This window comes from Lissotriton helveticus, chromosome 11 (genome assembly GCF_964261635.1).
Source record: "Lissotriton helveticus chromosome 11, aLisHel1.1, whole genome shotgun sequence".
Lineage (NCBI taxonomy): Eukaryota > Metazoa > Chordata > Amphibia > Caudata > Salamandridae > Lissotriton > Lissotriton helveticus.
The window spans coordinates 600869548-601157905 of NC_136072.1; the positions used below are offsets into that span (position 1 = coordinate 600869548).

A 288358-nucleotide genomic window follows, 5' to 3' on the forward strand; every position below is an offset into this window, starting at 1 on the left:
ATTCTATATCAATCAGTCTAGAAACTTCCTTCCCATTTTGCTTCAGCTCACACTTGGTAGTGAGGACTTGATACGATTCCTGGTCCACATCGATCTTTAACATTTTACAAATTTCCACCAATCTTTCCCTACTGACCTTTGCCCATTTTAGCTCACTTTTCTGTATTTCTTTCCGACACCAGTGTGCTACTTTTTGCCTTTCTGGATCTTCCAGTCTTTTCCAAAATCTGATTACAGCCATCTGAGTTTGTATCACCCAGGACTTTGTGCCTATTTCTGTTCTTATGGCTTGTATCATAGAAGATTGTGGAAGAGATAGGAGACTTTTTATGCATTTCCCCTCTACCGCGTCCCAGGATCCCTTACCGCTCAAATAAAGGATCTCTGCTCCGTACAGGACTTGGGAGGGGATCATTGCCTCAAAAGCTCTAAGCATTGGTGGATGTGACATCTCTCCATAATCCCTATTAAACCTTTTTAAACCACAAATGGAAGAGTATGCCTTTGCTTTTTGTGTTTCCATGTGGGTGTTCCAATTTAAAGCCCTATCGAACCATATACCTAGGTATCGATACTCATTAACTGTCTCCAGTTTGAGATCGCCTATGTACCAACTGAACCTGCTTATCTTTTTCCCAAAGCATAAGGTTTTTGTTTTGTCTAGATTGATTGTTAAAAATTTACTAGCACAGTATGCATTAAAGGCGTTGAGCTTTCTTTGGAGACCTCTCTCGGTCTGGTCTACTATTACCAGATCGTCTGCGTAAAGTAAGCAGGATACCTTATTCCCGTCCATTTTGGGGCTGGCACTACCCTCAACCTCTAGATGTGCCGGGAGGTCTGACAGAAATATAGAGAAAAGCTGAGGGGCCAACACACAGCCCTGTCTTAGTCCATTGGCAATGGGTATTTTTGGGGTCAAAGATCCCACAGTATCCTTAATGACTTGCCCCCAGTTTTCTCTGTGTAGTTCCTTTATTATGGTCAGGAGGTCTTTGGGAATCTTTATCCTCGTTAGGGTATCCCATAAGCAAGCCCGATCTACTGAATCAAAGGCTGCTCGGAAGTCGACGAAACAGCAGCATAGCTTGCCATTTGTTCCGCCGACTTCCTAGCCATAGCCCATAGAGCAAATCCATGATCTATTGTAGAGTGGCCCGCTCTAAATCCTCCCTGTTCTGTGGGTACTATTTGGAACTCTTTTACCCATGCGTTCAATTGGTTCAGTACAATTTTTGAGAATACTTTCTCTCCTATATCTAGGAGGTTGATCAGCCGGTAGTTTTGTGGCGCCTCCTTGCTCCCTTTCTTGTGGATTGGCCTAATTATGGCACCCTTCCAGGTAGGTGGCATTTCGCCTTCTTTTAATATTACATGGAACATCTTGGCCAAAAATCTTGCCCACCATTTTACCTCCGACTTCAGTATTATTGCAGGGAGATTATCTGGTCCTGCTGCACGGGTTAGCTTAAGTTCTCTTATTGTAAGCTCTACTTGTTCTTCATTAAATTTGGATATTAAGTCTTCTGAGATTTCTTGCCATATTTTGGCCTCTACATACTCTCTTGGAGCTCTTACCCCGTACAGTTCCCTTATGTACTCTTCCCATGCAGCCTCACTCACCACGCAATTTAATTCTCCATCTGCTGTTCCGGCTGCAGCCTTTACTAATTTCCAAAATTGCCTTACATTTTTTTCCTCTATGGCTTATAATAGGTCTAACCAGCATTTCTCTTTATATGCCCTTTTTGCGTTATTTACCATTGATTTAAATTCTTTTTTCTGCTTGATTATATGTTCCTGTCTCTCTTGTGTGAAGTTCTTTTTTTGCCTTCTTTGTGCTGCCCGTATCTCCTTTTTTTTGGTTTGACACTCCACAGAAAACCCTTTACCTCGGTTTGACTGTTTTACCCTAGTGAATTTCTCCCTTTTTAATTCTATTCTTAGGCACTGGACCACTTCTTCTAATTTCCCTATAAACCATTCCAGGTTTTTCTTCTCAAAATTTTCGGGTTCCATTTTTATTTGCATAGCCTTCAGTTTTTCCATATATTCTTCTGTTAATCGTGTCGTCACCCGTTTGGGGTACTCGACCTCCTGGTTAATCACGGTTTCTCTCTGCAATTTCCTTCCCCCCGATATTATTAGGTGGAGAAGTTTGTGATCACTCACCTCTTTTTGTTCTAACCTAAATCCCCTAATCTGGGGGAAGTTCCAGGCTTGCATAAACATATAGTCGATAGGGCAGTTCTGTAGACCTAGATTAAAGGTCTTCCCTGCTGGGCAGTCTGTCTCTATTCTACCATTTAAACAGTGGAGACCCCTACCTCCTAGGGCGTATACTAGTTCTGAGTCCTGTTTCGAGATCTCCCCAGCTGGGAAGCTAGCAGGGTTTATTCCGTACACCTCTAACTGTTCACTATTCCATTGGTCTGCCTTTTTAGGATTTAGTTTATGGTTAAAGTCCCCCATTATTATTATTATATCTGCGGCATAGTTTTCTAATGTACTGTCAACATCCTCTTTAAAGAACCTCATCTCCTTTTCATACTCCTCTCCATTATCCCACTGCATATATACATTCATTAAAGTCAACATTTTATGATTCGATTCCACCGCCAGAAGTTCTATTCTACTTGATTGAACCCATTTGCATTTTGTTTTCAACAGTTTTACTTCCCTCAGCACTTTTGTTGATACCAGTGTCAACAGACCCCCCGAGGGACGGCCAAAGTTTTTCTTCGTGGCGGGATTATGTAACTGTAAGTATCCATCAAAAGTTGGGGTTTCGTCGCATGTCCAGGTCTCTTGAAGGCAGGCAATGTCCACTTTATTTATTATTTCCTTTATATATTCCCGTTTTTGCTCATTGCCTAGCCCATTCACGTTCCAGGTTAGGAGACCTAGTTCTTGCGACCCCCCTCATCCTATTCTACATCACTCAGACCGCCTTCTTCTTCCTCATCCTCCGTATTGCTATCGTTGGAATCTCCCACGGGACTACTGTGTAAGAACCAATTGTCCCATGAGGTTTCATTACCTGTGTTATCTATCACTACATTCAGACAACTCCGGTCTCCTTCTGTTTCTCTATAGAGAATCACTTGTCTCTTCTGTAGCCCGGCGTGCTGTTTTAGAAAGGTATTGTCTTTAGAGGTTTTTATTTCTCTCTCAGGAATAATCCTTATTCCCTGTTGGTTTATCTCATTGGAGGCTTTCTGGATTGCCCTTTTTACCAGGTCTGAGTAAAGAGTGATTTTTGTTATTTCCTTTCCGTTCCTGTTCTCTACAAAGCCTACTTGCTGGAGGTCTTTTGTGCCGATCCCCCTCAAACTACTGCAATTTGCAAATGCAGTCAAAATCCGTGCCCTATTCAAGGGTTTGTTTTTCTTGCCAACTTTTCCTTCTTCCCAGCTGGTAACAGATCCAGAAATAACCATCTGTTGTTGTCTCTCTCTTGTAAATTCATCTTTGTTTCATGCACCTGTTGACTAGCAATTGTTCTCCCTGGTTGCCACCCTTTATTTCTCGTGCCGGGTGGTTCCTGTGCTTGGGGGCTTACTGACCTTTGGCCATTGGATCGTTCAGCCGTTATCCTTACTTTCTGCTTCGTAGTGCAGGTAGAAGTGGATTTCTTAATTGCCTCCTTACTTGTCTGATTTTTCCTTAATTCTCTCGGGGTCTTTGTTGGTTTAGCCTCTACTTGCGTGTGACTATTTGGTATATAGGTCGGTGCTGAGGCATTTAATCCTGACTGTACCCCCCCCCCCCACCGTTGTTTTCTTCCCTTTTCTCTTTCCTGATGGTTTTGGTTGACTGGACTTTTCAGCCCTGTTCCTGGCCACAGATGCTACATACCCCCCACGCCTTTTTATCAGCAAAGGTCTTTTCGAAATATAAACGTTATCTAAGACCTCGGCGGAATCCTTTGCGGTTTGCTCTGTGGGATGAGGAGAACTTTCAAGAATTACCATGATTTCTTCTTCTGGTTCTATCTTGGCACTTTCCTCGATGGGTGGAGCTGTGTCGGTTGGCCTTAACCTACTTGGCATTTGGCTCTTTATTTCCACTAATTCTTCTTCTATTTTTTTTAAATGTTGTTTCTGAGCTTTCATCACTCCGTTGTTTGAGAGTGTTACTTCAAGGATTCCTTGTAGAGCCTTCTGAAGCATCAATATTAGTTCCATCAGAGATGATGTGGGTGTTTCGGAGATCTCCAAATCCTGTGTATTATTTCTTTCTGGGTTTACCTGGTGACCAGTACTTATGCTATCTTGCTGTACAGGGGATTTTTGCATTGTGAGGTGCTGCAGGAATTGATCTGGTGCGCCTCCCCAGACAAAACTCTGGTTCTGACCTTCGTTTCCCCTATGTCCTTCATTCCCTAGACTTCAAACGACTAGAAAACAGCTAGACTGGGACAATGCAGGGTATTCAATACTTCGTCTTAAACATGCCTCCTATGTGGGGGACAACAAATGTGGGAGAATGCTCGTGAATAAGCTCAAAGGAATGCGGTTGAGGCCCTCATGTCTGACAAAGAGACCGCAATTGAAGGTGAAGAGGTGGTGGCAGCGCGATTTATGGCATTCTACAAAAATGTAGACTCTACGCAACATCTCCCTTTACAAGATATCTTGACATACCTGCAAGGGGCGAATGTCACTCGCTTGACAGGAGAGCAAGCAGCGAGCCTGGATGCCCGATTAGAATAGACGGAAATCATAACTGCTTTAGCCAGATTGAAACCTCATAAATCACCTGGTCCTGATGGCTTTCCGGCAGCATTTTACAATGTTTTTGTAACTCATTGGCACCATTCCTTACCAAAGTTCATACTTCAATCACGAGGCCAGCAACACTACCCCCTTCCATGACAGAGGCTTCAGTCTTGGTTATATCAAAGTCAGGAAAGGACATGTCGATTATGTGGAGCTTATCGACTCATCTTGCTCTTAAATATCAATGCAAAGTTGTTCACTGGGATCCTAGTGGCGTGCCTCGCTCCTTTTATGTCGGGTCTGGTGGACCCGGATCAGGTGGGCTTTATACCTAATAGGCAGTGCCCAAACAACACCAAACGGGTCTTACACCTTATTGACGGAGGCTCAAGGCTGCATATTTCAACACAAATCTATGCCATTCTCCATAGACCTGGAGAAAGCATTTGACCGCATACACTGGCCCTACTTAGCAGCAGTATTAGAACAGTTTGGCCTAGGGGAGCGGTTCAGTGCATGGCTTCTAAGTGGATATGGAGAGCCAAGGGCCTCTGTTCGGGTCAATGGCAGAAGCTCTCTCTGTTTTCCCATTCGACGCGGCACTTGGCAGGGGAGGCCACATTCCCCCCTACTGTTCGTGATATATACGGAGCCATTCGCCCAGGGGACTCGAGACAACCCTATGATTACAGGGATTTGCTTTAGGAGGGGAGGAGCACCTCATAACGCTGTATGTGGATGATGTCATTGCTTCTCTCGATGACCCTAGAGAGGCCCTCCCTAGCTTTTTGGAAGTGGTGAGATTGTTCAGGACAGTGTCAGGGTTCCAGATTAACTTAGCTAAATCACAGGCGTTGAGCCTCACAGTCTCCCAAGACACACAAGAATACCTTACCCGAATCCTTTCCATCCAATGGGCGCGAAGCTCCATTCCATTCCTGGGTATCCAACTAGCTATGACAATAACAGAGGTGGTTTCTCTAAATTATCAGAGCTTTGTCACACGAGTGCGGTCAGATCTCTCATGATGGCAGCAATACTCGCTTACGTGGATGGGCTGGATAGCTGCTCTCAAGATGACGGTCCTTCCCTGGATACTTTATGTTTTCCAGACACTGCCTCTGTGACCTCAGCGGGGACATCCCAGACCCTGAAGAGATCCGTCCAGAGCTTTGTCTGTGCAGGCTGGCATCCCTGGATGAAACAAGCCAGAAGCTGGCAGGCGCGAGAGAGGGCGGCTTAGGCATCCAATGCATGTTACGCTATTTCCAAGCTGCGCAACATAGATACATTGTGGAATGGGCTCGCTCGGAGTCCAAAAAGGGCTGGCTGTTCATGGACAGGGCCCTCGCTGGATCGGCCTTGTGGGAGATCCCATTCCTGGGTCAATCTCTACCTATCGGCGATTACTGAACCCACATTGAGGGTTTTGGATATGGTGGCAGCCCAAAGGGGCCTTTCCCCTCTCCAATCACTTCAGTGGTTTAGAACCGGTACTTCACACCGGGACCAGATTATGCCGCTTTCAGCGAGTGGCAAAGATTCGGATGTAGATCCCTAGGCCATTTAAAAAAAAAATTTTTTAATTATTTTTCAGTGTAACAAACATACACGTTGACATTTAATACAACCATATTGCTATGCATTATTAGAGATACAGGTGTGTACATACGGCGAATCTAGTAACCATCATGCGTGATACAGTACAGTTCACTCTATCTGTGTCATTAACCCCCTCGTTCTCATTTTATTCTCCATCCTCCTCTTCATCGGAGCTTGCACTATCATCCTCTGCCAATGGGTCACATATTTCGCTTTTATATACATTCCAAGCAGTCCATATTTTGTTCCATTTGCGAGGGCAAGCCCTAGTTACATACAGCGTCCTTTCTGTCAACATTAGTATATCCATGTTGCTGCTCCATTGTGTTAAGGTGGGTAGTTCTGATGCGCCCCATTTTTGTGCCATATCTCTCTTCGCCACCATGATAGCTAATGTGCCCCATATTTGGTCATATCTGGATAAGTCAGTCGGTTTCCAAATGTTCAAAATACATTTACGTGGCTCCGGTATCAGGGAGACCTTAAGTGTTTGTGAAATAGTGCGCATCACTTGTCGCCAGTAATCCGCTATGAATGGGCAATCCCAGAGCGTGTGGAGTAGTGTACCTTCTTCGCCACAGCCGCGAAGGCAATATTGATATGGTGCTCTTTGCAGTATGTGTAGCATGGGTCTAGTGTAATATATTCGATGTAGGATTTTAGGTTGTACTAGTCTGAATTTAGCCGAAATTCCCATCTCTCTCGGAGACGCCAATGCCTCATTCCATTCCGTGTCATCCATATCGCCCAGCTCTTCCACCCATCGCTCCCGTAATTTCAGTGTAGTGTCCGATAGGTTATTGATCAGCTTATGGTAGGTATGTGAAGTTGCACTGTGTTGCATGTAGTCAGTGAGTAAACTATCCTCCAACGGTGAGGATACCGGGACGTTGGTGTCTGCCGGTATTGTCTGTAGTAATACGTGTCTGATCTGCACGTATCTGTAAGTTTCGTTCGGCCCCAGGTCTTATTGTTGCTGGAGCAGGGCGAACAGGATCACGGTTCCCTTATCCCACAGATATCCCACCGTGGATATGCCAATGCTATCCCATTGTGCAAACCCCTTACTCTGTCTCAGTCGCCCCAGTGCCTTAGTGTCCCAGAGCGGGGTGAGTTTAGTGATCTTTCCCTTCCAACCCAGTTTTGCCTGGGCCGTATGCCATAGCGTGGCCGTATGCTTTGTGGGTCCTATCAATTTTCCCACCTGGTGTCTGTTATAGAGTACTGATAGCATGCTGTGTGTGCCCAACTGTGCCCTGTCGGCCCTGTAGGCCGGGTCATCCCGAGGTGCATGAATCCACTGGTTCACGATTTTGAGCTGTGAAGCCCAGTAGGACATTTGCAGGTTTGGCAGTGCAATCCCCCCCTCGTACCAATCTCTGTTTAGTTTGATATGGGCAATGCGCGCCAGACGGTTACTCCATAATAAATTGGAGACCAATGCTGTGACCTGCTGAAAGTACCGTGGCGAGACCGGATATGGGGTGTTTTCCAGGGCGTATAGAAACTTCGGGAGCACCATCATTTTGTAGAGCGCTGCTCTACCAAGTAGTGTTTGTGGCAATGACGCCCAGTGTTTCACGTCATTTCGCAGGCGTTCCAGGGGAGGCTTCAGAGTTTTTATCAAAGAATTCCATCGCGCTGTCGGTGATGTATACGCCAAGGTATTTAAAGGAGCCCGAAGCCAGCAGGAGCGGGCAGTCCGCAGCAAGTGAGGGCTCTGGCCCTTTCAGAACGTATAGTACGGATTTTGACCAATTTAGGGTGTATCCCGATATCTTCCCGTGGGCATCACAGAGTGCTAGGAGTGCTGGAATGCTCCTGTCCGGATCCATTAAAAACACCAACATCGGCGTAGAATGATATGCGATCCTCCCACCCCTCCTTCCAACTGATCCCTTTCAATAACGGCGTTGATCTAATCAACGTCGCCAGCGGTTCCAAAAACAGGGCAAATAGCAAGGGTAATAGGGGGCAGCCCTGAGGGGTCCCTCTTGCCAGCTGGAATGTGCGAGAGATGTGGCCTTTAGCAGTAACATGGGCGACCGGATTGGTGTATAGGAGGCGTATCCAGGCCATGTACTTAGGGCCGAATCCCATATGGGACAGAACTGCGAATAGGTACCCCCACTCTACCATGTCGAACGCCATTCTGGCATTCAAGGAAAGGATCACCGCCGATTCTGATAATGACGGAGCTCGTGCCAGGACCCCGTGTACACGCCTGAGATTGAGAGCAGTGCTCCTGTTAGGCATGAAGCCCGATTGATCTGGGTGTATCAACAGCGGGAGATGGGTCATTAATCTGTTGGCTAACAGTTTCGCAAGTATTTTCGCTTCTGCATTGAGAAGAGATATTGGGCGGTAAGATGAGTAGTCTACCGGTGGTCTACCGGGCTTAGGGATTGCTACGATCGTCGCGGTACGCTGATCCAGCGGGAGCTCTGCAGTTGCCAAACTCTCAGTGTACATCGCCAGCAGTGGCTGGCTAAGCTTGTCCGACATGAGCTTATACCATTCTATGGGGATCCCGTTCGGGCCCAGGGCTTTTCCGGATTGTATCGCTTGTATCGCTCGTTGTATTTCATCAACCGTAAGATCTGCCTCTAGGTCTTGGACTGCTTCCGGTGGAAGTGTCTGGACTACTATGTGCCTGAGGGAATCCAATGCTGCACTTTCTGTGACTTCTTTTTCTGGGGTATATACTGCTTGGAAGTGATCTGCCAGTGTGTGTACTACTTCTTCAGGACGCAACTGCAGCACTCCCTCTCGTGTGCAATTGTTGTATGCCTCTGCTGCTTCCCCCTTTCTTACCCAACCAGGCCAGCATTTCCCCGGCCTTGTCTCCTATATCGTAAACTCTATGGGCTGTAGCTGAGATACTGTCGATTACTTTCAGCCTGAGATGTTCCTTATATTGCTGCTGGCATAACTGTAGAGTGTGTGCAGATTCCGCCGTGGGAACCGCCATGTGGGCCACGTTCGCTGTGTGTAGTGATAGTTCCAGCTCAGAAAGTTCCCGTTGGTGCGCCTTTTTGTGCTCAGTAATGGAAGCTATTGCCTGTCCTCTAAGGACCGTCTTGCATGCTTCCCAGAGGATCGAGGGAGAGTTCACCGACGTTTCTTTCTCTTAAAAGTAGTATGTAGTTGCTTTCCTGAGATCTTTCCTAATTTTGGGGACCTTCAGATAGTTAGGGTATATGGGGTATATCCTTTTACGAGTTTTCTCCCAGCTGGAGAGAGTTAATACCATCGGAGAATGATCCGATATTCCCCTGGGTAGTATATCTATGGTGTCTATTTCGATCATGCCATTGCCAAGCATCAAGAAGTAGTCTATACGGGACAAACTGTTGTGTACTGGTGAGTGGTAGGTGTATTGTGTCGTGGTGGGGTGTTTGTGTCTCCAAATGTCTGCCAGGCCCATCGCTTCTAGAAAGATTCGGAAACTGGAAGGACCGGATGTGTGTGTCCGTGCCGGGAATTTATCTAAGACTGGGTCTACCACTGAGTTAAAGTCTCCCCCAATGATGGTATCTCCAGCTGGGAGATTCAGTAGAAATTCTCCCAGTGCCGGCAATGCAACCGTTTGAAGGGCTGGTGGTATGTAGACTGACACCACATTTAGAAGCCGGCCCTCCCATTGTCCATGAATCGCTGCAAAGCATCCTTGGTCATCCACCCTGTGCTGCAGAAGAATGAACGGTGAGGTCTTTTTTATCAGGATGCCTGTTATTGTAAGTAGATACACGCAGACAGGGTTGCTTGTCAGTCTTCTTCTTTATTAGATAGTATCAGGTAATACAGCAACATGAACATCGGACCTCCTCCGCCTCTCCCTCCAGCAACTGCCTCCCACCTGCATTCTACAATTGCTCTACCACGCACTCCACACTCACACTCCATGCACGCTCTACACTAGCATACCATACACGCGCCACACACACACACGCGCCACACATACAATACGTACACGAATACCACACACCCTCCTCCTTGAAAAGTTAAGGAACCGCCTTTAAGTTCACCCTAACTTGAAATCCAAAAACCTAGCTGGCATCTTCCTTACCCTATCGCCCCGGCGGAGACATTCACCAGTAATGTCGACATCAGAGCGAAATGGTACAACACCCTCAGCATCTATAACATTCCTAGCACTAGAAGGACCAACATCACGAGCGTCAACAACATCCCTAGGTTCACACAAACCTGCATTACCGGTCAGCCTCAAGTCCTTAGCCAAACCAAAATCATCACCTAACAAATAACCACTACAAGACCCATCATCGGAACGTATACCAACCACATCCCTCCTCTCATTACAAAAACTCAATTGACGAAAGTTCCACCTTTTGCCATCCTCCAACTCAACAGCACCACTAAAAACCTTAACTACCTTTAAAGGTTTGGACCAGATACTTTCACCCTTCAATACCTTCCTAGGGTTCTTTACCCTAACCATCTGACCTACCTTAACTAGAGGCCAGTTACATCTGTTCCCATGATACAGCTGATTGCGGTTTTGATACTTTTCAACTTCAGATCTGACTTCTTCATCAACATTCTTAGAGTCACATTGCATCTTATTATTCCTCTTTCTCAACCACCAGGGAACTAATCCCGCAAATGGCTTTCTGCCTCTTAGAATTTCAAAAGGGGTCTTCCCTGTAGCTGAGTGAGGAGTTACACGATAGGCAGTCAACCTCTCTTGCAAGGCTTTCCTCCAGGGTAACCCTGCACTTAATGCCAATTCAATCACTTCCTTGACCACCCTGTTGAAGCGCTCAACTTGGCCATTACCCTCTGGGTGGTACAGGGATGACCTAATATGCTTAATGCCCATTGCCAATAAGAACTCATCCATTTTCTGTGAAACAAATTGGGGCCCATTGTCGGAGACCAACATTTCAGGTACACCCTCTCTCGAAAATACATCCTCTAAAAACTCAATGACAACATCCGTTGTCATCCCGCTTACCATTCTTACCTCGGGCCATTTCGAATAGTAATCCACCAATACGATGGCATAACAGTCTGCAGAGGACAAGGCTGAAAATGGTCCCATAAAGTCGATAGCTACCTTCTGCCATGGATACTCAGGAAGCTCCACCATGGTCAATGGTACACTCAGAGGTTTAGCTACTTTATCACTGTTATTACAAATTTTGCAATCCCTAACTAGTTTGTCCACCATAGAGTCCACACCTGGCCACCAAAACCACTCCTTAACCCTTCTCTTTGAACTAGACATGCCCCCATGTCCCAAATGGCTTCTCTCAGCAATGTCCTTCCTTAACCCAACTGGAGGCACAATCCTGTCACCCCTTAAGATGAGATCATTAACGATACACAACTCATCCTTAATCTTGGAAAAGGCAATAAATTCACCGCGTAATTGTGACTCTCTAGGCCATCCTTTAACTATGAACTGTTTAACTTCTTTCAGGACCACATCCTTCTCCATCTCACTCACCCAAGATGCTTCAGAAACACTACTAACAGTATTCTCTGCGTCAATAAGGAATACGTCCTTAGCGGTAAACGCCACTTCGCAATCAGTGTTGGTCTTCAAATCTGACATACTTGCATTGGGTAGTCTAGACAAACCATCAGCCACAACATTGTCCTTGCCAGGAATATATTCAATGTCGAAACTAAACATTTGCAGCTTTGAAGCCAACCGAGCCAATCTTGGTGTTAAATTCTTCCCGCCCTCAGGCCTCAAAATGTTCACTAATGGTTTGTGGTCAGTACAGATTTTGAACTTCCTTCCCCATATATACATTCGAAACCTTTCAGCTGCCCATGAAGCAGCTAACAATTCCTTTTCTATAACGGAGTAGTTCCGTTCTGCTTTGGTTAGGGTACGTGAAGCATACGCTACTACCCACTTTTCAGACTTATACCGTTGGGAAAACACAGCACCAATGCCATACCCAGACGCATCCACAGATAGAACACATTCTGCCATTGGTAAAAAAGGTTTCAAACAAGGTGTGGAAACTATTTCCTTCTTCACTCCCTCAAAACACATTCTCTGTTGATCACCCCATGAAAATGTAACACCTCTCTTTAGTAAGGATCTTAGCGATTCAACTTTTGAAGCATAGTTCTCAATAAATCGTGAATAAAATTCTGTCAGTCCCAGGAATGACATTAATTGTTCTTTGCTTGTAGGTTCTGGGACGGCTAAAATGGCATCAACATGGCTAATCTTGGGTCGAATGCCATCCTTAGATATGACATGACCTAAGTATTCCACTTCAGGTTTCCCAAACACACATTTCTCATTCTTGATAGTCAGTCCACTCCTTCTTAATGCTTCCAACACTGCAAACAAGCCTTTGTCATGACATTCTTTGTTTTTCCCAAATATTAAGATATCATCCTGAAACACTTTTGCATTATCGATCCCCTGTAAAACTCTACACATTTCCCTTTGGAATACTGCAGATGCACTAGCGAGCCCAAAAGGCATGCGCTTATACCTAAACATCCCTTCTGTGGTAATAAAGGCAGTGCAATGTTTGGAATCATCCTCTAACACGATTTGATGGTACGCACTAGTTAGGTCTATCTTGGAAAACCAAGAAGAACCACCCACAGATGATGTCAATTCTTGCAAGTTTGGAAGAGGAAATGTGTCAACCCAAATAGCCTCGTTTAAACATCTTAGGTCTACACACAGGCGCAATTCGCCATTGGATTTAAGCGAAATAACTACTGGTGAAACCCAATCAGAGCTTTCAACCGGTTCAATAATACCATCACTACACAGTTTTTTAAGTATCTCGCCCAATTTTTCTCTGTAACTGATCGGAACGTTTCTAAGTTTTTGCCGAACAGGACATACGCCATCCCTTAGAATTATTCTGTGCTTAAATCCTACCATTTTACCAATTCCACTTGAGAATACATCAGAAAATTTTTCTGGAAGGCTTGAGTAATCATCTTTTTCAATATACTCATCTTGAATAGAATAAACTGGGAATTCTCGTCTAGGGTCAATTTTCATACCTAAATCGTAAATGTGTGGCCATCCCAAAATTGTTGCACCCTTATTGGCCACGTAAATTTTTCCCTGACAAGAATTACCTCCAAAACTTATTTTGGCTACTATAAACCCTTCTAACGGTATTCTGTGTCCAGTGTAACCTCCAGGATGTATATCAGGGCCTAATAATGGCCTGCTGGGCCATAAGGATTTAAATGAATCCATACCCATAATAGTATACCAGGCACAAGAATCCACCATGACCTTTACTTCTAGCCCATCAATATTAACAAAACAAGATGGTAACTTTTTAACTCTGCATGCCCCTTTAACAATTTCATCGTGAATGCTGCATATGTCACCCACAACATGGAAAACATCATCTTGATTCTCATCTTGGACGCAATTAATGTCATCCTGTTCAATATCTTGTAAGTAGTTAACTTTAGCCTTGAAATTCCGACATACTCTGGTAAAATGTCCTTTCTTTTTACAGTTGGTACAAATTTTGTCAAGAGCAGGACACCATTTGTAATTGGCTAAATGAGTAGAAGACCCACACCTAAAGCATGCAAATTTTTTCGGGTCATTATTTCTTTCAAAACTTTTTTCATTTCCTTTCTTACTAGGATAGGAAGAAACATTTGTTACTTTATTATCACTCTTGAATTTAGACATGTCACCCTTATTTACAGCATTAATGGAATTAGACTCAGAGTCATTCTTTTCATTCCTGACCTCACGAATGCACTGATCAGAAATTTCTACACCCCTAGCGACCTCAATAGCATTCTTTAAAGAAGTGCTTCCAGATGACCATAGTTTCTCTTGGATTTTCTTTGATTTTGTCTTCATGAGAATCTGATCACGCAACACTTGGTCATATGTCATGCTCTCAAATTCACATGTGACAGCCAACCCTCTTAGAGCTGATACATATTGGTCAATGGATTCATCACTTTTCTGAGCCCTTGAATAAAACTTGAACCTTTCCATCACTACGTTAATTTTCCTCCCAAATCTCTCTTGCATTTGTTTGACAGCACATTGGTAAACCCCCATATCACCAGCATTCTCAATTTTAGGAAGATTTTTAAATTCTCTTAATCCTACAGCACCTAATCTATGTTTAAGTAATGACACTTTCCTTTCTTGTGAAGACTCCTCTTCAGCTAAAACTTCTACATAAGCTTCAAACATGTCTAACCATAAGTCCCATGCAATGGGAGGTTCACCAGATTCTGCTAGAAAAAATGGTGGTGGGTGAATTGAAGACATTTCAATGAAGTATACGTTATAACCATACAAAAAAAACTTCTTTTGTAAGTACTTGCGCAAAAAGTTCACCAAAGTTCAAAATGGAATAATAACATTTGACTTCTTCTAATTATGTTGCTCACTCAACTGCTAATGCTTGCGTAAATAGTTCGCCAAAGTTCAAAATTAGAATGGTACTTAACCTCTGGTTGTGTTGCTTAACAGTTCGCCGGTTACACGGTGTTAAAACTGGTAATTTGCAGAGAAAAAAAACAACCGGCGTTAAAATTTACACTCACAATACTGTTAATTTGCTTCTTTCCCAAAGCGCGTTATTTCCTTAGCGCATCTCGTACTTGGTGTGTTGCTCCGTAAACGCGTTGCTATGCAACGAAAGCAACAGAGATGGCCGCTGTACGTAGCAATCAGCGTGAGCGTGTTGACGATACTACGTGGTGACACTCGACGTAGTACTGACGTTGTAGCATTACTTGCCTGGAAACAACCCGCGCGAGCTGCTGCCGGTTCAGAGAACAACTTGAAAGATGCACTATAAGAAATAGTGTATTTGAAGGTAAAAACAATTCCTTTTTTTTTTTTTTAAAAGAAAAGCATACCAATTCGTCGAGGAGATCGCCGCTTGGTTTAGTTGAATCGTATCGTTTTGAAGGTAGTTGAGCAACAGTTGAATGAACAATAAAGTTAAAATAGTAAAAAAATTTTGTGCTCAATGTTGCTGTCGCTGAATCCCGCTCGTCGCCATATATTGTAAGTAGATACACGCAGACAGGGTTGCTTGTCAGTCTTCTTCTTTATTAGATAGTATCAGGTAATACAGCAACATGAACATCGGACCTCCTCCGCCTCTCCCTCCAGCAACTGCCTCCCACCTGCATTCTACAATTGCTCTACCACGCACTCCACACTCACACTCCATGCACGCTCTACACTAGCATACCATACACGCGCCACACACACACACGCGCCACACATACAATACGTACACGAATACCACACCTGTCCCCCGTGACCCAGAGGTAAACTCTGAGTGCGCAGCCATTCTGTAGCCTCGTCTGTCTAGCGCTTGGCATGCTCTCCCTGTAAGGTGCGTTTCTTGTAGTAAAAACAATGTTGGGCTTTGGCGCTTGATAGCTTGCAGGACTAGCCCCCTCTTTATTTTGTCCCCTAGTCCTCTTACGTTCCAAGTGGGTACTCGTAGGGGTGGAACTGCTGTTTGTTGTATTACGCCATTATTGGCGGTAGATTGCGAGCGTGTGTCATAGTGAGGTGTTTTGAATGTGCCCAGCCATTTCTCCATCGTCAGTGTGATATATCTGCTGTCTCGTTGGATGGTGTGTGTGTTTTCATCGTCGTAACTAGTCGAAACATGTGTAACTCGAATAACACCAATTGAACTCCCTACCCCAACCGCCCTCCCTGCCTCCCTGCTCCACGGATATAAAACCGCCCGCCTCCCCAACTTAGCAGAGTGCTCTTCCCTAACCCAAACCAGTGTACTTTCTTGCGGGGGTAAGGAGTCTCATGTTAGCAGCATCCCCTTCCGCCTTCCTCAGCTTTTCCCGGTCTAGAGTCCAAGGGCAGCATGCCCGTTATAGTAGATGACCGTCGTCATATCTTCCAGTGTCGGACCCTCAGGAGTCCGGCTGCTGTCTGCCGTCTTCGGAACCCGCCTCCGATGGGTTTCCCAGATTGTCCCGTCCCGACGTCTGTGTCTCTGTGAGAACTTCGGCCTGCTGGTTCCGCTGGCCTCTGTTGGTGCGGCGAGGTGCTCCCACTTGTCGCCAACCCTCCAACCAGTCCTGTGCGGCGTCGGGCGTGTCGAAAAACCATGTCTTGTTGTTGGCAACTACTCTCAATCTCGCCGGAAACAGCATCGAGTAAGGCAGATCTTTCGCTGTTAATGCTTTCTTGACTTCTGAGAAAGTTTTCCAACGACGGGCTACTTCCGCCATGTAGTCTGGGAAAAAGGCAAGCGTCGAGTTCTGAATCTCGATTGGCGGCGAAACCCTCGCTGCTTGGAGTATTGCATCCCTATCTCTGAAATTGAACAATTTGGCCAGCACTGGTCGTGGCGCAGCACCCGGCTTCGGTGTTCCGCCGGGCACCGAATGTGCCCTTTCTACGGAGAAGAAATGCGACAGTCCTTTGGGCTGCAACTTGGTCTTGATTAATTCCTCAACATATAGGTCCATCGCTCATTTACCTTCCGATTCCGGCACTCCTAAAATTCGCACGTTGTTCCGTCTCGAGCGCCCCTCCTGATCATCCAGCTTCTCTTGAAGTTGTTTATTCACGGCTTCCATATGTTCCATTGCCGCCTGCAGCTCCGATGTGTCTTCCACTAAGGACTTCGTGACTACTTCCACTTGCGCGACCCGCTCTGACATTTTGTGAAAGTATGCTCGTAATAGGTTCACACCCGTGGAGATCTACCCCACCGTCGTCTGCACATCGGATAGTGTTTTCATTATGTCCTCTAACGTTACTTTCTTGGCCCCCTCTCCATCCTGGCCTTTTCCCGTGGAGGTGCGCCCTTCCGTCTGTGGTGGGTTGTGTTTATAATAGGCATATTTGTCCAGCCTGGCTTGCGTCATTGTATTCTTCGGCCCTCTACCCGTCATGGTTCGTGTCTTTTCAGAGTCGCAGGGTGTGGGCAACTCTGCACCAGGCCTGGTACTGTCCTCGGCACTCTTCGCTCTGACTCGCTGCGATTACCACTGCCAAACCCACAGGCTTTCCCACTCAAATCTGGAAGAGGCAGGCATATTGCATTAGCCCTGGGGCAGCACACCAATCCATTCTTGCATGTGGGGGCACTGCCAGGGTACCAACAGGATTGAACCGGCTATATCGTCTATGGCATTTGCTGGAGATGGAAAGGGTATTGCTGACACTTGCACAACAAGGCGACACGTATAGCGAGATCTGGCAGCCCTTCCTTGCATTATTGGCACTAGAGTTTACAGAGCTAATCTGTCCGAGATACCTAAAGCTACTAAGATTGACAACACCAACAGAGTAATCTACTCCCCACGAGAGACATGGGCGATTCGACCTTACTGGACATTGTAGCTGGCACTGGCACCCAAGGGAGGGTTAGGGGCGGGTGGGAGAGGGGGAACTTTTTCATTTTTAATTTCTAAAAGTTGCTAAGATTGCAGACCGGGGCGAATATTGATGCTTCTACGGCTGTTGCTTATCATATATCTTCTGCTTTGGTTGCAACAACAATAAAACAAATTTAAACATAAAACAGTGGCTCCAGTAATTTAGTTAAGCATTAACTCCTTATGTAAATGCTCAGGGATTTAACACTCTCGCCCACAACCCTGTTGAGCAGGGTAACCTCACCACTTTAAGGTCCTTAACTCGCAAACTGGGTTGGACTGGGACACAAAATAGGCAAATAAAATTGGCCCATATTTAAGAGCTTGTCTGTAAAAAAAAAAAGAAAAAAAAAAAACTACAAGCATTTTCAAAGCCAGTTGGTCTTACTTATGCAAGTGCTATTGGCTTTGCCAATGTGTTTTAGCCATGTTGTACAGCAGCGTGGCTAAATTTCAGTGCAATAGAAGAGAGTGACGTGCGGTGGAGTGGAGTAGAATGGAGTAACGTTTTGCATTAAGTACTATAGTCACAATATATACAAACAATAGATATCTTATTCATGCGACTACACAATGAAAATCCCTCAAAGGCAAAAATTAACAAGCATTGGCAAATCCAATAGATCTCGCACATGCAAGAGCTTTTGGCCTTGCCAATATGTTTAAGCCACGTTATGCACCAGCGTGGCTGCTGTTCAGCATGGCAAAAAGTAAGTGGCGTGAAGGAGAGTGGGGGCAGTGGAATGAAGTGTCGTAAAGTGGAGTGGCGTGGAATCATGGAGTGTTGTGGAATCGTGTAGAGAGTCGTGGAATGCTGTAGAGATGCATAGAGTAGAGCTGCGTGGAATGGATTGACATGGAGTGGCATAGAGCAGTGGTTCCCAAACTTTTGACTCCTGAGGACCCCCATTGAGTCACCACTGGAAGCCGGGGACCCCCAAGCAATTTGTATGAGTTAAATTTCAAATATTAAAACAGTAATAAAAAAAAAACCCACACATGTTCACACAAAACAAATAGTCAAAGTACTAAGGATTTTGGGGCCAGATGTACGACCATTTCAATTAGCGCATCGCAATTGGCGACACAATGCAAGTGGCAAATTGCGAGTCGCTGAATGAAATGTACAACAGTGTGTTTAACACTGTTTGGGATTCCCAATGGGGTCGCAAATTGTGGGGCTCATTAATATTAATGAGCCTCTCGCAATTTGCAAGCCCATTGGAAATGCCCGCCCTCCCAGAGATGGTGGCCTGCTGGGCTCAGCAGGCCACCATGTCTGGGACTGCTTTTAAATAAAGCAGTTGTTTTTAGAAATGCAGCCATTTACCATGCATTTAAAAAAAAAGAAAATGAAACGTTTTAGTTTCATTTTTTAAGGGCAGGCAGAGGTCTCTGGGACCTCTGCCTGCCCTTAAAAAATAATTTTGCATGCATTTGCAAAGGGGAAGTGGTCCCCTGGGGACCCCTTCCCAATTCAAATGCATTACTTGAAGTAGGTGGTAATTGCAAGTGTTTTGCGACCGAAAAGAATTTGTACATGGTTTCGAGACTCGCTATTTGGAAGGGAATGCCCCTTCCAAATAGCAAGTTGTAAAACCTATTTAGCGAGTCACAAACAATTTGCGATTCGCAAAATAGGCTATGTACATGGCCCAATAGGTTTTTGCATGCGCAAATGGGTTCAAGAACCCATTCGCGCATTTAAAAACGGATCGTACATCTTGCCCTTAGTATTTTATATTGAAGGAACAGCCCCTCTGTCACATGGATTTCCTTTGTTTTATAGCATCTCTCATACCATTGTAGGATGTCAGAGCACTTTACATCACACACATATATAGACATTGAATCATACATGTAAATCAGTGTGTATATAAATTGTTACGTAAAGTAAAGGGGACTACAAGGATTACATGTCATTCATACTGGTAGGCATTTTTAAAGAGTGCTTGATCTGGAAAAGCACAAACTCAGGATTCAGAACATAACACAGTGGCTACTAACATTAAAAATGTATTTCCGTCCAAATAAATCTTTTTAGCAGCATCAGGATAATGAATAACTGGGAAAAAACATAAGTTACTAACTGGTACCATGCAGTTTGCAAGCAGCTCTTTGACAGTTTATAGTTCCCTCTGCTAGATTACGATTGCCACTTATGAAGTGCACAGCAACAAAATAATCTCTGTGACAAAAGCAGTAACCACGAACCTATCCACATAAAATACTGCTTTTCTAAAATGCATGTTACACATTCTTTGCAGTAGGCACATTAACCCTCTGTGCTACATTAGTTAAGTCAAAGCTGCCACTGAGAAAACTCGCCTCGCTCTCCAGCAGGTACATTCATCACTGGCATTATCGTGACACTTTTATTGTTGCTGGAAAGCTGCTAATTATACAAGAAACTGTTCTGTGCTTTTAAAACTGCTGCCTGCGGACCCCCTGGGAATGTGTCACGGACCCCTGGGGGTCCGAGGACCACAGTTTGGGAAACACTGGCGTAGAGTGTCATGGAAGGAGATGAGTGTTGTAGAGTGGAAGGACGTAAAGTGGAGTAGAGTGTGGTAGAGTTGAGTGTCTAAGAGTGGAGTGGCATAGAGTGTCGTGGTGCTGCGTAGAGCAGAGTGGAGTGACGTAGAGGGTGTTGCGTGGGGTAGAGTGTTGTAGAGTAGTGTAGATCCTCATGGAGTGGCATAAAGGGGAGCAGTGTAGTAGCATGAAATGCGTGGAATAGTGTGTCACAGGACAGAGTGGAGTACAGTGGCATGGAGTGGCGTAGATAGAGAATTGAGTAGTGTCGTAGAGTGGCATAGCGTGGAGTAGAGTGTTGCAGAGCAGCGTGCTGGATGGAGCAAAGTTTCAAGAAGTAGAGCATCATAGAGTGTAGTGTCGTAGAGTGGCCTGGAGTAAGTGGTGTAGAGTGTAATCAAGCAGAGTAGATTGGCATAGAGTGCACTGGCATAGAGTGGAGTAGCATACGGTGGATTAGAGTGCTGCAGTGTGGAGTGGCGTAGAGTGGAGTGGTGCAGCATAGATTACAGTGACATAGGGTGGAGCGGCGCAGAGTTGACTATTTCTGAGTACTGTTAAGTAGCAGAGTCGAGTGGTGCTAGGTAGAGTGCAGAGGTGAAGCATAGAGTGGCTTAGAGTGCAGTACCATTGAGTGGAGTGGCGAAGAGTGTGGTGGCATAGAGTGCATTGATGTAGAGTGCAGTTGCGCAGAATAGAGTACCAGAGAGTTCAGTGGCGAAGGGTGCAGCCTTGCAGAGTAGAGTGTTGTAGAGTGCAGTGGTCTATGGTAGAGTGGTGTGGAGTGCACTGGCATAAAGTGAAAGTGCAATAGAGTAGAGTGGTGCAGAGTAGAATATAGTGGAGTGATGTAGAGCACAAAGGAGTAAAGTGGCATAGTTTGCAGAGGTAGGCGTAGAGTTTAGTAGTGTAGAATGCATTGGTTTTGAGAAAGTAGTATAGAGTGCAGTGGCGTAGAGTGCCGTGGTCTAGAGTAGAGTGGCGTTGACTGAATGGATGTAGAGTTCTGCAGCATAGATTGCAGTGGAGTAGAGTGCAGTCATGCAGAGAAGATTGTTTCAGAGCAGAGTGAAGTGACAGAGTGGAGTGGTGGAGGATAGAGTGATGCAGGCCGCTGTGCAGTGGTAAAGAGGGCAGTGGCATAGGGTGAAGTGATCAAGAGCATAGTGCTTTGGCATAGCGTGCAGTGTTACAGAATAGAGTAGAGTGGCATAGACTGGAGTGGCTTAAAGGGCAGTGGCTAAGAGAGCAATGGTGCATAGCAGAGTAGACTGGAGTAGGGTGCATTTGCATAGAGAAGAGTAGGGAGGCATACAGTGATGTAGTGTAGAGTGCAGTGTCAGAGTTCAAATGAAATGAACATTACATTTGCACAAAGGTTTACTGATACAAGTATCCAGGACAGTAAATTAACACCATATAAGGAACCATCTCTGTCAAGAGAAGCATACAATTGACTTCACGCCTCTATATAAATCAGAAAGCTCGCACAATATATTAAATCGTCAAAATGTATTGAAGCTATTAAATTCCTTTGAGGACTTGAAAGATCTAGACTCAAAATCACTCTTAAGTGTTCCATTCCTTGTGTGCCATAAAATAAACGTGAACCACAAGACCTCTAGAACAATATGGGCCTCGCAAAATGTGGCATTAAGAACACTGGCCATACCCTGTTCTGTCTCCATGGCCCTCCACCCGCTCTACCGAAAGAATTCACCATTGAGATAACCAAGGACGGCTTCAAATATCTCAGTATTTTTGTATCTCCGGATCCTAAACTCTTTTACGACCGGAATTTATGGGGCCCGCTTCAGCGGCTCCACAGCGGCATTTCCCACTGGCGTACGCTGCCCTTGTCCCTCCCGGGCAGGGCGGCACTCTTCAAAATGCTGGCACTCCCGCGTTTTTTGTATGTCCTTCAAAATTGCCCTTTCCCGATTGCTGACTCCTTCTTCCGTACACTGGAGGGCGATTTGCGACTCCTCCTATGGGATGGTAAGGCACCTCTAATTGCTCTGCCTCAAGGATGGTACGATGGGGTATCGCCTTGCCAAACATGCGACTCTATTACTGGGCCTCCCAACTAGTAGCCACTAACTCCTGGCTACATGGTTCGCCTACCAACCCGGCCTATCATTTGGAGCGCTACCAGACAGGACGTGAAGGATATCTAGGCGCCCTCTATGGCAAATTTCCCCGAAACCGCTACGTGGGACCCATGACACAAACCATTGCTATCAGGAACCGGGCTACTAAGAACCTCGGTTGGTCTGACGTGTTCACCCAAGCCACCCCGCTCTGGGCCTCCCACAAACTGGGTTCCCTCTGTCACCTGAAGAGGTTTGACAGATGGGACACGATAGGCATCTCCACCCTCGGAGACTTGATCCACAAGGGGAAATTGCTGACTTTTCACGAACTTCAACAGAAACATAATCTTGCTCATTCCGAGGCATTCAGATACCTCCAAATTACGCACGCTATCACTACCTCAGTGCAGAACCTCTCCTCCCTTCCGGAGGCCTCTCCCCTAGAGGACAGGCTGCTCTCAGAACCACTCCAGACGAAGGCAATATCCTGCTCATATCGCAAACTCTGCAACAATTTGCCCCAACTCATTCCAGGCCCTACGGGACAAGTGGGAGGGAGATGTGGGTGACTTAGACGATGACGCCTGGAGGTCAGCACTGATGTCCCCCAGGGAAACAGCCATAAACCACCGTTTCAGACTGATCCAACTAAAAATCCTACACAGAACATATATGTCTGCCCCCCTCCTGGCCAAGTTGGGTAGACGCCCAGATGAGTTGTCTCCGCGGATGCGGCCTCCCTGGCTCCTTTTACCATGTCCTATGGGAATGTCCAGTTATCCAACAGTTTTGGGACAAGGCGGTTCGCAAAATGACTGAGGCAATGGGAAAGCCCATCCCTCTCTCCCCTAAGGAAGGGATTCTTAATATATGGGGTCCTACCGACCTTGCGGGGGTGGAGCTACAGTGGGTAGCCCTTGGCTTCCTGTTGGTGAAACGCGCAATAGCAATGCACTGAGGTGCCTCCCAGGGGCCTCTCCTGGTGGGCTGGGTGGCCGAAATGGATAGATGCATGCTAGCCGAGAAATCTGTATTTAAGATCAGAGGATGCCCCAAGAAGTGGGATAAAAAGTGGGGACACTGGAACGTGTTTAGAGGGGAGATCTGTACCTCCCCCACTGTGGATATGGCAATAGATGAGGCAGGATAGAGACGATGTACTGACCCTTAAGGGATTGTTTCTTATACATGCCTGATATATCTGCTTCTGCTTTGTATTGATTGATCAACTGTGTGATGACTCTGCTGTTGTTTCTTTTTTCAATAAAATGTTAATAATAAAAAAAAGAATACTGGCTATAAGAGACCCTAGCAGACTGAGAAATTACAGTCACACAATCAGAAAAACCTAATTATCTGCATATGGTAAGAGCTTCTCACAGGCAACCAGAGTACCGAAAATCAACAAAAACAATCAGACCATCTAACAAAGGCCCCGAGACACTAATAAGATTTGAAAATCTACAAATCACTGCAAGGGAAATAGATCCTAGTGGGCGACCAGTGATAGGGCCAGTAAACCCACTAATAACACACCATCCACATTTACCTAAACTGTACTCCAAACGAACAGAAAGTAAGGGAAGCGTGGCATACTGAATTTTCCATTTTATCGTGAATTATTGTAGGATACGTGCGACAACTGAAAAAAGTAAAGACAAAATGTCTAGTTTCATCCAAGAACAGTGTGTAATTTGTCTTCCGGAGACTTGGCAATCTTGAAATTTAACAACCTCAAACTACACTACACATGAAATTAAAGCAAAAAGGAATGCTTTTGGAAGGCCGAGTGGGGGCTGACAATATCAATTAGTAATAAACTCTGTATGACACCTGAAAAAATAAATATATCCCTGGAGTATATATTGTCAGTCCTTCTTACAAACCAACTCGCAGCAAAGCTATTGATTTACAAATATTTATTCCCCCCCACCCCACCAGCTTATGAAAAACAACTATAGATACTGGAAAATACTAGAGGAACTGGAGCAAATAATGAATGCATATGGTCAACTATTTGTTATTGTGACGGGGGATTGCAATACAACACTATTGCCATTTGCGAACCAGCCCTCAAACATTGAGGAGCCAGACTTGAGCCATAATATTCCTCATCCAATAATCTCATTACAGGAAAAACTAAAAGTTACCAATGTTCAATCTCGGCTTATGTATGGCCTTTTGGTAGACTCCGGTTACATAGCGCTAAATGGAAGGTTGGCAGAAGACCAACCAGCTGCACCAACTTGCTGAGGACCCATGGCCTCCACCATCAGAGACTATACATTTGTACATTATTCATATTTCCATACATGTAAAAGATATGCTATCATTCAAAGACCCAAGAGTGATCATGACTCTCAAAGGATAGTCACCAACATCAAACATGATCGGTGGAAGGCCCAAGCAATGGTAAACAGTGATAGAATGATTGCAGTCAACAGTAAATAGCTCATCTCGAACAACATGCTAAAGAACAAGGCGTCTAACTTAGGTGGAGCCTTGCCATTATTCATTCATAAAGATTTTGCACAATTGGAAGCAGGTGATGATTGGATGAACATCTGGCAATCCATTTTAAAGTGCATACTATCGGACATGATGACAGAGCTACAAAAGCCGCAACTATATACTTTTACCTCAACCAATACTCAGCAACTAATTGAATCAAAGAGTATATATCATAAGATGGTGCAACATACATTATAACTTCCTGCGTCTAAGGATCATGATCTAAGGTTACAAAAATTAAAGAGGGGCTTTAAGAACAGAAACATACAAATAAAGCGGGTCAGTGAAGATGGCGAAGTTATTCCATGCCATCTCATCTCAAAATGAATGAGCTTATTGGACCTTGGAAGGATATGGCACAACCTCATATAAGCAGCCAGACGATCGGTTTATCCCAAGTGATAAATAGGAAACTCATATTAAGTCCCTGTACAAATCAGTAATCATCTGCCACTATGCACTGTTAAAAGATGTTGGAACATATCCTGATATCACGAAGGAAGAAATATCTGAGATAATAAAATATTCTCGCTCGTCCAAAGCAGACGGACCAAATGGTAATCCTTTAGATCTGGCCAAATTAAACAATCTTTTGGAGCTCATTGTTAGAACAGTTGTTCTCACATGTAATCAAGTCAGGAAAAGTTCCATCTTCCTAGATAGGGGCGATTGCGCATCCGATATACAAACAAGGTCTAAAATTAGACACAATTAGCTATAGATTAATAGCATTACTTCACTTTGAAGAGAAACTGTTCACTAAGCATCTCCAAAACAGACTAAGGCTTGGGGCAGAGGAAAAATCGTTAATTCCAACAACACAAACAGGATTCTGCTCAGGCTGTTCAACAATATTTAACATCACAACATTGGCTCTACTTGGAAAGAAAGCACTTATACAGAAAACAACATTAGATGTCTGTTTTGTGGACTATTCAACGGTATTCGATAAGGTTAACCAGCAAAGGCTATGGAAGAAGCTTATAGCAGGGGAAAAAGACCTCAAGCTTTTGAATTTTATCATTGAAATGCATTCCGAAACATGGCTACAGGTGAAGCTATCAACTGACAATACTTTAGCACCTTCCATTTTGCACTGAAAATGGCCTAAGGCAAGGATGTATCCTTGCTCCATTATTATTTTCCTTGTTTATTGCCGACCTGAACATGTTGTTAAAGTCTGACCAGGGTGTTCCTCCAAGGCCAGTAGTTTAAAAAATAACATATCTGGCATACGCGGATGACCTAGGATGACCTAGTGATCCTGTCTCAGATGCCAAAAGGGTTACAATATCAACTAAACTAATCTATAATATGGAGAATAGACTAATCGCCAATCTGTCTAAAACAAAAATTATGACCTTTGGACAGCAAACAAAAGCCATGGGGTGGGTACTAGGAGAATCATCTATCGAAGTAGTAAATTAATAGGACTACCTTAGAGTGACTTTTGATAATAAGCTTTTCTGGTCTATCCATCTGGCCGCTGAAAAATCGAAGTCAGCAGCGATTACCAGATCAGTATTAAGATTCTATGTCAGGACCCGGAAGCAAGTATTAGGCTGTAACTCTCTTCGCTTTATTAATTTATTTTTTCTCCAGCAGCCAACTTTCAAGGTAAATCAATCAACAAAAAAATACAGCTCTAATGAACACCAGGGAGAGGATCTAGAACAGTCCATCCAATCACAACGCCGGCTCCGAAACAATAGTCCCTGTAGCCTATGTTCCTCTTTCTTCGCTGCTCCAGCAGCGGTTCAGTTACCCATCTTCGTTCACTTTTATTTTTATTGTTTTCAGGTGATTTGTTTATGCGATGGTTTCTCACCAATATCTAAATTGCTCAGGTTACGTGGCCGCGGGGGCTTTAATTGTGCTCGCATGTGCAGTGCGGTCTTCTGACCACCAGAGGGCCCCGCGCATTCCTCTATTCGCGTTGCGCGTCTTTCATCACCCGGCAGCTGGAGTACGTCTGTTTCACTGTCAGGTTACAGTGAAGGGCTTCGGCTATGGCTCAGGGGGAGGTTTTTCACTTTCAATTACCGCTCGCATTTGACACGGAGCGATGGCTGTATAGGATCTCTGTTTCTAAAGAGGAAGGTTTGAGTGCCATAGCGAGCCACCGCCTGAAGGAAATAACATGCCCAAATTACTGCCCCATAAAGCTATACTTCTACTCATTTCTGTGAGCTTTTATAATTGAAATTTGAGGAAGGGGATTACATGGAGGAGGAGGTTACCTACCTCCCAGTGGATGACTACTTCTCGCTTAGTTCCCGAAGTCGAGGTGTGCCCAGATGGAGTACCATGCGATCACAGGAATGTCGCTCCAAGAACGTTTTTTCCATCTCCTTGGCGACTGGGACGTCCATTGCATAGCAGAAAAATTCAAATCAGGATACCCGCTACCAGTAGCAGGATTAGCAGAAGCCCTCCAAAAATGCTTCCGAATACGGAGTGTATGAAAGCTGGAATCACTCCGAAGACTGTCTGAAAGGTGCTTAACAGCCCAGAACCTATGGTCTTAAGTAAGTGTACTATACCCTTTGCATCGGACATGTTAAAGAAACGCTGTACCATTTCTCCGAAATGGAAAGGGCAGTTAGTTCATACCAGTGCCTGTATCTCAGCAGAGGACCTTGCAACCTGGAGATCAAAAGTCTCTCGGGCTGAGGTTAAGGGCACATCTTTCTGTAAAAGCATGGCTTTCATTCGGCTCAGCGTATCAAACCGTATAAAGGAAACATTCAATGAAGACCAAAACGGCGCCTCCCTTACTGTGCGGGTCGGTGGAAACAATACTTGCATACAACAAGTAACTCTGCAACTTGCATGACAAGATATGTGATGCCTGGAAGCATCCTGCAACAACATTGATCATTCCCATTCAAGAACAGACTGAACACTAGATTAATCACGGCAGCTGGGGAACCTTTCAGGTGACAGGATAAGTTTGCTACTGAACCATTAGAGGCCGTGTGAAGCATAATGTCCTGGGAAAGGAGAGATCCACTCAAAGAATGCTTGCAGTCTGTACCACTGGGAAATACTTCATTGTCCCTGTTCTGCATCTAAATCTATACAGTAATTCCCAAGATTCATGGATGAATTGCCTACTCATTACTTCGCATCTGCCTACCTGGTGGTGTTCTAGGCAATATTGAAACTTAAAAGTTGATACTGGCAATGTTATATGGCCATGAATTAACCATTCCGTGGATAATGACATTGCCATAGAAAAAGATAATTGGTCTAACTTTTCAATGTGCCGCATTGTATATTTTGCATCCCTTTGTGCCATTGTTATCTGCTTTTCAGTCAAATTATATGCAGAGAACAGAGCCGTACTGTTGATATATCTCCAGGGCACATGGCCAGAGCACAAGAATTGTAGCGTCCAGCTTACCAACATAATGGAACGTAATTGTGACTGTACGTGTTGTAAGATGGACAGATCCTGTTCCATTATATCTATAGCAGAAGATGCAATGTGAGTAAATTCTGGATGTAAGTGTGGTCATGCCATTGTCACAACCAAAGCCTTTTCCAAGTTAACTCTATCAATTTCATGCAATCTCTCCGCAGCTTCTCATTGAGATATTTTCCAAATGTCAATATATGTGGCATATTAGAAGCGTTTTTGACGCGGCTTTCGGGCACCTAGTAAAAAATCCCTGAGATCCATGTCATCTAGCAGTAGGGACAAGTGTTGTTTCACCTGGGACAGTGTTGAGGTTCTTAGCCAATCTAGGCATAACTTCCAAACACTGTATGATGTCACCACCCCCGGATGTTATCATTGTACATAGCGTAAGTCAGGCCTATGGATAGGATACTAAACCCTTCGGTGGTACCACTGAATCTTGACTGACACCGATTTGTGTTGATAGGCCAAACTAACCATCCCTTCCAATTGGGGTCTGTTGAATTGTATGAAATGCCCTGCATAATGTCATTTAGTGTACCTTAACCATTTTCTGTGTAATTTTGCCAATCCTCGAAGTGAGAATGCGAGGCGTGCTCAAGTTCTTAGTCTTGGCTAACCCAAGAGAGGAAGTTTGTTGCACAGTGTTGTTCAGGAAAATCATTTGTTGTGGTATGAGGCATGCTCTGAATAGTACCTCGGATTCCTGAACCTGCCATTCTTTAGTCCCCTAGATCGATTTAGTGTCTATAGTGTCCTCCTATAAACTGAAACCTTTTTCAGACAGTTGCAGAGTATATCTGTTTTGTGTTAGTGAGCATATTTTTCTTTGCAGATAAAGGTGCAAGCATATAATAATATGAGCGTGGATCAGATGTATTGAATCCAGAAAAATAAGCAAACTTTTGTGCAAACTTTTGTGAACTACCTTTCGGTTGAGTTGGGCAATGTTCCCATTGGTGGTATGCGAGTCCTCAAACATTTCATTTGTTGAAAATGCTGCAGACAGTACTAAATCAGACAACATATTATTAACAGTTTCAAAATCCCAATTGTCAGAATATGTACTTGGGGTGATATCATTTACAGAAACTTTAAATACATGTGGTACTTTTAAACATTCAGTGGGACCAAATACATCATATGAAACCGTATCCCAAACTATTCCGTCAGGAACTGGAACTGCTGTAATGTTCACATAGGACAGGTCTCTTTGTTCACAATGAGATGTCGTTTGAGGTTTCAGCACCAAGTTCACATTTGATACTGCAATGCTTCCAGGGAGAGAGTATCCATTCATGATCAAGGAAAAGACAGTCACTAACCCTATCCAGAATAGTAGGAACAGTATTCCAGTGATTATCCAGAGCTGTAGTCATGGTGAAACTAGGGATGTTTTTTCAGAAAAATGTAGAACTCATGACGTTGTTTTTGCGAGAAACTTGAGCTGGCGGTGACTCAGGTTCACTTGGATCCAGAGAAAAAGTGTTGAAATCGATAAAGTAGCCAGATGCAATTCGATCTATCTTTGGTAGCTCAGCAGGTTTTGATGAACTAGTAATTGTCTCCTTTAGAGGCATATTGATGTAGATGTCGGTGTTAGGCCAAATTGATATTTGTGTTTCACTTGATTTCTGTTGTCGTTCAATTTCAATAGGAACTAGTTTCATTTCATTGTTAGAAACTCCATTACTTCAAATTGTAGACTCTTTGAATGGTATAAGTCTTTCTATCTGAACTTCCTGTATGGTAGCGAGAGGAGAGAGGCGGCTACCCAGGAGCCCACATGGCCTGCTATTCAGGAAGTGCTGTTCTTGTTCCTTCCACAGCCAGGGCAGGTACAGGCTTTCTGTATGATGGTCTCAATTCTTTCAAGTCCACATTTTTTTCTCTGACCAGATACCAGACTTTTGGGATCCAGGCAGGTCGTGCTGTTACTGATTTTACTTCCCCAGTAGTGGTGCATTTTACTTGCACATTGCTTTGTAGTGCTCGGAATTAATTAAGATCCTGTAAAACAGCCAAATGTTTATCAATATCAAAAGGTTTTTCATCCACCACTGTGCTTTCATAATCGAGATCAGGTACCCACATTCCCATTCCAAATAGGATGTCGTAAGGGGTGATAATCGAGATCAGGTACCCACATTCCCATTCCAAATTGGATTTTGTAAGGGGTGACATCTCTTAGGGAACTTCTTGCCATATTATTCAGTGCCCTCTGGACCCTGTATAGGTGATTGACCCAACTACCACCCAAACCTAATACCCTTGCTTTAGGTCCCAGTTATTCCTATCCACAACCAAATTTTCCTCTGGATAGTATCCTGCGCATATGTTTGTTTTAAGTATATTGGAACTGTTAGAAATGGGGCTCTCTAGTTGGCAGGGGTAGGTACCACTGTCCAAGTAGGGACCCTTGATTCTAGTCAGGGCAAGGAGGAAACCCTCTGAGATAACCCCTTCTCACCCTCTAGGTAGCTTGGCACGAGCAGTCTAGGCTAACCAGAGGCAATGTGTAAAGTATTTGTACAAACACTCACAGTAACACAGTGAAAACATCACAAACTGACTCCACAACAGTTTAGAAAAATAAAGGTATTTAATCTAAACTACAAAAGACCAAAACTACAAAAATCCAACATACACAGTTCAAGAATATGGTTTCAAAAGAGTTCTTAAGGTTGCGATAAAATTCTTTAGGTTGCGATAAAATTCTTTAGGTTGCGATAAAATAATCCACAGTTACGTGAAAAGTTCACAGTTGTGTCTCGTTTAGCTCACAGTACCTTTAGTTGCGACAAAGTTCCAAAAGCAGAAGCTGGTGCGGTGGAAAACAAGTGATGCGTTGCTCTTGAGACCCTGGGGAGGCGATGCGACAGCCCCGCTGCAGCAGCGGGCGTGTTGCGATGAATTCGGTCTGTATGGGGAGGAAGGCCACTTGTATGGATTCCGTAGGTTCTGTAGGAAGTTTTCTCTCGCAAAGGCACGATGCGACGATCTTTGGAGTTGCGACGATCTCCGGGGCGACGATGCGCGGACCAGCGGTGATCTTCTCTCTCGCAGCTCCTCGATGCGATGGCTTCGGCGATGACTCTCGCAGCGACGTGATGCGGTCCTCAAGCAGGTGGTGCGGCGTCTCACCCAGCGAGGACAGGCTCTGCTACGACACTCGCAGCAATGTTAAGCTTCCCGCACCGATCGGGTGAGTCCCGCAAGCGAAGGATGCGACGGCTCTGACAGCGGCAACAGGCGCTGCGACGATCTAGACCTTCGTAGCGGCGGGAATTTCCTCGCACTGTCGGGGATGCGCTCCGCAGCGAGCGATGCAATAACTTTTCTGTAGCAAAGTCTCTCAAGCTCGGTTTCCAGCTTCCCAACACAGGTACAACTTCCAGAGGCATGACACAGGGGCCAAGCACTCCAGGAAGGACAGAACTCTCTCGGTAGAGCTCTGGGGAAGCTGGGGGTGAAGTCCTTTTGTTCCTGGGACTTCAGAACAGGGAGCCAGCTCTTCTCAGGCCCTTGGAGATTCCTTCAAGCAAGGGGACACAGCACAAAGCAAAGTCCTTCCCCTCTCCTTGGCAGCAAAGCAACAGCAGGGCAATCCAGCAGAGCAACAGCTGGACAATCTTCCTTCTTCAGTTTCAGCTTTCTCCTTGGCAGAGGTTCCTTCTTGATTCCAGGATGATCTAATTTTCTGTTGTCAGGGGTCCTGTACTTATACCCCTAAAAGTCTTTGTTCTCTTTGTGCAAGTGGGCCCTGAGCCCGGTCTGAACCTGTTCTGGGTGTTTCTTGAGCACTTTGTTTTCCTGGCTTCTCCTTTCCTTTCATAGTGAGGGGCAGGGTCGTCAGCTGCCCAGCAGGAGGTGGAGCCAGCATTGTGGAAGGCAGGCACAGCCCTATTCAGGCCCAGGTGCTATCTCCTCCCACCACTCAAGTTGCAAATGCAGTCATTCAGCCTAGGGCTGACTCAGCCAGCCTCCTGGGGAATCACCAGTACCTGTCACTCTCAAACCAGACAGTCAATACACAAACAGGCCAAGGCACACAGGAAGGTCAGACAAAAGAACAAACTTTCTAAAAGTGCTGTTCTCAAACACAGGATTCAAAAACAACCTTTCCTAAAAGATGTGTTATTAAATTCTGAGTTTAGGGATACTAGACTCTTATGTCCTATCTTGTTCCTATGGGAAGAAATGCTGTTAGCCACTGTAGCCAGCATCCCCCATGCTAACCTATGGAGCAAGATAGCGATAGCCTTACAATAGTGAAAAACTAAAATTGCTGTAATTCACTACCAGAGCATGTCACCTGCACCAGTACATGCTCTACCTTTCACATACATTGCACCCTGCCCAGGGGGGTACCGTGGGCCTTCCATAGGGGTGACCAATGTGCACAAAAAGGGAAGGGTTAGGCCTGGTCAGTGGGGACACTGACCAGGAGGACATGGCAGTTCACAGACTGCACACAGACACTGCGGTGGCAGGCCTGAGACACCATTTTGGGGCTACTCATGTGGGTGGCACAATCAGTGCTGCAGGCCCACTAGTAGCATTTGTCATCACCAGCCCTGGCACACTCAGTGCACTTTACTAGGGACTTTTTGGTGATACAAATATGCCAATCATGTATATCCAATCATCATAACAATTTACACAGGGAGCACTTACACTCTGACACTGATCAGCAGTGGCAGAGTGTCCAAAGCATCTAAACCAGCAAAAACGAAATCCAGCGCAGCATCAACAATACAGGAGGTAGAGGCAAAAAGATAGGGGGAAAGCACGCCAAAGATGCCAGGTCTAACACGAACGAGGTCAGAAAAAAACTTTAAAATGACTGTTTCTTCCTTTGGGCAATCCATAACAATCTGAGGCAGCCAATATTTTTCAGCCAAAAGGATGTCATAGCCATAAGTCAGGTTCTCCCAAAAGAAACCTTTAATTTTTCTGGGTTTGTCCGCCTCTATTTGGATGTTTTTTCATATAACGGGTGTGGAACACTTATCCTAGTATCAAGTGTCTCCACCGTGATATGTTAATTCAACGCCGCTGTCACCAGAAATTCCATCAGGTTCTGGCGAGCTATTGTTACTTCTGCTGCGCTGTCTAGCATCGTCAGAGCCCATTCCCCATTCAGAAGTTGAGTCCTCAGAATTCTAGGCATGTCTAACTTTAAGACTTGCTAATTTCTTTTTAAATTGAGGTTTTGAATTTGGGTCATCATCTTTTTTGATATTATAGTCCAAAGTACCGCTGTGTGTCTCTGGACTTTGTCCGTTCTTCTTGTCTGTGTTCTGATCGTCCTTCCCTCTAGGAGTTTTTTGATGAACCCTGAAAGGAACGAGAGAAACATGTATCAGTATCCTGATACCAGTCAGGTTTTTTAATGTTATCACGATTTCTACGGTAGTACCTCATTTCGGAGGGCTCCTGTTGAGGAGACCCACCCCTGGATTGTGACCTATTCTCTCTATTCTTTTGTTTTTTATTATCCCATTTCTTCTTGGAAGAATCAGGTGCTTGCTTGTTGTTATCCTTTTCAGGTCCACCCATGATTTGAGGTTTTGTTGCTGTAGCTCCCAAACTACCTCGCTCCTGCTGTAACAGAGTGAAATCCCTCAGGCATTGGCGTATTCCCACTGCTGCTGCCTCATCTTTTATGTTTGCTAATATAATATCTGGAGAGATATCCCCATTGGCAAGCAGATTGGTAGCATTCTGTGTTTTTCCTTGAGGGCTTGTGTGTAGAAACTTTGCCTCTAACTGTGTGATTATCTGAGCTATCCAGAATGGCATTTGCTCAAGTCTAGTGGGCATTTTACCCATAACGGCATGTATCGCTTGTGGAGTTATTTTAGTTGTAGATCCCTGAATCTGTCCAGCTGGTGTAGCCCTTGTTGGCTGAAGTGGGAGTGTTCTCATAACGAACTGTGTTTGGTTTCTGTAAAGTTTTATTATTTCTCTGTGTAGCAGACGCAATGTCTGGGTGTGGTGTGTAAGCCGCTAGGACCGGCCAAGTCGCTCCGTCTCTGCAGAGCGGACAGTCTTACTTTCTTCTTTTGTGTGTGGGAGGGTGCCTTTAACCCCTTCCAGGCTGATGACGAGCTCAGCTCGTCATCAGCGTTACCTACCGTGTGCTGATGACGAGCTGAGCTCGTCATGTAACGCGGTAATTACAAAAATGCCGCACACAGCGGGAAAAACGGCCGCACGCATGCGGTTAAACCAGTTTATGTACTCCTGGTAGGTGAGCGAATTTCAATGTCCTCATATAGACAGTATTCCTCCGGTGTTTCATCTTCAGTGTAAGAATGAAATGTATTCGTGCGTGCATTTGTTTGTTGGAATTTAACCTATGAATAGAATACCTCCGTTCTATATAATTTGTGTGCCTTAGTCGCAAATGTTACTGTCCCACCCCTATCTGTGACTCCATAGTCTTCTAGTTTTAGAGTAAGGGCAGTTCTGGCATTTTCTCAATTGTTTATTTCACCTTCTTGTTCCCCTTCCTCCACTGCATTTGCATGTAGTGCTGGTGCAGCGAGGTCTTCGTCAGCCATTGTTGAAAACGTTTCAAGGAAACCGAGATATGGTTTTATGCACAATAGGAACTATTTGTGCTTCAAGCTTGAATAGACCTACAGACAATACATAGGATATGCCTACTCAGCAGTGGCCGATTTTTCCCTTCCCTCTCCAGAAGTCTCTGGGTAAATGTGAGTAGGGGTCTCTGAAAGAAGCACAACTGAACTACTCAAATTTGACCTTTAAATAAGTACCAAACCAAAGTTGGCAGCACCATATCGTGTAGTTCCTGTAAACCTATATAGGATCTTCACGTTCAGACAACATAGACTGTGGGATTGGTGTCCAGACTGATTCTCGACACCCCCACCGGGTATGTTTGCCTGTTTACCAGCTAGCTCACAGTGCCACTATAAACTCCTCTTACCAAGGAGAGAATAGTGTCGCAATTCCAGGCCTAATCCTCTGGAGCGAAGAAGGACCTCGACTCTCCCTCAGGGTACCACCACATCTGCTTACTACCGGGTTGCTAGTAACAACCCCTAAGGGAAAGAAGAGACAGCTGAACACCACACAAATGAAGGACCAGCGTGTTTTGTTCAAACACTGCAGAAGTATTTGGTGTTATTGCTGAAGTCCTAATAGGATTTCAAAAGGGGGTGGTGATGGACAGAGTATCTGAGTTAATCAGAACACTCCTACCCAGTCAACAGATCAGGGCTTGATCCATCACTGTTTTTTAGCTCACTGCACCATCCCAGTTCAGAACCTGGCTATATGCAAATTAGTCTGTCCCTGGCCCAGTGCATCATGGGAACAGGGCAGACCAAACTACCAAGCCAATTCTTCACTGGAAAGGAAACAAGCTTCCGGGGACCGGTTTCTGGCATTACAGCCGTCTTCGGCTCGGCTTGCTTGAATCCTGATGGTGCAGTGAGCAAGGGACTCACGTCTGAGCATACCCTTCCACACTTGTGGTGGCCAAAATAATTTTCCCATGAGGCACAGGGTCAGAGCTGATTTGCATATAGCCAGTGTCTAACCCAGGGTGCTGTGGAGTGCAAATAACCGATGGATTTAGGCCCAGATCCTTGTACTGGGGTGAATGTATGACATTGTTCTACATTCTGTCCATCAACTGTGTTTTTTGCAATTTTCACCCCGAGTGGGCTGGGTATGCTCAGACGTGAGTCCCAGGCTCTCCACACCACTGGAGTCAAGCTATCCAGGCTGATGAAGGCTGATAGCCAGAAACCGGTCCTTGGATGCTTGATTCCGGTCTGGGAAAGTCATGGCTTGGTAGTTCGGACTGGACTGTTCCCATGAGGCACAGGGTCAGAGCTGATTTGCATATAGCCAGTGTCTAACCCAGGGTGGTGTGGAGTGCAAAAAAACGATTGATTTAGGCCCAGATCCTTGTACTGGGGTGAATGTATGACATTGTTCTACATTCTGTCCATCAACTGTGTTTTTTGCGAAGTCCTAATAGGAGGCAAACCAAAATTGAGCCAGGTTAATACTGACAATAAGTATCTCAATAACTATATGCCTACTTAGGTTGTGTAACCCCCTAGATTTACCATTATCAGCAAACAAGGATGCATAGAGATGAGGGCTATATCCACACTGGAATAAGCAAAATGATCTGTGCAGAATAGTCCCACAAGAATCCAAGCTTCAAACGTAACTGGCACAATCCTTCATGACAAAATGTCCACCCAATAAAGTAAGGCGGTCCTTATACCGGGGAACAAACAGGTTGGAAAGAAGAGAGCTGCTCAATAGATAAGGCGCGATACTGCAAGTTCCAAGTACCCAGGTTAATTAGAATGCAGCCGCGGGAGAAGCGGCAACACTGCCGCGAGGGAAACGTCAACGCCGACTATGAGGAAATGGCGATACCCCTAAAGAGACTTCTCATCACCGCGGAGGGAGCGCAAGATTAAAAAACAACAGCCGCAGCCGCGGAGCTAAGCAACAGGGTACAAACACAATAGCCGCCGCCGCTTGAGGGAGAAAAGCGGCAATGCAATCAAAAAGAAAACAAGCATTTACAATGCAATGGTTTTGCCTTTTTTAAAGTTAGAGCTATTGGCATTGCTCTTGACACTCTGAAGCTCCACTCTGAAGCTCCACTCTGCACTCTGAAGCTGCACTCTGAAGCTCCACTCTGCACTCTGAAGCTCCACTCTGAAGCTCCACTCTGAAGCTCCACTCTGAAGCTCCACTCTGAAGCTCCACTCTGCACTCTGAAGCTCCACTCTGCACTCTGAATCTGCACTCTGAAGCTCCACTCTGCACTCTGAAGCTCCACTCTGCACTCTGAAGCTCCACTCTGCACTCTGAATCTGCACTCTGAAGCTCCACTCTGCACTCTGAAGCTCCACTCTGCACTCTGAAGCTCCACTCTGCACTCTGAAGCTCCACTCTGCACTCTGAAGCTCCACTCTGAAGCTCCACTCTGCACTCTGAAGCTCCACTCTGAAGCTCCACTCTGCACTCTGAAGCTCCACTCTGAAGCTCCACTCTGCACTCTGAAGCTCCACTCTGAAGCTCCACTCTGAAGCTCCACTCTGCACTCTGAAGCTCCACTCTGAAGCTCCACTCTGAAGCTCCACTCTGAAGCTCCACTCTGCACTCTGAAGCTCCACTCTGCACTCTGAAGCTCCACTCTGCACTCTGAAGCTCCACTCTGCACTCTGAAGCTCCACTCTGAAGCTCCACTCTGCACTCTGAAGCTCCACTCTGAAGCTCCACTCTGCACTCTGAAGCTCCACTCTGAAGCTCCACTCTGCACTCTGAAGCTCCACTCTGAAGCTCCACTCTGCACTCTGAAGCTCCACTCTGAAGCTCCACTCTGCACTCTGAAGCTCCACTCTCCACTCTGAAGCTCCACTCTGAAGCTCCACTCTGAAGCGCCACTCTGAAGCGCCACTCTGAAGCGCCACTCTGAAGCGCCACTCTGCAGCTCCACTCTGCAGCTCCACTCTGAATCTGCAGCTCCACTCTGAATCTGCAGCTCCACTCTGCAGCTCCACTCTGAATCTGCAGCTCCACTCTGAATCTGCAGCTCCACTCTGCAGCTCCACTCTGAATCTGCAGCTCCACTCTGAATCTGCAGCTCCACTCTGAATCTGCAGCTCCACTCTGAATCTGCAGCTCCACTCTGAAGCTCCACTCTGAAGCTCCACTCTGAAGCTCCACTCTGAAGCTCCACTCTGAAGCTCCACTCTGAAGCTCCACTCTGAAGCTCCACTCTGCACTCTGAAGCTCCACTCTGCACTCTGAAGCTCCACTCTGCACTCTGAAGCTCCACTCTGCACTCTGAAGCTCCACTCTGCACTCTGAAGCTCCACTCTGAAGCTCCACTCTGAAGCTCCACTCTGAAGCTCCACTCTGCACTCTGAAGCTCCACTCTGCACTCTGAAGCTCCACTCTGCACTCTGAAGCTCCACTCTGCACTCTGAAGCTCCACTCTGAAGCTCCACTCTGCACTCTGAAGCTCCACTCTGAAGCTCCACTCTGCACTCTGAAGCTCCACTCTGAAGCTCCACTCTGCACTCTGAAGCTCCACTCTGAAGCTCCACTCTGCACTCTGAAGCTCCACTCTGAAGCTCCACTCTGCACTCTGAAGCTCCACTCTGAAGCTCCACTCTGCACTCTGAAGCTGCACTCTGCACTCTGAAGCTGCACTCTGAAGCTCCACTCTGCACTCTGAAGCTGCACTCTGAAGCTCCACTCTGCACTCTGAAGCTCCACTCTGCACTCTGAAGCTCCACTCTGCACTCTGAAGCTCCACTCTGAAGCTCCACTCTGCACTCTGAAGCTCCACTCTGAAGCTCCACTCTGCACTCTGAAGCTCCACTCTGAAGCTCCACTCTCCACTCTGAAGCTCCACTCTGAAGCTCCACTCTGAAGCGCCACTCTGAAGCGCCACTCTGAAGCGCCACTCTGCAGCTCCACTCTGCAGCTCCACTCTGAATCTGCAGCTCCACTCTGAAGCTCCACTCTGAAGCTCCACTCTGCACTCTGAAGCTCCACTCTGAAGCTCCACTCTGAAGCTCCACTCTGAAGCTCCACTCTGAAGCTCCACTCTGCACTCTGAAGCTCCACTCTGCACTCTGAAGCTCCACTCTGCACTCTGAAGCTCCACTCTGCACTCTGAAGCTCCACTCTGCACTCTGAAGCTCCACTCTGCACTCTGAAGCTCCACTCTGAAGCTCCACTCTGCACTCTGAAGCTCCACTCTGAAGCTCCACTCTGCACTCTGAAGCTGCACTCTGAAGCTCCACTCTGCACTCTGAAGCTGCACTCTGAAGCTCCACTCTGCACTCTGAAGCTGCACTCTGAAGCTCCACTCTGCACTCTGAAGCTGCACTCTGAAGCTCCACTCTGCACTCTGAAGCTCCACTCTGAAGCTCCACTCTGCACTCTGAAGCTCCACTCTGAAGCTCCACTCTGCACTCTGAAGCTCCACTCTGAAGCTCCACTCTGCACTCTGAAGCTCCACTCTGAAGCTCCACTCTGAAGCTCCACTCTGAAGCTCCACTCTGAAGCTCCACTCTGAATCTGCAGCTCCACTCTGAATCTGCAGCTCCACTCTGAATCTGCAGCTCCACTCTGCACTCTGAAGCTCCACTCTGCACTCTGAAGCTCCACTCTGAAGCTCCACTCTGCACTCTGAAGCTCCACTCTGCACTCTGAAGCTCCACTCTGCACTCTGAAGCTCCACTCTGAAGCTCCACTCTGCACTCTGAAGCTCCACTCTGAAGCTCCACTCTGCACTCTGAAGCTCCACTCTGAAGCTCCACTCTGCACTCTGAAGCTCCACTCTGAAGCTCCACTCTGCACTCTGAAGCTCCACTCTGAAGCTCCACTCTGCACTCTGAAGCTCCACTCTGCACTCTGAAGCTCCACTCTGCACTCTGAAGCTCCACTCTGCACTCTGAAGCTCCACTCTGCACTCTGAAGCTCCACTCTGCACTCTGAAGCTCCACTCTGCACTCTGAAGCTCCACTCTGCACTCTGAAGCTCCACTCTGAAGCTCCACTCTGCACTCTGAAGCTCCACTCTGAAGCTCCACTCTGCACTCTGAAGCTCCACTCTGCACTCTGAAGCTCCACTCTGAAGCTCCACTCTGCACTCTGAAGCTCCACTCTGAAGCTCCACTCTGCACTCTGAAGCTCCACTCTGCACTCTGAAGCTCCACTCTGCACTCTGAAGCTCCACTCTGCACTCTGAAGCTCCACTCTGCACTCTGAAGCTCCACTCTGCACTCTGAAGCTCCACTCTGCACTGTGCTCCTGAAAGGACAGTTCTGGGACACCATGACGCACCACTACCCTTCGGTGTCAGTGTGTGACCAAGAAACGCAGGGATCCGTGATACACATGTGGGGGTGCATGTGTGCATGCATACATGTGTATGTAACAGAAAGCGGTGTCGATCGTGTCGTGACAGAGTTGGTTCATGACAATCGTCTCGCGGTGGCTGTTCTAGTCTGACGGTGACCTTGGACGTGGTTTGTTTCTCTCGTCCGCTCATGCAATCCTGGGCCGGACAAGAGAACATTCAGACCTGTCACCGGTGGCTCTTGGGCGGCCGGGGACCCGTCTCTAGAGCTCAGGATGGGGGGCTGGGGACGGGAGGGGTGGGGGCCTGAGCGCTCTGCGCTCTCCGTCAGCCGCGGCCCACTCAGTACACGGGGCTCTGGCAATCTCCGTCACAGACTGCCTAGGACTGCCTAGGAGTGTACGGGGCTCTGGCAATCTCCGCCACAGAGTTCCCAGGAGTACACGGTGCTCCGGCGATCTATGCCACTGTGCATTAGAGCTGGTGTGTCTAGTAGTACATGGGGCTCTGGCGATCTCCGTCACGGACTGCCTATACGTGCACGGTACTCTGGCAATCTCCGCCACAGAATTAGGGAGGGGGAGCAAGGGAGGTGCCGGCAATGCCGGAACAGAATCGGGGGCGTTCCCGGCGTCGCGTGACGTCGGCAAAAGCCAAAGAATGTCGGGAACGCCCCCGTGTCTGGTCCGGCATTGACGGACAGGCCCCTCGTCCAATGGCAAGGCTCCATTTACGGAGCCAGCCAATGAATGAGGAGGGCCGACCCAAAGCACACTACAATTCTCATCAGGTTTTCGCCTGCGCGAAAAAGATGCGCAGAGCGCATCTTTTTGGCGAGGCAAAACCTAAAAAGGAATGCCGCGAAAGGAGTAATACGCCAAAATAGGCATAAATAAAATAGTGATGCGCGCGCGACACCAACAAAGCAAAAGATAAGTCGGGAAACAAAAAGATTCCCAAAAGAAAACTCGTCACCAGGTCATTACCAAAATTAAAGGGCAAAAAAGGTACGAATGTATAACAAAAAGAAAAATACAACCAAAACCATTCACCTCGGAGTGAGGCAGTCCGATCAGGATTTCAAAGATGCAAAGGAGGAGATCAATTGAAAAACGACGATCCAAACAGAATCCAAATCAAGATGTGAGAGGCGTGGTCCTCTAGGGAGTTAGTTGCCAAGCACTTGTACTTGGAAGCAGGCTTCTTTTATGTCTCATGTCATGTGACTGGTCGTGTGACAGGGTCTAGGAGAGTACACAACCATTTCTCTCCTAATGCTGCATTCTGGTTCTCATAGTATCTTTATACTTGAATCAGATGTAATGCTAATTCATAACAAATAGTTATTGCCAACTATTGAGCATGACAATTCTGTCCCATCAAGGATTGTGGAAACAGTATAGTACTCAGTCAGTCGTGCTCACTTTGTCTCGGAGAGATACGCAGATTAAACGGTGGGAACGTTTTTCAATAAGTATTTATTGAACCAGCATCATTCTAGTATAAAATGGGTGTGCTGAAACAACCATTAGACAGAAACAGATATAAATGAACATAAGCACCAACAGAGTAAAAGGATGGTAGATTCCTACCATAGTGCTAAAACAATGAATACAGGCAGGTATATAAATACATGACAGTAATAAAGTGTACTCCTACGACGCAATCCTAACTAGATGTACCAAAGTGTACCTAGCATGTATGTAGGTGTAGAGCCAAGAATCACCCTAGGCTGAAGCCAACCCCATCACCTGAAGTGAGAGACTGTGGGACCCCCTTGGTATCGAGATGGACACCCTGCGAGGGATGTCACACCACTGCGAGCTGGAGTGTCTGCGTGCAGGAACCTCAGCATCTCGCGTCAGTGTGTCAGCATGGAAGTCTTTCTCCTCTGCATGCCTGGGCAAAGATGTAGTGTATATATATACCCAAAAGGTACCCTCACAGGATACTACCTTGCTGTGTCATGTCAGTCGAGGATGACGGAAGGGATGACCCGTATACATAGTTTTTATGCAGAAGATGGTAATCTGCTGTAATTCTGAGAATCCTCATACATAATAATGAGGCTAGTTTTTGGGGAAAACCACACAATCTTTTATGCAGTGCATAGCTAGATAAAAGGTCAACACCAAAAACCTGTTACATAGTGTAATGGTACGGCAAATGTAGGAGAAAGGTTAGGAGGATACTCGGGCCTATATAGGGGTACCCCATGAAACATACAATGGAAAAAAGGGGGCCCCTACAATGTACTGAGTTAGCTACTCGTAGGGAATGTAATCTATGTAGAGAAGAAGTGTAGCAAACTCTGGGAGTGTATATAGACCCTAGACCAACATGTAACAATACATACTGTACAGCATCCAAATAAATATATACTGAAACAATAATATATCAAAAATTCTTGGATCTTTTTATTTCAGTTATAGTATATTTTCTTATTTTTTTCCTTTTTTCTTATTCATTTCATGTCTTCCATTAAAAACGTTTGTAAATTTTATAAATGGCATTCAAGTTTTGTAAATAAGGATTGTTACAAATAGAACAGTGCAAACACAATCAGTATAAACAAAAAAACTACATAAACACAATATCATAAACAAAGAGGGGGGTGATATACGATATAACCAGTCGTTGGAAGATTGGATGAAGGCAATGCGGTTGAATGGAACCCCATGAAACATAACAATGACTCCACCTTGAGAGCGGTTTTGCAAGTGGAAGCCCCCCTGGAGAGGAAAATATTGGCACTCCAAGCGCAATGCAATAAACCCCTTAAAGGACGGGAAGTCACCACGGTGCCACAAGCCCCCTTACCTCCAGGTCAGTTGGCTACCCCAACACTCACCCCTACCCAAAATGTAGAGAAGCGCAAGCGCTCGGAAGACCCGGGTTCGAATTAGATGCTTTTGCATGCCTTAAGAAGGCGTTCCTGGGTGCCCAAACCCAGCTAGATGCTCAAGTTCCTGATCCTTCAGGGCTAACCCCTTCCACACCTCCAACTGACCTAGGGGATGGAGATGAATCTCCTAACACCTCAGATGGGGACGAGGAAGGCTCTAGACCATGGCGTCCCTTGACTAACCCCTCGACCAACGTGGTGTCCCCCAATGACTGGGTGCAAGACCCGGCAACAGACCTACTGGATCCCAATGACCTGCTGCACCCATGTTCGGCGGACTGGTGCCCTGCACCCAAGGTGGCAGTCTACATGGCGGATCGCCTGAGGAAGCCCCTCGATAAATTAGTGAGGCGGGTGCCTTAAGGCGCAAAGTCCCAGACCATCCTTGGAGGGGAAGACGGCCGCTACTCCTGAGATAGATCCTAATATGGCCACCTTCTTTGCCAAGTTTGTACGGGACCCCAAAGAAGGGCATTGACAGGTCGTGGCGCTCATGCCATGATAAACTCCTGGATGTGGCTGGACCCTTGGAAAAAATAATGGATATGGCGGAGGATGCAAAAGCCTCCGGGTCCCTGATTTCTACCAACTGTTTATACGACTGGGCTCAGAGAGACATCATCTTCTTGGGAAATGCCAACTGCGCATTATCTATAGAGCGACGCAGGTCCCTATTGACCCGAAGTTAGGAGAACTTGCCACGTGGGAGACAGGTGCCATAGCTCCTGGAAACCGGTTTGGAGATCCTTTCATCTGTGAGTTGAGCAAATCTGTCAACACCTTTACTTCCTCAGTCAAAGCTCAGTTCTCTATTAAGAGGATATTCACCCCGTGTTTTTGCCGCAGCTGGTCGAGGTAGAGGGCGCTTGACTGGCCAAACCTTCCAGCTAGCCTCCAGAGGTGGTGACTCTCCCCGTGGCAAGACCCAAACAAGTTCGGGAATTTCTGCCAGACCAAGTGCTACCGGCAACGTCACGGGGGTTGAGGTAGAGCCGGAGGCGGCAACTTCAACAATGCACATGGTGAGTATTTAAGACCCTGAGGGTATCTAGATTGGGGGTCGCCTGGCCATTTTTTGATCGAAATGGTAAAAACATCTCCTCCAATGCTTGGGTTCTTCAGATGATAGAGGGCTTCCATATAGAGTTTTACGGAAGGCCATGCCTAACCCACTGCCCCAGCCCTTAGGCCTTTTCCAAGGATCAGCGAGCGCTTGTGGACCAAGAGATAACCAACCTACTTCGGAAAGGGGCAATCTTGAGGTCAACGATTCATCCCCGGGGCTTTGTCAGCAACCTTTTCCTGGTTGAGAAAAGGGGAGGCGGTGAACGCCCAGTGATAAATCTCAGGGAGTTCCACACTTGGCTCCTATATCATAACTTCAAGATGGAGGGCATCCATCTTTTGAGGGGCCTCCTTCAGAATTCGGATTGGATGGCTCGTCTGAACCTGAAGGATGCCTACTTGGTAGTCCTTATATTTCTCCCTCAAAGGTGTTTCCTAAAGTTCCGTTGGGACTCTCAGGTCTTCGAATTTACATCCCTTCCTTTTGGGCTATCATTGGCCCTTGGTGCTTCATCAAGCTGATGAAGCCGGCTGTTGAACATCTACGAGCTCATGGAGTGAGACTACTCGTATACCTGGAGGACATTCTGATCATGGACCAATGTCCATGCCGTCTCTTCCTTCATATACAAATGCCAATAGATCTTCTGGAATCTCTGGGTTTTGGGATCAACACGGAAAAGTCTGAGTTTACCCTATCCCAATCAGTGGAATTTCTGGGGTTCCTGGTAAACTCGATAGAGGCGACCCTGAGTCTTCAGAAACGGAAGTTGGCCAAAATCAGGCACAAACTCAGGAGAACTATCTCCAAACCCAAAATCTCCCTTCGACATTTGGCACAGATCGTGGGTCTCCTTTCGTCATCTATTCAAGTGATCTTCCCGGGCCCTCTCCACTTCGGGCAATGCAACAATTTAAAATAGTTGTGTAGCAAGGAAATGGGCCAGGTCCTGTGTCGTTTTTACGTCTTGAATTAGCGCTAGACCAAAATATTTATTTGATCTGGTACTTTATTCATACCTTTCTTCAACTGTTCAAAGTTGCAATAACACACCTGCTTCCTGGCCGCCCCGAAGCACACTCAAGGAGCTTTCACCTGCCAGGACTGCAGCTTCACAAGCATCCGCCCCACCATGCTGCCGACCAGGAAAAAACCCAACCACCTCAGATGCATCCTTCTCAACACCCGCTCCGCCCGCAAACACGCCGTTGAACTCTGGGACCTACTCGACTCAACCTCCCCAGACGTCGCCTTCCTGACGGAGACCTGGCTGAACCTCACCTCGGCACCCGACATAGCCATAGCCATCCCGGAAGGCTACAAGATCACCCGCAGGGACCGCATCAGGAGGAGAAATCGCCATCATCCACAGGAACACTCTCAGAGTCTCGACCAACACCGACGACACCCTCAGCACGCCAAACACCTGCATTTCCAGATCCACACCGACCCCAACACCACCCTCAGAGGAAACCTCAACTACAGACCCCCCGGACCCCGACCACAGTTCAGCGACTCCATCGCCGACTTAGTCAGCACACACGCCCTCGCCTCCACGGACTACACCCTCCTCGGGGACCTGAACTTCCATCTCGAGAACAACGACGACACCAACTCCACCACCCTGATCGACAACCTAGCCAACCTCAGACTCAGACAACTCGTCACAACACTCACCCACCCACTCTGCTGTCCAAACGCTTGACCCCATCTTCTCCGCAAGCCCCCACGTCTCTTTCAATCACACCACCAACCTCCACTGGACCGACCATCGCTGCATCCACTTCACCTTCAAGAAACCCACCACGCACCACCGCACCCAACAGATGCCTCGCCGCTGCTGGAGCAAAGTCACCGAAGATCAGCTAACCACCACCCTCACCCAGAGCCCACCCGCCGACCCCACCGATGCCCACAACCTCAGACAGTGGATCAACGACTGCAGCAATACCCTCGCCCGATCAAGAAACCCTCCAACAGTCACACCAACAAGAAAGCCAGCTGGTTCACTAAAGACCTTCGGGCCTCCAAGCAAACCTGCCAAAAGCTGGAGAAGATCTGGCTCTGTGATCGAACACCGGACAGCCACGCAGCCCACAAGAACGCCACCCGCAAACACCATCACCTCATCAGATCCGCCAAAAGGGCCTCCTTCAAAAACCGCCTAGACAACAATGCGCACAACAGCAAAGAGCTCTTCAACATCGTGAAGGAACTCTCCAACCCCAGCTCCAACACCAACGATGTCCCACCCTCGCAAGACCTGTGCGACTCGCTGGCCTCCTTCCACCGCAAGATCACAGACATCCACGACAGCTTCAACGCCACGACCGCCTGAGACCTCCGCCCCCACGACCACCATCCGCACCAACTGCCTGATCTCCTGGACCAACATCAATGACGATGACACCCTCAAGATCATGAACATCATCCACTCTGGATCTCCGTCAGACCCATGTCCACACCACATCTTCAACAAAGCCAGCACATCCATCGCACCCCATCTCCGGAAAGTCATCAACACCTCCTTCGAGACAGCAACCTTCCCGGAGAGCTGGAAGCACGTCGAGATCAACACCTTACTCAAGAAACCCAAGGAGGACCCCAAGGACCTCAAGAACTTCCAGCCATCTCCCGTTCCCGGCAAAGGTCATCAAGAAGACCGTCAACGCACAACTGACCCGCTACCTCGAGGAAAACAACATCCTGGACCCTTCCTAGTCCGGTTTCCGCAGCAACCACAGCACCAAAACTGCCCTCATCGCCGCCACCGATGACATCAAGTCCCTGCTGGACAACGGAGAAACGTCAGCCCTCATCTTCCTGGACCAGTCAGCCGCCTTCGACACGGTCTGCCAACACACACTACGAACACGCCTCCAGAACGCCGGGATCCAAGAGAAGGCCCTGGACTGGACCACCTCCTTCCTCTCTGGCAGAGCACAGAGCCTCCACCTTCCCCCTTTCTGCTCTGAAGCCACCGAGATCATCTGCGGTGTACCCCAGGGCTCATCCCTCAGCCCAACTCTGTTTAACATCTACATGGCACCGCTCGCCCACGTCGCCCGTCAGCACAACCTCAACATCATCTCCTACGCCAATGACACCCAGCTGATCCTCTCCCTCACCAAGGACCCCCACACCACCAAAACCAACCTTCACGAAGGAATGAAGGCCGTCGCTAAATGGATGAGGAACAGCCGACTGAAGCTGAACTCGGACAAGACGGAGGTCCTCATCCTCGGATCCACCCCTTCGGTCTGGGACGACTCCTGTTGGCCGACCGCACTGGGAACCGCTCCAACACCCACCGACCACGCACGCAACCTAGGGGTCATCCTCGACTTCACCCTCTCCATGACTAAACAGGTAATCGCCGTCTCCTCCTCCTGCTTCAACAACCTCCGCAGGATCTACAAGTGGATCCCCACTGAAACAAGAAGAACGGTCACCCAGGCCCTCGTCAGCAGCAGGTTGGACTACAGCAACGCACTCTACGGAGGAGCCTCGGCCAAACTCCTGAGACGGCTCCAATGCATCCAGAACGCCTCTGCGCGGCTGATCCTCGACATCCCTCGCCGCAGCCACATCACACCCCACCCCACCTGAGAGACCTGCACTGGCTCCCGGTCAACAAGAGGATAACCTTCAAGCACCTCACCCACACACACAAGGCACTCCATAGCACCGGACCAACATACCTCAACAGACGACTCCGCTTCTACACCCCCACCCGCCAGCTCCACTCCGCCGACCTCGCCCTCGCCACAGTCCCCCTCTTCCGAAGAGCGACCTGCGGTGGCAGATCGTTCTCCCACCTTGCCGCCAAGACCTGGAACACCCTCCCCATCCATCTACGGCAGACCCAAGACCAGCTGACCTTCAGAAAACTCAAGACCTGGCTTTTCGAGCAGTAGCAGCATTCCCCACCCCAGCGCCTTGAGACTCTCACGGGTGAGTAGTGCGCTTTACAAATGATATGATTGATTGATTGCATACCTTTAGATCGGCAATTTCCAGGGGACAGTCACCCAGTGGGAGAACATCCTTTGGTCTGTAAACTTATGAGGGGAATAAGAATCTCAGTTCCGCCTGAACCCTGGTATTCTACCATTTGGCACATTAATAAGGTCCTTTCTTTAATTAAGTCCTGGTCCTCGAATAAGTACCTATCCAGGAAGCAGCTATCTGCAAAGAGAGCTATGTTACTATGTTTGATCTCGTATCTCGGATGTGTGAGCCCTGGATATTACAGGTAAAGTCTTCACCCTGGATGGGGTAACTTTTCACATTACTCACGGGACAAAAAGTAATTCTAAGTTGATTTCCTATCCTGCCTTTCCCCAGGTTCTTAAGTTGTGTGGTGCGGGACATTAAAAGGTATGAGGTGATTATGGATGAGATTTGTCCACATGGTGAGAGACAGTTGCTGATTGCTCTCACAAAACCCCATAAAGTTGTTTCATCTCCAATGATTGCCAGGTGGGTCAGATGGGTCATGCAGGAAGCACATATTGATACTTCACTATTTGGAGCCCATCCAGTGAGAGGTGCAATGGCCTCTAAGGCATTTGGGCTGGGGGCTCGTCTTGAGGATATCCTTAATGCTGCAGACTTGTCTTCGGACCTTTTATTTTAAACCCATTCCTTCCCTAGCAAGCTTGGCGGTGAATGAGGTTTATACCAGCCGAATACTCGACTCCGTGTTCTGACATAGAATGAAAAATGTCCTAGCTAACGTAAAGAAAAGTTTCAATTTTATGGAGGACATGGAGGCGAGCATTAGCCCACCCTAACTGTTTCAGGTAGACTGACCTACTCCCCAACCCCCAATTGGATGGTCCACATACGTAGATTTATAATCATGGACAAGTTTGTTATTTAACTTGATGGAGATGTACGTTTTCTTGTCGTTCTCCGACTATATGGTTATGCTTTAAATATGTGCGGGTCCGTGATGACAGATATTTTGTGCTTTGATTTATTGAGGTTTGGAGGCTAACAAACAAGAGTGATCTGAATGGGAAGACGCTGCCGATGCAGGAAGAAAGAGGAGCATAGAGAGGCTACAAGGACTATTGTATCGGACCCGGCATTGTGATTGGATGGACGGTTCTAGATCCTCTCCCTAGTGTTCATGGGAATTGTAGTTTTTTGTTGATTGATTTACCTTGAAAAAATGGCTGCTGGAGAAAAAATATATTAATAACGCGAAGAGAGTTACAACCTAATCCTCGCCTCCATGTCCGTAATAGAATTGAAACTTTCCTTTGCGTTAGCTACGAAATTTTTCATTCACGAATATGTTCGGCGGAAAAGCGATTAGCCCATCACTCAAAGCACAAAACATGAAATTGGTTCCATTTCATGCATATGCATCCACTGTAATAAACAACAAGATCATCTCCAGTTTAGACAACATCTTTATGAAATGTGTACGTAATTTATTGTACTTCAGGTCTACAACTCCTCATTGCATTATGAGATTGGGATTGGGCCTAAAATCCTTAGTATCACTTACTGTGAACTACATTGTTGAATGTGCTAAAGCTGATTCATCTTCACTAAAACATCTGATATACGAATAATTGGGGGGAACTATATGTAATGGTACAGAATTGCACTTTTTATTGACAAGACTAGAATCCTACGACCAAACGGACCGACATGCACTGGGGCAAATGAACAGCTCTGCCTGGAAAAATGTAATCCGCAATACGTTTACTATTAAGCAGTGGGCCTTAGATCTGACACAAGCCACAAAATATAAGGACATGGACTTAGCGATTGACAGTTGCCCTGCACAGAGCCAAGAATATCTAGGGCTATACTTGCTGGGGCATGTAAAAAATATTTTTTTAAGATTCAGACTGTTATACATTCTGATCTGGGAGTTTGAACAGAAATGGAGCCCAGTTTTTAAAGGAAATACAGCCTGTCGTCACTGTGGCTCTGCAGTTGAATCCCTCATACTTATTAGATGTATCTGCCAAAAACTGTTGTCAATAAGGAAAATACCCTTAGGCTCCTTGTTTAAAAATGCTAAAATAAGAACTGTGGAAGCCATTAGATATTGTTTTGGAATCAGACAGTGCAATAATAATGCTGAGAATTTTTTTTGATCAGGCCTATAAAGCATTATCTACGTGAATCCTAACCTTTACCTGTGCACTTAAGGGGAAGCCATATAACTTTTATATAATTGAGCATTGGATTTTTCCTTTGGGACAAATGGCCGGTTGCACAAATTCAATGACCTGTATGCATATTGCACACTTTGGCACATTAGCACTTTATCATATTAGTAAAAGGCAATCGACTGAGCCAAAGATGGCTGTAAATGCAGTGGTCATTAGTAACCCCGGGCAGAGAACTCCGCTCCGCTAGCGGAGTTTATGAAGTTTTGCATACTCCGCACTCTGTTGAGAAAGCCGGGGTTCAGGCAAAACTCCAGAGCGGAGTTAGCCGACCCCTCCACCCTCAATTATAAGAAAGAAAAAGGCACTTAAGTGCTGTGGTGTCTCTGGGCTGCCTCCTCCTCGCCGTGGTCTCTTTCTCCTCCTTGTACTGGCCATCCTCGTAAACCCCTAAGTTGTACGTCATATGCGTGCAAGTCGTACAACGTAGGGGTTTGAGTGGATAGGAACGGCGAAGACGAGGAGAGACCACGGCGAGGAGGAGGCAGCCCGAAGATGCCACCGCAGGTAAGTGCCTTTTATTTCTTATAATAAATTAGGCAGGGTGGAGGGGAGTTCCACTGAGTTTTTTTCCAACTCCGTAGAACTCCACGTAGTGGCACTCTGCCAACTCCGCCCGGGCTTAGTTGATAGTTTGAACTATGTGACCAGTGCTGCCAATGGCTGCAATTGTGAAAGTTAACCTATGAAATATTAATGGATTAATAGAACTTATATTACCATTGGAGTCGTAATATAAATAGAATTTATGCTCAGGAGACTCATGTATGGAACCTGAATGTCGCTAGCTAGATTTGTACGTTTTAATAGTAGAATTTTATATATGATATGTATTTGCCGAACTGTTATCTATAAGGAGAAAACATTGGATTTGATTCCCCTTTTGTATAAATTATTAGTTGCATAAACTTTATGAACCACTGTGTCGTGCACGTTTTTGGCACATTAGTACCTTATTATATTGGTAAAATTAAGTAAGTCACTCAAGATTGAGAGAAGGTTGCAAATGTGGTGGTCAATGATTTTAACAACATTGTCAGTGCTGCTAACTGTGGAAATCGGGAGGTATACTTATGTATTCTTACAATAGTTAGAAGACTAAGGAAAATATATGGATTCATTTTATGTACACTACAGTTGAAGTCAGACCACAAAAATAATTTTTATACTTGGAGATGTATGCACTGAACTTGTTAATTGCAAGTCAGATTTGTACGTTTTAATTGCAGATTTATGTTATCCTTTAAAAAATCTATTATATTTGATTCATATTTTTTATTGTAATGATTGAATAATACAATAAACGTTATTACCAATACTACAAAGTGCACAAACGATAATGTGTGGAGATGTCATCAATTAGTATATTGATTTATTTTGATCGTATTCAAATATTTGTTTCCACTACATTTCATAATTACCAAAAATGTGCTTCATTTCTGCTTTCCTAATTCTGGTATATTCTCAAATATCTGCACAGTTCAATTACCGACATTTACATTATGTTGTGTGCTACAAAAAAATAACATTGTACAGCCTTCCTCCTGCACAGCCCTGGTAAAGAGCATGATTGTCACATGAATACTCTCACTTCCAAGTCCGAGAAAGAAAAGTAAACACCAAGGTCCCTCCAAACACAGATCCTGGCATCTAACCACTGTCTTTGAATGCACAGCAAATATGACAAGATAAGAACAAGATTTAAAGGTCTTTTTACAGAAAGCGTGTACTGGAGGAAGAATACAGTACAAAGGGTGTGAGCCACGGAAGGGACAAACTCAAGCTGGACAGCCTAAAACAAATCAAGCCAGCAAATAGAAAACAAGTAAATGTGAATTACAAAACACAAAGCCAATGGTCACCAATGGGAGAATGCATTACCCAGGGAAGCTTTTCGAATGTCCCCAAGATGTTGTTAGAGATACCCAAGAGACAGCTGCGCTGTCTGGTAGGCTTTGACTTAAAAACCAAGGTACAGAATACAATGACAAAATACTCAAAGTGACCCTCTCCCTTTGTCCTAAAACGGAATCAAACAATGGCTATGGAGTACGAAAACTAATCTCTAGATTCCATTTTACACAATTTCTAAAAACCACAGAGAAACATCAAACAATAATTTTACCTGTATACTGTATTTTCTACCATTTACATTTCTAATACATATATCATCTTATTCTGATCCATTACAGTGCTTTACTGCCTGTAAAATATTCACAATTTATATGCTTTAATCAATGGAAAGATTAATTTTGGTGCATCATGAAATATCTTTAGAAACAACACAGTGGACATGATTTAACAAAAAGAAAAACATAAAATTAGGACAAGCTGTGCACCAGAGGCTTCATTATGAATTCTCCCAGAATTGTGACACAACTATAACATGAATTTACCAATGAGGAATCAAGGACGATGTGTTACAATGGGAAAGCCATACATGAGGAATATGTTTCTCATGTCTGTAAATGCGTAGTGGAATTACATAATTGGTAAAGTACAGCCCCTGCAATTAGAATACAATAGACTGTACAAAGCTGTTTGAAATACATCACAGAGCTCTTTACTTACCCCATCACTATCACAAATGGTTTTCACATTAATAGATAATGCAATTAATACCGGAGTGATTTCTATGTTATATTAAGGCATATGGGATTATAGCGTGGATAAAGATCTGATCATTAGCGAGGTGAGAAAAGGTTGTGAGACAGCAAATCTTAGTAACGGGATAAAGGCCCTATTGAAGACGCAACAGATATTAATTAATGCAAGTTTTTGACTTAAATATTGACATTTATTTAAAAGGACGTACATAACAGCAGGCATGGGCGTAATTCGCGGATTTACAAACAAACTCTGCGAAGTTTCGCAAGTGGCGGAATGCAGTGTGAACTGCAGTTTGTGCTGGTATTCCTGCTACTCGGGTATACATTCTCTCAGAGCGGCAGCTCACGCTTGCTAACTTACGGTTCGAGATTGCGAACTCACCGTTCGCGAGTGGTGAAAAAACTCCGCCGCACATCGCGAAGCGGAGTTTTCTGCACTCCGCAAACTCAGCGAACGGAGCGAAGTTCACTGCCCAGGCCTACATAACAGCACAAACATTACGCAAAATGGATAGTTACCAATGTGCCCTAGTTGCAGTGTAGATGCAGTGACATTCTGCCACTTGACTTGGACCGGTCTAGAAAAAATAATCATTGAAGGAGGTTGTGGACGTTATGATAGATATGTTAAGATGCCACTGCAGATGACACACAAAGTTGGTCTATTATGGGTAACTCCATTTCACATGAAAAAGAAGCTAAGACAAAAAAGTAACACCATTTACGTTGCTATAGAATAGGAGTTGGATAGCAATGTATCAGTCACCTTGGATAGCACCCGAATTGAAAGAGTGGGTCAAAGATGTATTGGAGAGGTCAGAAGCAGATAAAATGCACATGAGTAAGATTGCCAAACGGGCTGACAAGCACACTTCTCTAAGTTAATGTTTGTCTTACACCTATTTGCACTGTATACTGAACAAGTTAATATTTTTGAAAAGCAAAGAAGTTGTAAGAGGAGTCTCCATAGGATCGTTTTCTCTACTCAGTGTAAGGCTGCACATAATCATGCTGGCTTGTTACTAAAATTTACATGTATTCTCTCACGTGCTCTCAATAAAAAAAAGCATTATTTGCTTGCATTTTCGAATATTAAAAAAAATCATATATGGAGATATTTGTTGAATTTCTGAATATCCACTGAATTCAAATAATTTTAAGAATTAATGTATAATTACATGCACAATCGTGTGAGTAGGCACTTCAATGAAACTGCTAGAGAATGGAAAAGAATAAACAAATACAAATGAATCACCACCAAATTATCAATTATTTAATTCAAGAACTTCTACTTAAGGAGTCTTAAATCATGGTTACATTTGTGTTATTTCTTTTTTACAAATGAGTTTGAAAATGCTAATCACCTGGTACAATATGCATTACTGTTACACAGTTATTCAGAAATGTCATACAATTAGGATTTTTCACAAAAATATATGGAGTATCTCCTTTTGATTATTGTGACAATGTTTGGCAATCACTCGTACATCACTTAGTCAAAGGTCAACCAAAAGTTTTAAAACAAACAACAAATATTAGAAATTACTTTTTTTTATTGTTCAAGGTTAGATTGGCCATACTGGCTGTAAACAAAATAGTTTGTACAGAATATGAACCACCAAGTCATTAAACTACTGAAATATATTCAATGAAGACTTCTACTGTGTTCCGACACATGCAACAACTGTGTTCTAGAAGTTGTATCCACTTAATTCTTTGTAGCATTAATAACTCTGAGGCATATTCAAATATTAGATATTAATGCCAAGGCAGTCTCTCTCCCTGGATCACATATTTCCTGTGGCCAGTTATTAAACATTTTCCAGCTTATCCAATGGAATTAATTATGCTCAAAACGCAATTTTTACTAGTTCTCTCACAATATCAAAGTTTATAAAAACGTTGACATGTATATCAACTATTAACATATTGCTTAGGGTAAACAGATGCAAAGTTAAGAACTGTAATTGTATATTTTCTTTTACATGCTTACCTTGGTTATATGTTTGTAGTCAATACAGTGGCATAAATATATGTGTAGGTCCATAATTTTGACCTTGATATTGTGACCTACATCTGTCCTTGACTAATAAAATTCCCCTTGCTACAGTAAAGGGTGCACAAAAAGACAACTCTCATCTGCTGAAGCACAAACATTAACAAAGAATATAGGCTAACTATGGGACCACATAATTACACTGCAACTTTAACTTTCAGATGGCCGGGCTCTACCTATTCACTTATTAGGCAGGAATCCCCTTCAAAAACTGAAGCCAACACTTTCTTGTGAAGAACAATCGTTTCTAGTGTTGGATTTTGGTGTAAACCTACGGGTTTTAGCGTACTTGAAGTCTATACAGCAGCATTGCTAATATACCCTGTAAACTAGGCTTCACTTAAGAGTCCTCCCAAATTCTCAACAAATATAAGCCAAAGAAGTCTACTGCAGCAATGTATGTGAAATAACCACCTGTTATACATTTTGTGATCCCTTCAAAAGTGGCCATACAGATTTCAGACATCATTAGACTAATAAAGCTTCAAGTTTTTGGATTCAATATGAATAAGACCTATCCGAGATGGATTAATGGCTCACATAATAATTTCTGCAAGTGAGGATCAAAAAGGGATACATCTGTTAAGTGAAGTAAGGTAGAATAATTAGACAATTACATGCTTCGTAATTTGTGATTCACAAACCTCTCTGAAAAGTATAAAGTAAAATAACGATGTGCTATTCCAGTTTCGTGGGTGACCAAGTGAGGAAGAAGGCAGTTATTGGAGGAAAATGGTAAACTCATCTCAGAAGAAATCATGGAATTGTGTTGTTCTGAACTGGGTGCAGTAAACTGGGATCAGCCTCCATTAAAGAAGACAAAAAGCTAAAACATATCTTAATTTACAATACCAAAGTAGTAAGACAGAAGCTATGTGGGTTCTAGAGTATTATGTTGGGTGGAAACAATAGAAGACTTGATACACAGAATGGTTCTTTAAGTTCATGAATTCTATGCTCCTTGTCAAATTCAGAAATTTAGAATCACACTTTGGAAAGCACAGACACATTTTCGTACCTCATTTTTGTTATATATGTCGAGCAATACAAAAATACCAACACACATATAAAACACATGCAAGATGAAAAGACAAGAGGAGAAAAGAAATGGACAATTCCGACTTACTTAATATTAAATTGTCAAGGACTCAGTATTGATATGTCACCGGTCACCTGCTAGATTAGCACCACTAATATCACAGTTGACCATTTGTTTTGTTATGTTTTAACCGATATTGTAATTTATGCCTATTTGCAGGTATCTGCGGGTCTGTCATTTTGCGTTGCCATATCTACACCATACAACATTATGGAGTGCCCTGTTGGTAAAGATCACTACCAATAACTAGACCCATGGTATGCAGAAATGATTTAGAGCAGTGGTTTTTAACCTGTAGCATGAGGACCACTGGGGGTCTGCGAGGCCTACTCTGGGGGTCCCCAACTATTTAGCAAAATTAAATATTAAAATTAATAAGTATATGCAAATAAAGAACAAATAGTGATTGTGAATTAAACATAATGTTTCAGTATTTGTTTTTTGGATGCTTGCTTCTATATTTTTGTGCAGTGTTTCGAGGTTCAAATCATAGAAATTGCTGAGGTTGGGGTCCCCGGCTTCCAATAATGACTTATTGGAGGCTCCCGCATTCCAGTAAGGATTCAGGGGGAGTCCAGAGAAGTCAAGAGGCCAAGAACTGCTGGTTTTGACAGATTAGTCCCATTCTCAGGTAACTTCCCAAATACATTTGAGCAAAATTACCCATGCTAAAATTGTTAAGAGAAAATGTACCATATTATAATAAAAAGAAAGCCCTGACCCCACAATCAAAAAAGCTTTGGATTTTCCACACTAGGCAAAGTACCATGCTTGAAAACCACCTGCATCCCTTGTATAGCACTAACAATGATGGATAAAATGTCCTTAGCAATACAAGGCTCATATAACATCTTCATAATAGCTTACAGGATAGTTGCTTAAATTTGCTACCTACCAATCTTCCAGGGCTCGACAAAGTCCTCTGTATATTTTATCCTAGTAGTACTCTAAACAGTCAACCATTCTGACATGTAGCTGGTGATCACTAATCTGTCCTCAAGATGGATCCACTTCTGGCGAACATACAGGTGTTACAGGCACCCTTAAACAAGCATTTTCAAAGCCAATAGGTCTTACACGTTAAACCTGGCTGTGTAAATGCTAGTCTTGTTTTTTTCTAGATGGCCACCAGACATGATCACCAGCAATTATCAGAATAATTTTCTTATACTTTAAGAAACTCCACTCAAAGATTGGCACTGCAGATCCGTGTGGAACTCAGAGCTCGGGTCGAAAGTGGGTACGGAGTTCCAATTAAGAGAAGAGGGTGAGGGCAACAGGGAGCCATAGCGAGGGAAAACAGACCCTCGGATGCACTGAAGTGTAAGGTTGGACCTCAGCAGTAGAAGGATTTATGCCATACAATCAAAACTCAGTTAACGTGAAATGCTCCTTCGGCAAGATAACCACAAGAATAGGATGGAAAGTTATCACATCAGTATCAGGGAAGCTAGACAGACAAGAAAGCCATCCAGTAATAAGGAAGTAGCTCACTCAAAGCCCACTCTATGAATTGCATTGCTCAAAATAGAGCTTCCAGAAGACACAGTTAGAGTTGTATGGGGGAAAACCTCAAAATGAAGGGATGCTTAAAGAAACATACATACATAAATAGATTGATGAAAGAAACAAGGAATATGTAAACATATTTTGTCAGTGTTTTCTTGCAGAAGTAAAAGAAAAACACAGTAGCAGAAGATCTTAGTTGAGCATATGAGAGTTAATGTAACAACCGGCTACCATCACATTCATACATTTTTCTTTGCTTTATGTAGAGTAGTGCGTGTGAGGGTTGCCAAATATATGGCACCTAGAATACATTTTTGCCATTTATTTGATTTTTATGCCACCTTTCTGTCCTATGGCTCTATAAAACGCGGTGTTCCTCCCATATCTATTTAGTTTAATGTTTTTGTTCGTATTCCATCAATGAGCAAATTCTACGCAGATCTACATTAAACTGTTTATCCCTGGGGAGATATTTAGAGGCTCCACCCATAAACCTCTCAAGTGTATAATGCTCGGACAGGAAAAATGATTCCTGGTGAGAAGACAGGTCAGATGTGGGTGTCACTGTTGTCTGATACAATGCAGAATTCTGATCTGGGCCACTAAATAAACTAAAGCGAATGTGCAAAGTTAATTCATTTTCATGTGCTCTCTAGTTCAGCTTTCTCAAAAATGTCTTTCCTTAAATGGTATTCAGACCTCTGAAAGTCAATGTTCAGGCAACAGTGAGCGGTGCGCTAGCTATCAGCAGTCACTTCCAGGTCTGACAGACAGGAACATTTCAGGATCTTGTAAGATTCCATGGAAAAGAGGGAGCTATGTTTGCAATTTAGATTAAGGAATTTAATGCACTTCAACAGTCAGGCAACGGCTATCATTAGCTTTTTTATTTTAGTTAGTTCTTCAACAGACCTGCAGACTGTGTCAGGTCTTGTTTTATTAAAATGGTCCCTCTTTTTAATGTATTCAAGAAGCAGTGTAGAGTCAAAGCCCCGACACTCCCTCCTGCACTTTCCAAAGTACATTTGAAGTAGCCTATTAAAACACTCATTAGAAAGCAATCCAAATGTATTTCTATATCAAGGCTTTTTAATGAAAATATTACAGATGTCTGGTGTCTTCCATTCCACAAGTCTAACACTATTCAAACAAAGTGTTCCCGACCTATAAAGCAAGGACCTTCTTGTATGTGTGAGAGAATGTAGATCAATCTAAGCATCCTTTGTTCTCTCTACCAAGAACCAAAATACACGGGCAAGTACACGTATATTGATTGGTATAGTGTCCACTAGGATCAATGCCAGATCATTTCACGCAAGTCACCTAATGAACAAAAGATCGTTAAACACTTCTAGACAAACTATACTATAGAGGCTCCATCTAATCCTCACCATCTAATCCCCACCTTGTTTTCCCTGGACTTATTTAAAACCACCTCATGGGAACTTCTCAAGAATGGTCCTTAATGTATTCTTGTCTTTTTAGATTTGTGTGTGAAATCTTACAGCAGGACCCTGGAAAGTTTTGCAAATTATTAGTCAACATTCAGGATGATTGCTACACAATTACAATCCAGTTTGATCATTGATATCCCCTTTCATACTCCAACCCAATGAAGGATGCAGATGGTAGAAACTCTTTGAACAGGTAGAAGGTAAATGAGACGTTACCCGAAAAGGCACACAGGTCTTGATTCAGGCATAAGTCTCAATATCAACATATATGTTACGATTATCTACACTATCTGAACAGGCTGTCCTTTCCCATAAGCTTTTCAATATATAGATTTGCTATTGCTTTTGATAAACACAATACAACATTTTTTATTTTCTATCCAAAAGATTAATTAGAAGCCTGAATTAAAGTGAACACGATTTGCTCAAATTCAGCCAGTTAGGTAAAAAGTGTTTGAAATCAGTATAAGGGGTTCTCCGTGAGACTGAGAAGGAGGACATTTTTCTGTTTAAAAGTGGATTACTAAAGAGAACATAATTTAAGTGCCACAAATAACATAATTCTTTATAGTTGTTTGGGTGAGGTTTGCCACCAGTACAACTGCAAAATTGATAGATAATTAAATTATGTATATATATATATATATATATATATATATATATATATATATATATATAAGAAAATGACTGCAGTATTTTCTGGAAGTGCTTCGTAAAAACTTACATATGAAAAGACACTTTGATACATTTGGCTCATGGTGTGAAATCACACATCCAAAATTAAAAATCTCTAATGGCAAATAAATCAGGACTAGCTAAAGTTGTCACACACAACAATAGAGTCTATTAGCAGCACTGGCACTCAATTTCCAATTTCTTATTACAGCGTAAACAATTTGTAGGTAATAAATCACAGCAGATAACATTAATAAAAAGGGTGAACCCTGTGCAATTTTTTGTTCCTAATACTCCATTGCTGAAGAACCTACCTGTACAGTTGAAAAGCAGATCAACTATGTTAAGTCATTGTATAAAAGTTAAGTTCCGTGCAGACAGTGGTCCCTCTCCGGCATAAACTCCTACGGCATATTTTTATTACAAAGTTCAGAGGTATTAGACTGGAGGAATTAAGGCAGCATTTTGGCAGAATTTGAAAAAACATTAGACGTAGCAATGGCGTGTTGCTCTGTCACCGTTGGGTGCTGTACCAGTTCATACAGCGCACAACAGCTTTTGTCCAGTTATCCATCGTAGGCTCATAAAACGTTCGCTTCTTTTGTGGCTTAAAAAGAACATCAGTCTGTCTCAGTTTCTTTAGTTCTTCTTTGCTGCTCCAGAATCCTAAAGGGAAATTACCAGAGTGTGTTGTTATTACCACATACCGTGACCTACATCTAACACAGCACAACAGATCACACATATGCTACCTCATCTTTCAATAAGAAAAACCTGCAACAGAGTTTAACACATTTGCAGCTGCTGTGGTCAGGTGGATGGACCTTTCTATCCCTTTCCTAAGTTTAACGTGAGTGACGTTTTTATACAGTATTGTTTTTTTCAGGTGTCATTGAATAACCTGTGGGAGGGTTGTTTGTTGTAGGTTTCTCTCTTTGGGTTTACAACACTTTTATCCTCATTTGGGTGTGCTGAAATTGGGAGTGTATATCATGCTGCATTATGTACATAGGTGCAGTGATAGTGTGCCATTGGTGACAACAGTTAGCGGTCTAGTGCTGCATATGAAAAGCTAGGCAGTCACATTGTTGTATGAATGTGATCGGATTGGTCAGTCAGTCATCTTAGATTCTTGAGGTTGACTTGACTGTCAGTAAAAGGACATCAAGTCAGTGGAAATTCCTCCTCGAAGTGAAATCTTTCCCCCGTGGTGTTGTATGGTGAGACTCCATTGGACCTTCTCCTTATTAAGTGTGGCGGAGGTACCGCTGCTCATTACATCAAATGCCCTTGATTAAGCTATCTTAGTATTACTGAGTCTGTGTGAGAGGTCGGTGACCACTCATATAGAGTTGGTAGACTCTAGGAACCCCAACGGCAGAGTTACCCTAAAAAGGGATGCTTGATAAGTTAACAGAATAAAGCTGACTCTTGTAAGGAACAAAAATGACGGTGACCAATGCATGTCCCCACTTTCCCACAGCAAGATCAGAGCTTGGGCTGATGGGGAGGGTACGAGGGGTAAAATAGAGGTCAGGAAGCCCAATAAGAGTGTGTCAACTTCCCCATCAAGCTGTCCATTAGGATGACATCCATGATAGGCTTCCTCACACTGTCCCCAACCTGGAGAGATTTTGTCTAGTGGCTACGTTGAGAACCACTTTCAAACTCAGCCTCGTCGCTGGAGTGAAAACTGTGTGATTCTGGGCAGGTCAAATAATCTCTGTGTACCTGAAAGGGCATATGTAAAATTCAAATGTAAGTATGTGTAATGTAAATATGTAAGATGTAAATTTCCATTTGATGTACATGATCTTGTTTAGTCTACCAGCACAGGCATAATGTTCAGTGTTCATTTGCTCCCCTAGCTGGTTAGTCTATATATATAAAAACGAATGTATGTCTGTCTGTCTTTTTGTCCTTTATGCATTACCACACCATTCATCCGATCGGCATGAAACTTTGGGAAGTTGTTGAGTACACTCCCGCAAAGGTTTCTGGCATACAATTTTTTTTTAAAGATCGGCCCCTCAGGGCACTCAATCTTTCGAATACTGAATTTGCAACCGCGAATTTGCAACGGTACAAGACTTTCGGTGAAAAAGATGATGAACAATGTCATCGAAGCTACAATTTTGAATGGGAAATTCAAGGGGGAAGATGTACTGTTGCCACGTATTCCAATGATCCCAAAAGATATGCCATTTGAATTCAAACGTTTACAGTTTCCGGTGCGACACGCTTTTGCAATGGCCATCAACAAAGCACAAGGACAATCACTGCAAGTGTGTGGACTAGATTTGGATAATCCGTGCTTCTCACATGGACAACTGTATGTGGCCAGCTCACGCGTCGGAAAACCTTCCGATTTATTCGTGTACGCACCAGACGGAAAAACAAAAAATATCGTGTATCCACAAGCACTCGAATAAATAAATAGAATGAAAACGACACTGAAATGTTTTCCATATAAAAATGAATACGTTTAAATAACTATAACACAATATAATTGAATGTTATCATAACGAGTTTACTTGAATTTTCTTTCTTCTGAGATCGCAGCAACGCGCGACGGGTAAGCTAGTAGTATATAAATATACACTAAAATTAAACTGGGCCTTCACTCAGAAACGGGATACAACCAAAATATCTAGGTCATTATTTGGAAGTCATGCAAAACTCCCTAACTCCACTGGGCATGTTGTTCTTTGTTGAGGTCTCGACAGAATGACAGGTATGAATGAGGCATACTTCCTGAGGGAGTAAATCATTTCAAAATGATTCATGAATGAATAACTAGTGAAGTAAAGGGCGTGTATGAAATGGCTCAGGTGTAAATGAGAAAGTCCCCGAGCTCAAGGGAAGCAAGTTGTACACTGCAAGTCAGAGTGAGATGTCTAAATGACAGAAGCCGGTCTCACTTTCAAAAGAGTTAAAGGACAGATAGGGAGCATCGAGTAGATGTAAAAGGAATATTAAAAGGATGGCATCTTAAAATTATTACCTTTATAAAAATTGATATAGTGCTCTCCTGATAGCGAAAAGGGATCACTGACAGGGTGAAAATGGGCTCTCTGACAAAACACGGATTCCAAGTAAACTCCCTGTCATGCCTCATCATTATTGCAAAGGGAATCAATTTCTGAAAGAGACATCTTAAAGTTTTTTTAAAGTTGTTACAAGTAAATCTAATTATGTTACGGAATGCAGTCACCTGACCCCCAATATGCTGGTCGATTCCTTCCTAAAGAGGAGTAAATGGCTGTAGAATTACACCCCGAAGGGCAAATATTCAGTGGAGTCAATATAGGGATAAAAGGACACCTTACTGTGAAGATCATTACATGATGTTTAGATTGAGGTCCGGTGTAGGTTAACAGAGCACCAGATCAAATCACTAAAAGCTTATAACAAAGGAACCATGGAGTCAGCAGCCCTTCCGTTATTACCTCACACTGTCACATAAACAGGTACACATATAAAGCGGTAAATCGTTAACTTCAGCTGAGCTAAGCAAGAAGGTCAGTTCCTGAAGGGAACTACGTCACACACAAAGTCAAGCAGATGGCACTGCAGCTAAGCTCTAATCTTAGTAGCAGAGACCTTTGTCCCTCTATTTCTAGGAGACAGTGCTGTAGTATTCTGCTCTCTGTACAAAAGAAATGTTAGGTGCGGTGGGACATGTAAGATTGTGTGGTGTTTGAACATCTGTAATGCAGTTGCTGGTCTGGGGTTGTTGGCGGCACATATATTACTTTGAGTCTTTGTAACTCTCCAGAGTTCAAGCAAGTGTATTGTGATGTTCTGAATGAGGACTTCAATATTGGCTGGGTGTAAGTGGTGAAAGACTTGTGAATGAAGGCACAAGACTTTAACCTTCTCTAACTTAAGGACAAATGTATGTCTTAGGCCATCAGTACTAGTGGCCGAATAATTTTAAAAGTGCATAACTCCAGTCACTGCACATCAGAATTATGAGCTTTGTGGTTTTTATCACACCTGGGGCACTATTATGTAAAGGGCGCACTTTCCCCGTTTGCGTACGGCGCACCTTAAAACAAGTGCGCCGGGCGCAAACAGGGAAAGTGCACCCGCTTACATGGAATACGCAGCTCCCAGGCCCGCAGCTAACTCATGCTGCCCTGGGAGCAGCGAATTCATGGGAAAAATGGAGTGGCTGCTTTGAAGCCCCTGCGTGTTTTCACAGTGCAGACGGCACCAGCCTGCAATTTTAAAGGTGATTAGAGATTCCCCTGCAGGAGGGTGCAGTCACTGACTGCACCCGCCTGCAGGGGATGTCTGGGGGTCCATGGGACCCCTTTTCCCTCCCTTCAGAGGGCCACTCTCAGGGGGCACACTGACAGTACAACTCCTGAGAGCTTCTTTGTCTCTCCACCAGCGTCAGTAATATGGCGCCAGAGCAGAGGCAAAGGGATTCCCTAATTTGCATGGTCACGCCCCAATGCAAATGAGGGAACACCCCCTACATTGGTGCTTTATGTGTGCCAGCGCTATCGGTATTAAAGAAGGGGCTGCATAAGCGTCTGCGGCCCCTTCTGTAAGACCAAAGTGCCTGTTGCGCCCCCGGCCACTTTGTGTAATACGGCCCCAGGTATGTTCTTGGTACAGTAAAAAACACAGATATGCTTAAATTCTGGCTGGTCAAACAGGCCAGAGTTTCCTGAGAGAAAAGGGCATAGAAAATACTTGGGTGATGTCTTCGATCTACGGGCGAGAGCTCACTGGTAAGAATAGGAGAGAGTAAAATGAGCCTCTGACTTGACCCATATTGTACTTTACCTTTGTTATTGCTGTGTAGGGTGATTACAATTGTTCTTTTCAAACATACTTTCTAGTGCTGCTAAGGAGGCACTGGGCAGTGTTGGATGTCACTCACAAACTTGTTTTGGTGAATTTGGAACAAATTTATTTTTAGGTCTTGCCTGAAGACAGTTGTTAGCCATCTAACGTTGAAGACATATTGTTAATAAAGCTAATACTAATAGAAGGCTTTTCTTCAGCCCACTGTTAACCATGGTTAGCCTTCTTGTCAATGTAATTTGCCTGCTCTGTATTTGATGGCTTTCTTCCAGCTTGTTGTGTTCATCCCACCCCTAGAACGTAGCTTCTTTGCCCGTTTTTTGATTGGATGGCTTATATCCTTCATGGCTCCACATCAAGGAAGTACTTTGTTCTTTTTCATGTAGCACTCTATGGGCGTGCTTGTGCTTTCTGTCTCCCTCCCCGGTGTGCTGCTTCTCCCTCACACTCCCAACGTCTCACACTCTCCATCTAGCTTCCCACAACTTGTCCATTGCTTCCTCTGCCCCTTCCCATCCTGCTCAACTTTTTTTTTAACAAAAAATAAACATCAAATGATTCTTCTCCACTCCTTCCTTTCCCTATTGCTCCTGCCACTCGGCAGCGTTTACTTGCAATGAAAAACCACATTGCCCTCTCCTCTGATGCTCTCCCAACGCTTCCCATTGCATTTTCTTTTAAATATTTATGTTTTATGCTTTTTTGGAGAGCTTGGTAGGAGAGCTTGGTAGATGCAATATGCTTCTGAGCCGTTTCTGTCCAAATAAGGCAGTTCATCATTTGGAATGGTAAAGAAAAATGTGACCATTGCAGCAAAATGATGCTTAAATGTGCATGCATGGAGGGTGATGTATCCACATGTAAACACCTTCACACTGGGGCCACCATAATGTCATGACCCCTGTATGTGTTATGCAGATTCTGTTCAGCAATGGCAATGACTATTTTATTTTGAGAATACTCAATGATATCGGCAGAGCAACAAGGTGAGACCTTAAGAGGCTTTTCTATTTACAATCCAGTATACACTTAAATGCTATTGTGCTGAACAGAAACATATATTAGATCATCATAGAAAAACGTGTATATCTACAATGTAAAGACATATGCAGAATGGACGTTCCTTCAAAAGATCCAACATAAATTTATGATTGAATTTTTGGATTGCATGGAGAAGCTGTGCCAAGGAAAGAGTCTTTGCCAGAAAAGAGCAGGAAATTAAGTAGAAGCCAGGATGGCAAAATAGATTAGCCAGAAGGGCAAGGGGTAGAGGTGATCAAGCAAGCAATACATTTAAACCACTCATAACATTCTAGTTGGGACATGTATACCAATTGAACCACATATCTTAAAGCCTCTCCATACTACTATCAACTCTGCAATAGGCCTGCCCTAGGTTTGTCAAATGTACCATATCTACGGTAGGTTTCCAACTGGAATTCCACTTCCTAGGAGTTCCCCATGTGCACATTTCTCTGCTCTCAGCACTCGTTTTTTCATCCAGTGCCAAGCTGAAGAATTTACTTGTAGATCCTAATAGAGCCAAACGTGTTAAACGTCACTTCCTTACTCAAAATCATTTCTGTTCTTTCACTCACTTCTTTCCAGATAGCATGGACTTTGGAGAGCATCCAAAACATATGTTTAAGTTAACTCTCCCATTTGCAAACCCAGAAAACCCCTGAGTCTAGAATTCAGAACTTGTTAATTTTGTTTAAGTCACCGGTATAAACTAAAAAGCTGTTGTGTTGCACCCAAAAGATCTTGAGATCCGTAGCACACCCATGGATAGCAAAAGCAATATTTAACCAGTTATTTAAGTGAGTTTTTTTTCGTAGTACTTCTACTGCACTTTTGCATTGGAATCTCAGTTTTGTTCTGCCCGTGCTCCTGATCTTTTCATACACCTTATTAGATAACTAAATGCACGATCTGCAAGGCATTATAATACTATGGAAGATGTTGCTAAAAGAAGCCAATGGACCCAAGCTCAAAGGGTAAGCAGTGCACTCTTGGTTGGTGGCTAGTTATGTGTGACCAGTTATGTGTTCGAGAAGAGGAGAACTCTAACCCCGCCTCCCCCTCCACCCCAATGAATGAGGCGCATAGGTATTTATTTATTTATATAATTTGTAGAGCGCTTGAATCACCCCGGTTGGGGATCTCCGCGTTAAGACTGCAATCGAGACAGTGAAGTAGATGGCTCAGAACAGTGACGTTTTTAGTTTTTTTCTGAAGGCCATGAAGTTGGTGCATTGACGAATGTCCAAAGGTAGTTGGTTCCAGGTTTGAGGTGCTAGGTAGGAAAAGGCTTTGCCTCCTAGTCTGGTTTATTTTATACGAGGTATAGAAAGGAGGTCCTTGCCTCCTGATCGGAGGGTTCCCGAAGGAGTGTATCTGACCAGTTTGTCTGCCAGATATCTTGGTCCCATTTTATTTAAGGCTTTAAACACCATACAGCGGATTTTAAATATTATCCTTTTGTGTATGGGCAACCAGTGTAGTTTGCGAAGAAGGGAGTGAGGGTGTTCCGGGGGGAGCACTGGTTACTAGGCGGGCAGCCGTATTCTGAGCCACCTGTACGCTGCTCAGGGAGGTTTCCTTTGCAGAGATCAGCAGGGCGTTGCTGTAGTCCAGGCGGCTTAGAACCAGAGCATGTACCAGGGTCTTGCGTGTGGAAGAGGGGAGGAAATGAAAGACTTTACGAAGCAGGCGGAGTGCATGGAAGCATGCCCGCTTGGTATGATGTTTAACCCTAATTTCTTGCAGATGCATTAGCTATTCCCGTCTTTACTTAGTATTCCCCTTAAGTTTACATCTGAGAGGGGCATGTGCTGTCATTATTTACTAAGGAGGCCATCCAGTCCCAGTCCCTGCTTTTCACCAGCTCTCATTTGGACATCTGTAAATCCAAAGCAGACACACTCGACTACAACACATCAAGATGTCAATTCCAGAAGTAACGGCCCTAGGGTCTACTTCACCTTGATATTCTTCATTGTGATCTGAACTCCTCCTCCTTCCAAAATCCCACAGAGATGATGATGAGAGAGGCTGCTTCTTCCTGACCAGCTTACCATTAGCCAGACAAAATACACAATGCACATTTATAATACTTAGGTAAAGCCTGGGACAAGCTTGGTGTATCAGGGAAACGGGTGGTGAAAAACTCGGAAATTGATCATCATAACATTAGTTAAGAAAGATATTGGATGACACCTGAACTGCTGATGGGTAAATACTCTGAAAACAAGCGATGGCAAAGCCAACAAGTCAGGTGTTGGCTCCCAGCTTTTTGGATATGTTAATGCTTATTTTGTTTTGTCATAGTTTTTGCAAAACCTAATTTTTGGGGAAGCTGCAAGGCCCTCCTCAATTTACAAAAAAACAGTGGCTAAAAACAAAACCATTTTTTGTCCCAAAATGTGCACATTACCATAGTAGTCTTTGACACTGAAGGGAACTACTTTGTGTGAGAAAGTGTTCCATGTGAAAGGGCCGAATGCCATTTTTCACAGTGAGGTTTGCCAATGGCTCAAGTGGGCTGACCCACTGTCTGATGCAGTATAGAAGGCGGAAGACACATGTAAATGACATAGTAACAGACTAATAGATGAAGTGGGCAGGCTGAAAGCCCATACAAGTGTGACACATGTCACATTTAGTAAAAGCAAAAGACCTTGGCTAACACTAGACCAAAAGAATATGAGGGGGAAAGGATAATCCAAGAGATGTAATTACAGCTATTTAATAAAAGAGTAGGCTAATTGTTCTATTACTTCAGAATTTGGCCTATAATGCAATTCTCTTCTAGTCCAGGAGTCTTCAACAATATAGTGGTACATTCATCACACTCCTCTGTGCTGCATGAAAACTAAGAAGCTAGCAGCAGTTAAGAAACTTCAAACTAGAACAGAAACATAATAAAGCATGCAACACAACAAAGCTCTTCATCTTTCCATGGGCAACGGACTCGCAGCAAAACCTTTGCTACACAAGGTGTAATCAGTCATGAAAATAAACATGCTTTTTTCATGTCATACATACCTACTGCAAGGCCTGCCATGAAAGCTGCGCCCAACGAAGACATGTCCGTGTGCTGCGGTCTGTCTATAGGCCGATTAAATAAATCTGCTGTCATCTGCATGACAAAACTGTTATTACAGACTCCTCCATCAGCCCTGAAAGATAAAGGAGATAAGAAACAAAGCAGTGATTGCTTTTCTCATTTTTTTTTAAAAATAATGCATTTAGTCAGTTGGCCTTAGCAATCAATCCCAAATATAAAAAACGTTTCATAATTTGATGACTAAAAAAACTAAAGAGGTAAACACGGGGGATCACAGTGAAAGCAGTTGCAAAGAGAAAGTGGAAATGGAAGGACAACTGGTAGACTCTTGCTGTCTATTTTGCCAACAGAGTGATGCCAATTTAGAACTTGCTTTCCATGCCTAATCAGAAAATTGAATTATCTCGGATATTACGTGGAGGGTCATGATTTGCCAAATGAAGTTGGTTGAAACAAAGGCATTCAATTAGAGATGTCCAGTCTAGGAGTTATTTCTGCAGTAAATTCTGAATTTGCGGCTACATAACGTGACCACAAATCGCCATGACAATCCCATTACGTTGCTTACTGTGGTGTTCAATAGAATGATGGCCAGAAAGTTTGTGGCAACTGGTTGTTGATAGTCAGTATACACAATCCAGTTTAATATCCAGTATATTCAAAAAGTATTGCGTTCTTCACACGCACCTAGCACAGCTGGTTGAAAAGCCTCAAAGAAACTCTAAGGTCAGGGAAGTGAAAAATAATTTAATGAAGTACATAGATTTAAGGGCATTCTAAATTGGTACTGATCTGGTGACCACTGAATTGGGGATTATATAATGACAGCACTAGAAACTACAAAGAAGTTCTAAATATAGTTGGCAAAGCCTTTATAGAGAACATATGCTCACTGGATGGCTGACCCCCCTCTCTCCTCCCAACATGAGGTTCGCATAATCCCAGTTCTCAAACCTGTAGCTTAAGGGAACATTCAAACCAATGAGCAGGTGGGTCATTGATATGACTATGCCAGAGCTCATCTGAGCATTGAATCTCGGTTTTAAATCTTTTTATGTACTCTTACTCCATGCCCTGGCATATTCCCCACTCTGCTCTAGATAAAGCATCTTTGGTGTAAAACTTGATAATGCCACTAGGAGCTGTCCAGTTAACAACCTTGTAAATGTCATGAATTGGGTATATGCTTGTGAAAAGTTATTTTTTTGTGCCACAGCCCTGTATTACTCCGTGTCATTTCCAGCAGAAGGAGAAGGCCACTTAATTCTTTAAATCACAAGGTAATCTCATCTAGCCCAAAAGCGAGTGAAACAGGAGAAAAGAATGAATGAGCAACAGTGACTTAGACAGGACAGTTGGAGAAAGATATCCCAAGACCCAAAAAACGACTAACAAAACGAAGGAACTCCATTTGGCTGTCTAGATGAATAAATGGTTTTGCAGAGTTGCCAAATAAATGGAGCAAGAGGTTTCTGGTTGTATTTGGACTTTGGAAACTAATTTTAAAAGAAAAGAATGTTGGGATTAACATGTCCTTATGAAAAAAGAGCGGAAAGAGAAAGGTACAACAGAGCCTCAAGAACACTTTAAATCAAGACAATTAAATAAAGTCACACAATTTGGACAACCGTGCGAGTGTGAAGTGCTGTGTACTCTAAGAGATTCTGTGTGAGATTATCCAGGAGCAGACTAAAATCTCACACAAGACCCAGGATTTCATAAACTGATTCAGATGCAATAAAACCAGTGAAATAGTCTTCTCGCAAAACAGCAGAAGAAAAACTCAAAATTGCAGTTTTGATTGGCACCAGATATGTCTATCCTATGAATATCAAGGGGCTGTTTTGAGAAAAATAAACATTTAAGATCAGCCTGAGGATGAGAGGGAAATGGAAAATGCATTTGGGATCGCTTCACCACAAGTCGACAAAAGTATCTGTTTTTGAGCACTAAACCTGGTGCATCCAGGACGGCAATGGTAGATGATTGGGCTAGTTCTTGGAGAGAAAGTGGTATGGAGAATACCACTTTACTTGAAGTTCGATTAAATGTTGCCAAATGCTGCTCTCATTATTGAAGGGCAGGATGTGGGCATCTGAGGATCACTCAAGAAAAGCAACAGCAGCAAGACTCTTCCCACGGATACATGGCCAGTCACCACCGGAGTAGGCGTCACGCAGACTCTTGATATAAAATAATGTGTGGTGTTATCCAACTGCATCGTTTGGATTCTAAAGTGATCGGTAGAAGAACGTGACATTAGTGAGTTAGTCTCTAAGATCACTTGATTAACGTTATTTGCTCCTCAGGCTGCTGCCTGCTGTGATAGATTTCATATGATGTTAGTTAATGTTGATAGGCTGAAGATTTTTAGATGCATAAGAACTTCAAAAAATGTGACGTTTTAAATCATTGCTAGGAAGTGTACTATTGCCTACACTGCACTCCAGTAAAGAAGAAAACTGCACACATGTTTACTACTATGGTGCCTTGTATGGAGAAAAGCATTAGATGGCAAAGGAAAAATGATTGCACTGGTACATGTTCTGAAGTAAGAGTTCGGCCAAAAGCTGCAAGAGTAGGCTCCTTCTAGGGGATAAAAGCTCAAGTAGTTGAGGTGATGGCAGCTTCCGCCATGGTTTGAAGTATTAATGACCATGCAGACAATGGCTTCAGATACCATCATCAGCCAGTGTGCCAACCAGAGTAGAGATCAGAAGACTATATATTGGCCTGCAGTGCCAGCAGTGGTGAAGGAGCGGGCAGAAGGGAAACCCAGTTCAATGCATTCTATTTCCAATGGGGAAATGGAATAAACTAAGACAAGCCCTCTGCTGGGAACTGTAGAATAAGCAGAGCAACACTAGGAGAACAGGCCAATTGTTTAAAGCTATAAAAACCTTAACAACTACTGCTACCTGATAGTTTAGGCTGTCTATATTCAGGGGGTTCCTAAGTGGGGATAAGAATGTCAACTCTCTGAGGCCCATGCATGAGGATATCAATAACTAAAAAAGCAATGATCAAAGTCAAAGAAATTAATACCGAACGTCAGTCAGCATGAAGACACTGATTATCCGTTTCTCATTTCATCATGGGCTAAGTGGACAAGAGGTTTATTTTAAAGAAATATACTTTATACTCTAGCACCACAGATGGTTCCTGGTTCACAGAAAACATCTAGGAGCTCTTCCCATCTCCCACTGACAATCTGAAGCAGAGTAGGGGACCCTTTGAGGGATGAATGAAAGACTTAGTCATATATTTACTGGCATTCAGTAGAAGGTTTAGTTGCAAACGCTTCAATGCCAATACGCAGAGTACTATCACTTTTTACAAGTCACCTTATGTGTCTTAAATGGGGGTTCTCGGTAGATCGGGATGCTTACAGATGGGAGATTTAATGCCCAAGAGCCTAGCGGAAAGGCTCCCTCAGGAGCTAGTGTTGCCAATGTTATTGGGGGTATACAACTGCAGTCTATATGATTTTGCCAGTGCCACTGAGGTCTTGATACAGAACCTCAACGGGGCTACATATATAGTGGTTCCTTAAGCAAGTGATTTGTGTTGACTGCCATAAAAAATCCATCTAAATGTCAAACATGACTTGAATCTGGACTGCTAAGGCATGGACTAATGAAAAGAGTAACAGAGCGAAAACAAAGGAGGGTCTGAGAGAAGGAGAGAAAACTCATGGTGCTAAAGCCACAGGCAGGAGAAGCAGTCTAAGAGCTTCAAAGCTTTTAGTAGGCACTGGTAGGCAGAATTCAAGACAATGGGGTGGTCGACTCAACATGTACAACAGAGGAGCCAGATCAGCAATACAGAAAGACGCACATCAGAGTACCAGGCCTGCTCAGCATTTGTTTTTGGACAAGTAAGAAGCAATTTCCAGTACTGTCTTTAGGTACTGGGAGATCACAACAGAACCTGAAAATATGACAGTACCAGGCTAAGAGTTATAATGATTTAAAAATCTCAATCAACGTACTGCATGCATGAATTCATAATTTATAAACTTTATATTCTAAAATATTAACCATGAGTGGCAAAACTTGGTAGTACAAATGATTGACCAAAACATCCATGTATTTGACTGGGATTAGACTCAATGATTATTCAACCTAATATCTTCTTTCAAATGTCTTTATTTGGACGACATAATGTTTCCCCTGATTGAATTTCTGTTTACTTTACCTTGCACAGTTAGTAGTAAAGCTGATCAATAAACACCCAATTGCCTCAAATTTTGGCGCACTAATCAGATAAGGTTGATAAATAAAGTGCTGTTCTTGTCGCATCAGCTTAGAGGGCCAGGTGGTATTAGAATGTTCTTGACACTACATAAAGCAGCTATCCTGGCAGCCTACGTATAATTAAAGGCTTTCGCTAGCGTAAAAAGCATGGTGCGAGTGCATCATTAATGGCAGTTCCCCGCGTCTGTAGTGCTCAGAAAATCATAAACAGTGCAGGGAACACAAAGCTAGAATGGAAAAGACATTCTAATTTTTGAGACAATCTGTGACTCAAACTGCTATGTCTGAGGCTTTTGTTAATACCACCTTAGTAGATGGTGGAAAAAGCTTTTACAGTTTAATTGTTGTTCAAATCAGTATACAAAGATCGGAAGTAAGAACCGGTATATTTTTGAGGCACACGGCTCCAAAAACAATGTCACAAAATGCATGTTAACCTTAAATCCTGAATGTCTGATCATCATGAAATATTGTGTGAGAATTACAACTGTGGTAATCGATTACAAGAACACATGGATGCCAGTGAGCACCATAGTTTCGTGAACTATAGAAAGTAACCCAACTGATAGCAGTAATAAAGCTTAATAATGTACACAGCATAGCCTTCTTATTCTTTCTGCTCTTTAAAACTCTTGAACACCAAACCGAAACAAACCTGTTTCCCTTTTGCCTTCACACCCTACTTCAAACCATTTATATTATTGTAACTCAAAAAGTAGGAACCGCTCATAAAGGACATTCTTACATCTTGCTTTTTTCTTTTTTTTTAGTAATTCCTCCAGGATCTGAATGGTTCCGTTGGAAGGAAAATCGATAAATTCTGGTTTAGGCCAAAATTCAAATTCAAAAGTTAAATAGCTTTGGCAGTAATGGATGTCAGTCAATCACAGGGTGAACAGATGACAACTTAAAAGGGAAAATTAAATAAATAATGTATTAAGTAAGCAGAGCATATAAAATATACTGTGAAATTTAACACACTTGCCTGATGTCCGTAATCGGAATGGCTGTCTCCCTCAACATTGTATCAAACAATTGCTTATTTCTAAAATCGAGAAAAAAAACAAGCATTTTAGAAGGTCCCAAATACTAGACTCCTGTTGGAAAAAACACCATACTGAGAATGATCTGAGATGTTATCATTACTGGATGTAATACCAAATGACCCGCTGCGTTTAAAGGGTTCTGGCTCCATTGTGAATGCAAACGACTTGTGCAATATGTTCTTAGTCACACGATGATAAAGCAGAATGAAGTTAGAAGGTGTCCCTGAATAGCAGGCTAGGTCCAAATAAAATGCATGCGAACTTAAGTGCAGAGACAACAGACAACATAGATAAGGAAGGTACCTCCAGAAGCTGTGCTGTAAGAGTGTGGGCCAATCTCCCAAAAGAGATCCATATGCCCCCTAGCTCACTGATGTCCATGAGGCTTTCAAGATGCATCTTCCATTATTCTACTCCCTAAATCTTAATCCTCCTCTCCTTCAAGAAGCATCTTCCATTATTCTACTCCCTAATTCTTAATCCTCCTCTCCTTCAAGAAGCATCTTCCATTATTCTACTCCCTAACTCTCACCCCTCCTCTCCTTCAAGAAGCATCTTCCATTATTCTACTCCCTAACTCTCACCCCTCCTCTCCTTCAAGAAGCATCTTCCATTATTCTACTCCTTAACTCTCACCCCTCCTCGCCTTCAAGAAGCATCTTCCATTATTCTACTCCCTAAATCTTAATCCTCCTCTCCTTCAAGAAGCATCTTCCATTATTCTACTCCCTAACTCTCGCCCCTCCTCTCCTTCAAGAAGCATCTTCCACTATTCTACTCCCTAAGTCTTAATCCTCCTCTCCTTCAAGAAGCATCTTCCATTATTCTACTCCCTAAGTCTTACTCCTCCTATCCTTCTAGAAGCATCTTCCATTATTCTACTCCCTAAGTCTTACTCCTCCTATCCTTCTAGAAGCATCTTCCATTATTCTACTCCCTAAGTCTTACTCCTCCTATCCTTCTAGAAGCATCTTCCATTATTCTACTCCCTAACTCTCACCCCTCCTCTCCTTCAAGAAGCATCTTCCATTATTCTACTCCCTAAGTCTTACTCCTCATCTCCTTTCCAACCCTTGCAGGAGAACTTCACCTCTCAACTGTTGAGGTCAATGATTTCGAGTGTAAGCGCTGAGCTATCTATGGGTTGAGGCCGGCGCTACACAAGTCCTATCATGAATACATGATTACCTGAAGGCTATAGACTCCAGTATGGCTCGAACAAGATGGTGTTTGGTGGTGGAAGGTTTCAGGCCCATGAAAGAGGCGCACGCACAAGGATCGTTCACTGGAGCCTAGAATACACACTTGACAGTAAGAAGCACAGAACTATCACCGAAGTGGTGGATGACTTGAAAGGAACTGAAGGATTAATACAGTAATAAAAAATAAAACATAAAAATAAACACTTACATATAACCAATAAGATGCCGCGTATTGAGAGGAAGAAAATTGAGAGAGTACATAAGCAGTGTAATGCGATCAGTTTATAACATCACAATGTGACAATACTCAACTTACAGACTGAATGTGAATATACACTAGAAGTTTACATCTTTAATTCCCTCTGCTCTCACTATAACGACTCTAAATCAATCTCCAATTTCCTATGTAAGCTAAGAGTGAGAATACAAGTCATACAATCATATACAAATGAGGTAAACCAAAAGGGAGTTTGTGCATAATCAGGATGCAGCAACCTCTAGAAGATTTCCACACCCCTAACACAGACATTAACTGAACTCAAGGCACTTTTGAAAAAGGCATCCAGGAAGGCCAGATCATGCAACATTTCAGAATAAGTGCAGACTATGTAAATGATTCCCAATTTGATTAATTGTATGCAAATTTACTTCAAGTAGTTATCATGAAAATCTTGCTTGGTTGCAGTTCTTATGTATATATAGTGCACATTAACTCATGATTAAGTTGGCGTATGTGCATTTTCTTTTCTTGTAGGAAGCTGGGTTTAATAGTTAGGGGGGAGCTATTTGAACAACAAACATATTTCTTACCATGTTGAAACGCAGGCAAACCGAAAATTAACCTGTGCTTAACTCTCTGGTAGCTTGGCACAAAAGTAGTCAGACTTAACTTAGAGGCTATGTATAAAGAAAATAGTAAAGTGAAAACAAACAACTCAAGAAAAATCCCACACCAATTTAGAAAAAAGAATACAATTATTAATAATAATCAATTATTTGACACCAAAATGACCCCAAAAAAATAACTAGAACTGGAACTATGACATTTTAAAGGTTTTGTCAAATCAAGCGCTAAGAAGCAAAAACTGCCATTCGCTGTTATCTGGTCGCAGCAGACCGTGTCCAAATCACACATTTAGGCCGACCACAATGGAGTGTGGGCTAGATACAGGACTGAATTCAGTTTGCTGACAAAGTACCTTGTGGCATGGGCGTCGCTATATGAAGTGCTTGCGTCGAGATGCACAGGCCGGCGTCGAGGAGCCATCGACTAGGAGCTATGATGCGAGGGCCAACATCGAGAGGATTCGCACAGCGTTGGAGTTGATGACCATCGACGAAGAGCTACGATACGAGGTCCTGTGCCATCGGTGAGTAAGCCGGTGGGGCTGACTGAGACTTGGGCTGTAATGCTCTGACAAAGGAGACCAGATGTGTCGCTCTGGGCCTGTGTCGACATCTGGCTGCATTGGCGTCAAAGAAGCCACTGGTGCTTTGGAGAACTTGCACTGAGATTTGTCGAGGAAGAGCTGCATTGCACTGTGCCAGAGTTGATGTCGGGCAGTGTCACGCTGCGTCTAGATGCATGGAGATGTGTCTTTGTCGAAGAAGCCTGCTATGTCTCTGTGGTTTTGAACAAGGGGCCAGCCAACTGGCCCTTGGAGGTTTCCTTTAGTTCTAGGTCCACTTAGGCGGGTTGGGTTCAGCAGGGCAGCTCACAGCAGCAAAAGAAACCTGGTGCTGCAACTGCAGGCTGTGGTCAGCAAAGCAGTCTTTTGGTAGGAGGCAGGTCAGCAGGGCAGACTTCACAGCTGGGCAGTCCTTTCTCCTGCCAGAGTTCACAGGTCCAGAAGAAATTTGAAGAGTTGGGTTTGAGGGTCCATTATTTATACCTAGTGCCCATTTTGAAGCGAGAGAAGCTTCTAGAGCCCTCCTCTTAGACAGGTGTCTGGAATTTCCTGCCTCCCTGTCCTGGCCCCAGCTTGTCTGAGGGGACAAAAGACTAGTGTGAAACACTTTGTGAAAGTGCTGAGGCAGAGCCTTTGTGATGTGCATGTGTGAGATGGCTTTTCCTGCCAAAATGTAGTCCCCCCTTTTTCTCGCTGTCAGGAACTAATACAGAAAGACCAACTGCCAACTATACCTAATCATGTGACCCATGATATAGACTGCAGCCACCAAATGGTTAAGACAGGAAAATGCCAATTTTCTAAAAGTGGCATTTTTAGATTTGCGACTTAAAAATTACATTTACCATTAAAGAGGGTTTTAAATTACAATTCTTTGGAGACCATACTCGACTTTCCCACATGCTCCCAATTGGAAGTCAGCACTTATAAAGGTAACCCAATGTTATCCTATGAAAGTAGCAGGCCTTGCAGTAGTGAAAGATAAATGTAAGAGTTTTTCACTACCAGGACATGTAAGAGTTTAAAGTCCAGCTTTTTAAATGCACTGCATCTTGAACTCTGGGCTGTTTAGGGTCTAATCTAGGGGTGACATATGTATTTTAAAAAAGTGGCAGGCCAGGGATATGTTTAAAAGGCTCCTTAAGTGGCTGGCACAATCGGTGCTGCAGGCCCAATGGTAGCATTTAATTTAAATCCCCTAGGTGTATGTAGTACCACTTTACAAAGGACTTACACATAACTTAAATGTGCCAATTGGGTGTAAGCCAGTTTCACCAAGTTTAAAGGAGAGAGCAGAAGACTTTAGCACTGGTTAACAGAGGTAAAGTGCGCAGGGTTCTAGGGCCAGCAAATCAACGTCAGCAAAAACAAGAGGATTGAAGGCAAAAAGTTCAGTAAAAACCACACCACGAATGTAAAGTCCAACACTTGCAATAAAAGTGATCTTATCCCTCTCAATCCAAGATGGATCAGATCCAGAACGCAAAACATACCTCTAATACAATAATCTAATACAATAAGCAGGTATGTTGTATTGTATTTAGCTTTCCTAAAAAACGAACTTGCTGCAAATTAATGCTAATGCACTTCAGATCAGACGGCCATTCCCTAGCCATAAAGAATTGCTCAGAAAGTATAGACATGATCTGCGGCTTTATAGGGGGCGTGGCTAGGCACGCAATGGAGAAAGCAGCACCCGGGTAGAGCTCTGAGCTGAGCTCCCCCTTCCTCGGACCAATTATCCGGAATTTCTCCTCGGAGCCGCCAGAAACTGCGGGCGGACCACCAGTCAATCGATCTCGGCATTCTGGCCGACTTTCACTTTTAAGAACCATCGCAGCAACACCGGCCTTTCTTAGGACCCCCTGGCGGACCTTGTCGTCACCTGGCCGGCGAGGAGGAATGGGAGAGGCCGTGGCTTGGGCCTTACATCTGGGCCCCACCGCGCAGCCTGCGACCCAAAATCGGCCGCTCCCGCGCACATCGGGACAAAGACCTCGGGGCCGCCTGGACAATCTGACCCCTGCGCTCCCCCCCCCCCATTGCTGGAGAACACTAGCGCACGCACACTTTGAGGGATACGGAGGCATCGCGGGTGAGCCGAGCGTGCTGTGCGGGCGGCGGACCGGGCCGGGGACGTAGTTGCCGAGCTGTCTGCTCGCACGCTGGACAGCGGTGCGGCCCGGGAGGGGCCTGTGACCACCCGGTCAGCGGGGGCGACTGCGGGGGTCCGAGGCTGGGGCCTACCGCCTGGGCCCTGTCGCGAGGCCCGCGATTTGACCGCCGAGCACCGGGACCTGGGCCTGAGGGCCAACAAGACTTACTGACTGCTGCCTCTCTCCCCCCGCAGCGGTGGGGTCGCGGGAGACCCGGACCGACAGTACCCGGCATGACGCTGCCATGTACCTGACGGCGCCCGGACCTGGGTTGCAGACGCCGGACCGTCTGCTCGCGCGCCCGAGGAGGCGCGGCGGGCGCCCACTGAGGAGACCGAAAGTCGAGGTGAGAGGGCCCCACCCGCCAGACATGGAGGGATAGCTGCGACCCCACTGGGACTCCCACTTCTGGTGAAAACGGCGGAACTGCGGGGGGCGGACGTTCACGGAAGACTGCGTACGGCGTCTGGGCCCATGTGCTGGCGGTGCGGAGATCCCACCGGCCCCGGCGCCCATTGCGAGGTGAGCTGCGTGGGGGAGGAGAGCTTCTGGATCCAGGCGCTGGGCCCTCACTTCCCCCCTGAGCCCCCTTGAAGCAGGCTGACCCGTGAGACATAGTGGCGGCTGGTGACCAGAGCACATGGCACGGCCCTAACCCTGAGGAAACGGAGGACTGCGCGGTGCGGACGTTGTGGGCCCGGGGTGGTGACGGAGCCGAATACTCCCTTGGAGACACTGAGACACAGCTGCACTACTCCGCGAAGTCACTTGGGTGTGAACAATGGCCGCAGACTGGTGACCCCGAGTTCTCTGGCACACGCAAGGTGACGACTGACCCTCCCCACTAGCCCAGGGATGGACTGAGACCCTTGCACCTGTGAGATCAATCCCGGCTGGGGGCTCGGCTGGCTGCTGAGATCGCAGACCACCTGAGGTTGGGATTAACGGCTTGCCACGACGCGCCACTGCACAGACCCACCACAAACACGGGAGGCGCACAGGGGGCCAGCTGCTCTGCCCCGCGACAACAGACACAGGTGACGACTCCCTGCGAACTGACGACACTGCCGGACCCGAGGGGCATCGATTGCCTTGTCCCCTGGACCCGCTGCATTGCACCGTTGGTTGAGTCACCATGCACATGTCCGGAGGGGTGAGGACCCGCACTGGAACCGGAGGGCCCCGCCGAAGGGAAAATCCGACAAGTCGCTGCACAAGATAGCGGCTGACCAAGTAACCTCGCGGTTGGATAATGTGCTCGCTGCCATGGAACGCTTGGAGCAGTCGCTCCAACAGACCAGAACATCTCTGGAATCCAAGATAGACAGTGTTGCCATAGACCTCACTCCCCTAAGGGAAGACCACAAGAAGCTGGCCGATCGGACCAAGACGCTGGAGGGAACAGTGAACGACCTTGGCCCCACAGTCTCACAAACTGACAAACAGGTACAAGATCTCCTGAACAGGGTGGAGTTCCTAGAGGACCGTGCTGAAGATGCGGAAGGGAGAGCGAGACGCAACAACATCAGACTCGTCGGAGTCCCGGAGAAATGGGAAGGCAACCGACCGACTCAACGAGTGGAGGACTGGCTCCGAGACCTGTTGCCGGAGTACACACTCTCGCCACAGTTTGTGGTGGAGCGGGCACATCGTGTGCCCACGAGACCACATACCACTGGCTCCAACCCGAGGCCACTGCTCTTCAGGGTCCTGAACTACCGTGACAGAGACACTATCCTGAGGGAAACCAGACGACTCGGGGAAGTCCGCATTGACAATACCACGGTGATGTTCTTCCCAGACTACACCATTCAGGTCCAACGCCAGCGCCACGATTTCCTGGAGGTGAAACGCCGACTACGTGAGGTAGGCCTCAAGTACTCCCTACTCTTCCCTGCAAAACTGACGGTGGTGGCGCGGGACAAGACCTACTTCTTTAATACCCCTGTGGAGGTGAGCGACTGGCTAGATAGCGGAACGGACACAGCGCCCAGACACGCACAGAATCCTGCGACAAGACTCCGAAGCCGTGGGCCACGGCGTCGACGTAGAAACAGAGACCACAGGACCGGCCGCCCGGAAGACGCGGCACACCACTCCCTACCGCTGGACCAAGTGATCCAGGAGCAACGGGACGCACTCCGGAGCGTCTCCCAACTAAGCGCTTCACCGACCTCAGACAATGTTCAAGTCACAAGCCTGCAGATGGTTCAAAGCGATGATGAGGCTATCTACGGGATACCAGACTCCCAACTGTCGGTGGAACTACCGGAAGTTACGCCACAAACAGCTGACATGCCCCATTGAAGTAAAGCACATGCAAATATCGGATATTACCAGGGCGGCGGGGATGGGACTAGAGGCCAGGCAATAACGGAGATGCCGCAGTCGGGGCCGTTGCCGACGATGTCCCTCGCCGCCTTGGGGGCAGACAGAGAGGCCCTTACGCAGTGAGTACTCACCCCGATGTATAGACGCTGTGGAGGTGATAAAGGGGTGGGATTGTCTACAGAGCTTCTCCCTTTTTCCCTCAACTCATGTCATCCGCCCATGTCGCCTGGAAGAATTTCTACACCGTGAAATTGGGGAGTGGGGTTTGCCTCTCTCACTTGTATGTGCATAGTTAACCCTGCGGCCACGCTACTGGCGATGACACTACCTATTTGAATGCCGCATTTGACTACATGGTGGGAGTGGCTCATGGTCCGGGGAAGGGCCGCTGATCACCCTCACTTGGTTAGACATTAGAGAACTGCCTAATTGATACCTAGCTCAAGTTACCCCCTAGACTTGAATACTGTTATTTCGCCCTCTTGGCGCGTTTGGACGGCGACATGTTGCGTTGCCGACCTTTTGGTATTTACTGCTATTTAGCCCTGTTAGCAAACCCTGTTACATTTCCCACCTCCCACCACGGAGAATTGCCTATGCTCTTGATAGATAAGTCGAAGTCTGTGTCTGCGGTGGGTGGGGGAGGGGGACTGGGAGCCTTGTGGGGGCGATCGCCTTGGGGGTGGATGACGGGTGAGGTGGGTGTCTCCTACCAAGACAGTGGATATGGCTGGGATTAGGATTTGCACGTGGAATGTGAGGGGCATGCACACACCGTCAAGGCGCCGCCATCAATTCCATGTAGTACTATTACAGGAAACACATTTAAACAAGGCGGAGGTACACGCGCTGCGCAGACGGTGGCGCGGACAGATCTATGCCACGGAGTACTCCTCCTATGCTCGAGGGGCACTCATATGGATTAGGCCGGGCACTCCTTGGGCGGTCATGGATACACAGATAGACCCGGGGGGTCGGTATGTAATAGTGCGAGGCAGGCTTGATGGGCACCCTGTGGTACTTGCCTCCTTATACTCCCCTAACACTAACCAGGGCGGCTTCCTTGAGTGCCTCTCCACGGCACTGGCACCCGGGCATGGGCTCCCGTGGATCCTTGGAGGCGACTACAATTGTGTCCTAGACGTCCACTTAGACAGGTCTACTGCGCCCCCTGCTAATGCTCAGACACACGTCACCACGAAAGCTCTCCTCAACTGGGCCCAGCAGTGGCACCTGCACGACGCATGGAGGACACGCAACCCCGCGACGCGCACGTATTCCTACTGGTCAGGCGCGCATGCGCTACATGTTCGCTTAGAAAGATACATGGTCTCCCCCGATCTCCTCCCGTTGATCCTAGACACACAATATATGGGCCGCACCCACTCAGATCATAATCCTCACACACTGGTCATCGCCTGGGACGTCCCACATCCTCCCATTCCCACCTGGCGCCTCCAACCAGACCTCTTACTTGACGCGACCTTTCGCGACTCCTTACTTACACAATCGGCCCAATATTTCGATCTCAATGCCGGCACGGCGTCCTCTCCCCAAACCGAATGGGATGCTTTGAAGGTAGTGACCCGGGGCCTCTGCCTGGGAACGCAGGGACACATGAGACGCCAAATTGAACAAGACCTGACGCGACTGGAATCAGAGCTACTGGACCTTGAGTGCACTGTGGGGGGGGATGCTACCGCCCGACTGACAGAAGCTAAGGCGAAACACGGCCGCCTACTAGACCGTTTGCGAAGCGTCAACTTCGCGGCACACTCCGCCCGGGTCCACAGACAAGGCGACAGACCAGGCAAACTGTTGACCTGGCTGATCGAACGGGAGGATCGATCTGCCCCAATATCGACCATACAGGCCGGAGACGGCGGATTGCTGTACTCCCAGTGCCAAATACACGAGGCGTTCACGAATCATTACACAGGCCTATATCACTCACGATTGCATGTCCCACTGACTGCCATCACGGAATATCTCTCTGACATACAGTTACCTACCCTAACGGCGACACAGCAGGATGACCTCGGAGCACCACTGGATCCTGAGGAACTCCGCGACACCATCTTTAACCTCTCGAATGGCAAGACTCCGGGACCGGATGGCTTGCCGGCCGAGTTCTATAAGGCTGCCTCGGACGCCCTGATCCCGCACCTGGTAAAGATGTACTCCACGGCTGTAGATGACTTCGCCTTGCCCCCGACTCTTAATGAGGCGACCCTCGTCTCCTTACTCAAGCCTGGCAGGGATGGCACACAGATGGGTTCTTACCGCCCTCTCGCACTCCTGAATACGGACTAGAAAATCCTTGCCTCCGCACTTGCTCGCAGGCTGGCCCCTATGGTTCCTGCGCTGGTGCATCAAGACCAAAATGGGTTCGTACCGACAAGACATACGTCTCACAACATCCGCCGCCTGTTCCGCTTGCAAGAATACGCCACAAGACAGTGGCCACGAGCAGGGTGCCTAGTGCTAGACCTGGAGAAGGCGTTTGACTCGGTGGAGAGGCCCTACCTGCGAGCGGTCATGGATAAATTCGAACTGGGGGACGACTATCTGACTATGGTCGGCCTCTTATACCGCAGGCCTACGGTCCGAGTCCGTACTGGAGCGTTACTCTCTGACCCCATTTGTGTGCGGAGAGGCACCAGACAGGGTTGCCCGCTGTCACCCCTGCTGTTCTCCTTAGCAGCAGAGCCCCTAGCTGTGACACTCCGGTCACAGGGAACAGATTGGGGCATACCGTTGGCGGACGGACTGCATGTAGTGTCGTTGTATGCTGATGACCTTCTCTTGTACGTCAGGGACCTGAGCAACGTCCCGGAGTCCCTCACTGCCATTTTCGGCACCTTCGAGGAAATGTCGGGATTGCGAGTAAACTGGGCCAAATCGGGGGCCTACTCCTTCAGCCCGGACGTTCCCGAGTGTGACATACACATCGGGGGTGAGAGGTTGCAGTGGTACCCCAACACGTTCAGATACCTTGGGAACAACATCTATCGTGACCCCATAGATATCTTGGAAGGAAACCTGATGAGGGCGATCGCCTCTACCCGAGCACAAGTTGGGTTCTGGAAGACATTACCGCTGAATGTCCCAAGTCGCATAGCCTTAACAAAAATGATAGTCCTACCGAGGCTGTTGTACTACTTTGCAAATATACCGACTTATGTACCTACCCGGGTGTTCCGAGACCTGGAGGTCCTGCTGCGAGACCTGATTTGGAACAAGGGTCATCCTCGGGTTGCATTGACGAAACTCTACATGCCCACTGAAGAGGGCGGACTAGCTGTTCCTAACATAGAGCTATACTATCTAGCAGCGCAAATGCAGTGGGTGTCAGGCTGGCTAGGTGGTAAGAACCTAGGAGACACGGCCACGGATGCCACGGTCTGGTCCCTATTCCAGATCCACGTGTTGTTTCATCCGCTGACACGGACTCCTCGGCCGCCACAACTGCTACTCGCAGTGGCGCGCAGATGCTTCCTCCGCTGCTTGCGTCTGACCCGAGTGACTGTACCATATGCGCCGATATTGCCGCTACTAGGTACCCAGACAACGGCGGGCGCCCTGACCACTGTAAGGTTGGATAGCTGGATTGCCGCGGAGGTGGAAACATTGGGCGACCTCTACTCAGGCGGTGCCCTCCTGCCCTTCGCAGCCCTCGTGAGAGATACATCCCTCCCGGCTGGGCAGTTCCTAACACACGCATCCCTCGTTCACGCGTTGGCTACCGCTTGGGGAGACCGGTCTGGTGAGCCACCGACACATCACTTCATACAATACCTTCATGTCATGAGCAACGGCACTCACATCATTCATTGGTTAACGCAAGCACTCCTCCTACATACGCACCCAACCACTGTGCACCTGAGGGAAAAATGGGGGACTGACAGGGGAAGGGACTGGACGGACAAAGAGTGGACTATGATCCTGGCTGGCCCAGTGAACATCCCCCGCAGCCCTCGCTTCAAAATCATACAGTTTTACATATTGCACCACGCATACCTCACCCCGGACAAGATAAATAAGTATTTTTCAGTCACAGACACTGCCTGCGGCCGCTGCTCCCTCCTAGGTGCGGATCTCCTCCACATGCTCTGGCTCTGTCCTGCCCTCCAACAGTACTGGGAAGGGGTGACCATGATGCTCCGACATTGCACCAAGAAACAGGTGCCACACACGTGGGAAGCCTGTGTACTAGGTTTGTACAAGCGTACGCGACTAAATAAGGTCCAGACCAGATACTGGGATCTTGGACTTATCACAGCCAGAAGACTACTTACCAAACGGTGGAAAGCCGCCACACCCCCACACCTCAGACACTGGTGTCTGTCGCTGACGAACTGGGCACGGGCCGAGAGCTCTGTCCTGAAGCGGGAGAAGACAGCGGGGCTCAGAAAGTTCCCCATCGCACAACGCTGGGAAGATATTCTACATTCTTTTCTGCAGAAATGTGTGGAACAGGGAATTACGTAAAGACCTGTGTGCTGCCTCCCCCTCCCCGACACTGGTTCCTGCGAACCACACACGGTACGGCATACGCCACCTATCTGACCACCGTGCTCTGCCCACCGTTTGACACGTGCTTAACTGTTACACACTGGCGAATGCTTGCCCCCCTCCCGGACGTGCGCCACCACACGCGTCACTACAACGAGGGCCCGGGCACTGTAGGGCTACACCGGAATGCAACACCCAACGAACACTTGGAGACCCCCCCCCCCCAATAGCTCTGCCACGCGGACAGCCTACACTTCTCCACCCCCCCACCCCCCCGGTCTCCCGCCTGCCTGCCCCATGAGACACGACTGACACGCTGATTCCGACCCCCCCCCCTCTCAACGACATGGCAAACTGTACCCATATTTACCCCTACCTACCTCTTACATAGCTCATGTTACTGTTCTATAGTTCATTAATAATTTGGTTTCATCTCCTTTTAGACCATGCCCATACACATACAACTCTGTGTTTCATACCACATGGCGCCCTCGGGCGTGACAACTAGGGCCTAGGCGCATCCCCTGAGTGCTGAGATAAAGAGAAGTCATTTTCGCCGGGGTGGGCGAACAAGGCGGTTATGCGCTCCAAAAATGCTTAGACACTGAGCTCCCTCATCACTCGTTCGTATAACACCATATCCGTCTGAATGTTGACCCACACAGCTGCCCTTCCCAGCGACACACAAAAGATATGGTGGGCTCGACTGACGCTGATGCTGTTGATGAGGGTTGACCCGACGTAGCTACTCTGGCCTACTGACTCTATAAGGAAAATCCATAGACCACACACTTACATAACACCGAATGATTGCATGATTGCAGAGTTATGAGACGTGTTGACATGCGCTGCCGAACCCCAGGGTTGTCGGCCTTGAAGCTGTGTTCACTTATCCCACCTAACTCAATGTTCATTAATTGCAGCTGGCCCGGCTGGGTTGTAAGCTAAAATGCTGTGTATACTGTATGTTGGACAATAAAGGTCTTTAAACAAAAAAAAAAATGATCTGCGGCTTTATAGATAGTAATGCAGCACGAAAATGAGATCTTATGAAATACAATATTACTGGGCTTTTCAGTTTTCAGAGCATCCATCATTGCCCCCTAGGCAAGAGGAGTGAGAAAGTGAAGGGCCTGACTTAAGAGTAATAAACAAGACATAGACACTTGATACTCATCACAAAAGGGGAGCAGAACTGGATGAAAATGCAGCTCTGTCCTGCACTTCTAAAGCAGTCACTAACAAACCACGAGACTTGCCCCAGGAATCAGAGGGTGTATCATGCTTAGGAAGGTTTGATTCATCCAGGTTTGGAGTGCGGTTTATGTGTGACAAGTGCCTTACTCAATCCTCCTCGCATCAAGTTAACCTCCGGCGAATTCAGAACCATACGGGGGCCTGCCTGCTAGAACGTCCTGCTCCTAGCCCTCGGCCTTACTACATTACACACCTTACTAACTTTAACTTACATAACCTCCTGTTTATCAACTAATTCTCATGAAAACCACCCAAATAGCAACAACTAGGGTCTACTAAATCTTATTACATCCAATCATGCCATCCACCAACAGGTTCCTCGCACCAAGTCACACTGCCTGCCATGTACTACTCATATTCAAGTGCCAAAACATGGTGGTGGCATCCATTAGTAATGCCAAACTGGACTATCAAATTATAACAAATATTTTAAATAGCGTTTTTCAAATTTCAACAGAGTAACTTTATTAAGATGGTGATTCCAAACACATTGAGTAACTGATTTAACAATGTATCTTGGATTAGTTTTACTTGCGTTCATCTTCTACTAACATGCCAAAGCCATTCACCCCAGACCCTAATTAATTCTGGCTTCCAACAAACTCCAGGCCCTAATAATATACTAGTCTCTAACGAACCCATATCTCTGACCAACCCCCAACAGCAGCCTACGGGCAACTCCACTACCAACCAAATAAAAACACACACTGCAGATTACCACCTTTTTCAATCTAACACTACAAACTCTAGTCTGACCACCTATTGCTCAGTTCCACGTCTGTCACCTACTAACACTTATCTTACACCAGCCTTCTCCTCTGCCTAACAGTTGCCTGACAAACTATCATCCTACCAGATACCACCACCAATTAACAACACTTTATAATCTTCCACCCCAATAACTCCCATCTTCTGTGACTTCCCTCACACCACTCCTACTCATTTGTACCACACCCAGTAACACGTGTCTAATAGGTCCTGCCACCCTAGTCTCATCCCTGCTGAATTCCCCTACTAAACCACGCCCACCCACAGCTACTCCATTCTTATAGCTTCCTCTTTCTACTAAATCCTTAACTCAATTCTTCTTATGACAGATTTAGACCTTGTCTTGATGCTTACCTCAAACCTACCCAGACTTCCTCCTCCTACAATCTCCCATCCCTGACTAACTATTACCTTCTACCAGCAACTACGTGTACAGTTCCTACTCTATAATACCTCCGATGTCCTACTGACTCATGGAGAGAGTCACTGCAACCCCAAAACGTTAATTCTTCGGAAGATAAGGTCTCAACCATGGCACAAGGTTTGCTTCACTAAGCATTCAACTCTATTTCTCACCACTGTTTTTATAAACATGTAAATTAATAAAACAAGCTTTAACACCCAATTACACCAGGCAGTTTAAGGAACTGGATAACATAGGTTTCAAAAAGCTGCATTACCTGTAATCCACTGAAAGAGGGAACAAAATAAACACCATCACAATCGGGCACACTTTTTGCCATTTTTGCGGTTTCTTCGGCACTGTCAAACAAATCTGCAAAGCATCAAGAAAAAACATACAACATGATTCACAATTCAACTTTAGGTCTACCATCTCTAAGAAAAATAAAAATAAATTATTAAATATATATCATCAAGGACATTATGCTAGCACCTTCCATTTTTAACAAATTCTCAGCTCAGCTAAACGTTTGGTGGCCATTTAAATTCACCTACAATATAAACAGTCAAATAGAATGCCATCTCCTAAACTGGTATGAAAGCTTATAATTCAGGATCATAGACAGGACTCCCAAGTGAAAATCTGAGCAGCCTCTAGCAAGCATTTCACAAAAATTACCACAAATATTCTATACTGAATGTTTCTGAGAAAAAGGTCTGAAACAAATAACATAATACGTAAAGCGCTTCTACCTAGGACTATGAACTAATTACTTTATCTATTAATTGAAAAGTACTTTTACCCATCTAAATACTGCCACACAAATTTTGCTTTAAACAGTAAAAAAAAAAAACAATACATACATTAAAATAAACACTGTAAGATAAATTAAAAAAATCTTTTCCAGGGCTAATAGGCAAAAACCTGCCTTCATTAAATCAGCTCATTCTCTCATAGCCACAGAGCACCTAATAGGTCAGGTATGATGCTATCACGGTGACATCAGAAAGAACCCCTCATGTCCTGTTGCTATCTGTCAGCTCTCAAGTTGATAGCAAGGCCACACAAAAAGGCACCCGCAAATGCATAAAGGAAAGTGCTCCAAAAACCTGAGCAAAAACACAATACATCACTGGATGAGCCTATCCAAAAAAAAACATAATCATAATTCCGCCACCATAAAGCATCTCAAATGTAGATTTATGCTTTGCTTTCCACAAAACAGATCATCATCAAATAGTTTATTTCGGGTTTTTACTGAACCCATAAAACATGCATGCCATAAATAGAAACATCATAAAACGGTGTGACCAAACAAAATAGAAAATTAGAAAGAAAAATACATCTACTGAGCAAACTATCAAAAAATATTGTTTTAGTGACATGACGTGCTTGTGCATCCACAATTCAATCTAAATAGAACATATCTATCAAACATGATTCCTGTCAATATCTATGAGCAACCACTTAACATACTAAACAAACAATGACCTACTGTATCTAAATAGTTCATGCAACCATGCCAAAGAAAGAACCTTGATAAAATCAATTGTTGTGCCACACTGCTGTGCATTCTTACGTCGTTCACCAGTATTGAGCGGTGTTGTGTGTGGATTTGGACCACATTTCTTAGGAGGAGAGGGATGAATGATGTTTGTGCCAGTATATGTGCTTACCATTCAAGAAGACTTTTGGAGAGGTCCCCAGCCTATATCTTCTAGAGTATGTAAAATGTGAAGGGATGACAGAGACTTAACTACCATTTACAATGCAATAGGTCTCGCAGCATTAAAGTTTGAGTTATTGGCATGGTGTATGACAATGCGTTGCATAACTTTTTTAGCAAACTTTGAATTGGTGAGCAGTCAGAGTGTGTGCAAGAGTATGCTGTTCTTGAAAGCAGTGTGGTACAGAATGAGCAATGTGGATGATGCACCTCACGCACGGGGCTGACGCAGTTATTATTCACACAGCTCTGATGATGCACCTCAGTAGCCCTGTTTATATCCTGCAACTTGTAGGGAATTGCTGTTTATGTTCATCAAAGTCTATAGGACCGGGGTATTTCATTATTGACTGAAGTGGGAAGGCCGAGTAAGCATGACGAGAGGGTATTGAATACACTGCTGCATTCCACATATTTCCCTGTTTTAAATCACTCTTTCCCTTTCTTTTTTTGCTCTTTGTAAACATGTGCCGTGTTTTCTTTTGAGCCAACTTTTAAATGATTTGGGTAGACAGTGCTTAGAAATCCTTACTAATTACAATGCTTATATGAGGCAGGCTTCTGGTAAAGCGCCAGCACGAAGGAACTATTTGTACATAAAATAAAGCTTACGATTAGCCTAGAAATAAATTTCCAAATTAGGACAATGTTTCACAACAGTTCTACTCTGAGAGCTAGGTGGTGGTTTGCTTAACAACAAAAAATGATGCGGGTGATTGAGCAACTGCTATGTGGGTATTGCCGCCTTCTTCGACACAGGTGAATCCACAAACCTATTGAATTGAGCAGCGAGCAAAACGCTAGTCTCTCGGGAAGCGTTTCCTGCTATGAACACCCGATGGTGGGAGTTTAACCTGTGCGATTGATGGTCTTTGCATAAAACATAAAGTAAACACTGCCAGCAGAAACCCATATGTACGCTGATATTGATGAAACATGAGGTCAGTAGTGTGCACTACAAATAGTTACTTTGAAGCGCCACACTGTCTGAGGTTGTGATACCCAGGAGGTGCATTGTAACATTTATCCTGGCATATGAGCCAGCAGAATTGAGACTTCTTGTATGGAAAAGGAAGAAATAAATGAACCTGGAAGCCTATGAGAATGGAGTGGACCTTTTGAGGTGCTGTCGGTTTGTGTTGGGGATCAGGCGAGATGACTGCAATATGAAACCTAGCGTGGGGGCGGGACTTCTGTCTTGTGCGCGAAGCCCGCGCCCACGGAGTTCCTGGTCCGAGGAGCAGTGGTAACGCGGGGCTCCCATGCCGGAGGGAGATCCCCGCGGAGGTGACAGAACACCGGATTGGCGGTAAGTGGGCCTTGGGGGGCCCTCGTGTGTGTGTGTGTGTGTGTGTGTGCGACGGCGGGGGTGTCTCTGTATGTGTGCGTGTATGTGCGCTCCTGTGTGTGTGTGTGTGTCTCTGTGTGCGACGGTGGGGGGTGGGGGGGGGGGAGTGTCTCTGTGCATGCGTGTATGTGCGCTCGTGTGTGTGTGCGCATGCGTGCAGGGGGAGGTGTGCCTGGGTATGTTTGCATTTCCCAGGAGACAGCCACGGTGAGCGCGGCGCGTGCCAGTTTCAAATCACCTCCAAGGCGATGCGCGCGGCCAGGATTGTCTCCTGGGAAGCAGACACGGCGACAATAGGTTCTCGGCGAGAACGCGCTTCCGCGCGCTTAGCCGAGACCTAAAAATGTGAGTCGGAGAAAATGAGTGTTCTTTGCAAGTAGATACGAGTTCAAGGAGCACCGTGAGGGAACTAGAAAAAGGCTGGAAGGAACTGGGACTGTTTTCTCAGGGACATCAGTGGACTGGCCAAAATGAGTAAACAGGTGGAAGGGGAGTCTGTCTTATTGTCTGCCTTGATTAACTGTAGACAGAAAGGTTCACAAGGCTCAAAATTCTCTGAAGCCAAGGTGTGATTGTGGGTCTGGTAAGCGTCAGTGGCATCCTGGATTGAACGTCCTTGAAGGAGGGAAGGCATTATTCTTGTTGGCATGGAGTAGACATGTCACTTGAGCTTCTCTTTTAGAAATTATAGTCTTAAATGAGAGTCTCAACAGGATACTCTTTGAAAGGGCTGTAGAGGGTAAACAGGTTAGCTGTAAACACTCAGACAGCAAAGAGATGCTGTCACCCTTATTGGAGAATACCCAAATACTTGCAATCAAACAAAAAAAATGTTTTTTTAATTAATGCCATGGTTTTACCACAAAGGCCTGAGACACCTTTGATTATGTTTCCATGGTATAATGTCTAAGTATTTATCTTTGAAGTATTCGGACACCCACCCCTGGTTGCACTGTTGCCAACACCTGCAACAAGTCCATTATTTATTAATTGCCATTACTCTTCAGGAGATTTCAAAAGCAGTCAAAAGATTACAAATTATTTTTTCTAACTATGAATAGCATTCCATTGTATCACTTATAGTAGGTCCCTGAAGTGTGGCTATGTTTTTAAAAAAAATTCCAACAGCCACACAATGTGATTAGCACATAAATTGGCACAAGTTGGCTGCTACATTTCAATCAATGCAAATGAAAACTGAAATATTTATTTGGTGTATAAAAGACATTTGTGCCCAGTTTACTAATAGCTGCAGATTCCTCACCTTTTAAATATGCCCCAAAAACAGAGTGGATCCGGAAACTTTTCAGCAGTACCTCAGTGGGCTGGAAAGTGGCACAGTGAGGCTCTGCAGGGATGCTGTTCCACTCAGGAAATGATGTGCAGAGCCTATATAGGTGCCACTCCCGCGTACGAGCGTAAGATGCTTTTGAGACTGTCTGCGCCCCGAGACGCAGAGTCCTAAATGGAAATCGTTAGACAGTGTGCAGATTCCTAGACTTGGGTTCTTAATAATGTATGGAGTTCAATCACAGTACATGGAGGAGGAAAGGGTAGGTTAGGAATCTGGGGGTAGATAGAGTCTCTACCAGAAAGAGTGCAACAGTAGGTGAGTAACTTGTTCTACTGATACAGACTTCTAGCTGCTAGTTCACTCACACCATTCGAGGTGATGGTGATAAGCTACAAAGTATTAATAATAAGGAGCTGCAAGGAAAAGCTAGAAAGTTGCTCGAAAGGAGTTCACATCAGATAAGCTAGGACCATATTAAGGCCCCATTGCGGCATTACAAAGGCAGGCCTTTAAAGAAATTGCATCACAAGTGGTGATTTAAACAGCAAGGGTTGATCTGCCAACTGTAACAAGGTCGAAAGGGCCCAAAGAAAATCCTTAACTGTGCCCAAAGCAAAGCCTTGCCTGGCAAATGACAAAACAAATATGAGAATGTCAGATAACGTTGCATGGATTGGGTCAATCTGGCATGTACTGTACCAAACCTTGGAAGTGATTTGGGAGTAGTTCGGGGTCGCAGCAGTGGCCTCTGGCTTGCTCTTGCTCCTGCTACAATGTTTTGCCCCCTCGGAGGCCAGGGGTCGCAAAGGAAGTGCCAGGAGTAACAGAGAGCATGCTAGAGGTCACAGCAGTGACCCCAACTACTCCCAAATGACATCTATGCACCAAACCACAAATTTGTCCCAGCGATAGACATATATACAGTTCTTGTCGAGGGATAGCTGGCTGCCAAGAGGACATCAACAACCTCTGAAGGAATTAAGGTGTTCAGTTGTCACCGCTAAATCTCTAAGCTTGACAGTGGAGATTGCGAAGGTCTGGATGAAGAACTTTGTCCTTCTGCTGCGACAGCCTCTGCAGCCTGATCTGACAACGGATGCTCAAGAATAGGAGTTCGGAAATACCTTACTCCATGGGCCCAGTCTGAAACCACTAGGATGACTTGGGTCCGGTTGGTTCTGCTCTTCTAGAGGACTATGGGAGGGCGTGGTATCAAGTGAAAGACATAGAGGAGTTCTGAATTTCACCTGATGTGGGCGCGTCTCCAAGCAGCAAATGCCTTGGAAACATGCATAAGTGCTGACATTGTGAGTTCTCAGCAGTGGTGAATAGATCGAGCCAGAGTTCTACAAAATTCGGGGAAGAGACCGTGAACCACCTCTGGGTGTACTTACACTTGTGGTCTGCTACATGCTGATAGCTAAGTTTGTCGGACCTGGCATTCAATGATCCTGCCAATTGGCTCACTACCAGGAAAATTCCTTGGCGGTCCGACCATTTCCAGAGGATCTGCAACCCTACCATGTTTGTTGTAGTACCACATGGCTGTGGTGTTGTCCGTGAGCAACAGTACCAGCATAACGTTGATGGATGGAAGGAAGGAAGGCTATCAATTAAAAATGGATGGCCTGTAGCTTCAGAAGGTTGATGTGATATCGGGACTTCACTCAAAACCAAAGACTTCTAATCTTCTCTTCCAGATGGCCACCCCAACCAAGAGGTGATGCATCGTTTACCACCGCCAGGTCTGGGTAGGGAAGGTAGAGGAATTTGCTGCCGTCCCAACAGCAGTCCAGCAATCATTGCTGCACATCTTTTGCAATTGCCTCTGAAATCTGGGTGTGTCCTCTGATGTTGTGCTCAGTGGGACTTTAGATCCCATTGCCAAGCCTGCATATGCCACCTGGTGTGCTCAACTAAAAGGATGCAGGAGGCTATCAGACCCAGCAGTCTTAGACTCAGAGAAACCCAGAACAGAGGCTGAAAGATTGGGATCATAGCCTGATTGTCCTTCACTCTCTTTTTCAGGAGAAAGGCATGAAACTGACCCATGTCCAAAATGGCTCCAATGAAAGGCAGCATCTGAAAAGTAGTCAGCTGTGACTTTGGCATGTTGATAGTGAACCCCAAGGAGGGAGAACCCCAAGGATGACCGTAGGTTCGCCATAGTCTGGGGGTGGTTACTGACTGCCTGGAGCGAGCTCGCCTTCAACAGCCAGTTGTCGATGTAGGGGAAGACTGGCACTCCAGACACCCAAAGGTGTGCTGCCATTCCCACCATCACTTACATGAACACCTGAGGGGCACTGGTGAGATCAAAGGTGAGCACAGGTAACTTAAAATGCTCTTTTCCTACCACGAACCACAGGTAGCGCTGATGGGCCTACAAGATAAGTATATTAAACGTGGGCCCCGATGTAGGTAAATCCAATTTACCGACTCATAAATACAGAATTTTACCGATTCGGTATTTATGAATCAGTAAATTGGAAGGAGGCAGATGTAGGTAATTTTTAGATTACAATTACCGAATCTGTAAGATTCGGTATTTACCGATTCGGTAATTACCGAATCGGTATTTCCCATTGATTCCTTTGGGCTTTGAAGCCCATAGGAATCAATGGGAAATACCGATTCGGTAATTATCGAATCGCGAAAATTACCGATTTTACAAGGGGGACAGGGTGTCACTTTGACACCCTGTTGCACCCCTGTTTCGGGCTTGTGTGCCATGTGACACACAGACATGTGTGCCACATGGCACAGGTGTACATGCACAGATGTGCATGTACACTGTAATTCGTTATTTACCATGGAATAGTATTCCATGGTAAATAACGATTCGGTAAGGGCCTGTGGCACTGATTACAGTGCCACCTACATATTGATTTACAGAATCGGTAATTTTACCGACTCTGTATATTTACCGACTCTGTATATTTACCGAATCGGTAAAATTACCGATTCTGTAAATCAATGGCCCCCTACATGTCAATTCCCAATTACCGGTCGGTAACGGCCGAAATCGGCCGTTACCGACCGGTAATTGGCGAGCTACATCTGGCCCTAGGTGTCTTGCAGGTCCAGTGCCGCTATCCAGTCTCCAGTGTCAAGGGCAGACAAGACCTGGGTCACAGTGAGCATTTTGAATTTCTGCTTCAGGAAGAAGGCGTTGCGAGAGAATAGATCCAGAAAAAATGGAAGACCTCTGTAGAGATAACGTCTAAGAGAGATACAAAAAGTGCTCCGGATCAGCGCCTGGAAACTAGAAAAGAAAGAAACAGACATCAGCATGTGGGAGTGATGCCTACATATGTCTTGCACATCATTTCCAGAGTGGACAACATCAGTGTGACACATGGCGTCGCCTGCTGGCATGCAGAGATACTGCTGAAAAGTTTCCAGATTCAGTGTTACACTTGGGGAATATTCAAAGGTGAGGAATCTGCAGTTAGAAGTCTCTATCAGAAAAGAGAAATAGTAATTTAAAAATATATTTATATAATTATATCACTTACTTAGTTTCTGAGCCCATTTAATGGCTGTGCCGGTGTCTGACGAATTACCTTCAGCTAAACAGACAAGTTCTTGACCAATCTTCCAGCCAATCAAAGGGTAGAGACCTTTACGAACACAAAAGAAGTTGTAATAGGCATCAAATGATATTTCCAAGATTACATTATACAAGACAAACAGGAAATGAATAGGCAATAAATGATAAAGACGAAAGGCCACCTGGTCCACAGCACGGGGAAGCTGTTCTGGACTATGGTTTTACGCTCATGTTCCGTACTTCATCCTTTGATGCTATGCTCCCCATTAAGGATTCCCTGTCACCCCCCTTGAATGTCCCATCATTCACACATGTCTCTAGAACTACGGAATGTCTCCCTGTCTCGGTTAGTCTTCTCCGCTGATCTGGCTGTACCACTCATCCAACATAACGCCCTGTGACACTTTCCTTCTCAGACCACTCCTTGGCATGTTTCCCTGTCTATCCCATCACGATTGCTTTTGACTTCCTTTTGCTTGTTCTATTTGTCATGGCATTTTTTGATGAGTCTCTTTTCTCTCCTGAATTTCTCAAACTAATGTCTACATTTTCTCTCCAAATAGTTTAAGCAACACAGTTAATGCTCTGATCAGGCACTTTAGCTCATGTCACAAAGATGGCTGCCAATTTCAGTTACCTCTATTGTAGTTCTTTGTATGCCCACATAATTTCTGTTACCACAAAAAAACACATGACAACTTATGGGAAACCAGGTCCACCACATTTCAGACTGCTGTGGGAGTCCTGGAAGCACTGTTCAATTTCTATTTATTTTATTGGATGTATTTATCGAGTGTGATGTACTAGTTACTTACCTTCGGTAATGAAGTACCTGGTAGACATGTTGTCTAGTCGCAGGTTCCTTAACTTAGAATATCCCCAGGCGGGAGACTGGATCTGGAAATGTTTTGCAGCAGCACCTCTGAGCTAGGGGACGTGCCACCTGACCATGCCCTGACGTCGTCCACGTACGTGGCGTCAGCAAGGTCATATAAGTCCTTCCCGGCGCGCTGACGTCAGTTTTCCTCAGAGAAACTTTTCTGTGGCACAACGCGGAGCCACCAACTAAAAACTGTGAAAGTATGAGAACAGTGTGCCAGGAATGAAAATTCAGTGAATAAAGAAGGGGGATGGTGGGAGACGCCATCCTAAAGACAGAATAGGCACCGCCTACACATATAATTATGAGAAAGAACCCCGCAGGTTCAGTGGGGCCCCTTCCCCGAGTACAACAAGAGAAGGACATACAACAGACAGAAATAGACTGATAGTGCCATGTGGAACTGTGCCGTCCAGAAAGAATGGAACACAAAAAGAACAGTCCACTACAGGAAAGAAAGAGAAGACCTGCCTGTTCCCTGTAAAAACAGACAGGGAACAGAGCACAACCAACCCTCAAAGAGGATGACCACGAGGAGACCAGGACCCCGAGGCAGTAGAGCAGACTGAAGGGAAGTGAACAAGAGAGGAAAACAAACCTTCCAGTAAATCAAAGGTACCATATAACAGAAAAGAAGTCTCTCAGCCGAGGTTAACTGTATATGAAAGCACCCAAGGGAGTGCAACACCCTGAACCCCTGAAGATAAACCTCAATGGGAGAACACCACCAGAAAGGTCCTCGCAGAACGGGGAGGCTGGGTGGGCGTTAAGGAATCTGCGGCTAGACAACTTCTCTAGCAGATACATCGTTACCGAAGGAAAGTAACTCGTACATCTGATAGAGACATCTAGCCGCAGAGTCCTCAACTTAGAATAGATACCATAGCCATCCCCCAAATGGGGGCGGGTCTGCGATAGGACAACAGAAAGTGCCAGACATGCGATCAGTCAACAAGGTGAAGAAGAAAGGGGAAAAACTACAGGAGACCAGTCCGACATCAACACGAGCAGCTCAAAGAGCAGAAATCACAGGATAAGATACCCGACAACATGCAAGAATGGCGCCATACCATACCAGTATAAAATGACAGGTAGAACGGTATGATCCCCAGAAGAGATAGAGAGAGACCGAGAGAGAGATCCTCTCCGCTAAATGGCACACAAAAGTGCATTATCCAAGCTTCGAATGAATTTGAAGAGATGCAACCAGCACCTAACAGACCAGTTATAAAAAGGGGCCCACAAGTGTGGGTGGCAAGAGCCAAAAGGCAAGCCAGAACCTACCTGACAATGCATATGAGATAGCCAGCAGGACAAGCAGCACGCCAAGCGTACACCCAACATTAAGGGTAAGAGGGCCAAAAGCATCAACCCCTAACCCGCTGAAGCAGGCAGAATATGCTGCCGGCAAATGGCAATAGAGACCTTAAGTTGTTTACACAGGAACAGAAGAGAGCCCGACCGGGCAGCACAAAGCCAGAAGGAGGAACAACCTCCATATAGACTTGTCGACAGTAATTAAGACTACTGCCATCAGAAGAACTGTCCCACGGGCATAGTTCTAACAAGAGTAGGCCACACCGAAGGGAGAGGCAAAAAACGCCAAATGAACTAATGGAGGAAGGATCCTTAAATCCAAGACCAACATTACGAAAGATACAGATAGTGTTGAACACCAAAGAAAGGGCATATGACAATGGTAAAATCACACCAGGAAGTGGAAGCGAGGAGGACCCTATGGGAACTTGTAATCACCTAAAAAGGGCTCCTAAACACATGGAGATATTGGTCAAAACTCCACAACCATGACAAGAAGTGGCAAGGTAGGAAGAGGAAACCAAGGCAACCGGCATGCAGACATAATGTATATGCCGGACCACACCCAGCACATTTTAGAGCAGGTAGGAGCCGCTTACGAATAGGAGACCATGAAACCTCTAAAGAGATGGATAACCATGGCAAAGGCAGATGACCTCCAGGAAAAACATTCAATCGGTGCCTGGAGCCCACAATATCACCAGGCCTGGGTGAGTGAAACAAGGCTATATAATAGCGTACAAGTACCCCACATGGAGTATGTATACCCCGGGCAATGGGCGATGCCTCTTAGGGCAAAAGCCAGGTCAAAAAGAATGCAGGAACAAACTGAACCCATGAACAGAGCTCCGGCCCGTAATGACGTTACCGAGCTGTACTACCGGCTGAAACCCACAAGCGAGGACACAGCAACCTGTGAAACACGGCCCCAAAGGCCAATAGGGAACTGAATTGAAAATGCATCCAAGAGATGCTAATAAAAGGGTAAACACCCTTGACCACATAAAAGGAGAACATAAAGTTCACTGCTCATGTGAAACACAGAGCACATGTAAAGCTCATTGACTATGTTAAACATAGAACACATCTAACGGATGCGAAAATGAAAAAGCATCACAGAAGACAGGCCTAAATGGACCTAAGTGGGAGGACGAAAGCCCGCCAGCAGCCGGTGAACCGACGACTCAGCGTGAGCATCAAAGAGCAAAACTCCATCAAAGGGTAAATCAACCAGACGTTCCCGGATATTTTCAGGGAATACACTGTCTCTCGACTAAGCGTTACGCCTTAAGGCAACAGAACTCGCTATGGCTTGGCCCAAAGAATCCGCAGTATCTAAGGCTGAACGGATTGTAAATTCGGCCATTCCGAATAGAATGAAGAAGATCAGCGCGAGCACCTTAAGAGGGGGCAGTTAGCAAAGACTGTACAGAGTCCCACCGGGCAACAGTTGACAGAGCCAAAACACAAACCCTATTTAAAGATGGATGCAAAGACGTTCCTACCCCAGGTTTCAAGCCACCTGGACACCAGAGAGGGAGGAAGCGTTAGAGGGCAGCACAAACCCTTGGGCATCAAGGTGCACAAAAAAGACAGACCGGATCATGTGGAGCTGGGCGATGACGGTGCAGAACTGAACGTGCCACCAGATCCCCTGAAGCAGCTCTGACCCAAGTACCCAAGAGGGCATCATAAAGGGATGCCTCAAAAGGCAAAAGCGGCTCCACATTGCCAGACCCACGGTGGAGGACCTCTAGAAAGAGATCCACCGACAAGGGGGTGGAGGGGGTTTGCATATTCAAAATGCAGGTGGCCGAAGAGACCACTCTCAAAAAAGTCGCACCAACCTCTGTAGCCCTCCGCGGAGGGGAAAACAGCTCATCAGTGGGGTAGGGTTGTAGGCTGACCCTCCCAAGACACTGAGGGTGCGCCCAATGCCCAACAGAAGGGAGCCCCATGGAAGAATGAGGATCCTGGGGAGGCGAACAGCCTTCCAGATCTGGGAGCTTCAGAGGAGGCTCCACAAATTCCAAGGGGGGCACTGGTAGCACTAGCTCCAGCGAGGCTGGATGGGAGAGTGGCGCCAAACCCTCTCCAGAGTCCTGTATAGAAGAATCTAGAACCAGACGTCAACACGGCGTCGAAACGACACGTGTCGGCGGCGATTGTGCTTTGTCAGATGCTGATTCGGTGGCCTTCGGCATCGAGTCGGCACCATCCGGCGTCGAAACTGTAATAAGTTCCCACTCTGAAGAAGAAAAGGTCACCGGCGAGGCAATCTTTCGGCGTTGGCACCGCCTCATCCGAAGCGGGCTCCGATTCTGGAGAAAGGAGCGGAGGCGGAGCCGAGGAGGTGAGCATCCGACGCCGGGACGGCACCGACCCCAGCTCCAGACAGGCAGCCGCCTGTCCAGAAGGCTGTGGTGTGCTCAAGTCAGGGCTATGAGCATGTGCAACCACCTGCGACGCCACAGGGAGCCCCGCGGGGCTATGCAGCGCAGCAGAGGCGCAGTGGGACAAAGAGGGGGACCCAGGAGGGCTGCGCCCGAACGACCCCACGTGGAGCGTAGAGGGGGACCAGGCTGGGCCATGCCCTAACGACACCACATCTCCGACGGTCCTGGGAGGCAAGGGCACAATAGGCGCCGGGCGCGAACCCGCCGGCGAGTCCATAGGAGACCCCACAAGAGGCGAAGGTTCCGAGGATGCCCCAGGAATGGGAGAGGACCCAAGGGAGGCCTGCAAAGCCGTAGCATAGGCCTCCATCTGGGCCCGAGTCGCCCCCACACCCGGAAAGGGTGGATAGAGGGAAGACGACCATCAGGAGCCCACGTTCAGGGACCAGAGCCCCGGACAAGAGAAGAAGGTGAGGTCGGTGACCTGAGCGACAAGCGCCTAGACTTACCAAGTGAAGAACGACAGCCCCGGAACCCAGAGGGTGATCGACGGTGGAACCAGACAGTAGAGGGACCTGCAGTCGACGACGAGGCCAGGGGACAAGACAACTCTGACCGGGACAGCCGTGCCGAGAGAAGCTTCATACAGCCTACCGCCGGGACTTCAGTTTCAGACGTTGGCAGGCTTCACAGTCCGTGGAGTCATGTTGCTCGTCCAGCCACCACATACAAATAAGATGTGGGTCCGTGGCGGACATCTGCAGCAAACAAGAATTACACGAATTACAAGATTTGAAGCCCGAAGGCATCACACACTGTTCCTGGCGCGAAGCATCGAAAAGGAGGCCTGAAAACAGGCCAGAGGAGCTCACTCCGGATCCGTGTTGCACGCAGAAAAGAAGGAAACTGACGTCAGCACGCCAGGAGTGACTTATATGACCTCGCTGACATCACGTACGAGGACGCCGTCAGGGCAGGGTCGTGTGGCGCCGTCCCTCGGCGCGCAGAGGTGGTGCTGCTAGAAATTTCCGGATCCAGTCTCACGCCTGGGGATATTCTAAGTTAAGGAATCTGCGACTAGATGTCTCTATCAGATCCTAGCTGCAAAGGATAGCAGAGCGCTGTACAGCTGGAACAGAAACCCACAAGGACAATCATGCAGACATCCAGGTAAGTTAACAAAGAGAACAATGAGCACATACATCTTCAAAAGACATCTGAAATGTGATATAGGAATAGGGTTTGCTAGGTGACTATTAGGGGTACAGGATAGGAGGTTAAAAAGATTAGGAAGACTTGGGTTTCTGCAGCTTTTCTATACTGCACCAGCGAAGGAGTAAGGATGAGGGGCAAAGGGGAATTCAAAGTCTGTGCCCGCATCCCAGTGAAAGCTAGGTGGTGTTTGCTTTCTCTCTAAGCTATTGATTTAAAGCCTGGTTACGGATGTGCTGACAGGAGGGCAGGCACACCAGGCAGGTTGTGTTTAGATACATGATAATAAAGTAGTCGCTGATGATACAGTGTGACTTTTTCATGTCTCTCTGCCAGTTTTCTTAAAATACTGAAACCCCACAACACACTTGATGAAAGCTTGTCAGTACAACAAGATGTGGCAGCCGAAAGGGGACCTAGTTTGCCTATTTTAAATTTTCAACATGGCTACTCCGAACTTACCCGCCTAGTAAGAGCTGCTAAATAGTACAACAAGCCAAAAATATATAGATGTTCATCAAGATCCCACTATTGTAGCAGAGTTCTGTCATATGCTTGGTTAAACATTGTATCACATAATGAACTGCAAGAGAAAATGGAGTAAATTTTCTGGGGGGGTTGTCTTCCTTATGTATTAATTGATTTTTATTTGGGGGTGTTGTATAGGTGAAAACATGGCCCTGACTGGCAGCCTCCAATGATTGTTGTCTGATGCATTTAATGAGGAAGAAAAGTACAGCACTGTACCATAATATAAGGCCATTGAAGATCATTTATTTTACTTACATAAGCATAAATACAATAAAATAGCTGTGCAGATGAATGTTGAGTGTATCTACCCAAAATTCAAGAAAAATTGATTGTCTTGAATAGTCGCCCAGAAGGTTCTATTCTTTTATTCTCCGTAGCTTAGCTCTTTATTTACATCACATTCTAGTCTCCTTAATGTATTTCTTGAATTACATCACATTTCAGTGTGTGACTTTAGTTGTTGACATTTGCAGATCAGCCGACACGTCTTTTGCCCCATATGAGGCTGTATGGCCTGGTGCTTTCTCAAGGCTCATAAATATATAGGTTAAACCCTCCAGTTAGGTGAGATCCACTACAGGCTCAATCCCATTTAATATCTCTGCCCAAAATGGAGGAGAATATTATGTAATTTAATCCAAGAGATAAATTAAGGAGAATAAAAGGACAATTAAAAGAAAAAGTTACATTTGTCTATCTTACTCACAAACGAACCTTCTGTGCGACAATACAAGGCATCAACTTTTTTTTGGAATCTGGGGAGATACACTCAACATTCATTCGCAAATTTTATAACTATAACTTGGCTCTCACCTCAAGAGTGGACCATTGATAAAGGGCATTATTCAACCAGGCAGGAGCATCAGACCACATTTTATTGTCACAATAAAATAGATGTAGCATTTCAGTTTACCTGCCATGGATGTATGAAGTGTGTCCCCAGTGTTAATGGCCATGAAAGTGCCTGTTCCCATGGTGAGCTTAACGTTTCCAACGTCAAAACAGCATTCTCCAAACATAGCCGACTGCTGGTCGGCTACCTATAGAACAAATGGTGCAAGAGTTCAGCCACACTTTAGGTACAGCTTCTTTGCATATGTAACAGCATTCATACTTAATCAAGTTTGCAAAGAAAATGTACTCCAAAATATCTCTAAAAATCTTGAAATTAAAGTTTTATCATGGTGCCACATTCTTCCACAAACAAAGCAAGAGGTCAAGTTCACATAGCAATGTATATATGTATATGAGTGTTGGTAGAGAGACACAGGGTGCTAAACAAGGGGTACGACCTCAGGTAGCTAAAATTATGGTGCCAAAGTGTAGCAAGACTATAGCACGATGTTTTGGTCTGTAATGGGGTAAGGACATTCTACACACACGCAGTAGGGGGGCCAAACACACACACAAGTCAAATGATCTATAACCTACCCAACAAGTTATGTCATACTGACCCAAAGCATCAATCAATGAGGATTTATAAAGCGTGGCTAATCACCAGATGGGGTATCCAGGCGCTTGGAGGTCCCGGAAGCCTATTCAAACAGCCAGGTCTTGAGGCCCGTTTGGAATTTCGGAAGTGATGTGATGGTCCAGGGGTGCGTGGGGAGGCTGTTCCAGGTCTTTGCTGCACTGTAGGAGGAGAGTCCTCCACTTTTGCTTCGGTAGATGCAGGGAGAATGGACAAGTGAAAGGGAGGCAGAGCGTAGTCTTCTGGATGGTGGGTGGAAGTTCAGGCGGTGATTAATGTAGGCAGGTTCTAGGTTGTGTAGAGTTTGTGTGTGTGGGTCAGCAGCTTGAATTTGCATCTCTTCTGTCTGCGGAGCCAGTTGTGTTCAACTGCAGGCAGTTGTTCTACATCCAGTCTGCGACATTTGTCATGCACCTGTGGAGGTTGGTTCGAGTCGGGGTGGGGTCGTCGATGAGTGAGAGGATGAGCTGGGTGTTGTCTGAATAGGAAACATGTTGAGACCGTAGGATCTGACGATGTTGGCCAGCGGGGTCACATATGCGGTGAAAAGCGAGAGACTGAGGGATGAACTCTGGGGCACACCACAGGTGATCTCCTTGGATTAAGAGGTGGATCTTCTGGGTTCTTCTGTTGAGAAAGGAGGTGATCCATATGAGCGCATCCCCTTGGATGCCAATTTGTTGGAGTCTTTCAATTAGTGTGTGGTGGGATTTGGTATCGAAGGCATCTGAGGGGTAGAGGAGGATATCAAAGCTGCTGTTTCTCTTCGGTTGAGGAGGGTTCAGATGTCGTCAGTGGCTGCAATCAGGGCAGTTTCGATGCTGTGATTGCTCTGGAAGTCGGATTGGGAGGCATCAGTAGCGCCTTCTGCTCCAGGCGTGTCAGGAGTTGACTGTTGAGGATCTTTTCCAATATCTTCTCTGGGAATAGGAGCAGGGAGATTGACTGGTAATTTTTGAAATTGCTGGGGTCAGATGGGAGGTTTTTTTTTAGTAATGGTCTGCCTTCGGCCTGTTCCCAGGCATTGAGAAATATTGCGGTGGTGATAGAGTTGTTGAGTAGGGTGGTGAGTTCCAGGCCGATCCTTTATTTTCCGAGGTTGAAGAAGTGGTGAGGCATGGGTCTGTAGGAGCTCCAGAGTGAATGTTTTTTATCGTGGAGGTGGTGTCCTGGGTGGAGAGGATGTTCAAGGTGGTCAGTATTTGGTTTGTGTCAGTTAGGGTGGTGATGTATCTGTCCAGGAAGTCAGTAGGTGTGGGCTTCGGTTCGAAGTTTCTGTATATGGTTGCTATCTTGTCATGGAAGAAGTGGGAGAGGTTGTCGCACAGCACCTGTGAGGTTGTGATGTTGTTTTCGCTGGCAGCTGGGTTGGAGAATTCCTTAACGATGTTGAAAGGTTCCTTGGTGTTTTTGGCTCTGGTTCTGCTGCGTGCAGCAAGAGCTTTCTTCTTTGTTGCCCTCAGTAGGAGGTGATCGAGTTTGAGAGATGTCTTGAAGGCTGCCCTGTTGGAGTTGTCCTCGATGGTGGGTCATCTCCTCTCTAACTGTTTGCTATCTCGTCTTGCGTTTCTCAGTTCTTGGGTGTACCAGCTGGCCTTTTTGGAGGATTTTCTCTGGATGCTGCTCTTGTTGGGGACGATGCTTTCTGCACAATTGGTGATTCAGGCTTTGACATTTTTCACTCCCTGGGGTTGGTGGCAGTAGCAGGGTTGGGATTGTTGAGGGCATTCGCTCAGCTGATCTCTGAGATTTTGTTCCACCTAAGCATGGGGAGCGTTGGTCATCTTGTGGGGGTGGTGCAGGGGCTGAAGAGGCTGAAATGGGTGATGGAGTGATCAGTGCATGTGAGTTCTGTGGCATGGCTGTATTTGACAGTTGCTGGAGGTGAAAATTGGGTCCAGCATGTGTCCAGTGGTGTGAGTAGGCTCGTGGACAATCTGGGTAAATCCAAGGCTGCTCATACTGTCAAGGAGGTGTGTGGTGTTTATGTTGTTGGGGTCATTGATGTGGAAATTCAGGTCGCTGAGAAAGATGAGTCCTCGGAGTCTAAAGCTCGGGGCACAATTAAGTCTGCAATGGTGTTGCAGAAACTGGACCGCTGGCCTGGGGGTCGATAAGCGAGGGTGTCTCTGATGGTTGTCTTGTCATCCTTGTGGACCTTGAAGTTGAGATGTTCCATGGGTGTGGTGGTGGTGGTGGTGCACTGTATGGTCTCTTTGTGGATGTAGGCTGTTCCTCCTCCCAGCTTGTTGGTGCGGTCCTGGTGAGTGGTTTTATATCCACCAGGGGTTGCTGTGGCAATGTCTGGGGAGAATGTGGGGGTGAGCTGGGTCTTAGTGAGGAAGACTTAGGGGTCGATTCCAATTTCGGTTGGAAGGGCTCCGAATCGGATTCGGAATTGCGTAAACCGACCCGGAGTCCTTGTTTCTGACTGAATCGCTCAAAGTTCCAACGACCAATACGAAGCCTGGAAAGCCTTAGCGCTGACCGAATCGGTTCCAAAAGGCATTCGGAGAGATGGAGCCTTCTGGAGCGGATTTGTACAACTCTATGGACTAGGTTTTCTGAGCGAGCAAGTACGATGAACGATTCGGACATCCTTTCCGATTTGGTTTGCCCAGATCGAAAAGGCTTCCAGAATCAGTCTTTTTGGGGCCTGTAGCAGGCCCCCATTTACCCAGGCCCTTCCAAATTGGTCCCATGGGGGTACCCATGGGTCCCCTCTTCCCAACCATGCACAGTGTGGCAGGCACCATGGGGTGCCCACCATAGGGTGCACGATTATCCCCAACCACTCCTTTTGTCAATGCAAGCCTGTGTACGCGTTCGGTACACAGGCTCCCATTGAAGTCAATGGGAGTCCAACCAAATAGTATCAGGATGAATTTCCCTTCATTTTCTCTCAGTATTTTAATTACAATTGCGCCTGATAAGACAGGAGGCTAACGCATTATGCATAATTCATTACAGTTGCGCATAACACCTATTTCTGGAGATCTATTGACTTGTCTAGCTTGATGAACAACTAAAGCGCCCTCCTGAAGAAACCTACAGCGGACCCCAACGATCTCAAAAACTTCCGCCCCATCTCGCTCCTCCCTTTTCCTGCTAAAGTCATCGAGAAGATCGTCAACAGACAGCTGACCGCCTTCCTCGAGACGAACGGATCCCTTGACCCCTCGCAGTCCGGCTTCAGAGCCAACCACAGCACCGAGACCGCCCTCATCGCAGCCACCAACGACATCCGGACCCTGCTCGACAAGGGGGAAACAGTGGCCCTCATCCTCCTGGACCTCTCCGCTGCGTTCGACACGGTCTGCCAACGCACCCTAGTCCAGCGCCTCAGCAACATCGGTATCCAAGAGAAGGCACTGGAGTGGATCATCTCGTTCCTCGCCGGAAGAACACAAAGAGTCCGCCTCCCCCCGTTTCGCTCCGAGGCCACCGAAGTCATCTGCGTCGTCCCGCAAGGATCTTCACTCAGCCCCACCCTCTTCAACATCTACATGAAACCTCTCGCAGCCATCGCACGCCAGCACAACCTCAACATCATCTCTTACGCCGACGACACCCAGCTGATCCTCTCCCTCACCAGAGACCCCGACACCGCCAGAACCTGCCTACACGAAGGGATGAAAGACGTCGCCGAGTGGATGAAGGACAGCCGCCTGAAACTGAACTCAGACAAGACGGAAGTCCTCATCCTGGGATCTTCGCCCTCCGCCTGGGACGACTCCTGGTGGCCCCCAGCTCTGGGCACCGCAGCCAAGCCAACCGACCACGCACGCAACCTGGGCTTCATCCTGGACCCCTCCCTCTCGATGACCAGACAAGTCAACGCCGTCTCCTCATCGTGCTTCAACACCCTGCGTATGCTTCGCAAGATCTTCCGCTGGATCCCGACCGAGACCAGGAAGACTGTCACCCAGGCACTCGTCACCAGCCGACTGGACTACGGAAACGCCCTCTACGCCGGAACCACAGCCAAGCTACAGAAAAGACTCCAGCGCATCCAGAACGCCTCCGCCCGACTCATCCTTGATGTCCCCCGACGCAGCCACATCTCCAGCCACCTGAGGAACCTGCACTGGCTCCCCGTCAACAAGAGGATCACGTTCCGGCTCCTCACCCACGCACACAAGTCTGTCCTCGACCTGGGCCCCAAGTACCTCAACGACCGCCTGACCTTCTACACGCCCACCCGCCAGCTACGGTCCACCAGCCTCGCCCTCGCAGCCGTACCACGCATCCGAAGAGCCACCGCCGGAGGAAGATCCTTCTCTTACCTGGCTGCCAAGACTTGGAACTCCCTCCCCATCCACCTTCGGCTGACCCAGGACCATCTCGCCTTCAGGAAACAACTCAAGACCTGGCTGTTCGAGCAGTAGCATACACCTCCCCCCAAGCGCCTTGAGACCCTCCCGGGTGAGTAGTGCGCTATACAAATGGCATGATTGATTGATTGATTGATTAAAGAAAACGTCGAAATGGCCAATCAGTTAAAGTGGTTGATATATTTTAATAAGAATGCTTTACAATATCAGATTATATATTGTAGTATTATTAAACTGATGGACATGTAATGTGAATTATATGAAGTTTTTTTAAAACAGAAAATAAATTATATATAAAAAAAGGCCATCTTAACATCAAGGAGCCAACTTCAACTTTAGCATTTCTGCCACATGCTCGGTATGTGGGTCTAAAATATTTCTCTGTTTGCAGCCTGCCTATGTTTCGTATTTACAAGTCTAATGTGTGATTTTGCCATGTGCAGTTAAAAAATAGCTTGAGAAAGAAAATTTTGTTTTATTTGTTGCATTGCAGTACCGCACATTCAGCGTATGTATTGGAAAACAGTAAATCTAACCTACCTGAATTAAATGGAAAAAACAGGCTTTGATTAACTACTCACACCTCCTATGGGAAAATATGAAATCAAGGGCGCTGAAGATACTCAAAGGGTGCTGCGGATGAGATGCGAAGGGGGTGAGGCGGTCCTGGTCACAGGGTCAACATCCCACAAAGTCCTCTTGGTGCTGACAGAAGCCCATGCACCACAATCCTACTGATCGCCCTACGGTGTGGTCACAGACCAATCCTTCCTGGGCTGAAAGCATATACTCTGGGGGTCTCAGCTGCACTTCAATGACACTCCTGGGTTCAGCGCACTTGGGTGCAACTTTGAGTGTCAGGTCCAGGTATCTGGTGCTGCATGGCAGAGTTTGATGGGAGGTTGAAGATCTGGGCTACCAACTTGCCCCAGCAGACTTCTCAGCAGTTGTGTTCCTGTGCTGTGAGCAGGAGGCTAGCTGACTGACCCTTGGAGTCGCTTGACTTTGACTGGATCTAGAGAAGACTTCTCTTTGAGCAGGACAGAACAGGCACAGTCCACCTCCTTTGCTAGCCATCAGGTTCAACAGGTGCAGTCCACACTGGTATAGTCTTTATTTGCGGGCAGTCCTCCTTCGGTCCTTCTCCAATCCAGTCGAGATCAGAGTCTGGAGTGTCAGGGGTGCCTTACTTATGCTCAGAAAATGCACTTAGCGCAGGATGCATTTATTAGCCATTGGGCTACTAAGTTCCCTCCCACTCGATGACCACTTCAGGCGAAGTGTGGTATCCAGGCATTCCAGGATGCACCATTCTGCCCACTTCCAATATGGAAGGACCCCTCTCCCGACGTGTGGAGCTTCCTAGCCCAACTCAGAGGTGTGGCTCCCAAGGGGGCTACACACCCTGGAAAACCAGTTTGGCAACTCGTTTCCCCTTTCCTGTCCCTAGTGCCAGTATGTGTGCTCAAACAATGGAGCTGCCCCTCTCCCAACTGTCCCCCCATTTGCCCTTTGCCTTTAAAGCTTGCCTTTAGGGTGAACATCTATATTGGCGCCGCGGCCAGGGCGACTGACGCTGGAATCTGGGGACCACGGTTCGATCCCCGGCTCCGGCGGCAGGTTAGCCCAGCACCATGTAACTCTGGGCAATAGCTCGCTTAATCTTCCCGACGGCCCCCAGCGCCTAGAGACCCTTACGGGTGATTGTGCGCTTTACAAATGTGGACTTTATATTGCTTCCTGAATGGGGGAAGATATGTGTTATGTTATGTTAATAAGCTTTTAAAGCACACTTCTAACCAAAGGCGTCCTGGCGCTAGCCGATGCCTAACTGGTTCCCAGAAAAAAGGCTACTAAGAAAACAGCCAAGTTTTGAGCCCCCTCCTGAAGGAGAGGACCTCGGTATCATTCCTGAAATGTGACGGCAGACTGTTCCAAGCTTTAGCAGCACCGACGATGAAACTTCTGCTGCCCCAGGTGGCTTTTTTAACTCGAGGGACGACCACTTGCTTTGCCTCTGCGGATAGCAATGTTCTCCCGGGGACATATCATTGAAGACGTTTCCTCAAATAATCAGGGCCCCTCAAGTAACACCACCTCCAGTGGCAGGCCTCTATTGTTATCTTTCCTGGAAGTTGTTATCATGTCTTCCCAGGAGAGCAGAAAGCTGTCTGTAGGACAGACCCAGAGTACACCAGCAAATGGCCACTGGAAACCTTGGGTAACTAAAGAGGTAACTTCTAAAGTTGCACTTTGCCCACCAGTGACATTCAATTTAACCATTTAATCGGATATAATGCACTGATTCTTTTGATACCATACAGTACCTACTTTATTAGTCCCATTCAGTAGTTTGCAGGGCTGAGGTAGCAGCCTTTAACTCTGTACTTTCTAGTGGGGGTGTTAGCCTTTCCACAGTAAAAGCGAGAATTTGGGGTTTTACTTCTGGAACATGTAAAAGTACATGTTCCACTTTTTAACATAAAGCAACCTGATTTAGGGCCTTTTAGGACTATCTTAGAGGTGACTTACATTTATTAAAGAGTCCTGGGGCACAGTTTGAACAGTCTCTGCCAAGCACGTGCAACAACAAAACACTTCCGGTATAGGTCGCACTGCCCTAAAGCGATTTTCTATTCAATGCTCAAGCATCTTCTTCCTCATTTCCCTTTGTTTTTATTAACACCACAGTGCAGTGATGAAACAAGATAACAACACAATTCTCAAAAGATAATGAAGAATAAGCTACTTGATAAACACACACTCTTCCATCCAAAGCACTGCCATGGAGTAGCATGCTGAGGGCCTGAATTAGAGATTGGCAGATTGGTACTCTGTCACAAACATGATGGATATCCCGTCCGCCAAATACAAGTGCGTTATATGCTAAAGTAGAGTGGCCTATATTGGAAGTGTTTTATTGCCGTGTGTGCATGGCAGAGACCACTGAAAATATGCAGCAATGAGCTTGGAATAGCGTGATTAGAGCCTGATTTTGAATTCGGCGGGTAGGCACTCTTTCAAGTTTATTACAGTGTCCCTGTCTGCCAAACTCTAAATCAGGCCCTAAGTCCACAAATATACTTTGGCACCTTGTAACGAGTATGACGTTTTACATAAACACCACTACATAAAATATAGCAGCACAAAAAATAAAAACCCCAAACTGACACCGGATGACAGAGTTCTATGTTTGTACATGGACTAATTTCTTTATGTTTATGATCTTTAAGTTTCAATAAACTGTTTCAAAACCATGGTTGTTTGGCGCTTGTATTATACATGGCAGGTCATTCATAGTTGAAGGCCACAGATGAGCCTGGGCTGTGAAATTAACATTACCCAGAGTTAAATGAATTTATAGAGTTTGCTTGCTTGAAAAAATGTTCCTTAAATATTTATAGATAATTTTAATACACTTAATTGATCTTATATATTTTCCTGGAGAAGGCTCCATATTAAACATGAAACACATCAATATATTATAATTTGTGAGTATACAGTCGAGGATTGGACATTTGCTGGAAAAAATCCATTCCGAGTGCCCCAATGCAGGCCTGATTCAGCCCTGTTGCTTGTGGTGGTAAAAATTTAGATATTATTGCTAACAATCAGAGTCTTCTTATTTGATTAGTAATTCTGATTTGTTTTTACATAACTCTTCAAATCAATTTTTTATCATTTCTCCGTGCTTCAAACAATAGGTCTTGGAATGACTCAATTTAATGGCCCTCAATTTACTAACTCCAGTAGGATTGCCGGATGCTTTGGCTTGTCTATGGGTACAAACTCGATAAATTCAGCAATGATGGTCTTTCAAGAAATAACCAATAACCGCGTCTCTACTTTTCATGATGCTTGTCTTATGGTGTCAGTGCGGCCCTTGGCTTCACATTTAGTGAGCCAGGCGTACACGCAGTGCTTGTTCTGATTATAGCGGCTTTCCCGGTGCAAAGAGGGTGAGCTCCCAAGTGAGTAACTTTTGCTCTAACAGTAACTTTCTTCTTAGTAAATAACTAAAGTGGCTGAGGTCCAAGGACTGGCTCATGATTGAAATTCTGGGGACTGATTCAGTCCAGGGACTGATACTGCATGAAAGCCAGTGGAACACCTTGGTGGTGGTGGGGATTCAGTGTTGAGGGCGCTCCAACTCTTTGCCTAGTGTCCTTAGCTACAGACTTCTGACTTGCATCACTGAGCTTGTCCTTTGGTCTGCTGTTGTTCAGGTGGGTGCGTTGCGATTGCAGGTTGCGGAGAGCGTGCAAGGGTACCGCCTCAGACTTATCCAACCAGTACACCATTAGACTAAGAGGATACATACAAAACAGACATACTGTAGTCTAAGTTGGGTGAGGGACACCACCCTCCTTATGAAAACCAGGAAAGACTTACAGGGGTACTGCCTCAGATGTATCCAATCACTACACCAGTAGACTAAGAGGAATCCTTCACAACTTACATACTGCAATCCAAATAGGGTGAAGGACACCACCCTTCTTAGGGAAACTAGGAAAGACAAACTTGAATATTCCCCAGGCAGCAAGATAAGCAGAGCTGTGTGTCACAGTACGAGCACTGGCAGCAAAAAGTAGCTAGGCCGGCATGAAATAAAAAGATTTTACACAGGGCTACCCCTACCTGATCAGGTTCTTGAAGTGATGCGGAGGAATTTACTAAAATACGCAAACCTAACGTTTAAAAAGATTTGTCATACATCTAATTCAACAGCTAAACATCTTGTCATTAGTCCTTCGGTTTCCTTAGCTTTCCTTCCCAAGTATGTTAGTAGGGGTGCCACATTAAAATAATGAATGAAAAGGAATGGCTAGTCGGGACTGGTTATTTCCCTAATGTGCAAAAATGGCTATACAAAGTAACTTGGATTCATATAAGTAGGTCGCTATAGATGGTTGAGTGCATTATACAGGGCTGAGACAGGTATTTATCCGGTACTAGATGTACCATAGCTTTTCCCTCTATAAAAGTGCAGGTATACAGAACTATGCGTCATTAATGTCAGGTTTAAACAAATTGATTACTTGAGCCGAGCGGGATAGGGAACCAGCTAGTTACAACAATCCCTTGCAGCCCACCTGTTCGTTAAAAAATTACGTATTCAAGAGACGTTTTGCTTAAAAGCTAAGAATTTATCATGTTCTATAGTTAGAATTGGGAACCCCCACCAGATTACCCATCGTCCACCCAATATACTGATCATTTAAAAAAAAAAAATTCAATAACTGAGTTAGTCTAATGTTCAACATTGTTTTGCACAGGTCCATGGACTACACCAGAGAAGGCCGACAGGACCTAATTCCCCGGTCGAGGAACTCCTGTCTTAATAGAGATCGTCCTTGGGGCATCAGCATAGGACATATGCATACAATGTGGAGCAAAGTCTTGTTCCCCGGGTGGCATAAACTGCAGGACCGATCTTCTCCAAAGCCAACTATCCTCCATTTTGGCATAAGGTCCAGGGTGGGTATCTCTCCAAATCTTAAGGCAAGAAACAACTGTTTGGTCTTTTGGTGGAAGGGCGCAGCCAGCAGGGACGATTCTCTTAAAATAGAATATGATTTCAGCACCACCCACCCGTGGCGGCACCTAGACAGGCTTTCCTTCTCAACTGTCCAGCTTTGCAGTCTGGTTGATTTATTTACATGTTTCTTGAAGGTTTGCCCAGAGATATTAGAAATCCACAAATCTCCAAATTAAAGCAACCGAATACTATTTTCTAAATGTTTCTTGTAAAGGCCATTTCCCCATTGTAAGTTAATTTCAGACCAGACTAAATTGGCCAGGGTGTTTTCTGCTGCTCCTTGGAGACAAAGCTTTATGAACGCCGCCGGCCTAGCGAGAGTCTGTTTTTTGAGTAAAAATTCTAGCCTGAGCTGTGCAGGCGAGACCGACCAAGGGAGCCTAAAGGTTTGTTTATAAGCGCTTATCAATAGTTTGTCTAGCAAAGGCGCCTCATCACCTAGCATTATCTCTGATCCATATGCGAGGGTTGGCAACAGTTTAGGTTTCATGACTGTTCCCGTAGGTTTAAGATCATGGCCGTGAATGGATCTGGCCAGTGACGAGAAGCGTAATTAAGAGCCTGTGCTTTTGCTCTTATCGCCTTCTTTTGAGAAATAAAGGAGCCATTTACGTCTATTGTCACTCCTAAGTGTACATAGAGTTTAACCTCCATAATTCTATTTCCCTTGATAAACCATTTTTGATTTTTCTTGGAGGGCAGATCACATACCATAACACTCGTTTTAGAAATATTTATTTCCAGGCCGGTATTTTCAATATAGGTTCTGAGGGAATTAAGCAGCCTTTGAAGGCCTATTAGAGTGTTGCTAGACAATACCATATCGTCAGCATAGAGGATGTGCAACATTTGTTCTTCTCCTATGCTCGGTGCATGGGCCTTCTGTTCATCAAGATCTGTGGAGAGGTCTGCCAAGAACAAATTAAAATGAAGGGGGGCTAGAACACAGTCCTGTTTTACACCAGTTGTTGTTTGCACCTTCTTTGATACGTACGACCCACCTACAACTGTAAGAGGGGCACACTGACATTTCCTGGTGCAAAATTGGTTGATGGCAAGAAGCCCACTACTCTATTTTAGCAGGGACAAATACAGGCAAATAAGACAGACACTGCTGTAGTATTTTCTCTATGGAGTTGATAAACTAACTGATATGTTGCAGACTTACCCTAAGATGCACACAAGAGATGCACAATCCCTCACAGGGAGGAGCCTTTTATGCGCTGTTTAGCTTTTTTGGAGATTACTGGTGCTGAGCGGCGATTGCACCAAAACTGCTTAGAGGGAAATGGAAGCCATCTTATCATGCCTTTATGGCTAAATGGGGGCCAAAGTAACCATCCTCACTTGGGAAGATGTAGCTGGTTTAGTTGTAATGGAAAACAAAATCTGATCAAGCAATGGAAACCCTTCTCTTCACGTTTCCCAGAGTCACTCCCCATCTCTGCTCTCTGTTACAGGCAAGACCGCATGTCCCCCAGTCCAAGAGTTTAGGTAAGCCAGATGAGGGAGGAACCATGGTGCCTGGGAGTGGAAAGTTTGCAATGCTTTAGGCCTAAGCCAATGAGAAGACAGTGGTGTTGGTGCAGACACTATCTACTGAGGATTTGTAGTTACTGCAGGAATGGAAACCAGTTGGAAGAGGGGAAAGCAAGCACCTGAAGTAGGAGGCAGTGTCGGATTCTGGAGCCAGAAGTGAAAGAACCCGTGCCCCAGTTGTAAGACTCTCCATAGTTAATTAAAAAAGAACTCCTTAACATGAAAATAACTCCTTTGCAAAAATCTCAATGCCATCAGCAACTTTGCTTCCCCTTCAATATACCTAAGACTTGAGAGGAAGCCTCTATGGGATTGGTAGGAGTGCACCTGTATTGAACAGGTGTATGAGAGGGGTAAAAGGCCCTGAATCCCCCAGTCATGATCAATGACAGGTAGAGGAAACCACTTCCACAACAGTACCCTGGCCAGTTCACCTGCTTCCAGCTTTAAGTTTATCAGATAAACTGACTAACTAGTTAGAAGTGCTTTGTATGCCATTCAAAATTCCGTAAATAGAAATTAATCTCTATACATGTTTCGTTGTTGTCACCAACAGAGAATTGTGAAGGTGTTGTATGCCTACAGTTCAACAGGTTTCTCTCATGCATCGGTTGACGTGTACTTACCAAAGCCCTTACTGGTATGGGTACACCAAATATACTTGCATCGACTGATCCAAAGTTGTGACTGAAAGTGAAAAACAAAAGGTGCATTAAATCAGTCATGAAAGTGCCTGTGTACTTAAGTGCAGCCAGGGTTAAACTAAGCAATGTTTAACAGGTAGCAAAATACAGTTGAATATTAGCAGCACCTGTTAGGGGCACAAATGAGCAAGATTGGTGTTCTGAAGAGTCCAGAGGCCATACTACACATAGTGCCCTGGGGGGAAAAAAGGGTGTGTGCATCTGCTTTTTGCACCCAACACTATGGTATTATAGAACGGGGCTGCAGATGCTTGTGCTGCCAGTTCTGTAATAATGATAGCACTGGCGCACACAGAGCACTATCCTGAAACAGCGTTCATCGATTTGCATGGGGGTGTGGCCCGATGATAATGAGGGACTAACTGTGCTTCTGAGCCCGCAACGTATTACCTTTGCAAACGCAGGGGGAAACATGCCTTAGAAGGCACACTGACATTGTGGCACAAAGAGATTGCCCACTGTCAGTGCACCCCTTGTGGGCAGTTCTCACGAGGGGTCAAAAGGAGTATCATTGCCCCCATTTCACCCACGCATTCCCCTGCAGGTGGGTACAGTCACTCACTGTAACCGCCTGCAGGGGGATCTGTAACCTCTCTTTCAAGTACAGGCGGAATGCCACCTGCACAGTTAAATCTGATGCGGCTTTGAAGCAGCCAGTCTGTTTTTTACTGAATACACTGCTCCAGGAGAGCGAAGGTTTGTGGCTCACCAGAGTGCAGTGCATTCCTTGTAATAGGATGCACTGTCCCTTTTGGGGCCTGCCGCACCTGCTTAAAGGTACACTGTCGCAGAAACAAGCACAGTGCACCCTATATGTAATACGAGCACAGGGCACATAAAAGTGTCCCTTTAAGGAAAAGAATTTAAGTTATTGCAGATACGAACCGATAGTTTTTCACTCTTTGAGGGCATTCTTTATTCATAGGACATATCGTTCTTTCATTTTATGCAATCTTCGATGTTATTATTATGGTTAGATTGTAATAATATGCTGACAAACTAAACTTAAATGTAACAAGCATTGGCATAGCCAATAGGTCTCACCTTTGGGACCTTATAAGTGTTTAGTTATCCAGCACAATATCCTTGGTGCAACAACATCAAGTGCTGCATGGCTAAACACTTATAAGGTCCCAAAGGTGAGACCTATTGGCTATGCCAATGCTTGTTTTGAGTGAGTGGCTAGTGTATGTATGCCACTGTGAGGTAGAGATGCTGTGAGTGCTTTTACAGGAGCCCCTGTGACATTGTGTCTCTTCAAAATGTATCTTGGGTCTGGTGTAGTACTTATAGCCCCTATTCCCGTCTTCTCGCACCCAATGCATCCTTAAATGTCCCATGTACATTCCCATTACCCCTGCCCTCCAGTGACACTTTACCTGTCACAGGTGGTGGTGGTGGACGTGGTGGTGATGGATGTGGTGGTGGTGATGGATGTGGTGGTGGTGGATGTGGTGGTGGATGTGGTGGTGGTGGATGTGGGGGTGGTGGATGTGGGGGTGGTGGATGTGGGGGTGGTGGATGTGGGGGTGGGGGTGGTGGATGTGGGGGTGGTGGATGTGGGGGGGGTGGTGGTGGTGGTGGACGTGGTGGTGGTGGACGTGGATGTGGTGGTGGTGGACATGGTGGTGGTGGTGGACGAGGTGGTGGTGGACGTGGTGGTGGTGGACGTGGTGGTGGTTGTGGACGTGGTGGTGGTTGTGGATGTGGTGGTGGTTGTGGACGTGGTGGTGGTTGTGGTGGTGGACGTGGTGGTGGATGTGGTGGTGGTGGACGTGGTGGTGGTGGACGTGGTGGTGGACGTGGTGGTGGTGATGGACGTGGTAGTGGTGGACGTGGTGGTGGACGCGGTGGTGGTGGACGTGATAGATAGTGGTGGTGGACGTGGTGGTGGTGGATGTGGTGGTGAACGTGGTGGTGGATGTGGTGGTGGTGGACATGTTGGTGGTGGATGTGGTGGTGGTGGATGTGGTGGTGGTGGATGTGGTGGATGTGGATGTGGTGGATCTGGACGTGGTGGACATGGTGGTGGACGTGGTGGTGGTGGTGGATGTGGTGGATACGGTGGTGGTGGTGGACATGGTGGTGGAGGTGGAAGCGGTGGTGGTGGCAGTGGTGGTGGATGTGGTGGTGGACCTGGTGGTCGTGATGGTGGTGGTGGACATGGAGGTTGTGGTAGATGTGGTGGTGGACGAGTTGGTGGTGGACATGGTGGTGGTGGTGGACGCGGTGGTGGTGGTCGCGGTGGTGGTGGATGCGGTGGTGGTGGTGGTGGACGAGGTGGTGGTGGACGTGGTGATGGTGGTGGACGTGGTGATGATGGACGTGGTGATGGTGGTGGATGTGGTGGCGGACATGGTGGTGGTGGTGGACGTGGTGGTGGATGTGGTGTTGCATTCTTTAAAGCTAGGGTATGTTGGAACATCACCAGACCGTGATTTTCTAATGAGGAAAGGGGCCGTGAAAGGACCAGAGATACGAGAGACCAGGCGAAATGCTAACTGTATACCTGTGGGAGATGGGGAGGAAAATAACTTTCAGTTGTACTTGAATGGTGCACTTATGACTGAGTAAGCGTGTCTTTTTAATCAGCTGGAATATAAACAATTAAAAGTAAAACTTTGCAAAACAAAAAAAAAAAGTTTCATGTTTCATGTGCGAGGGCTGCTTTTTTTTCGGGCCACATTCAAAACTTTGTTTGTTTATTTAAATTGTGCGCACACACTCAATGGCTGCTTTCAGGGGACTGGGCATGAGGACATTGGAAGGAGCTGCAGCTGTTAGAAGTATGGTGGACAAACAAATAAATCAAAGTTATTTTTTCCCTTATTGATCCTAAGAAATGTGGCCTCATTGAAACGGTGCTTTAAATTGGTACCAGTACATCTTGTGCGAGTGGTTTGCTTACTATTTATAGCAGCAATTTAAACATAGAGGTTTTATGAGCTGCCAGCCACATGGAGCTGGAATGCAGAGCACTGGAAGTGGGACAGAATGCAACAAAGAACACACCTACAGCCCTTAAACAAAGAAATATATGGCTTTGACGAAAGGAAAGGCATTGTTAGACGTGAGGTATAAATCTGAGTTGAAAGGAATGACCAGTTTGTGTTTTGTAAATCATCCATTCGTGTTTGTCACAAACGACTAAGTCTAATTAAATGAAGCTGTTTTACTAAATGATTTGCATGGTACTGCAACTTTACAAGGGAAGATGTTTTAGTTTTGTTGTAGATATGCTTTATCGTCATTGGAGTCTAACGATTTAATTGATATTACAGGAGAGAGGGAAATTAGCAACAAGCGCGCGCGAGAAAAGCATTGGCCGTGCGGGCGACGAAAGTGAAAGTGCATCGCGATAGTGATGCACTCAATTGCCCATGACGGAGAAAAGACAGATGGCGGCTGTGCGCGTGCACGCGATCGTGAACGCAAGCTTGAGGCAGCCTCTGGTAGCACTTTGAAAACCCCCTTACTAAAAGTCGAGCAAGCAGCGCATGCGCTGCTCTAGGCTCGACCTAAAAAGCAGAAACGGTTACTGCTTTTTTCAACAGGGCAAACCCATTGCAAGAGGTGAAGGAAATGTTCATGCCTCACAAATGACTACATAAAAAGTCTGGTGATTTACATACTAGGTTTACATTAATCAAAATTCGTTGGTCCAAAGTATTCTATTCCATGGACAGTGCCAAAAACATGGTCCACCAAACTAGCACTAAAGAAGAAAATAAGCACAATTTCAAAAAGTGAACATCTAAATGAAGATACTTAATATAAAATCAAAACAATGTTGAGGCGAAAGAAAAGAATCCACACCCACTTACAGCCACTTATGTGGTGCAGCAGACAGCAGAAAAGACTGCCCCAGAACCAAATGTGGTCAATGCCTAGTGAATTTGTTGTTTCCAGGCACCTGTGCAATGACGGGCAGAAGATGTCTGCTATGCTGAAAGTCAAGGGAGGAGGTGAGACGTCCCAGAAGACTTTCGGATTGCTTAGTATGTGAGGATGCTCCGCCTTTCCTCTATTTGCCCCCAAAACCTTTACAGCAGTGCGGGGACAGTGTAGTGGGACGTCTGGAGGAGGTAGTGTTTTTTGCAGGAAAGTGAAGGATGGTCCATTGTAGAGATGGTGAGCTAGCGGCCAATTTGTACAAGGGCTCCCAGGCCTCGATAGCAGCCACCATGGACAAAGAGCATGGCTAAATCCAGGGCGGCAGCTGGGATGGAAAGGAAGATGAGAGACTGTTCAGCTCTCCCCAGGGGCTGGAAAAGGGAAGATGTAACCAGAAAGACAGGCCGGTCCACTGGCAAGAAGGATATGTATCACTATAGACCAATTGGGAAGAAATTTTGTAATAAACATGCCACATTGGCATCTCCTTGGACAGGAGAATTTTGATTTCTGGATGGGAAAATGTTGATGAACAACGTAAACACGAATTGTCAGAAGATGCATTATGATGGCTCAAATTAAGTGAAAGGCAAACCAGATATGAACACTGCTCTCCCTCTACCAAAGACATCATCTATCTTCAGTCTCTAATCAACAACCACCTGAGCAATAAAGTGCAAACTGACCCAGACAGAGCAATGAACTATCATCATCAGTTGGCCTGGAAGAAGAAACTGAGTGGCCTCAACATTTCTGATATCGCAAAGAATCGGTCAAAAAGCCTAGTTTGTGACCGTGTATACTGTAATGGAAGGGGCAAAAAAACTCCTGAACACGTTTATTTTGAGGTTATCCTTCTTTATTTGGGCTTTCTTCATCTCATTGCATCTTTTTTGGTTGCTCCTGTTAACTTATTCTCAGAGGCTCCTCTGAAAATGGCTTCCTCACTTTACCCTGTTTTGTCTCTGATGGTCCTAGCTGACATTCTTAGCTTGATTATGCACTTCTCTATAGTCCGGATACAATGAGCCTTCCCTTTAATTTCAAAGGAGTGACCAGAACAATGTGTTCATCTACAGTGAATTTTCTTATGTTGCAGATAATTGGTAATTTGCTTCATTGCTTCTCCTTCGTTGAGCGTTGCTTCTGAACAATCTTTCAGTAAACTGATCTTAATTCCCTAGAAGTCAACATTCATCAGATTCCTGAATCCTTTCATCAGGCTTTCGTAGAGCAAGAAAGAATCCCTTCTACCCACTATGTCATGTATTTGATGGATTTATCTACTTTGAGATTATAGTACTTGGTGACCTTGTACGACAGATAATAACAATGAAGCCACTTCCTTAGTTTTCTTATGCACTTATTTTGAACCACTTCTCAGTCTTTTTTTTCCAGTGTATTGCATAGTTAGTTTACCAACAAAGTATTGCCTGTCCCAGCATATGGGCAGAGCCTGAAACATGTTCCTATACATTTCACCTGGATTTGTTTTTCTTTTAGAAGAACATTGGTGAGAAGGTAAATTAATATATTGAAAAGGATATGCAATTTAAAATTGTGCTCCTTTAATTTGTTCCTAAGTTTTAGAGGTAATCTCTTGTGTCTGCTATGCTCAGCATTTTAAATCTAGTGTACATCTTATAAATCCTACAAAATGATGATAGACCACCACAGTGCGCATCATTTGCGCACAAAATATTGTTAAGTGTAAAAGCGAGCAAAATAATCTGGGAATCACTATTTTATGTTGCAAAAAAAACTGAGGGGGCATGAATATTCCGATAAAATACTAAGCAGGTCCGTTTGCTTTTTCAATGGGTCCTATAAAGAAAAGTTAACTTTTTTCTGATATTTATAGGTTTAACTCCGGAGCGGCTCATGTCGTAGAAAAGACGTGGAGGGAGTCGGGGGAGTGGAGGAATGGAGACAACGGAGACAAATAGGAAAAAATGCAAAAAGATCATACCTGCCACCCTCCAGCATTGTGTTGCGCTCTTCTGCTCCTCTCCTGTCCTCTCCTCTCCGCTGCAGGCAGGCACAGGCTCCCACCCAGCCCTGCGGCTCATGAATGAGAGCAGCTTCAGGATTGGCCTGAGCGCCGATGATTTGCGCTCCAGGACAAACTGGGAGCTTGTGCCTGCTCTTTCTAACCACAGCAATGCAGCTGGAGTTGGAGATGGCTTCACTACACATGTGGGTTTGGCCCGCCTCAGACAGCCGGCCAAACCCACATGCGCGGCGAAGGCAGTGCCCTCCAGCCCGTCACCATCCTGACCCTACCCCCAACACTCGGCACAAGAATAATAAAACAATAATAAAATGGGTTATAAACCCATTTTATTTTTCACATTTTTTAAAGTGTTGGCAGGGAGGGGAGGGGGACTACGCTCCGCAGGAGCCGGCACTGGTTTAACAAATGCATTTTTACTTGTCCTGAACTCAATATTGTAAATGAAGTGCAGTACGCTAAGGGATGATGAAATGAAATCCACCACCCAAGACCTTTTTTGATGACCAGACAGTATTTTATTACAGTCTTTTATTTCTAGGTAATTAGCTCCATTAATGCAAACATACTACTCTTGTGTCTAATTACTAATAAACAAACTGCCTCAAAGAAAATGATCATGCTTAATTGTTAACCTGTAACTTGAAATGTGTTCTCAATAAATTGTAACAAAATGAAATGTATTATGTGTTTGAGACTGTTCTTATGTGAAGAGCTGTCAACCGATTGGGTCCAGTCCATGCTATGTATAATTGAAAAATAAATTAATAAAAATAGGAGTAAGTGCATGGCACTTGAGTACACTCAGTTCCTTGATGAAACATGGGGTACTTTAGTCCTCATGGAAAGGCACACATTTGTCTCTTTAGAGGAGTGCACCAGTCCTGGGACAGGCTCTTCAGGCCAGGTTTGTCATGATGGGACACTCGGATTTCCTGAAGGTGGACCTGCATGTGGGGTAAGAGGATCCTAAATCCTTAACTTTGAGGAGTGGCATGCACAAAAGGCTCAGCCCAATGCTGCTCTGCTCGGAAAGAGGATTAATAAAATGTGGCAGGCGAAAGTAACAGCTGCAGTTACTGTGGATGTTCATCAAGAATTTTCGATATTAACACTGGATTTTGGAGCTGGTGGTCTGTCTCCTTTGGTAGAAACTTCAGAGCTGGAGAGTCAAGTCACTGTCGGATGTGTATGGAGGTTTGGGGAGGACTGCCAGAACCCCGTCGGATCATATTATGTGACTTTAATCTGAGAACTCTGATGCGTTTTGAACAGCTTGTGTGTGATGCAACCCTTTTCCCTTTCCTTTTGCTTTGATATGGTTATATTAAGTGGAAACGTCTTGTGCATTTGGAGGTCCAAAGGGGGTCGCGTTACATCGTGTAATTATGCCCTTGGGACGAGTCAGGTCCACAATTGTGTAGGTAATGTTGCCCTCCCAGAGGGGCATGGTGTTTAATGTCCTCTGGTACGGCCCTAACACAATATCTATGCTATGCCGAAAAGCCACCTCAGGTTAGGGGGATGGAGTGTGTGCCTTGTTGTGTATGTGGTGAGTATTATTCACTGTCATCTTGGACCTTACAAGTCTCCAGTAGATCATCCTAGACTAGAGCAAGAGGCCATTTACGTAGACCTCAGTATTCTTCTCTGCGTAACGCATTACTTTCTGCTGCGCCCCAGCGTAGGACCTCGTCCCGCAAGCATGATACGAGGGGCACCCTGAGGGATTTCCAGCATCTGGTAATATAACGCTTGGCCAGAAGGAGCGCCAAGTCCACAAACCTTGCTATGGTTTTAGCTCATTTACCGCAGCGCAAATTCTGCCGCAGTGTGGGAGTTCTATTAAGTGGGCGGGGCTGCGTCGGCCAACGGACGTGCGCAGCACTACCAAGGTAGTGCTCGTGACGGCCGTTGGTCAATGCACGCACGCAAGGGGTTAAAATTCTTACACCTATGGTATAGGCCCAAGAGGCAGTGTTCAACTCTATCCCAACAGGTAACACCTGTAAGTGCCAAAAATGCGCTAACTATATTCACCCAGTCAGGTGTCAGTGAAGGCATGCCCGTAACATGTGCAACAGATCTGCGGAACCGGCTTGACACCGTGGGCAGTTAGGTGAGGCTGCAGGGAAGATTTTGTGAAGTTTTAACTGTGTCAGATATGCCCTGTGTAAAAGAGAAAATTGGATGAATTTAACTTGTGAATTGCGGTGGATCTTACTTGGATATTCCAGGATAAAGCACCACTTCTTACCATGCAAGGTGCGGGTCAAATCCTCCTCCCATTTAGCTCGTAGAGGTTCCAAAAATGTATGTAAATGGGTATTTATTGCTCAATATAGCCTCTTAACCAGGTATCCACCATGACCCATTTCATACACTGGTTGTATTAGTGTGTGTGTATCTGGCTCCGTCCCCGTTCGGGCCCAGTGTGTATGGACTTATCGAAGAAGGTTGGCATGTGTCAGGAAAAGTGAATCCAGCAGACCATGGAGTAGTGTAAAGTCATGATGGCTCATTAGTCCACACTCCGCAAACAGATCCCCACCGTTGCAATCCCCTCACTTTCCTAGGATGATAGCCTAGTGGGCAGACTTCCCTCAGTGGTATACTAGGGGTGTGATTCAGGGGTGAATTTGCGTACCAGAGAGCACATCTCCAGTATGCTAGTGCATTGCGAGCAGTAGTGGGAGATAAGTGGGTTGCACTGCTCCTTGTAGTAATAATATATGAAGCGTGCCCAATTGCAACATATGTTGTGTATAGCCGATTTCGCTTAAGTGGAAACCCGCCAACCAGTAGGACAGCCATTGTAGTAGCCCCACTAAGTAATAAGCTTTGAAGTCAGGGGCGCCCCCTCCAGGTGGCTATTGCATTTTGAGTAAGACAACCCTACGCCGTCTTGTGCCCCATATCAATTCAATCAGTATAGAATTTATTGTTTTGAAAATCGATGTGGAGGCAAGGACAAGTAAGTTAATAAAGTAGCACAACAGATGAGACAACATCCCAATCTAAGCCAGTGTTATCCAGCCCGCTATGACAGAGGCAGTCTGATCCAACATTTTATTTGGGATTTCAGCGATGTGATAGCTCTTATTAGGTTCCCGTCTATTAAATTCAAAGTGGTCTGTATGTCTGGATGCCCAGACATTAGAATGTGTGGTGTGCCACATGTACGTTGTGTGCACCTAAGAGCTGTGTATCGCATTCCAGGTTATCCTGGAATGAGAATGCATGGGATTTGGCAAGGCTGACTCGAAGACCGGCAGGTCACTGAACGATTGAAGTATGTTAGATAAAGGTGTCAAGTCTACATTAAGGACAGATTTATAAAATCATATTATCTGCATACATGGAGGTGGTGTGGATCAGAGGCCCCTCTGGAATTCCCAGAGCCATCAGCCACCAACCGGAGACATTGCACCAAGGGTTCCATTGCTAAGATGAAAAATAGAGCCGATAGTGGGAATCCCTGTCATGTACCACGGAACACTGGGTACTGTGATGATATATATGCACCTGTCCACGCTCTTGCAGTGGGTTTAGTGTATAGGATTCTGACCCAGCAGGTGAAGGTGGGAGGAACACAGAATTTAACCAGCATCGAGAACCTGTAGTCCAACCCCAATGTATCAAATGCCTGTTGTAGGTCTAAGGAGAGGCGGGCCGTTGCAGGGTAGCGCTCCTTTGCCACCTCCATGACCCGGTACAGGTGTCATATATTCATTTGATATGGCTGTTGATGATGGGATTGGTGTGGGATGAAATGAGGATTCTCATGGACCCCTACAGGAGGGTTTACTGCACTGTACATTGTTTGAAATGTATTCTCTCCTTCACACCCACTCCCCTTCTTGCACTCCTTTTGCAGTAGGGAAGGGTTGAAGAGTTTTAATAAAATGTGATAACCGATGGTCAGAAGGGTGCAGCAAGAGCAGTAGTCATGGAGGAGGAGGCTGATCAGACTGGGGTGCATGTGTGAGAGGCTTCAGCAAAAAACATAGCAGCCCATGGAGCAGAGAAATTATGTCACCTGGACAAAGAATTATGGGCCTAGGTCGGTGAAGGAGCCACAGTGCTTCAGCCCGATCCAAGTTCACCAGTAAGAGGGGTGACGGGGATACAAGAAAAGTTGCTGGGGTGGAAAAGCAGAGGTTACAGAGGAGGCAATAGAACACTCCACAGTATAAAACCAGAGATTCGTTAGTGGCTGAATGAGAATTAGAACAAAAGGAGAGCCCAGTCGTTAAAATCCAAAAAGACTTTGGAGAGGCACAGAAGGGTAAACTGAGCACATTCTGAGTGCCACGGACATTGGCTCTGCAGGAGACGGGGGATCAGCTTGGGCAGAGGATGAGAGTGGTGGAAGGAAGCAGATGACTAGAGCTTAGATTGAGAGGGGAATCTAGCTGATAGAGGAGAGAGCTAACAACCAACCAGATGTACAACCAAAAGGAAAAGGCAAATTATGGAAAACTGTTTAGGGAATTTGCGACTTAGACAACTAAAGAAAAGTCTAACAAATATCATGGTTATTTAAAATATTAGTTGTATTGCCCAAACAGTTGTAATTGTGCAAGCATTATCAGTGGAGGAGCCATGGAAGGAGATTCATTGATTACAAAGCCAGATATTTAATTTTACTTGATAGAGGAAAAAGCAAGAGAGAGCAGTAGGCACTTATGTCTTCCAGAATGAAGGGAGGACAACTGTGCCCTAATGTGCATCAATACTATCACGCAGTTGGGGAGGGTAATCAAAGATTGGATACCCAAGAATCTGAACAGTACGGAGTAGTCATGGATCACGTAATAGCATCTCCGTCATTGTGGAGACATTTGTAGGTCCCTAAACCACTTTTGCCTTGATCTCTCTATATCGAGCAGATTACAACACATTTTTAAGATCATGTGGTAGGCTAACTGACATATCACTGACTAAATATCCTGCCCCCTATATATCCACAGCTCTAGATTAACATTTGTTGTATGTAGATAGGTGAAGGATGCAGAGTAATAATAGACATGTTACATTCAATTATTTGAGGCATGTAAATGTGAATTAGGCACGATGAAAGGAGAAAGATTACACTATTTCTAACTTGGTTACTGGGTAACAACATCAAAAAATTTGCTGGAGTCACTAGGCAATTTAAAGACTTTGAAAACTCTATGGTTTATTTTATCGGCACTAGAGGTCTGGTTTCTTTAAAATATTCACAACTCACTTACCACAGGGAACTTGTGAATGCAGAGATAGAATAGGGTGGGAACAAGAATACAGTTGGAGGCTAGAGTAATCGGTGCATGAAAATACTACTGAATACTCAGATCATTAAGCCTCTGCCAGATAAACTGGGAGTGTCTGTGCATTGGCACATTTTTCCATTTAGTGTCGATTGTCTCGTCCCCTCTCGCCTAAAATTATTTTAAGTCAGTTTTGCATTCCTATGTTGAGAAAACAGTTTAGTACATTTTGAGGTAATATCATATTAGCACTATGTGGGCTGTGAGATGAACTTATTAGGGATTTGCGAGTTAGAAACTATATTTATGTAGAATGTGCCACTTTATTTGTCATGCATTACTCACTTTCAAAAAAGGTTTTATCGAAACCATGTTTAAAGGACAACAGAGTATGAATGTACGGAAGGTCTATGGATATTTCATGACAGAGTTACAAAAGAGAGCAGACCTATTCCTAAAATGTTTTAATAATTTTTGTTTGTGAAATTAATACAACGATAAACAGATCATATTATGTAAAACTATTGTTTGAAAGGTTTCAGCTGATTTGTAAGTAGGTCTGTTTTTTAAAAATTATTCTGGATCATTTAAATTCAAGTTTAAATTGAAGTTTTAAAATTGTCTTTCTAAATGTATATTGATGACTCACTATTAACTATGGTGTGTAACCTAAATACAAATCTAGATTTTCGAAAATTAAAAATTTCAGAATGCAAAAAAATAAACTTCACTGTTTGAGCTACACATGTCTTACATGGGACAACTTGAGAGCTTCTGAATGTTTTCACTAGTGAAGTAACACATTTTGTCACTTACCTTGTATCCATCACAGGAGGGAAAATACACATTGGGATTGAAAGTACTGAGCAGAAAAATGAACTCCAACACATCTGCAAAGATATAAGCAAATAGTAATTGATGATAAAAATCTTTCTTTAGACAGAATATCCTTATTCTCTACCATACAAAAGGAAACAAAAATTAAATTAACAGACAACACCAACCTGATAAGAATCGAAAATCCCTGTAGCACTGGCATTTGAATAATCTGTAGCATACACGGAACCTGTGTGTGGAACAGAAAAAAACGTAAATGCAGATACAATGGGCAAGATACATTTCCGTGGTAATGCGGAGTGTTATGACAGATAATTCTGAAGGACTATGTAGGCAATCTTCCTTTTCTGTGTGATTCCCCCAATGATTTCCCATCAGCTGGGCCCTATTTTATTGCTGGTTTTTAGACTCTGTACACTAGGGCACTGATGTCCAGTTCCCAGTGTAATGGTCTGATCCCTAAAACATGGAGACAATGGCTTATTCCTGACTGAAGTATTTAATGTTTCTATATGGTCCAGCTGTATGGTGCAGAAATACACCCATGGCATGAAAAGTTAACTGTCACATGTGGAGTGCAGCACTTATTGCGCCATCCACTAGTGTGACAAAAGAAAACATGTCTTTGGGCCTACCCTGTGTAGCCTGACTACACAAGTTATGTGAAAATATCTCGGTAACTGCTTATTTTGTTGAGGGAAGTTCATACATAAAGTGTTCCAAGTTCAAATCAATATCAAATTGTTTTATCATAAACCTTTGAGATTATTTGCATTGTTTCAGAGCTTGGATTTTCATTTCTCAGGGAACATTCTTCTCATGCAAAATCACTAGCACGCTGCACATGGAAACCCATGCTTTTAAATGAGAAAAAGAAAACAATGTTTTAGAATGCAGAGAGCAGTTTACAGAAAAAGCCAGGACTTGCTGGGGTCGCATAGGGCATGGGGTCACTTGGTGACTATGTTCTGACAACAGGCCAGACAAAGTCAATTGATTTGGACTACATTTTGTATAAACCAAGTTTTACTGCTGGTTACATGGAAAGAAGTGCCATTAAGTAATTTGCATCACATTTCCTTTTCTTTATGCATTCCTTCTCGATGCCTGTGCCTCTACTTCAAAGAGTTTTGCTGCTTTTTTTTTCCTTTTTGCAGTTTTAAATAGAGCAAACTCCCCCCTAAGGTATTGGAGCGCTTTACATGAGCACCAGTTACAATACACAAGAACACATTCATTTTTTCGATCGAGCCTAGCAGCGGGCATACGCCGCTCTGCGAGGCATGGTGTATTCAGTACATGAGCTTCAAGCCGGCCCATTGCTTGTCATTGGTTGTACCGGGTGCCCTTCTAAATTCCTTACTTTTGAATGGTAAATCGTGCCCATTTGTCCCTCCTTCTGGTCTGTCGTTCCCTTCCATGGGGACTGGCCCTGTTACAGGGCAAATGTTGGCTCTGTCCATTTCAGTTCGTTTCGCGCACTATTTTTTCCAGTTGTCTGCTGGTGTTCTGGAAATGTTGCAAATGCGAGCAGCTGACCAGTGTTACTGCTTTCCTCTCCCACCCACCGTTTCTCCATGTGTTCTTCCATTCGCACCTTAGCTTTCACTTAGGAGCTACAAAGTCTGGGTCACTGAAGATCGAGTTGAGAAGTCACAAAGTTAGAGTGTTTGAAATTTGACTTTAGTTCCCTTTCAACCAAGCTTTTGTTTTTAGCATTTATTATGTTTCACTCGCTCGGCGTCCGTTGCTCCGTTTCTGTAAACAGGGCTGTAAATCTTGTTCTTTAGTTGGTCGCAAATGTAGCTGCTGTTCTCAGTGGTAATTCTCCTTTCTTAGTCCTCTAGGCAGTGCTGCAGCTGCACTCTGTTCCCAGTGTAAATTCCTCATTCTTTTTTTATCATTCTTTATTAAGATTTTCAAAATTACAACAAACAGAAAAAAAGAATCATAAAAAGGGCATACCATCACAGTGTTGCGATATGGGCAATAAAGAAAAAATGCAGAACAGCATCGTACATGACAGTATATCTAAGTGTGGTCATAGCTAGATCCATAAATACCAGATACAAATCCGTACCACAATAAGTCCAGCAGGATAACCAGTTATTTGACACAACAAATTTTACAATGGTACACTTATTCCAATTATGGCTTTATTGGGCTTCAGGTCCAGTGGGTGCAGGCAAATCTTGTGTGGGGGTGTTATTACCATCCCGCGTTGCCAGGAGGTAGGATTGAAATGGTTGCCAAATGTCCATGGGCCTAGCAGACGGTGGCTGCAGCTGTGCATAGGTGCCACTCATGGTGCTACAATATGTCATACGATGAAGCCATGCATTGAGTGTGGGTGGCTGCGTGTAGGCCTATTTGGTAGCCACCTCATGCTTGGCAATAAAAAGAGCTATGGCAACAAAACGATGCTTGGATTTGGGAAGGTCATGAACATAACCCAACAGTGCCAACAGAGGCGACGGATTGACCTCAACCTCTACCATCTTAGATATTACCCAAAAATCGATCTCCAAAAACTCTCTAGTCTAGTGCAGGTCCACGTCATGTGTGCAAAGTCGGCATCCGGAGAGCGACACCTCGGGCATACATGTGGACGAGAAGGGTCCATACGATGTAGTTTACTGGGGGTCATGTATGCCCTCCACAGAAATTTGAAATGCAACAATTTGTGCTGATGGTTTGGAGACACCCGACGTGTTAGTGCGCAGCACCTACCCCACTGCACATCTGTCAACGGATAACCGAGATCACTTTCCCATGCCGCCCACACACTAGCATCGTGGCAAGGGAGGAGTGCCACTGCCGCCTTGTACATCCGTGCCACCAAATGGCTCCCATTCCCGCCCTTGATAACCCCTGTTAAGATCGGAAATTAAGGGGTTTCAAAGGGTAACTATCCATGCATGCGCGCAAAGCCCGCTTCACTCTCAGCAGCACAAAACAGTCCATTGAAGTAGCGGTTCTAAAGCGGGGGTCTTCGGTGCACATAAAAATATGTTCTCCAAGAAACAAATCACCAAATGCTTCACTAACATCTCCTGTAGGATAGTACAGCCTAGAGGACTTAGAATGTGGAATTACCACTGCGACTAGAGAAGCAGCTGCAGTACTGTCTAGCAGACCTAGAATAAGGAATTACCAACGAGACCAGAGAAGCAGGTAGCTGCACTATGTAGAGGACTTATAGTGAGGAATTACCAATGGTAACAGAGAAGCAGCTTGCAGCACTGCCTAGAGGACTTAGAATGAGGAATTACTGATAGAACCAAAGATGCAGCACTGTCTAGAGGACTTGGAATGAGGAATTACTGACAGGACCAGAGTAGCAGCACTGCCCAGAGGTCTTAAAATGTCATGCATCCACTACACTCAAAACCACAACACATAGATAAAAGATATTGTCATTTACAGCGCCAATAGCTCTAACTCAGACAAATGCAAGACCTATTGCATTGCAAATGCTTGTTTATATTTCCTTCAACAACTTCATGTTTTGTTAATCAATCTTTCTTGTGCAAGCCCAGAAATGTTGGACTTGCCCATAAGCGGCTCCAGGGAATGCCCCAGCAAGCTGCGGAGCAGAGGAGGAAGAATGGTGCATGAAGGCTCTGGTTACTCCCAAGCCCCTGGAGTTTCAGTTGGGTCACCCTAATGGCAGTAATAGTTCCACATTTGCCGTACCTACATATAGTTGCGGCTGGTAATAAAGGAGGGTGGCAGAGGGTCTGCTTGGTCCGGCCGGAACAGGAAGCACGAATAGGCTCCCCTAAGACAATCACAATGGAGCAATGCAGCATTGCGATTGGTCTGAGCGCCGTGGTTCGGTGCTCAGACAGGCAGTGGGAGCCTGTGCATGTTCACCACCAGGCTGTGCATTAGAGCCTGATGGGGAGCATGCTAAGTGCGCATGACGGATTGGCCGGCCCAGTAGGGCTGGCCCAACCATCATGTGCACTTAGTGCACATATTTCCTCCACCCCCTACTGGCTGCGTACACAGCCAAGCCCCGCCCGCACCAAAACCTGCTCCAGCACGAAAAATAAAATAACATTGTGTTACATTTTATTTTTCCTTCTTTGCACTGCTAAAAGCAGTGGGAAAACCAGTGGGGCGACGCTCCTCCGCCTTAGCGGAGGAGCCACCACCGCCTACATATGCACTGCCATTAGTGACCTCCACAGTCCGAATTCCCAGTTGACCTGCACACACTCCACAGTTGCAGATGTGTGCAAATAATCGTACAACTACAAATGGGCTGGGCAGAATGGATTGCAAGCTCTGTGGGCACACTGCTCAGTGTGCACAGCACTGCACACTACAATTCATGGCAGAGCCAGTACCATTCACATAAATATTCATTCTTGCTTTGTGTTGGCATCCACCAGAGCTTGGGAACAGACCATCATGATTAGTAACAAGACCGTCAGATAATACAACTATTGGGATTTAAAAAGGGTTACACAGGGCTCTTTGTCCTCAACAAGCTAATGAATGAATACTACACAATTGTACAGCTGCTAAAAACATAACATTACAGAGCAAAAAGTTACTGACATCTGTACATGTGACTCGTGGAGGCAGAGAGGGGCTGCGAGTCACAACCCTGGACATGAGGACAAAAACAGCTTTGTTTTGATGTACACAACAGCAGCCATTTTTTTTTTTTTACCAAGTGAAACAGTTTCATCTCATCACAAGATGAAGGATTTGCTTTGAGCGTTGACTAGAATCATGTGGCAAATCACGCTTTTCTCTTCCGCATCCATGTTATTTACGGCATCAATATATGGACTGATTCCAATATAGAACCGAGGGCCAAAGAGGTGTGGCCACCTGTCAAAACGGATTAGTGAAAATACATGGTGATGAGTAGTATACAACATGTACTACTAGCGTCATTAAAGTAGACATCTAGAAACCATAGCAAAACAGAATACCGTCATCCTCCCTTTTGACAGTTAACCGTCAGTCTTCAAAGAAAACTGAGTTAGTAACTACCCTTTGCGGACTAGCACTATACTATAGGGAACAGTTCTTCTTGAAATGTGAATTTGTAACCTTCTGATCCTTTCTGTGATAGTTATTCATAGTTAAGTTTGAAAGTTACTACTCAAGCTTGTGGCCCAGAGTTAGTACAAATTAATTCGAGAGAACTATTTTCACTGTAAAACAACATATGCGGCATCATATTTACGTAAGATAGCACCCTGATGATGTTATTTGCTGTTCTCGTGCTCACAACGCCATTTCAATGCAAGTGGGCAATGTCTCACATGAAATTGTACTCAAGGTGCGCCAATTCAGAGCAAGCATCCATGCGCAACCACTCATCCGAAGGCAAGCTGTATAAAATGTATTGGTTTGCATTAATTAAATCTAATGCACCTGATATCATTTTAATCTTAAGGATTCTTGTGATGTGATCAAGCAGTTGTACCCTCTTTGCATAGATCAGAAGGGGTTTGGCGCTGGTGATGCAAGGACATGTGATGGTGCTCTCACGTCAACTTTCCGCGCAAAGATTCATTTTACACACAGAATCTGACCAGTAGTGCAGTCTGCTGCGCTTTTCTTTGTAAAGCGCCACGTAAGCCCGATTCAGAAAATTCACATTGTAGTATATATAGTAGTAGTACTACTTATTTACTACAAAATGCAATTCACAAACCAACATGCAGAGATCTCTGCCTCTCCTATATTTTCTAAGAAGATATCACAGCAACAAGTGTGGCTATCTCTCCACAGGTTGGTCTACGTTTTAATAGTAAATGTGGGAGGTACAGGAGGCAGTGGCCGGAAAAAGGGAAATACATACACCTGAATGGGGGGCGCTTGGGAGAGGTTTTTTAGGGGGGACATGCCAAACAAACCTCCCACCCACACATGGGTAAGCCCATTGCCATTAACACTGTTCAGATTTCTACGGCGAAAATGGTCCCAAAACAGTTGTAAATGTACTCCATCCTAGCGCTGGGGTAAGTCCAGGAAAAACACATGGCCACTCACAGGTATTGCAATAATACTCAAATATATTTTTTTTAAATCTACTTTTAAAACAAATGGATATGTTTCATTTATTTAGAAAATATAATAAATATGCTACTTAAAAATTAATAATGGAGGTATTTCAATAGTAAAACTGTAATTTAAAAAAGTGTTAAGCCAATATTAAGTACATTAATTATATGCATACCTTTTAACGTATGTTAATACATAATAAATAAAAATGTTATTGTGGGTGGGATTTTTAAAAACGAAATGTCTATTTTAAATAATTAATAATTATAATCCACATTTAAGGAAATATGCTGTAACAGTGTATTCATTCTAGATGTAAAATAAAAAAATTACATTAATATTTCATAATAATATATATTTATATTTTTAAGTTTATACAACTATAATGCATTTCCCTATACTTAACCATAGGGAGATATCTGCCCTCGTGACGGAGACGTCCTCCTTGATGTGAAACATTATGAGTAGTAACTTTACATTTGTAAATCCTGTTCTAAGAAGCTCCACTAATGGGTGGGGATATTTAGGTCTACAACTAGGAGTTACTTTGAAATGTTGAATACAACAAAAAATGTAAAGTTACTACTAGATTTACACATGAATAATTCTACAAATATAAATTACCTTTGTGAATCGGGCCCTAAGCATTGTGCAACACCCACACTAATCAATAGTACACCTGGGCCTTTGTGATCTGCTTCTTTGTGTATCTTCAGAAAATCCATCTCCCACAACAGAGGAGCACACATTTCCCCATTTAAATGTGTTAAAAATTCAATTGTTTGAGAGGGGCAAAAGTATAGAGCCAGGATTCTCCTCATTGCTGGAAAATGCCCTGCGCCACCTCCAGGTGTAACTGCCATTCATAATAAGCTAGGGGTTGGCTACTGAGTTTGTCTGCCCTGGTGTTTAGGTTCACAACAAGAGAAATGCTGTGGCAACTTGACCACTTCCTGAGGAGCAGAACTTCAAGTCACAGGAGCCATGCCCTACTTGTTGCAGTACCACATGGCAGTGGTGTTTTCTAGGAATACCTATGCTACCCTCCCTTTGGTGCATCGCAGGAAAACCTTCAACGTTAAGTGGATTGCCTGCAACTCCACCAAATTGATGTGAAGGTGACTTTACACCGAAGAACAGAGCCCTCTGATCTCCACCTCTCCCAGGGGGTGTCCCAGCTGAGCAGTGATGCATCCGTCACCACTGTCAACATTGGGTTTGGTAAGGAGAGGAGTCTGCCACTGGCCCAATTGCAATCTAGAAGCCATCACTGCACACCTTTTGAACTCTTATCGGAAACCTGAATGAAATCCAATAAGTACCCTGGTGCTGTGCGCACTGGGATTTCAGACCTCACTGCCACCTGGCTTGGTTGATTAGCAGGATGCAAACAGCCAGCAGTTTCAACGTCATCTTCACTGAGATCCAGTAGACTGAACATCAGGATCATAGCCTGAATGCCATAACTCTCTGCCCCAGGGGGGAAGACCCAAAACTACTCCATTTCAGAATGGCTCCAATGAACAGATGCAAATGAGTCATGTGTGACTTCAGTACGTTAATAGTGAACACCAACGATGCTAGATGGCCCATTGTCGTCTAGAGGTGGTCTACGACTTCGACAGCAAGTCATCAAGGTAAGAGAAGACTGGCTCATTCATCCTCTTGAACACTCAAGGGGCACTGGTAAGGTCAAAAGGAAGCATCGCAAACTGATAATGCTCCTGGCTCACTGTGAACCGAAGATAAAGCCTGTGGACCTGCAGGACAGGAATATGAAAATATGTGTACGACAGGTCAGACACTACCATCCAGTCTCCATGATCTAAGTAAAAGAAAAGAGAGTCACTTTTACTTTAAGTCATAATGAATGCGAAATTTAGAATTTCACAGACCAACCTTCTGTGCATTGCCTGGCAAAGATCAGAGATTGTAGGATTTTCACTATTACCTTCATGTCAGTCCTTATTAAATACTGAGACAGAAGCTTGTCTTCCCTACTTTCAAAGGAAAAACAAAGGAAAATGAACTCCTCCTGACCATCTCTAGGATCTAGTAAGTTTGGTGGTGCAAGAAAAGGAAGCCCTGAGGTCCCCTGTATGATGCTGTACAATGCCCAGATCTTTACAAATTCCTTTTTGGATGAGACACAGTGCCATCCATGCAGGTAGGAATTTCATCGACGTCCAGGGTATCAAGCATAATGCTGGCGAAATCGCCGAATCAGTCAGAGCTGAATTGAGCCCTATGAAATGGGTTAACTCTAACATCTGTCAGGCCCTGACTGCGAATGGGCTGATAATTTCCAAGATGTGCGATACCTGCTATTGTCACACATATGCAAATTATGAGTTTGGGGGTTTTATAGCAACCAATATTTACTGGAAGCAATAAAAACTGCATACCCGTTAAATTTCAGTTGGTCACACCTACTGGAACGTAGATGGAGAAAAATTCCCAGTAATTATTGAGAAATTCAGATTTTGGTGCTGTAAGCCCCGAATAAATTACAAACATTTCGGTGTTTGATAATTATCTTACCAAAAACTTGAACACTCCTAAAAAGCACCCAAGCGTGCTTAGAAATGGCAGAGTGCAGTATAAAGCACTGTATGAAAAACAATGTATTATTATTACATCAATGCATCGATCGCAGACAACACTCAACCCTCTTGCAGCAGCCTCTCCCTCTGTCTTGCTGAAGGCAAATGGATGGAAATCATTTACAATTTGGTTTGAAAAACAGAAATTTTGGATTTTGAGAAAATATGTGCACACTTGAAATCTCTGCTAGGGGATTGGGAGCTGAAATGGCCCAGGCCACATGAAAAATGGGCTTACATTCTTTTTGGACGAATATTGATCCTTTCTGTTTTACATATTGCTTAGGACTTGGGCATAACTAAGGAAAAAAAATCCCACCCTGAAAGTGCGGAAGCGGTTGGCTCCTGCAAATCACCTTCAGGAAAAACGCAAGGTGTCCCAACATGCCAAAATAAGTGAACGACCCTTTTGCAGATCGACTGTTACAGTCATTATTCATGTAGAGGGAATTCTGAATATGGACAACATACACCATTTGAACACATTTCCTATTCGCCATTCATCCCTGTGGTTAAAATGTATTTCAACCTGGGGGTTAGGCTATTTCAATTTAAGGTAAAAACTGATTTTGTTTTACTGAAATGTTATCATGCATTTGAGTAAAAATGTAAATCCAATTTTACAGGTTGTTCTTGGCTATATAGAACATCTTTAGGAACTGGGCTGATAGCCCTAAGCTCCAAAATTCACATTTGAAAAAAATCTTTTTGTACACCCTGGTCTCATTAGAAAATTACACACAAGACATCTTGATGATAGAAATTCAGTTAAGTGTTCAATTATCGTAACTGCAGTGTGGCATTTTGTTTTACTGAATGTTACATTTTTTCCCTCTAGCAATATTAAAATATGTGACTCAAACTTTTGAAAGAAGAAGGACTTTCCCTGGCCATCAAGGGAAATTTAATTATTGGGAATTATCAACACTGTTAACCTCAAAATCCTGCCTAATGGATTCAAGAATGGAGATAGGGTCTCAATCAGCAGGAATAGTTACATTTCCATATCACCAGCCCTACAGTTAATCAATCCCTAGGAAACATCCCACTTCAAAAATGTGATCTCTCGGGGGAGGAGCCAAGCTCGCGTCCGAGATGGCCGCGTTTTAGCTCGGCTCCGTTCGCCTGCCTGTTTTTATCATCTATCCTGCCGTTATCCTGCCCCGGGAAGCCCTATTTGCTGTGCTGTAGTGCTAAGACGCCTTGCAGGCACTCACCTTTTGCTCCGGTGGTCCTGGGTGCCGTGGATCCTGTGCGGCGCTCCCGCTCGCTTCGGGGCCTCCGGGGCGGGCTGGCCTGGACCTTCTCGGCGGCGCCAGGACGGGACGGAGCACGATGATCGGCCCTTGATGGCGCAGTGGACGTGGTCGTGGAGGCCGTTGTGCGTGTAGGCCGGCTGTGCTTGCTGGCCGGCTCCGGTGGGCCGGGGGCCTTGGGTGAAGGCGCTGCCTTCCATTGACGGGGCTACTCGTACATCTGGCTTGCTCCCCCTTTGTTCTCCGGTCCGGCCATTTTGATTTCCTCCGCCCGGACTCGGAGAACGGGACCGGCGGCACTGGTGGAGCCGGCGATTCCCCATCTTCTGGTGGCCCCCCTTCCTGCCCCGGGGTGCCCTGCCGCCGGTCGGCTGGTCTTCATTTGCCTCGCTGCTGCCCCGACGGAGGTTGACGGCCGCCGCGGCCTCGCCGGGCTTCCAAGATGGCGGCCGACCCTGAGTGTCTCAGCCGGGCCTGGATGAGCGCTGGAGGCCCGCCGCATGGCCCGGGTGCCGGATACTGTAAAGGTTTTCCTACACTTAAGGATATCCTGGACGCCCTGCACTCCTGGCGAGCTTCTGTGGCTGCACCCGTCTTCACCCTGGAGGTGGATCCTCTCTTCGGGCCGTTCGGGCCCCCAAAACCGGGTGTGGCTTCACCGTTGCAGGGTGCGGCTGGAACTATCCTAGGAAATATGGCCCCGGCGACAGCCGCGTCTGTGGGTGTGCGGAGTTCCGTTGCCCTTCATCGTCCTGTGCTGTCTCCTTTGCCGCAGGTCCGGGGGCCGAATTCCGTCTGGCCTGGACTCGATGACTCTTCCTGCCTCTTTTCGCCTCGACTGACCGGCCATGGCTCCTGTGCCAACCCAGCTGGGTCGGCCTCTCTTGAACTGTCCCTGAAACTGTGCCTGCATTGTGTGCGATGTTCCATGACTTTCCTGGATCTTCCGTGTTTTACTCCACGCGTCTTATCTGGACTGCCGTCTGATCTCCCTGTTCTATGCCTTCGGTTCTTCGCGGTCTGGTTCTTAGTGGATCGGACGGCTACAACTTTGGACAAACAAGGACAGGGCTGATACAAATTTGCCTCTGTGTGCGGTAGTCTTGTACTGGTTTGGATGAGCGGCATGTAACGGTATGATTATGTGTGACTTTATGGTGCTCCTGGAGTGTATCCTGATAATTTTTGACTTCCCGAGGGCTCTGCCTTTCTTCTCAGGCGGGTGGGTGGGTGCAGATAATACTGTCCCTTGGCCCTCTCCCATGTGTGTCTTCTTCCCTTTTTCCCTTCCCCTCCCCCGTTTGTCTTCTGTTTCCGTCTTGTCTTTGCTCTTCTATATTTCGGGTTCTAATTAGGGCGACAGGCACGCTGCTGGGGGGTAGGCCATAGCCTTCTGCAGGGGTGCAGGGTGGGCTTGAGGGGTGGGTGGGGGGGTCTATCACTTTGGGGGGTCTTTTCCCCCCCCCCCCTTTTTTCTCCCCTTTTTTTTGTTCTATGGCTCTTGAGTATTCGCTTTTTCGGGACTCTGTCTCGTCATGTGTCCCCCTGGGGTGTTTCTGATGCATTGACCTTCCGGTCGTATTGTGATTATGGCTCGCTATGTGTTCTGTCATCGACCTTTAATGGGTGCCGTGTACCGGTTTCTGTTTTCCTGCTTTGTCGCCGGGGGGCGCGTGGTTGGGTAGGAGTCCCTTCCTTTTTCCTCCTTCCCCTCCCTCTTCATGGGGGATTTCCTTCCTTTCGTTGGGGTACGTATCGTATTGCTTTTTACGATGGGGGTTTTTTATTTATGTTTGTTAAGTCGGGTTGTTGCTGTGGTGGGTGGGCGCTGGACGGCGAACGCCATTGCCTCTCCTTGTGGTACTCCAATTGTGCTTGTATTTATCGATATGTTTACTTCGTGTTGGCTTTATCCTGTATTTTTATGATCGCCGGATCGCGGCTCACCACGGCCCCTCCCTTGGTGTTTGACTCACTGCCCGTCATGATCCTGTACTCCCCGTTCCCGTAAAAGAAAATCAACCTTCCAATATCCTGTCCCTGCTGATTGCTTTATGGCTTTTGGTGTATCTCCTGTGTTCTTGCTGTCATATCCTGTGGACAAATTTGTATTGCTAATTATGCTTTTGCTATGTGGTGGCCAGCCCGTTGGGTTGTAGGCCCGTATTTGTGAGCACTCTTTGTACAATAAAGGTTTAAAAAAAAAAAAAAAAAAATGTGATCTCTCAATGTTCAGAGATATTCCTGATGCCCTTCTTTTTTCAACATTCCCATAACTTACTACATGACCTTCAAGTAAACCCAGGAGTAGGACTTGGAACCTGTGTCAATCACAGACCTTCAAATGTTCTTTTTCAGAATACAATAAAACCAAAATCCAGCATGTATATATTCAATGTCTATAAAGGGTGGGTGCTCGTGGGACCAGAGGCCTGTGAGAGGACACCGGCACCTTTTCTCGGCACGGATTGTGTCATACTACCAATCATTGTAAACCACTAAGTTAGATTTGGGAATGCCACACAAATTACAGGCTGTATATCGGAGTGGTCTTTCACAAAACAGCTTCCGAAAGTATTCTACATTTCTACAACTAAAAGGTCTCTTGATGATAATAAATAATAACAATGATTCATATTTGTAAAGCGTGAACATATCACCCCTTAAGGTTTCAAGGAACTGAGGGCCATCAGGAGATTAAGTGAACTATTGCCCAGAGTCACATGATGCCGAGCTGCTGCCGGCGACTAAACCGGGAGTTCCGCGCCCCGGAGTCAGCCGTTCTGGTCGCTGCACCACACCTCTCCCATTCTTGAGGCAGAGGGAGCAAAAGAAAATGTGTGTATGGAAGGATTTATAGTAGGACGGGAATTGGCTAGGCAAGATTGGTTTGGGTAGTTGCCTCATTGTGACTGAAGGGTCCTTTACCTCAGCAAGTATGGGCACGCATTAAGTGGTGATGGTACAGGTCCAGCCATTGGAGCCAGAGAATTAGTCTTTAGTGTCCTTTAGTGTCCTTCGACAGGAACTAACAATCATCCTGTAGGGCAGTTTCAGTGACCGGTCATGGAATAAACGGAGGAACTGGTTTTAGAGACGACTCAGAAAATACCATGCTTCACCTGGAAGTGAGAATGATCAGAAAAGAGGGACTAGGTGTGTGTTACCCATTGGCTCATGGTGTCAGCTGGTGCGATGACATCAAGGGATATGTACAGTATTGGTGGAAGATTTTCCATAAAGAACTGACAACTTCTCTGGGGTGTTTCATTTTTGATTGCCCAGCATTAGCCTTTCTTTTCCAGTGATTGGCTGCACAAAATGCTGTTTACACCAGGAAGAAGAGGGCATAAGAAAACCTGGCGACAGTGGGACTATCTTCCTTTCTTTGTGGCATTGTTGCGGTGTTGCTAATCTTCCTATTGTTATAGACGGAGATAATACATCCAGTAGTTATCTGACCGTGCTATGGTAAGTGGTCTGTTCCAGATCGTATGTTGCCAGAAATTGTTTCCCTGCATCATATATCTGCAAACCCAATCTTCCCAGGTGACCATTCATTCTCTGCTCAGAGGCACTTTATTTATTAATGGATTACCTCCCTCAGTCATGTCACAACAGGGTGAGAATGCTGCACAAACACCGCTAGTGTCACTGCTTCACCTGTTATACGACCAACAACTCTGGACACCTACAACCAAACATTATAAGGAATAAAACATCCATTATTGTACATAAAAAGGTTATTATGTACCACTTGGGAGTTATATGACCTAATAAAGGAACGTGGAGTTCTGCCTCATTTGGTAAAGGAACTTGTCGAAGACTTGCGACATCCTATGAATTAAGGGTACATTATCCCAGGTGTGAGGAGAATTGGGAGAATAGGGTGCCTTATACAGCTAGTTGACCACTGTCTGGGTATTTACCTTTTGTGAGTTTATATAGCAGCCAGGTGTCTATAGTCCCGAAGCAGCAATTTCCTTTTTCTACAGCTTGCCGTACCTGAAAAAAGCAAAGATAGTGCATTTTATTTAGGAGTACTGCCGGGCATATTATGCACCCATGCATCAGAGACTATGTGATTGCTCTCCCAATCAATGCATGCAGAAACAAAGCCTGTCAGTTTTATGTTTAAGTAAGTTGATAATGACAAGCCAGAAATTATCATAACAAAAATATCTAACATAAATAAATACATAAATGAATAAAATAAAAGGGACGTTGAAGGAGGGCGTAGGCCAAAGCGCTGAAGCTGGCAACATCTCCTGCCAACACTAGGGCAAGTGTCATGCACTAGGAAGATCTTGCATGCAACCCGGGATCAAGAATGGAGAGAGTGTTCCATAATTCTATCTTGTACAAGACTTGCAGCCAGATTCATCAATGTCCCGATTTGCGAGTCCTTAATAGCGATTATTAAGGAATCGCTATTAAAGACTCGCAAAACGGGATTCATGTAGAAATCGCAATATTATTTGCGATTTCTACAGCTTCCTTATTTGCGATTAGCAAATTGCTAATCGCAAATAAGGAATGACTCCCCATTCATTCCTAGGCCCATAGGAATGAATGGGGAGTCATTCCTTATTTGCGATTAGCAATTTGCTAATCGCAAATAAGGATGCGATTTCAAGGGTGCCAGGGGTGTCCAAAGGACACCCTGTAGCACCCCTGAAATGTAAATGTAGACTGATGTTGCGCACACACATGTCCAAAGGACATGTGTGTGTGTGTAACATACAACTTAGAAAAATGCACTAAAGTGCATTTTTCAAAGTTTTCGCTATTTACCACGAAGTCAGACTTCGAGGTAAATAGCGGCCAAAAATAGCGATTTCGCAATTCAAAAATGGTTCATGAATTGCATTTAAGGAATCTCAAATAGAGATTCCTTAAATGCAATTCCTCGCAATTTAGCGATTTCGCAATTTGCGATTTTTGCATTTGGGGTGATGAAGCCCAAATGCAAAATTTGCGCTCGCAAAGGGCCAGATTCTCAGAATCTGGCCCTTTGCGAGCCGATTTTCCGTTGATGAATCTGGCTGATAGTCTTTCCAAAGGACACTGGCTCAAGAGTATTATGTTTACATCAATTTTTTACGTTTTAACTAGGGATGCATCAGTGCTTAAAATGAAGATGCAGTAATTATATTATGAATTTCATGCATTTTGCCAATACCTACTTAATCATGCCCTGCATCATTCTGCACCACAATTGCAAAAGGTCTCTCTAGCCAATAGAGAATACTATACTAAGAGCTAACGGTCGATCTTTGGCAAAACCCATGCATTCTGTTAGCACGAAATAAAATGGTTACTTACCTGTCCGTGTAGTTTTGCAGCTTGAAGACTTTTCTTTCAATATGGTATTCCCCATACGCAAGGCAGGGTTGAATAAAGTAAGTGTGTGTGAACAGGTGTCTTAAGACAATCTGTCCTACTTGTGCTTCCTTGTTCATCTGGATATATTCATAATAGTGTTTTGTGAATGTGTGGACTAATGACCACATCTCAGTCATACAATTATCATTTATGGATGTTTTGGCTATAAAGGTTAGTGTGTCCCCTTCTTCTTAGTGAAGTGCGCCCTTGGTGTCTCGCCTTGGGTACCCCTGCTGCCATATAGCATGTTTGGATGGCATGTACGAAACATCTTGTGATTGGTTGTCTAATTGTACTTGCTTATGACCAGAAGTATTACATGTATCGGTGGAAAAGATATGCAAAGGTTATTCATCATTCTATTGATAGGGCATCCCCTAGAGACTTGGGCATTTTGTAGGTGTGGAAAACAAGTCTATGAGTAGTGTACCCAACTGGTGGAAAATGTCATGGACTGTGTCTTGTTTGAGTTCCCATTTGGGGGATGAGTTTCGTAGCCTGCGTAGTGGGTCTGCCTCTTAGTTTTGGACACCTGGCAGATGTATGGCTGTTAACAGTATGTCTCTATATACTATACTGACCATTTCCAAAATTCTTGAGCTAGTCTTGACACAGCATAAGACTGCACCCCACCCTGCTTGTTGAGGTAAAACATTGTTGTTGTGTTGTGTGTATGAATCAGTATTATGATCCCCTGATATGCATGTGAAATGCCCTCAAGAGCAAGTAAGACTGTTCCATAATGTTTATGGGTTTGATCGCCTCCAGATGTCTTCTTTGGCCCCATGTGCACTCTCAAACCGGTTTGGAATGCATCTGTTGTGATGGTCATGATGATCACGAATGAGGGCGGCTAATTCAATATGCTGCTCTTTGACATATTCTGAACATTCCACCATTGAATTTCCCTTTGAACTCTGTAACAGTCACAAGATCCTCCCAGTTCCACGTTGTCTGAAACCGCTGGATCTGTAACCATTCCTGAATTGGTCACATGTGTAACATGGAGAATCAGAGAATTAGTATGAAAGAGGCGAGCATACCCAGTAGCTTTATAAATGTTCTCAGGTCAGCGACTGTTCCCTCTGGTAGAGGTGCCGAACGTGTTGGTGCAGTGATCATTTTCTGTACCGGAAAAGCTCTTCCTTTTTGGAGTTGAGAGGCTCCCCTAGAACACCCTTTTCTTTCTCAGGTGTTGTGGAGGATTACGACATATTTAGGGTGAATCCCAACCGGTGCAATGTGTGTATCCCTTTACTTCCACTTTCTCTGCACTTCTGCATAGAGCTGCCCTTTACCATCCAGTTGTCTTACTAGGGATACACATGTTTTACCTGCCATCTGAAGTAAACTGACACCAGAGTGATGCACTTTGTGAATACCCCTGGGCTGACTTTAATCCAAAAGGAACTGGTAATGTTAGTCGTTTACCTCAAATCGGATCTATTTCTGGTGTTTGTTGTTCATCAGGTTATGAAAAGAAGCGTCCTTGGATTCTGTGGTAGCCATGAAGTAAACTTTTTCTAGCATAGCAATGACCTCCTATTTCCCTGTGGAGAAACTCCTTCTCTTACACCCCAATCAAGTTTGAAAGTGTTCTGTTCTCTTTCCACACTGGAAAGAGATTTACTCCAGCCCCTGACTGGGATAAATCACCGACCATTTCCAGGGGGTGAAAAGGTTTATGAATGCTCACAAATTAAGGCGTTTTAAGTGTTCCCATACTCATAAGGCTAACCTGGCTTGCGCCCTTTGCCTAAGATTTACTTTTGAGTAATTGTCTGAGTAAACATATTTACGCCTGCTTTGTATTCTTTTGTCAACACCCAACATGCATAACTCAAACTGGGAATCAGGTCCCATGTCCTTTGAGGTTGTGTGCTATTGCTTCATTAAACACTGCCATCAACCATAGCACCCTCTCTATGCAGGACCACTGGAATTATGTGAACCATTACTTTTTTTAGCATAATTATGGATTTTCTGCATTTGCCACTAGATCTATCATCTGATACTTATTCAGCAGATTTTAACAAAATAAAATTTGTTTCTAGCTGAAAAAGATCAAAAGTTACTAAAATGGCCCTGCGAAGTGGGATAAAAAGTGGGGTCATTGGAATAAGTATTGTGGTGAACTGTGTGATTCTCCTACCATCGAACTGGCCATGGACCGAACTAGACTATTACATCGTAATGTGTATTGACCTCCTCTTTGGTAACTCTGTATCTTATTCCGTTTTGCCATATTGTCTGTAACTAGATTTCTGACTCTGAATTGATTTGGACTAAAAACTTTCATTTAAAAATGAAGTGGGGCCTCTGGAACACTTCCAGAGGGGAACTGTGTCGCTTCCCCACGGCAGATATGGCTATGGCCTAGGCCAGACTTCTGCACTGTCATGAACCTTGATTTATCATTTTTGAGTGCTATTTTTGCATATTGCGATGTACAAATTGTGTAATTGGACTATGACTCTGATCTGTTTATGTTTCAATAAAATTGTATTAAAAAAAAAAAGTTACTAAAATGTGGCAATAAGCTCTCGCACAAAGTAAGGTCCTTTGCAAAGGTTAACTGGTCATCGTTCAGTTACTTATTTCTAGATTTGGTTGTTAAAGTAGTCCCATTGAGGCAAAATCTTTGCCCAGATAGTATTACCATGTGTAACAAAATTACAAAATGATGAAGTAATACTCACAAAAAGTGACGAGTTAAAGCCGGCACTGTTCCAGAGGCCCAATCTATATGTAGTTCCATATATATTTCCTTTGGCAATGCTGTTGCCTTAAGCGGAGCTATGTTTTGTACATGAGCCATAGTATTAGAACGTACCAAGGTATTTGAATAAAAATGTTTTTTTTTTGCAAAGATGAGACCTGGAGGTAGGGTTAATAACTGTGTTTTCCTTTCACAGTTTATATTCAAATGGAAGGCAACCCCAAACAAATAAACAGGATCGAATTGGGTGGGCCATTGCTGGTTACATGTGAAATAACGCTTTTCAAGAGAACCACAGACAGAAATGCTTTTACCTGGACTTTCTTACCTCCGGAATGTTTTGAAGCACCCACACCAGCCTCAGGGAAACATGCTGCGTCGTAAAGTTTAGCAAACTCGCAGCTAGAAATCTATTTCTTCGAGTAACAAAATGAAGAATTTTGCTGGAACCATGGATTACCTGTTTCGAAATGCAAAAAAAAAAAAAAAGGATCAAGCTAACTAAAGCGAAATACAATTATAGCACATAGTTATCATGGCCAGAATATGTTGATTCTGGTTAACAATTCATCATGGATATAATATGAAACACTAGCACAGCATTAAAAACAGAAGAAGCAAGTTGTGAAAAGTAGGACTTGAAGACAATCTCTACCAAGTCAATCAGGGAAATGCAGGTGTAACTACACCTTCACCAGTTGTAAGATAAAAAAAAAAGTTTTGTGGTTCTGTCTTGTGGGAAAAAATGTTGGAGAGGGGAGCACAAAGTTTATTATGGTTCTCTGTGCCATCTGTTAGTTTCCTGCCTTTAGAATGATCCTCTTTCAATTTGTCTCCCATTGTTGTCCTTCTTAACTCCGTTATGTGAAGCATACCGCAAAGTGGCTTGTACTTAAGAGTCATTGCACAGGTATGTAAGAGCCAACAAAAAGAACTACAAGTGTGTCCAATGTGAAGTATGTAACAGTGGAGGCTACAAGACATGGCGTTCATTGATATGTCTTCTCACCAAAGTTCTGAAGAGACTACAAGACTTTTTATAAGTGCCATGCAAAATTCGAATATGTACGGTGGCCCTTTCTAACAATTGCACCCCAGCAATTTTCACAAGGTCAAACCTGAAGAAATGTGCCGGTGGGACATTCTTGCTAATTACCAGAATCTGCGGAATTTGGTTAGGAAATTCCGAAAGCGTGCATTTTATTTCCCATTTTGGAGAAGGAAATCAAAATAGGTGGTATTTCTCAACCCCTGTAAATTCTGCACCTCAGAAGACAGAATTTTACCAGTTGCGATAAAAAACGACCATCGACATGGGGTACTAGTAATCTGGGCCTTTGAGTATTTACATTAGGTTGTATGAAGCAAATTCATCAAAACCATCTTGCTTGATGTAAGGCATATTTGCCTACAACTAGGTAACAAACTATTTAATAATTTTTTTCACATGCTTGTGGCTAATGTTACCTTAAAACTTGGTGCTTTGTTAATGCGTACCAGTAAGCTCTACCCATCTTGTGCCTCAGCTAGTTTGGTGTTAGGCGCCTTGACGCCCATGGGGCTAAGTCGCGCATGTGTAAATCCCGCTTCATTCATTCATTCATTAATTTGTGAACAAAAATAAATTTTTAATCCGGACTTTAGGTGTTTCATTCCATTTATATACTAAAACTAATTTTCTTAGGGCAAACGACCGAGACAAAAAGTCAGATTATAAAGATATGGTCTAATGCAGATAAGCTAGCGGCTCAGGAACCTAATATACAAAAACTGTTATGCTGAGTTCGCTAAGTCACAAGTCCTTTTCTGTCATTCACATAAAAGTTATATCACATTCAGCATTTAAGGATTGATACCACTCATGTTAACCTCGGAGGAAGAATTACCTTCATTGAAATAGACTCATTCCAGGATTTCACAAGTTCAGCTGCTCTCAGGTCCTGCCAGCTTATGAAGTTATGAAAAGGAAGGCCATTTGTCCTAGGAAATAACATTTAAAGTTAAATCGGTTTCATTTGTACACAACCTAATACATTTTACAGAAAAGGAGAAAGCACTTTAACATTTTAAAGCAACAGTCCCCTCCGTTTATAATATTAACTAATACTCTGAAATGTGGTTGCCAGATTCGTAGTAGGGGCAACAACAACACAACCAAGTGGAAGGGGTTCAGTGACTTAATATCGAGGGACATAATATAGAATGCCCAAAATATCGACTCCAAAATATCGAAGTACAGAATATAGAATGCCCATCTACAAACAGGTAAGTACTAAAATATCGAATCCAAAATATAGAATGTTAAAAATATAGTTAACTAAAATATCGAATTTTTTAAATGTATTAATAATAATATAAAATTAATTTAATATTAAAACAATTAAATAAAACATACTTAAAATAATGTAAAAAATCTTAAAATGTAAAAATAATAAATGTAATGTAAAAGTAAGTAGAGAATTTGTTGGATAGTGAGAGGGCAAAAATTACTATTCCCACTCCAGTGAGTGCAACAGAAGGGAAAGCGTTGGATAGCGGGGGGTAAAAATTACTATTCCCACTCCAGAGAGTGCAACAGTAGGGAAAGCGTTGGATAGCGTAGGGGTAAAAATTACTATTCCCACTCCAGTGAGTGCAACAGAAGGGAAAGCGTTGGATAGCGTAGGGGTAAAAATTACTATTCCCACTCCAGTGTGTGCAACAGTAGGGAAAGCGTTGGATAGCGTAGGGGTAAATATTACTATTCCCACTCCAGAGAGTGCAACAGTAGGGAAAGTAATGAATATTAAAGTTTAATTAATTATCAATACCAATAAAAAATATATTAACAATTAATAAAAATGAATTACCAATTAAAAAATTAATTACCAATTAATAATAATTAATTACCAATTAATAATTAATTATCAATTAATTATCAATACTTCTAAATAAAAATAAATATTAACTTTATTACAATTTAATTACTTCCCAACCTATTCCCCTGTAAACCCACAACCCGGTCCAAATAAATAATACAACATAATTATCAATTAATAAATTAATAAAAATTATTTACCAATTAATAAAAATTAATTACCAGTTAATAACAATTACCAGTTAATAAAAATTAATTACCAAATAAACATTATTTATCAATCAATTAATTATCAATACATATAAATAAAAATTAATAATTAATTTACTATAATTACATTACTTCCCACCCTATTCCCCTATAAACCCACAACGGAATTAAATTACGCAAAAATTAAAAATACATTACAACATTAATACATAATTTTAATACATATACTAACATAAATAATACTAAAAAAAAAATCGATATTTCATACCCCAAAATCGATATTCTAACTTACTATATTTTGATAATTCGATATTCTGGGCTATCTATATTTTTGATTCGATATTTTGGGCCGTCTATCATTTGGAATCGATATTTAGGGTGTTCACCAGCCTCTCTAGCTAGGCCATGATGGGCTCTCTGGTGATGGAGTTTATTGTGAGATGGCCTACCTGCTCATGCTAAGCATCATCTGATGGTGTCTCTAGTGCTACAAGCTGCTTAGGATGCACTCTGGTGAGTCGCAATCATAATGTGGCCTCTCTGGTGAGACCATCCTTACTAGGAGATTATTTCTGGTTAGACTGTCATAGAAGGACAGGCTCTGCTGAGACTAGCCACACTTGTGTGGTCCCTATCAGTGGACTAGCAGTCATAAGCCTCATGAGATGAATCGAAATTTGCCTAGCTTATGTAACGGTAAGTTTCAATTCTATTAAGGACACGGAGGCGAGGATTATGCTATTCTTCCTTCGCTTTATTACAATTAGGAAAAACACAGCAGCCTTAGAAAAGCTCAAAATCCATGTCCAAACTGCAGGAAAAACTTGGAAACAAACAGCTTTAAAGTTTGTGAATCCAGAACAAACTACAGCTCCCATGAGCCTTCCAACATTAGTCCTTCTATTATGTCCAGTCCAGGTACTAAAGCCAGTCCCCTCTCAACCTTCTTCCTCTTTCTTCGCGCTGGTTACGCACACTCCTCATTGGTCCTGTTCGGAGCCGTCATTTCCTAGCGGAAAAAAACGACAACGTAAGAGAAGCACCGAAAACATAACTGACAGCACGCAAGTTGAGAACATCATCAAGACTGGCATTAGAACATGCACCACGCAAAAATGGAAAACAGTTTACTTACTGAGATACGGGTGGGTTCGCAACGCCGAACTCCAGGGTGGGATAATCCTCGCCTCCGTGTCCTTAATAGAATTGAAACTTACCGTTACATAAGCTAGGCAAATTTCGATTCTATGTCAGGACCGGAGGCTTCGGATTATGCTAGTTCAAAGCTTACTCACCACAAATCCACCACCGGTTTAAAGGAAAACCTTGTAAACGTGGAATCCGAGGACCAATCAGCTGCTCGCATCAAATCCTCTAAACGAGCTCCCACTGAACGCCTTAGAAGCCATGGCCTCCCTGGCTGAGTGAGCTCCAAACATATAGTAGCAATGCCTGCTTCTCGCATGACCCAACGCACCCACCCGCAAGAGTGGGGGAAGAGACAGCTCTGTGTGGTTTTCGCAGGGCAATTAGCAATTGTAGTTAGCCCAGAGGGCAGACGTCCAACGTCATATTTCATAAGCCTGCAAAGACTGTACGACACACAACTTGGGAGTGTCCACAAAGGCTGGGTACGAAATAGTACGTGACGCCGACCTTGTGCGACGTCCCACTATAAAAGTGACCCCCGTCAGGGGAAAAAGACCCGCGCCGAAGTGGCCAAGGCGCGCACATCCGACACACGCTTGGCAAGAAACCAAACACAAAAGCACAGCCAACGTAGCTGAAAGTTCCATTAAAGATAAACAAGCGGTAGCTTGCCAGGACAAAGTAGGTGCAAGACCACAATGACGTCCCAATGAACCGAATACCGAGGCACCGGGGTTAAAGAGAGACGAACGCCTCGCAAGGGCCAGTAAACGAAAGGGTGTCCCCCCACTGGAGAACCTTCCCCAGGTCGGTGTCCCGTTGAGACTGCGGGACGCATAGCAGCAATCGTCCTGATTAGCCAGGCGCGTAGTTGCCAATTCGGCTAAAATCTAAAACTGAAACGAGGGAAGCGACCACGGGATCTAAGTCCTTCCGAACACACCAACGCAGCCACTTAAGCCAAGCGGGTTTGTACCGATTCGCCGTACTGTCGACCCAGGCTGTGGATAGCGGGCTCCCAGCCGATCCCGAAAGGCCCGGGAGCGACCAACGTCTCCAGAAAGTCTCCGTGCCATGAGGCGGAGAGAGCCCTGAATGACAAGGGAATGTGGCTCCCGAATCTGGATCGAGCAAGAGATGAGGAAAAAATAGGGGGAATATGATTGGAAAAACCCAAGAAAGGACCAGAAAATCGTCAAACCAGACTTGAGACCCCCAGAGCGGCGTAATCAACACCATCTCCACGTCCTGACGGTGAACCTGAGTCGCCGTCTCACCACCATTGAGAACGGAGGGAACGCCAAGGCGGCCCCCGACCCCAATCCTGGGGGAAAAACATCCATGGCAACTGCCAGAGAATCCGGCCTCCAACCGAAAAATCTTGGGAGGAGGTGGCACAGCCAGGACGCAAAACAGATCCCACGAAAAACAGACCCCACCGGGTACTCAGCCATTGGAAAAAACTGGGACGTCCAGCAACCGCCGACTGGCAACCTCTATGTAGCGGGAGAGCCAGTCCGCCACCCGAGTGGCTCGGACCGGCAAGGAGACTGCCGCCACCGATATGTGACGTGCAAGGCAACAGTCCCAGAACTCCCTTGCCAAACCCGCCAGAGCTCGGGGGCGAGGTCCACCCAGGTGATCGACGTATCAGACAGCCGAGACGTAGCCCATCACCAAAGGGATACAGGACTACACAGAATCCTTGGCTCAACCTCGGATCGCCAAAGGCCCTGCGAAGAGCCCCAAACAGTTTACATGTAACCGTGGTCGTCGGAGGACCAGCGCCGCCTGTGGAGAACTCCCCGCAACGGGTACCCCCAACCCGACCTGCCGGCATCGGAGACCATCACTAGGTCCGGGACCGACCCGAAGGTCGCCCGGCCACACCTAGCCGCCATACGGGAGAGCCACCAGGCCACCACCACCGTCACGCCCTCCGAAAGGGCGCATCAGGTCGTAGGACATGCTCCTTCGGAGGTGTCGGGCCCGGAGGCGCCGGAGCGCTCTGTAGTGTAACGGCCCTGGGAAAAGATCGCCGGAACGGCAGACGACAGGAGTCCGATCCCTCGAAACCGTCTGCCGTAGCGTATGTTTGATCCTAGCTATCTCCCTCGAGGGAAGACTGAGAGAGGCCCCGACTGAGCCTATGACAAAACTTAGGAACACGATGTCCTGACACGGAACCAGAAACGACTTGGATTCGTTGAGGACGAAAAAACCCGTCTCTGGAGAAACAGAACCTCTTGCTGAAGGGACCAGCCAGAGTCCTTGGAACACTGGGCCATCAAAAGGATGTCGGCAAGGTAAGCGATCATCCGAATACCTTGTCCCCGCAGGAACTCCACCACCGGGTGGAGCACTTTTCGTGAAGCCCTAAGGGCCGAGGAAAAATACCGAAGGGAAGGGAGGCGAAACCCGAACACACAGTTCCAGCAAAACTGGAGGAACGCCGCCATCCGTCTTGTCCACCAGGAAGGTATTGCTGAGAAAAACATCGGGATGCCGCGTTGATAGGCGGATGGCCCCCTTCCGGAGTAACTCCGAGACCTCCCCGTCTATCAAGCGCGCGCCGGGCTCGGAAACACCATCGGCCGTGGGCCCGAAGCCTGAAAAGGCTGGTAGCAGGCGGCTATGCGGAAACCCCGCACGGTTCGCGAACCCAGGCGCCCGTAGGAAGCGACGCCCCTTCCCCGTAAAAGGCCGCGAGCCTGCCCGCCACGAGGACCCGGTCCGAAGACAGGACACTTACCGTGGGGACTGTTGGGTCCAGGCGTCTAGCGGTAGCCTCGACCGCCAAGCGTTGGCCTCTCGTGGGGTAAAAAATCACCGAAGTTCGCGGAGGTCTGGTACCGGCCCCTGCCGGAGCCTCGCCCCCTACCGGTGGCCTGCTGCCCTGCATGGTCGAATACAACAAGGAAAGGCTCCCCAAAGAAGGCCGCCCTGCGCCACCGACCCTGCTTCCAAAGAAGCCAAGGCAAGTAACTTCGGGTCCAGCTTATTAAGCAAGGACCTCCGCCGAGCGGTGGACAGGGAGCAGGTAGCGTCCCCCAAAAAAGGATCACCCTCCGAGCCCAGTTAGGCAAACTCAGGGGAAACGACCGTGCCATTGGCTTACGCCTCCTCCGCCATGTCGAGGATCTACGTTGCGGCCCAACCGCGCCAATGTGTCTCGGCACGACCGGCAGGAGCGGGCAATGCCCTTCCGCGAGGAAAAGGTGGCCACTTTGCGCGTAACTCTGGTGCTAGGGACACTTTACCCTCCAAAGACTTACGCAGGCGACCCTGCCACGAACCTCGCCACCGTGTCAACCGGTGCCCAGGCGGCGGACCGAGGATGCCGAATCTCACCCGGGACCAACATGCCGGAACTGGCTCGGGTAGCGCAGCGGCCGAGCCTGAAGGACGCCAAAAGCGCATTGACCCACCAGCGTCCCCGTGTCAGGGAGGGCCGGTCCCGGGGACGGAGGCGCGGTCCCCAACCCGCTGCAGGCTCAGGGCCCGAGAGTGGCGCAGGGGGACCAGGTTGGCGCATTCCTTTACAAAGCGCGCAGACAGGCGATCCTCCATGGGACCCACCGCCTCCGTCGTACAGCGACATAGGAAGCTGTCGACCGCATGATAAAGTGCTCCTCTTGTAAATAGGAGAGAAAGAAATAGCCATCTTGTATGTGAAGCTGATGACCGCTTGCCAAAAGGTCCCATCATGTAAATAGGAGATAGATAAAAACCATCTAGACAGTAAAGAACCATCAAACTATTATGAAAATAATCATCAAAAGAACCATCATGGTGAAGCTGTTGACCGCTTACTAAAAGGTCTCATCCAGCAAATAGGAGATAAGTAAATAATAAATAAATAAATAACCATCTAGGCAATAAGAACCATCAATGTAGTAAATAAATAAATGTAAATAAATAAGCGTCAAAAGAACCATCTTGTTCCCTGGCTGCAAAGCAGTAAAAGGCAGCCTATAGCACAACAGCGCTGTGAACCTTACCCCCCTGACAGAGGGTGTCAGACAACCAGAATATGGGCAGACCATACAGACTGCAATAACGTTTTGGGCCAACTAACTGGCAAGGTAGGGTAGCACGACACCCCCCCCCAACGCGCTGGCCCTCCACACAGGGACCGGGCCTAACCACCCCAAATGCGCGTTGCACCACACAGAAATACAGAAGAAACGTGCACTCGCCTACCGGCGTCACCGCGGTCTCAGCCGCCAATACAGACCCCGTAGGGCGTCAGGGACAGGAATGCAGGGCCAGATACCGACCCGGAGCACCGGGCGTAGAAGGGGTGGAGAGGGCAAAGCTCCGGGCCCGACCTGCTCCGCAGCGCGGCCCCCCCAGCAGGAAGGGAAGCGCGCCGAGGAGCAGGCGAGACGACCGAGCGCCCTCTGGCGGGCGCCTCAAACACCGCACCGCCGCTGGGGCTAACGTCGCGAAAGGAGCGAGAGCGCTCCCGCGACAGGGCTCTGCAGGAGGAAAATGGCAATAAAAATCATCAACAGAGCCCCACACACCCCCGCCAAACCGCCGACGGGAAATACATCGCCCCAGGCCCCAAATCCAGAAATAGGGAAAAAACACTTAACTGACTGCTGCGTGAGCAGCGAAGAAAGAGGAAGAAGGTTGAGAGGGGACTGGCTTTAGTACCTGGACTGGACATAATAGAAGGACTAATGTTGGAAGGCTCATGGGAGCTGTAGTTTGTTCTGGATTCACAAACTTTAAAGCTGTTTGTTTCCAAGTTTTTCCTGCAGTTTGGACATGGATTTTGAGCTTTTCTAAGGCTGCTGTGTTTTTCCTAATTGTAATAAAGCGAAGGAAGAATAGCATAATCCGAAGCCTCCGGTCCTGACATAGAATTCTTTGGTCATATTACCTATTACAAGAATGACTCTCTGGTGAAAGTGGCCATCATAAAATGGATTATCTGCTTGTACTAGCTATCATTACGTGGGTCTCTGGTGAGATCAACAAGTCAGTACAGCTGGGATCTCAGCTGACAATAGCTATCATTACATATGCTCTTTTGATGCTCAAACCATCATCTGATAGGTGCTCTAGTGATGCAACCGTCATCAGATGGCTCACTGGTGAAAGCAGCCACTATCAGAAATTAAATTGTTTACCACGAGTTGGAATCTAGTTGTAAGTTGCCCCTACTAACATGATCTTTATGGTTAAACTGCTATACTAGGATGATCTCTCTGATGAGACAAGCCAACACGTGCAAGCTATACCATTAGAAGACGATATCCTTTGTTAGATTATTGCTCGTAGGATGGGCTCTCCTGTGAAACGATCTATCATAGGGCAAACTCTAGGTGAGCCTTTCCATCCTACAATCGACCACTGTTGAGATTAGGCATCACCCGATTATGATGAACTATCTAGTGAGACTACTTACAAAAATGGGCCAACTTGAACAGGCTAGTGCTCAGTCATGACCGGGTCTGCTATGTGGAAGGAAGAAGGAAGAGAGGCAGAAAAAGAAAGGAGAAGAGAGAAGAGAGGAAGGAAGGCAGAGAGAAAGAAATGGCGGGAAGAAGGATGCAAGGGAGGGATTAAGAAAGAGGATGAAGAATGCAACTCTTACAATTTTTGATCATTTTCTGTCCTGGGACAGGAAGGTGGGAGACCAGGAAATATATAGGAAGGACAACGGCGAGGAGAAAAAGAGAGATGAAGGTAGAAACTGAAGAATGGAAGAAGGAGAGAAAAGAAGGTAAAATGGAAGAACAACAGAATGGTAGAGTAAAATGATGACCAAGAGAGGGGAGTGAAAATGTTATACAAGAGGGTAGTGTGAGGGTGGGAGGAGGTCTTAGAGTGGACTAACGCTTTGGGGTGCAGAAAGGGGGAGATTAATAAAAAGAAGATGGATAGGATGAAGTCCGAGGCCATCAATGGGAAAGAGAAAGGGCTAGAGGGAGTAAACAAATTACGAGTTATAACAGATAGGGCATACAAATAGAGTGAGGAGAGAAGGCGGTAAATGAGTGAAAATGAGGGCGAGTGAGCAGAAAAGAAACAGGCAAAGAATACATGAATGTGATAGTGAAACAGACGTCTCCAATTAGAGAGACTGACAGAGGGAAAGATAGACTGACAGAGGGAAAGATAGGCAGGCAGATAGAACAGACAGACATCAAATCCATGCATCTGTGGCACGTGCAATATCATGTTAATTATGAGTAACGGTATGATTTATGAAGCACTTCATCACTTCACCCTACAGCAGATCACTATCATGTTTTCTTTTTTTTTTAGGTTTCTATATTTAGGCGTTTAGAATCACAAGAACATACTTCGAGAGCAAAGCAATATATCACATGGCACACATCCTCAGTTTTGCTCATAAAACATTTCAGTGCAATGTAGAAAACTCCTTAACATTAGAATGTCCCTACCTAAATCCTAAGACATGGTCCCCACAACATTTCACTGCAATTAACTGGTTTTTGCTCATTTCGTCAAAAACCTATAGAGGTTTTTGATACAAAACAACAAAGATGTTGCCATCCCTGTGTGTGCAAAAAAACATTCCTATGTCATTTCATGAGTTTTACACAATCGTTACATGCATGAAAACATCTATAAGTCAGTCATGTGCAAAGGAAGCATGTGCTAGTTGGTGTGGGGTTTCTAAGGTGGGCCCTTCCTGGCTCACTCTCTCTTGGCGTGCAGTGCAGGAGCTGCTGTACCCCAGCTGGTGCATGTAGCATTTGGGGGTGGAGCTTTTCATATGACCTTGGCCCCACCAACATTGTTTCCAAACATGGCTTAGATGCATATAAGAATTGCTACCCTAAAGAGTAGTTCCTCACACCCATCCATTTTCATCTGAAAGGTAACCATTGCGGAGTGTCAGAAAACTATTAGCACTTGCTGGGTGGTGGCCATTTGTAGGCCTTGGATAGGGACAGCTTTAGTTTTCTGTAGGCAGCCCAGCTGTTTCTAATATATAACACTGAACGGGTTGTGGGTCAGTTCCTTGCTCATGACTGATGGTTTTGTGGTCTATCTCAGTAGGTTCATCTTGATTCAATAGCCTTTCTTTTTATTCTTGTATTTGTCTTGCACAGGAGCATTTCGGTCTCACAGCGTTGTGACTGAATGGGTTGTATCCTTCCACTGAATACCTGAGGGGAGTATTTATTTAAAATTCAGTACTCCATGGGAATGCACGTGTTTACCTACTCTCTCCCTCTGCTTTTTCTTCCCCCTCAAGAAAGATCCTTTCAATCTGCCTCCCTCTTCACCGACTTTCTGATGTTTCCATTCCACGCCCTGTGATTTTTTTTTTTACTTATTAACCCTGCTCACTCTTGATTTGCCCTCTTCCCTGTCCCGCTCCCCATCTCATAGTTGATTTACTTACATATTTATTTAAAAGGGCCATGGAGCTGCGAAGTGTTGGTGTGCCTCTCGGTTACTTTTTTTGATGTTTCATGCGCACTTCATTTTTACTTTTTTTCCCATTTCAATGTACCATCGGCCGTCAGCCATGTTACAATGGTAAAATTAAAAATGGCCACCTGTGTCACACAAACCATGTACATGCACATATCATTAGGCATGCGTCACAACACACGTGAACAAGCATTACAGAGCATGCATGCACATCAGTGGCCATTTTGGAATGTGATTTCTTTATTAGCAAACCAATTGCTAAACTGTCAGCCATGTGTCCGCATATGTTTTCAAGTATGCTAATATGTGCAGTTAACACAAAAAGATTGACAAGGCCAATAGCTCGGCAAGTTAGGCTCAAGAACAATTGATTTTGCCAATGTTTGTTTAAAAAACGTAGCCATACTGGACTAACATTGTTTCGGATGACAGCACCGGGGTTGCTAAGCCATTAAAAAAATAATAATACCAGGTTATGAGATCAGTGCAAAGTGCAGTCTCTGCCACGGCTGATAATCTACCCCTGATTTCCTTAAATCCTATCCTGGTAAAGTAAAGTGTTAGCGTAGATCTTGTCAGCATTCAATGTGTCAGTAGTTTACAACGGGCATGGGATGTGTTTCCTTGAACAGCTTCTTGTCTGCAGTTCTCTCGCCATGTTTCATGATCCCCACATCAGAAGGATCTTTCGGCTTTAGGCCCACAGTGCAGTGTCACTGGATGACTTGACTCTACTTGGATTTTCTCTGTACTGGATAACAGTACTGGGCTCTTTGAGTCAGTGTAAATCTATTCTGTAGCAGGGGGGACAGCACAGGTGCGGGAGGCAGATTGAGTGCGAAGAAGAGAGATTGAGATAGAAAATGGGAGAGATTAGCGGAATCGCAAGAGACTTGCAATATTCCTCTATTGTTGCCTACGCTTTACCACCTCAACATTGCTTCTCGTGTCTTCTGGCAATACAAGAGTCAAAAGCAATTACTGTTCATTAAAAAAAGGGCAATTCAGGCAGTCATCACCTGCTATCCGTGCCTGGTAGGCGAACGGAAACATCATGAGAGGAATTGGGATGTAATGGCTGGGTTTGAAATCTAGAAACCTGGGTTCCAAAATAGCGATATGCTTTAGGTCAATATATTCTATAATAAATAGTATATGTGACTTATACATGTACAGTTGCAGCCACCACCGTACTCCCTTCTCACTCATTTGTTGCATATGTGCCAACTCTACTCACGGTTAATGCCCAGAGGTACACCCAACATTCAGTGCCAGCCGCTCAGCCTCATTATCTGCCCTCTCATTCACAACAGTTTAGGATTAAATTATCAATGTATTGTGTTACAACAGAAACAAGTGTATCTTTCTTTTCTCCAAGTACATTTTGTTTTGAGACTCTTGTTCTGTTGCACACATGATGCCGTTTCCACTCGGCCTCTTAATGCCTGCGAGGGTGCCTTTTGTTAACATCTTAATAGGCTGACATGCTCACTCGAGGTCATTAATGGTCACGGTCTCTAGTCCTGAATGTTCCATCTACAAATCACTGATTTAAGGGGGGGTTAGTATAATTAGTCAATGAATGTAAAACAAGACTACAACAATAAGAATGTAATAGGCAATCGCAGAAAAGTCCAGGACTGAAAACAGTGTCCATAATGACATGGAAGGAGGTTGTCACAAAAGTAAGACGGGCCGTGCATTGCTCATTTCCCCAGCAGGATGGGGGAAGTTTTGTTACTGGGGGCCAGTTTTGTAGCAGTACAGCAGTTTTAAAAGCACCCACTGCAGAGTCCTTTGAATATTTAGCAGTTTTCAGACTAAAATTTCTCTAGCGATTAAGGTACCTGCTGGAGAGAGATGGGAGTTTTATCCAGTGGCAGTTTTGACTCATCTAAGAAGGCGCAGAGGGTTAATATGCCTGCTGCAAAGAACATGTAACATGCAAATCACGTAACAGCATCATATTGCTTAGCTCAGTGGGTTACTGCTGTTGTCACAGAGATCCCTTTGTTACTGTTCAGTTCAAAAGGTACAACCATAATCTAGCACAGTGAGCTACGAACTGCAACGAAAGAGCTGCATGGAAACTGCATGGTACAAGTTAGAAAGTTATGTTTATTCCCAGTCTTTTATTATCCTAATGCTGCTAAAAAGGGTTTGAATAAAAATACATTCTTATTAGTAAAGCCAACTCTAACCATCGTGTTGCGTTCTGAGTCCTGAGTTTGTGCTCCTCAACGACTAAGCACTCTAGAATGACATGTGAATCCTACACCTTGTAGTCCCCTTGTGTTATGAAACATTTTCAATACACTGATTTACACTCACATGTTCATTGTCTCAGTATGTGTGCTTGTGATGTAGAGTGCTCCAACACCTTACACTGGTATGAGAGGAGCTATACAACAAATGGAATACATGTGAGAGAGGGGCTAAGGAGAAATGAGAGGCACTGTTGGAGGATGATATTGAGGGAATCACTGAAGAGCCCCAAGAAAGATTGTTGTATCCTAATGAAATGTAAAGTAATCGTTTACTTTGTTTTAAAAGCTAAAAAGGTTTCTAATATATTTTGGAAAATGTGTTTAGCAGACTGCACCATTTTTGTCATTTGTTCCCAAATTTTCCTTTGGGGGGGGTAGACCCCCGAAAATTTTTATTTATTTATTTATTTAAACTTATAAAGCGCACAGCTACCCGCAATGGGTTTCCCCGCGCTCAGGGACAGAGTAAAGTAGAGAAACTTGCATGCTAATTTTACTGAAAGGAAAATTCAATTCACTGCTGAAAAAGCCAAGTTTTAAGTCCCTTGCGGAAACGAAGAAGATTGGTTTCTGTCTTTAAGGTCACAGGAAGGGCATTCCAGAATTTAGGACCCAAATGGGCAAAAGAGCGGCCTCCCATTTTTGCTAGCCTAAATCTAGGAACCGAAAAGTCACCATTCCCTTGTAGTGGTCAGGATCGCTTGTTATGCACCATAGGGGGGCTGGTCTAATCAAATTTGCCAGGCTGCTTTGGGTCCCTCTCCGGCACTGGTGGTCACCCCACATCTTAGGCAACTACCAACAGCACTCCTTCCTGTTTGATATCAAGGAAATAACGGAGGATTCAAAATACAATGTTCAACTATTACATTTATCAGGTAATGCAAGGTTATAAATAAGATTGTGATTCAGGACTTCAAAAACAGATCTAATCCCACGGTGGGCGGGATGTTCCAATAAATGTCATAATATTTTTCTAAAGTCTTGGTTAGTCTAGCTACTTCTTGGTTAATGTCCCTGAACTATGGGCCTTTTGTCCCTTGAATAAATAAACACATTTTTTTTCAGCTTCCATGTTGTAGCTAATTTGGTACTGATTGGTTTGCCAGGTGCCAAGGGTCCTGAGAAACTCGTGCAGCCAGTCCTCTGTGGAAGATTCTTCCCTTAATTTCTCGGTTTTACTCTCCCTATTATTCTATACCCATTATATTTATCTGCGAACTAAAAGGTTTTGAAACACAAAATAACCCTAACAACATTTAAATTCCAATTCATTCTGTCCTACTTGCTGGCTTAGTAGTCATCCCTTATGCCTTCCAATAACGTTGCTAAAATCAATGTTCCTTGTGGTTCACATGTATCCTGCGACAAGAGGGTCTCCTCCCACCATACAGCAACACATGGTTTTAAATGTTGCTAATCTAGATCCAGGCCAAGAGTCCAAACTCCTGAGACCTTTCCTGTAATTGGCAAGAGAATGTTGTGGATTTATCCAAATACAACTCTACCCTGGAACTACTTCCCAAGCCACTCTCTTTGTCCTATTTGTAGACGTTAACATAAGTTACTTGAGATACTCCTTAAAAAAAACATAACATGTGAGAACGGTATCCATGCTAGTAAGTAAAACGGTATCTAATACATACTTATCCCACGTAGTGAATGTTGCTCTCTGAGTTGATATGCCAATTGCCTCAATTTGATTCATTCGAATACCTGCATCTAAAAACAAACATAAAATTGATGGTATGTAAACCTCAAAGCTGTCAAATGTACATATTTGTTTTTTAATAAAGGCGTATTCAATTCTAGCCTTTTGCCAGACAAATACCCTGGATCTAGACGATCAAAGCACTTCTTAAATACAAGAATAAATAACATGTCCTAAATATCCATTTTAATATACAAACTAACATACAATAATAAAATAGAGAAACCTAATGTGGATAGATTATGAGCACCCTTATTTTAAATGCACTAAAATATTCTTTTTTTTTTAAACTACTATTGGGTTCAACCATAGCTTTTTATTTAAGTAGTCCCCAATAAAAGAAGGAAAAACATAACTACAATATTCTGTTTTAAATTTCACTGGTCTACCTAAAAAATTGAGAACAGGACACCAAAAGTCTCATGACTCGGTAGAGTGAGGGTATGTGTGCCCAGTACCTCTTTGATGAGCAGGTTCCACTGAGTGGCGATGCCAGTGGGTGAATGCATGTGTGCAGTGCAGCCCTCTGGCAGAGAGGCTCAGTAACATTATTTCCCAAAAACAACAGAAAAGTCAAGAAGTTCTATAGTACAAGAATAAAAAAAAACAGACATCACTTTGACTCTACCAATCTCAGAGTCAATCAGCAGGATGGTGGCGGACAACTGGATGAACGATGATGCTGCTTCAACAGGACATTGTCACTGGAGTTCATAATTTAACCTTATATGACTGAAGGCATGAACACGGACGCAGATGTGCTTAGGATCTTTTGACAGCCTCCACAATGGGATTACGTCTTGAGATTACAGAGTAGGTCTCACCTGCTGATGCTAAGGATACCACACCTATGTCCAAAGACTCGGTACTGCTGCCTGTCCAGCCGGAGGTGGATGCATGCCAACCCATCAGAGCTCACACCCAATAGTATCACATCTCCTCAAAATACCCATACAACTCAGTGCAGCACAGGGGTAAACCCAAGGCATTCAGAACTGGCCACAACTATACCAGCCTTGAACATTGACTGTCATATATGGATTGTCTTCAGTTAAATGGTAGCTTTATTTACAAATCCCAGCTCTTACAATCTGCTTTAAGGTGTTTATGCAAGTTATGCACAGTTGGTATAAAGGGCCTCTGTTGCTTGTATGCTGCTTTTCAGGCCTCATTCATTTTTATTTAGAGTGTTTTATAAAGCCTTAACATGACCCAAGGGTACCAGAGCACTGTACATATGATACCTAAAACAGGTATTATGGTATTAAGTCTTTCATGGGCATCATTTTGAACTTAAAACTAATGACCCATGTTATTAAATAATTAATTTGCAAAAACTTTACATTCACTTTTTCAGTAAAAAAAATGAAAAGCTGTTTTAGCAGCTGAAATCTCTGGGTGAATGCATAATTCTGATTGAGCTGGTAGCTGCCATTACTTGCGCAATCGAAATTAAGAGGCCATTCGTAAAGACGTCCTGAGGACTCACAATGTTATCTTCAATGTTAATGTGTCCTGCTATGTGGGTGGTACTGCGAAAGAGGAGGAGAGAAAAAAGGCGGAGAAGGAAAGAGATTTGACCAACACAGGAAGAAAAGGTAGGTAAGGATGAAAAAATGGAGGATGAAATAAAATAAGGAACATACAAAGGAAGCCGTAACAGGAAGGAGTTGACAAATAATCTAAGGGATAAAGGAAGAAAGAAAGGCAAAAAGGAAGGAGGAGGAGATGAAGAAATAAAAAAAGATGAAGGATGGTGGGATTGTGAAAGAAAGGTGCAACGGAAGGAAGAGAGGACTGGGCAAAGGAATAGATCAGAAAAAATACAGAAAGGAATAGATGAAAGGCGTCTGAAGAAAACAAAGAAACAAGGAGGGTAGCAACGAAGGAAAGAAAGAACGTTGTGAGAAATGAATGCGATGGAATATAAACCCTTGGACAGATGTATACAACAATGAAAGGCCTTAAAACTCAAGTGTTGTATTAGGCTAAAAGTGATTTCTGTAGCTTTCTATCACCAATACGTCTCTAGGCCCTAAACATCAAGAGGATGAAGCAGATCCCATAGGCAATTTATGATGTCCATTGAAAAGATTGTTTAGAAAGCCAAGTTTTCTATTGGTGCCTGAAGAGCAGGAGTGAACTTTACAATCACAGATTTTAAAGGTGCATGTAGAGAATCTGTGTCCTCCTATTTTAGATTTGTTGAACCTGGGCCCTATCATTGGGTTAGTGGCAGAGGACCGCAGGAGCCTCTTGGGTTGATAATAACGCAGTCTTTTTTAATGCAGGCCGCTATTTTCCCTGCATTGAGTGTTTTCAAATGAATGTGTCATTTTTCAAACTTGGTCTATCATGGTCAAAGCAAAAAGCCCCCAGACACTAGTCTAGCTGCAGTTTTCTGAATCCCTTGCAGACTATGAAGAAGATATTATCTAAAGATTTAGCTTAGTTCAGTCTGGATCCAACTAAGGCGGATACTGCCATGCTGTTCCTATCCAAGGAAACTTTGGGGAGATCTTTCTTATGATTTGAATGCGATATGTACAGACAGCGACTACAGCAGAGATTTGAGGGTTCACAGATAACCAATTATCAACTCCCAAACCTTTTTACGCAGCTGCGGCCCGTCAGGTAAGAGCAGTGGGGCCCGATGGGGGGGTCAGGGGGGTTTTGACCGACGCCAATGAGCGAAAATGAATGATTTATTTCATTTTCCCTTGTTATCGTCCGTTGAAATCCCACCAGGACTGGGCCCCACCTCTATTACCTACCCGGGTCCCACCACTCTTACCTGGCGGGGCCGCAGCTGTTTTTACACAGTTTGTAGGGTAGAGAATGTTACCAAGTGCTTGTGGGCAGTAAGAGGCCAGCCATAGACTAATGACACCATGGTCTGTAAGAACCTCTGCGTTGTCAGCATTAAGATTGAGTTTATTTCTTTCCATCCACTGCCCTAACATTCGCACTGTTTAAATCATCGCTGTGGGACGTTGAAGTGCTAAACAAGTAACTAAGTTTTAGCTTAAATTTTTATATTTGTACGTTCATTCCTCGCTGAAGCAAAACATTAGCCGAAGGTAAAACATATATACTGAACAAGTGGGGAGATAGCGATGAGCCCTAAGGGACCCACAAGTGACCAAGGATTTTTTTAGAGATCAAGGGCCAGATGTACATACCTTTGTGTTTGCGATTACCTAATAGCGACTTTTTGTGATTCGCTATAAGGTAAGAGCAAACAGTGATGTACTAAAGTATGTTTTACACTGTTTGCGATTCCCAGTTGGGCACAAATGCACCTACCTCATTAATATGCATGAGATAGGTCGTAATTTGCCACCCATTGGGGATTGCTAAGATCACAGGAATGGGGGCCTGCTGGGGTTGGCAGATCCCCATGTCTGTGATTGCCTTTAAATAATCCACTTTTTTTTCTTTTTCCTTAATAAAGCCTGTTTTCCTTAACGGAAAACAGGATGAGTTTCAAAAAGAAAAATGTAAAATTTTCTTTTACATTTTCGAGGCGTCCAGTAGGCCTTATGGATAGTAAAAAGGTGTTTTTCTTTAAAGGCGCCGATTTCACACAATGGCACAAAAGAGATGTAGATACTTGCCATAGTGCTTCTAGATCATACTCCGGTAGTTCCCTCCTCCTCGTCTCCGTATGCCATGTACTGGGGTCTTCTGATGATTGTACCTGTAACCAGTACCATACCGAGACCTCTTTCTGTAATCTAGGACGCAATGCTATTTTTGCCTCGTGAAGTTCGTTTTGTTTCCCCCCCCCCCCGTCTCAAAGTTTTTGCCCAGCTTAGTTACTGACAGTATTTAAAACGAGAGACAGCGCCTTCTGTGATCGCCTGAAAGTCTTGCCAAGATTTTAACCTAGTACCTTCCAACAACTGGCCCCAACTGCAAATTCCCTTTTCCCTTATCGGGGTTGCTAAAGAGTCTTGCAAACATGCGGGGGTTCCTGGCGATCTCCATATTGGTGCATAGTGGCTATAATGTAGAATCTGTAGAATCTTCCTGATTTGTTACCACACTTTACAGGCCCAATGGAGAGACTTTAGTCTGATTTTTGTTTTTTTATTTGGGGTCTCTGAACTTATAGTGAAAGTGGCTGGATAAGTCTGGTGAGCCGTACGTCAAGGCACAAAACATAGGTGAGATATTGTTGGAATCCTTTAATAGCTGTCTAAAAAATTTCAAATGAAAGGCTCTCTGATATTGTAGGAGATCTGGGCTCGCTATGCCACCATTTTCCTTCTTTTACCTACATATCTTCCATGCGATTCTGGGTCTTCTTTTCCCCCAAGTTGAAGCTGGAGAAGGCTCCTTGTACTTTGGAATTGTATTAAAAATAAATGTATATTTGGGTAAAATAGACATATTTAATAAATTTGATTTGCCCAAAAAAGATAAAGGGAAAGAGTCCCACTGCTGCAGTTGTTTCTTGACTTTTGAAGTGACTGAATCAAAGTTCACCTTTGCTAGACTTTACACATTTTGAACCACCTCAAACCCTAAATATCTAATCTCCTTTTTAATAAGCTCGCTCTCGGAACTGGTATTCCACTGCATGATCTCTGTTTTTGAAGGGTTTACAGCGTATCCTGATAATATACCAAAGTTGTCTAGAAATTCCCAAATAACAGATATTACTCGGTAAAGGTGGGTTGTAAAAATCATTAAGTCATCGGCATAAAGCCCTATCTTTTTTTCCCAGTCATCACATGTAAATGGATAAATGTTATTACATGCTCTTAACTTGATGGCCAGTGGCTCAATGTATCGATTAAATAAAAGGGGGGAAAGTGGACAGCCCTGTCTGGATCCTCTTCGTATTTGTACTTTTTCAGAAAGGGTTCAATTTACTAATATCCGGGCCATAGGATTTCTGTACAGAGCCTTAATTGCTGACCCGAATACTTCCCCCATATTAAAACGCTGGATTACTTCATTGAGAAAGGGCCAGCTGACCCTGTTGCAAGCTTTCGCAGCTTCGCAGGTTATTATAGACATGGGTCTTTCATATTCTATGGCAAGATCTACTGTGCCAATTAACTCATGGGTCAAATCCTGTAAATGCCTCCCCTTCATGAATCTCTTCTGGTCGTTATGAATGATTGAGCCGAGCATTCGCTTCAACCTTTTATTCTAAATCTGTGCGTATATTTTGTAATCACTGTTGAGCAGTGATATCGGCCTGTAAATTCACACACTCTGGGGTTTTAGTTGGGTTTCAGAAGAATGATTATGGTTGCCAAATACCAGGAAGGGGGGGGGGTTGTCTTGTTTTAAAATGTATGCCAAGTTAAAAAGATTGAGCAGTATCGGGGCTAATTCTTCCCTCAGCAAAACATACAACTCATTGGGGATAGCATCAGGGCCAGCAGCTTTTTCAAGTTCTTAATTGAGCTATGGACTTCTACCAATGTTATAGGAGCCGAAAGTTCCTCTCTATTTTCATTACTTAACAGGGGAAGATCTATGTCGCTAAAAAAAGCAGCTGTCGGTTCATTGTTTTGGACTAAATCTTCTGCATAAAGTTCCTGAAAAAAACGAACAAATTCCTGCTCAATGGCTCTGTCCTCAGTGATGGCATCACCCGTAACTTGATTGTTCAGATCCTTAATGTTATTCCTGGTTTGATCTGTTTTGGCCTTCCAAAAGGATCACGGTGTGCTCTCTGCACATCTTGTTCTATAATGTCAGAATCCAAGTTCGAATTATACTCTTTTAGAAGGGTAAATACGTAAATCTTGATATCTCCCCCTTCCACTCCTTCATCAGCATTTAAAATTCTGACATTATTTCTTCTAGCGTTATTTTCTAGAGACTCTAGCTTGTCTCCAAGATCTTTCATTTTTTTTAAGTTTCAGAATCTCTTCTTGGTTTGTGGCCACTTTATTTGATATCTCATTTTGTATCATTTCCATCGCCCCTACCCTATCTACTAGACTGTTGATTTTTTCCTCCATGGTCTCACAATACCCTTGAATTTTCTGCTGATTGAGCTCAGATGTTGCAAACCTCACTCTCAGCTCTGTAAGCATTACTGCCATTGTGTTTTCGAGCTTTGCCGTGTTCGACTCCTTACTAGCGTGTGAGAGAGTGACCATGACCGTCAGTTGCTCAGAGTCAAATAAAGGGTTATGGTTGTCTGGCTCTGGTGGACTCAATCCCCTCCACCAAAAAATGCTGTTAACAAAATGTATTGGGATTGGGTCCAGAAGGAGGAACTAGAGGGGCAAAGGCGGGGTCCCCTGACCGACCAATTTCTGAACAATAAGTCTGTCAGAAAGCTCGAACCATTTCTGGATTTTATCCAAACACCCAGCGACAGAACCCTCTTCCTAAAATTCAGGTTTGGAAGCTTACCTCTAAACTCATTTACTGAGAAGTGGAGATCTTCTGTACCGGACCATACTTCATGCCCTTGTTGCCCATACCCCAAAGAGTCCTTAGCCCATTTCATGTTCGCTTGTAGAGCTTATAGGGGGGCAAGAAGACGATGGCTTAGGCTGATTTGTAGGGAGTTGGGCTTCAGACGGCATCTTAACGCCCTACGCATTCTTACAACAGATGTAACATCCTTGGCTTTGGTGTGTGAGGTTGCGAAATATTTGGGAAGGGCCTGGCAGATACGATCAAACCAGATAAAGATTATCTCAAACGAGGGTACCAATAGATAACAGGGCTAACTGTGTCTGATTCTGCTGCTATTCTGTTTTTTTAATGGCCCTCCTGGTTCGTTCAATTTTATTGTATATATGTTTTTTTATTGATTATAAGATCTGTATATTGTTGCGTATGAACTTTTAAGGGTTGTTTGTACTTGAAACTGGTTTTTACTTTTATGATAAATGCTTTTATCGAATAAAGTACTACAACAAGTTACAAGGTTATGGTTATCGATGTTATCTTCTTCAATGCTTAGCAGAGGGTCATATCTGTTTTTTAATAAGACCTGTTTTGAAGGAGCTTCCTTAGGACCAGGAGCAGGATCAGATGCCATCCTACCTTTTATATTTAAGTTCTCCGGCTGGGGCTCTACAAGTGATGTAAAGGTCTCTGCCGTGACTGTCGAATCCTGTGCTTTTACTTTAAAGTATGAGCGGAGTGAAGGAGTCACTTTTATTTTCCCTGGTTTCTTCCTTAATTGTTTCTTATACTTGACTGGGGATTAGTAGCTTCTACCGCCTTTTTACTCAATGTTACCACTTTCGGTTGATTTACGCACAAAGCTGCCTGTTTTAGTTGATCTGGCTGATTGAGAGAAAGTGAGGCAGTTATTTGACCCTTAGAATGTGTTTTTTGAACGAAGAGCACTCCAGTTCCTTTTTCCCACAAACCCCTCTAGTCTGTGAAGTATATCTGTTTATTTCTTCTTCTGGTCTTGTAAGACGGTTCAGTATCCCTTTTCTTCCCTTAACTATACAGGGGATTACTTTCAAATCAGAGTTCTCCTCCAGATCCCCACACCCTTCCTGCAGTTCTTCCCCCCTCCTTACCGCATTCATATGTGGGAACTCCCGGCTTCACCCTGCCATCGTGAGGTGATTTTTTACGGTTTTACCGGGGCTTGCAAAGCGAAAACAAAACTCCCCACTGCCTCCCCATGGGATGCAGATTCTTGCTGCGGCGCAACGTCTCCAGCTGAGCCAAGCCACAGCCTCTGCCCAAACTCCTCCCAGTGCTTTGCAGCTCCACGAACTACCAGGACCGCCAGCCACCATTGAAAACCGCAACAAAGGAAACGTAAAAATTAACAAAAACAAGAAGAAATGATAACGTTTTCAGGGACTCAAATGGATCAGAAACGATTACAGGGAAAAATCCTGCTTTAACGGGCATGCCGAACGCAACTCGTACTGCGTCTGTCCATCAGGATTCGAGAGCTCGCGACCAAGACTACCTCAAGGCCGCCATGTTCCCCCCTTCCTGTAAACGGTGTGGAAGTGCCAAAAGTGCAGAGAACTCAACGTAGATGAAACGCATATGTTCCGTTGGTGTACCTCCATCAAAACGTTTTGGCAGAAAGTGGGTAAAATCTTGTCAGATATGGCAGGCCAAGAAGTAAAAGTGAGTCTGGCATTGTCAATATTTGTGGTGATACAGGAAGAAGAATCTATTAGTAACATACCTAAACCTCTTAAGGCCCTTACCTTTATTTTAATCCTACTAGCTCGTACAGAATTGTGTATCAAGTGGATCCTACCTATCGAACCCTTAGAATTCTATTCCCCATGGGAACCATCATAATTTTAAATCAACGTCTCAACCTTACTGGAGAAGCATTGGTACTCCGTTATATAAAATATATAAAGTATATCCTAATTGAAACAATGACTACTATTAAACCTATGATTAAGTATCAGTAAATACAGGATGTTCTAAAAAATCTAGGAGATTCATCAAGACGGATTGGTGAACCTAGAAAGAGAATTTAAGTAAGAACCTGTAATTTAGGAGAAAAGAGTAAGCTGACCTCGAAGAGAAGGATCCTGTGATGGTTACCATCCCCTCCAAGTGGAGAGAGCGGTTATCACTCTGTCTGATCAAACATATGAGGACTAAAAAAAAAAAAATTACAAAAAAAAAAAATTACAAAAAAAAAAAAAAATTACAAAAAAAAAAAAAAAGTAGGCAGTGGTCCGTTTTTACAATTATTCACAAAGGGGAATAGGTCCTTAGGGGGCCCCTTCACATTTGGGAATGGGTTACCACCTACTTGAAGTAGGTGGTAATATATGAATCTTTTGAAACTGCATTTCAATCGCAAAACAGCCTCACAAATCATTGCGAATCGCTATTAGGAAGTGCCTCCCTTAACACGCTCCTTCCTAATACCGGATTGCTAACCTATTATCAAATTCGGTAATAGGTTACCGAATTGCAAAATAGTGTTTTGTACATTCAAAAAGGCTTTTTTGAGCTCACTAACTTTGCAACCTCTAAAAAGCTACGTACATCTACACAAATTCTTTTCTCTTAACCGCTTGAAGATTCCCAGATAGAGGCAATTCGATCTGATTGCCTGCTGTTTTTTTAACACCTAGCGCCTGACCATGGTCGAGAAGGCTGTTTGTCTGATTGACAGGTCATGTTCACAAAAATTAACAAATATAACTGAATGACTGAAAAAAACAGGTTGATATAACAATACTAATTATGCATTTTAATGGAGAAATAAGAGTTGGAAAACGTGAAAGTTATTTAAAAAAATGTTATGAATTACCTTGCACAGCTTCTTTGATGACCTCAGTAAATTGACTCCACAGAAAGTCAGGGTCTATTTCAACCCAGCCATGGTGAGGATGTACTACTTCTAGCTGTTGAAATATTAACAGGGAGAATATGATTGGACAACACAGAAATTAATAAAAGTTTTTTGTTTTTTTTTAGAAATGACCAAACTAAATATTTATGGATCGTTTTTGTAAAGCACAATTCAACTGAGGAGGTGTCAGAGCACTTTACAACAGAAAATCAAGTGGGGTTGAGTTAACCCCTTACAAAGATACCAAGAACAGAAAGTCAAGTAAAAAGACAACGACAAACAGTTCAAAGTCAGTATCAATCATGTGTGTTGAGGGAAGAAATCGCAGGATAAAAAAAGAAACATCAGGTTAAGTGCCCAAGGGAGTGATAAAGGAGAAGAAAGGAAGGAGGTAAAGGGTTTAGAAGTTACGATAATAGGATAACAATAAGGCAAAGGAATTAAGACATTATGAAAAAGGAGACTTCAAGCACGAAGGTTCCAAGAGATTAGATAGCAAAGTAAGACAAAACTACTGTAAGATTCAAAGTCAGGAAGAGATGCAAGCGTGGTAGGGTGGGTCTGTGGAGTTCAAGGTGAATGAATGGGGATAAAGAAGGCTCCGGTAGAGAACTAATAAGCAGGAGTCCAGCGAATGAAGAACTTTGAGTGATAGGCTTCAAGTAGGAAAGAGGTAAAGGAGTATATGAGGAGTAACTTCAAAAGTGGAGGTCAGAGCTGAGGGGAGAAAGTTAAAGGCACCGTAGTAGGAAGAAAATAAGCAGGAAGTCAACAAAAAAATTAAGAAACTAGATTTAAACAATTGTATATAACTTATTTGCTAAAGTAAAACTAGCATATATTAACAGCACCATTTAAAATATTATACAACACACCAAACATTTTTACTCTGTGTGCTAATACACCTTTTTTATAGAGCTATTGTCACTTGATTGCTGCTTCTCAGCACTTCTGGAATACAAGAGGGACTCTATGATAAGTGTCAGACTAGGCCAATATCATGAAAATGGATACTATGTTTAGAAACCAAAAGAACAGGTAAGAAGGAGCCAGCAATTGAATGAATACAAGCATTGGCATAGGAAAAATGTCCACGCTATTGGATCTACTAATGCCTTTTGTTCATAGCATCAGCATTGCTGATGCTGTACAGCATGAACAAAGGGGGAAGAAAAAAAAAGAAGTGATGGGTCGGCCATGTGTCATTTTGCATGCGTGAGACACAAGCAGCTTTTTTTTTATTTATCAATCAGTGATAACATATGTAAAAGCGCAGAAAATGCACAATTTTGCCACATGGCACTCCAATAAAAAATAAACAAAAAAAAGAAGCACATGTGTGAAATAGAATAAAATATAGCACAGGCGGGAGAGAAGCTCATGAGGGAGACTGATATAAAACGCATGCGCTCTTATGGAGTGCTTATGCAAAAATAAAAAAGTATTTCCCTAAAAGTGAGCAGGGGAAGTGACACAAGTAGAGAGGCTGTGCTCCACATGAAAGAAATGCAAGATGTGTAGTGTCTTGTGAGTTAGAAATTATAGTATCCCTTTGGCTCTTGAGGGACTCCGTAGACCTGTGGCGTAAGTGTTAGAGCTGAATGCATTGAAGGCTGTTTTAGAATGTTGAGTTCGCAGTTACATGCAGATGAATAAAGACGTGTAAACCTAAACTCCTAGTGCGGCGTAGTCATTGCTGGGTACCTGGGCTGAGGAGGATGGTACCACTGGCAAGGAGTTAGGGGATAAGTAACCCAAAGATCGACAGTCCTCTCCTAGAGAGTCTGACGTGGTCCAAGAAAACTGCTTGTGCATGCCACATATGTTGCAAACGAAGTACAGAATCAACGCTTAACGCATGTGAAGTCAAAACGCAACTACAGCTGCTGTAAAGAAGTTGAAAACAAAGAAAGCATTGTACAGAAGTCTTCATATTCAGGCCTGCCAAGTACCAGGAATCAGTCGTTAGACTAACACATTTCAGTGTGGTGGCCCGCTTCACCGCACTGAAATGCAATTTCACACATTATAGCCCTTCCTCAGTAGTCAAGCTGGGAGCACTGCTATAATATGGCAAAATACGAGCTGCAGTGGTAGCGCACAGTACGCAATGCTCCCGGCAGACTTTGGGCTTTCCGGCTCAGCTGGTACAGCACAGCTGCATAGAGAGTGGTTTTGTAATGTAACATTTTACTAAGGACACCATGTGGCGATATCACTGGCGTCAGGAGGACAGGTTGGAGTCAGTGCACCCAATTTCTACCTAGAGTTGGTTGCACATCATGTGACTTAATAGGCGGGTGCGGCTCCTGCCTCCTGCGGTGTGAAGAAAGGGCAGGCGGCTGAGCAGTTTCTCTAATAGTAGGCCATATTGTGAGCTTGCTGGCTGGCTTCGGAACACAGTCATGGCACTGCACAGCTTGCAGCTCGCATGCCCACGGTTGGCGTGGTGCCAGCTTGTTTCCCACCTCGAAGTAAGTGTGCGGAGAGTCAGGTCAATGAGAGACAGTATGTAGAAGTGCTAACTTTGAAGCTATCAGGCTTCATTCTGAGCTGCCTGCGCCCCTGTACAGTGGATCACGCAGTCTGTTTCTGCTCAGTTTTTCAGCTGCGTTACTAGCGCACTGACCAGCTCAAGTTGTGTTGGGTGGTACGGGGGTGACTATTAGCCACTGACTAGACTGTGGCTGTGCAACTACCCGGGGTATAGCACTATACAAAGGCACTAACACCAATCCATGTACTTCAACGCAGGGTTAAGAGCCTGTCTACTCAAGTTTCAGAACAGTCGCTGGCATGGACTGATTTCTGTGATTTACAACATGAATTCTCACAATGAAATAGTAAGTTTGTTCCCTTTGTTGTTTCATGGTTTGGGAAAACTTAAGACTATAAAAGTAAAATTGCATAATAATGAGGGTGTCTGTTTTGTTGCTCAGAGACATAGACAAATTGATTTTCATTTGTAAGAACCTGTTGAAAAAGAACTTGAAGCGTTACTTCATACCAGTATTGAGCATTCAAATGATCCATCGCCATGGGGATATTGAAGGCACTGTATGCATATGCGTTGACATGCATCAGGCAAACAAAGCAATTGAACGAGAACGACATCCAGGTCGACATAAATGGTGCAAAGGTCTTCTCTCACCCTGATTTAAATAAAGGTTATCCACAGTTAGAACCTGAAGAAAGTTGCAGGTACATTTTTCTACACATGCTGGTCTGTTTCCATACAAAAGACTACATTTTGGTGCATCATCCACAGCCTATCATGAATGCGTTCAATTACAGTGATGACATATTGGTTTTCAGAGCTACAAAAAAAGAAGATGCTAAAGCTCTTACACAAGTATGTTGTTTGCTTGTTGAAGCAGGTTTAAGTTTGAATGCAAACAAGCCCCCGGGTCTCGGCATATTAGCGGGAGGTTTGTGCAATTATCTCCGAAATCACCTCATTACCACTCCAACCTGACCCCGTGATCTGCCTCTTAGGCTTCGTTAAATTTTGTATGGATGCCTCTCGCCGTTTGACCGCCAGGCTGTTGGTCCTCACGTGGCGTAGGGTTTCGATGTGTTGGGGTCGCAGGCCTGTGCCAAAGGTGCCCCTCTGACTCGAAGATGCGTCCCGCTGTCAAACCCTCCTGTCTAAGTTCTGGGACCTCTTGCCAGCTGGGTCTCGTCCACGGGACATATGGGGCACACTTGTTACCTACCTTTCAAGCCCTGACCCCCAGCATTCTGTGACATCTACCGCGCTCCCAGCAGGCTCCCCGACCACGGCGGCCGCCGGTGTTAGTCCATGAGCTGCTCCCATCTTGTTCACGGCCCTTCCACTCTCCCTGCCTTTCCCCTCTATGTCTGATGCCTCCCCTGGTCGTCTGCTTTAGCCCCTCACTGGGATTTATGACAACTCTCCATGGCATTGTCTCTAATGTGACATAAATGTGCAACTATCTCTGCTGTGCTGCAATGTATTGACGTGCTTAATCTTCTGCTATTGTGGAATTATGTAATTGTGCTGTGCAATTCTTTCCAAATAAAGGTTTTGAAAAGTAAAAAAAAAAAGTTTGAATGCAAACAAGTGTGAATTCCATAAGACAAAGCAAAACATATTTGGCATATCTTTTGAGAGGGGGGTATGACACCAGTTCTTCCTAAAGTACAAGGGCTGTCAAATGCTGATTCCCCACAGGATGTTTGTATGGTGTGTTCACTTCTAGAGATGACCAGTTACTATTCAAGATACCTACAAGGCTTTTCCACTGTAAGTGATCTGTTGAGAGACTTGAGGAAAAAGAACATTTCGTTTCATTGGTCACATGAATGTAAGAAACGTTTTTAAAGAATTAAACAAGCTGTTGAGAATGCTACAGAAATGGCATACTTCAATCCTAAGCTTCATACAGAGGTTGTTGTTGTTGGGACTAGCCGTGTCGGGTTAGGCGTTATCCATGCACAACACAGCAAACACTTGAATGCTCAAAGGCATATTGTGGCATATGCAAATAGAATCTTTTCTGAAGCAGAAGGTGCTTACTCACAACCTGAAAAAGAAAGCTTAGCTGCGGTATGGGCTTGTGAACATTTCCATGTCTTCCTATATGGCAAGCGTTTTATGCTGGTAACGGATTATTAAGTTTTACTGACCATATTTGTCAATTCAAACTCCAAAATGCCTCTTCACATTGAACGATTGGTGCTACGGTTACAAAAGTATAATTACATCTTTGTTCATCTTCCAGGGAAAGTTCTGAATCCTGTTACAGCTTTTCCAGAATACCTATACAAGGTTACGGTACTCCCTCCAAGACGGCTAGGGCCTATATTAGTTTTATTGTAAAATCAAACACTCCAGCTGTTATTTCATTAGCCCAGATTATCACTGCCACAAGCCATGAAAGTGGCATGCTAAAGCTGAATGATATAATTGCACATCGGTCATGGAACCAAACCCCTCAACTGCTCACCAGTGTTGGTTAATATCAACAATACAAAATTGTCAAGGAAGAAGTGTCTAAAGCTCAAGAAGGATGTATCCTACGAGGGCTGAGAATTCTTATTATGGAGAGTCTGAGACAAAAATAATTCAAGTGGCCCATGAAGGACATAGTGGACCATGTCTGGTTTCCTTATCTTGATGACAGGGTTTAAAAGGAATTAAAGTCCTGTCATCTATGCAACTCCCTTTCTACAAATACTACTCACCACAACTTGAGCATATCAGAACTCCCAAAGCATTCATGGGTGAGAATAGCCATTGACTTTTTCAGTCCACACGTCAATGGGCATCACCTGCTGGCGATTATGGATGAGTATTCACAATTCCCATTCATTGAAGATCTTTCATCTACTACAAAAAAACTAGTCATTGAAAGACTAGATGGCATCTTTGCGACATGGGGTGTTCCAGCCATAGTGAAGTCTGACAATGACTCGCCTTTCAATAGTTGAAAGATTTATTGGAGCATTTGAAAATAACGCATTGAGAGAGCACACCTCTGTGGGTGCAGGCCAACAGGCTTGTTGAACGGTTTATGAGTACCCTAAAGAAAGTAGTTCAGTTTGCTAATCTTGAGAAGCTCAATTAGAAAACTGTGTTGAATTCTACCTTTAGAGCTTTTCGTTCAACAACCTACTCAACCACAGGTGAAAGTCTTGTGACCTTGATGTTCAGGAGAGAAATAAAACACCAAGTTGTCTCAATTAATCAATCGGAGAAAGAGAAAGCAACTCATGAGAAAGACTTGGTGAACAAACAAAAGACGAAAACATATGCTGACCAAAGATGACCAGCGAAGAATTATCTTCAGGAAAGGAGATCAAGTGCTCACATGTCAGATGCTGAGAAGAAAATCTGATGCTTTGTTCTATGCAGTACCTTTTTAAGTGGTATCTACCAAGGACACATGGTGATGGCACAGCGCTCTGGGAAGTCTATCACCAAAGTCTCTTCTCACTTTATGCCTTTAACTCATCATTCATCAGATCTAACCGTTGTAGGAGAAACTGGGTCTGAACCATCACTGACTACAGTTACCTCTACACCGCTGACACAGATCCTGGAAATTGGTGATGACAGTTCCCAGTTTCCGAGAACAAGATCAGGTCGAACAATTAAAGCGCTAAAATGATTGATTGAAGAGATGTCATTGTATAAGTGTATCTATCTATATATTGTGTAAAAAAATACTTTTTTATTTTAGAGTGGGGGAGATGTAGTGTTTTGCGAGTTAGAAATGAATTAACCCTTTTGGCTCCTGAGGTACTCCCAGGAACTGGGCCGTAAGGGTTATAGCAGAAAGCATTGAAGGGTGTTTTAGACAAATAAAGATGTGTATATCTAAGCTCTGTGTGTTGTGTGGTTATTAGCGGGTACCCAGGCTGGGGAGGACTCTACATGATGGACAAGGCAAGCCATTGAATAAGAAGAAAAATGAGAGTGGACAATAAAGCCACTGGACAATGGTAAGAAATAGGGGAACTTTAAGCTCACTGTAAGCTCTTGGCAAGTAAACAGTCAGTCTTCTACAATCATACAGCTTCATGGTCTGGTAGGCTCGACCTAATAAAAAGTCCTAGTGTCAGGAATTCACGATTCCTTAAAACAAATAGTCAAATTAGACTTGAGCTCATCAATTAAATATGGTAACATTTACTGAAGACTAGAGTCTTAAGAATTTTCTTAACTCATTTAAAGTCATTAAACTCCAGAGCTCCACTGTTTTGTCAGTCCACAGCAATGACACTTGGTAACTATGTGAATAGTCACTGCATTGGTCCCGTTAGGCAGGATTCTTCACTAGTGATTGATTGGTAGATCATAGGGCACTCCGATGGAGGGACTGCTACAATTTGTCTTGAAGGTAACAGAGTCCAGTGTGCCAGAAGGCTTTGAGAAAGATGCTAAGAATGCAATGCTGTCTGAAACCGGCAGCTAAAGGAGACCTTCAGAAGAGGACGAGGCTTTTGAACTGCTGAATAGTACATGATGTTGGCAACATGGTTAGGTGTTACCTGCAATTTGTGAATTGTTTCTCAGGAAGCAACAATAACAGGAAGTGACAGTAATCAAGTTTGCAGTTAAAAAAAAGGGGGAGTGAATCTATTAAGGACCAAAGAGGCTGGAATCGGTTAAGACAAGGCAATAGACATGTGCCTCTTGGACCATCAATATTCTATTCATTTGGTACCTCAGGTAATCTATTCTCACCTGCAGGTAAGTTTCAATTAATGAGCTTCATTTAACACAATTTAGATTAGTGCACATAAAAGATCTATTCATTAACTGTTGTGAAACCAAAACATGAAATTAATTTTATTTAAAAAAATATATATTTTGCTTTTTCTTTTTGTTAGTTTTCTTTTTCGTAACAAAAAACCTGTAAGCAAACATATTGAAGATTTTTTCCGGACAATTTTCATAAGACTCTATATACACAATGACATAACAACATGACATAAAATACATAAATTACATGAAACTTCATCTGGTTCCTTTTGAAAGTTCTACTGTAGTTATAAAGTATTGGGTTTTGTTGGTTTAACTATCCTCAATAGTGTAAGTATTCCTGGTTCCAAAGTGATGAGGTCAGGCAGAAACTGTCAAAGTCTGTGTCTTGGCTGTCTAAATCCAGCCTAGACTAGAAGTCTTTCAAAATCTATGTAGTTCCAAACAGGGATTACTTGACCTCAGTGAGGGGGGTGCTGACGCGTTTCGACCTTCGGGAGGGGATCGTAAGGATTTTCAGAAGGTCTTCCTCAGGGCTGGGCAGGACATTCAAGAATGCCATCATGTATCTCAAACTGGTATATTAATCCAGAGAGCTTGGCACTTTGTGGGCTTTTCACTTATTCTTGGTTGTTGGGGATAAACCCTCTTTGATTCAGTCTTTGTGGGCATTGAATCTTCGTCTGAGGTGTCTCAGTGCTCCTGGCAACCAACGGCGTTTCTGTTGTGCACTAAGCAAAATTGTGTTAAATGAAGCTCATTAATTAAAACTTACCTGCAGGTGAGAATAGATCCCCTGAGGTACCAAATTAATAGAATATGGATGGTTCAAGAGGCACATGTCCATTGCCCAGTAATCAATTCTGGATATTGTGATGATCCGGATTCGAATAGCCGACTTCGGAATATCTCTGAAAACTACCCATCAAAAACAGGTCTTTTTGATTAACCCATTTCCCTCTTCTTCTGTTGAGCGCCTGAGGCAATAGTGGTTTGCCGACCCGGATCTTTTATTTAGTGTGAATCCAAGTAGTCGTGCGTCTAGGTTCACTCTGTGTTTGCAGTAAAGGGTCACACTAATATATAAGGTGTATTATAAGTGTATCCTGATAAAGTACCTGTACAAGTTATGTCGTTTGGGGTTGTGTGCCACAATCAATGAACCAGCACTCAAAGAACAGACAAGGTTGACGCCGGTTTATTGCATCAGGCAGCACCAGACACGGGACGCGTTTCGGTTGTTTGACAGCCTTTGCCACTCAGTCCACAACCAAACTCGGTTTCATGTTGTTCGTAAATTCTCCTCCAGATAGGACGTGACTAGTAGCCTAGAATGTGTGTGACTGGCCAGGCTAAAGTAAGGGGTCGGTCTGTCACGAGGTTACTCTCAAAGTATTACTGTGAGGGTTCAGGGGTCATGTATCTTTCGCATTAGCTGAAAAGTACATTTTGCATCAGCATATAAATCCAAATGTTATTGTGGAATTGTACCGGTGCCAGGGCAATTTATGTAATCTGGAAATGTAAGTGCAACCTTGGACCAGCTCCCTAGCTCAATCCCTTATTAATCTTTCCTTGATAGCAGAGAGCAATTTACAGCTGAACACAGAGAACCCTATTGTGAACTCTCTTCTACGAACTACCTGGACTCTCTTCTACGAACTACCTGGAAGTGTTCCGCCCCTTTGTACACAGAAAAAACATGCGACGCCTGTTTAATGTCATCAGGCCCAGCATACAAAAAGCACGTACTCCGTGGCTCTGGATTGTCCACGATTGCGCAAGTAGTCAGGGCCACACAGTGCTTGAAATGGAACTATAAGTGCAGGTACTCCTTGTCCCAGGGTACCTGTTTGTTGCAGAGAAGGGCTGGCGCTCTCCCAATAAAAGCATTGGAGCAGTGTCAGCACTATCCTTTCCAAATTAAAGTGGCAGTACTGAATACTTGAAAGTATTACCCCATTTAAAGCACTAGGGCCTTAGGAATTATGCAGCAGGGGAGGACCAAATTATGCAGCACCTTCGACTAAATTATGCAGCAAGAAAATGGAAATGATGTGGTGCAATGTGGCACATTTTGTGGTAGCATTACTTCATTAAGACGCTGAAACGTTTTTACTAACTTTTGATCCTTTGGGGCTAGAAATATTGGCCCATATGCATGAACACATTTTCCCATAGACACAGAATGGGCAAAACCCTTTGCAGGCATCTGGCCCATTTGTCTGTTAAAATCTGCAGATTATGTAGCAGATTGTGGAGTATGTGGCAAATCCATAGTTATGTGAAAAATCTTGTGGCCACAGAATTGCATAATTCCAGCGGCCCTGCCCCTAGTGAGCTTGCATATTTCCAAAATATCATAGTCTTCCCTTCCGGGCAATATGAGCATTTTAGAAGTGTTGTAGTTTCAGACTGATGGACGTTTTGGATGCTTCTATGGATGGATAGATGCACGGATGAATTAATCTTTAATTTTTCTGCATGGATGGACCCACGGTTGAATGGCTGGTTGAGTGCATGGATGGATGATTGATGGAGTCATGGATGGAGGGATGGGGGCTGGTGGGTTTGTGTGGATCAGATGCAGCAGCAGAGCCAGGAAAGTGTGGGTATGGAGAGGCAGAAATGATCATTAAACAAAATATCACTCCCTCTTGGTCAGAGTTGGATGAATTTCATATTATAGTTGTTGGTTGTGTGTTTAAATGATAAATCTGAATTATGTAATGTTGGTATTGTAAATGTGTTGATAAAAAAGGTAGGCATTGGTGGTGGGTGGGTGTATTCATAGGGTTGGTTAGAAATACAGGCAGTCTACGTCAGTGTCAGCTGATGAGATATAACAATTTAAGTAATTCGGATTCCTGAGGGGAGGGGCGAGCAAGTCACAAACTCACACCCCCTCCCTACCAGAAACCATACATTCCTGTGTCCTGAATGGAGAGGAGGTTGCCAGAGCTCGCAGACATTTGCAAGTGCACTGGGAGCGCCATTGTGCGGTTGCTCTGGCCTGCACACTCACAATGCAGCTTTTCACAGAGCTTCAGTTTTTGGAGGCTCTGGGGATAGAAGGCTGTAACTCCACTGCAGGCAGGAGACAAGGACAGGCAGAAACAGAGGGCTCCTCCAAATGATATTCAGGATGGCTGCCCTAGTGAGGGCAAATGGAACTGGCAGCGGCTGCAGCAGGAGGATTCTATCCAGAGGATATATTGTAAGACACAATAGAAGTACAGATGTACTTTCACACAGGATGCTGTACAATCACACTCCTACGTGCTGGAGGAGCCAATGCACATGTACGTTAAAACAGCCAATATCCGCAAAAACGAGGACTGTGGCAGCCACTTTTCTTAATAAGAAAAGGTACATTTCAATACGTTTACATTTCAAATGCCTGGAGCACCCACAACCGAGGCACAAAGCGGTGCCAGGGCTCTCCACTGAAGTGTGATTAAGGTAGACAAAAGCTTAGCCTCACCTAGAATGTCTGCTTCAACCTGCACCTCCTGCGCTATTCACCCACATCATCTTCTAAAAGGGCAGTGCTCGTATAAGAAACTTTGTAATAATGTGCCGGATTCCTTTGGGAGGCTTAAGGAGAAGTGGGAGGGGGACATAGGGACAATTGAAGAAGAGGACTAGAGGCAGGCGTTAATGTCTCCCAGAGAGGCTGTCATCACGCTTAGATACCGTCTTATCCAACTCCGTATTTTCCACCGCTCATATCTGACTGGGGTCACTCTTGCAAGGATTGGGTCTAGGCCAGACGATCTTTGTCTAAGGGGCTGCCGACAGCCAGCTACCTTTTACCATATGATATGGGAATGGCCGATGGTGCAGAGCCGTTGGGACAGGATCATGACACATATGCATTTCGCGCTGGGGAAGCCGCTTACTTTGACACCATGACTAGGCCTGCTAAATATATGGGAGGGGACTGATCATACGGAGACAGAACAACAGTTTGTAACACTAGATTTTACACTCTTTAAGAGGGAAATTGCTAGGGGATGGGGAGGAGTACGACCACCTGCAGTGACGGTTTGGAAGAGGGAGCTGGATAGGTGCATGATAGCTGAGAAGGAAGTGTTTATTGTGAGGGGGTGCCCAAAGAAGTGGGACAGGAAATGATCCACGTGGCACTTGTATAGGGGAGAGATTTGTGTATCGCCTGTGGTAGAATTAGAATTGCGAAGGAACAGAGATAGGGAGCAAAATGTGTAATATGTATGTCTAACTGAACTTGATCACTAATATGATGCTAAATGTAACTGACATTGTGAATTGTATGAGTAACAGTGAATTTGTCTGTCATCTTTCAAATAAAAAAATATATAAAAAAAAGGGCAGTGCTTCAGAAAGTCTAACCAGCAGCCATTTGCTAACAAAAGTGTTCACTGAATTTGTAAAGGGAGCCACTTCACCACCACCCACTCACAGCATTATTTGCATCCCCTGCCCTACAGCCACTGGAATGCAGGTAATACACTTCCATTGTCTGGGAAGCTGTCCTCATCTTCCATCTGGTGCCAATACCAATAAGAGGCGTTTAAATGTATTCCACTCTGCTGTATAATTAATATTCAAATCTGAGGATGAAAGCCAAAAGCTCTATTTCAATGTGTACATTATTTCCCATGTATTTTCTCGACATGTGCGTCCAGCCATTATTTTTCACTTTTCACTTTCAAGCCTTGAGATGATCACCTGACCTGGCTGGATAGGTGGTCTAGTATTATTGTAGCAACACATAGATAGTTTACCTGATTCTAGTACCTATTAAAAAATTCCAATATAGCAAAATCTTCACAAGTAAATAATGTTGCTTCTCTCTACATTTTTGCTTCCTCAAACTGAATGCTGTCTCAAAAATATTCACTACATTCTTTACATACGGCATTAAAATACTATCCATTAATTAAAACGTCTGTTTCTCATCTCTCCTTTTTATTTCTCTCTTTCAGATGTCCCTTACCTTCCCTTCCTATATGCATCCTATGTCTGAGCACAACCTTCTCTGACACATGCACGTTTAACTATTCTCTGTTTCAGCAAATTTCCCACAACTCATTTACAAGACCACAATCTCTCATCCTTCTGCTGAAAGTCATACCTATGCAACCTAGCAATACCTAATCTCCTCTAACTCCTGTATTAATCCCACCAACCATGTGCTTAAGCTCACCCCAACCCTCCACTAATGACTGCAACCAACCACTTTTACTTTAGTCCACCATAAAAACTGAAATGACTGCATGGAATGGTTTGCTTTGAGCATACAAGACTAATTCCAATGACAAACCGTAAACCAGAACACTGACCTGACCATTAACTTTGGGTTCCAGATTAGTGTGCTGCCCAGCGTAAAGCGATTCAACACCTCGTTAGGGGTAGAAAGCGCTATATAAATTCAATTACAAGAATGGGGAGAGGAGGCGCACATGCTCCCCGCGCTGTATCTGACCCCAGGGACCACCACCTCTCCGGGGCATGGCCGTGCACTTTAAAAGGAGGGGTCCATGTGGCCCCCCTCCTGAAATCCCAGAGGACCACCACTCCCCAGGCCCAGCCCCTGCTATGTCCCGGGGTGACCAACCTCAGGACACAGCGGTTTCCCTGTGTCCGCACTAGTGTGGGAAGGGCAACATCTGTTTGCTATCTTTTGGTGGGAGCAAATTTAAAGCTACTGCCAAGTGAGAGCAACCAGTAAGTCCGCTCCCAGCGGGTAGGAGCAGGAAAAATGTACCCGCCTGCTGGGAGCAAACATTTTATTTGTTTCCCTGCCCGCTGTGAGGTGCCTGCGGGGTTTCGCCATACGGCCACATGCATTACTGGATTTGGTGTGATTCTGGATTGTTTATAATCAATTTGAACTTTGCTGTGGGCAAATCATCCCTTGGAAAATGTTCGGTTTAGGGATTTGAAAGCAGGATTTCATGAGATATGCCAGGCAGAGACATTCTAAGGATCTGTTTGGTTTGATGATAGACAACACTTTTTGAGCCATGTGTTCGGCATTCAGTTGATCATTTGTTTGTGTTTTCCAATTTTTACCCTTTCTATGTAGTCATGTATCTATATATTTATTATTTTACTCCTACTGTAGAAAACAGAAGAAAAAAACGTTCACTCTCTCAAATGCACTACTTTGTCTCACCCGATACCTCTCTCAATATATCCTCTACCTCCACTCTCCGACTCATCTCAAACCTCATTCTACTACAATGATCTCCAAAATAACCCTTTCTAGACTCTTCCCTCCTCTATACCTCCTGGCTAACACCAAACCTCATTTTTACTACTATGATCTCCCTAATCCTTTTCTAGAGACTCTTCCCTCCTCCATCTCTCCTTTTACTCATCCCAAACCTCATCTTAACATGATCTCTCAAATAAAACTTTCTAGACTCTTCCCTCTTCGATCCCTCCATTATCTTATTCAATCCGACTAACAGACTCGCATGTCCACCACTTAAATGGACTCGTATTTCCCTATACTAATTCACCATTAACCCGTTTGGGTTCCGGAGTAGTGTGCTACTTGCAAAAAAGCACATAGACACCTTGTCTGGGAAAGAAAGCGCTATATATTACATAGTTATGTTTATGTCAACCAATAGACAACTTGCAACACATCCACCAGTTCTGATTTAACCAATGAGCAAACACAGAATTCTCCTAGTGGTGTGGGTACCTTACACTTTACCCAATTTAAACTATGGAAAAGGCACATAAGCAAAACTTTCTAACGAAAAAAACTACGCAAATTGGATTTTCGATCTAAAGCAGCTGTCAAAGAGACCAGCTGCTTACAATATAGAGTGGGCTTTGGGTCTGCCCCTTTCAACCATTGGCTTTCTTTGACCGTCCTTTTTCAGCTGTTGGTTGAAACTTAGTCAATCACATCCTGGCTCAGCCCAGTGGACTTTCCACCTGTCACCTAATGCTATTTGCTGCTTCCTTTCGCCTCACTTCGGTAGCATGTAGTGAACTGCATGACAGACTACTTTACAGCCATCGCCCTCTCTGTGACCTCCTGCTGACTCCCTACCATGTGTCTAGCTCTGTTTCTGTACTCTTCCAGCCATCCCCCTTTCCCTGTGTGCTCCTAATTCCTCCCACCAACCACCCTCTTGTATCTCCCTTCTGCTCCTTCAGTCCCCTGTGTGCTTATTGTTCTCCATGGCTGCCAACCTCTCCTATCTCCGACTCCCTCCCACTCCACTATCCTGTTTGCTCACTTTTCATCTTATCCAATCTTCCCATCTGGCAGCGCCACCGAGACAGGATTTTTTTGGGGGCGGTGGGAGGGTTGTAGCAACAAGTGCACTATCCTGAAAAATCTTTACTACATCATACCTTACGTTTCCTGGCTGGCTTTAATGTGAGTAGGCTTAATGCATTAGTACATTAAAATCACGCCTTTTCACTTTGCCAATGCTTGTTTCATAATAATGTCCTTCTTTGGCACAGTGCAGACCCTGCTTGAATTCTTTTCAGCCACATTCTTCTCCTGGTAGTGTTTTGTTTATAGATAGGTTACGCTTGGCTAGAGGATGGAGGCTGTGAAGTGGGTTGAAGGGGTGTGAGAAATTTCCCTTTAAAATGTATGCACATTTTCGATTGGCTTTGAGTGTTTTTTGTTGGGCTGGATTTGATGGGGAGCGGGGGAGGTGGGGGGCTATGAGTGAAAGGGAGGGAAGACATGAGTTTACTCCTCCATATAGAATAAACAGTTGATTGTAGTTTCATTTATAGTCCAAAAACAAAACACCTGTTTAAAAATGCACTCAGAGGTGTGCCTTTAACTAGATGCGAATTGCAAAGCTTCACAACCTCTCAAGGTGTATGAAGGGTTATATTTATAATACAATCAGACAACACAGAATGCGATATATGAACACCACTATACAATCAGCCAACCCAGAAATTGATCTATAAATAACACTATACAGTCACACAAAACAGAAAGTGCTCTATTAATACTATGGTATGACCAAATCAAAACAATAAGTGGTAACATATGGTTGTTGACATAGGGGTCTTCCTTTGCTTAGTTGGGTTTGAATATTTTTTAATGCTTCTTTTTTTGTAGAGGCCTACTGAATTTTAAACACAATTTTTCCCAAGTAATCTCATTGGGACTGTCTTTTTATGTACAAATGCGCAGGTTTAGTTTGCTTTTCCGTGCTTTGAATAAGGTGGATTCTTTATCTTTTTTAAGTGTCTTTGTTGTTTTTTCAAATTTATGAAATATAGATTGAAATAAGAATCCGTTCATAAAAAATAATTCTGCAGTGATCCCAGCCGACCCATAAAGAGGTAAGCATTATAGTACAATGTATGAAACTGTAGGTCAAGTAAGCAAGGGAAAGCAGTCACAGCAAATATCAGTTCGGGTCCTTAGTAAGTTACAGATAACAAAAACAAAATCACAGTGCAGAGATCAATCCAGAAAACATATCAACAATACACTGCAACATCAAAGCATCACACTGCATCCTTGTATGATGATGCATCTGCTGCTAAGACCCAACGTGAAAGGTGGGCATTGCATAGATGTCGAAAGACCAGATTCAGGAGGAAGACTCCCATTTTTTAAGCCCACAGTTGGTTTATTTTGACTGCCTCCCGCGTCCACCATTTTTTTCTTTTAGATTAAGCACCCCATGGGCATGCATGTGTTTTCCAGCCGTCTCCCTCTTATACTTATAGGGGTACTGCCCTTTCATCTCATGGCATTGACTATCTTGTGTGAAATGTTGCCTTTGAGGAAGTGCTTCCATTGAAATGCCTCAGGGACTCTTTCACACACTCCATGTCACATTCAAATCTTTATCTTTTATACACATTTTATTATTTCAAGAAACCCAATCAACGGTGTTCCTTTTTAAACAGCAATGGCAATGCCAATAGGGTAGGCTTTAATGTAATATCATCGGTACATGTAAAAGTATGTGGGACTGTCTGTGTTTACCTGCGCTGGCACAATAAAGCCAGACCCACTGATTTTACCAATGCTTGTTTTTATTACACCCGAGCAGTCCCGCAAGTGCTTCTTATCTGGAGAAAAAAAAAGACAGAAGGTGGCAGCGCTGGTTGTCTAATCAGTTTATTTGTTTACGCTGAAATTATGGGTCAATATTGTTTAACAAGTGCTCTGTATAAACATCCTAATCGCAGTGTCCTTGGCTACAGGCCCATAGATGTTTGCATCCAATATGAAAATGTTGATAGAAAGGCATGTGGTCTGAAAACAATGTAGATAATACAGGGTTTTCACAGCCTAGCTACCAAGGGCCCAAAACAGAAGGATACCAGCCAGGGCATCCTTCAAGTGCAGTTCAGACTACTGCACCTGCTTTATGTCCATGACCCCGGCACCATTAGCAAACCCTGCCAACGCCAGTATGGACACTCCACTGCCAGAGATTCAGAGTCTCAAGATGATCTCTTGATCTCTCTTGCTCATAGCCAGTGCTTAATGTGATAGATATAATGTTATAGACAGACAGACAGACAGATAGATAGATAGTTAGATAGCAGCCCTAAGTATTTCTTCTTAGAGGCCCACTGCCTGGGCGTGAGTTGGCAAATGCTGCCTAGCCTTGATTCTGACTCATTTTTCCACCACCCTTTAAATTTCTGTTGTTTTACCTCACTCTGGTGGATTCATTCTTCCCCCCCCCCCCCCCCCATCTCCCTTTGTCATTGTTTCATATATTTCTCTTCCTCCTTTGTTTCTTTTTTGTCTCTCTCTGGTTCTGGATCAAAGTCTGTTAAAAAATATACACCAGTCCTCGAAAATGAGTGCCAAAAAGCTCACAGACAGTATGAAAATGATTCAGAACCGTGCAGCCTAAACCTGTAGAAACACAGCCACAACAAACCAACCTTGATAGCATTCCAGTGGCTCCCAGTGGAGTCAATGATACAATTCTAGACCTTCTTTACCACCACAAAGGCTACTGGAACAAAGAACTTGGCTGCCTGCAAACCTCGATTCCTGCTAAACCCTGCACCAGGAACCTATGACCAGCATCCGCACCAGATCAAACAATGGAACTTCAACTAACTAAAACATGGAGGCAGGCCACTGGAGTCACAGGAACCAGACTACCTGAACCCTGGTTGTAAAATAATAAGTGAGATCAAAAAGGACTAGCCTATTTGTGAATTTACATAGACTCAAGACTGTAAGACAGGGTACAAACCCTTTGTTTGTTCATGAAGCCCTCACCCATCAACCTGGTTGGTGGCATGCTTCATCATCGGGCCCACCCAGTGACACCGAGTGTGTCCCGGATGTGCTTCGACGCCAGAATACAGCGGAGCAGGTATGTTTCTGAGTGTGCAGTGTAGTGGCGTGAAGGTGAAAATCTAAAAGCTATACAGGGATCCCAGTACCCACGGGTAAATTATGTTATGTTATAGAAGTGTTAATTAGGGTCTCCTACATCCAGGTGTGGTCTACATGTTTCAGCCAGGCCTTTGTGATTAAAACTGGCTTTCCTCAGGACCAAAGTGTGTAGGTGCAAATTACTTAATTGTTAAGTGATTGTGTAATTCGGAGGCCGCACAGACAACAAGAGGTTCAACGCAGACACTGACCGAAAGTTTCGGTCCACTCCTCTGCCGGACTACTCCATGGGGCAAATTTGGCAACAAGCCAACTAATGCTCTAAGAGGGAATCCCCCTCACACGTAAAGCCCCTTAGCGAGTTCTACACATTTTTCAAAATTACACAATCACTTAAAAATTAATTAATTTGCACCTACACACTTTGGTCCTGAGGAAAGCCAGTTTTAATCATAAAGGCCTCGCTGAAACATGTAAACCACACCTGGATGTAAAATAGAATTTACCCTCTGGTACTGGGATCCCTGTATAGCTTTTAAATGTTCACCTTCACATCACTACACTGCACACTCAGAAACATACCTGCTCCGCTGTATTCAGGCGTCGAAGCACACCCGGGACACACTCTGTGTCACTGGGTGGGCCCGATTATGAAGCATGCCACCAACCAGGTTGGTGGGTGGGAGCTTCATGAACAAACAAAAGGGTTTGTACCCTGTCTTACAGTCTTGAGTCTATGTAAATTCACAAATAGGCTAGTCCTTTTTGATCTCACATATAAAACCCCGGGGATACGGACTAGCTACCTAGTCCTCTCTCTCTCCTTTGATAGTGATATGTAAAATAATACGGTCATGCAAACAAACTAAGAGGAACTACCAGCAATATAGGTGCACTATTGTCAAAAGGGATTCAAAGAGTCGATATAAGGGAAGGGAGCAGAAGTGGAAGATGTAAAAAACTGTTGGAGTAGCGACATATTGAGAAGATATGGAGGTAGTGGTTGAGGGATCTGCCTTCGGGGTGATAATGCCAGCATTCTTGTCCTGCACTGGACCAAAGGTAAATTCAATTTCTCTACCTCCAGTCTTTCAAACTCTGAATGTTTGCTTCTTTAGCAGCAATATTAGCTACGTTCTGTGTCAGAAAGAGTGATCACATTGCCCCCTAGTTCAAACTCTGAAGAGGAATCTAGAGCAGACAGGTTTAGAAGTTGATCCTCTAGTCAGATTTGGGAGTTCTATATGTCATATTCCTGCAGTTAAACTATGTATGTATATATGCATGCAAGTAATCTTTGTATAGCACAATCCTATCTAAAAATGCAGATGGGCGCTTTACAGGCTCAAAGGCATATAGTCAACGAATGTTAGGAGAAGAGCTGGTTTCTGCCGGAAGTGTACAGTTGCTGCATTCTTTAAAGACGTGTGTCTTTGTGAAGAAGGAGGTTCAGTAGAGATAAAAATTTACTTGATTGTTAGGGACGACCCAAGCATGCTACTCCCTCACTAGGCAGTCAACAACTGAATGCTAATGGGATGCCCACACATAAAGAATAAAATAGAAGTTGAACATTGGATAGAAATTTTCTTAAGCTTGGAAGATGCACCCAGACTTAAAAGTATAACAGGTTCTCTTCTTGGAAATAAAACAAATGTGCAATGTATTATCTGAAGGCCCCAGATATAGGTCCTAAAATGCTCCACACCCAAACTACAGCCAATGCCTCCCTCTGGATCAGGGCGTAGTTCCTCTTATGTATGGGTCAAAGAATGGGAGGCAAATGCTACAGTTTTTTGCCATTTGCAGCAATCCTTTCCCGTTTCAATCAGGGCAATTTAGATGCCATGTTAGGTTGGCGGTCTAGTTATTCCTGCCCCAAGCATGTGTAGGCAGGAAGCGGCCTACATAAGCAAGACAGCCAAAGGCAACCCAGTCTGCTCCCAGTTATGGTCAAGCACCATAACACCTGGTTCTTGCTTTTAAGTTATTAAGCAGCAGTCTACTTACTCGATGCAGGCCTTCTATGAACTTAATACAGGCAGTAAGTTGAGGGACTGCTGTATGCTTACAAATCCCATGAATTTGGATAAGTTCAGTGTCAAGTCAAGTCAAGTCAAAACTCACTTTATTCGATTAAATAAAAATCATAAAAGTATACTATAAAAATACATAAAAACATCATACAAAGCTTTAAAAATACCGTACATTTTAAAATTCATTAACAATACATATAAAATGACCTGGCACACAAGAATAACACTGTTAGCAGGAAATAATTCATGTTCCTTTTTTTTCCAAAAGTATATGTTAATAGGGGCAAAGCTGAGAAATTAATTCATACTACCGGGTATAGGGCAAACATTTACAATAGCTCCATCTAAACTCGTGTGGGATCTCTTCCGTCTAGCACGGATAGATGCAATCAAAAAATTGGCTACACCGAACATCACCCGATGATTTTCCATTAATTGTAAGAACAACAATGCTGGCTTCAACTGTAGAAACCCCATTTCCCTCAGGAGAGGCTTGATGTACTTTGCCCTACCTTCAGAGAAGAAGGGACAGAAAAAAATAAAATGTGTCAAATCCTGATCGGAAAAATTATCACATTCACATGGGGCATTTTCCCATGGCATACACCAATTTTCATAATTTCCCAACAGAAAATGTGCCTGATTGAATCTAAATTTGGTTAACAACCAACGATGATAAGGACGTGTGACAACAGACAAATAGGGTTCCATTGACATTGAATTAATCAACAAAAAATGTGATCTTACTGTTGGTTTAGAGATCTCAATCGACTCTCGATCCATTTCTCGGGCCCTAATGAAGTTCTGTTTCACCCAGTTAATGTCATCTTTACTCAAATTTTCCGGGTTTGAATACAATTCCGGGCGACCCATGAGTACAGTAGATGTTTTGATGTATGCCAACCATTTGATATCAGCCACTCTATCCCGCCCCAAACAATCCTTAATAATTTTATGATTCAGTGTAAGTTTGGGGTTAAGCCAAGTTCTGATCCATAATAAAAGCGGTGCCATGTTTAACATGTCCGCAATATAGCCCATACCCAGCTCTGCATGGACCGCAAAAGATGAAGTGGATTGGGGAAGGCCCAGGAGAGATCGCAAAAATTTGTTTTCCTCTCTCTGAATCAAGGTTAGATCTTTATAACCCCAGATTGCTGCCCCATACCTGGCTATGGCCATAGTTTTGGCTCTATAAATCGCCAGAATGGCCTCAGGCGGTTTCCCACCCAATCTTTTTGCAAAGCCAAGTATTGCGGCCGATGACTTTTTCACTGCTACTCTTTTATTTGCCACTTGGGGGACCCAGCTGCCCAGGTCGTCAAACACCACACCCAGGTATGTGAAAATTCTTACTTTTGATATTACTGAGCCATTGCACAAGAGCGTCTTGGTATTATTCCTCCCTTTCCCCACGAACATCACGTGCGATTTCTCCACATTAATTACAAGTTCCAGGTTTTGCATAAAATTCCCGAAGGAATTTAAGAGGCGTTGCAAGCCTATGGGAGTCCTGGACAGCAGCACAGTATCGTCCGCATATAATAATACTGGTAATTTGGTGCCCCCCATACATGGGACATCTGCAGATGCTGCCGCCAAACTTGCACTTAACGCATTGATATATAAAGAAAATAACATTGGGGCCAAAATACACCCCTGTCGTACTCCCCTCCCGGATTTAAAATCAGCCGTACACTTCCCATCTTGTGACATGCGTATAGCCGCTTTCAGATCCCTATGCAGATCGGCCATGAAATACACCAATGCCCGGTCTAGGCCCATATCCAGGAGCATGGTCCACAGCTTTGACCTATTAACTAGGTCAAAAGCTGTGGACAGGTCCATAAACGCTAGATAAATTGACCCCCCTGCAGCCACAGTGTATTTGCTGACTATTAATTGCAAGTTGAGACACTGATCCTCAGTACCTCTACCAGATCTGAAACCATACTGTGCGTCACACAAGATGTCGTTATTGGTTTCCCACGTTGCAATCTTATTTAGGATCACCTTCCCCAATATTTTAAAAGACGAATCCAGCAGTGATATCGGTCTATAACATCTTGCGTCCCCCCTCTGGCCCTTTTTGAAAATAGGGACTATTATAGACCGTGACCAGGTCGTAGGCAATCTTTTTATGTCAATGCTGGCCGTATTAAAAATATTTGCAAGGGCAATAGACCATATGGAAGGATTAGATTTATACATGTCTGCCGGGACCCCATCTGGGCCCGGCGCCTTATGAGCAGTAGTATCTTCAATAGCCTTTAGAACTTCCTTAACGGTGAACCGCAAAGGTAACCCTGGTTGTTCACTTAGTGTTGGCGTAAATGGGTCTATCTGAAGATTACTCCCATATATTTTTTCAAAATGGAGCAACCAGTCTTTTTCCGATATATTTAGTTCCAACGGGGAGTTTTCCTTCTCGCTGAACAAGGGTGTATTTATGATTTCCCAGAATTTGGAGCTATCCTTCAGGGTAGCCCGATCATAAAGTGAGACCCAAGCATTATTCTTAATCTCTTTCTTACGTATTTCTACAACAGACTTATAATTTTTCCTTAATCTAGCCACTACTTCGGTATCCCGGGGTGACCTTTTTAATGCTGTCAATAAGTCTCTGTGGGCCTTTGAACAGTTTGCATCAAACCACCCATGCAGCTTTTGCTCCTTATGTTTCGTCTTAACTGTTAAAATCGCGCTTACTTGTTTACAAATAATATCAAATGAGCTGATAATGTCACCTCCGAACTTAAGTGGGTCCAGACAGGTATTGATTTCATCACCCACCTTCTCGGTAAGTTCACAAAAAAAATCCTCTGGGATAATTTTACCCCACTTGACCCGCCTCCCCTGGTCTTGCACAATTAAATCCAAAGGTGGGTTAGTCTTTGGAGATGTGGATAATATCGCTAAATTTTTATTACTTAATTCCATAGCTACTAGGTTATGGTCGCTAAAAGTACTTTGTACAGCATTATAAAAAATAACATTTTGTAACAGACCTGGGGACACAAATATAAAATCAATAATAGAGTTCGAATCTCTTGCGCTAAAAGTAGCTACCCGTTCATTAGGGTTGATAAACTCTGGCTCAGACAAATCAATATCAGACAGTAGTTCTTCTAGCGCGACCCCCTTTATAGAGTGTTCAAAATGAGATTGAGGGAGACAATCCATATCTGAATACACCCTATACTGACAATTTTGCTGACACAAGTGTGTGTTAAAATCCCCAAGCAAAATTAAATGAAAAAAAGTGGTTTGACTATCCTTATATGTAGTTAAAAATTTTGCTAAAACGTTGATATTTTCATTACAGTGAGTACCATGAGGCGCATTATAGAAGTTCACATAAAGTATCTTAACATTATTGGGTAAAGTTATTTCACAGGCTAAGAGATTATGGGATGTGGTGCTTACAATCTGCGCTACTCCCCTATGTTTAACGGAGATGAGGAACATGAGCCCACCTCGATTTCTACCTGCGCTGGAACTTTGAGCAGCTTTAAAATAAGAAGTATAGCCATCCAGCCAGAAGTTACAATCTCTATCCCAGGTCTCCTGAAGGGCCACCACCTCATAGCCCCTTAGTTGTTCCAACCATATAGCGTCATCTCTTTTGGCGCGGAGACCAGCAATATTCCAGCTTGCAATCTTAACGGTCTCCCCACCTTCCCTTTCAGTAGTGGTAATAGATTGGGTCTGGTCCGTGTCAGCAACACGACCAGACAGTCAATCGTTCTCATCTAGATGAGACAAGGCAGTAAATCTATTTGTTAGAGTTAAGGTAGCCCGATTAATAGCTCTGATGGGATCAGTATAACTGGGCTTAAAGTTAGGTTTTTGCAAAGCCCATGATGACAGACTAGAGCTCCCTCTACAAGTACCATGCTGCTTATCCTTGCCTAGGGGTAGTTTGGGGGTAGATGGCGGGGGGTAAAAATAACCAAGTGGTACAGCTCGGATCCTACCCTCCTTAACATCCGTTGCATCCCAAAAAAGGCGAGCGGCCTCATGGGGGCTATCAAAATTGACAATAATACAATCGCCTGGAAGGATTTTTGCTGTATACCCCAACCAATCAACCCGCCTTCCCATAGTGATATGGGTAGATATATCCCTTGCCCCTGTGCAGTTTTCATCACACCATGCTTTTACATTTGCTATCAAGGAACACTGGGGCTCCTCCTCCCCTGGGTTCAAATGTGGGATGTTTACCAAGACCGCAACAAAGGGGGTCGCCTCTGGTGGTAAGTGAGTACGTGGTTTCCCCCGTGTTCTTCTTCCCACCTGTGACTGTTCCTCTAGGCGAACTAAGGTATTTCCAGCGACATTAATCATCTTATCCCCAACTTGAGACCTCATCGGTTGAGCAGTCGCCCCAGCCAGATTAGAGGCGCGGTTTGAGTATGATGGCATAGGGAGAGGTGGAGGGAGAATTGAAACTATTGGGGTAACACTCCCTATCCCCTCCATTGGAGTTTCATGTTGGTCATTGGGAGCTGGTATAGCCATGGGGGGGGGGTTTGGGCAAGCAGGTGCTTTAGGACATAACTGCATATTTAACCTTTCACATTTCCCCACAATTTCCGAAACACAGTCTTTTAAAGTCTCCACAATATCGTTAGCAATTTGCACAAGGGTACTCTCAATTTTATCAGTAAACATTTTTTCCACCATGGCTCTTATGCTTTTTCCAAGTCTCCTAGCCATATAACGGGATGTTACAACGTGCTGCTTAGAGTTCCATTTAGTTCTCTTTGAGCCCCTCTTGGTACGCTTAACGGCTGAGGGTTCAGGGTCTTGAGGACAGCTATGGTCTACAACAGCGCCCAACAAGTTAGGATCATCAGGGATTACAGCAGTACAAATGGGTAATAATGCCCGGTCTTTAGCAGTAATGATCTGGACCAAGGGCTCCAGAGGTATAAATTGGGACCCAGACAAAAGGGGCACCTGGTGATCTAGCAGAGGTGTGTCCAACCCCAGTTCACGTTCGGTAGCTGCAATCTCCTGGTTCAACTTCCCTACAGCAGTAGTTAAGTAGGACATGATGCTGGCAGACGCTGCGCCATTCCGTGGGACTTTTGATTTGCCCGCGCCAGCAGTGATAGATGTTTGAAGTTTCCGCTTACCCATATTGTAGGTTGGGCGTTAGGGGGGTGACCGTCCCGTCCCTCGTCGTCCCCGGACGGCCACAGACGGCCCGCCCTCTGCCCGGGCTCCGCCCGGCGCCGTCCGCGCGCGTCCCGCGAGGCGGGAGTAGAGGCTCGCTCTTATGCGCCTCCGGGCGCGGGAGTGTTACGCTGCTGCCGGTGTCCCCGTGTGAGAGCAGGGGACGCTGGGTAATGTAGTCTCGACGCTCCCCCCTCTCGGCGGCCGCGGTGCTGGAGCGGCGGCGGGGGAGAGCGGAGCAAGTCTGCTGGGTAGCTGGTGAAGAGCAGGTAGGAGTTCAACAACAATATCCCCAAGCTGGCTGACACCCCCGCTCGCCCGCAGGAGAGGCTCGCTCTTATGCGCCTCCGGGCGCGGGAGTGTTACGCTGCTGCCGGTGTCCCCGTGTGAGAGCAGGGGACGCTGGGTAATGTAGTCTCGACGCTCCCCCCTCTCGGCGGCCGCGGTGCTGGAGCGGCGGCGGGGGAGAGCGGAGCAAGTCTGCTGGGTAGCTGGTGAAGAGCAGGTAGGAGTTCAACAACAATATCCCCAAGTTCAGTGATTGGAGATGTAAACACTGTGAGAACCATTTTATTAGCCCCTCACGGGAAGAGACATGATTGAGGTTGCCTTTCCTGACATGCTCATGGCTAACAATGCTCAGGAAACTAATTCCTGTCATCCGGCAGACTAGGCGGATGGTATCTTGTGTTTTCTTCCTAACACCCAGTCTTTAGTCAAAAATAAGCTTGAATTTAGGGAGTTCTTACAATCATACAAACCAGGAATTGTATGTTTAATGCAAACCGGAGTACGAGACTCCTCTGGTCCAGATCTAGCTATTGCAATCCTGGAGGTTGTTCTATACTTCAACAGGAACGTCTGAGTAAAGCGGGGGCAGAATAGCGGTGGTATTTAAGGACATGACCAAAGGCGTCTTTTCCACCTTGAAATCGCCCTACTGTGAAGCTAAACTGTTTTCAAGTGAATTGAATGCTTTAAACTCTTTCACTTGAGTTCTATTATATAGACCTCCCGCTCCCAGAAAAAATCTTATGCAAGCACTAGGACCCCTGCTAGTGCGTCTAATTCATAAACCCAATATGAATTATTAGAAGACTTTAATCTTCACATAGACAATATTACAGTTGTAAATTCTATCTTGGATATGTTAAAATTTGCTCAGCTTCTCTCTGTTTATTGATGACCCCACTGATAAAGCGTGCCACCCACTGGATGCGATCTAAAGCAATCACGGCATAATACAATTAAATACCTCCTTCCTTTAACGTGGTTGAATCATGTTGCCAAACTAAACATTCCTCTGAAGAAGTCTGAGAATCTTTGTCTAGCAGGTTGCTTGTGCACTTGGAGGAAGGTAAAGCAAGGTAACTTTATTGCAGCGTTGGAAGGTGACCACCCTGCAATAGAGGACAATGTGGAAATTGCCGCTACTGAGTTTAACAAATTAATTACTACGTCACTGGAAGAGATCGCACCTCTCCATACTGCGAAGCACAAAAGGTGTTACCCACTGCCCCCTGCTACACAGGTAGTTTAAGAGCACACAATCTGAAATGTAGAATGTAGTAACAAAGATGGAGGAAAAAAGAAAGATTCAGCTGATGATAAAAACATTTACAGAGGAGCTAGAAAGGAATCTAACCCAGCAATTTTTACAGAAAAATCAAGGTATCTTACCTACGAAATAGAAAGTTAAGAAAATCCTGTTAAGGAACTGTTTGCGGTTATCTGTAAGTTGCCGATCCTAGTAGCGGGTCAATGAATGCTCAGTCACAAATTATTTTAACCCGTTGGCGAACTTCTTCAAATGCAAAATTGAGGTTATTTATCGAGATTTCCCACTTGGCACTCTGCCTAACCTGAATGAGACTTTAAATAGAAGCGAGGGGAACACCAAGAGCCCTGCTCTTTATGAATTCTCTAAAATGTCAAAATTCCAAGTCAAGGAATTACTCTTAACTTCTCAATCAAGCCCTCCATCTGATCCTGGCCCCCGCACATCCTACACTTGGTTTGTAATACTATCACCAAGAAGCTTACAGCACTCTTTAACCAAGTGATTGAAAGCGCGAGTTTCCCTTTAGTTTGGAATGAGGCAATAATAATTCCACTTCTGGAAAAGAAATGACTGCTGTTCATATGGCGTTAAATTAGAGGCCCATTTCTTTATTGTTGTTACCAGCCAAGATTTTGAAGAGAGCCTTAAATCAACAATTATCTGTAGTCTTAGAACGTCAAAACTTGTTAGATAATTCTTAGTCTGGATTTAGTATGGGCCTAAGCATGGAGCCAGTGTTGGTCTCTGATTACAACAGATGCATTCCGAGGCAAGGAAGGATAGTGGCTTTGATCCTCTTTGACCTCTCCTTGGCATTGACATAGTATACTCTCTGGGCTAGTGGCCTGACTATTGCAGCTATGAATCAAAGGCAAGGCACTTCCACTTCTCTAGTTGATACCCCAGGCTGTTGCGGTAAAGTTTGGAAATACATGAGAGAGTTGAAAGAAGACCGTTTGAAATTAAAATGTGAGAAGATGGAGGTTTTAATATTTTGTAATGCTCCTGATGTATGGTCATGTCTGTGGCGGCCAACTGAACATTGTGGTCTCCCCATACCAGTGGGTTCTATGTAATGTAATGTAATGTAAATTGTTTTTTATACCGCGCGACTATCACTCCATGGAGCATCTTGGCGCCTACACAGACCAGAGTTTATGTAAATTCTGGTCCAGCTGCTTTCAGTAGTATGACCAGAATACTCATATTAGGGCTCTAGCTCTCGTGTCGGGGAGACTAAAAATCCAGGTCTTCAACGCCTTTCTGAACTCAGATTCCCGTTCCATAGCACGGAGATGTGGGGGGAGTTTATTCCATGCTTTGGATCCTAGGACTGGCAGAGATTTGCCACCCCATGAAATGAGTCTGAAAGTCGGTATAGCCAACAGGTTGGCATTGGAGGATCTCAAGGTGCGTGATGGATGGTATCGGGAGAACCTCTTGTGTATGTACTTTGGTCCTTGCAAATGAAAGGCCCTAAAGGTAATTCCAGGACTTTAAACAGCACACTTTTGACCACTGATAACCAGTGGAGAGTGTTCAGTGCAGTACATGCTGAGGATTTCTTTGGCCACTTCAGAACCAGCCTGGCGGCTGCATGCTGCACCATTTGCAGCTTATGATTAACCGCCTTGTTGGTTCCCGCATATAGACTAATACAATAGTCGAGTCTCGATGTTACGAGTGCGACCGCTACCATTTTCCTGGCTGACAGTGGGAGTAAGTCAAAGAATTTTCTTAAACTCTTAATGACGTTGAAACAGGTACCTGCTACTGACAGCGCCTGTTGTTTAAACGACAAGGAGGCATCGAACTTGATGTCTAAGTTACGTGCCGCATTAGCCGTGTTTGTCGGTACCTCCGCATCTTCAGGCCACCACTGTTTAGGGATAAAGTCATTTTGTGTGCCTAGCGGCAGAATTTCTGTTTTTCCTATGTTGCACTTCAAATGATTCTTTCCCATCCATTCAAAAGTGGCCGTCAAGCAGCATTTAAGATTTTCTTCCCAGTCCTTAGTGTCTTTGTCAAGGACTAGGATAAGCTGCGTATCGTCCGCATACGCGATAACATCCATCCCAAAGGACGATATCAGCCTAATCACAGGGGTGGTGTAAACATTAAAAAGCGTCGGGCTCAGGCTAGATCCCTGAGGCACTCCTGATGTGAGTGTTTTTTCCCCTGAGCAGAAGTCACCGAGGGTAACCGCTTGCCGCCTGGTACTCAAAAAGTTCTTAATCCACTCCAGCACCTCTCCCGCTATGCCAGATGTTGCTAACCGGTCTATCAGGATGGTATGTGAGACCGTGTCGAAGGCTGCCAACAGATCTAATAGAATCAGGACAGCCTTCTTACCCTGGTCCGAAGCAGTACGTGGTAAACAGGAGGGCTGATTCTGTGGAGTGTTGGGCTCTAAAACCTGATTGATTTGGGTGCCAGGCATTGTTTTCCTCAAGGAACTTTGTGAGCTGTCTGTTCACAAACGTTTCTGTTAATTTACATAACACGGGAAGCAACGAAATGGGTCGGAGATTAGACAGAGTGGTGGGGTCTGCTAATTGTTTTTTCTGCAAAGGCTTAACCGCCGCAAGTTTCAATTCTGAAGGAATAATTGCAGTGGCAAGTTATGCATTTACGATATTATTGATTATAGGGTTAACAGTGTCCACAAGAGCTTGAAGAAGAGTAGGGGGGCATGGATCAAACGGCGATCCTGACTTGATCGCCAGTATGGCCTGGTGGGTTTCCTCCAGACTAATAGGTCGGAAAGTCGCCCTACTGATTGATTGTGAGCTTAGCACGCTCCCTTCTTTTGCTGTTAGTATGTTAGGGACGACAAAGTCTCTAGTGAGTGCCTGTACTTTGTGTTAAAAAAAGTCCGCTATGGTGTTGCAGAGTTTTTCAAACGGGGGGATTTCCTGCAATAGTATTTTTGGGTTATTAAAACCATTCACAATCTTAAAGATCGATCTTTGTTTATTATTAGCTGCTTCTATTGCTGCCGTGTAGAAATTAGTTTTGGCCTCCTTAATCAGTGCATGATAATGTCTTCTTACGGTTTTATATCTACAGCGTTCCTCATCTTGGTAGTTTTTTCGCCACCTACTTTCGGAAGCTCGCACCTCTCCTTGTTTATCTTTCAGTGTGTGGTTAAACCAGGGGGCGGATAGTCTGTTTAGGTTTGACCTATTCCTGTCATTAGCATGACCAGATTTTTCCTTAAGAGTAGACATCCACTCCCCAAAGCGGTTATTGTCTATTACCAGATTTCCTGTCATTGAAGGCCTGCATTCACTAGCTATCATAGTCAGATCCGGACGCCCAATGATCGATTTCCAACCCCCATTTCTATATTGCAAGACTTTCCCTGAATATTTGCCCATGGCTTCCCCATCTAGTAAGAAGTTAAAAGGGATCAGTGAGTGATCCGACCATGTCTGGACAATAGGAGGGTTTACTTCGAGCGTAGCTAGGTTAGAGCAAATACTATCTAAGATGTGCCCTGCCCTATGCGTTGTATTCAATGTAAGTAATGGGAGACATAATACACCCATTGTGTCTTTGAACGTAATGACTGCCGGATCTGTAGGGGAGTCCAGATGAAGATTAATATCCCCAAGTAGAGTAAAATTGGAGAATCTAAGGGCCAAATTACGAAGTGCCTCCCCAATGCTTTCCAGGAATTCCTTATTCGGGCCTGGAGGGCGATAAACTAATGCTCCTGCAAATGTAAAGGAGTCATTAACCTTGATGCAGAAGCAAACGCATTCTGCGCCTTTGATGTCCGGGAGCTCATTTATAGAGCATTTCCAGGTATCTCGGTGAATATTTGCAAGGCCTCCACCCCGTTGTTCCAATCTGTCTGCCCTTTGTTGAAGATAGCCTGGGGGCAAAGCGTGCACTATATCTGGATTACTCCATGATTTCAACCAGGTCTCTGTAATAAAGAGACAATGCAGGTCACTTTCAGTTAGCAAGTCAAAGATGTGCAACGCGTGTTTAGACATTGACCTTGCGTTTATGAGTCCCCCACGCAGCCCTTTACGAGGGCCTGTGACTGATGAGATTTGCGTGAAAGGAAAGGATTTTTTACAATCTAGGCAACTGATCGGACCTTCCCAAGATAATAAATCTAGCAAATGCTGGCATGCACGGGTTGTGGTGTTTAAAGATAATAAGGAGTCCTTACTATATAGGATGTTTTTTTCTAAACGGACATTATTTCTGGCCCTAGGCCCGGCCAGAGCACGGACTGGCGCAGACGGGCTCACCTTTGGTGCACCTTAAAGAAACAAGACCTACAAGAAAATGGATACATTTTTCACAAAGCTTTTTCTTTTACTGCTCAGAGCAATCAGGTACTGCCAACATGTTTTTACATCTTACAATTGTTAGGAAAATGTTTTCACTCAATCTCGGTTTCGTCTGGGAAAACTGTGATGCAAGCACTCATAGCATCACATCCTGATTATTGTAATGCACTGAATTTGGGAATTAATCAGATGCCGTGTGCAAGATGGCAGGTGGCTCAAAATGAAGCAGCCCGCTTGGTTTTGGGGATAGCAAGATACCACTCCATTTCTGAGACTATGAAAGGTCTGTATTAGTAAGTCGGCATTCGTTGCCAGTCCGGAACCGGTCAATGTTTAAAGCTCTGTGTAAGATTCACAGAGCATTACATAAGAATGGGTCAGGCTCCATCAAGGCCAAGTGAGACGTCTCAGATCCTCCAACAGAAGAGATGTGATGGGTGTTGTAATCTACCTTGTCTGTTTATTAATCAGGTGGTACATTCCGCCTCCCCCCCCCCCTGTACCCGTCCCCTGTTGGTATAACCCATGGGAGCTTGCTTTAGAATGTTGGCATCTCCCAGGCAGTCCTGGAGAGTGGGTGACTGAATAAAGACTGTTCTTACTTTTTTTCTGCTTCAAGATCAGTTATTTAACACTGGCGACGAAACTGGCGAAGGGGGCCACGCTGTCACGTCCCCTTTCAGTACTCTCTCCATTTGCTTCAAGTTCCAGGTGAATCTGATGTTCTATGCGAAGAAAATCACCTTCTGACATTGATGAGGTGACAGATGATAGTCCCTGGTGACCAGTACTTCAGTGATAAAAGTGCTATTTCAAGCGGATGGTGAGGATCCTGGTGAAAGCGTGGGATACTACCTTCAACTCTCAAGAGCCAAAGGAAGTGTGAGTAAATCCCTGCATGTGCCGGACCCTGAGCCTTACGTGGTGTGACTACCTTTGGTGTGGTGCCGTGAAGTAACGCATTGTCAGCGGCTGCCCTCCTGGTAGTGGACCATCTTTGTGTTCACATATTATAAGGAAGGATTCTGTCACTGCTTAACACTGGTACACTTGCTGAATAACGGTTGTCATTGATACCTGTTGCCGATGGTGCCCAGCGTGGTGCCTAGACATCCCCTGTGTCCCGTAGCTGAGAGGATCATACAGCTGTTTTCTTCCCCGCTCGGTGGTAGAAAGGCCGTCCTCTCCTCCTCAGGACTTACAGTGCTGCATTACAGGTCTCCTGTCCTTAAGTGGTGACGCCTTGCTGTTTCTTCACAAGCGACAATTACTTGCTGTCCCCTTCGTTTTTTCAGGGCTTTCGTTGCCAATATTGTCACAGATTGACTCAGTAGGCAACGTTGTCAGTTCCTCCAGCACTGGTCGTTAAAATCCTTGCCCCTGAGCGCCGCTTGTCATTTCATCACTGGGCGCTGCTATCAAGTGTCGGAGGTTTTTGTCATCGGAGCGCCGCCAACCAGTTCCCCTCAGCGCGCCTCTCACCAGTTCCCAAGTGCACCAGCTGCGTTGTCAAGGTTCTTGTCATCGGAGCGCCGCTACCAGTTCCCCTCGGTGTGCCTCTTATCATTCTCCCTGAGCATCAGTGAAGTGGGTCAATTCCTCCAGGGGGCAGCTCGTCCATTCTCAAAAGGTTCCAGTCGTCAGAGCGTGCTCGTCTATTCCTACTGTGCACCACCTCGTCAGTTTCCTGGCGCCCCAGCCGCTTCAGCACCAGTCCTACCTTCCTGTCCCTGTCTAACGTTCTGTCTCAACGCAATTGCATCCTCCAGGGGACCGCTGCCTCACCAAGATACTTTCTTCGGAATCCTTCATACCTCCAGGCAAGACTTTTATTTCACAGAGGGTTTTCTAATCCACAGTGACTCCAAACATTATGCATTCTTCAAGAGAGAACTGCTCCTTCCTGTGCTTTCCGGTACTTCATTAAGAATGTTAAACCACGCAATATTTGTGAAACCTAAACTCCATCCTCTCCAGACACTGTGTGTGTACCTTTTTGAGTAATCCATGAGCAAGGAATCTGGTATTTTCATTATTAACCATTCACAAGGGGATCTCTGCATTTTAACTTGGTTGCCGAGACTATTTAAAAGTTACTAGTCTATCAATCCACACCTACCTATAGTACAAGTTGTATGTGCTTACTGCATAACATTTTTACATACTAGTATTCTTTTTTTTTTTTTTTTTTTTTTAAAAAACCTTTATTGAGAAACAGGTATAAGTACAAGCGCAGGCCTACAACCACAAGGGCCGGCCGCAAAATCAGGAGAGTCAAAAGAGAACAACATCAATGTGTACGGTAGGATGAATACAGGATAGACGAGTAACGAAATCGTCACACAGTAAGCGCCAGGATAAGAAAGGTTTCATTTTATGATGTATAGAGGAGGCAGAAGCCATATCTACCCATGTGTCATGCAACATACTCAGAAAAAGAGGGGGGGGGACGAGAGGGATGCAGCCCCCTACGCAATCAAATAACCACAGTAGAGCAAAGCCCAGATACATCCAATGCCCATCAAAGGTTCAAAAATAAAGGACAAATCATAGCAAACAAGTAAACGGGTCACCGCATAGACCGCCCTCCCGCCCCGAAAAAAGGAGAAAGTGCAGACACTTACGAAACGAAGGAGAAAGAACAAAGGGACATAGCCCACCCCCTAGAAAGAAAGCAAAAAAGGGACCATAGAAGAAAACAAACTAAAATAACAAACACCCCCCCCCACCCTACATCACTGTAATGGCTATGGCCTATCCCACTAAACAGCGTGCCTGTCGCCCAGAGTCACCCGAAATATAGAAGAGAGAGAAAGGGAATAATAACGAAGGGAAAAAGGAGAAAGGGATAAAAGGAGAGGAAAAAGAGGGAGAGAAGGAGAGGAGAGAAGAGAGGAGGGGAGCCAGCGATCGAAACACAGAACACCACCCCACCCGCAATAACGGAGCACTAGTCGAGGTCAAAAAGGGACACTGAGAAAAGCCTACAGAAAGGATGAAGACAGGAACTGTCCAAATGATGAGGCACGGAGATGTCAATTAACAAAAGAAAAGTCCCGCAGGCACCCAGGCACGATCACCCCTGTCCACTTCTATGAAAAGCAGAGCTGCCAGACCCCGCCACGGCCAGGAAACAGCATGATACAGTGGGTCCATACCAGTCAAGGAAAGCAAGTGGGATCTTCACGGAACACCGTCTCGGCGAACAAAAAGCAGCCAGGAAAACTCGGCAACAGTCAGAATGCAGAAGTAACCCAAAGATCCACGTGGCCAAGCACAAAGTCCGGGCTGTCCAGCACAAAGCAAAGAACTCAGGAAGTAGGAAAGACTGCTGCATCGGCACCGGGTCCACTTGATCCCACGGAATCGAACACCCAGCCGGATATCCCAGCACAGCAGCTGGAGAAGTCTCAACAATACCAACTCGGGGAGACGACACCGCTTCACAAAATGGCTGAACAACCATGGCGGCGATCCGCAACTCCAAGTCCCGGCAGTGCAAGGACAGGTCGATCCGCAGAGCACCCAGGGCGAACAAGACAGTACTCCGTGTAGGGGCCGCCCGAATCAAACGAGGCATGGGGAGAGCAAATGCAGCAACGTCCCTGTCTCCAGGAGGAAGACACTCCGAGGGGCCATCCGCCATCTTGTGCATATCGTCCGCCGCCATTGTCGCATCCGCCGCCAAGCCCACCAGGAGTACCGGAGGCCCCAGGATACACAGCCGATCCGCGGCGGATGGCGCTCGGCGGAGAAAGGAGAGTCACCAGAAGAACGGGCGTGCTCCCCACAACACTCGGGGGAGCCCTGCACCGGATCCCAGGCGGGACAATCAACAGGAGTGGGCTTCTCACCCGAGGGGTGCCGGACAACGCGGCTTCTCTTCTTCGGGCCGGCAGGCAATCAGGCATGCGGGGTGGCCCACCATCGGGGGTGGGTCAGCTCCGGCGCTTCCGGCTCGCGGCTCTCAGGTTCCCACCATCGGGTCTCTTCAGCGGTTCCGGGTCGTCGGCACTCCGAACACCTCCGGGCAGACACAGCACTCGAGGCCCCGGCGTCAGGGCCGGGAAGGCCAGCAAGGTTACAAGGGCAGAACGCAGAAACCACTGCACGCCAGAGCCTCGGAAAAAGACGGTAAGTGAAGGCTCTTCCCAGGTAACCAAATTCGGAACACCCCGATCAGGATTAAAGACAGGATAGGCGGCGGGGAGGAAGGGATCTCGGAGCGAGGCGTTTATGCGACTGTTCCGATCGCCATCTTGGCTCCTCCCCCACATACTAGTATTCTTGTAATATAAGAAGTTTGCTATTGTTTTGGAATCAGTATTGGGGTTGTTATTAGGATCTGTGTGCCATAGTACACCATAGCAACTCATTATTGAACACTTAATTCTATCCCCGGTCTGTTCTTTATATCTAGGGTTGCTTCCCTTACTATTTCCTTCCTCTGCTGCCTTTCCCCTCTCCATTAGCTTTTGTCCTTGGGGTGGTGTTTTGGACCTTGTGGTACATCACATCCTTTCATGCAGTGATAACATACAGTTTGTTACATTTTACGCCTTTGTGGGTGTTTTGACCTTATAGTAGACCTCAGTTCTATTCTGCTGTGATATCGTGCAGGTTGTGACATCTACCATAAAGTGTTCACATTGTACCCCTGTACTTTACATACAGTCTGTTTTTGCTGATAGTGCATCCACAGAGCACTTTTGGTATCCACATTTTTGTGTGCCCCCCCCTCCTTTAGTGTTCTTTACGTTTCCCAGTCCCTGTCTCAGGTTGTGATACAAGGTAGGACCCCTAACTTGGGTACCTCTACCCTTCTTTTTATTCTACTTAGTGTACATCTACATTGTCCTTTCCCCGTCCTTTACCTTTAAGAATTTCTTCCCCCTCATGGCTGCTTCGTCTATGAGTCAACCACCCTCATTTTTAAATGATATAGAGAATCCGGAAATCCATTGGAAGGATTGGGTTCACCTGTTTGATTCCTACCTTAGTGCTATGGGGGGGGGGGGGGGGGGGGGGGGGAGTTCTCTGCTTGGATGTTTTCAAAATCACTCTTATGAAGTTGGAAAATCACTTTGGTGACAAAGTAAACGCTGTTCTAGAAAGGCACAAGTTCTTTACTCAAGTGCAAGGTCTAACTCAATTATGTGAATTTGGGGAACTTAACGACTCCCTTATTAGGGACCAGTTAGTAAGGTGTACCCACAATTCCCGCATTAGGGAAAAACTTCTATCAAAAAATCCATCTTTGAGAGAAGCGATTAGTATGGCGCAGTCTATTGAACACACTGCTAAGTGCATTTTAGAAATGAATCCACCCAAAGAACCGGTTTGTAGTGTTGTTAATACCAAAGGGTATCAGGATGATAACTGACAGTGAAGTTTTAAAAGTCAAAGCAAGAGAAGTCAAGACAGAAAAACCCACGAGTGTAACCGAAGGGTTAAAATGGTTTAGGTGTGGTAGTAGTAACCACCTTGCGAACAATGTTCATTGCACTGCCCGTAATGCTACATGTATGAAGTGTAACAGGAAGGGACACTTTGTGAGAGTGTGCAGAGAGGGGGAGAATAACCAGGTAAAATTGGTGAGCAATGGAGAGGAACACTCTCCTCGGTACGTATTTTAAGTTTTATGGTGGGTGTGATTACGTCCATAAGCGGGAATTTGCTATTCTTGTAAATTAAGACATGCTTTACAGTATAATTCCAGGTCAACTGTTTCAGGAAGTTTTTGAGATGAAACTCATTGAAGTGATTGATTACAGTAACCTTCTGCTCATTCCTGTGTGCTTTTACGTCATTATATCTCGCCAATGGTGGATCCTTTATGCCCTTCCCTCCACATGTCCCTATTCTTTTGCAGGTTTTCCTGGTTGTACTCTGTTCCACGAAGTTACCCTCCTGCCATCATCTGCTTCTTTTATAACATCAGCGAAGGGAGATGTGTTGTAATCTACCTTGTCTGTTTATTAATCAGGTGGTACATTCCGCCTCCCCCCTGTACCCTTTCCCTGTTGGTAGAACCCATGGGAGCTTGCCTTAGAATGTTGGCATCTCCCAGGCAGTCCTGGAGAGTGGGTGACTGAATAAAGACTGTTCTTACTTTTTCCTGCTTCAAGATCAGTTATTTAACAATGGGTCCCAGAAGTAGACAGGGCAGATGAGGAGGGGACACATGTTCCTTCCTTAAAGCTAACTGTCTAAGTCTCTGCCTAATGAAGTCAAAGCTGTTGTTGATCATTTCCGATTTAGGCAACTTATTAAAATATTTCTCTTTTCCCTATAGATATAAAAAGGATCTTCTTCCAACATGACTGGCTATCTTTGCACCAAGACAGCTCTGGGTAAACGTGTGATTTAGAAGTGTTTATCATATCATATGTCACTACTATTAACTTGGGAGAATATAGCCCTTATACCGATCACACTAGCTGCCACAGTAAGTATAGTTCGGAGTTTTATGTCAAAAAGACTAAATACAATTGCTGTGCAAATTTCGTTTTTATATTCATAGACCTCCATTGTTAACACTCTTCCCAAACAAAGCTGCACACTTTTCTCAAACGTTTCTATAAGTTCTTAGTTTTATTTGCAAATTTACTCATGAATTTTTAGCAATATTCTAGAAGGCCTAAAAGGACTGCAGCAGATTTTTATCTTGGGGAGCAGGAGCTATCTTCAGTACTTCCAACAGATCTCTTTTCTGCTTGAATCCAGCTTTGGACAATGTATAACCCAGATATTCAATTTCCACAACAAGAAATGTGCACTTTTCCCTCTTAAGTAAGGCCATCCTCAGCAATCCTATCTAGTGTTTGCTTGAGAGCAATGTTGTGGTTTTCAGTTATTTGTCCGAACACAAGATGTCGTCTTGGAAATAAATCACCATATCCATGCCCTTGAATAATTCCCCCACCATTCTCTGAAAAATACTTGCTGTTGTTGACAAACCAAACAGCATCTTGGTGAATTGAAAGACGCCCTCCATTGTAATAAAAGCTGTAAGGGGTTTTGAGTCTTTAACCAGTTCGATCAAGTGGTACACACATTTGAGATCCAACTTACTGAAAAACATTCCAGCTTTGAGTAGTAGTACCAATTCATTAATATTCAGCAAAGGGTAATTGTCAACCACAATATGATCACTGATAGTGTGTAGATCAACACAGAACCTTAAACTTCCATCTGATTTTTCTGTGATTACCAAACAGGAAATCCAGTTGAATATTTCTGTAGGTTCAATAGTTCCCTCTTTAACCATGTCATGAAGCATCTTCTTTACCTCTATCCTGGCAACCACTGGTACCCTCCTTAACTTATGCTGAAAAGGAATTACATCACGTTTGACAACAATGTTATGCAAGTATCCCTCCAGTTCTTCCAACTTGTTTGGAAACACCTGTTTAGTCCCATCAACAATCTTGGCCAATGATGTGTCCTTGACTACCAAGACTTGGTTGTTGGTTCGGGTATCAATGATTATATGCAGACCTTATTGATGTTCCCACCCAAACATCAACCGACCATTTACTGCTGCATACACCTTCCCCACTACCAGCCTCTCTTGAAATTCTATCTTTGTCAACATAAAACCCCAAGTATGCCTATGTTGTCCCTTTGATAACCAGCTACGGTTATGTCTTTGTGGAAGTAGATGAACATATGGCCATTAAGAGAATCATATCTCTTGGTATCATTGTATAACTGGAACCCAAATTCACCATGAGAGGAACCCTCTTCCCCTTAAGCCAAAACTCCGCTTTACGTCCACGTTGTCTACCTCCATTATAAAAAGTATCACCTATACACAGAATCCTAGCCACTTTCTTGCTTCTTATTGAGTTTTCTTGTTTTGCCACTAATTTGGGTTTGGAGTCATCTTTCATATCCACGCAAAATGGCCCTGACTCCCCCACTTTTTGCAATCTTTACCCAACACAAAATAATTCTGGGAGTTTGAATTGTGAAAGCATTTTTCCACATCTAGTATACACTTTACTAATGTACTTATGTGATGCTATGCTCTTGTTAGGTTTGTCATATTCTGTAGTCATGCTAAACAGTTCAAAATCTTCTCCATATATGCAAGCAACTTCCCCACTGCCCCTATGTTCTCTTTTCCATCTCTCTCATGTTCTCATATCACTTTAGCTATCTGTATTTCATTTTTGAGTTATTTTGTTGTTTTTTGCTTTTTTTTTTTAAACTTATGCACTGGACTATTAATTGGTCACAAATTAACGTGTCGGTCATCATGCCAAATTGGCACTTGACTGGCCATGCTCTTAGTCCAGAAATTAACTCATCTGCCATCACGCATACCCTGTGTGGATGTGTGTAAAATGTAAATCTGCTCATAACTATATTAGTGTCTTTAGTAAATCTGTTCTCTAATTTTTTCTTTGCTGTAGGTGTCAGGGATTGTTTGGCCATCTTCATCCATAGCTGCTGGTAAACACTTAACTCAAACACTGTCCTTCTTTACCCAAAGTGCTTAGTAGAATGACTTTCTTCCTTGAAGAACGAAATTCTTTGCCATTTAAAGCCTCTAAATACTTCTCAAACATGTCTATCAATTCTTCCCAATCAATTGGTTGATTTCCTGACTCTTGCAAAAAATAACGATGGAGGTATTTTAGCTGAATATTCTTGATTGGCAAAATTAACAGTGGAATACTACACACAAATACTACACACAAACATGTAGATTATGGTTAGTTAAGATATTTCTTTGCAGTAGTTATGTCCCCAAAAATATCTAGAGAATACTTGGTTATAATCAGGCTTTCCTGATTTCAGTTTCTATTTTTGTTAAATTCTGGTGGAAGTTTTTCAGTGTATTCCAATGATTTGAATACCTTAAAATAAACAGTGGTTATCAGTGGTTACACATTTTCGTGCCATTAAAAAACAACAGAAACAGTGTTATTCTGGTGTCTAGGGAGTGTTTCGCTTTTATTATTGCTTGATTTCAGCAAGGATAGTGCATGGTATAGACATTGTATAGGAGATCCAAATATATATTTTTTTTAATCAAACTCTTTGTAGTACACCATACAATCCATCTTCAGAGAGTCTTTGGTCATGTGTGCTCACTCTTTCCTTCTCATGTAAACTTTTATCTGTGAAAAGGCACGCTCAACATTGGCACCTAAGACGGGCAATGCCAAAACAGTCAGTACACAATTTGCTAATGCTGGCCACTGACATAGCTTTCCATGCCAATACTGGTGCACCTGAAGATTGTGATTCTCTGGGACAGGTTCTGCAACATATGCGTTGAAGTGGGTACATATGCCCTCAGAGTTATTGAAGTGGTCAAAAATGAAGTAGTACTTTTCTTTTCGAAGTTCTGACAAAATTCCTCATTACGGAATAGATCTTGAGCCTGTGCAGAGTATCACAGTGAGGCTTCATTGACTTCAAATGCCTTGGTTGGTGAGGGGAAATTTCTATGCATCATTGCAAGCCATTTCTCCTGCATTGGAAAGTAAAATTTCCTGAATTGCTCCTTAACATTTCTTTGCGTTCGTAGTAGCAAGCATTCTAACATGGAACATGTTGCAGTGCCAAAGTAACTAAAGTGTCACCCACCCTACTCTCAATGAGATGTTTCACATTTACACCAATTACGCTGAAATCCTGGTAGACAAGAGTGTTTTCCGACTCTAGTTTTTTTATGTTCACTACAGGAGTCCTGTGTTCCTGTAAAAATCTAAGAATGCAGTAGAGTGTACTTTTTTCACATCACTATCAACATGCGACCACACATCCTCACATTACTTGCCTTTGGCATCATTACTAAGCAAAAATTCTGTAAACAATCGTGATAAGGATAACATAACATTCACTGCATCGAAGACGAGAACCATTGGCTATATTACACAGTTGGGTTGACTCTTTCTTTGAGGCCACAAAAAGCACAAAATTAGAAATATTTGCTTTTTAGTGTCCGCAAATAACGAAACAGTGCACCAGAAAGAACTACAAAGTCAATTGCATTCTTTATTAACTCTGAAGATTGTAAAGATGCTTTCAGCATACCATCTAGCAAGTGGCAAGGATCTCTTACAGGAAAGCACTTCAGATCAGGTATAGATTTTGACAGGTCATTACACAACTTTTTCATATACATAGCTAAATCACTTCAAATACGAACAATATGACTCCAATCTTTGTTGAACTTGGTAAGAACTTTTTGCAGAAGCATTCCACGTGACACTGCTTTCCATGTTTTCCAAAAGTCTGATTTCATGTTTTCACCACTATCACAGATGCTTGGTGACAGCACTCTTTTCACATATACCTGTCAATACACATTGCATTGAATGTTTAAAGCCTGGGGTGTTTGGCAATTCATCTACTATCAATGCTAAGTTGCTAGAAAAGGGAGCTGATGTATTAAAGGGTCTCACCCATTCTCTGTCTGTGGGTAAGTGTGATGATAAATATTGGGAATGATTCTTATGAAACCACCCATTTTACCTATCAGTAAAAGAATCAAACAGTATGAAAATATCAAATATGATTTAGATACTTCCTGATTCTCTACAGTTTATAAAATGATTAAATAAGACCTAAAACATGCTTCTAAACCCTGCATCTTTAGACCAAAGACCGCAAAACCATAAAAAGCAAAGGAAAGAGACAATATTTAGTGACATCCCTAAACAACAGAACTCGAGCAGAATAATGTTAGCCTAGTCTTTCTTGCTGTTACCTTGCATAACAACGTTATATTGTATAGGCCCCTTCAAGAAGAAATAAAAATGACTCTTTCGCTCTTCTTTTCCTTTCTTTGAATGACATTTAGTTTGTGGTGGTGCAATGACTCTCCTTTTCCTTTCTTTGAAAGACATGGTGTCCTGGCTATGGGTGTGTCCAGAGCCACCAGAAATGGTGACCTTGTCTACAATACAGTCAGGTGCTACTCATGATGGCTTTATAAATGAAGCAAATCATTGATCAAAGCCTTGGGCTGCTTCATAAAACATACAGAAGTGTTTGGACTAAACTTAGAACTTTCCCCTGCTCTAGTATGAGCTGTAGTACGCTATATTCTTAGTTCCAAGAACAGCGGATGGATGTCGGCCTGTACTATAATGCATTTACCAGTGCTTACTTAGATACTATATGCCGCCAAACACTACTCTTGAGCCTGATGCACTTAACTTCAAGTTACATAAGTAGGCGTCAAGCCTATTTAGAGCACCCCGAAGGTAACAGCGGGTGCCCTAGGATTTCACCCAGAGGCACAACCAAAATGGCAGTGCTTTTCCGACACACACTAGTCACAGACTGTACCTCACTGTTAGCCTGTGTGGCTGACGTTGGCTTCTCAATGTTGCAAAACTAGCATGAGCCCAACAATGACAACATAACGTAATGGGTTTGCCCTGAGTACCAGCAAAGAACACGCCGCAGGCCAAATGCAGCAAATCATACCTCGTTGTTCTCAGAGACTTACTAGTATAGTTGATGTTGAGTTTGGAACGTTGGACAGGAATGTGCACAAGCCATCCCCATTCATGGCAATTTGTAGTGCACACAACGTAAGCAATCAATTGGCTGTCACATCATTGCTGAATGCTTATTTATCATGATAGTGAAACTATAAATTACAGGAAAGACTCATAGATGCATACTCCTGAGTCCTGCCACCGAAAAACAATTTAACAACCTCACGCAATACATTCTAAACAGTACACTGACATATGCATTACGGTCCACGCCTTTTAGTGTTCTTGTCGTTTTTAATTTCTACGTCTCACTGAATACGGATAATGTTTTCTTTACTTAATATTAAGCATGATATATCTTTCTGCTGAACATAATAATTCATATAAACTCATTCCAAAACAGCAAACAGTGCAAGTATTGCCTACCATGTTATTACAACATTAATTCTAATTTTATTCGTATATTATGTTTTTGGGTTTTTTTTTCCTTAATTTATCATATTATGTCTAATCGTTATATTTATTGGGGGTAATTGTAAAAATGTAATATCTGTTATATACTGAACACTTACTATATGTAGGTCTGTCAAAAAAATGCATCGAGAAAGATTGCTCGTTTAAAAAATACTATAGGCATGCCACGTCTCCAAAACCTAATTATGTGTCTACTTATCTACCACCTTTTGAGCTGTGTGCCAAGTTTAGCAATTGCACTTCACACTGCTACGTGATAAAGGACCAGTGCACTTTTACACTTCAATTATCATAAATCATAGTGCATGGAGTATGCGTTATGCCTCAAGGTTCCAACAGCTGCAGAACCTATATACCTATGACTACTTGATAGATATATATATATATCTATATATATATAGATATATATATATATATATAGATAGATAGATAATTTGTATGTGTTTATTTTTTCTCACTCGAAGACACTGCATGGCACACGGAGCCAGCAATACAGTGGATATTCTGCACAGCACTCGTCTCTTTCATGCATTAAACAGCATTCTCTTATGCAGTCCGTTCCCACATGTTTCTCTCTCCCAGACCATTCGTACGCAAAGCACCGCCCCTCGCCCTTCCTCTAAGCTTTTGCGTATCCTAAGATTGTGTAAAGTGGGGGTCTTTTGAGGGTGAGCCAATTTAACTCAATGTAAACATTTTTGGAGGGTGAGGAGGTTCCTCTGTGATCCCACTGAAGCCATTACTCATTTAGAAGGTGACGAGGAGTCTAAGGTGTGTGACACCCCTAAAATGAGGGTGAGTTGAAATGTATCACAGACCGAGTTCTCGAGTTCCCCAGGGTCGTGAGTAAGTCATCAATTCAATGATTGCCTTTGCATGCTGGGACTTGCAGTCCTGTTTACCCTCCATAAAAAATAACTATTTTAAGTCGCAAAAAGCAAAGCAAAAACTTGGGCCGGGTGACCCACTGAAGCATAGACTTAGGAAACATGACAGCTCTGCATAACCTCCGCTCTTGCATTCCCATCTCGACCTCTTCTTGCAAACCTGCATTGCCCCACTGTCCGTTTATTACAGCCCGGGTCTTTTCATGCACTCCCTGCCGACACACCCCTCCTTCTCTCCCACAACCCCCTTTCTTTCCCCCCAGTCACCTTCTTGCTGCCGGCTCCCCTGATCGCCGCCGCCTTGTCGTAGACGTGACATTTAAGGACGGTGCTGCCCACGTCCACTGCCAGCACGTACCGGCCGTGCCCCTGGTAGCCATTCTTCAGCAGCGGCTCCATCCTCTCCCCGAGGCGGCCGGGCCTGGAGTCCACCCCCAATCTGGCTTCCGGTTCTCAAGCCTTGAGTATACACTTATGATGCTCCCGGTACTAGGGTTTAGTCTGCATCCACGTGACACCGGTTGTGGCAGGAGGAAAAGGGAGGCAGAATAAAATAATGAGATTTCCTCACGATCATCTAGTGGCAAAAAATAAGATTTGCAAATCACACCACAGCCCACATGTTTAACCACGGCGCTGCGAGGTGTTTTACTGCAGTTTCTTTTAGTTGGCGCTACACCAGCCAGTAGTAGCGCTCTGCAGAAGGGAGGGCTGTACGAGATTTAAGTCTAACTTCCAAAACATCAGCTGAACCATAGTAACCAATCGGCTTCCGTTTTACAGTTTTCTCCAGCCAATGGCGGTTACGCTGTCTCATCCAGCTGGGTGGCGACCTATGAGTGGGTATCGCATCATGGCAGAAAAAAAGAAACTGGTTTAGAAATATTATACTTTGCACACATTTTTTCTGTTTTTGAATTGTGGAATTCAGAGGGCGGAGACCGCGACTAAATTGGTTACAAGGCGAGAATCTTGTGAAGCAGGAAATTGAGAAAATGTCTTGTTCCGGAAACAGCACTCCATGGCAGATTAAACGAAAAACATGATTTGACAGGGACATTATGCAGTTTATTGACGTGACCAAGGGCAATTATGCTGTTTATTCACGTGATCAAGGGAAATTATACTGTTTATTGACGTGACTAAAAACCTATGTGCAGTCTGGATAACCTTAACACATGATTCAATGCACAACTATTGGCAGGCTGCCAGCTGTGACAGGAGGAATTTGTCATGAAAGGCCATCATTGTCCCGATCTTTAAAAAGGGACACAAAGCGCCCCATTTCATTGCTTGACTGTGTGTCAAAAATATTAGGTTGGGTCCTTGGGCTGCAGAGAATAGCATCCTTTAGGATCTACAATTTAGCTTTTGTCACAGTGTGGTTGAACAGTGCCTTAAGAACAAGTTACTTACCTTCGGTAACGATATATCTGTATCGTAAGCAGTACCTCTGTACGTCGGATCCGCGTCCGTCGTTGGTGTCGTGATGACGTCGCGGTGTCTACTTAGACGCCGTCATTGCGTGCTGACGTCAGTTCTGTACATGACTTTCCACACCAGAAACGCAGAGCCATGCCAGACACTGACCACTGGTGCACAAAACTAGGACCCTGAAAAAGGATATCCTTAACCCTAGAAATCAGTTCACAGAACGGGAAGGATGGGTGGGGCAGTAAGGAAACTATAACTGACCTATGTTTCTTACAGTTATATCGTTATCGAAGGTAAGTAACTTGTTCTTCTGAAAGAAACAGTTAGTTATAGATTCCTTACCTTAGAATAGATACCCTTGATAGAGCCCAGAGCAGACCCCTGCTGGGCCAAAGAGAGGAGGAACAAGAGAACCTCAGAAAGGGGATCCACAGCCTTTACTGTGCACCATGCCACAAATTTGTTCCACCGGGAGGCGTATACCGTCTCAGTGGTGGGATGCCTGGCTGCCAAGATTACCTCACAAACTTTGGGAGGCAAGTCAAATGACGTCAACTGCCACCGCTCAATCTCCACGCAAGGAGGTGGAGACTGGACAGGTTCGGGGAGAGAACCATTCGCTACTGCTGCGACAGAAGATCCTCCCGAAGAGGCAGTCAGATCAGAGGATCGATGGCCATGTTGAGCAGCTCAGGATACCAGTCTTTTCGTGCCCAATCCGAAGCCATCAGAATGACTTGGGCCTGGTCCCACTTGATATTCTTCAGCACTCTGGGCAGAAGTGATTTAGGTGGAAAGGCGTACAAAAGACGCAACTCCACTTGCGACGAAAAGCGTTGCCTAGCGAGTGCTGCCTTGGAAATTCCAAAGTGCAGAATTGCTGACATTGCTCGTTCTCTTCTGTGGCGAATAGATCTAACCGCACTGTCAAAAGAGACCTTGCACCACTTCCGAGTGAAGACGACATTCGTGATCCAGCATGCACCGGCGGCTGAGCTCGTCCACTCTGGCGTTCAGGAAACCTGCCAGGTGTGGAACCACCAGGGTTCTGCCCTGATGTTCCAGCCATGCCTAAGGCGGAGGGGTCTCTTGACATAGGGTCCACAACCCCACCCCTCCTTGTGTGTTGCAGTACCACATGGCGGTGGTGTTGTCCGTGAACACCTGCACTACTCTTCCCCGAACATAGGGAAGGAATGCCTTCAGTGCAAGACAAATGGCTCCAAGCTCAAGAAGGTTGATGTGAAGCCCGGACTCCACTGGAGACCAGAGACCTCTGATCTCTGCCTCTCCCATGTGGCTGCCCCATCCCAGAAGGGACATGTCCGTCACCACTGTGTGCTCTGGTTGGGGAAGGGAGTGGGATCTGCCGTTTACCCAATCCTGGTTCATGAGCCACCACTGCAGTTGTTGTGCAGTGCCCTCCGAGATCTGGACGCAATTGGACAGATTCCTCTGATGCTGCGCCCACTGGAACTTCAGGTCCCACTGCAAAGCCCGCATACGACACCTGGCATGGTCGACCAGCAGGATGCGGATGGACATGAGGCCCATCAGCCTCAGGGTCATCCTGACCAAAACCCGGGATAGAGGCTGAAAGATCGGATCATAGCCCGAATATTCCAGACTCGCTGTTCGGGAGGATAAACCCGAAACTGCGTTGTGTCCAGAACCGCTCTGAGGAAGAGGAGCTTCTGAGAGGGGATCAAGAGTTACTTTGGCACATTGATGGAGAACCCCAGCGAATGCAGGAGGTCCACCATAGTCTGGAGGTGGGAGACGACAGTCTAGGGCGAGTCCGCCTTCAACAGCCAGTCGTCGAGATAGGGGAAGACTGGACACCCTGATCTGCGCAGATGAGCTGCGACCACAGCCATCACTTTCGTGAACACCCGAGGGGCGCTGGTAAGGCCAAAGGGGAGCACGGTAAACTGAATGTGCTCGTGACCTACCGTGAACCGCAGGTAACGCCGGACGCCGGTGGGCCGGCAGGACGGGAATGTGAAAATAAGCGTCCTGCAAGTCCAAGGCTACCAACCAGTCTCCACGGTCGAGGACAGACCAGACCTGAGCAAGCGTCAACATCTTGAACTTCTTCTTCCAGAGGAAGCTGTTGACGTTCCTGGATTCAAGATAGAACGCAGGCCCTTGTCCTTCTGGGGCACCAGAAAGTAGTGGAAGTAACAACCACAACCTACTTCTGGGACAGGAACGTGCTTGATGGCTTCCTTGGCCAAGTGAGCTGTGACTTCCTGTTGGAGAAGGCCCAGGTGATCCTCTGACATGCAGTGGTACTGTGGTGGCATGGCTGGAGGGGTAGCCTCGAAAGGGAGGGAGTAGTCCCTTCGGACTATCTGCAAAACCCACCTGTCCAACGTTATGGTGCGCCAGTGGGGGAGGTGATGGTGGATCCTGCCGCCCACTGGTGTTTGATGGACCTGAAATGTCGGACTAGAAAGGCTTGGATGTTGCTGCAGGGGGGGTTGGTGCACTGGTCTGCCTGCCCCCTGAACCACTGCAGTAGTGTTTCCCACGTCTCCGGCTGCGCAATGGTTGGGGAACTTGCGTCAACCTGTGGCTCTGGTTGGAACGTAGTGGGACACCCCTTCCGTAGCCACGAAAGGGGCGAAAAGCAGACTGCACAGGGCGGCTGGAGAGTCCCAAGGACTTGGCCGTAGCCCTTGAAACGTTCTTGATCACTGTCCACTTTGTCGCCAATAGGGAAACCACCATCAAAAGGCATGTCCATGAGGGTGTTTTGGACATGCCCAGAAAAGCCAGTCGATCTCATCCAGGCGTAGCATCGAAGGGCTACCGACGTGGAAATTGTCCTGCCTAGAGAGTCGGCATTATCCAGCCCACACCGGATGGTAAACTTCGCTGCACTCCTCCAGGTGGCAACAGCCTGGGAGAGCACTGTCCGGGCCTCCTAAGGACACTGAGGCAGCACCTGCGCAACCGTGTCGCACACTGAGTGGGAATAACGGCCCAATGGATGACATGCAGTGTTTACCGACTGCAGACCCAAGCTGGCAGAAGAGAAAATGTTCTTTCCAAGATGATCCAGCTTCTTGGATTCCCTATCCGGTGGAGCGGTAGGGAATGCACTCTTGGAGGTAGAGGCTTGGACCACCAAGCTCTCAGGGGTAGGGTGTTGGGAGAGGAACGTGGGGTCGCCGAGAGCCGGGCAATCATCCTATCCACGGGAGTCCCCATTTTGGGCCTGGACCAGGTGCCCAAAAGGACGTCAGTGAGGGCTTCATTAAACGGCAGCAGGGGCTCCAAAGAGCTCGCTTGCGGTTGAAGCACCTCTGTCTGGATGTTAGTCCTGACCGCCACTGTAGGGAGCTTGAGGTTGAGAGCCTCGGCTGCCCTACCCAACACCACTGTGTATGATGCCCCCTCCTCCGTAGCCACGGTAGGAGAAGACAACATGCCAAGGTCAGAGGAGGTGTTCAGACCACTGGCATCCCCCAGGTCCTTTCTCCAGTCCTGATCACATTCCAACTTGTCGGCCAGAGGGGCACCTGAACCCTCCCAATCCTCCTCCTCATCCTCTGGGTGCCAATCTGGACTAAAAGGGACTGCAGGAGTGAACAGGGGCACAAAAACCCTGCTAGGTCCTGGAGCAGTGTCGGACGACGCCAGTCTGGCTCCAGGTCCACATCAGGATGGAGGCCGGTGTCGACGCCGGCCGGGGGGCCGGCCGGTGTCGAATACAGGTGCAGTGCCGGAGAAAGTGGCGCCAGTGGAGGCGTAATAAGGTCAACCGGCGCCAATCCGGATCCAGGCCTGGATCCATGAGGGGCCCGCGGCGCCGGGGCCAAAGCCACCGGCGGAGAAGGCCTAGGCCCCCCAACCGAGTCCACGGGCCCCAAAGGCGCACCGGCGGATTCAGGCTGCCCAAAGATGGCGTGCATCGCCTCGTAACACTTACGAAGCTTGGCAGGAGTCGCTCCGAGTCCCGGGAAGGGAGGGAAACTCAGAGTCGGCTCGTCAGGCTCCGCACATGGAGCCGCAGGAGGGGCACCACCCGCATCCCTCGTCGCGTCAGCCAACCGACGGGGAGAAGTCGAAAAGCGACGATACTTCTTCAACTTCTTCTTGTGCTTCGACTTATCCTGACCCCGAGTGCGAAGACTTAGAAGACGAGTGGTGATGGCTCCGTGACCAGTCCCTCGACCTCCCTCGTGACCAGGACCTCGAATGGAGCAGAGCCGACTGCCGGCACTCAAGAAGCTTTCGGGACAGCTCCCGCAAAGCCTCCGGAGCCATGATCTGGCAGTCAGAGCACGACTTGGGGTCGTGGTCGTGCTCAAAGCAAAAGAGGCACACGCAGTGCGGATCTGTTACCAACATCAGTCGAGAACGGGATCCGCAAGCCTTGAAGCGGGCATCCCTACGTGCACCAGGAATCATAGGACTCAAAAAGACGTCGACAAAAGTCGCTCAAAAAGTTCAGTGAAAAAGTGACTGGAGGTACCTCTCTCTCCGGATCTGCGTTGGCTGGCGCGAAAAAAGAAAGAACTGACATCAGCGCGTGAGGGAGGTGTTTAAGTAGCTACTGCAACATCATCCCAGCGATCACGATGCCAACAACGGACGTGGAGCCGACCGACGCCACTTTCCGACGCGCAGAGGTACTGCTGACGAAAAAACTTTCCGGATCCAGTCTGATGCCTGGGGGTAATTCTGAGGTAAGGAATCTATAACTAACTGTTTCTTTCAGATCTTTCCCATATGATTGGGAAGTATGTCAAGGCCAAGAGAGGTGCCTTCCATAAGGCTTTTATGGACTTCTCCTGTGTGAACTGAATGAAGCAATAGTGCATGTTGAGAAGCATGGGTGTTGAGCAGGCTTTGGTTGATCCTTGTCGCCTCCACTCGGATATCTTTGTCAAAATATGATTTAGCCAAGATGGAGAATGCACCTCCCGTATCATGTCTTTTTGAGGTGTACATCCATGGGTGTCCTCTGACCCCTTTCCTTTCTTTTACTTCACATCAACGGCCTGGAATGTTTTTTTGCTGCCAATGGCAAGGATATGCAGCAAATTGTAATGAGTGAAATTCCAGACTTCCATACACGGATGATGCTGTGCTCATTGTGAGAACAGCAAATGGACCTATTCATCCGTTTCATGAACAATCTGGATCGTGCTGTTAACATGTCAACATCCTTTACCATGGTTCGTGGCCCTTCAAAGTCTAAAAGAAAAATACATAAGATTGGTGTAGTCAAGATTGACAGGGTAAAGCATTTGAGTTATTTTGGGATTCATTTTGATGAAGATTTGCTGTAGTGTAGTTCCTATATTCCCAACAGGCTCTGCGCATTGGAATAGTGTATCCTGTAGTTTAGACGTAGGACTGAAGTCAACTAGGTCTCTACCGAATATACTAGACTTAATTGTGTGTGTGCCAGCTAGCTCAGAGGTCACTAGAAACTTTCTCGAATTAACATGAAGGGACTAGTTTCTGACAACCGCTAAAAACATGATAACTTTGTTTCCCAAGAATAAGAAATATATCTCTAGAGTCGCGGAAACAATAGATAGTTATTTCACTCAGTCAATCGTGCATGCTTCATTTCACCAGAGGTGCAGAGAAATAGAGAGACAGGCGTTTTCAATAACAAGGTATTTATTGAACAGTCTTCTTTCTCAAGCATAAGAAATGAACTGCTGCAATCGTAATACTTGCTGTAAAGTACAAAGAGTACAATACGAAGAGTATTATAAAATAATACTGTAAAAGCATGATATGGTATCTAAGACATAAAATACCTACAATGCATAAAATACATACAGTGATGAATAATGACTAAAAGTACTCAACTGGTGCTTCTAAAATACGCCTACCCCGGTGTACCTAACCTAGGTCTAGTACAAGGGAAGAAGTAAGTAAGGTGTAGCCTAGTTTTAGTATTCTTTGCCAAGAATCTATTCCAAGAATTCTCTTAGGGTCTAATCAGCTCAGTACCTTGGTTTTAGAATGTAGGAGGTCTGGTATCTCTCTCTCAAGACTCGATTTCCCAGCAACCCGTAAGGGTAGCCTGGAAACACTGGAGCTGGATTTCTCGGCAGGAGAAAGTACAGCGTCTCTCAGTCCATCAGCTGGAGGGTCGGCTTCCTTCGGCACTTGCTGCAGCAGGGCGTGTCGGGCAAGTAGATTGTCAAACTGCTCCAAACCACCATGTGTTTGTTTGGACAAGTGTGGGCATATTTATACCTTGAAGGTGCAGAGTTTGATGTAAGATTGGACATAATAACGTCATTAGAGACTTAATTCTCTGAAAACTCCATGAGTTCTTGGATAAATTAATATTCATGCAGGGGGAAGTCCCTGACTGCTGAAGGCGGCTTTTTCCAAGAAATCGTTGTAGATTTTCGGAACTAGTGGAAGTAGCCAAGCCGTATTAGGACTACTTGAGTTGTGTCTTAATATGGTTATGATTTCTATGTCTATATAAGGATACAGTATTTTATACCTATATAAGGGCATGAATCGGGAAAATTACACTAGGATCCTAAAACGCTATACAACACCCACTCCACGTATTAAGTCTAATATTACTAAATCTATAAGCATAAGAAACATAACTAAAGCATGTGTTCATAATCCCACCCAAAATACATGAAATGCATTAAATATGTTTTATACATATACATGAGTATTTGTCTTGTACGCATTTTACAAGCAATGGCTGTCATTAAAAAATGCTATCTAAATGAAACAAGAAATGACAGTTATGAAATGGCTCTAAATTTACAGGAAAAAAGGCGAGACCATTCCATAGCATAATATATAAACAGTTAATGTTTTTATGAGATAATGCCAAATATTTGTCTATAGGAAGTATCAAATGAATCTCTTGTTCTCTAAGAATAGTTCTACTTTAAGCAGATTACTTTGTGCCAAGTGAAAAGGGTCTATTTGGGATGAAGAGAAAAAGTTTTCAAATGTAGATTGTAGAAACATAGAGTTCCCAAGTTAGAGGGTTTGTTTTGAAAAACCGAAGGCCGAATTTCAGAGTTCATGGAACGCTGTGTGCACTTTCAAAAGTTATTCTCGGTGTCGGGAGAAAACATCAAACATCTAAGCTGGGAAAGAAGCCGTCTACCACAGTTGGTGAAAGTGGAACTACTTCATCAAGTAGATCAAATGTGCATAGATGTGAAACTTCGCCGTCAGCGTCAGTCGCATTAGCAATGTTCGATGTGGATGGTACCTGTGTGCCTGTTGTTCCACGTTCCTCACCAATAGCTGGATTTGCTGGTGATATCTCAATGAATGCCGTCATCAGAATTGGCAGCCGTTGGGGACAACACGATGTGTGAGTCGTTACAGGACCCAGCAAGGTGTCAACGTCCGTTGGCAGTGCTGATGGAAGTGTAAGAAAGATGTCTAACACGCATTCTTCTCCGCAAAGCAGGCCTCGTAGAACAGGTAAGATGCAATCTTGCCAGATTGGTCTGAATGAAAGAAACCAAGTGGTATTCAGATCTCTTAAACTAGCCAAGCCAAGAATCTGTGTAATCCGGTCACGATACCTCATGGCCAGGAGAGCCCGTTCCATTGTAGTCTGGGCTTCGTTGGTGACTGGACTTGCCATATCGGAGCAGGAGAAACAAAAATAGAATTCCTGCTATGAGTCCCAAAATGAGAGGCAGACCGCCGAACACAGAGTGCACGAAATTTGGAAAAATGCAGAAGAACTGCTTTGAATGGTGTTAACAGTCCCGAAAAGATCGTCTTAAATGCATGTGCGATGCCACTGGTATCAGACATGTTTAAGATTTGACCTAACATTTCTGCGAAATGTACTGGGCAGTTTGTTGATAATAATGCATGTATCTCTGCAGAAGTCCTTGCAACTTGTAGATCATACGCTTCTCTAGACTAGGTCAGTGGCACAGTTTGTTGTAAAAGAATGGCTTTCATTCTGCTTAAAGTATCAATTCGTATAGAAGAGATATTCAGTGAAGGCCATAACACCGTCTCCCTGTCTGTAGTACTCTTTGCATGCAATACTTGCATACAAGTGACCCTAGCCGACACACTAACCAGATACGCATTTCCTGGCAGCATGCCACAACAGCTGTGATCGTTGAGCATAACGTAGCTCCCATTGAAAAGCTGCTTAAAAATCGGTTCTATCACGGCCGCTGGAGTACCGTGCATGTGGCAAGAAAGGTTATTTAAAGAACCTTCGCAGGCTCCATGTAGGTTAATACCTTCACATAAAAGTGTACCGCTTAGTGAGTTTTTACAATTGTTTGTACTAAGAAATACTTCCTTTCCCCCACTCCAACATTTGTGTGTGTATGGTAAAGACCAGGTTGACTTAATGTATCCTTTACCCAACCTTTCATACAGGCCTGCTGGTATATGCTGTAGACAATACTGAAATTGGAAAATCGTCACTGGTATCGTGATGGTGCCATGTATTATCCATTCAACAAAAGGTTTCTCAGAAACCGTTAATGGTAATCTTTCCAGTTTTTCTAATGCTCAGCACCGTATAGTCTGCTCCCCTTTGTGCCAGAGAGATTTGTTTATCTGTAAGGTTAAAGACAGTAAACAATGACGTGGTATTGATTAGACGCCATGGCACATAGCCTGAACGGAGATTTTGCAACGTCCAGCCTAGTAGTATTATAGAACGCAATTGAGACTGGCCATGTTGTAACATTAGCAAATCCTGTTCTATAATATCAATCGCAGATGATACAATGCTGTCCAAAGAATAAATTCTGGAGGACAGAGTTGTTAACCCATTGTCCACTACAGAGAGTGCTTTCTCTAAATTAATGCGATCAATTTCTCGTATTTTTTCTGCAGTTTCTATTTGCATTATTTTCCAAGTTTCGTTGTACGCAGCGTATATACCGGCGTATATGAGACGTTTTTGACGTTGTTTACGAGGCCCAAGTAAGAAGTCTCGTAAGTCAACGCCTTCTTTAAGTAAAGTCAAGTGTTGTTTAATTTCTGGGAGTGTGCATTTCTGTAGCCAATCAAGGCATAGTTTTCCTACACTGAATGTGGTGACTATCCCTGGATGTTGTCTCTGGGAGTATCTTGGATCTGGCCTATTCATTTTGAACCCTTCTGTTTTGTTCATGAATCTATCTTGACAGTTATTCATGTCTATGGGCCAGATTAACCATTGTTTCCAATCAGGATTGGTTCTGTTGTGTTTTAAAAACAGTTTTACGTCTACCTCCTCATCTGCAGTGCCATTACTGTCAGGTGTGGCCTTAGGTATGGACAGTTTGGTTAAATCTTTTATCTTAGCTAACCCAAGACATGATGTTTGTTGAACGGTGTCGTTCAAAAATATGATTTGTTCTGGTATAATGCAGGCTCTGAACAAGGCTTCTAAACCCTGCACCTGCCATTCTTTTGTGCCCCAGACAGTTTTTCTCTCAATGTTGTCTTTCCAAAAGTTAAAACCTAATGTAGACAGCTGAGCATAAAAGTTTGCAGAATACATTTGTTTAGTATTGGTCAACATGTTTTTAATTCCTGTCTTATTCACATTTTTTTAAATAAAATGTTTCTGGGTTTGTGACATTAAAACCTGTAAAGTATGGAAATTTGTCATAAAATGTTTTAGAGCTGCCTTTTGGCAGTGTTGGACAATGTTCCCATTGATTGTAAGTAAAAACATTTCTAGGATTTACAGATTTGTGCAAATAATGGTGGCCAAAATGATTATAACAATACAGTTCTTCATAACTTGTTGAACCTTCTAGGTGTTCATGTTTTTGAAATTTTGCTGACATTTTTAAGTCTGACATCATATTATTAACAGTTTCAAAGACCCAATCATCTGAAATGGTGCTTGATGAAACAAAATCACTTAAAGAAACCTTGAACTGGTGTAGAATTTTCAACAGCTCCACCGGGCCATAAATGTCATAGTCAGTTGTGTCCCACGCTATACCACCAGGTTTAGGAACGGCTGTGATGTTCACTGATGACAGGTCTCTTCGCTCCCGATGAGATGATTCGTAAGGTTGCAGGAGCAAGTTGATGTTCTTACTTGCTGTGTCCATTGCACTGTATTTTCCATCTATCATTTGTCCCAAACTCAAAACAAGAATGAGCCACACTAGCAGAAACAGTACACCTAATCCTATCCAAAATGCAACCCATGGTGAAACCAGATATGTTTTCTCAAGTTGATGAAGGAGTTTTGTTATTTTTTCTTTAAAAGGTGTTTTTGCTAGCGTTATTTCTGGTTCACTGAGATCCTCAGAAAAGTTATAGAAGTTGATAAAATAGCCAGAGGCAGTTCTGTCAATAGTTGGTATTGCATCCGGGTTCTTTGTGATCACTGGAGTTGATTCCTCCTTTGACATGTTTGTAGTCAGATGCTACATCATTGTAGACAGGGGTTTCTTGACGAACTGTTATTTGGGTATCAAGAGGGACGAGTTCCATTGCTTTGTTGCATAGTCCTTCTTTTCTCACTGGAGGTTTATCAAAGGTGATAAGTCTTTCAGTTTGAACCTCTTGGATAGTAGCCAGACTTGGTCATCTGCTACTTCTTGGGAGACCACTGGGACTACTACTTATTATTGGCCACATGATTGTGGTTTTACCAGATCAATTGATACTGTTCTGTTCTCCCTTTTTCCAGCAAGCGGTGGTAGTAATACTGATCTGTTCCAAGAATTGCTAAGACAGGTACTGTTTTTCTATAAGAAGGCCCAAATTCATTCTTTACCGTGATCTTTTCCCTGACTAGATCCCCAATCTTTGAAATCCAGACAGGTCTTGCTGGGACAGGTGGTTTTTCTTCAGTGGTCGTTGGGCTTTGTGATGTGTTACTCAGACTTCTTCTTGTTTCTTTTAAGTCCTGTAAAACAGCCAAACGGTCTTGGATATCAAACGGTTTCTGTTCCACCACTGAAGTTTGTCAATCAAGGTCCTGGATAAGCATTTTAGTACCAAATAATAATTCATATGGAGTGATTCCCCCCAGAGAATTTCTTGGCAGATTATTGAGACTACGTTGGACACTATTAAATGTTTGACCCACCCGTCACCCAAACCTAATACCCTAGCTGTTATAGATTGCTTTATGTCACGTTTTGTTCCACTACCGCATTTCCCTCAGGATGGAAGGGACTCGAAAACCGCAATGCAACGCCCAAGCTGGCCATGACCTCCTTGTAAGCTCGAGAGCTAAACGCAGGACCCTGGTCAGAATGTAGCGTGCCGATTGCGTATGTGCCGATAAAGACTCGCAAATCTTTTATTACAGTTCTGGCGTCAGCCGAGCGCTGGGGCCACATCCAAATGAATCTTGTCTTAATATTTGTGGGACCGCGTACGTCTATAGCGACGTCTGCCTGTAGATAGTCTAATGCGGTCTACCAACGGTGTCTGAACTGGGCTTGTCACACTGTAGTTAGGTACCTGGTGGTCTTCGGAGCTATGCTCTCTGTAACAGGTATCACAGTCAATTCCGAATTTGTAAACATCGACACTCATTCCTGGCCACCAGTACATCTCTTCTAATTCTATTAGAGATTGCAAGATCCCTTGATGTGTCAGACCCTCTCCCATATGTGCTTCGTATACCAAAGCACGTCTCTTGTTCCTGTTTGGAATTACTCTATCCCCCACTCCAGGGATTCAAGCAAAAGGAACAGAGTTTGCATCTATTATGTATGTATTACCGAGTGGATAGTTTAGTAGTAATGCTGCATAGTTGCCTTTCATTGAGGCATTCACTGCTAACATTGTTTCATCGTCTATTTTCGTTTTTGAACGAGTGATTGCAGCTACGGAAGCCGTTTGCACAGCTGCCTCCGGGGCCTCATCAGCCAATGAATTCCCTGCAACGTGAACACCATCACGCTGATGACTCAGTGTATGAATCACGTGAGTCTTTTGTAGTTCTTTTTGCAAGAGAACTACTTGTTCCCATAGCAGTTTATGCTTAATTGTGCCACCTTTAGCGTCTTTGAGCCGTTCTGAACCCAGTTCTGCAAGTTTTCGTTGTAAGACTGGACGCAGTATTACGAATCACACACTATGAGTGTGGGGAATTCGCGATCTGTATTTTCAAGCGCCATCTTGAAAGCCTGTAATTCAGCTCGCTGAGCTGTACAGTCTCCGAGAGATTGAGTTTTTGTGACCATAGGTCTGAATTTACCTTCGCGCCAGTGACCTTTAACAATCGCGCATGCAGCACTGTAAGCTTGTTTACCACCAATTGCTGGCTGTGCTGATCGGTCTGTATATATTATACAGCCGTAATGCTCAAGTGGCAGAATTTCAGTCGGCAGAGGACATTCTAATTCGTATTGTAGGAATTCTTGTCTTTTTAAATACGGGTCAAAAACGTATTCGACGTCTGTTGCAGCAAGAGAGTTAACCCATTGTATCCATCTTGGATGTAGATCTTTTGCATTTGGAATGCTTGCTTTGTCACTGCCTGTAAGGCAGGTACAGGTGTAACGATTTTTATGCGTTTACCCTGTGCGAGGGCTCTTTCTTTTGCTACAGCAGTCTGAACCGCTGTCAGTATTTTTTCTGTTGAAGTGAATTTCATTTCAGCCTGTGTATACAAATGTGACTTGTATGCTATTGGTACAGTCTCAACTTTGTTAAAGGTTAGGTATGTGAATCCGCATCTCCCTGGGATGATTCGGATCACTAAGTTGCGCACGTTGTCGCGTGTTTGTAACTGTGTTTTTGCTAACATGTCTGTTTGCACTGAACGCAAAATTTCGGTGTCTTTTTGTGTCCAATTAATAGGTTTGAAATCAGGTTTGATCAGTTCGTAGAGAGGTTTAACCTTTTCTGCGTAGTTTAGAACATAAGTTCTTCCAAAATTCAGGAAACCTAGAATTGACACAAGTTTTTCAGCGTTTTTTGTGGTTGGACCAGCGCACATTTCTCGAAGAAGTTTGCTGCCAGGCTTTTGACTTCACTTGATAACTCATATCCCAAAAATAGGACGTTGAGGTGGGCAATTTGTGATTTCTTACAATTGAATTTATACCCTTCAGAGGCGAACCCAAGTATTATGGTGTTCACTCTTTTAAAGTGCACGTCCAAATCATCCTCTGTAAGATACATGTCATCGACATAGGACAATGCCTCATCATCGTACATTTGTAGTAACTCCGTTACTCTTGCTGAAAATAACCCTGAACTATTCTTGAATCCCTGGGGGAGACGGCAAAATTATCGCTGTGCCCCCATTACGGAGAAAGCGGTCAAATACCTGCTTTCTGGTGCAATGTTTTGACAAAAGAACCATTTGAGATATCTAATGTAGTTTTATATTTTTTGCGCAAGATGATATTTATCAGTGCTGCACTATGTGCGTTTTGTACTGCAAAAGTTTTGCAACAAGAGTTTAGATGTCTGTAATTCAAAACTAGACTATATGAATTGTCTGGTTTGGAGACAGGAAACAAAGGATTGTTCATTGATGAGGTGCATGTTTCAATCACCCCTTGGGATTCAAGTTGATTTAAAATCTCCCTGACCTGTTTTTTAGCTTCCTGTTTTACAGGATATTGCCTTTGCATTGTTGGTTGAGTTTTCAACTGGATTTTATGGTGAGGGTAATCCTCATCATATCCTACATGATTTTTGTATAGTGCTGGGGCCTGGGCTATAGCCCATTTCCTAGCATATGTGTATTTTTTATGAATTGGAATGTGATTTGAGAAGGCTGGCATAATTATATCTTCGCCATGTGGGCACTCCCTGACAAATTCAGGTGGCCAGACTTGTTCAGCTAGTAGGATGTCATAACCCTTAGAGAGCTTCTCCCAAAAGAGTGCTCTAATTTTTCTTGGTTTGTCCCCCTCCATCCGAGTGTTACTTCATATAACTTATGGGGTACACTAACCCTGGTATCTGCAGTTTCAACTTGGATACTTTCATTCAAGTCCACTGTCTCCAGATGATCCTTCAGGATCTTGCGAGCTATGGTTACCTCTGCTGCACTGTCTAGCATTGTTTGGGCCCACTCCCCGTTCTTGAGTTGTGTCCTGAAAATCCTCGGTATGTCTGATCTTTAGACTTGCTACCTTCTTTTTCGTAAATTGTGTTTTCTTATTTTCTGGAACGTGCTGTTCGTCTTTAGACTTCACTCATTCTTCTTTTTGTTCTGAACGTCCTCTTCTTTCGTATTTCTGCGAGGAAGTCTGAAAGGTACGAGAGGAACGTGCATCATTATCTTGATATCTGTCAGGTTTTCTCAAATTATCCCTATTTCTAAGGTTATATCTCTTTTCTGAGGGAAACATCCTTTACAACGCAACTTTTACCACGCAGTGCCTTTACGACGCAACTTTTACAACGCAAACCATTACAACGCATTGCGCTGGGGGGGGCGCTCTAGGATAGGGAATAGGTTTAATTTACTGTCCAACACCTTCCCTACTATCCACGGGGACTGGAGTTGGAATAGTAAATTAAACTATTCACTATCCAGCGCCCCAAAGCACTATGCGTTGTAATGGTATGCGTTGTAAAAACCGCGTTGTAAAAGCATGCGATGTAAAAGCATGCGTTGTAATGTCATACATCCCTTTTCAGAGGGCTCCTGTTGAGGAGACCTTCCTCTGGACTCAGAACGCTTCTCTGTAGGAAGTGTCTGCTTGGTGTTTTCCCACTTCTTTTTAGGAGTAGTGAGATTATTTTTAATAAAAACTTTTTCAGGATTTTCAGTTAGTTGGGGTTTTACTGGTTTCCCACCCAAACTATCTCTACCTAGTTCTTCATATGATTTTTCAATAATTCTGGCAAGCTCCTATGGTTGCTCAGTAATATCTGTTTCTTTTAGTTTTTGGCAGATCGCCATGGATGCTGCTTCACCTTTAATATTGGCTAATAGTATAGCCGAGACCTGTTTGAAATCTTTCAGTAATTTCATACCCAGGTTTAAGGCCGGTTCTGGACCGTATTACCACCATAGACGAGACACCATGTGTTTTAGTGTAGATTGAAGCAAAGACTGTACCCCAAGTGTCGCAGTCCTCTACGTGTGGTGCAATCCCCATTGGTAAACAGATTGTCAGAATCCTGTCTTTCTCATGAGGTGTACTATCAGGGAATACTGCCTCTATTTGAGTTATTTTTTGTGCTAACCAGAACAGAATTTGTTCACGTTTTGCGGGCAATTTACCAATGACTGACTGTATAGTCTGTGGTGTAATTTTGTTTGTGTTCCCTTGATGAGGGATGTGCTGTGGAATTCTTACAGCTTGTTGGACTGTTAAAGTCCTCATGACATATTGAACCAACTGCCTGTGTATTTTAATCAGCTGTTTTAGCTGAGCTAACAGTTCAGGACATGTCATTGTTTCAATGTCAGGATGTGGTGTATAGCTGGCTAGTACCGGCCATGCTGCTCCTGGTCTACCTAGTGGACCGAGCCTGGTAATGTGATTTTGATGTTGTAGGGCGCCATTAAACCAGAGCTGATGCTCCTGGTAAGTTAGTGGAATTTCAACGTCCTAGAAAGGAACATATTCCGCTGGAGGTTCCTCTTCTTTGTAGTAGTGGAACATATGTGTTGTTGGATTTGCTTGTGGAAAGATAATCCATGAATAGAATACCTCTGTCTGCCGATATTCATGTGCCTCTATGACAAATATAACTCTACCACCTCTGGGTGATAGACAATTGTCTATAAGTTTTATAGCTATAGATTTCCTTAATTTTTCCGGGATGATTATAGCATCATCGTCTTCCTCATTAAACCCTGTAACGTCTACACCCGGCTGGGTTGCATTTACTGCAGCTCCACGGGTTGCGTTATTGTCGCTGTTATCCGGCATTGTTTAATGAAAGTTTGCAGAGCAAGTTTTCAAGGAAACAAATATAAGGTGCACAATATTTTGGAACACTGTATCCTTCAACGATGAACAAACTAAAAACTAATACATAGGATTTTTTGTCCTACTCACTATAAAGCGGATATTTTATCCTTTAACCCACTCCAGAAGTCTATTGGAGTATTTTATGGGAAAAAGGGGTCTGTGTGAAAAGCACGACTGAGTTACTCTAGTATCTAGCGTTAAATTATCGTTGGGCGCCATGTAGTGTAGTTCCTATATTCCCAATAGACTCTGCGCATTGGAATAGTGTATCCTGTAGTTGAGACGTAGGTCTGAAGTCGACTAGGTCTCTACTGAATATACTAGACTTAATTGTGTGTGTGCCAGCTAGCTCAGAGGTCACTAGAAACTTTCTCGAATGAACAAGAAGGGATTAGTTTCGGACAACCGCTAAAAACATGACAACTTTGTTTCCCAAAAATATGAAATATATCTCTAGAGTCGCGGAAACAATAGATAGTTATTTCACTCAGTCAATTGTGCATGCTTCGTTTCACCAGAGGTGCAGAGAAATAGAGAGACAGGCGTTTTCAATAAAAAGGTATTTATTGAACAGTCTTCTTTCTCAAGCATAAGAAATGAACTGCTGCAATCGTAATACTTGCTGTAAAGTACAAAGCGTACAATACAAAGAGTATTATAAAATAATACTGTAAAAGCATGATATGGTTTCCAAGCCATAAAATACCTACAATGCATAAGATACATACAGTGATAAATAATGACTAAAAGTACTCAACTGGTGCTTCTAAAATACGCCTACCCCGGTGTACCTAACCTAGGTCTAGTACAAGGGAAGAAGTAAGTAAGGTGTAGCCTAGTTTTAGTATTCTTTGCCAAGAATCTATTCCAAGAATTCTCTTAGGGTCTAATTAGCTCCGTACCTTGGTTTTAGAATGTAGGAGGTCTGGTATCTCTCTCTCAGGACTCGATTTCCCAGCAACCCGCAAGGGTAGCCTGGAAACACCGGAGCTGGATTTCTCAGCAGGAGAAAGTACAGCGTCTCTCAGTGCGTCAGCTGGAGGGTCGGCTTCCTTCGGCACTTGCTGCAGCAGGGCACGTTGGGCAAGTAGATAGTCGAACTGCTCCAAACCACTGTGTGTTTGTTTGGACAAGTGTGGACATATTTATACCTTGAAGGTGCCGAGTTTGACGTAAGATTGGACATAATAACATCATTAGAGACTTAGGGGCAGATTTATGTCGGACTTGTGCCACGTTTACGCCGCCGTTGCGTCATGCAACGGCGGCGTAAACGTGGCGCATCCCTGCGACCCATTTACAACGTGACGCATCTAGGCAGATGCGTCACGTTGTAAAGCCCTGCACCACATGTGGGCGTTCCGGCGCAGGGTGGGCGTTCCGGGGCAGGTGCGCCTCGCAAAAGTGCCTGCGTGAAATCTACAAGATTTCACGCAGGCACTTTTAGGCCAATGCTGCATCAAAATCCGGCGCCTGCTTGAAGCAGGCGTATGGCTTGACGCAGCATTGGACAGATAGGGCCCCCAGAGCATTGCAGGAACAGATGCGTCATGCATCTGTGTCGTTTTTGCCTCATGGTGCGCCGCATTTACAATGCGGCGCACCATGGGTGGCGGAGCTGCGGCGCACAATAACTGGCGCATCCCTGGGGATGCGCCAGTTATTGTAAATCTGCCCCCACATTCTCTGAAAACTCCATGAGTTCTTGGATAAATTGATATTCATGCAGGGGGAAGTCCCTGACTGCTGAAGGCGGGTTTTTACAAGAAATCGTTGTAGATTTTCGGAACTAGTGGAAGTAGCCAAGCCATATTAGGACTACTTGAGTTGTGTCTTAATATGGTTATGATTTCTATGTCTATATAAGGATACGGTATTTTATACCTATATAAGGACATGAATCGGGAAAATTACACTAGGGTCCTAAAACGCTAAACAACATTGCTGTGGGGACATCTTTTAACGATGAGGTACATGCAGTTTAAGAGCTCAATCGAGGCAGTTTTTAGGTTTGCATCTACGCTTCAGCATATGTCGGTGAGGGAAATTACACACATTTATAAATGCAAATGTCTTTCAGTTGCTCTATATGAAGCTGAGGTCTGGGGTAATTTAAACACAACATGGCTCCAGAAGGTTGAAAACTGTTTTTTTTGCACCCTCTTGGCTGTACCTAAGTGCACTGTTAACATCATCTGTCATGATGAAATCGGGCTGAACCATCTTGAGTACTTAGTTGGTTTTGCCCCACTGCATTTGTGGCATAAAGTCTGCCACTGATCACGGATATATTAACATTTGCTCATGTGGTCAATATCCAATGGATGGTGTATATGAAACTTTTACTGAAATGGGCGTTCCAGAATATTATCATTCCTCTATATTGCTTGAGTCCGTGTCTAAGAAGACACTGAAAGAACTTTACTGCTATATAGATAATCACCAGAGACAGATGGCACAATCTATGCAAACTGTTGTGACCCATTCTGCTTCCTGTACTATTAATGTTATTGCAACTTATTTGAGGCTTTTTGCAAATTCACAGTACAGATTCTAACTTAACCATCCTAGATTAAATACCCTGCATTTTTTGTTAGTCTTCCTTGTTTAGGGCATCTGGTTTGAACAACTTCAGATCTGCCCTTGCTGCCTAGAGCAGCTTCAAAGCACTAGTCACTTTATGCTCTTCTGGACCTTCTACACTTATCCCCGTAAGCGTGTCTTAGTACCCTGCCTATGTGCTACTAAGATAAGACATTATTTTGTTGCTCTTCTCTTTATATAACAACTTGCAATGCCTGAACTATGTTAGTTGGGTTTACATTTTATTAGAGTTTCATTAAGCATTAGGAATCTGTAGGGAAGTGGATTATTAGTAGGTGGGGGTATTCACCTTTAGCTAGCAATAATACTATGATCACTAATAGGACCAGTCAAGTCCCAATAAATAAATCCTTCCTCAACCCTTGGCAGCTTGGCAAATGAGCGATCAGGCTTAACTTAGGAGCCAGATATATGTAAAGCATTTAATATCACCAAAACAGTATATAAGTAAAAGAAACAACACAATAAAAATCCAACACCAATTTATAAAAATAGATAATGTTTGTATCTTTCAAATGACACCAAAACAACAAAACTCCAATGTAGACAACCAGGGATATGAATTTTGGAAGAATAAAGTAATCTTTGTGCATTCAAGCACCAAAAAGCTTAAAGTTCCACTCGCTGTTATTTGGACGCACTAGACCAGGACAAAGTCAACGTTTTTAGGGCAACCATGGGTCAGATAGGTTGAGGGCTAGGTCCTGATCAAATGTTTACCTCCGTACTTAGAAGTGTTCTTGGAGCTTTTCTCTCGATAATGAATCCTCTGGTTCCTCAGATCCAGAGTTCAATTCGACAACTGCAGCCTGCTGCAGCACAATGTTTGGGTGAGCTTCTGGAAGTCTTTGTCCTCAGCCTCGATGGGGAGGAGCTCCAGAGCTTTCAGCAGGGTAAACCAGCGCTGTCAGGCCAATTCACGAGTCCATGACAGCAGCTCGACGTCGAGCCGGTCTCCTTCTGGAGCTTTTCAGGAAAACTTTGTAGAAAGTTTGCAAATTTTCATTTCTTGTCCCTTTTTAGTTCCTTAGGGGAGAGAAGTGTCCAGTAGCACCGGCCCAGGGGTCAGAGACTCTGGATTGCCTCTTGGGGGCTAGGACTCAATCTCCTATAATGCATCTGCACAGTCCAGTAAAAATCCAGTTGCAACTGGTCAGCTGGGGGGATCCCCTCTTTGGGCTTGAGGGTGACTTCTTCTAGCTCTATTGTATATGTTGCTGATCAGGGAATCCAGTACTTTTCCTTTGAGTCAGACCCAGTCCTTTCTGTGGAGCCATGAGAGGGCAGCGAGTGCAGTCCTTTTGAGTGATAGCCTCCTATGGTGCAGTCCACGGGTCCAGCAGGGCAGTCCTTCTTTTTTTCCAGGCAGTATTCTTAGAAGCTCCTGCAGCTTTCCCATATTTATCCTCCATTCTGGGCTGGCAAGGGAGGGTGAACCCCAACCAATAGGGGTAAAGTTACCTCCATCTGCTAAGACCACTTCCTGCGAAGTGTGGCATATTTTTGACCCAGAATGCACTGTTCTCCAAAAATCTAAATCAAGAAAATATTTCCTTGGGGCGTGTGTGTGCCTGTGCAACCTAACCCAAAGGTGTGGCTAACATCTGACTACACTCCCTTTCCAGCCCCTCTCCTAATCTAATTAGAGGGGCTCCTATCTGGTTGAGGATCAAGGAAGTGGGAGTCTCCTCCCTCCAAATGGCTCTATTGTTTCATCCCCATGCCTCTTCACACCTACTAAGGGAGCAGCTTGGCTCAGGCTGTCAAATGCTGGCCAATAAGAAGAGGCAACTACAGAGCTTTTTTACATAACTTCAGGATAGTAAGTTCTAAAACTACTTTTCTGTAATAGTTATAATAAACCCGACCGTTGCAAGTTGTTGGATTTATTATAACTATTATTTGGTACTTTGAATGGTATTGGTAGCTAGCTCCAATCAACAGTTAAACTTTATTGAGTTTACCAAGCCTTTCCATGTTAGCCTATAGGGCTAGCAGCTCTACCATAGGGAAAAACAACTTTGGCTGTTTTTCCCTACCACGGCATATAAAACATATTTTAGATTGTCCCTTCTTTTTATAACAATGTACCCGAATATGTGATGTTACATCGCATGCGGTACAATGCATGCGATTACAATGCAGTTGTTACAACCACAGTGTTGTTACAACGCTTACCATTACATCGCAAGTCTTTTCTACGACTTGCTGTAGGGGGCGCGCTGGACTTAGGAATAGTATAATTTACTATTCCAACACCAGCGTGTACAACCGTAGGGAAGGTGTTGGAGTAGTAAATTATACTATTCCTTAGTTTAGAGCGCCCCCTTCAGCAAGCCGTAGAAACGACTTGCGTTGTAATGTTTAGCATTGTAACAACGCGGTCGTTGTACCAACCGCGTTGTGATCGCATGCATTGTACTGCATGCGATGTAAACACCCTTGCATGCTGATAACGGCCCCCGGCCGTCATGCATCACAGTGGGCGTGTGCTGATGACGGCTGGGGGCCGTCATGAACCCGCCCACTCTTCAAAACGACCGCTCAGCGCGAAAATTCGCGCCGCATGCAAGGGGTTAAATCCAGAGTCGAATTCGGACATAGTTGTATTTTAAATCCAGCCAGCAAAGCAGATGTGGCTTTAAAATGGCAACAGACACCACAGCAGTGCACACTTAAGTGCATTAAGTCCCCTGGAGTCTCTAAACCTACTTGCCCTACATATACTAGGGACTTAAGTGGAGAAGTGTGGCTCAGTGGTTAGAGGCGGCAGACCCGGAATCTGAGATCGACCGTGGACCAGGGTTTGATTCCCCGCCTCGGCGGGTCTCGGGCTCATAAATTCCATGGTCTCGACAATTCTCGCTCCGGTGCCTACTCGACTCACGGGGTCACACTCGGCGACTCTGGGCAATAGCTTGCTTAATCTCCACATCGGCCCCACGCGGCGGGATGCCTGGCTTTCACCTTGTGGATACCCTGCCGGGGTTTCTCACAGGGGAATACCAGGACGGGTTCCCTAAGCAAACGCGGAGATGCCCCAGGGTAAGTCCTGCGCTATATAAGTTTCATACATTTACATTTACATTTACTTACAAGTAGGTTGTCTTGGCCAATTAGAATCATACCTATTGCCATATACATTTAAAGGACAGAGCACTGGCCCTGGCCCTGATTTTGCAGAGCCCAGAGCACTTTCAGATTCAGTGACCACCAGTATCAGTCAACAAATGGGGGTTAATCAGGGCAAAAAGGATGACTTTAGTACAGAGATTATATAGCTTGTGACAGTATCCCCATGAACTCAGAAGATCTAATATTTCAGTGGATTGGTTGTCTCGCTGTCAGTGCTTCTGTTTCCTGCAACATTGATATTAGGTGGATTTATTGTACTGCTTTGTGGCGGTCTATACGTTTTAAATGGATTGCTTTAAAAACCGCGTGATTTTTATGGTTTTATGTGAGCTTTTATGGCTTGGTAACCTAATAAAGAATTTTGAATTGCGAATTGCAGTCATGAAAGTGGCAGAAGAAGCGGATGTTATGATCAGCAGCGGTCTGAATTCTGTTAGGTCCTTCAGACTTAGACTGTTAGAGCCTTCATACTGGAATCCTTGTCACGTCACTAATGCTTTGTGTGAGGTGGAACAATAATAATCACAACCATATAATAGAGTAAAAGGCCGCTTTATTAGGACTGGTATGGAGTTGAACTTCCTTAATAGACTGCAGTATATAAACTCCACTGTACTAATACATTAAACAAACTATCCCCCCACACTTAAATCTTGCCCCAACATGACGACCTCCCACCAAACGAATCCAAAGATTCAGTATCATTCCTTCACTTTCATTCACCGTACTTCCACACCTGACACCAGTGTTGATCCCAGAAGGTCCTCTAATCTAGAAGCCAGATGGAAAGCTTTAGAAGCCATACGTTTGCAAACTGGGTTCTCGCATCTGTGTGATTGTAAAGGAGTTAAGTCTTGCTCTCTCAGGATACTTTTCTTATAGGACCTTATTATGATAGTTTGATTAATCAGTTCACTCAAAAGTCCCTTCTGAAGACAACTTTCCTTGAAAATGTAAATATTGCTGGTGTTGGGTGGAGGGTTCTCAGAATTAGGAGTGTCTTTAATTCTTCACGTTTCTTTTTCCCCATGTCCAGCACCAGACAGGATAGTCGCACAACAGAAAATAATTATACTAGTGAGTAAAAAAAAAAAAAAAAGGGTTTTCGTTTGTTTTTCCTATTTTTTATTTAGTCATAATCCTGACTACCTTCTTTTAATTTTTCTTAGGAAAATCTAGATTTCCCTCTTCTGTTACTCTTCTGATAAAGGTTTTAGGCTAGGTACTTTTTTGTCTCTTTTGGTACATTTGTAAAGACACAAGCAACAAACAAAATAACCTAAAATCCAGAAATAAAGTTGTCTATTTATTAGGCCGTGTCCCTCACCTTCATGCTGAAAATAAGTAGAACACATTGAGGGTCTCGGCAGATACACAAGAAAATTATAACCACCTGAGTGCTAGGGGCTTATTTATGACATTTGGATTTTCCCTCCCTTGATTCTTTCACACCGTAGTCCTCGCTCTCCATTCCAACCCGCGTGTCCTGCTCCTAAAGCAGACCCTCACCTGTGACACCCACGCCCCTCCTGGAACGTGGCTCAATCAGGTAGCATTTCCTGTTTGAGGGTGGACCAGTAGCCGGTGCAGCTGCTCGCCTTCTACTCTCCAATGGCCTTTCCCCTTCCGGTTAAGGACCTCCGCTTGACTTCTTCCCCACATCTGTTGTACACTACCTTCATGTGCTGGCTCAACGTCAAGTGTCTTCTTCCCTCTCTCTCTGGTTCTTCTCCCCTCCCGAACTGCCGGTCATGGGTTCTCCTTTCTCTCTTCTCATCTGTCTTGTCTTCAGTGTCCTCCTCCTCTGGATTTAAACCCTGAAGGGGAAGAAATGGAAGTCTGTCCTTCCCTTCTTGTGACTGCTTTCCGTTTTAGTGCCTTTTTTAATATTTTATTTATTTTCTTCCAGTAGGAGTCAGAGTAGTTGGAGTCAAGCCCTCAGGTAAGCTATGACCTGCCTCACACCATGTCTTGTCTGGAAGAATGAGACTCAAAAACTGAAATATCAATATGAGCTTGCTGCATTGTCTATTTGACCAATCTGGCAATGGTTGCAGAATGAACAGGCAAGTGGCGCTTTAAAAAGAATGTTAATAATTGAAGTGCAGTTCATCCAAAATCTGGCATATGGTCCTCATACTCAACAAGACATTGAACATCATAAAGCTTTGGATAATATAGAAAGGCAGGATATTCGATAGAAAAAAAATCGTTTTTTTGTTCCTCTAGAAGGAAAAACAAACTCCAGAAGGTGTGAATTGTCAAGCAGACAGATCCAGAGCTAGGATGCTAGATAGTCTTTTGAAACAGACGAGACACAAAATTATTGTCAAATTTGCAGATTAAAAAAAATAATGAAAGTGAAGCATTATCTGACCAAACAGCAGCAAACAATTCCAAAACTAAGTTAATTTCCCATAAAAGTATGCATTTTTGGAAAGGCGGAATAATTATCCTAACGTCTTTTAAAAGATGACAGATTAGTGGATGTTTCCCCACTGCTCATCCATTCACGCATTCGCAATGTCAGTAAATGGTGATCTGTGAGTATTCACTTTTCTATAGAAAATATGTATAACTGCTAAACAACTCTTGAAATCTACCACTGTAGAAATGTGCTGAAATGTGATTGAGATGTGATTCCTTGCACCAACGATCCCAAGAAGCCCATGCAGATTTAAAAACTCTCTTGGTGCCAGGGCCCCAAAAACTCTCAACAAATTTGAGAATATCACAAAGCTCAAAGAAAAGGAGGATCAAGGTTAAAAAATCCTGCACCAATCAAATTCCTTATCTAGGTGGTATTTATTGTTTTATAGATTGGTGCAAGGGGCCTGGGACTTAACCTCCATATGTCCCAAAGAAATGGCACGCATGCCACTTGGACAAATTGAACAAGGAGTGGCCCTGCACTCAAGCAAGTAAATTATTTATGAGTGGAGCTTACTTATTATCCACAATCACAATATAAAAGGAAAACACAATAAGTCAAGATCTTCCCAATTGAAGAAAGCACCGATACATTTTTATTGTAGGTAAATAATTTATTTATTCTTTTTCCATTGACAAATTCTTAAAATTAGAGATCACCAAATTGTGATTGTGGATAATAAGTAAGCTCCAATCATAAATAATTTACTTGCTTGAGTGCAGGGCCACCCCTTGTTAAATTTGAGAATATGTTGAAAATCCTGGGAAATTTAAGGAAAGCCTGATACATTCCAAGATACGAGATTGTAGTCACCTAGCGAGACGAGATTGTACTAGGTACCTACTGGATTGGCTAGTAGGTGATCAAAGAGGCGGATAAGTGTAGGCTTATCCATTGACATCTGAAGGAGATCTCAATACCATACCTGAAACACCCTGAGAGGGGTTTATAATTACCGAAGATCCTGATGCTCTCCTAAGTTTAGACAAACATCGGCAGATCATTATAATGGGAGGAAATATGAAAGGAAGACCCCGACTCCAAGGATTAAGAAACACATCAGTATCATGAGCTACTGAATATGGCCTCCAACTGCAAAAAAAGACAGACTTGTAAATATAGCCTGGAAATTAATATGTCCATTAAAAAAAGACCCAAAAGATCTTGAATTGCCTGGAAAAAAAGGAAATCCCAATCCCAGTCTATGGCCTCTTTGAAATGACAGGAGAACAAATCTGCTTCAAAATTTGGAGAGCCCAGAATATACTCATGACTGAAAGGTGGTGTGAAAGATGATATTCCGAGAACTTATTTGCTAGTTCTGACAGCTCCTTTAAATGAGTGCCGCTGAAATGATTTATATATCTTATAGCTGTGAAATAGTGAATTTGAAGAATAACCAAGCCGCGGGCACATTGTTTTGTGAATCTTTGTATTACTAAGGAGCCAGCAAGCAGCTCTAAACAGTTGATATGCATGGGGGACTCCTAAGACTGTGCAATTCCAGATGAGCATTAGCTGGGATGGAATTGAAGGTGGCTGTGCCGTTCCAGGTATAAAGATGTACCAACTACCAAACTGATTTTTCCTTTGTTTCCAAAATCCAAAGAAATCATTTCTGAATGTGAAAGACCTCATCTGATATGAGAAATCTTAAGACACTGAAGGGCTTGATAGTGAAGAGGGCCAGAGAACACTACTTGCATTGAGGATACCAAAAGATCCACTATTCTGTCTTGGTGATGTAGACAGATGTGGGACAATGTTAGGAAATTAGATAGTTCTTTTTGTATCATATTGAGCTTTAGTTCTGGTAATTGGAGAGTGGCTGGTCGAGAGTAGATCCAGAACCTAGAAATCTCAGCAACTAAACAGGAAGGAGTAAATTGTTTTCCTGGTTAGCTACAAACTCCAAACTCTCTGTTAGAGAGATTGAAAAATGAAGATGCTGAAGAAGAGTAGCTCTGTACTGGGCCATGATTAGAATATCATCCAAATTAATAGATAGACTAATACCTAAAGATCTTAGATAGGCTACCACTGGTTTGTGTAACTTGGTAAAACACCATAGAGTAAAAGAGAATCCAAATGAAATAGTGGAAAATTGATAGGACAATGTTGCCAGGCAAACCAGAAGAACTGGAAAAAACAATGGGGAGAGCAAGGTTTTTAGTTCACATGGGTGAACGGGGAATACTCCTGTAACCCTGGGTATATCATTAGAAAACAGACAAGGAGTACCACCAACATGGAATCGCCGATTCCTAATGGGATGTGTGGTTAAACAAAAGGCGAGAAGGTTCTCCTTTTGTTAAGAAACCCCTCACTCACCACCTAGTGGTGACATGCTTCATCATCGGGGTCCACCCTAATGACCTAGCGTCATCAGGGTGTGCTACAACACCTGTTTGCAGTGGAGCAGGTTGTGAGTGAGGGTGCGTGGGAAAAAAAATAGTAAGTGTGTTAAAAATTGTCCTGGTTTAACTTAGAAAAAAAGATTTTTTATTTGCAATTAACTGGACAATGTTAAAATCAATGGCGAGATAGAGTGAGGGTAATTATGAGCCCATGTATCTCTATGTGTATCTGGTTTACATGTTTCAACCATAAAGGTATAAAATAACCAGGTTTTCTTCAGGACCAATAAACCCTGAGAGTGGATGGTGTGCGTCCCCTAAAAGACGCACCCGGTCCTACTCTCTGGGACCACAAAAAAGGCAGAAGTGTGCCTGTGGTGTAGGCATAAGCCACATTGGGTTAGCCTAACAAAATCTCAAAATACCTGTAAAGGAAAAAATGAAAACTAATATCAGATTTTAAACTTTTACAAGCCTGTTACGTTGTGCAGTGCCTCACATTCGTGTCTGCATGCTGTTAGTCCCATTAGGAAAGGTACCTTTTGCTTAGCGTTGCAAACTTCCTGGCACAAAGAGTTGCTAGTTGTGCCTCTTCTCAATGTGATGATGTGGAAGTGCCTTGGCCGAAACTAAGCGAAGGATTATGTACCACAACTTGTACGCTTGACAATTATACGTGCGTAAATATCTATTCAACTCACGCGCATTCCATAGTTTTTATGTGGCGTGATAATGTCTCGCATTCATATTGTGCGGGCGAGGTCATCTTTTAAGGAAAGTGCATGTACTGCCATACTCAACACACTCAACACAAGACGGACTCACGTACATAAAACATATAAGACACACAAGTAGTTGGTATAAAGCTTACTCTCAATAGGGTATATGGATACCTCATAGGGCGGGGAAAGGATATCCTCATTACAAAAACGTATTCTGAAACATAAGATTTGTAAAGAGTTTCATGAATAGCGGGTGGATCAAAAGCGTCTCAGAACGAGCGGAGCCATGCTCGTGAGTATGCGCTGCCCGTTGTTGATCTCTGTGCTCGTCTGTCTAAGCAATTACTTACAGTTTTGGTCCGAGGTGAGTGGCCGTTTACCTAATTCCGTCCGCCGCCCTGCTACAACGAGACCGGGGGCCCCGGAACTAAGATATGCACGCATCGCTTCCGCAATGGGCGGAGTCTCGTGCCGGTCACGTGGGGCGTCCGTGGTGCAACTACCAGTACGGTGGCTGCAGGGGCACAAGCACCCACGGCTGTGGAAGGGTTCGATTTTTTACTGGGGAACCGACGGAGGAATGTGGAAATTAAAACAGCATATGATTAAATAATGTCATGGAATATGGTTGATTCCGATGGATCAAAAGTCCAAAAAATCATGAGCCATATTGGCAGAATTAGATAGATGGTGACAATAAAGAGGTATTTACACTTTACTTGGCAGTATTAAGGATGAGGGTATCGGAGTATGAAATAGTACATGTGTACTGTAATTAGGAAAGGGCCATCATTACCGGTGGGTACTGATGGGGTCATCGATAGTATGAAGTGCAATGCTGGGAAGGTGCAGGTTAGAATAATTCCCAGTACGCCAGAGTATGCTGTTAGTGAGTTTATCGAGACTGCAAATTAGGATGATTTCCAGTATGGCAGCGTATGCTATTAGTTAGTATACCGAAACTGAGTGTTCGGGTATGTAGCTGCAGTGGTAGTTAAGGTCGGAGTAGGGCAGATCTAGTGTCATTTGAGTACTGAATGCCACGGGATATTGTCATTCAGGCCTGTTTTGTGGGTTGACAATCTGTAGACCCAACGTTGCTCTTTTTCATATAAGAGTTGTTGAGTATTGGGTCCAGATGGGATTTGTTCGATGATGGTCCATCTCATGTCATTTGGTGTGTGATGAGCCTCTAGAAAATGATCCGTTAGTTTCGTTGCATTTTTATTACACCGTATGGTGCTGCGGTGCTCACAGATGCGTTGCTTGACTTTGCGAGTTGTCATGCCTACGTAGGATTTCCCGCAAGCACACTTGATCAAATATACAACATTGGCACTGTTGCAGTTCGTATGTGTACATTGTTCCCAGACTTTGCCTTCCTCTAGGTTCAAAGTCTTTGTGTTCTCTGTGAGGTGACATACACTGCAGTCCCCGCATTTGAAGTGTCCTGTTACTGGTGGGAGGTTCCATGCTTCTGTAATACTCGGGTTCAGATTGGTGGGTTTCACTTTTGGTCTGGTGTTGACTAGGCTGTTTTTTAGACTGGGTGCCTTTTTATAGGAGAAAAGTGGTTTGTCCCATTGTAGCAGACCCGTATTCACTATTGACCAATGTTTGTTGATACATTTGCTTACTTGGTTCGATATAGTGTTGTACGTTGTAACACAGGTAAGTGGAACTTGGTCATTGTGAACAACTCTGTCTTCAAGGAGCCCATCTCTAGGTTGATTCCTGGCTCTCTTCTGGCATTTTTCAATGATCTTTGATGGATACCCACGTTGCTTCAGTTTAATGGTTAGATCCTGTGCTTGGGCTTTGTAGTCCGATAGTTTGCTGCAGTTTCTCCGTAGCCTTAGATACTGCCCATAGAGCAGGTTTTCTCTGAGTGGGCGAGGGTGGAAACTTTCGTATCTAAGGAGGTTGTTCTTGGCAGTTGGTTTAAAGTAGGTTTTCGATGTTAACCCATTTTCCTTTTTTGAAATTTCTATGTCCAAGAAGACCATTTGTTGTTTGTCATAACAGTGGGTGAATCTTAAATGCGGGTCACAGGGGTTTATCCATGTGATGAACTCTTTGAGTGTTTCTTCTGGTCCTTGCCAAATGGCTAGGACGTCATCAATGTACCGTCGCCAGAACTTGATGTGATTAAAGAAGGGGTTCGTCTCAGCTAGGATGAATTTTTTTTCAAAGTCATAGACGTATAGTCCAGCCACGCTTGGGGCAAAAACACTGCCCATGGAGGTACCACCAGTTTGAAGGAACAGTGAGCCTTCGTATTCTACGGAAGAAATAGACTCCATCATGGGCAACCTTGCGGTCTTTGCGGATGCAAACATAAGCAACACAATTTCCCAAACATCAGATTGGGATAAACTGACAGAGATGAAAAGAAACCGGATCAGAACCATACTCCATGGTACCATACTTAAGGAATATGTGACCAACCAAATGGCACCCAAGGGATTGCTGGTCACCAATGCTCCACGCATCTTCCTAGATGACCAGGATTTCAGAAGAGACTGGGCACGTATAGCATGGCACTGTATGCATGACTGGATCATGCTTATCCTCAAGACTGCACTACGTCTGTCCGAAAAAATACAGATAGAAATACAAGTCACGGAAGCTCAAATAAAGGCGACCATAACAGGATACAAAAAGAAACTGGATGATCTTAACAAAGAGATTAATGAATACAGGGATAATCTCACCCAGCAAAAGGTCCAGAAATTTCAGAAAGACCTAAAACGGTTCTCATTCGTGAAGGCATATCCCTACTCAGATGCGGATTACAAGGCCACACCAGGTCCAGACCCAGATTCGGATGCTTCTAGCAACACCTCCAACAGTTCGAACAACAGCGGAGGCTCTGGAAATAGTAATCCAAAACAAAGACAAAGAGGTGGATTCAGAGGACATTACCAATGGCCACAATACAGCCAGCCTCCATTTCCTACACCTTTTATGCCAGACCAACCATTCCCGATGTACGGATGGCAACCACCATTCCAACCTCAATTTTTCCAACCACACCAGTACCACCCCCCTTTTTCCAACAGAGGCAGGCGCGGAAGGGGTCGGAAAAAATCCGGGAACAACGTCCAATGGGAGTAGGAGGACCCAGTAGGCAACAACACCAGAAGCAGAGCGGGAACGAACAAAGCGGGCCCCAGCAACATGAGGAGCTAGTGACCAATCTATCATCAAGAGCCCTCACTGACATAGAAACCAAAGTCCTCAACAAAGGCCTTGGCTTTGTACCAACGACACGACTTGACAAATTCAAGCTTCACTGCGAGCTGGCTCTGTTTTTCCGGAAATTGAAATTGAAAGCTTTCTTTGAGAAACACCCCAGCAAGGACACAGAGGAAAAACCGAATGAAACAGGACTGAGGATTAAGTCCACATTCATACCTCCACCCCATACAATTCCTGTCGAGATTAACACATTTGAACAGGCGGTGTTCAACGACATCGAACGAATGAGAGAAACAAAACAATTCCAAAACAATAGTAAGGCAGAACAAGATGCCATCTTAAATCTAAAAGCAGATAATACCATCATAATAAAGCCAGCAGACAAAGGGGATGGTTTGGTAATAATGAACAAAATTGAATACAATACAGAATGCAGGAGATGGCTAGGGGATGGAAGGAACTACCAACTGCTACCAAGAGATCCCACAGAAGATCTTAAAGCAGAAATCATTCAACTAGTGGAGACGGCTGAAGCAGCTGGAAACATTTCCAAACAGGAAGCGGATTACCTCACTAAGACGGAAGGAAAAATCCCGTATTTTTATATTGTGCCTAAAATGCACAAAGGAAAAATCCCTCCCCCTGGCAGGCCAATCGTGTCAGGGATTGGGTCACTGTTAGAACCACTCTCTAGGTTCTGCGATTTTTTCCTAAAAACTATCGTACAATCTACACCCACATATTTGAAGGACACAAAAAACCTGTTGGGACTCCTCAATGAAATCAGAGTTGATGATGAAACCATCTTACTTAGCTTTGACATTGAAAGCTTATACACCAGCATACCACAGGATGCCACCATCAATGTACTCAAAACAATCCTAGAAAGCAATACTTGGGAGCACCAGACACCCAAATCCTTCATTCTCCAATGCGCCACCCTTGCATTAAAAAGGAACTATTTTGAATACGAAGGCTCACTGTTCCTTCAAACTGGTGGTACCTCCATGGGCAGTGTTTTTGCCCCAAGCGTGGCTGGACTATACGTCTATGACTTTGAAGAAAAATTCATCCTAGCTGAGACGAACCCCTTCTTTAATCACATCAAGTTCTGGCGACGGTACATTGATGACGTCCTAGCCATTTGGCAAGGACCAGAAGAAACACTCAAAGAGTTCATCACATGGATAAACTCCTGTGACCCGCATTTAAGATTCACCCACTGTTATGACAAACAACAAATGGTCTTCTTGGACATAGAAATTTCAAAAGAGGAAAATGGGTTAACATCGAAAACCTACTTTAAACCAACTGCCAAGAACAACCTTCTTAGATACGAAAGTTTCCACCCTCGCCCACTCAGAGAAAACCTGCCCTATGGGCAGTATCTAAGGCTACGGAGAAACTGCAGCAAACTATTGGACTACAAAGCCCAAGCACAGGATCTAACCAGTAAACTGAAGCAACGTGGGTATCCATCAAAGATCATTGAAAAATGCCAGAAGAGAGCCAGGAATCAACCTAGAGATGGGCTCCTTGAAGACAGAATTGTTCACAATGACCAAGTTCCACTTACCTGTGTTACAACGTACAACACTATATCGAACCAAGTAAGCAAATGTATCAACAAACATTGGTCAATAGTGAATATGGGTCTGCTACAATGGGACAAACCACTTTTCTCCTATAAAAAGGCACCCAGTCTAAAAAACAGCCTAGTCAACACCAGACCAAAAGTGAAACCCACCAATCTGAACCCGAGTATTACAGAAGCATGGAACCTCCCACCAGTAACAGGACACTTCAAATGCGGGGACTGCAGTGTATGTCACCTCACAGAGAACACAAAGACTTTGAACCTAGAGGAAGGCAAAGTCTGGGAACAACGTACACATACGAACTGCAACAGTGCCAATGTTGTATATTTGGTCAAGTGTGCTTGCGGGAAATCCTACGTAGGCATGACAACTCGCAAAGTCAAGCAACGCATCTGTGAGCACCGCAGCACCATACGGTGTAAGAAAAATGCGACAAAACTAACGGATCATTTTCTAGAGGCTCATCACACACCAAATGACATGAGATGGACCATCATTGAACAAATCCCATCTGGACCCAATACTCAACAACTCTTATATGAAAAAGAGCAACGTTGGGTCTACAGATTGTCGACCCACAAAACAGGCCTGAATGACAATATCCCGTGGCATTCAGTACTCAAATGACACTAGATCTGCCCTACTCCGACCTTAACTACCACTGCAGCTACATACCCGAACACTCAGTTTCGGTATACTAACTAATAGCATACGCTGCCATACTGGAAATCATCCTAATTTGCAGTCTCGATAAACTCACTAACAGCATACTCTGGCATACTGGGAATTATTCTAACCTGCACCTTCCCAGCATTGCACTTCATACTATCGTTGACCCCATCAGTACCCACCGGTAATGATGGCCCTTTCCTAATTACAGTACACATGTACTATTTCATACTCCGATACCCTCATCCTTAATACTGCCGAGTAAAGTGTAAATACCTCTTTATTGTCACCATCTATCTAATTCTGCCAATATGGCTCATGATTTTTTGGACTTTTGATCCATCGGAATCAACCATATTCCATGACATTATTTAATCATATGCTGTTTTAATTTCCACATTCCTCCGTCGGTTCCCCAGTAGAGAATCGAACCCTTCCACAGCCGTGGGTGCTTGTGCCCCTGCAGCCACCGTACTGGGAGTTGCACAACGGACGCCCCACGTGACCGGCACAAGACTCCGCCCATTGCGGAAGCGATGCGTGCATATCTTAGTTCCGGGGCCTCCGGTCTCGTTGTAGCAGGGCGGCGGACGGAATTAGGTAAACGGCCACTCACCTCGGACCAAAACTGTAAGTAATTGCTTAGACAGACGAGCGCAGAGATCCACAACGGGCAGCGCATACTCACGAGCATGGCTCCGCTCGTTCTGAGACGCTTTTTATCCACCCGCTATTCAAGAAACTCTTTACAAATCTTATGTTTCAGAATACGTTTTTGTAATGAGGATAACCTTTCCCCGCCCTATGAGGTATCCATATACCCTATTGAGAGTAAGCTTTATACCAACTACTTGTGTGTCTTATATGTTTTATGTACGCGAGTCCGTCTTGTGTTGAGTGTGTTGAGTATGGCAGTACATGCACTTTCCTTAAAAGATGACCTCGCAAGCACAATATGAATGCGAGACATTATCACGCCACATAAAAACTATGGAATGCGCGTGAGTTGAATAGATATTGACGCACGTATAACTGTCAAGCGTACAAGTTGTGGTACATAATCCTTCGCTTAGTTTCGGCCAAGGCACTTCCACATCATCACATTGAGAAGAGGCACAACTAGCAACTCTTTGTGCCAGGACTTTTGCAACGCTAAGCAAAAGGTACCTTTCCTAATGGGACTAACAGCATGCAGACACGAATGTGAGGCACTGCACAACGTAACAGGCTTGTAAAAGTTTAAAATCTGATATTAGTTTTCATTTTTTCCTTTACAGGTATTTTGAGATTTTTTTAGGCTAACCCAATGTGGCTTATGCCTACACCACAGGCACACTTCTGCCTTTTTTGTGGTCCCAGAGAGTAGGACCGGGTGCGTCTTTTAGGGGACGCACACCATCCACTCTCAGGGTTTATTGGTCCTGAAGAAAACCTGGTTATTTTATACCTTTATGGTTGAAACATGTAGACCAGATACACATAGAGATACATGGGCTCATAATTACCCTCACTCTATCTCGCCATTGATTTTAACATCGTCCAGTTGCTTGCAAATAAAAAATCTTTTTTTCTAAGTTAAACCAGGACAATTTTTAACACAATTACTATTTTTTTTCCCACGCACCCTCACTCACAACCTGCTCCACTGCAAACAGGTGTTGTAGCACACCCTGATGACGCTAGGTCATTAGGGTGGACCCCGATGATGAAGCATGTCACCACTAGGTGGTGAGTGAGGGGTTTATTAACAAAAGGAGAACCTTCTCGCCTTTTGTTTAACCACACACCCCATTAGGAATCGGCGATTCCATGTTGGTGGTACTCCTTGTCTGTTTTCTAACCAAACCAGAAGAACTGCCTGTGATGATCATGAACTGTGACAGAGAGATAAACGCAACTTTGAGGCCCAGATGGGCCCTCTACAATTGTGTTTGAATACAGTCTCTTGAATCGAGAAGAGTCTCCATCGTGAAGTAATGGCATGTAACAAATGTATTGTGATGTCTAAAGTTGATGACCAAGTGTAACTTTTTGCTTGTCTTTTTGATCAAAAAGAGATTGATTGCAAAACACAAAGGACCTAGAGATATCTCTTTGATAGTAGCCTTTGCAAATAGCAATTACATTTCCCGATGAGCTAAGGAGCATTCTGTGAGAGGATGATGAAAGGAGATTGGAAATATTATCTGAATTGTCTCTTGAACAAATTATTTTTTTTAAACTTGTAACCACTTGAATTATCCAGGGATTGGTGGATTTAGAAAGCCAGTCTGAATTAAAAACTGAATTTGACCCCCTGTGGAGGGGCTGGTTGAGTATTACTCTGGAGACAGGATTGCTTTTTGTTTGTCCTCTAAATGTCCCTTGGCGAGAACCCGGTCTTCTATGAGGAAAGTAGGTGGGCCTGTATTGGAATCCATAATGTGCTCTTTGGCTTTATAATTGTGCCCTGCTATTGAATGTGAAGCACCCAGTGTTGGTACCCATTCTACTAGTCTTGCCCCAAACCCTATGTCCGAATACTTTATGCAAGGAATATTGGGCTTTACTAATGGAGGTGAAGATATTGACGTATTTGGAGATAAAACCCTATGTCCGAATACTTTATGCAAGGAAGATTGAGCTTTACTAATGTAGGTGAAAATATAGACGTATTTGGAGATTTCTTTTTTAAAATTGTCTCAGAAAAGATGACCCTGGGCTGACGAGTCTGGTTTTGAAGAGGCTAATTCGCCAAGTTTTGGATATTTTTATTAGTAAACTCTTATGGTGTTCCAGAGATATGGCAGAGTATACATTACTTATTAGACAGATTGTTTGCTGTATCCAGCTAGACAGTTCTACTAGGTCAGTCAAAATTGTACCCTCTTTGGCCTATTCAGCCTTGTCAAAATATTCAACACAGGACCCATAACATCCAGCAGTTTTTACTGTCAAAAAGACCTGGTTCCATCTATACCATTCTATGTTGGAAGTTTTTGATCTTGGTCTGGTGGAGTGAGTATCTGAGCTGGAATCAGTCGATGAGAGCACTCAGATTTTAGCCTGCTTCTGACCGTTGAGTCTCATGAACATCTCATTCTAGCCTTAATATAAGCTCAGTGTTAGAGAGCTAAGATCAGGAGTCTTCAAACTGGGGGGCAGCCCCCCCACCCCCGGGGGGCGGGGCTCAAGTGCTTACAGTGGAGGCGCAAGGTTCTGGCAAAAAGACACATTATGCTGATAACAGTGCTTTGTTTTCAGCGGGAGAAAAATGTGCGGCAGTAAGCCGCTCGGAACTTGTCCACCACTGACATCTTTTGTCATTTATATCCGGCTGGAAGAAGGTGTCAAAAGGGAAGGGACTCCAAATATTCTTCAAACCCCCACCCCCATTTAAAATAATCACACTGTGGATACTTTGTGGATACACATTACTAAGGCGTGCCTGACCAGAATAGTATGTTTGGCAATCATGTATTTGATTGCATTTTTAAAATGGTACAGAACTTAACTACAATGTTTAAATAAGTCTAGCCATATTTAAACATTTCAAAAGTTTTTTTTATTGGAAATTTCAGAATTTCAGAACAATCAAGTCAAATATGCTGTGTACACATTACATATGCATATGAGCATACATCTGTACAAAGGTAAGAGCATATGATCACAAGTTGGCAGTCAAAGGCAATAGAGTGGTACCCATGATGACGGGTGTTACATTCAAATGGATCTGGGGGTTAAATGAGTACCACACTCATTCATGAAGCCTAATTGAGATGGAGTCTTAAGAGGATGGAGAAAGAGCGGAGTGGGAAGAGAGGATAGACATAGCCAGGAAGAAGAAGGAGGAAAGTAGACAAGAAAAAGAAAAGGAAAAGGATAAACATTTAATAGATTATTGTGAACAACTCTGAGTGGGGCCCCAATGATTATATATTTTTTTAAACCCTCCGGGATGCGGCATTTAAAAGTTTGAAGACCACTTGTCTAGAAAATGACTGACAGTCCACACAGAAAAAAGATAAAACACCCTTACTCGTATTTATGAATTTGCCAGAAACAAATTGAATAGATTGCGAGTCTGTGCACAAATTCTTAATGTGTTTTGATTTTCACAGTAGAAGCCTTCTTGAATATCGTTGGAAAAGAAACTACATATTCATCTGGAGTTGATCAACACCACCCTGCTGTCACCAGCAGCAGGCTAGAGCTGGGCTGGTATAGGTTCCTTCACCTTTTCCCTATATGCTTCACCATTTTGACCACATTGGCTGCCATAACCTTTTTTACTTAACCAGCAACAGAATTGTCAATAACATTTCAGAGATTTCCCTTAAAAGTCTCCTCATTCTCATCAATGTCTGGCTTTGATACAGTGTTGCTCATTCTTCTTTGAGGCATTGTGTATTTATTTATTCATTACGTTTTATATACCGCGAACATGACCCTTGAGGGTATCAGAGTGCTTTACAATGTTCAAGGAGAAAATCAACTAAATGCTAATAATACTAAATTGTCTATCACAATCTCAAATAGATACGAATGTTGGAAAAGATAAATAATATCTTCATACAAAATTATAAATGCAGAATTATACTGAAAATATTGTGTGGTATTTGAACCCACACCCTCAGGGACGGTACCGCAATGTTGTCTCATTACAGCTATTTGCTCTGGCAGCATGCCTCGACTTATCAATGCTTATTTAAATTGTTGAATATGGTAACAAGCCTCATTGAATAAATAGTTACACCGGGAGAAGGCAAGCCCCAGGAGGCAAGCGAGAAGGCAGCATTGTGCTGAGGAGCCAAGCCAAACCGCATTAAAGAGAGCTGACAGCGTAAAGTGCCCAGGGATGAGCTAGTGCGCGACTACAGAAGGGGACCCATGCTCCCTCTTTAAACTCAGAAGGCGTGCAGCCTGCAGTGACAGACAAAGCAGAGGCTGAAAATCACCCTCTGCCCTTTACTGCGGTACTTTGTTGTTTCAATATGGGGTTTTCAGTCTATAATGACTCAATCAAATATTGAAAACTCTACTGAATTAAGTTCCGCTATTAGTTAGGTATTTTGTATATCCAATCATTTTTAAAGTTCTCAAAAGACATAACTAGTGGAATCGTTGTTTTTAATCACTATATTTTTCTCACTGGTTACCTGTAAACATTTCCTACCAAAATAGCAAACCCGAGATCAAAGCAAATGCTGAACGCCTAGTAGTGTTTAATCTAAGCCTAAACACCTCCTAAATGCATGGCCAGGTTAGAGACAACCTGTCAGAGTCAGGCAGTTTACACAAAAAACTTGGGAAATACTGCTGAAAAAAGTTCAAAACTAAGGGGAGCTGTTTGGATTTTGAGGTTGATTCCAAGCAGGGCCTTAACTGTCCCCAACCCATGTGATGATAGGAAGTGATGCAGCTGGTCTATGTGATCCTTCTTCAGTGCCAATTTTGTTGAGTGTTGGCTTGTGTAAGCAATAAGGAAGAGTGTCAAAGACGGCATGAACATCAGTATACATTCCTAAAGTGTTCTGCCACCTCATACTAAGCTAAGAGGACTTTGGGGGTGGCAGCAATGGACTGTCGTTGATTTAGACTTAAAGGTGGGGTATGGGGGTGATGGCATGGATGTTTTCCTCCAGTATGTTCCTTAAGGCATCGAAGAGTAGTTTTTTGTTGAGAAAAAAATGGTAGGGGCATTTGTGTTTTGATTGTGCCATGGGTAGTGGTGGAAATTGGTTTGCTGTTGTAAATGTTTTGGAATCTACCTAAAAAAGGACCCTACACAAAGATTGAACACAACCCATATTTGGGAATCACTATATCCCCTCTTGCATATACTTTTCTTTCATTTTACTAACGCACAGATTGAAAGCAGAAACACTGCTGTTCCTTTAGATTTCGATAATCACCGCTCTCATCATGAATAGGTAGACTTAAACATTTTTGGTCCTGACTTGGCTGCTTCTTCTAGGCTTTTGAAGACTGGCTGCATCCCCACTGATGTGGGGTATGTCCCCAAGGCACTGGTATAATGTCCTCTGAAATGAGGTTTAATCCGTTCAATCAAAGTGTAAATCAGATTTTAAAAAAACTGTTTCACTGAAGTTTAATTTCTTTCTTTTTTTATTTCTTCTCGATATCAGTTCATTTATGTTGGTAGTTTAAACACTACATGTCCCAACATGCATTTCACTGGTCCGGATGCATTTCGGACAACTTGGCCTTCTTCTGGGGACAATCTGAAAATAATGATCAGAGCCACTGCTCAATATACTGGGAGAAAACCAATGGTTATAAAGAAAATATATTCTTGCTGCATTATCTTAACATGATGTTACAGAAACTATCTCACAAGCGTGTGATATAACATGCTCCACCAACTACAAACTGTGGTAGGAAAAACGTGTCTATGTCTTAAAGTGACTGAAAGAGAACTGTTCAATTGTGAAAAGGCATGATCCACCGACTATAAAAACCAGGGTGAAAAAGCGCATCTGTGTCTTGAAGTAATTAAAAGAGCCCTACTCAAACGAGTGATCATAGTTTTGTTATTTATTTATTTGAAAGGTTTTATATAGTGCTCGCTAGACCCGGAGGTATCAGTTGCAAAGGAACCTGTTTATGATTATTTAGAAAGCGTGTGCTTGCTGTTCACCTCATATTCGTGAAAGCGTGTGCTTGCCGTTAACATGGCATTTAAACAAGCTTCTTGTGCACCGTAAGGAGCTCACAATGCCACTTACACGTGATTAGGTGAAATCGAGTTTCAAAGTTCAGGATGCGGGTGGTGCCCATCCAGCTGATGCATCCCGTGCGTTATGCACGAATCAATGTTAAACGTTTGAGAGGAACTAAAACAGATGACAGACTTAGTCCATGCTCTTCCCGACAGATATAGTAAAAAGTTTAATATACTCTGTGATGCTATGTTATGGAGTGTTATGTGGTTTAAAAAGTGTGTGATTTAGAGTGGTGCTTAATATTGAAAGAGGTGCATAATATTAATTAAAATGTGTGATTATTAAAACGTGTTGGGTTGGCATGGGCATTTTAATGGATAGATAATGTTGGTTGAGTCACATGTAGCGTTCACTTTCAATGTAATGTTTTGGCCTTTCATGGGGTGTGATATATTTGGTCCTGTAATGACATTGTTACAGTTGTTGCCGTTCCAGCGTGGAACCGTTCCTTTGTATGTTCTTGAGGTTGTCTGATCTGTGGGTTGTTTGATTATTTCTCCCACGTTTTTTCCCGTGTGTACGCAAAAATGGGCTCTTGATCAAATACATGATTGAAGTCTGGTTCAAGTTTCAATAGTGACCAATGTTCCTTGATGATCTTTTTGTACGTACTGCTCATTGTGGAAAATTTGGACACTACAGTTATGCGGTCTTGTGTAGGTTTTTCTTTAAAGGTCAATGACTCTTCTCTTGATACTAGTTGACAACGATTTTCTGCTGGTTTCAAAATTTTATCTGGATATGACCTTGTTCTTAATCGCTGCAGCATCTCCCCTGTTCGTTCCGTCCTTATCATGGGATCCGAGACGAACCTTTTTACTCTCAATAGTTGTGTGAAGGGTTGTTTCAATGAGCGTTGATGGAAACTTCCATAGTGCAGGGTGTTATTTCTATCGGTTTCTTTTTTATACAGATCTGTAGCGAACCCCATGTCTTTTTTGGTGATCCTAACATCTAGATATATTATCGACTGTTCCTGAATCTCATGGGTACACTGTATTCTACCATCTATTTCGTTTAGTTTATTAAGTTCGTTTTCAAGCTATGTGGCTGGACCATTCCAAAGGATGAAAATGTCATCTTTAAACCTCAGGAACATTTTAGTATATTTTTTCCATACAGGTGTAGACAAAATATGTTCTTCCTCAAACTGGTTCATACATTTTTTTGCATACGAGGGGGCAGCACCATTGCCCAAAGAAGTTCCGGTCTTTTGTAAAAAACAGTAGTTTTTCCATTTGCAGTAGCTGTGCATGAGCGTAAATTGTAACAGCTCCATCAAAAATATTTTTAACTCTTCATCATAATCAAGTGCAACAGGCCTGTTCTATTGCATCAATCCCAAGTTGGTGTGGAATTGAAGTGTAGAAAGACTTAACGTCGATACTGCACATGAGTATATTCCTGTCCTTAGATGTGGTTATTTGATTGATTTTATTTAAACAATTGGTTGTGTCTTTTATGAAAGTTATAATTTTTGTCGCTGTAGGTAGCGGTCCAAGATTTTTCCTACTTGCTCATGCAGGCTTCCTCTGGTAGACACTATAGGCAGAAAGGGCAGGTTAATTGGATCTTTATGAATCTTTGGCACCATTTATATGGCTGGACTTTTTGGATTGGTTGGTATGAGGAATCCTTTTGCTTTCTCATTAAAAGTTCCTTGTTCAAACGCTTTGTACACTATGGTTTTCAAAACTTCAAAAAATTGATCTGTAGGGTTCGTATGTAACTTCATGTATGTGTGTTGATCCGATAAGTGTTTTTTTCTGTTCATCATTGTAGTGACGGGTGGATTTTGAGCTATGGATCTTAAAATCCCATATTCTTTTTGGGTGAGGTTGTTTCACTTTGATGTGAGTTTAAAATCCAATTTGAGTAGGACCTGTTTCACTAGCGATTCAAACATGTCCAGCCTTTTATGACTTATAGGAGCCATATATGTGCTTCTTGATTTCAAACCCATCAATTGGTCTGTTTCTCTATTTTGTTGATCCGTGAGAATATTATCGAAGAAATGTCAAACTCAACTTCCTAATTAGTTAAAAAAAACTAATTTCCAATTCCAAGGAGTTTGTATGGCTGGTGGGTACAAACGATGTTCCCTTTTGTAAGGTTTTTAGTTCCAATTCGGAAAAGTGATAATCAGAAATGTTTATCACTAGATCATCTATTGTGTTTCTTTCTTGTATTTGTCTTTCTTGGCCCTGATGGTTCGTGTCGGAGGGTGTTCCTTCTCCTTTTCTTTCTCCTTTTCTTTTGCCCCGCCTGGGTTGTCTCTGTCGGCGGAGACAATTCTAAAGAAGGCCCTCCTGTTGTTGAGGGTAGCTGCGAAGTGGAATCAGATGCTGATGTTGGTTGTTCTGGTGTCTGTTTCGATCGGTTGGAGATGTCACTCCCAGTGGAGGCGGTATCTGTGTTTTGAGTGTAGGGTTTGGTTTGTCTTCGCCTGGCATACATTTCTGCCCATGTTTATACTTCCCCTAATTTGTAGTCTATGGTGTCATGGCGAAATTTTTGGATTTTTCTTTCATTTACTTCATGGGTGTGTTTCGCCAATTGTTCATTGATATCCTTTAATACTTTTGTCAAATCTTCAGTAGACATGGATTCACTAAGTTCTGATTTAATAGTGGATATTTCCTTTTGACAATTCCTCCAGAATATTAGATAATTCCTCTATTATTAAAAGGATTAAGTCTAAGGAGTATTTATTAAGTATGGCAAACCTACAATCTTTAAATTTTTGCACATTTTTACACAACAATGGTTTTAAAGGTATTCTCAATCCTTGAGGGATTCTTTGTACTCTGTGGCATCTAATCATGGTGGTGCTTGCATGTAATCTCTGATTGATTTCCTTTTTGGACAAAAATAATAATTGTCGAATGTTTTGCTCCTTTGTCCGATGCGACGTGAATTCAGTGGTTTCTTCCTGTATAAGTGCGTATATTCTTGTTACTTCCTCTTGTGCGAAAGCAAAAGCCTCCGCTCTCAAGTCTTAGATTAGAAATTTCCTCGTATTCCATGTTTATGCTGGTGTTCTGCGTATTCTGTTCAGACTGGGAATGAATACTTGTGGGGCTAGTACGTGCTCAACCTAATGTTTGTCCTGGTGTAATCAAGGTGTCCAGTGCTTCCTGGGTGTCACTCCCTGAACGCAAGTGAATCAAATGAAGACTGGCTGCATCCATTCAGGATAAATCAGGTACAGTCGATAACATATCTAGATGTTAGGATCACCAAAAAAGACAGGGGGTTCGCTACAGATCTGTATAGAAAAGAAACCAATAGAAATAACACCCTGCACTATGGAAGTTTCCATCAACGCTCATTGAAACAACATTTACCCTTCATACAACTATTGAGAGTAAAAAGGATTGTCTTGGATCCCATGACAAGAACGGAATGAACAGGGGAGATGCTGCAGCGATTTAGAACAAGGGCATATCCAGATGAAATTTTGAAACACACAGAAAATCGTTGTCAACTAGTATCGAGAGAAGAGTCATTGACGTTTAAAGAAAAATCTACACAAGAGCGCATAACTGTAGTGTCCCAATTTTCCACAATGAGCAGTACGTACAAAAAGATCATCAAGAAACATTGGTCACTATTGAAACTTGAACCGGACTTCAATCATGAATTTGATCAAGAGCTAATTTTTGCATACACATGGAGAAAAAACGTGGGAGAAATAATCAAACAACCCACAGATCAGACAACCTCAAGAACATACAAAGGAAAGGTTCCATGCTGGAACTGCAAAAACTGCAACAAAGTCATTACAGGACCAAATATATTACACCCCATAAAAGGCCAAAACATTTAATGGAAAGTGAACGTTACATGCGACTCAACCAACATTATCTATCTATTGAAATGGCCTTGCGGGAAGGTATACGTTGGTCAAACAGAAAGGAAACTAAAGACACGAGTGAATGAACACAAAAGCAACATAAGGACAAAACAATTGAAGTCAACGATAGCAAACTATTTCATTGAAGCAAAACACAACATTTGGCAATTAAAATGTTGTTTTTGAAGTTTAACACAATTAGGTTTATTTAAAAATATTCCAAGATTGCAATTTATTTTAGTTGCTAAGCAGCAGTCATACAAAAACAGAATACTTCATTTGTTACATTTTTCGACTACAGTATCAAACTCTAGGAACAGGAAAACAATTCCTGCAAGGACAATTCACCAGAAACCTGCAGCCTCAGACTCAAAAGTCGCATTTTGTTTTCAGCTGTTCCACGAGTGCAATGTATTATTTCATTGCATCTTCCTTGCTCTTTCCTTTTTGTTTCTCCCAGGCGTCCCACTTGGCTTTGCCTTTGAAATCCAACATGCCAGGTCGATCTGTATTTATATCCCCGACACACGCTTGCTTGTACAACGCATACACCATTAGCATATCTTCATCTGATGGTTTTGTTTTTAGAAGCTTCACATCTTCAGCAGCTTTATCAAACTCTGCCTGAGACATGGTAGCTGTTTAGCTGCCGACAGGTGCTGTGAAGCCTCCAGTGAATAGATACGAATGAAGTTGAGCAGCTGCCGAAGAAAGAAAAAGACCCAGGCACGTGAGGTGAGGGGGGATTAAAAAATTAAAATGTTGTGTCTTGGAAATTGTTGAGAAGCATGAGGGCAGAGACAACCATATCTGCCTCTTGCAACGCGAGAACTATTGATACAACTCTTTTTTTTTTTTTAAGAACCTTTATTGTGTCATCAAGGAAATACAAACATGGGCCTACAACTACTCCGGCCGGCCGCTATTCAAATCGAAAATAGAACCTCACATTATAGAAAAATACAGCGGCGCGGAAATCAAGGTCTGATGAGCATCCAGGATATAACATAAGAGGAAATGCACGATGTGAAAATAAGGATCCAAGAAGGTTCATTTTACAATAAAGGAAAATAAGATTAAAATCAATGTCGTACATTCATACACGCTCCCACAATAGTAATCAAAAAGCAGAAAACCCGCCAGCAGTGCACATGCATTCGAAGCAACGGGTGTAGGGCATTGGAGTCAGGACAGTTGTAAAAAACACATACAGTTCGTTGCAAGCTATGCCCTAGCCCACAAAGCAAAACACACTATAGGAAACATAGAAGACGACGACATCGAAAAGAAAAGGACAAAGGGCCATGAAGACAAAAAAAGGACAAAGTAACAATCCCATCCCCCAACCCCCCACCCTGCACCCCTGCAGAAGGTTACGGCCTACCCCCCCCCCCCAGCAGCGTGCCTGTCGCCCTAATGAAGAAACCCGAAATATAGAGAAGAAGAAGGAAAAAGGAGAAAAAGTATTGGAGAAGGACCATCGAACCGGCCATCCGGCCCCTTCCCACCACCGCATGCAATAATCTTCTGACAGCAATGATAAAAAGGACTACGAAAAAAGTAACCACTTACATCACAATCAATTATAACCCCGCTGAGTGTCCCTTAAAGCACCATCAACCAACAATGAGTCCCACCATGTCCCAAACAGTCTAACCCCTGGCCTCTTCTATCCATAGCACCAACGTACGTCTCGGTCTCAAGCGGCCTACAAAATAGAATTAAGGGTCCAAATGTTCCAGGAGGATCTGGAAGTGTCGTTGCTCCATGGGAAGTTAACCACCAGAACCCCGCCGAAGATGCATGGCGGAGATCTGTCCGTGGCAATAGCAACACCGATAACAACCTCCAATCCGAACATAGTTTCGCCAGCCATGGAAAAAGAGTCACACAATGCGGCAAGCGATGAAACACCGCGGATGCAGCCCAAAACACAGATCGATGTCGTTCCGTCACTCGCCGAGCAGACAATGGCCCCAATGAGTCAATCACATGTGCAACCGGTGTACCCACAATAATCACATGAACCAAGTCCATTAGCGGCTCTACGGACGTAAACGTAGCGGAGGCATTCGTCAGTGGCACAGAGGCGGGCAGATCGGCGCCTACACAAGATTGAACCAAGTTTACGTGGAGCGGTGGAACAACAATGGCGGCCATCCTCCTTCCCAGTTCACGGGCCTCTCGGACCAGGGACATTTGCAGGGTTGTTAAAGCAGCCAGTACATCTCTGGACGTGGGCCCCTCCTCACATTTCCGGCCCCCGGGACTCTCTTGTACAACGGTTTCTCCGCCCGGGTGGGGGGGGGGCGCGGAAAAGGGCGCCATCCGCCATTCCAGCCGTTACGGCCTCCTCCTTCCCCATCTCACCGCAAGACCGGGCCCTACACCAGAACGCAACAGGATTCACAGGAGGACCCCACAAATGAAGGCAGGCATCTCAACGGAGGGTCACCAAAGGGCTAAACAAAGTCTCTGCCGCTCCCCGTGAGTCACCCGTCCGTCTCGGGAGAAGTTGTTAATGCCCTGGCATCACACCGAGGGGGGGCCGAGGATCATGGTTCCCACCGGTCCTGCTGTAGCGCACCTCCCGCAGGGCAATCTGCTATGTTGAGTAGGTCGGCACTGTCGCCTTTGGCTAGCGGATCTCAGGTTCCCACCGATCGGCTCCCCACCTCAGCCATAGGCCGCTGTTGTTGCAGTCGCGGCCGGATACTCTCCTCACTCGAGATCGCGGCTCCGGTACAGTGAAGGCCGCCAAACAGTCGGGGACAGATCTTAGGGTCTATCGCACGGAGAAGCCTCAGGAGCAGACGGTAAGTGAACGATAACTTTCGCCAACTTCAGATATGCAATTATTGCGCAGGATAATCGCCAGGATATACGTGCGGGGTGAGAGGGCTCACGGAGCCGAGCGTTCACGCAGCCATCCCGGTCGCCATCTTGGCTCCTCCCTCATTGATACAACTCTTGAACTCTTTAAAACCCAACGAGTTAAATGATCGGATGGAATTCCAAAGTTATTTGTAAATTCATTGGTTAAACACATGTGGATAGACTTGTATTTGTGTGAACTTGTATTCTCAGATTTAGTATTTCTTTTACCATGCAAACCCAACACGTTTTAATAATCACACATTTTAATTAATAATATGCACCTCTTTCAATATTAAGCACCACTCTAAATCACGCACTTTTTAAAACACATAAACACTCAATAACATAGCATCACGGAGTATATTAATCTTTTTACTATATCTATCGGGAAGAGCATGGACTAAGTCCGTCATCTGTTTTAGTTCCTCTCAAACGTTTAACATTGATTCACGAACAACACACAGGATGCATCAGCTGGATGGGCGCCACCCGCGTCCTGAACTTTGAAACTCGATTTCACCTAATCACGAGTAAGTGGCATTGTGAGTTCCGTATGGTGCACAAGAAGCTCGTTTACAGGAGCTTGTTTAAATGCGATGTTAACGGCAAGCGCCGGCTTTCACGAATACGAGGTGAACGACAAGCACACACTTTGTAAATAATCATAAACGTGTTCCTTTGCAACTATTATCACTCGTTTAAATAGTGCTCTTTTAATTACTTCAAGACACAGATGCACTTTTTCACCCTGGTTTTGTAGTCGTTGGAGCATGCATATCACAATTAAACAGTTTTCTTTCAGTCACTTTAAGACATAGACATGTTTTTCCTACCACAGTTTGTAGTTGGCGGAGCATGTTACATCATACGCATGTGAGATTGTTTCCGCAGCATCATGTTAAGATAATGCAGCAAAAATATATTTTCTTCATAACCAGTGGTTTTCTCCCAGTATATTGAGCAGTGGCTCTGATTATTATTTTCAGATTGTCCCCAGACGAAGGCCATGTTGGCCGAAATGCATCGGGACCAGTGAAATGCATGTTGGGACATGCAGTGTTTAAACTACCCACATAAATGAACTGATATCGAGAAGAAATAAAAAAAAGAAATTTAACTTCAGTGAAGTTATTGTTTTTGATCAGATATACACTTTGATTGAACGGATTAAACCTCATTTCAGAGTACATTATACCAGTGCCTTGCTGGACATACGCCACATCAGTGGGGATGCAACCAGTCTTCATTTGAATCACTTGGGTTCCGGCGGTGACACCCAGGAATCACAGCACGACACCTTGATTACACAAGGACAAACATTAGGTTGAGTACGTACTAGCCCAGTTAGTCTTCTAGGTTGTTCACATCCTTCCTTCACAAATGTCCACCTTCACTACCACTTGGCTCCATCTTGAACCATGTGATGAATGATCATATTGCCTCCTGCAATGGTTACTTACAGCATAATTATCTGGTACTTGACGTCCTTATGACTCTCTCTTCCGTTCTATGTATTTTCACTCCGTCATTGACTTCTGAATACCCTCTTACTGGATATTTATATATACTGCTCTTTATTGAACATATCGGTTTTTTTTAAATAAAAGAAAAACGTACATCTTCGCCCTATGCTACAATAGACAAACCTTTCAGTAGTCATGATCCACACAGCTATGGCAGAGAAAGACCATATTTCCCTATACCAATTCCCCTCTAATCCTGTTTGGGTGCCGGAGTAGAGTGCTACCAGGCGAAAAGTGCCTGAACACCTCATCAGGGGTAGCAACACCTTCCCTCTTCTAACCCTCCACTATCCTTTTCATCTAAAATAACAAACTCACATGTCCACCGCTCAAATAGATTTTGATATCTCCCTATACTAATTCACCACTAATCATTTTTGGGTTCTGGAGTAGCTTGCTATTTGCTAAAAAAATTCTTTGATGCCTTGTCAGGGGTAGTAAGTGCTATATAAATACAATTATAATATAATAAGTAGAAGAGTCCCAGGTGTGTAGGGGAAGATAAAAAGGTTATCATGACAGCAGAATGCAGTAGAAAGAGGAAAGTAGCCAAAGCTAACAGTTTATAATAACAGACGAAAAGCATTCTTGATAGAAAACTGTCATTTATGGCAAGAGATTGATGTTGGGTCTCACTTGCAAGTGGTGTGATTACGCTAAATTTAGTCTTTGCCTTCCCTTCCAAATTTAGCACTGATGGTCTTTTATTTGCCTGCTGAAAGTGGTTGAGGGGAGTAAACACTTCAAAATTATACTTACAATTTAGTCATGTTTAAAAGACCAAAGACGGGGGGCGTGGCCAAGATGGTGGCGGAGTAGCACGTGCTTTCCTGTCCCTCCAGCGCCGCCTGAACACAGCGTAGTTTATTTCCCCTTCTACTGCCCATCTGTGCTGGCCACCGGGGTCTGCTGTCCCTCCTGGCATTGCTGGCCCTGGAGGTGTCCCTATTTCTGTGCCCTGGAGCGGTTTTCTGCATTGATTAGTCTGCCCGGCCCTTACCTCGTGGAGGCCCGGCAGACCTAACTGTGCGAGGCTCCGAGGGCCGCCTTCTGCCCTGCGGTGTCTCGGCTGTTTAATGGGGCGGCTGGCAGCGAGAAAACAGCGGCAGTCTGCCTGGTTGAGTGGCGGGACCGAGAGAGGTGAAGTGGTGCGCCGTGAGCGGCGACGGGCCCGAGCTGTCACCGCCATCTTACTGCTCGGAGGCCCAGGGCTATGTGATGAGGAGAGCGGAATCTGAGAGCAGCCGCGATATTGCTTGACACGGCCCGGCGGCCCCGGTTGGGTAGCGGTGACTGTTGGACTTCCCTGGTGACAGCCTGAGAGCTCCTAAGAGGCTGCGGTGGGGGCCGTGAAGCGGGGACCTGCAGACTACGAGGTGAGGAGAGGAGTAGCTGCTGGTCTGGGGCTGTGAACTCGGTCTGCGGTTCGGCGGATGGTGGGAGGCCCTGTGAGACTCGGGAGAACAGGGCCTGGCTTCCTGCTGTGGGGCCCTGGTGCTGTGCTGCTACTTGTGCCACCCTGTGGGCCCCCTTTAGTTGTGTTAGAGAGAGCCTGCCCCGGGTGCGAGTGTCCGGCCTGAGAGGCTGGGACAGCGAGGCCTGCAGGTCGGTGGCGGGGAATAGCGGCCCTCTTGTGGTGAACGCGGCTGCCTTGCTGGAGCCTGAGTGCCTTGCGAGGCCTACCTTCGGCCGTGGGTCGGCGGGCGGTGCCTCTGCAGCAGGGTTTGAGCCCCACGTGGAGGGGGAGCTGCGGGCGGAGGCTGAAAGGGGCCGTGACCCCGAATGGGATTTTGAGATTAGCCCCTGCTGGAGAGTGGTAGGGGGTGGCGTGTGGTGTGCCTTGGCCGCCTGCTCAGTCCGTATTTCGGCGGACGGTGGTAAAGCGGGGCCCAGCAGTGTGATGTGGCGCTGGCTTGGGGGGCTTTGCTGCGGGGTGTGTGGAGTGCCCCCTCTCCCCCTTTACTGCTGTGGCTATTGGCTGGACTCCCGGGTGCGCCCTTTCCTACTTGATGAGCTGTCGCCCCTGCTTTGGGAATTAGCGGAGCTGCTGAGGGGCTGGGTGGGGGCTTACCTACGCTGGAGCACTCCTTCTCCCGGACGGTTATGAGGACCGTGTGGTGCTGGGCCGCGAGGAGCTACTGACTGGGCTGGTGCTCGCGTAATGCGGGGACTCTAGCTGTGCCCCAGGGGTTTACTGCTTCTTTGCGCGGGCTGCGCGCTGCTGAGTGCGGGCCCTTGCCTGAGGCAAGATGTCCTCCACTAGGAATCGTAAGGACAAACCCCTCAAGGACATGCTTCAGAAGGCAACGAGACGGGCTGCCTCTCAGCTGGATGATACATCCCTGCGATCTGAGGATAATGAGCTCCCGGCGACCAAGGCCTTTATGCTAGAACTGTTCTCTGCCATTAAGGAGGACATTCTGTAGATTCGCTCGCAACTCTCTTCAGACCTGCGCGAGCTGCAGCTTGAAGTCGACATGGACGGGGAGCGGGTGGCGACATTGGAGGAGCATAACTTGGGGACTGCGGACGACATTCATCAACTTCAGCAAGACGTCCTTCGCCTCACGGAGCAAAACTTAGATCTCCAGGCGCACGCTGAGGACTTGGAGAACCAGTCCCAGAGGAACAACATTCGAATCCGGGCAGTTCCGTGGAAGAGGGAAGGAGATATCCTGCGCGAGTATGTTGGTGCGCTTTTTCGGCAGATTCTAGGTGAAGAGGAGGATTGTGAAATACAGCTGGATCGTGTCCACCGGATTGGCTTGCCGCATGGTGCGAAGGCCCCCCCCCGGACATATTGGTGTGTGTCCACGATTTCCAGATTAAAGAGAGGATTCTTCGGAAGGCTCGTGACCTCAACCCTGTACAATTCCTGGGCCATCAACCAGCGCTTTTCCAGGACTTGGCGGCCTCCACCCTTGTCAAGCGTTGGGACTTTAAACCCATCACTAACCATTTACGTGAGCAAGGCATGCCCTACTCGTGGGCCACCCTTTTTGGCTTATTTATAACATAAGGGCAAGCTCATACAGGTTCGTTCGATGGACGCTGCCTTTGAGATCTTGGGATTGGAGCGGCCCGCCTCTCCGCCGGGGGATGTCGGATCACCTGCCAGACGGCGCAGGCGCACCACCGAGTGGCAACGCTTTGGGAGGCCCTCTCCGCCTATGAAGCCGGATGTGTCTGCAAGTCTACTGGAGAGGGAGGCTGCTGTTACCTCCGTGGCCCTGGTGACTGACAACTCTGTGGTCCCTTGAGATCCATACAGCTGGCATTAGTTGGGTCCTTATCTGGCGCCGGAGGCAGGTTGTTCTCGGACGTGGATTGACTGCCTTTCTCAGTCCTTGTATGTTCCAGTGTCCTGTATCAGGAAGAGAAGTGTTCCATGATGGCGCCATGTTCCCCTGCTAGTTGGGCCTGTAAGACAGACTGTTGTCACTCTGGGTGACTCCCGAGTCTCCTCCTTGTTTGTGCTTTCTTGTGTTGGGGTGGGGGGTATGGGGTTTGGTTGGGGTTTTTTTTTTTTTTTTGGGGGCTCTGCATCAGCTCTCTGACAGGCCATACGAGGACCTGGATAGTGGACAGTGTATCATTACCCACTTAGACCTGCTGGCATTGAGTACCGCATGAGCTATTCCCTTTCCTTTTGGTGTTATGGGTAGGGAGTTAAAGAAAGTAAGCCTGAATGTTCGGTGCTTAAACAGCCCTGTCAAGCGCTCGCCCACTCTTCCCCTCTTGGAGAATGCAGGGGGTGATGTGTGCCTGCTGCAGGAGACTCATCTTCTCTCCAGGAATACTAAGCGGATGAAGGACAAGCGCTTCCCACTACAACTATGGTCCTCAGGTCTGGTTAAGAAACATGGGGTGGTGATCCTTTTTAGCACATGTGCGCATTGCAAAGTCCTGTCTCATGTGGCTGACATTAAGGGTAGGTTTTTGGCTGTCCGCGTCCAGTGGGGGGAGACGCAACTGACTATAGGGTCACTGTATGCCCTGAAAGAACGACAAGATCCCTTTTTAAGGGTGGCCCTTTCTGATGTTTTAGCGTCTCCAGATGCAGCAATCTTAGTGGGTGGGGACTTGAACATTGTGATGGACCCGGGGATGGACAGGTCTGAGCAGAGGTCTCACCAGTCGGGTGCGATGACGCAGGGGGGGAGGCAGTGGCTTCTTGAGGGAGGGCTGCATGATGTGTGGCGCGTCCAGCACCCCCTAGAGCGTGATTACACCTAATACTCCGCAGCGCACAAGACGTATGCCTGCTTGGATCACTTCCTAATCATTAACAACCACAGGGGCTGTCCGACAACCCTGAACCATGGACAATCAGTTAATACACCTAACAGTAGGTTCAGGGGAAGGATCACCTAAAATATGCAATCCAGCACATTAATGTAAGGTTTACAAACAGTAAAGAAAAAACAGTAAAGAATCAGTGAAAAGAAAAGAAAGATAAATAGAGAAGCCCTTCAAACAATATTTCCATGTCAGAGGCAGCGTTACAGTCATTCTTAAACCTGGGAAGGACCCTAAAGACTGTGGCTCGTATAGGCCGATCTCTTTACTCAATGTTGATGCAAAGCTCTTTGCGAGTATTTTAGCGGCGAGGCTCAGCCCACTGATGGACAGAATCATTGATACGGATCAGGCAGGCTTTATTCCAACGCGGCAGGGGGGGATAGTACCAAACGGCTTCTCCACCTCATAGACCTGGTCCACCAATCTAGAGCTCAGGCTTTTTTATCTTTCCATCGACGCCGAGAAGGCCTTTGAACGGTGTACTGGGACTACCTGTTTGCAGTTCTGAAGGCCTTTGGGATGGGTGACAACTTTGTGCGATGGGTCCGGTGCCTATATGCGGCTCCTAAGGTGGCGGTGCGAGTGAATGGGTGTAAATCAGCCCTCGTCCCCATCACTAGAGGGATGCGGCAGGGGTGTCTCCTATCCCCGCTGCTTTTTGCGCTCCATATGGAGCCTTTTGCTCAGCGCATACGGTCGAATGTGGGTATTGCGTGGATTAGGTGTGGGGCTGATATTCACAAAATCAGTTTATGTGTTGATGATGTTATCCTGTCGCTGACTCAGCCTCACTCCTCCCTCCGCTACCTATCATCGGAGCTCCTCGAATTCGGAAAGGTTGCGAGGTTCAAAGTTAACTTCTCAAAATCGCAAATTCTCAATGTCTCTATACCCAATGCGGAGGTACGAGATTTGCAGCAAAACTTTGCTTTTCAATGGGTGCATTCTGATGTTCAATACTTGGGTATCCGGTTGACCTCCTCAATCACCAACATGGTCCTCCCTTAATTACAAACTATTGGTTGATCAAACTGCCAAAGCACTGTCAGACTGGTCCCGCCTCAAGGTGTCCTGGTATAGGAGGATGGCGGCGGTGAAAATGATAGTGTTATCGCGTGTTCTGAATCTTTTCCAAATGCTTCCTCTGACCCCCCCGCCGGGCACTCTTCGGATACTTCAGGGGCTTCTTAATAAATTCTTGTGGAGCAATAGGCGGCCACGGCTTCCATTGGCCCTTGTCACCATGCCAAAGGCTGCGGACGGGCTGGGTTTTCCCTTGCTGATGGCTTATTATCAAGCGTCCTGTCTCCGGTACATCATGGAGTGGAATAGGCCCTTGTCCAGCAAGCACTGGAACTTTATGGATCAGATGGTAGCGGGCTGCAATATCTGGCGTGAGCTGAGGCAGCTGCGCAAGCATAGGGCATGGGGCCTTTACTCTTCCCCGGTGACCTCCCAGACTCTGGGATCACTTAGAGCAGCGTAGGGGTTGGACTACGTTTCCCTCCCCGATGACTCCGATTGTTGATAACCCTGATTTTCCACCGGGGTGTGCGTCTTCAGTCTTCCACCGCTGGCGGGGAGGAGGGCTGTAAAAGGGTGGGTTCCCTCTTTGATCTTGATGGCCTGATCCCTTTCCCCAATTGTGTAAGGAATACTTCCGGCTGCCAGAGGCCAACGCTTTTCACTATTCGTAGTTAGCGCATTGGGGGGCTCATCCATCTAACCTCGCCTCCATGTCCCGCCCCTTGACTACTTTTGAGAAATGGCTAGTCTGCAAGAAGGATGACCGTAAGCTTATATCTGAACTCTATGCGATGATTCTCTTACACCCCAAGAAACAGCGTACAAAGGCGCAGGTGCGTTGGGAGACGGAGTTGGGGCGCCCTTTGATACATAAAGTATGGGAGCACATCTTTTACCGCGTACACCATACTGCCTCTCACAAAGCGGGTACCAAATCTGCCTATAAAGTCGCCGCTTACTGGTCCTATACACCGGTGCGCATCAAGGCATGGGATGCGGCGAAGTCACGTCTCTGCTGGCGGGGACGTGGCATTTTAGGTACTTCGGTACATCAATTGTGGAATTGTCCGAAGTTGGTGCGGTATTAGAAAGCGGTTCTCGATGACCTAGATGATGCCTTCCAGATTACATTGCCCCAAGCACCTGAGCAAACGCTGTTGGGGCTCCCTCACCCCAAGTCCTTTCCGCTGCGCTCGCTGAAGGGTAGACAGATTGCATTGGCTCTACTTGCGGCTCGGCAGGTCCTTTAGGCGCAATTGGGTTCCTCAGCTACTCCTGTTCCAAGGGATCGGCTCCAAAGGCTTTGGCATCTCTTGGCTATGGAACACATCTCGTTGGGCCTTGATGGAAAGGGTTCTGAATATGCGAATCTATGGGGTCCATTCCTACACCTCCTTTCTAAAGATCTGAGAGAGGTCACGTGCCCGAAGTACCTACAAATACTCCAGCTTATTCCTTTGGAACTTGTGGGGGCCACTAATGTTGCCTAAGTGGTAGTGGGATGTGCTTGAGGGTCTTGGAGAGTGGATGGTGGAGCTAGAGACTGATGCGGAGATGGGTGGGAGGGGGGTTAGGTGGGTGGGGAGTTGGGGTGTTTGTTTCTTTTTTTTCTGATAACAGTGGTATCTACGCAAATGACTTCGCTGTCTGTAATGACTCGCAATTTCTTTCGTGGGGTCGCCCTCCGGGTTGTGGACCCGTATGCTGTGTAAAGACAAGAGATTACGCTCTGCCGGCGATTTGATGTAGGCAGCTGAGCTGTGTACTAAGATTCTTTACCACGCAATAAAAATGATTGATTCTAAAAGACCACAGACTCAGAATTCCAGTTTATGGATTTTATTATAAAGCCGAAAATAATTGGATATACACGCACCTTAAAATTAGAGAATATAGGTACATAAAAATCAATACAGAGCCAAACCAAAAAATATAGTTAATTCGGCATAAAAGACATAATGTGATGAGCTCCAGAATCGAAATGCAACACAGAATTGTGGATGAGTCTAAATCCTTTTTCATTAGGAAGGAAAGCATAAGTTATCTCTCCCTACACTACTCTCAATGAGGTTCCTGGCTATTTCTCCTATGTCATTTCCCAAAGGTGTCCGCACGTGTAGACTTCCTAAGAAGTACTCACGTCAAACGGGTCAGTAGGCTTAAGGCTATGGAGCTCGCTCTTAAGATGCTCCTTCGTCTCCGCAAAAAGTCTGATCATACAAAAAGACAAAATTCAGCCCCCCCTAGACGTATCACATGACGAATTGTTTTACTTGCAATATTCCCTAGTAGCTTTTCCTTGCTTCTTTAATTAAGTTCTTCTTGTCTTCCAGTGGCCTTGAGGTTCAGATAGGCCAGGCACGGAAGCTATCCCCCTTCCCGCTTCTCGGACTCTTCAAAGACATTCCGGTTATCTCCTTAAACTAAGAATAACGGGGTTGAATTCTTGCACCTGCAGTGGGATTAGAACATACTGTCCTGGCACATAAAAGAGATTCATTGAATTATTTCTTTAGCAACTAAGGATTTCTAAACTTTCAACAACTTGCAGCTCGGGGCCTACAATGCAGGCAACTTAAACAACACAGAGTTACATTGATATGAATATAATGTCATCCGGCACATTATCCATACAGGAAGGATAGTGTCTCATATAAATCCTGATTAAGGGTGCACATTACATTTCAATGCTTTGGATACTGAATAAATGCATTTAATACACATAATGCACGGCAAACAATAAAAATACATGTGAGTGTGTTCGAATCATGAATATAATGCACCCATACAATTTAGGGTGCTGTAAGCGCTCTATCAGTCGTTAGAGGTGCTTATCTAACATGGGAAACCGGGAGGATTGTTTGGCAATCTCTATTTGAACACAGCACTTGTCTGATATAAAGCCAAATAGAATTTGATTCTACTTCGATGCTGGTAGTTATTTATTGTGGTGTATTCTCTTGTTCAGTATCTTGTTGTCTTTTATGTTTAGTTATGGTTATCATGCAGTCTGTCATTTATTGAAACAACAGTAAGACAACATATGCACTTTAGGTGATATTCACAAAGTTTACGCTATTTAAAATGTTTCAAATATATATATTTGCTTTTCAAAATGTGTATTATTCATTAGTCCATATATCTGTAAATTGTCACTTAATCCATGAAAACAAAAATTTTTGTGAGGGAGAAATGCTGAATAAACATTTATTAACAACAATTTTGACAGTTTCCCACGTTGCCTTTTTGTGTTGAACCACTTCTGGATGACTGAAAACAGTGGAGTGGAGAGAGCAGCTACCCATACATTTTGACATAAATCCCCGTCTACTAAAAAAAGGTAGAAAGGAATTGCACCCAAAATGAATACCTCCTCAAGGCAGGCGTACAGTTCGAGGAAAGGTTTCTTTTCTCAAAACGTTTCCAACTTTGCATGTGTGCTCCACTTTACAGTACCCTTATGAGACCTTAGGCAAAACACTAATGTCAACTGCATGAGGACAAGGTTAGGTGATGCAGTCATTGCAATTCCCAGTGCCGGCCAATTGTAAACATGCATGTCAGTTCACCAAAACGCTGGAGGCAGGTGAAGTAACATCACATACATTTGATACTTGATGACATCACCGCTTTGATCCTCTTGTCCTGCTCTCTTGTAGCCTCCCTTTAGTTGCTGATGAGTTTGGATAAGAGCATGGGGTAGAAAACCTGCCTTCAAGACCTGCGACACTAGTAGTCGCAAAAAGCAATGTCAGGGGTATCAAAGGGAAGGCCATGTGTTGCATGTGCTACCCCCTGGGTACGCCAACATGGAAACCAATGATAGAAGGCAGACATGCACAGGAAGGAATATCAAGAATCCATAATCTAACTAGAACAGTCTTTCAAGACAGGATACTTCTGCAAGCCGAACCTTAGACATTATTATTATTAAAGGGTTGTATGATAAAAGCACAAATGGTTTTACCACGCATACCTCTACTACACAGCTCAACCATGAATGCGTCTTAACCACACATTCCTTTACCACGAAATGTCATGGTATAGGCATGAATGGTTGTAGGAAGCGGGCTCTGTATATACTATACCAAAGTAAGGTAAAGTGTGCACTGAGTCTAGTGGAACCCCAAAGGTAGACAGAAGTAAAAGTAGATAATACCATACATTCTATTTTTGGATGTGTGGGCGAGCAGTAAGGCTTTATCAGAGGGTAGTGTTAAGCATTTATTGTACACACACAGGCAGGAATGATGTCACACACTCAAATACTGAACTTAGACCAATTTGTTTGTATAAAAGTATTATTTAGTTGTATTTTATTTCTAGAACGAAGCCAGGCCTGGTACAGGTAAGTATAATAACAATTTGCAAGAATTATGCCGTTTAAATACAGTTTAAATGCAGTTGAATGCAATTGGATTGGTTACAGGTAAGTCATTTGTTCATAAAGCAGTTTGAATAACTTTTCAGATTACTTTGCAAGTTACTTTCTCTACTCAGTGTGATATGCCTAGATATCTCACTGGGACATTTCCTAGAGGGAAGGTAAGTAAATCATTTTATGTACTTATGCAGTTTCTTAAGGTTTCATACAAATCAACTCCACACAAAACAATTTTCACAAGAAAGCAGTCCATAGAGTCTTATGGGAGAAAACAATGTTATTGACTTAACAGTAAGTACTTAGGTTTGTGAGTTGTTTTTCTGAACTCTCAAAGCACCCTAGCGCCACTACGGTGGCTGGGTGCAGAGTGTTGAGGCCCAATGTTATCCAATGGGGAACAGGGGACCTCCGGTTGGTGGCTGCTCACGAGCAGGCCACAAGGTTGTGGGAGCAAAGCTCCTGGACTTAGGCTCAGCGGAAAGGAGGATTCGAGTTAGCACACAAAGTGCACCCACTTCAGCACAGGGGCGGCCAGGTGGAGGGTGCTGTTCTGGCATTGGGTGCCCTGTTGTTTTCAATGGGAGTTGCTGGTTTTGGATTTTGGCTGCAGGCTCGGTCCAGGAAGTCTTCCGGGAGGAACCAACAGCTGGGCAGGTAAGTTGGAGGGTTGAGGGACATAGGTGCACCTCAGGTCCTCTTCTCCAGGTTGCAGGGTGGCTGGATACAGGGGTGCCTTTTGAGGTCGAAATTCACCTTACCGGGCCACTCGCTGTTAGAGGGGGGTCTCTGTGCAGAGGCTACAGGCGACGTTGGGGAGTCCTGGAGGGGCCCAGCACTCAGACTCTGGAGCGCTGGGAGAACTTGCTGGGACCGTTGGACCACTCGGACTCGGGCCGTAGGCGACTGGTGCAGTGGTGGTTCCAGGCATCGAGTTTCTGTGTCCTCAACAGGCTTGGAGTCTTTCTTTGGGGATTCTTTTGAATGGAGCTGCTTTTCACTGGAGATCCCATCTTTGTTGAAGGCAGTCAGGCCTCCCAGGGGGTCTGGAGGTCGCTGGTTGCAGTACAAGGCGACTTTTGACCAGGGTCTCTGGAAACTGCACACGGGCCGGGCGGGCTGGGGACAAGGCCGTCTTTCTCCTCAGTCCGCTCTGCTGGGTGTCTTTTTTTCGTCCTTCTTCGTCGGTTGCGGGAATCTGCCCTCTTGGTTCAGGCCTTCCATTGTCACAGTGCCCTTGGTACCCATGGTACCTTTTACAAGAGACTTACATGTGGCCAGAGAGGTGCAAATGGGGGGCTACAAAGGTACAGTTTTGGGAAAGAACACAGCCCCTGGGAACCTGATTGGCAGGGACCCGGGGTACATCAAGTCAAAGTGCATCAGAAATGTGGCAAAAAGTGGGGGGGTTACTGCAACAGAAACCCATCTTCCTACAATGGTAAAGGGGTATATGTGGCTAAGGTTGCCACTACCCAGCCTCCCCTGACCACCCCCACAACTGCCCCCGTGCTGTCCCTTAAACTACCCCAACCCTTTCCACTGCCCTAAAACCTACCCTGACCCCCAACACTAAAATCGACCCAACTACCCTCCCTCTGCCATAAGGCATAAAACCCTACACTACACCACCCCAGCGTTGTCCCTTAAACTACCCCAACTCCTTACACTGCCCTAAAACCTACCTGACCCCTCTGCCCTAAAAACTAACCCAACTACCCATCTCCCTCCCACTGCCCTAAGGCATAAAACCCTGCATCCTAACTTCCACTACCCGACTCTCTCACCCCCCCTGCGCTGTCCCTTAAACTACCCCAACCCCTTCTACTGGGCTAAAACCTACCACAACCCCCTCCAAGCCCTAAAAATAAAACCCCAGCCCCATTTACCTCACTGCGGCATCTTCCTGCTCCAGCAGCTAGACCTCGCACTGACTAAACCACCCATGTGCGTGGTTAAGGCAAGCGTAGTACAGCTTGTGTAGTCGGACCACCCGTGATTCAGACCGCTGTGTTCCGACTGTTTCCCTTAATAAAGTATTTAGTGGCCATCCTTGATAATAGGTTTCATCAGGTTGTATTCCCAGGCCTAAACAAAAAACCTCAATAATAGCAACGAGCAAAGCAAATACTTTCAATCAATCAATCGACATTTGTAGAGCGCTGCACTGTCACCCCTTGGGGTATCTGGGCTCTTGGGTGCGAGGACTCCGGCAAAAAGCCAGGACTTGAGAAAACAGCTGGAAGAGGGAAGAAACAAGCAGAAAAAGGCAAAACAGAGGGCCGAAAAACAAGCAAACAGAAAAGGTGAAACAGAGGGCATCAAAAAAAGTATCAAAGGCAAAACAGAGGGCAGAAAAGGCAAAACCGGCAAAACAGAGCAGAAGAGGGCAGAACAGAGGATAGAAAAAAAGAGTAGGAAAAGGCAAAGCAGGGCAGAAAACCCAGCAGAATAGGCAAAACAGAGCAGAAGAGGGCAAAACAGAGGGCAGAAAAATAAGCAGAAAAGGCAAAATAGAAGGCAGAAAAACAAGCAGGAAATGCAAAACAGAGGGCAGAAAAATTAGCAGAAAGGGCAAAAAAGAGCAAGAAAATAGCAGAGGAGGCACAAACAGAGGGCAGCAGATAGACAGGCAGCAGAGAGTAGCGGACTGCGGGCAAGCTGAACAGGAGAACTGTTGCAGGGCGAGCTGGCATTAGGATTAGAAATCAACACCTACTAAATGGATATTCCTGGGAATTATAGCATCTCTAATCCACTTAGACAGATAAATTACATGGGGTACATATCAAACCCCTTCTACTTGGCACTAGAAATTGAAGGTTGGTGACCAGAGCTCATATAATATTTCACCATTTTAGAGAGCGGGATAAACACTTAACAAATAGGGACTTTTATGTAACTTAATCCTGCTATTTAGGATTTCTCACTCTTGTTATTTGTAGACATGAACCTATGCCTCTGGTACTTGATAGGCACAAATATTTAAAAACTTAAACAGATTAATCATTTTAGTGTTCTGAAAGTTTCTTCCCATTTATCATCTTTTATCCCCATTTGTTCATAAAGATTTGTATAAGAGTGGATGGACACCCACTTAAGGTACAGCAGAATACCAAATATTAGCAAAATGAATACTTCTTAGGGCAATTGAATAAAATGTGCCAAATATAAAGGGCACATATATATGACCTATTTCATGACAAATCAAATATCTGGATTGTGTCAATTAATGAAAAAGGAATGAATGTGCTTACTAGAGTAGTAGGTAACCTCTATGCTTATTAAAGACCTTCATGTATACAGTCAATGATGAAATATTGTGAACATATTTTTATATCAATCAATACTTATAACGTTTGTGTTTTATTTATTTGTAGACTTCTCTTTCTCAGTGCCGTGGCCCCCCCAAATGTCACGCTGTGGCCCTACGTATGCAATAAAATGAAAGCTGATTACATACATGCTAATATCCTATTTTTAGCACAGGTAGTGGATTTCATCCGTCAACTCTTACAGCCATCAGATTTTTACTTTAACCACCCAGTCTGAATATCTCTACCCCTTACATCCATTAGGGGAGGTAGGGGTAGTGGGGATAATTAGGCAGAAAGCTGAAAATAATTGTTCACTGAAACTAGGAGATCTATTTTGGTTGTCCTCTTTATCCCCATTCTCAGAGTGCAATATTTTAACTAAAATTGATAACCTTTTCTTCCCGAAACTTTGTTTTCATTTTAAACAACAATGCAGAAGATAATGGCATGTAAATCACTGGCAAGGCACAGACTGAGCAGGTATAGACAGCATAGGTGAACGGATTGCAGAGCGTAGTCAGGGTTACAATTATAGGAAGAAAGAGCAAATCACAGCTGAGGCAAGAACACTCCCCAATACATCCTACGCTTAGCTAAAAGCTATAACTTAACTAGAAGTACAATATTTTATAACTCCTAGACAAATAAACTCATAGAGCTAAGTCCACCATGACTGCTGCCGCAAAACCACTTACCCCACAAATGTTTAAATCCTTTTGAATTGGGATAGTTGAAAATGAATACTCGTCAAATACATATTAAAACACTGTTGTTTTAACTCAGACGGTAGCAATGTATCTTGAAATTGAATATTGAAGGTGCACACAGAAGTGAATCAACCGAAATGTAATCTATTGAACAAGTTAGCTACCTTCGGTAATGTTTTCTGGTGGATACTCTAGCTAGCCTCAGATTCATCACTTTAGAATAATAATCCCCAGGAGCCAGAATGAATTTGGAAACTTTTCGCCAGTAATGCTCGAGCTAGGTTGCATCAATCAGCTCCACGTTGGCTCCATGCTGCTCAGGAAGTGACGGAGCAGAGCTGCATATAAGCACTACCTCTGTGCACCAACATCAGTTTCTTATTGATCCTATTCCGTTGCCTCAGAGGCGCAGTGTGAACAATTGCTAGTACCAGTGTGCCAATTCCAAATTTGGGATCTATCTTGATGTAAAAAAGAGGCCTCGACACAGAATAGGGAGGTGAGCAAGCAGTGAGGAATGTGCAGTTAAATATAGTATTTACGCACCATCTCCCTCAGCCGGGTGACGGCTGATCGGACTGGCCCCAGTTCATTGGGCTTGGAGCTAGCGACAGTTTGGCTGTGGACTCGGATTGACTCAACTTCGCCTCTGGTGTTCTAGTGGGTGAATTCTAAGGAGCCATTTGGACCAGATCCCAAGCCTCCCTTCGGGGCACCCGGCTCGCCATGACGGGCAAGCCCGAGGGTGAAAGACGGAAAGTCAAGACCAACTTCCGAGGAGGCTCAACCCAGTCTAATGTTATGGACCGCTACACACTTTCTAAAGGATCCCCCGGTGGCACGCCTAAGACCCGGGAGGAGGCTGTCGATGATCCTGCTGTATCGGCGGACTTAACGCTACAGGATGTGATGGGCGCCATTGCTGGTATCAAGTCCTCTATCGGCCAACAATATGAAGCCCTGGCTCTGAAGCTGGACACGGTGGCCATTGATGTGAACCTCATTCGAACCGATTTGACCAAGACGAACGAGAGGGTGAAGTCACTTGACATTAAGACCTCAAGCCTCACAACGGTGGTGTCCGACTTGTAAACAGAAGTGCGGAACCTCAGAACTGCCAATTACTTCTTTGCTCGTCGCTTGGAGGACTTTGAGGGCCGTGCACGGCGCAACAACGTGCGTATTATTGGGGTCCCGGAAGACTCCAGTTCACTCTCCACTGATCTTTGAGTGGAAGACCTTATACTCAATCATCTTGCTCCCAAGGGCCTGAGCAAATTCTTCGCCATTGAACGTGCACATAGGGTGCCGGGGGGGGGGCAGGCGAAGCCCGGTTTCCCCTCCCGTCCGATTATCGCACGGATCTTCAACTTCAGAGACCGCGACGCCATTCTGCAGGCGGCACGGACGGGCGGTCCTACGCAGTTCGAGAACGCTGCTGTGAACTTTTATCCGGACTTTTCTCAATCGGTCCAGAAACAACGAATGGGTTTTCAAGGTGTGAAACGGCGGCTTCGAGACATGGAGTTAAAATACGCGATGTTGTTCCCGGCCCGACTGCGTGTTGAGTATGACAATCGAACTTTCTTTTTTGTCTGGCCTGAGGACGCAAGTGATTGGTTGGACACTTTGCCGGCTCGCCGTGCTGGCCAGGATTCTACTGGTGGCGCCGAGGGGGGTCTAACGGACCAGGAATGACTATGACGTCCGTGTCCGGAACACTATTCCTAATGAACAGCTGAGGCTCCCTGTCTTCTTTGATCATTCCCTCCGTATCCTGGGGGTGGCGGGGATGGCGGGACCCTTTCCTCCTCTGGGGCTTCTTTGTGTAGATTAGTTGTTTGTTTGTATTTGTTAGGGCGACAGGCACACTGCAAATTGGGGTGGCTTCTGAGTCTGTGCAGGGGTGCAGGGTGGGGGGGAGTTGTGTTGGGACTATTGAGGGGAGGGAGGGGAATGTGTTGGGGTTGTTTGTTGTTTCTTTTTCAAGGCAAAGAACTTTCACTATTTCTGACATTGGTGTGGTGCTCGTACTGAGATGGGAGTTCATAGTGGATTCGGATGGGGGGTAGGGGGTTGAAGGTACTGTGCTGGAATGTGAATGGGTTGGGTGATCGGATAAAAAGGGGGGTAGTTGCACAGCTTTTGCGGCGCCTCTCGCCTGACGTTGTTTTGCTACAAGAGACGCACTTGAGTGGGAATACTAGCCACGCCCTTAATAGACGGGGTTTCCGTCTTGTTGCCCATTCTGGATTCCATCTAGTTCTAGAGGGGTGGGCATATTGCTTAGGACTTCCCTCCCCTTTGAGGTTGATGATGTGGTCCTTGATGCCAGGGGCCGATATGTTGCACTTGTCGGGCGGTGGGAGGGGAAAACGGTCTCGTTGGTGTCGGTGTATGTTCCTCCTGGCCTGCAATCCACGACATTTGCTGACTTGGGGCGGGTGGTTTTGGGTCTCCCTGAGGGTGTTTTTATATTGGGTGGCGACTTTAACTCCGTCGTTTCTGGCAGCGCGGATCGCTATCCGCCCAGAGACCATCCTGCTGCGCAATCCTGGTTGGGTGACTTTCTGGAGACATTTGGGCTTGTAGACTGTTGGAGGCTAATGCATCCTGAGCAGACTAAGTTTACCTTCCATTTGGGAGCACATGGTAGTCTTTCTAGACTGGATTATATCCTGATACCAGCTGCCCTGTCCCCTTCGATTGGAGAGATTAGACACCTGGCTCGGGGTATATCAGAACATTCCCCTGTCTGGTTTTATTTTCATCTTAACACAAGCGCTGCAGGGAGGGTGGCCCCGATTAACCCCTGGTATCTTCTTAACCCCAAAACCCGTACTGAATTGATTAAATCATTTGATCTGTATTTTGCTGAAAATGTGGGTTCTGTGTCTTCACCTGTTTTGTTGTGGGAAGCTTTCAAAACTGTTATCAGGGGCCAGGCATTGTCTTTGATTGGGTGTGCCAAGAAATGTAAGAATGAGGCAATTGTTCATCTCGAGACGGAAATTACGGACTTAGAGACTGCATTGGAACGAGATGTGACTCGAGAAGCATTGCATGTTCTCCACCTTAAACAATTGGAATATAAAACTTTGGTTACTGATGCGGCCAGGATGATGAGCATGGAACAGCAGGGACGGTTATATGATGTAGGCGATAAAGCAGGAAAATTGATTGCCTGGCTGGATAGAAAGGAGAGTGCGAGTCGTGTGGTTCCTGTGATTGAGAAATTGGATGGTGTACGCGTGACGTACCCTGTTGGAATTGTTGAGTGCTTTGCTGATTATTTCCGAGAGGTCTATACCTCGGTGTCCGACAGGCCCGAGGAGGACTCTCAATTGTTGCTTAAAGATATAGCACTGCCGTGTTTGTCAGAATCAGATCGGGATTGTTTGGATGCCGCACCCTCGGTTGATGAGGTGGCTCTCGCGTTGCGCTCCGTTCGTTCCGGCAGGGCTCCGGGTCCCAATGGCCTCCCTATAGAATTATATAAATTACGCCCTGATATCCTGGCTCCCTATCTCCGAGATATGTTTTTGGCTGCGCGAGAAAATGGCTTCCTCCCTAGGGATCAGCGTCTTGCGACCATTGTGGTGATCCACAAGGAGGGCAAGCCTAGGGATCGCTGCTCGTCATATATAGGCCCATTTCGCTCTTAAATGCGGAGCCTAAGATTCTCGCCAAGCTACTCGCTAATCGTCTGATTACGGTGATCAGCGACCTGATCCATCCGGATCAGTCGGGTTTTATCCCTCATCGTAACACGGCATTAAATTTGCGACGTTTGCACGTATTTCTCGCGAGGGCCCCGACACTGCGTGAACCGGCCATCTTGGCGTCCTTGGACGCCACGATGGCCTTTGACACTATTGAATGATTGTATCTTTGGGCTGCGCTCGCCAAGTTCGGATTTGGCGCCGGCTTTATTGGTTGGGTCAAACTCCTGTATGAAACGCCACTGGCGCAGGTGCTGGTTAATGGTCGGGTCTCCATGCCTTTTGCTCTCGGGAGGGGCACACGGCAGGGCTGTCCATTGTCTCCGCTTCTTTTTGCTCTTGCGTTGGAGCCTCTCGCCGCTTGGTTGCGGTGGGAGCCTTCAATGAGGGGCAAACGTTGGACACCGGAATTCGAGGATCGTATCTCCTTGTATGCGGATGATATTTTGTTATACCTCACATCTCCCCACAAATCGCTTAACGTATTGTTCGACGTGCTTACCTCCTTCGGGAGGAACTCGGGCCTTGTTATAAATTGGTCAAAATCCTATATCTACGTGCTCGTGGGTGATGTCCCTCGTTTACTGCGGGGCTGTCCCATCCAGTTGTCACAGTCCGGTTTTAAATACTTGGGTGTGTTTATCACGCTGGATCCGACGGTTCGCTACGAACAAAATGTACTCCCCCCCACTGCAAAGGCTGCGCTCGGATGTAGTGCGCTGGCGTAAATTACCGTTGTCTCCCTTGGGGCGTGCGGCCCTTTTTAAAATGATGTCCTTACCGTGATTTCTATATGCACTTCAGAATAGTTTTGATGTTATCCCGTCGACATATTTTCGAGAGGTAGAATCGTTGCAAAGACAGTTGATGTGGGACGGACGTTCGCGCATCGCTCTTCCAAAATTAACACTCCCCTGGTATAATGGCGGCATTGCACTCCCGAATATTCGTAGGTATTACTGGGCTTCCCAACTTGCTGCCATCAACCATGGGATATACGGCCCAGCACTGAATCCGGCTTTTGAAATGGATAGGTTGCTGCTCCCGGGGGGTGACTACTACAGGGCGCTTTACTCGGGGTCCTCCCGTCCACACTCTCGGTACCTACCGCTATAGCCATGCGGGTATGGCATAGCGCGACTGCGGCTATGGGCTGGAGCGATAGACTAACCGGCGCAACTCCGCTTTACGCCTCCGCGAAATTGGGTTGTCTATGGCAGACTAAGGGATTTGACAAATGGGACACGATCGGTATCAGTAAAGTGCGTGATCTCTGGGTTAAAGGAGGGGTGAAGACTTTTTCGGATCTACAAGCGGAGTATAAGCTGAGTAACAGGGAAATTTTTCGTTATGTTCAAGTACGCCATGCTTTGACTTCTGTGTTCCCTGTGGGTAGTGATATTCCGGAGTCCTCCCCCCTTGAAGATCGTATATTAGATGGTTATGTGCCGGATAGTACTATCTCATTGTTTTATAAAAAGATGATTAATGACCGATCGGGTCTGCTTGATCGCCTTCGTGCCGCCTGGATTGCTGATGGTATTGAACTGGATGATGAGGACTGGCAATCCGCGATCTCCTCTCCCAGGGAGGTTAAGATTCCGGCCCGCCTCAGTCTTTTCCAACTCAAGATCCTCCACAGAATCTATGTTACCGGCCCCCGTCTGATCCATATGGGCTACTCGACGGATGGCTTGTGTAGGCGTGGCTGTGGTCTCTTAGGAACCTACCTACATATAATCTGGGAATGCCCTGAGGTGGTGCTTTTTTGGAACCGTGTGCATGATGTGATGAGTGAAGTGACAGGTGTTGTGATGATGCCAGAAGCCCGGCAATGTTTGTTGAATGTATGGGGTCCGAATGATTATGGTGTGTCTCAGCTTCGGTGGGTGACTCTTGCTAATATGGTAGCCAAACGTGATATTGCACAATTGTGGGGGTCCCCGAGGCCGCCTACAGTGACTGCTTGGAAAGAGAGTTTGGATTGGTGCATGTTCAGAGAGAAGACAATGTATATCGCGAGAGGTAGACCTGGGAAATGGGGAAGGATTTGGAACCAGTAGAACTCGTATCGGGGAGATATCTGTACGCCCCCACTGGCAGAAATTCCTAGTCCTCCTCAGTGACCCTGACCTGCATTCCTTCTAGCTGTGTTACATTGAGCTGTTTATGTGCATTTTCGCCTTCGGCCCCCCCCCCTTATCGGTCTTCCAAGTATTTTTCTCCTGATGACATGTGTCTCCCGTCCTCCTCGAGCACAGACCTAATGGATGTATTATTGTTATATTGCCTTGACTGTTTGTTGATGTGTTATTTCTGTTTTATATAATAAAAAGTTATAACAAAAAAAAAATATAGTATTTACCAGAAAAAGCGTTACGGAAGATAAGTGGCTTGTTCTTCTGATGCATACATCTAACTGAATATTCCTCACCACAGAACAGATAGTAAAGCAGCTCCTCCCCAGATAGATGGTTTGTTGAGAGGACTCAGACCAAACAGTCATCCAGGACCGATCTGGTGAAAATGCTCTTTCTGATGGATTGGTTTCAGAGGCAGGAGTGCTTTGTTAACGTATGCACTGGCGCCCCCCGGCAGATGTCAAGGACAGGCCATTTACAAAAGAAGTAAAGGTGCACCACCCAAGGGTGGTGCACCTTTGCTTCTTTTGTAAATGTACAAGTCCCTGTTGGGAACAAGTACTGTTATGGTGGGTACTAAACAGTGTGCACACATTTCTTACCCAATTTCTCACCCAATTTAGTAGGGACATTACCTATAGAGTATAAAAATAGGTTAGGTGCTGGTAGCCAGAAGGCTCCGCTGTCAGTTCTTTGTTTGTCAACGGCAGGCCACTTCATGTACCAATGCAGTGGTAGCAGCCTTAATTCTGGTAGAATGAGCTCTCAGATTTTCTGGAGGCTGCTTTTTGGAAAGTGCTTACTAGATCTTGATGTAAAGGACTATCGACCTCAAAAGTGTCCACGTCTGCACAGCCTTACCTTTCCTTCTCCAGAGAATCCCACAAAAAGCTGGTTGTCCTCATGGTGTTCCTTGTAGTGATCAATGTAAAAGATTAATGCCCTTACCTGGTCCAGCTAATGAAGCCTGTCCATCTCTTTCAAGGAGTGAGTCGGAACGCTTATAGGGCGTGGAAATGAGCCACAATGTTTGGTCAAAAGGCCGCCCAAGCCATCAGCACCAATTTGTTTAGGAAAAAGGTGATGTAGGGCGGTTAGTCTGACAGTGCCTGAAGTTCACTCATGTGGCAAGCAGATGTAATTGCAATCTGGAAGATGGTCTTTAAAGTCAGGAGACGCACTGAGCAGCTATGCCTCAGCTCAAAAAGGCATACACGTGAGAAACATCAAGAACAATTTAAGGTCTCACTGTGGCATCACAAACTGTTTGGGATAAAAAGTGAGCCAAACCATTGATAAATCGCATCAACAACAGGTGATTTAAACAAGGACGGTTGATATGGCAGATATACAAAGGCCCGATAAATAGCATTTTCATAATGCCCACACCAAGGCATTGCTGGGACAAAAATAAAATAAACTAAAGGACATATGACACCTTTTCTTGTCAGTCTTGCAAATGCCACACCAGGCCACAGTTTGTTTAAGGGTCATACAATAATGGGCTTAGTGGAAGGGTGCCTGGAGGCACAGATGACATTCATGACTTCAGGCAGCAGATTAAACACAGTCAACTGACGACACTCAATCTCCAATCATGTAGGTGTAGATTGTATGAATTCAGGTGGAAGGCCCTACCATGCTGCTAGTGTGGAACTGGGTTCCAAAGGGACCCCCAGCGGTGGAGGGCTTCACCTAAAATCTACGGGTCCACAGGCGTTTCTTTTAATCAAAGAAGTGAGTCAGACTCTAGAGTGAGGAGGGAAACAAGAAATTTTATTATACAGAATATAACTCGAGTTATCGGACAGAGTCCCAGAGTCACCTAGGTGAGTCTACGGAGGCTGTGTCTTTCTCCAGCGCATGCAGCAGTCTTTATAGGATGTGGAGTTCTCCTTATCAGGTCTGAGGCGTCACTGTGTCTTGGGTTGTGGTGGGCCAAGGCTGTAAGGCAGATGACACAGGGGCTTCTGACATTGTCCAGATAATGCAATCAACCAGGGGTGGTCTCTCAAGGCTGTAAGGCAGATGACTCAGGAGCCTCTGCAATGTCCAGATAACGCAATCAGCTGGGGGTCGTTTCTTATGACGCACATGGAGCCACAGATCGATTGTCCGCACATGTTGTTCTAGTCAACAGAGAGGGATGAGGGGAGATAAGGTGGGTGCGTGCAGCTTGTCCTTCATGACCTCGTCAACAGAAGGGGGTGAGGGCAGATAAGGTGGGTGTGTGCAGCTTGTCTTCGTGTGCAGGGCCCCACCTCAGGCAAGGGAGGGAGAGAGATGACGTGGCAAGGTTTCAGGGGCGAAAAATTACAGCACAACAGTCCCTCCTTTTGCCATGGCAACTTTCTCAGTTTCTTTTAATCAATGTCAATGTTCATCATATGGTCTATTTCTATTTGCAACATTATTTTCTCGTTCACAAACTGTTGGGACATTGGGACTGGCCTAGTGCCTGACAGGCACATGGAGCAAAGAGCCGGGCCACATTGGATGCAAAGGCAGCATGAGAACAGTTGACCAGTGATGATGCAGAGACCAGCCAGTATCTTCCAGCCCCAGGTGGCTATCAGGTCCCAAACCCAGCTGGTAAGGGACCAGTTGCTCGTGTCTTCGTGGATCTCAGGGGACACTCGGTGTAGGCGATCGATAGCCTTGAAGACTGTGGGGGCGTAGTCAGGAATGTAGATGCAGCAGCTGGCCCCAATCAGGCGGCACGCTCCTCCACGGTCTGCCAGGACAACGTCCAGCACCATCCGGTTTTGGAGCATCACCAACCGGACCGCTTGAAGTTCAGCCGTGTTGTTGGTCAGTACGCCAGCAGTGATGTTAATTGTAGCTTCCACAGCCCGGGACAGGTGTCTTATAGCCCGGCTGTTGATCATTGGGCCCCACAGAGGAATTACACCCTTCATAGCGTCCAGAACTTGTTCAGTGATAGTGTCTGTTTGGTCCACCTCCAGTGACCTTTTGTTTTGATGATGGCCTGGGTGAGCAGTGTAGATGGGTGGCAAGATAAGGGCAAGGTAGCAGACCCCGCTCCATCCTGCTGGTAACCACGTATAAGCATCTGTTCCACACACAAAGTAAGTGTTAGGTGAGGCCACAAGGGACGGTGGACTGGTGCTATTCCGAGCACGGATGATGGTGCAGTGGCTGATGCCCACGTCCTTTTTACCTTTACCTTCCACACAGACGTGCCCATGGACATTGACGACTGACAGGGCCACTGTCCGTCTTTCGGCCACTCTTGCAGAGAATATGGTTTTTCCACTTTTTTTTGTAAGTTCCCATTTCTTCTCGTTCTTGCTCAGGGATGTCTAGCTGTAACGTGTTGTTGATAAGTACGTCTGGACAGAAAGGATAAGTGTTATTCCCACTCTTGTTACGCCAAAATTCGTCATTAAATTGGGAGTGAGTGGCATCGGAAATAGTATTGTCATTGAGTGCTTGTGTTATCAACCTCTTCCAGGCCAGGCATGACCCGTGAATAGAAAATGGAACGGGGATGAAAGCAATTGCTCTTTCGGCAGAATGAGGCATGAGGCCACATATCCAACAGTTTGTTGTGTTTATTGCCAGGTGATGCTGATGCAACAGCTGCACGAAGGTATTGTTCCAAAATTCCCTGCGCCTATTCTGCACATGCGGAGGTAGTGAAGCGAATTCATGTTCAACAGGGTAAACTGTAGGTGGCGTTGCCCCATGGGATGTCAACTCAATTGTCCAAAAAATGATAGCGGATAGGAAAAATACTGTCAAAAGTACGAGCAGCAGGACAGTCCGCCCACCACAAAGTGTCTTATGTGTTTCGGCTGGTCCCATTTTCTTGTTGATTGTGCTCATGTTTGTGTACTCCACAAGAACCCCCCCCGCCCTAGGTGCTGTCTGTGATTGGTGGTTGCTTCACTGACCAGTGATTCCAGCACCCCTATTGGCGTTTCACTGGTCCGCTGGTCCAGATAATATCACAGCCCTACAGCCGAAAAAAGAAAAAAGGGGGGGGGGGGGCACAAGAGGGGGTCAAAGATAAAGTGTCAGGTTTATTTCTTCAATCGGGGACGGAGATTGTAGCCCCCTTCTGGTTCGTTGATCAGGTCCAGTTGTGGTTCAGGATCCACCTCCTCTTTGACCGGCCTGTCCAGGGTCAGAATGCCTTGCTGTGTTTTTAGTTGGTCTTCATTCAGTTTGGACGGTCTTTTGCAGTGCGAGATGTGGATCCAATTCTTTCTTCCCTCCACACGAACTGCGGTGCGGGTCGTCAATAACACCAGAGCTGGCCCTTTCCACCTTGGCTCGAGTGTCGCTCGCCTGGAGAAGTTTTTCACGAAGACATAGTCGCCGGCTCTGATGGCATGGCCCGGACCTTCGTATTTGTCAGGGATGGCGGCAGGGACCTGATTGTGGAGAGAAGCAAGAGTATGAGTTAAAACATTCAGATAATCGCTCAATACAACTTCTGGGACATCTGTTAATTTCTCAGGCCTTGGGGCAGTCCATACGTTCATAGGTCGTCCAAACACTATCTCATAGGGAGTCAGCCGAGTTTGGGAATCTGGAACTGATCTGATTGACAGCAGGGCTAGAGGGAACACCATCAGTAACATTAATGATTGACAGAAACTGCCCAGAAGTAGCATTTCAGACTTTCAGATAGGAAAGAGCTAAACCATTTATACTGTTCCAGGAACACCAAAAATAAGGGTTAACGGTGCCAAATGCTGCTGATGGATCTAATTAAATTATGATAATAACATCTTCAGCCAAACGCCAGTCATGCATAAGTGCAATTAATGTTTCTGTGCCTCTATTTTGTCAAACTGCTTGAGCCTCATCATGAGCACCATTGGAATTCAACAATAAACTAAGTCGGTTAGAAACTTAGGACTGCAGGATTTTAGCTACTACAGGAAGAAGTGTGATTGGCAGATAGTTGGTTGGGTGGAAGGATCCAAACTGGGTTTTTTCCAGTAACAGGATTAGAATGCCTTATTTGAACAGGAATTCAGAATATCAGTGTTGTTATATCTAAAATATTACGTGAGAATGTTCATTCATCTGTCACAACTGGTCTAACCTTTATCACAGCTATTCAGAATGATCACATGAGGCCCATTTCTAGGTGTCAGATTTGTCCTCGTACCAGGGTGGACCTACCAGACTAACTGAAAAGTAAAGATGTTCCTACAAACAAGTGGAAAACCGAAACTCCATTTTGATTTGTAGTGGGGTTTGTTGTACGATTGATCAAATGGTTCTGATCCCCTATTGAGGTGGAAAACTTGTCTTACTATAGTATTGAGTCAGTTAACCAGTCCATCACTACTCTGACAGTCAGACTGGAAAACATCAAAGTGGGCCTAAAGAAAATTCTTGAAAACCAGTCTGGTCATACAAAAGGGAATTATACATAATATGGGGGTTCCTGGTACATCACTGCAGTCTGGAAGTGTGAACTTGAACAATACACCAACAATAATAAAAGGGCTGACTGGTGAAAGGAATACGGAAAAGGGAAATGGGACTAGGACACAGCTAAAATCCCCAATAACTA

General features: G+C 44.7%; 2 protein-coding genes across 2 annotated transcripts; both read right to left on the reverse strand.

Moving 5' to 3' along the window:
• Positions 1–59872: 59872 nt before the first annotated feature.
• On the reverse strand, positions 59873–214943 carry GK5 (glycerol kinase 5). The gene is made up of 16 exons (XM_078666415.1): positions 214478–214943; positions 170655–170748; positions 161343–161418; positions 147675–147768; positions 146117–146248; positions 141614–141689; positions 127960–128021; positions 127772–127845; positions 115721–115781; positions 103125–103251; positions 95841–95945; positions 88232–88326; positions 75102–75205; positions 73853–73912; positions 68590–68723; positions 59873–60387 (listed from the first exon to the last, which is right to left on the reverse strand). Exons 1-16 carry the CDS (start codon positions 214607–214609, stop codon positions 60236–60238), a joined length of 1578 nt encoding a protein of 525 aa, XP_078522541.1. The 5' UTR covers positions 214610–214943; the 3' UTR covers positions 59873–60235.
• A 44079-nt stretch (positions 214944–259022) lies between these two features.
• Positions 259023–259478, reverse strand: LOC144790990 (acyl-CoA-binding protein-like). Its single transcript, XM_078665609.1, has one exon. The coding sequence runs from the start codon at positions 259436–259438 to the stop codon at positions 259220–259222; it is 219 nt and encodes a 72-aa protein (XP_078521735.1). The 5' UTR covers positions 259439–259478; the 3' UTR covers positions 259023–259219.
• Between the last annotated feature and the right edge of the window lie 28880 nt (positions 259479–288358).

Excerpts from the sequence above, each read along its gene's own strand:
- GK5 (XM_078666415.1), bottom strand. The coding sequence starts at position 214,609 with ATGGAGCCGCTGCTGAAGAATGGCTACCAGGGGCACGGCCGGTACGTG. Across the intron at positions 147,769-161,342 it reads ACATTCACTACGTGGGATAA|GACAAATGGCCTTCCTTTTC; the intron begins GTATGTATTAGA and ends GTTATTTCCTAG. Across the intron at positions 146,249-147,674 it reads ATGAGTCTATTTCAATGAAG|GTAATCCATGGTTCCAGCAA; the intron begins GTAATTCTTCCT and ends ATTTCGAAACAG.
- LOC144790990 (XM_078665609.1), bottom strand. The coding sequence starts at position 259,438 with ATGTCTCAGGCAGAGTTTGATAAAGCTGCTGAAGATGTGAAGCTTCTA.